This window comes from Ambystoma mexicanum, chromosome 3p (genome assembly GCF_040938575.1).
Source record: "Ambystoma mexicanum isolate Mex_15411 chromosome 3p, UKY_AmexF1_1, whole genome shotgun sequence".
NCBI lineage: Eukaryota > Metazoa > Chordata > Amphibia > Caudata > Ambystomatidae > Ambystoma > Ambystoma mexicanum.
Genome location: NC_090925.1, coordinates 857,703,004 through 857,991,361, shown reverse-complemented (window position 1 = coordinate 857,991,361; position 288,358 = coordinate 857,703,004).

Sequence of the window (288,358 nt, the reverse complement as noted above, 5' to 3'; positions counted from 1 at the left end):
CTCTCCACTCCCTGGCCCCCCCCTCCTCACCTTGCTCACCTCATCCTCATGACGCCTCGCCCCCCCCCTATTCCAATTGTTTGGTAAACTAGGGTGTTTTTCTCCCCTCGCAGGATTCTCAAACTTAGGTGGCCCTGACCTACTACGCATTACTGTTTGCTCTGCATTGTGGTAAACTAGGGTGTTTTTCTCCCCTCGCAGGATTCTCAAACTTAGGTGGCCCTGACCTACTACGCATTACTGTTTGCTCTGCATTGTGGTAAACTAGGGTGTTTTTCTCCCCTCGCAGGATTCTCAAACTTAGGTGGCCCTGACCTACTACGCATTACTGTTTGCTCTGCATTGTGGTAAACTAGGGTGTTTTTCTCCCCTCGCAGGATTCTCAAACTTAGGTGGCCCTGACCTACTACGCATTACTGTTTGCTCTGCATTGTGGTAAACTAGGGTGTTTTTCTCCCCTCGCAGGATTCTCAAACTTAGGTGGCCCTGACCTACTACGCATTACTGTTTGCTCTGCATTGTGGTAAACTAGGGTGTTTTTCTCCCCTCGCAGGATTCTCAAACTTAGGTGGCCCTGACCTACTACGCATTACTGTTTGCTCTGCATTGTGGTAAACTAGGGTGTTTTTCTCCCCTCGCAGGATTCTCAAACTTAGGTGGCCCTGACCTACTACGCATTACTGTTTGCTCTGCATTGTGGTAAACTAGTGCCTTCCACTCACTTCCTGTCTGCACACTCGTGTCGTCCGCCTCCCATCCTATTCCATGGTGCTCTCTATCTCGCCTATCTACTCTAACTGCTTCTCTATTGACTATCCTGCTATCCTCACTAAATCCGGTAGGAAAAAGTTTAAAAAGGACATCCTGGTCTCCAACCCAGGCCTCCCTATCGCTGACACCTACACGAGCGCCTGCTCCAAGGAAACTCTCACTGACATCCTCTTTTTCGTGCCTTCACCTGACCTATGGACCCTTCACATGGTCGCTGTGCTCTCTCCTTTCTCTACCTCTCCCATTAATGGTGGCACCCGCTGGGATGTCCTCTTGGCCCCTTTCCACTCCTCTAAAGCCATCATTAATGTCTATGCTAACGGGACCGTCTTGGTCCAAGGCCCTCAGGCCAACCTTCACCTCTTTGATAGACGCTTCCCATGCCTTATCAACTTCCTCTCCGCTCCCGCTGTCCCCCCTCCTCTGTCCTCGGCTACCTTGCCTCTCCCCTCCCTCCCTGCCCCTTCTCTTGCTCCCTCTTCAACTCCTTCTCTAACACCTCCGCAGGGCGTACCTCTGATCTGTACCCCTCCCCGGAAGTCTTTCAAGGATGGCAACCCTCTCCACATTGCCACTCTAAACTCTCGCTCTGCCATCAAGCACTCCTCTGATATCTGTCGCCTTCTTGAGGAACTGGACCTCGACGTCCTCGGTCTCACTGAGACTTGGTTCACTGCCAGCTCTGCCACCTGCTTTGACACACTCCTACCTGACGGCTACAAGATCCTCTCCGTGCCCAGGCCCAACCGTTCAGGGGGTGGTGTTGCCCTTATCTTCCCTGAGTGGATTCCTGCCACTGTCACTCCTACGCAGACCTACTCCTCTTTTGAATGTCTTGTCTGCCGACTTTCTCTCTCTCCTAGCTATTCCCTTACCGTGGCTACTATCTATCGGCCACCTGGCCAAATTTCCTCCTTCCTCTCTGAGTGGGCTGACCTCTCCTCCTCACTCCTGTCCTCAACCACCCAACTCCTCTTTCTCGGTGACTTCAACATCCACCTCGATGCCTCCTGTCCCCCCTCAGGTCTCTTCCGCGAACTCTGCAACCCTCTCTCACTCTCTATTCTCCCGTCTGGGCCTACTCACTCTGCAGGGCACACTCTTGATGCTCTGATCTCTTCTGACCTTCCCCTCTCCCTCCCTCTCTCCACTCCTCTCTCTTGGAGCGATCACTTTCTCCTATCCTCCCACCTCTCCCTCCCTACCCCACAGGCAAAGCCACCCTCCTCACTGCCACCCACCTTCTCGGTCATCCGACCCATGAAGCGCGTGTCAGCTGAGGCCTTCGCTGCTACCTTCTCAGCCCCTTCTCCCCCCTCGGCTGACTCCCACCCTGACGCAGCCCTCTCCATGCTCTACTCCTCTATATCTGATACTCTCGATATCCTTGCCCCCGTCATGAGAATCCGCCTGAAGCCCAAAGCCAAATGCAACTCCTGGTATGACTCGGATCTTGTCACCCTAAAACGCAAGTGCAGGGTGGCAGAGAGGAAATGGCGTGCTTCATGTTCATCCTCTGACAAACTGGCCTGCCGCCTGCTCCAAAGGCAATACCGGCTCTCCGTTCTCACCAAGAAGAGAGCCCTTATCCAAGCCCGCATCTCTGAGGCATCTAACAACTCGGCCGAACTCTTTAAAATCTGCAAGGAGCTGGCCAACCCTGCTGCAGTCTCTACCTCTCCTGTCCCCTCCCAGGCCCTCTGCACTGCACTGGCCTCGCACTTCATCTCAAAAACTCAGGACATCCTGTCCTCGCTCTCCTCCTCTCTCCTCCCTCCCTCTCTTCCCTGCTCTTCCTCTTGCTCTCTTGCAGCCGCCCCTCCGCCCTCCTTCTCTGCTTTTCCACCTTTTTCTGCTGATGAGGTTTCCAGACAAGTCCGATCTATGAAAACCTCGTCTAAACAGGTTCACCCCTGTTCCTCCAAAACCATCAAGGACCACATCGACTCCCTGGCTCCTGCCCTAGCTGACTTTTGCAACCACTCATTCGCCTCTGGAGTCTTCCCATCCCCCCTCAAGCACTCCCTTGTGCACCCCCTCCTCAAGAAACCCTCTTCTGACCCCTCCTGCCCGGCCAACTATCGCCCAATCTCCATCACTCCCTTCCTGGGCAAGCTCCTGGAGAAATTGGCCATCTCCCAGCTTAACCTCCATGCTGAATACGTTGGTAATCTTCATGACCATCAATCCGGCTTCAGAGCGGCCAGAAGCACGGAAACTGCTCTCCTGAACATCCGTGAGGACCTGCTCCTGAACCTCGATTCCAACACTCCCTGTGTTCTCATTCTGCTCGATCTCTCCTCTGCCTTTGACACTGTCAACCATGCCATCCTGCTCAACCGTCTCCGTGATAACCTGGATATCACTGGTCAGGCTCTGGCATGGCTGACCTCTTTCCTTTCTGGTCGACCCTCCCAGGTCCAAATGGGCTCCTTCCTCTCTGACATCTTTTTCTCCACCTGTGGTGTCCCCCAGGGATCCAACCTCTCTCCCTGGCTCTTCAATCAGTATCTGGCACTCCTTGCCCACCGCATCGCCGCTCTCTGCCCCCACTTTCAGTGCTATGCGGACGATACCCAGCTCATTTTCAGGCTACCCTCGGCCTCCTCCTCTCCTTCCCTCATCTCCGACTGTCTGTCTTCTATCCAGGAATGGTGTGCCGCCAATGACCTCTGCCTTAACGCCAGTAAGACTGAGATTCTACTCATCGGCACACCCACTCCCTCCTTTCCTGCAGCTCTCTGGCCGGCCTCCCTTGGCCCCCTTCCTGCCACTACCTGCAAAGCTAAAAACCTCAGGGTCATCTTCGACTCCACACTCTCCTTCTCTCCTCATATTTCCGACGTCTCTAAGAAGTCACATTACCAGCTGCACCTCCTCAGAGGTATTCTTCCCTTCCTCTCCTTCCCCCAGAAGCTCACTGTCTCCCGAGCCCTGGTTCTCTCAAGGCTGGACTACTGTAATAGCCTCTATCTTAATCTGCCTGCCTCCACTCTCCGCCCTCTGCAACTTATCCAGAACAGAACTGCGAGACTTGTCCTTGGCCTCAAGCCCAGGGACCGTATCTCTCCAGGACTGAAATCTCTTCACTGGCTCCCAGTGGCTGCGAGGATTAAGTTCAAAACCCTCTGCATTGTCCACAAGGCCTTCTGGGGCCTGGGGCCACAATACCTTCAACTCTCTCTTCCTAAATATCTGCCTTCACGAGCCCTTCGCTCATCCGTCTCCAACTCTCTCATGGTCAGCCGCTTCTCGAAGCAATGAGCTGGGGGCAGATCGCTCTCAGCAGCAGGGGCCTCCCTCTGGAACAGCCTTCCTGCCTCCCTGAAACTTGAGGAGAACCATCTCCGGTTCCGGAAGCACCTCAAAACCTTCCTCTTCGCTTCTGCCTTCTCTCTCCCTCTCCCCTGCTAAACCTCCTTAACTCCCCTTCGAAGTCTGCACTTAACCTGCATCTGGGCCACTCTGTGACCTCGGCCCAGGGCCCAGCCACTCTCCACTTGCACTGCCTCCCTGGCTCCCCCTGCACTTCGGGACTGTCACTGCATCCCTACAGCCGCCTTCCCAGCACTTGCTCTGCACTTACCTCGCACTTGCCACCAGCTGGCCCTTTTATTTATTATTTATTATTTTATTACGCTACTTACCCTGTATTGCACTTTCCCCCCCACCTCCTCCCCCTGCACTTCTCCTTTTCCCATTACCTCTGCACTTGCGCGATCTGAATGACACCTGGCCTAGTAGGATCGTTTGTCTGTCTTCCCCTTGTTTGCCCCCCTCCCTGCCTCGTCGCGCCTTGAAACACTCGTGTATAGGCGCGTTACAAATACCATATCATATCATATCATATCAATGGCACCCTTGAGCAATTCTTTGATGCCTCTGCCTCCGCTTTCAAGCCTCATGGTTGACAATGCTTCCCTCTGCGGAATTCGCTTATAATAACTCTATGCATACCACCTCAGGGGTCTCACCGTTTTTTGCTCTGTATGGATGTCATCCACGGTCATTGTCACTAGACCCGGCTCTTCCCATCAACAACCCGGCGGCTCAGGATTGTGTGAGGGAGTTGGTAACGATCCGTAGAATGGTCCGGTCGCATCTATTCCCAGCCCAGGCGAGGGCTAAAAAGAACAGCGATCGTCACAGAACACCTGCACCCGACTATAAAGTGGGCAATAAAGTTTGGCTGTCCACCCGCAATTTCCGAATGCCTGGCAAACGCTTGTTGTTGCCTAAGTTCGTGGGTCCTTTTTCCATCACAGAGATTGTAAATCCGTTTGCTGTACGTCTTTCCTTACCTACCTCTTGGAAGCAGCATCCTGTGTTTCATGTCTGTCTTTTGAAACCTTGCCCGCCGTCTACTCGGCTGCCCGATCACCCTCCTCAGGTTCAGGTGGATGGGGGTGATGAGTATGAAGTGGCAGAGATATTGGACTTTTGTCTCCGCAGGGGGCGCCCCTTCTATCTGGTCGATTGGAAAGGGTACGGCCCCGAGGACAGATCCTGGGAGCCATTATGCAACATACATTCCCCGGTCCTCTTACGCCGCTTCCATGCTCGGAGGGGGTCTGCGCCGCCTTTGGGGGTGGATGCTGTTACACCCCGACATTCGCCTCATCCCACATCCCGGTGTCTGCCCCATGCCCCCCGGTCTCCCGCTTTAGCAAGGACAGTTGGGGAGCTCTATGTAAAGCTAGAAGGAGGAACAAGAGAGTGGTTGCTCTTCATAAGGGGCTACGGCGCTGTCATGCACCTTTTTTCTCACGGTGGCAGCTGCCATGGAAAATAGCTGCAATAAACTACATTTCCCAGAAAACCTAACATGGGTTGTAGTTTTCCGGCATTAGTATGGTAGCCTCGTTTTCAACTATGTTCCGCCTCCTTGTTGCTATTTAACCTACAGCGGTTTTCAGAACACTGCTTCTGTTTATAGTTGCAGCCGACATTTCCCTGAAGTGCTACTTTCTGTGCCTTAATTCCGGAAGTCTCCCGTTTTCTCCGTTTACCGACCTTGCCTGCACACGGACTCCCAATTCTTGATTCTGCCTTGGTTCAGTTTGCTGTCTGCTCGTGTACCAGACCCTTTGCCTGCTCCTGGACTCCTGGATTGTGATTTGGTTTTGTTTGCTGTCCGCTCGTGTACCAGGCCTTTTGCCTGCAACTGGACTCCTGGTTTATGACTTTGCAACAGTTGCTTCCTGTGTGAATATAATCACTCACTTGTCCACGGACTATTGAGCTCATTCCTCGGAGTGTGTGCCTTCTCCTGGGGAATAACACTGGTAAGGCCAATTCCTCATTTTTTGAGTTCTGTTTTTCACCGAACTGTTACCCCATCTTTTGGATTACAATGCATTCATTCCTAAATGCATTTTGGAACGCTTTGCTGTGGTGCACCATCCCTAAACCAGTGCGACCCTCGTTACGTCCGGGTATAGCTACCCTACTAACCTTCCTTTTTTTTTGTTTTATACTTTCGTTGTTGCCCGGGATTCTTTGCACTATTCTCGCCTCCACCAGTGGTAAAGTATTATTCCTTGATTACCATCATTGGGCTGTTTCACATTTAGCTAGTACCTAAAGTCTCTTCTGCTTTGTAGGTTGCTCCAGGTCCTTTTTTCACAGCATAAGGGGAACTCACTCAGGTACTCTATTAAGGGTTATGATTTTGGGGAAGGCCAGGGTTGATTCTTTTAGAATATTCATCGCTTGTCTTTTCTTTACAGCTGGGTCCGTGGCGGTGTGTTCTCCCCGCTCTTTTGATTGATCGGTCCCCTTGCCTGGTAACAGTACAGCAGGTGGTCATATCAGTTTAAAGAGTTCATTACCCTCACAGAGAGGAGGCTCGGGTGGAGGCTCCAACCCGAGCTCTTCAAGCAAATACCCCGCACAAAAGGACCGGTCTGTTTTTTACACACTCCCCATACCGGTGAGTAACAATGGCACGCTGTTATTTTTTTAAAACGGAATTGTATGATCAGCGTGGTAAGTTTGTAAATTGGGCGAGTGTTGGCTGTATTTTAAGGTGGTGACCGCTAACGTTCTCTTTGGAAATTGATGTTTTTAGTGGTGGGGTGTTGCAGGAACCGTTTTAATACATTTATAAAGAAAGCCCAACACGTGTAGATATATCAATTCCCTATATGTGTATCTCAGTGTGCATGCATGTTTAAAAACTCCTCCACAATAACTCCTTCATGACAGACCCCCCCTTCCTCAAATGCGCGTTATGTAATTCTTCATTGCCAGCTTCTGGGCACTCCGTAGCACATTATGCCTGAATCGTGTTTATATTTCATTTTGCAGTTTTAGCATTTGATCTTTCTGCACGTGTGCAAATCTAATATGTATCAACTTCAGACAAAAAGTAACACTATAGTAACACATCCCATTCACATTTAACTACACTGGATACATTGGAAATTGCAACATCCCGCCCAATTCGCTGCACCCCCAGTCACAAATATGGCACGCACAACAGGAACCCCTCTCTATCGATGGGACCTTTCCTGACCACCTCAACCCCCGCCCCCTTTAGTTAATACTTTTTTTTGTAAATTTGATTTTTATTAAGTTTACAAGTGTGAGTCATGAAACAAAAAGCATTGGAAAACTTAAAGTAACAAAACAAACCCATAAGACTCTGTGTTTTCCATGCCTGTTCTTGCAGACGCGTTGTCTTTAAATAGGGTTTGCATGAATACATGACTCCCCCCCCCTTTTCACCTCCCCCCTTCCTCTTCCTGGTCTAGCAGTTCTTAACTTAGTCCTTGCAGCTTTTATCAAATGGAGATCAAAGTTTGTGTGTGTTGTAGGGGTCACTTCTAAAGCAAAAATACATAAGGGTAGAACCAACTTGCTTTTTTAGGTCGTTTCCTGCTCCTCCGTTACTGGGGTAATAGTTCTGTCGCGAAACAGCCCATTGGGGAGGTATTTGCTCTTGTACTCCATCCAAAGGGCCTCAGTCTGTGATGATCTTTCATGCAATGACGCTGTCATGTGCTTCATTATGCATATATTAGTGGCAACATTGATCCATTCGATTTTCGTAGGGACTGTAGCGGATTTCCATTTCATAACTAGCGTTGTCCGTGCTGCCAATAGTAATTGTGGGGCTAGATCTTTTACTCTGATCCATTCATCTTCATCTTTCTCAAGGCCAAACAATATAAAGTAGGGATCAGCTGTTCTGGTAATGCCATCGACCTCTTTAATCCAGCCAAGACTTTGGTCCAGAAGACTTTTATTCAAGGACACCCCCACCACATATGCCAGTAGTCGGCATTCTCTCCACATCTCCGCCAGCATTCAGGGTTGGCTGTTTGGAACATTTTGGATAGTCTAACAGGATCATATTGCCATCTATGAAGCAATTTAATTGCGTGAAGCTTGTATTGGTTTGAGATGGAAATTTGTGTAGCTGCTTGGCATATGGTATCCCATAAGTCCGGAGTAATCTGTTCAGCAAAATATTTTTCCCATCTGTCTTTCAATGCATCTGTAGTCTCCTCCTCTCCTCCTATCAACGCTCTGTACATATCCGATATTAGACCCTTCATTTCTGTTTTTGAGTCTAGTATCTTCTCAAAGGGCGTGAGGTCTCTCATCAGTTTGGGCTTCCCCATTGGTCACGTCAAAATGCCTTTTATTTGTATATATTGGAAGGTAGATAATGGGCCTATTCCGAGGGCTTCAGTTAATTCTGGGAGTGGTATGAAGGAATCCTTCTTTTGTAGTTGCCCAACTCTCTCCAAGCCAGCCTCGTACCATGCTTGGAACCTTCCTACATTTGGAATATGGTTGTTGATTCCGGGGGACCATAGATGGCTTAGGGGAGCCGGCCATGTGGTAATGTTTTGCATGTTCTTACCCTGTGTCCAAATGTCCCAGATGGTGCTTAGTATTGGATGGTCTTTGAGTTTTCTACGAATCCTTTTCTTGGGAGCCCAGAGCCATTCAGATACCGTGGCTGGGGAAAAATAATGGTTGTCCATATTGACCCATTGGGTGTTTGTATGGTTGCGATTTGTATTCCTAAGTACTGTAATTTTGAGCGTTGACTTTGTTTTGTTTACTTTAAACCCTGAGAGTTTACTGTACTCTTCCAACAGAAGGAGAGCTTGAGGGATGGAAGAAGACGGATTTATTATGAAGGAGGATATCATCTGCATAAAGGGCTACTTTGTATTCTGTTACCCCCATTCGGATACCTTCTAGTATGGGGTCGGCTCTCATTGTTATTGCTAGGGGATCTGGGGAGAGTGCGAAGAGAGTTGCAGAGAGGGGGCGGCGAGTCCCACGTTGTAAATTGAACCACCTAGAGTATTCACCGTTTACAAATATTGAGGCTTTGGGGTCCGTGTATACTGCATGTATTGCCTTTCCGAACCTTGTGCCCATCCCCACTTTATGTAACACCGCTTTCAGAAATCCCCATTCCACCCTATCAAAGGCTTTTTCTGCGTCAATGGAGAGCAGGACTGGGTCATTATACATGGTTTGGGATGCGTGGATAAGGTGTAGGGTCTTACGTATTGTGTCGGCCCCCTGTCTCCCAAGTATGAACCCAACTTGATCAGGGTGTATGAGTTGCGGGATTAGTGTTTCCAACCTTGCTGCCAAAACTCTAGTGTAAATTTTCACGTCAAGGTTGAGCAAGGAGATGGGGTGGTACGAAGCACATTTCATGGGGTCTCTCCCTGCCTTGGGGATAACTGTGATCAGCGCTCTGGTGAAGGAGTCTGGGGGTTTCCCTGTGTCCATTATTTCATTGAAGAGTTCTGTTAGGAAGGGAGTCAGTGTTGCGTTGAAATTTTTGTACAATCCGGCTGTATAACCGTCTTCTCCCGGGGATTTGCCTAGGGTTAGTCTCTTTATAGCAGCCTGGACTTCCAGTTCCGTAATGGGGGAGTCCAGCAGCTCGGCATCTAAGCATGATATGCGGGGGACGTTTATTGAGGACAGGTAAGTCTCTGTCTCTGGTTGTTCGGGATTCACTTCCGAAGGGTATAGCGCCTCATAGAAGTTGGCGAAACATTCTAGGATAGTGGGGCGAACGTGTGATGTGGGGGGGTATCCTCAGTGATTTCTAGTACTCTTCGCTCAGCTCTTTGCTCTCGAAGCCTGGCAGCAAGGAGTGCGTCTGCCTTAGCTCCCTTTTTGTGAAATTTTTGTGAAATTTCTGTTTCAAAAATCTTAGTTTGCGCACTACCTGTTTGTGTTCTAGTAGCTTCATTTCGTTTCTTTTCTCTCATGCCTTATTCATTTTCATATGATCTAATTCTGTATCCGTTTCATTTTTGCCCTCTAACTGGCGGATTTCGGTTCGTAGTCTATGTTCAATAAGATTACCCTCCCTTTTCTTTGATGAGCCTTCTCTTATTAGAATCCCCCTCCAAGTGGCCTTTCCCGCCTCCAACACCGTTTGTTTGGATACTTCGCCATTATTATTCATTTTGAAGAATTGGGAGATTTCAGTCTCCATTTCGGCTCTGAAAATTGCGTCTTTCCAGAGGCTCCCATTACAGCACCATTTCCCGCCCTTGGTTGGTAGGTTCATCCACTGGATGTCTGTGAGGACCATATCATGGTCGGACCATGTGATCGGGGTTATCTCTGAGTGCGATACCACCTCGGCGAGCTCTCTGGAGAGATATATGTAGTCAATTCGGGTGTACGTGCTATGGGGGGCTGAATAGAAAGTATAGCCTTGTTCTTCGGGGTGGTAGTCTCTCCATGCGTCTATCATGTTACACATTTCCATCATTTTTGTCAGCTTGGTTTGGTCAGCTCTGTTCTGGTGATTCGCGTTAGGGTTGCCGGGTTTTCGGTCTTTGACAGGTTTCGCCCATTGGTTAAAGTCACCTCCTAGGTTAATGTGGCCGGATGCTTCTAATAGTATCTTAGGGACCGTTCTGGTGAGGAATCTAGATTGTCCCGTATTTGGGATGTACAGAGTTGTAATTGTTACGTTCACTTTCCCTATTTACCAGTTTACCAGCAGAGCTCGACCTTCCACATCGGACCATGTCTTGGTGGGAACGAATTCTATGCCTTTTTTGATAAGAATTCCCACCCCTCCTTTTCTGAGTGGGCCAGAACCCCTTTAGTTAAACTTTAACTAAAATACTAACATATCATATTTCTGTTCTTTAAAATCATCTTCTTGGGGAACAATCCTACAATCATTTCTCATCTTGGTCGCAAAATGGACATACTCCTGCGCTGAACAAACCCAACTGCCCACCCCTGCCCATTTCCCCAATCTGCCCGCTGCTCCACACAATCATCGCAGCTTGGTGGCGGGGATACAACTGCTTCAGTCTGAGTTCCCATGTGAGATGAAATAGTAGCGATTCTAGCCAGGTCAGCAATGCAAAGCGTGTGACTGCAGTTCCCATTTGTGCCAACAGGCTCCGTACCTTGCCCTTAAAATGCAGAGAAAAATGGGTATCTGTGTCTTAACAGGTTTTTCTGGCTCCTTGAGCCACGTCAGCTGCTGCTGGAAACTTTGCCAAACATTCTCACATTCTTGATTCACCTGCGTCACCCCTTCTTCTGAGAATCCCCTCATTCCTCCTGCTCTTCAACTCTTCAACCCTTTCTCCCAATTGTTATTGATGTTAATAGCCAATTTTAGACTGAATTGTACTCTTTGTGTACACTGCACTGAACCTTCTTCTGCTCTTTACGATCTGTAGTTGAACATTCTTCGTCATTAGACACAATGTGCCTGCTACCTCTACTTTACTCAGGATAAACACCCTAGGGACACCAGAAGCATGGTGGATGAGAGAGCAAATGTAGCAAAATCCTACAGATCGCTCTCTCCCAACTTTCCTCATATGGTTGTACCACACATTATCTGTTGAAAAACCATGCGCATCTACTGTTGGATCTATGTCATCATTCTCATTGTTCCAAAAATCAACATCAATATTTCTTCTTGACCTTAGCAATATCTCCTCTGATTCTATGATAAGTGTAAACCTTTTACATGTGTACACTCGTTCAAACAAAAGGAACACAAAGAACATATTAACACTCAACCTAATATACATTAAGATTTCGAATATTGTGTTCCTTTTCTGAACAAAAATATTAAATTCACAGATTTCCATTCACACCCCCATTTTCCACTGGAATGAACTGACAGTCCTTAGGGCATATTTAACTTTGAGCCTGCTCCTGTCATGTTGGAGGGGGTACTGGTATCCCTTCGTGTATCGCTGACGTGGATCCAGCTCTTGCTGCCCTTCACCTTCACAGCAGTCAGAGTTGTGTAAATAACCCAGAGCGGGCCATGGAAATGCTGCTCATTCCAACGGTGTACGAAGGTCTGGACATAAATCTGGTCTCCCGGGAGCAGTTGTTGCTTGTGCTGATTGCCAGTTTCCTTGCCGCTTTCTCCTGTAGACTGTTGGTGAGACGACACAACCTGTGGAGATATCATCATGACAATTTTGGTTAAAGCCCTAAGGTACTCCCTAAACTCCTCACCTAGGACCTATGTGGTCTTGTGTGTGTCTGATGCAGTGCATGCAGGTGAGAGCATTGTGTGTTATCTACGCCACATCACGATCTCGTGAGGACTGGGGTGGTACTGTTTTCCTGGATGATTTTTCAGATAAAACAGTGCTAAAGGTAAGCAGCAATACCAAGAGTTTCTTAAATCATTGCATATTTTGGCCAACCAGAACTTAAGGACCTTGTTTAACCTCTCTACGATTCTTTTGCCCTTTGGATGGTACACAGAACACAACCTGTGCTTGATTCCCAAAAGTGAAGTCATTTCTGCGAACAAGGCATTACAAAAGTGGGTTCCATTGTTGGATTTCAAAACCTCACAAATTCCCCACCGTGGAAATACCTCTCTCACCAGAAATCCTGCTACAGGCTTAGCATCAGGATGTACAAAGGGACCAACCAGAGGCACCAGGAGAATGGACAAACAATCACAATAACAATAATCACAATAAGATGCTGGTAATTGTTGCATCCCATGAGCATGTCCACAAAATCTTTATGGAGCTCCCTAGGCAAGCTCCCATTACTGACCTCATGGTGTTTCTGGGATTGAATTCTTTGCAAACTATGCAGTTTCCTACAAATCTACTTGCCTATTCCTGGAGGTTCGGTATGAGCCATTCCTCCTGGAACTCTGCTGCAATTTGTCTTTGAAAAGTGTGCAAAGGGTAATGTAGTTGCTCTACAGCCTCAAGGAACAGTTCTACAAGTATTACTACTTTCTCCGTCAGCTCCTGTCTCCACAGAAAATTCATGGGCAAAAGAACACATCCTCTTTTTCCAGAGCTCCTGTTCTTCTATAGGTGCTTTTCCTTGCATTTCTATGATCTGAAGCACTGGGACTGCAGTATATGGGGCTGGCAACTGTAACTACTGGGACTCAGTTTCCATTTTCTGGGAATCTGTACATGGTAAATGTGCTGCTTCCTTTGCCGCCTTGTCTATGGACTCATTCCCGAGTGCTGCACCCGTACGCCTCTCATCAGTGTCTTGATTAATTGTTGAGGACCCATCAACAGAAAATACCTCACCTCCCTCCAAGGCATCCTCTTTAACTTTCGTCCTTTCTTCTTCTTCTTCCTCATAATAGGGCACAATCATGAACAATGTCATCAGGTTTCACTGGCTCGGGTACAAATGTCACAGTATTGACTAGGTGACACTCTACGGGATGTATCAAAGCAGTTGATAAAATAACCTTGTATCCTGAAACTCTTTGAGTTGCCAAAGTCGGCTTGGACCTTTTCAAAATTACCAAGGCCACATGCTCCACGTACAATGTCACTGGGCAACCCATGGTAATTGTTTAAGACTTTTGAATTGCAAAAACTGCTACCGCTCAGGCTTGCTCACAAGGGAACTGTTCCTGCATCATTGGGTCTATGAGTCTGCTATAATATGCTAACAGTTTGTGGCCTAGCGATGTCTGCTGGGTCAGGACCACTGTCATAACCTGCCTGTTCGAATAAGAAAACAAATAAAATGTTTTCTTGTAATTCGGGGTCGCCAAGACCAGAGCATTGCTGATTGCAGTCTTGAGTTCCTGAAAGCAAACCACAATTTCTTCAGACCACTCTATCAGACACTTCACCTTCTGCACTTTGTTAAGTCCCTGCAGTAAGGGCCTCACATAACTAGAGTAATGAAAGATACACAATCTACAATATTTAGAGCCCCGAAACTGCTGCATTTGTTTCACCATGACTGGCTGAGGCATATTACGAACTGCAGAGGCTGTCTCCAGCATTACCTAGCCCCCGCAGGTGATACCACCTGCCCCAAATATACTACCTCTGTCTGGCAGTACTGAAATTAGTCTTTGTCCTCTTTGTATCCCTTCTCCATAAGCAGAGTGAGGAGCGTTATTCAATCTCCTTTATACTCCTCTTCTGAAGTGCTACAGACTAGCCAATCATCCACGTACTGGATTACTGTACTGCACACATGTAAATTCCCCAAATCCATTTCAACAACACTGTTAAAAACACTCAGAGATTGACAGTACCCCTGGGCCAACCTCGTGTTCTCAAATCTCTGATCACGATACATGAACACCGTGAGGTACTGAGAATTTTCTTTTAATGAATCACTGTGAAGTGGGTCGACCCAGTAGCGATATTACAGAGAACGGTGGCAGGATTCGGTACCACCAGAAATTCCACCTCAATAATATTATTGGGAGGGCGGAAAATGCTGAACCATCCTCCAGCTCGACCCTTTCGCCTTCTTCACAGAGTAGATGGGCGTGTTACATGGGGACACAGAAGGTTGTATTATGCCTTGCTTTAGCAACACCATAATGGTCTCGTAAATACCTTCTTCAGACATAAGGTACTGCTTAATCCGAGGTACTATCGCATCAGGTTTCAGTTTTATTCGCATTGCTCCAATGCTCTTTAACAGCCCCACATCATGAGGATAGCTGTACACAAATGTTACAGCACCTTTTCCAAATCCTCCTTCCAATGTGGCTATGTATTTCTAACGATGAGCGTGGTCTGTTGTATTTCCCTTTGCTCTGTCGCTATCTGGAAAGGCACCCAGTTTCAAAAAACATCTCTCCTGTGTCTTCAGTGTCTTTGAACAATTGCTCATCGGACATGTCCCTTAGCAATAAGGTTGAATCGATGCACCAAACTTTGCACAACTCTCTGCCTTCCTCATCAGTGCCTGGAAGAACCACCCTGTTCTTCTTGATCACTACTGCTTTTAAGTGAACTGTGACAATGGTGCCTGTGTTACGCTCACCTTTTTCCATGGGGGCGCCACCCAGCAATCGAGGTCCAGGTACCCTCCCGTGCGATGGCCAGTAGTGACCAGTGGAAGAATCCTGCCAGAAATACAGGGAAAACAATGTTCAGGACTGGGCAACTGGGATTAACAGCCTCCCACCACCCAGTATGCCTGCGGCCTCTCTGGGTTTCCTCTCACCTTTTTCTTGATGTTGGCGGGTTCTCCTTCCTTCTGTCTTGGCAGGGGCGCCTGGTGCTCTGCGGGCAATGGCGGTCGAGTTACTTCACTGATGCCGGCCCGACTTGAGTCTTTCAGGTAGGTCTTATTGCTATGGTGTTTCGCTGTCCTAGCATGCCTTCTGGGATTAGCGATGTCTTTTTCTCTTCCTTAGGTACGTGGAAGTCCAATTTGTGGCGAAGATTGGATTCGGGGATCGCTGGTAAGTAGTAGCGTTTTTGGAGCGCCTTGACGCAGCAAGTAGGTGCTTTTTCGCAGCGCTGAGGTGCCTTGCCTTTGCTAACCTGTTATTTTTTATCTTCACAGGTCGCGGTGCTCCGCCGGAGTATGGAATTCCAGAGGTGTTGCTGAATGAAGTACGACTGGCAAGGTAAGCCTTTTGGCAGAGTTCGGTAATTGTGCAAAATGTCTATGCTTTGTCTTTCCCTTTCTGCAGGTCCGTCGATCGGAAGAGCTGAGGACCGCTAATGATGAAACTCCGGTAAGCTGCAACCTTTTCTAACAATGTCTTCTTTCTTTTTCTGCAGATGCTGATTCTCCAAGGTCCGTGGCTGAAGCTGAACACGGTGAGCGTCACGTTGCTGAGTTACAAATTAACGCGAAGCGTGTCAGTCCAGTCGGGTATGGTTTAAATAGCTTCAAAAAAGAAGTCCAAGTAAAAGAGTTCCAAGGTACCACACCCAAAACCATCCTTCTGCAAGCCAGGCCCAAAGAAGCCTGATTCTGTGGATGCTTTCACATTGAATGACAGTTACAAAAAGTAGTTCCCAAGCACAAACTCATCTTCAAGTATGAGCCTGGTGCCAAAGGTGCCAGGACTGGCCCCAAAAAGGCCTAGATTGGGTTTTAGTGAGGACTGGGGTCAAGGCTCCCCCTGGCCCATAGGTAGGCCAGGGGGGCTTCGGGGTGAGGGTCGTGACAGCCTGTGGCACGACATGCCAAAAAAAAAACTTGGTTGGTATCCACCATGTCTGATCTTTAATCTCCAGGACCCAACTCAACAAAACCATGGCCCAATAAAGAAACAAAGTTGAATGTACAGGCACCCCCCTTATCGCACTGTCAATACAGTATGCATGCATATGCGCTGCTTCTCATACCTGTTACGAACCTGGAGTCAAGCATACTATACCTTCCTCTGTGAAAGCAATCTACATTCGAAACTTATTCAAAAGGTCTCTACCCTGGAGATTCACTAGGGTATCTGTGCAATACAACAAAGGAGCAGATACATTTTGTGTACCTACCTTGATACGTAGATCTTCAGTATAAGGAACCGACAGGATAGCCCCAGAGAATCCCTGTGTGCCCATTGTTTTGCCTGACAAGGGGAACTCTCCTTCCTTTACACCAGATTTGGTTTGTGTCCCCCGTATTGACCATGAATGAAAACGTTTGATCACCTACCTGCACATCTATCCAGGGTTCTTCTTCTGGATCAGTGGTAACGGACAGGACTGGACACATCAGAGATCCCTATGGGCTGTCCTACTCTTGGTACATATTAGCACCGGGGAGCGAAAAAGGACTCCCTCCAAATGAGTTCCTTGGGGTAAAGGATTTTTCTCCCATGTCTGTACTGGTGCATGTGCTGGCATGGTCGGTGAGATCCCATAGGTCTGTGATTTCACAGAACCTGGGGCATATGGCAGGGTCGGGATTTGCATGTGCTGATTTCCCATGTTAAAATACTGTGACCTGTCTCAACAATCCCGTGACATGCCTCATTCTTCTGCACGACCAACACTGAATCTCATAGAACCCGCCATACTTATTTGCCATTGGTCCACTAAACCGGGGCCCATTTCTCCGAATGCACCCAATTTTGCAGTGAAAATCCTACCCTACCCCTCGAGAAACCTTATGAGCCTTGAATTGGGGGCATACCAGTCCATCCAACCCTGTGTCATACTCGATTCACCATGTCCCTGTTGTCCCAATTACCCCTGCTGTCCCTCCATAGAGTTATTAATTACTGCCCCTTCCAAAAAAATCTTCGCCAATTTATTCTGAATGAACTTGATCTCTGCTTTCTGTTCCTGTTCTATACTCTCCTTTTCTTTTTCTTGCCTCCTTTTACAAAAATGCACAATATGTGCTTGAATTTCCAGCCAGCTCTTGGTCTCCATCCCTACCACCTTATCTAAATCGTGCTGGACTGCCTGTGGAAGTCGCTCCTTTAGCATGTGGTCGAAAATCACCACATTCTTGTCCCACACTTCTCCCGTCTCTGCCCTCCACATTTCCTGAATTAACTGGATGTGTGTGGCAGGATCATTATCCAATTTCATTGTTCTAACTAAAATAGAATTGATGTCTGGATACATAATCCACAGTGCTCCCCATACCATCGCCCTGCAATTATTAAAAGCTGCTCCGTCAGGGCGTTTGTATCCAACTGAACTCCCGGATACCCCAATCTGCTTGAAAGCTTGTCTGATTGCTCCCCGATTCAGGCCGTGAATAAGCTCTTCATGTCCCCTATGACCAACATGACACCGGCAGTGTGTTTCTATAATGCATAAATCCACTTCCCTGCCCCTCCAGTGAGTGAAGGGGGTGTCTTCATCAAATTATTCCGGTCCATGTGCGACCACAGGACATGACACACCTTTCTGAGACCTGCTGGAGCAATGAAAACCAAGTTTCACACGCTTTCACTTTGGCTTCCCCCATCTCTCCCCTGCTATGTACTACAGCCATATGAGTACCACAGCGTGTCCTAAGACCCCATGGTGTACTTTCTATCTCTAATCCTGCCCTCACTGCTCGACGTCCGATTCCCATTCCTCTTCGTCTCTTACTCCTGTTATTCCTACCCCTGACACTTCTTCAGGTAATACTCAGAAATACCGTAGGGTGCCAGCTCCCGAACTCCCTCTGCAAATCCTGTACCCAAGGCAATATTTCTGTTCTCAATGTCCACATTGACCTCCTTGATAACTGATTTATCCAACCTAACAAGAACTTACCCATGCCGCCACCTTCCTTCCTCTAAATGCCTGTCTATTCACTTTTTCCCGCTCTTCATTTTTCTGCTGCCGTAAAAGCATTATCTCTTCCTCCGCTAGCCTCAGTGCTTCCTCCATTTTTTACCCTACGTCTATACTACCCTTTGCAGACTATCTTCTATCCTATTGGAAAAGGGCATAGTCTACTTTTTCTTGGTCATTCTCAATCCTTCATCTACTCTTCTGACTGCGGGTCTCACTCTTTCTCGTTTGTCCACCCTTAATCTCTCTGCTAATCTGGCAGTCGGGGTAGTTATTTCCTTCCCTCTCTCCTTTCTCAGCCTTTCTGTAGTCTGTGAAGGCATCATGAATGAGACACAGACAAGGCACTGAATGTTTGGGCTACAAACTTGTATTAAAATAAAGGAGTCCTTTTTCCCAACCTATCTTGCCCTAAGCTAAGGTAGGACTTCCCTATCTAAATAAAACTAAGGATAGTCTGTGTCAGGAAGTCCAAAGCAAATGTCTGCCGGTGTCCAAAACCTATATTTCCCCTCGCATCTATTTGTATACAATGTGTACGGATGTCAGCCTCAAAATGATAAGTGTTAAAATACAAGTTCTGAGCTTAGTCCAGCTCTTGGTCAAAAGGTTTCTCTTCCCCAAGGTTCAAATAGTTCAGAGTTCAATCACGGGGTTCCCTTCCCCAACCTTTCAAGTCTTTTAACAATTTGAACATAACACAATTCCTTGGGATCCTTCCCAGCTCTTCTATCTTGGTTATCTTTGCCAGTGTCGTAGAGTTCAACTTTTTACTTTCAAATCACACATGGTTTTCCTTCTAGAATCAATAACAAGCTTCTTTGTGGTACTTAGGTTTTCCATTAAGAGGGCGAATTCGATCCAGGCGCAGTTGTTGGACCACACGGTCTACCCATTACAGGTCACGCAACCGACACATCTCACCTGCTTCTCCTTCATAGGCACGTTGTCACTGTCTCATCTCTATAGTGATGTTTTGACTTATGCTCATAATGCTCTTTACCATTGCTTGTTTTACCACCATTCGCTTGTTGCACTTTCTCACACTCTCATGGCCATTGCCAATGCTTGTTCTCTCACGATATACAGTTCCTTTATGCCTTTTTGCCAATGCTGCACAGTTCACAATGATATCCTTGTGGCTCTTACTAATGCTTGCACAGCTCTTTTAACTCATGTGATTTCACAAAACAACTTCCATTTCATAACAGTATTCAATTGTGTTTGCTTTCATTCATGTCAGTATTCAAAGTTCAAGTGCTGGCTTTCATGTAAATCAGTATTCAACGACTTTTGTATAAGTCTTACCTGCACACCTGCTGTCCCGGTGTCCCCTTCTCTGGGCAGATTCACCGGTGCTTACGGTGCTCCAGCGAGGCTCCCTGCTGTCACAAACTCTCCCCCTCTTGTGCAGCTCCTCGCGTCGCCTCCGCAGTGGCTCTCTGTGGCTCTGTTCCCAGCAACGTTGCTCCTCTCGCAGCTCAGACCTCACTCGACAGCTTCTCCTGCTCACGCCGGTTCTTCTTCAGTACTCTGCTACCGGCATCCAGCTTCCTATAGCCGCATTTCCCGCTGCATACACTCTGGTTCATCAAGCATTCCGTCTGCCACGCTGCCTTCCCGCAGGGGTCTGCTTTCGTACAGCAGCCCCAATACCTGCTTCCACAGCTACCTCCATGTTCTTCAAACTTCCTGAATTTAAACTTCCCGCCAAGCTGATTGGTCACAAAAAGACTAGATGGCTAATGGCTTGTGTGGGAGTTCTGCTTTACTCTTAGTTGCCTCCTCCTCGCTCCAGTAGCTAACTGGTGTTTGTATGTGTCTTTATCAATAAAGACAGGCTGTGTGTTCCTAGTTGGTCTCTTCCTCGTCCCAGTATATAACTGGTGTGATTTAGGGAAGGATTTACAGGAAACGTAGGGAAGGGATTCACAACAGCCTATAAAAGCTTGGGGAACACTGGAGTTCTGGTGAAAGGAAAATGTGGGGATCCCATGTCTAACCGAAGGGTGCTTCCTCCCCACTCCACCAGTCTTCTCCACCCAGATGGTCCCCCCTTGCATATCCACCCAAGGGTCAGGATCCGATAGCGACGGCCTTCCCTGGCCAACTGAGAGGAGGATATATTGGGGAAAGAAGTCAGGATGGCCTCAGATTCCTCACAAACCCTAACCTTTGAAGGAGTTACCCTTCCACTTTCCTCGCTGTCTCGTTTTCTAGGAATCATAGCTGATGCAGGCGTTACCTGTGTCTGCTTTGCAACCACTGGCGTGGCCGCTGTGAAAAATTGGAGTTTTGAACTCTGGGTATGTATACCGTTCTGCAGGCGATAAGATATCACCCATATGGAGGTGGTGCAGAAGGAATTCCTAAACCCTTCTTTTTCTGCCCTCTTCTGAGATTTTAACATCATGGCCCTTCCTGCCTTTTTTGTACATCCTCCATAGCTCTAAGATCACCAATCGCTTCTTTAAGGACGCACCCTCATGCCTTGTAGTTAAAAAAAAGCATCCAGGTTTTCCAATATCTCCTTATCACAGTTCTCCCCGATAAACCAAGAATTGAGCATTTTACCATTAGTTTCCCGCCGCCATTCCCAATGGTACTTTAGAGTCTTTGCCTTATTACCAGGGCGTATCTGACACAAATGATTCAGCGGAGTCTCCATACTCCAACCCAATTTATCCAAAATAATGTAACAAAAAATAACACTGAAGCCGAACCTGCGGCATAGAAAATATTCACAGAAAGAAACCCTCTTTTTCCCCTTCCTGATTTCTTAATCTTCCCCACAATCCCTCACCTCACTTGCTTTCAAAGCAATCACCTTGCTTAGCTATTCACTTCTTGCTCTTACTTAAAAGACAGCATTTTATCAAAAAACACACTCGGACAATATTTCAGAGATATCTCTTTCACTTGAGCATAGAAAGAGCACAATGCTTTTCACTACAACACCACTGCTCTCAATCTCTTCATCACTAGCACAGTCTTCTCTTTTACAATACCATCTTTTCCTGACTACAGGAAGTTTCCCTTCACTACTTGGACTAACCAAGAAAAGTGAGGCTAGGACTCCGCCTTCACAGTCAGTAAAGAATGAAAGATGCCACGGTTATACTTCAGAAAGGTATCTATGGGTGGACCTACCATACAATGGCACATGTGAAGGCATCATGAAGCAAGACACAGACAATAGATTGAATGTTCAAACCAAAAATCTTTTATTAACTAAAAGGATGGTGTAAGGCCTAACTTGTGCTATTCTGAGGTGGGATTTCCCTCCCTAAATAAACTAAGGATAGTCAGAGTCCGTAAATTTAACTTAAAAGTCTGTCTCTGTCCAAAACCTATACTTGCATTCACAACTAAGACTAAATATGTAGTGATGTCAGCACCAAAATAAATATTATTCCAAACAAAACAAAGTTCTGAGCTTCTTCCTGTTCTTAGCTTGCATTTCGGCCCCTTCCACAAGTTCAACACAGTTCCAATAGGCCTTGGAGTTCCCTTCCCCAAGTTCAACAAAATCTGTTCTCTTGATTTTCAATAAGTGTTCCAAATCAACTTTGCAACCTTTCAGACTTTTCAACGGTTCACTCAATACTTGATAGGCACAACAGCTTCTGAAACATACCTTTCCTTTGTTCCTTGATCCAGGCGTAGTTGTCGGACTGCACGATCCACCCACTACAGGTCTCACAACCGATAACCCTTGGCACCTTGTTATATCCACTTGTTTTCAATGGACTTCCTTGCCAACACAGACTCCCCCTTTGAACCTGTGTCAATTGTCCACTTTGTAGTTCTTTTTATCCTTGGCAGCTTCTTGCCTCTTCCACAACGTGCCTTTCACACTATTCACTTCATGGGGTGCTTTCCTGGTCACCGCCTTGTTTTCACACTTCACAACAGTGCTCATCAATTGCTTTTCATTTGTTCCCTAAACCCTTGTGACTGGCTTTCATTCGGTTCATACTTTCACATTGTCCATCATTGCTTTTATATTTGCTTTTACTGTATTCAAAAATGCACCTTACTTTCATTTCACTCGTGCAGTGCTATCATGTACTTTGCATAACTTTTCTTTAGTTTGATGTTCAATAGTGCAGTTTGGTATTCCAGGCAGACTATTACTGACATTCTCTTTGTCGTTCCCTCTCCAGACCTATGGACTCCCCACAAGGTTTCTGTCCTCCTCCCTTTCTCTTCCACACCCATTAATGGTGGAACCAGGTGGGAAGTGCTCTTGGCACACTTCCTGTCATCCAGGTGCATCATCAATGTCTACTTGAATGGCACTATCATGGACCAGGGTCCTCAGCCCAACCACCTCCTTCTTGAGAGGTGACTTCCGTCTCTCATTAACTTCCTTCCTTCAACATCCCCTCCTGCCTCCCCCACCCTACCAGTGACGGTACCTCATCCCTGTACCCCTCCATGCAAAAGGTGGCAACCAGCCTCACTTAGCTACCCTCAATTCTCGCTCCGCTGTCAAGCACATCTCTGACATCTGTCACCTCCTTGAAGACTTTGACCTCAACGTCCTTGCACTCACCAAGACGTGGTTCAATGGCAGCTCTGTCACTGCTTTTGACACACTTCTACCTGAGTGCTGCAAGATCTTCTCCAAGTCCAGGCCGAATATGCCAGGAGGTGGAGTGGCCCTGGTCTTCCCTGAATGGATCCCTGCCTCTATCATACCTATTGAATCCTACTCCTCTGTTGAATGTCTTGTCTGCTAGCTTTGCATTTCTCCTACCCTTTCTATCACTCTTGCTACTATCTACAGGACCACTGGGCTGGTCTCTATCTTCCTTTCCAAATGGGCCGACATCACATCTTCTGTCCTGTCTACCTTTAAGCTTCTCCTCCTCAGAGACTTCAATATCCATCTTGACTCACCTGATGCGGCCTTAGCCTTCTGCAACCTCTGTGACTCTTTCTTCCTCACCATTCTTCCCTCTGGCCCAACATACTCAGCCAGGCACACTCTGGATGCGCTCATCTCTGCTGACATCTCTCTCTCTCTAACCTTCTCAGTACACCTCTTTCCTAGTCTGACCGTTCTCTCCTCTCCTCTCATCTGGAGCTCCTGGGTTCCCCGGCTAAGCCTCTGCCTGCACTACCAGCCTCCTTCTCCGTCATTGGACCATGGGAGCGATTGTCAGTAGCCACCTTTGCTGCCTCTTTTATTGCCCCCATCCCTGCTATGGATTTTCACTCTGACTCAGCCCTTGCTAACCTTCACCTCTCCATCTCCAACGCCCTTGACATCCTTGCCCCTGCCATGAGGATTCGCATGAAGCCTGCCTCCAAGTGCAATATGATTCTGACCTTGTCTCCCTGAAAAGCAAGTGCAGAGTTGCAGAAGAGAAGTAGCTGGCTTCGCGCACATCCTCTGACAAACTGGCCTGTTGCCTTCTCCAAAGGCATTACAGACTTTCCATCCGGTCCAAGAAGTGTGCCCGTCTCCAGGCCTGCATCTCTGGGGCCACCAATAACACGGCTGAACTTTTCAAAATCTGTAAGGAACTTGCCAATCCTACTGCTGTCTCTACCTCTTCTCTTCCCTCCCAGGCCCTCTGCATGACTTTGGCCTCCCACTTCTCAACTAAAACTCAGGACATCCTGTCCTCACTCTCCTCTACTCCCTCCCTCCTCTACCTGCACCTATGCCCCCTTCGGCCCCTCTCTCTCTCTCTCTCCATCCCTCCTACTCTACACCATAGCACCTGGTGATATCGCCAAGACTGTTTGCTCTATGAAAGGCTCCTCTAGAACTAACAAGGACGATATTGCCACCCTTGCTCCCTCTTTGGCTGTGTTCTGCAATCACTCTTTTGCCACTGGCTCCTTCCCACCACCTGTTAAGCTCCCCTGTGCATGCCCTCCTAAAAAAAGCCATCTGCAGACCCTTCCTGCCTGGCGAATTACCACCCATCTCCACTGCACCCCTTTTTGGGTAAACATTTGGAGAGGTTGGCCATCTCTCAACTAATCTGTCACACTGAATCTGTTTGCTGTCTTCACAACCAGCAGTCTGGCTTCAGAACACCAGAAGCATGGAAACTGCTTGCCTGAACACTCGTGAAGACTTGCTCTCAAACCTCGATTTCAACTCTCTCTCTGTTCTCATGCTCCTTGATATGTCCTCTGCATTCGACACAGTCAATCATGCCACCCTCCTTAACCGACTCAGTGATACACTGGGTATCACAGACTGGGCACTGGCTTGGCTGACCTCTTTTTCTTTCAAATCTGCCCTCCCACGTTCAAATTGGCCCTTTTCTCTCCTCTCACCCTCTGCATGCGGCATCCCTCAGGGCTCTATCCTATTGCTGTGGCTTTTTAACATTTACCTTGCTCCCCTTGCCCACCTGATCTCCACCTTCTCTCCTCACTTCCACTGTTATGCGGATGACACTCAGCTCTCCTTTAAGCTTCCCTCCTCTACTTCCTCTCTCATTCCCAATTGTCTGACAGCTATTCAGGCATGGTGTGCTGCTAATGTTCCCAGTCTTAATGTCAGTAAGACCGAGATTCTTCTCATTGGTACACCCCCCCTATTCTCTGGACCCCCTCCTTGGGCCCCTCTCCCTCACCCACCTGTGAGGCAAAAAACCTGGGGGTCATCTTTGACTCCTCTTTCCTTCTCACCTCATATTTCTGACCTTGCCAAGAAGGCTCATTTTAAGTTTCACCTCCTCAGAGGCGTTCTCCCTTTTCCCAGAAACTCAATGGGCCTCATTATGGGTCCGGCGGTAACCCTACTGGTGCTACTGGCAGGTTGCTGCCGGACCTGTAATATTTTACCGGCACCTGACTTCCCTGTGCCACCGGGAGATTACAACTCAGGCAGCCCGGGAAGTCAGGCGCTGGCAAGTCCCCATTCCCATAGAGACCCCATTTCCGTGAAGTGTGTGCCTACCGTGGCTGCTGCGTCTGGCAGGGTCAGACCTATCTGGCACACCGACCACGGCAGGCAAACACAGAGTTTGCCGGTCCGGAAACAAGGGTGCTGGTGAGCTTACTGGCACCCTTGTTTCCGGACCAGCAAACTTACGATGAGGCCCATGTCTCTAGAGCTCTGGTTCTCTCCATGCCGGAATACTGTAAGAGCCAATTCCTTAACCTACTTCTTTCCTCCCATTTCCCTCTTCAACTAATCCAGAATAGGACTGCAAGACTTATCCTTGGCCTCAAGCCCGGGTATCACATCTCTCTCGCCCTAAAAGATCTCCACTGGCTCCCGGAGAAGGCAAGAATCAAATTAAAGACTCTCTGCATCATCCACAAGGCTTTCGGGGGTCTGGGACTATGCTGCATTTAACTTTCTCTCACTAAATACCGCCATGCTAGAGTCCTTTGGTCCTCTAGCTCTAACTCTCTGCAGGTCAGTCACTTTTCTAAGAGAATGGGGGTAGATCTCTTTCTTCAGCAGGAGCCTCCCTCTGGAATGGCCTCCCTGCACCTCTAAGACTTGAGCCGGATTTCCTTAAGTTCTGCAAGCTCCTCCAGACCTTCTTCTCCTCATTCCCTCTCCCTCTTCCTTGCTAATGTCCCCCTGCAGTTACGACTGGCTGCCTGGTCCCTTCTGAGTCAGACAGGGACCAGGTCCACCCTAGACCAGTATGCCTCAGCACCCTGCACTTGTCTTTGGGCACCCTTCTCTGATCACACTACTGAGTTAGGTCCACCGCCCCCCTCCTCGCACTACCTTAACTTCACCCCTTATTGTTGTTTCTTCTTCTGCTCCCTGCTCCCTTGGTCTTGTGGTGCCTGGAAACCCTTTTGTCATGATCTCTGCTTCCAAAAGATCAGGACTTGCCCGACTCCCTTGGAAGCAGACCCATAACCCCGGTTCCGAGTGCCAGCCAGTCCCAATTGGGACCCTTTGGACCCTGTCCTGGCGCCAGTGGCACCAGGCTCATAAAGATGCCCAGTCCCAGCGCTGGAAGCGCCGGGCTCATAATGCTTGGGTGGACTTACCTGCAGCAGAACATGCTGCTTACTTACCTGCCAGTTGAACCCCTGATCCTCTTCTGTTTGGGACTACTTTTCCTGTTGGGTGGGGCAGGAGCCACTCCCTAGGTTCAGAACACTGGAACTCTTCTGGAAAGCAGGAACTCTTTTCTTACCTAGGCGTGGCTGTGGAAGGAGACACCTAAGCACTACAGGAGGCTATTTAAACCACACCCGATGGATGAATCTTGCTTTGCGTTATTCTGCATTCTCTGCAGCAGAACGCTCATCGTGTCTTCTGCTTCTGATCCTGGGCCTAAGGGAACAAAGGCTTACCATCCTGGAATCCAGTCTTCAGCAGCACCTGTAAAGACAAAGAAAGAACAGGTTAGCACTACGGTCTTCAGTGGCAGCGCATCTCTTACCTGGTCCATCGGCTGTCACCAACTCCTCGCGCTGCATTCCGGCATCTGAAAGACAAAGGCTTACCTACTCTTCGCATGCTCCGGAGGTCTTCGCACTGCATTCCGGCATCTGAAAGACAAAAGCTTACCAGCTCTTCGCACGCTCCGGAGGCCTTCGGCGCTGCATCCCGCATCTGAAAGACAAAAGAAGGTGCGTTTAAAGACATTGGGCAACTTTATTACTCACGTGCCATTACTCCTTCCCACGCCGAATCCAGTGGGTATACCAGCACCCTTCAGCTTCTCTAAAGCTCCGAACTTGTACCTGCAAGATAAAAGGGACAGTTAGTGCGCATCGTGAAGCAGGCTACAAGCGCTTACTTACGTGCTTCCAGGCGCTTCTATTCCTCACGCGGGTTCGATCCTCAACTCTCATCAGCCCGCCATCCGCCATCGCCGGAACCCTGCAAAACAAGAGATATCATTACAAAAGACTTTTAAGACATTTGAAGTGCCCAGAACTTACCGTTCGTGCAGTTAACGACGGACAGCAGTCCTCTGAGGTCAAGAGGCCTACACCCTTATCCAGTGAAGAAACTGGTTACGGCACCCTGCCCCGAGGCAGATGGAGAGCTCAGCGTTCACTTACCTAAGACATCTTACTCTTCGAGTCAGACATACAGTGCACAGAGGTCCAGCCCAAAGAGCCAACCGTGTGTTACACATCACCTTTGAAGATACGGCATTCACCCAGTCAAGACCGGCGCCTCTGCGGGAATCAGGTGAGCGTTACAGAACGCAAAGCCTACCGCAAAACTCCCACCAGGCGCTATGGAAACCTCGGATACCGACCAGCTAGCCCAGTTACTTGGGGAACTAAGAGCAGAAGTGCATGCAGCCCGTCAGGAAACGAATGCTCTAAGAAGGGAACTGATTATTTCCAAGGAGCGAACAGACGATCTCGCTAGACAATTGCTACAGTCACAAGCCGGACAAACTCTGTTACCCGCATCAGGGGCAAATCTTCCTTCAACATCCTCTACGAACCCAGTGCAGATCAACCTACCTGGGAATGTACCTCTGGCTCCGCCGGAACGATTTTCTGGTGACCCAAAGAGGTTTGCAGTATTTATTAATCAGTGCCGGTTGCACTTCTTATGCCGGCCAGCAGCCTTTCCAACTGATCAAGCTAAGGTAGCTTTCGTGCTTTCGTACCTTAGTGGCAATGCGGCAGACTGGTCGATCCCTCTAGTTAATCAAGATGATCCGGTTTTCCATGATTTTCAAGCTTTCCAGCTCAGTATGGAAAAACTGTTTTCAAGACATTCACAGGGGCAGGCCTTGGACAATGAGCTCCTTTCATTGCGACAGGGTAATCAAGACCTTTTGGCTTATATTGCGTCTTTCAACAGACTGATAGTGGAAACTCGATGGCCTGAGGACAAAAGGATTACGCTGTTTTATAGAGGTCTACGTGGAGAGCTCAAAGATGTGTTAGCCCAAGTAGTGAATCCCCCGCAAGACTGTTCGGACTATATTGACTTAGTCGTTCAAATTGACCACAGACTGCAGAACAGGAAGGCCGATCGTTCCAAGTTTGATGCTCGAGTATTTTCCAAACCACCAACTCCTACCAAAGGAGTAGACTCCGGGGAACCCATGCAAATAGGGGGCCTGAAAGGACCACTAACACAAAAGGAGCGGGAAAGGAGAAAACAGCTGCAATTATGCCTCTATTGCGGAAACTCGGGGCACTTTCTTCGAGACTGTACGGTGAAACCAGCCAAGAAGGCAGTAGGAGCTGCAGTTACCAGGGTCACAAACTCTGAGCAGGGAAACGACCTTGCCCGACAAGAATAGAGGTCCTCTTGCCGAGCGTTAAAACCAGTTCCGTGACCTCGCATTTCGTGTTACCTATGGTCCTCATTAGCCATGAACATCCGGATAGATTACATGCGATTGAAGCTTACGTCGACAGCGGTGCCATCGGCAATTATGTGGATCATGAAATGGTTTTGAGGATGAATCTGACTCTTTGTCCAAAGGCTGTAAAGGACGTCATTACTACGGTGGACGGTACGGAGATAGCCTCCGGACCAGTAACGCATACCACCCAAGAAGTGACACTAGTAAGTCAAGATGGACACCATGAGAAGATCGTGTTCGATATGATCAAGGCCCCTCAGTTCCAGATTATTCTAGGAATTCCTTGGTTAGAGAAGCACAATCCTCAGATCGATTGGCGAGCAAGAACGGTTCAGTTTCCAGAATGTGTCTCTACTTGTCACCCTCGACCTGGTGTTGCACTGGCAGCAATTTCCTCGGAGGCTCCCCAGTTACCTCCTGAATACCTAGAATTCCAAGATGTTTTCCGGAAGGATCAGGCTAACTCTCTACCTCCTCATAGGTCTTATGACTGCCAGATAGACCTGATACCTGGATCTACTCCTCCTTGTAGTAGAATTTATACCCTCACCGAGCCTGAGAATCTTCACCTCTGACAATACCTGGATCAATACCTAGCGAATGGGTTTATTCGTCCTTCCAAGTCCCCTGCTTCTTCAGCTTTGTTCTTCGTTCCAAAAAAAGAAGGGGACCTTAGAACTTGTATAGATTATCGCGCCCTGAACCAGATCACCGTTAAGAATAGATATCCGTTACCTTTGATCCCTGAACTCCTGGACCAAGTCAGAAAAGCATGCATATATACAAAGCTGGATCTTAGAGGAGCCTACCACTTGGTACGAGTAAAAGAGGGCGATGAATGGAAGACGGCCTTCCGCACCAAGTATGGGCTATTTGAATATCAGGTCATGCCCTTCGGACTTTGCAATGCCCCGGCCGCCTTTCAATATTTTATGAACGATGTCCTCAGGGAGCTCATAGATGTGTGTGTTGTTGTTTACATTGACGACATCCTCGTTTATTCTTCATCAGAAACTGAACATCGGAAACACGTGAAAATGGTCCTCGAGAGATTGCGTCAACACAAACTTTTCGCTAAGTTGGAAAAATGCGTTTTCAACGTGACTGAAGTTGAATTCTTGGGATTCATATTATCACCTAGCGGAGTGCGTATGGATTCAAAGAAGGTCGATGCAACTCTCAAATGGCCATCGCCATCCTCCGTAAAAGGTGTTCAAAGCATGTTAGGCTTCGCTTACTTTTACCGCAGGTTTATCCCCGAATTCTCTCGAATAGTCCAGCCCATCACCGCCTTGTTAAAGAAAAACAAATGTTTTGAATGGTCTACCGAGGCGGAACAAGCTTTCCAGAATTTTAAGACTAGATTTATCTCTGCACCGATCTTAAAACATCCTCGCCCAGAACTCCCCTACATCGTTGAAACTGATGCTTCGAGCCTTGCCATGGGGGCAGTTCTATCACAAAAGGACCCAGTAACCAATCAGTTGCATCCCGTGGCATTTTGGTCCCGCAAATTCTCGCCTCCTGAAATCAATTACTCTATTACTGATAAGGAACTTCTAGCTATCAAGTCCGCCTTTAAGGCTTGGCGGCATTATCTTCTGGGGGCCCGACACACCGTTACTGTGATTACAGATCACCGAAACCTGCAATATTTGAAAACCGCAAAAGCTCAATCCTCTAGGCAACTCCGTTGGGCACTATTCTTTGCCGAGTTTGACTTCATAATTACCTATCGAGCTGGTACAAAAAACGGTAAAGCTGATGCCCTTTCTCGGATGGGAGTGGAAGAACATTTGATCAATCCTAAACCTGTACCTATCATTACAGAACAAAGAATTCTAGGTGTAATCGCCACACAATCCATAGAGGAAGTTAAGGATAAAGCCAGGCTACTGGTAACTCCAGCAGACATACAGAATTGGCATCTGCAGGGAAAGGACTTTACGGTGAAGGACAACCTATTATATTTCCAAGAACGGTTATACCTGCCCAGCACAGATTTACAGAAAAAGGTAATCTCTTGTTATCACGATTCTTTAATGGAAGGACATCCCGGTATGACCAAGACCTCGGAAAAGATCAAGCGCTACTTCTGGTGGCCGTCTTGGAAAAAAGATATCAGAGACTTTATAATGTCCTGTGGAGTATGCGCCCAAAACAAGAGTCAAAAGGAAAAACCAGCCGGCCTCTTACGCCCTATTGACATCCCGCCTCGCCCTTGGCATACGCTTTCTATGGACTTCATCACCGATCTACCTCCATGCTCCGGATACAATACGATCCTAGTAATCGTGGACCTATTCTCCAAGATGGCGCATTTCATTCCACTCAAAGGCTTACCAACAGCAGCAACTCTGGCCCGAGAATTTCTCGAAAACATCGTCCGACTGCACGGTTTTCCATCAGTTCTAATTTCGGATCGAGGTAGTCAATTTATTTCTCATTTTTGGCGAAGTTGCTGTCGGTCGGCTCAAATTGATGTGAGACTTTCGACCAGCCACCACCCTCAAACCGACGGACAAACCGAGAGGACCAATCAAACTCTGGAACAGTATTTGCGCTGCATGCTACAACAAACTGAAAAAACTTGGAAAGATATCCTTTGGATAGCCGAATATGCCTACAATAACTCTGTCCACTCGGGAACTGGGAAGACCCCGTTTTTTCTTTTATACGGTAGTCACCCTCGAACCTCGGAGTTGGATACACTCCAAGATCTTGGAACACCAGCAGTAGACCACCTGCATTCTACAATCACCCAAGCCTTTAAGGAAGCCGTTTCTCACCTTCAAAGGGCTAAAGAACAATACAAGAAAGGAGTAGACCAACATCGGAAGGAAGCCCCCCAATATCAAGTAGGAGATCAAGTCTGGTTATCCACCAAATATCTACCTCTAAAAGGACCACGCACATTCAACCCAAGATACCTTGGTCCCTATTCCATCACTACCATAGTAAATCCAGTAGCGGTCAAGTTGGACTTGCCCCCTCACATGAAGGTACATCCGGTCTTCCACGTCTCTTTATTAAAACCCGTGCAACCTCAAACCCGACTAACTACATCTCCAAAACCTATTCTAGTTGATGGACAACTCGAGTTTGAAGTCAAAAGCATCCTGGATTCCAAGATCTCCAAATCTAAACTATTTTACCTGATTGACTGGAAAGGCTACGGTCCCCAAGAAAGATCCTGGGAACCTGCAGAATATGTCCACGCGCCTCGTCTAATCAAAAGATTTCATCGAACATTTCCTAAGAAGCCCAAACCCCCGGAGAAGCCCGGTTTGGGAGGGGCCTTGAGGGGGGGTGCTGTCATGATCTCTGCTTCCAAAAGATCAGGACTTGCCCGACTCCCTTGGAAGCAGACCCATAACCCCGGTTCCGAGTGCCAGCCAGTCCCAATTGGGACCTTTTGGACCCTGTCCTGGCGCCAGTGGCACCAGGCTCATAAAGATGCCCAGTCCCAGCGCTGGAAGCGCCGGGCTCATAATGCTTGGGTGGAGTTACCTGCAGCAGACCATGCTGCTTACTTACCTGCCAGTTGAACCCCTGATCCTCTTCTGTTTGGGACTACTTTTCCTGTTGGGTGGGGCAGGAGCCACTCCCTAGGTTCAGAACACTGGAACTCTTCTGGAAAGCAGGAACTCTTTTCTTACCTAGGCGTGGCTGTGGAAGGAGACACCTAAGCACTACAAGAGGCTATTTAAACCACACCCGATGGATGAATCTTGCTTTGCGTTATTCTGCATTCTCTGCAGCAGAACGCTCATCGTGTCTTCTGCTTCTGATCTTGGGCCTAAGGGAACAAAGGCTTACCATCCTGGAATCCAGTCTTCAGCAGCACCTGTAAAGACAAAGAAAGAACAGGTTAGCACTACGGTCTTCAGTGGCAGTGCGTTTAAAGACATTGGGCAACTTTATTACTCACGTGCCATTACTCCTTCCCACGCCGAATCCAGTGGGTATTCCAGCACCCTTCCGCTTCTCTAAAGCTCCGAACTTATACCTGCAAGATAAAAGGGATCGTTAGTGCGCATCGTGAAGCAGGCTACAAGCGCTTACTTACGTGCTTCCAGGCGCTTCTATTCCTCACGCGGGTTCGATCCTCAACTCTCATCAGCCCGCCATCCGCCATCGCCGGAACCCTGCAAAACAAGAGATATCATTACAAAAGACTTTTAAGACATTTGAAGTGCCCAGAACTTACCGTTCGTGCAGTTAACGACGGACAGCAGTCCTCTGAGGTCAAGAGGCCTGCACCCTTATCCAGTGAAGAAACTGGTTACGGCACCCTGCCCCAAGGCAGATGGAGAGCTCGGCGTTCACTTACCTAAGACATCTTACACTTCGAGTCAGACATACAGTGCACAGAGGTCCAGCCAAAGAGCCAACCGTGTGTTACACATCACCTTTGAAGATACGGCATTCACCCAGTCAGGACCGGCGCCTCTGCGGGAATCAGGTGAGCGTTACACCTTTCTGCTGTATAGGCGCCATACAAATGCTCAAGAAATAAAATAAATAATGCATGAAATATTTTGTAGTTTGATTCGGCATTCACAAATCTTTTCTTCGGTCTCCCAACCCGCTCATCATGTGTTTTCATCTGACCGGCATCTCCTTGTGCTCAAGACCAGTCCCTGAAGCACACCGTTGTGACTATTTCCTGTCAGTCACTCATCGGTCTCCTGCAGCTCCTTTGAGTGCTTTTGGCTTTCTCTTCTGTAGCTTCTTGCACCTGTTCACTCGCCAGGAACTTCGACCAATAGAAGTGTGCATTACTCCCAGTTGCCTCTTCTTCGTCTCAGTCCCAAAGTCATATGAATGTGGGACAGTGTGTGTGGGTGAAAGAGGGGCAGACTAAAAATAACCTACAAATGTTTGGGGAGGGCAGGGTGTATTTTGACAAGGAAAAGGTGGATACCATGTCTCATCTGAAGACATCCTCTCCCCACTCCCCAAGGACCCTTGACCCAGGTGATCCTCCCTCACATATCCACCCCCAGGATACAGGATACAAAAAAAGCGATGGCCTTTTCCTGGCCACCTTAGAAGAGGATCCAATGGGAGGAGATGGGAGGATGACCTCAGGTTCTTCACACACCTCACCTCTAGGTGAGGGCTCCAGCCAACCAGACAAGAAAACTGAAGGGTATCAAGACAAACCTCACAATGGCCGTGCTGGGTAGGATACCACCTCACACCTCTAAAATAACAAATTTGGTAACTATATACAAAGGGCTTACAATGTAAAACAGTTCACTCACTCATTCAAAGCATTCACTCTTTTGATCCCCGCAATCTCTAACTCCACACATACACTCCAAATCTGCCCTTACCAAAACCCTTAAATCAAAGAAACAACCCTCTTTTATGCCTATTTCCCCTTTACCCCCCAAATGTGCACTCACGTGGACCTGAAGAGCTCCGATGTGGTGCTGCCTCAAGTCGTCCTGCACAGCTGGACTATGGTACCACGCCTCCAGGGAACAGACGGGCCTTTAACCAATATGGCACCCGCAAACCTCTCTTTTTCACCATGCACGGAAGACAGTTCCCAGCAGAGAGGTGCCGCAGCTGAGCTGTGCGGACAGGAGACCTCCAACGTCTCGGAAAGCCTGGGGTCCCTTTGTGGTCACCAAATGTATGGATGGGCCCCTAATCACGTTAATGCAAGCAGGCCCACCACTTAAGGAAAGAGTGCACATGTGTACGTAAAGCAAGTTTACTCTACAATCATCCAAGGAGGAGCTAGATGACCCCGTCAAGCCAAAGTAACCCAAGTCTCGCCAAACCACATAAGTTGACACATTATATACATTTTTGCAACAGTTAAAACACTCCCTTATATTGTATTACAATCCACCCCCCACATGTAATTGGACAAAACCGTACAAAGAAATCCCATCTTTCTCCAATCCTCCCAGTCTCATTAGCCGCTTGTTATCTTGAATACCATCTACAGATCGTATTCATAGCCCACCCCTTCTTGGGATTCGTACGTGGTAGGTCATGACATCAGCACATGGTTACACATTCATATACAAACATAATTCATTGCAGGTCACAACTGGCCTGAAAACTTTTAACCCTAAATGTAATTGCACATGGTTTGCATGGCTACGTCAAGTAACATGAGGAAAGCTGAATGAACAGGTTCTCTTTGAACTGACGATAACTATCTCATCCACCCCAATGTTACTGGTGTCCTGGAACAAGTAATCTAAATGACTACTATTTCAGCATGCACGGCACATTAGAGAATATAATTGAAACCCCTGGGTATCGATCACTTTGGCCTTGAGCGTTACTTCACCCCATGTTTATTACTGGTGTGGGACAGGCATGCTATCAAGAGAGATGACATAGACAACAGAAGTGTAATTCTAAACAGAGCTTTATTAATGATCAGGATGGTGTAATGCCTAACTTGTCCTATACTGTAGTGGGATTTTCCCTGCCTAAAGAAACTTAAGGGAAGTCTTTTTAAGTCCAAAATGAAAGTCTGTCTGTGTCAAAACCTATGTGTGTCTTCACAGCTATAACAAAACATATTATGGGAATTTTCTGACAAAATAAGTGTTCAAAATTAAAGACTGAGCTACTTTCAGCTTGACAACCTCTTCTTGCTCCATGTTTGAAGGTCAACACATTTCCAATAAAGGTTCAATTCAAATAGTGTTTGGCCAAGTTCTGAAATGACCTTCTCTAAGTTCAAATGTACCACCATTTACACAAAACAAAGGTCCGGTACTTCTCCTTCCCAAAGTTCAAACGTAGAACAGTTCACAAAAAACAAAGGTCCTAAGTGGTGCTAAGTGGCAGTTGGCAGCACGTTATCTTGTTCTATTCTGCTGCTCGTTTAGTTTTTGCTTGGTTGGATCTGTGTTGGACAGCGGTGGAAGTGAAAACAGGATAATTTCACTTTAAATTAACTGGGGACGCTGTGCGGAGGAAGTGCTCCATCTCCCCTCCTCTAAACATTCAAAACCAATTGCACAAGCGGAGCTAAGTGGCAGTTGGCAGTTAGTGGGGAGCGGCTGTGCGGCAGTGGCAACAGCCTGAAGAGACTGCTTTCCGTCGTCAACAAACGTTCCTGCTTCATCAAGGAAAAGACTTGGGTGCTTAATGCGTACAAAACATACTGTAAGTACATTGTGAAGCGGAGAAAGCGGAGACACTCTTCTGACTGAGCGTGGTTTGAATGTTCTCACTTGCGTTCTGTCTGGGAAAGCAATGAGCCTCCGTGAGACTGCAGGGCTCGGCCATTTGATCCCGGCGGTAAGGCATCTGCGGAGGAAACTCCAGTGACACCTCGACTCCTAAAAACAACAGCAGGCCCGTTGTAGGGTGCAGAGTTCTGAGTGGCTAAGCCACCTTACGGTTGACTGGGCTTTAGCAACAAATCTTGTTCCTTCTTGTTTGCTGAAGCCGCGTTCCCCCGGGAGACTGCAGGGCCTCGCCCTTTAATCCCGGAGGTGGTGTGTTTTTTCTTTTTTTTTTTAAGTACTAGGGCATATTTGATTATCTTGACTGGGACACTGTTTGACTGATTACTAGAGCTACTAAGTGCTGTGATATCAAATGTAATTGGGGATACACCGTCTAAACAGGGTCAATTGTAAATGTACTGTATATGGTGGATGTGTAGTGCGTAACATTACACACTTGCATCTTAGTGGTTTCCACTCCCTGTGTGGTACACTTCAACGCTCACAGTACCAAGTAGTGAAATCTGGTGAGTGAATACAACTGAAGACAATATAGGCTTGTTAATACGTTTAAAACAAACTTACATATTTAGTTGATCATAAATGTGCTACAACTTAAGGAGCAGTAGTGGTGGATCTATTGCTATTTGGAAGGATGATCTGAGGGCACCTGAGACCTATAACATGCAAGGCTCACGTGTACAAGATGCAAGTATGACTACATGTTGTTATCCCCATATCCATCAAGCCCAGAATGAAGGGCCAGCAGACTCAAACACCAACCACTCTGTGCAATTAGTGTCATCTAGTCCTCATCCCTCGATGGACCCAATGAGCGATTTACTTCAGAACAACTTAGATTACACCCTCTGAACTTCTTCAATCAAAAAAAACAATTTTGAAGGGGGTAATCGCTAAAAGAGCACTGAGTGACAGTGCTATATGTGATGATCTGGGTTGGGGGACCAGGAACATTGGTATAGTGAGCTGGTCAGAGGACATGGTTACAACGGAATACTCCCAGGAGCAGAGGATTGAAAGGGTAGTTCCTGTGGATGTGACCATTCGATCTGAATCCAAGGATTTCATTCCTCCCAGGGGAGAATGCATGAGAGGGAAGTGATTAACCAGCAACAAAGTAACAATCAAAGCTCTATGAAAGAGTCTAAAATTGCTTCAGAATCCACACTTTCGGCATTGAGTTTTGTATTAAACTCTCTGGTTAGTGTGTATGAACTAAGTCAGAGATCCAAGGCCCCCAGGGGGCGCATGGATGCAAAGAGCTTCTACGTAACTCTCCGGTCCCAAGGTCCTAGACAAGTGGTTTGAACCCGCACTTACTCTCCCCACCCCTCCCCCCTGAAATAGATGGGTCAGTGATGCGTTTCAATCACCCCAGCAGCTAAAGTTTCAAAGACAGAGAAAATCGGTGAGGGAATCACTGTGAAAGAGCTCCCGCAATCTGAGGCAAAACCGAAAGTGGAACACGGGCCTTCAGAGGAGCCACGCAGGGACAGAGGAAGGCATTTTCCTGACTGCTAAGACCCATAGAGGACCAGAGGATCTTGGAAATCGGCGGGTAGGGCTCTGGACACCAGAATTACCCTCGGGCAACCCAGATGAAACAACAGCACCCAGGCGATGTGGGAGGCCCCTTGGGCCGGCCTGTAATAGCCGATGTGCAGGGGAGGCGTGAGAGCTATGCAGCCAACTCCAGGTCCGGTGTGCGTTTGGAGGAAGAGGTGAGGCACGGAGGACTCTGGTGAGGAGAGCCGTCCCCCTGGAGGCGGCGTGGGTACCGCATTGTGGCAAGTAATTGGGTTGTGGTGGAACAGCAAGGCCCCTTGGCGTGGGAAGTCACAGGGAGACCTGGGGCCCGACCTGCAGACGAACTGACGGGCTACATCGTTTGATCTCCCAAGGAGTGCACAATTAGGAGGGTTTTCTGTGCATGGACAGGCTCCGGCCCAGCAGGGGAAATTGGTACCTGCTCTCTACCTGCAACCACTGTACCCCACAGGACTTGTGTATCACTGCGCACACTGAGCAAGAGGCGGTTGCACAGAGCACAAAAGGTGAAGGGAGGGCACGGCGCAGATCGCCCTTTGCCTGCCCCTGGTTTGATAGACCCTCGACCACCAGGAGGAAGCCTTTCAAGGCCCTAACGCTCCATAGAGCACCGCGCAATCAAGTGGAACGTGCCGACCAGAGGTAGCAATACGGCACACCAGAGGAGGACAGATTGGCTACCCAGTGGAGGGAGCTTAAAAGCGCACAAAATACATAGTGGAGGGTGATGGAACTCTGCCGTTCCTTGGAGCGTCGCCAGGTGCGCATGGCTGGCCACCTCCCTGGAGCCAACCAGCAGCACTATGGCGGTCACCGTGAGTGGAGCAAAAGCGCAAATATTTTTCTCCAACCCCCTATGGGTCCCACCTCATCAGCCAAGACCCTCCCAATAGTGTCTGGGGCAAAAGGAGCAAAATACCAACTCACAGGCCCCGGACCATAGCCGTGAAGGGACGAACAGAGGATAATCGCTTACCCAGAGAGGGTTGAGCCCCGACCTCCAGGGCGTGTGCCCTCCTCTTGGGTTTAAGGGGAAGGCTGGCAGCTTTCACGGGAGGTACTGAGACTCCAAGGCGTGCATCCCCTGTGCAAGGACTCAAGTGGTGAAAGGATAACTGGGAATGCCAGGGATCTGACATCAAGAAAAGGTCTAGGCAGCAATACCGATCAAGGGGACGTGGAAGAGTCCTAGCCACCCCACCCCCACCTGGGAAACGGAAGATTCAAGTAAAACATTATATCCCGGTGGTGCGAGCCGAAGCTACAGGGGCGTGTATAACGGTGGTACATGGACATGAAGCACAAGTTGGACATATATAAATATATCCCGAATCACCCCAGCCTGGAGTCAGCGTCACAGACCGAAATGGCAACAATGCCTGAGGACTCCGCTGCAACTAAAAGAGATGTGGCTGCCCTGCTTGAAGAAATGAGGAATATGAGGGCCGACATTGGAGGCAGGGTGGACAAAATTACCCAGAGGATAGACAATATGGAGGAGCACCTGGAGGAGGTAGAACACAACCAGACCTCATTGACCTCCTTAGAGTCAAAAATAGACCGACGAATAAGGGAAATCGAGTGCTGAGATGAAGAAGTTTTATTGAAGATGGATAATCTCGAAAACCATGAAAGGTGCAACAACTTGAGGCTCTTTGGTATTCCGGAGAGGGACGGGGAGTCGGGTCAAGATCTGAAGGGGACTCTCCACGAGGTCACAAAATTGGAATTTGAAAATGACTCCATTGACGAGGCAAAGATTGAGAGGATACATGGGGCTGGGGGGTAGCGCCTGGGGGCACAGGTCCTTCTTAGTGCGTTTCCATAACTATAGTGACAAGATGAAAATCCTGGAGAAAGCAAAGCAGAAAGGCCCAATCACCCTTGGCTGAGCCAGAGTGACAATTTTTCAAGACCTGTCCTCACTGACCCTGCAAGGAGACAGATGTGTATGCCCCTGACGAAGTGGCTACAGGACAAGTGAGTGAGGCACAGATAGGGGTTTCCATTCTCACTTGCGTTTGAACTAGAAGGGCAGAAGCACAAACTGAGGACAGAAGAAGAAATCAGGAGGGCGATGTCCGACTTGCTGGGAGAGACTGGGGATGAGAGAAAAAACATTGAGAAAGGTCAGATGACGACAGGCAATGGCGCATCCAGGGGCCGAGAAGGATGTGCATACCCAACTTCAGGAAGTATAGGAGGTTGAACGCATCGCCTCCTGTGGACAATTGAAGTGTGCCCGGCACAAAGGGCTGGCGCCGATGGTTGGGAAGTTTGTGGCAGCTTGAGTTTTGGGAGGATGTGGGGGCTCGGGGAGACGTCAAGGAGGAGAGAGGCTATTAAGGGGGTAGACTGGAGCAATGGTCCTCTTGGGGTCTGAGGTAGACCCGAACCACATGGCCGGAAAGGGTGGGGGGAGGGGGCTCAAAGGTGATGAGATTGATTTTAGGGATGGACACGGACCCGGCTGGTGGTCCGATGTCAGCCCGGTGATGTTAACCGGGAGGTGTCGGATGCCCTGTAAGGGGAGGGAGGGAAGAGGGGTTGGGGGGGCAGGAGTGATGGAGGGGTTTGGAATAGGGTCTTCTTCAAGTTTAATCATTACGGTGGTGTGGGGACAGAGTTATGGTTGTGGCTGCCCGAAGTGGAAAGGAGGGATGTGGGTATTGAAGGGCGAAAATGGCAGTGAATGCAGGAGCCCAGACGGGTGCACATCTTAGGATGGGGACGTTAAATGTCAAAGGGATGTACTCTCCCACGAAAAGGCCGTTAGTGGCCAGAGAATTCCGGAGAATGGGCCTAGATGTGATGTTTTTGCAGGAGACCAAGTATGCTAAAGGGGAGGAACGGAAGGTCCATGGGGGGAGAGTGGGCAGACGTATTGGGGTTCTGGTCCTTTTGAGGAAGGCGGGGTGGGGATCCTCATTGGGAGGGACCTGAAAATGGAGGTGAACAAGGTTTGGGCAGATGTGGAGGTTAGGGCCCTTCTAGTAGTGAGGAATATACAGAATGTGTGTTTCAAGTTTGAGACGGTTTATTGTCCCAAACAGGACAAGCAGCGGTTTCTGTTGAAAATGCTGCTGAAAATAATGCTTCAGGGTTCGGGTCATATAATTCTGGGTGGGGATTTCAATTTATGGGCGGATATCAAGTTGGATAAGCAAGGGGGAGGGGTAGAGACGCATGGTCCACCGGGCAGGGGGCCAGCAGAGGTGTTGGAGTTGCTAGAGGTCTATGGGCTAAGGGACGAATGGCGTCACCGTCACCAGAACGAAAAAGGATACACCTTCTACTCAGCCCCCCACGGTACCTTCACTAGAATTGATTACATGTATGTTTCATGGGGGTTGTGGGCTGTCAACCAGGGGGCAGAAACCTCAGCGGTCGCATGGTTGCACCATGATCTGGTGATGGTGGAACTAAATAGGCGCGGCCTGCAGGCAAAGGGCCCAAGTGGAGATGCAAAGTGTTTCAAGCGGCAATGCCTGAGGAAATAGGGCAATATTTCAGAATTAATACAGGGGAAATCCCCAGGAGGACTGTCTCAGAGGCAGGTAAGGTGACGTGGAGAGGGCTAAGAGACCTGCAAGCCTGAGAGACTTACAAACAAAATGCCTGGGGAAAGAGCTGAGCAAATGTATGACATACAATGAAGATGATTGGTGGCAACAAATGCATGTTAGTGAATGTAAATCGCTAACATTAGCACTCACAAGGTTCCTAGAACAGTTACAAAGGATGATGGAGATGGTGACAGGTGTACATCAACGAGGTGGAATCATGCATGAAGCTTAATATGAATTTAAGATAACAAAAATCGGCTTTTATTCTTAGTTTAGTTGTCATTTAGTTACTTTTAGAATCAGTTTTCTTTTTTTCTTGAGTTATATTTTCAAAAGTTTGTATAAACTGTGGGAAATTAATAAAAAAATAAAATAAAATAAAAAGATTGTCAAAGAGGAGTATCATCTAGTGGAATGAATTCAGTTGTTAGCTCCTTATGGCTTTTCATTTCCGCCAAAGCATTCCTCATACAATTGACTTCCATTTTTAAAGATACGAGGTCCAGATCAAATTTAACCAAATGAGCCTTAATTTCCTTACCCATCGATATATATTGCTTAGGCTCGTCTCTCAAAAGCAGTATATTTTTCACAACAGAGGCATTAATGAGTCTGTTTAGGCTAATCATTTCGGACTTGCAGGCACCCACCTTTGTTAGTTCAAATAACATCCCTGAATGGGAATCGGACCTCTGACTTTTTTTTGGTGAAACCTTTTTTTGTTAAACTTTTTTTATTGCGGTTTTAGAATATCAACAACAAAGGAGAAGAAAGATGAAGGTTAAACATTATAAGATAAAGAAACATCACCTTATCTCTCTCCCTCCAGTGAGACTCCTCCGTGGCATCCTACCTTACCACCCTCCCCTCCACCCCCCGTGAACGGTGTCTTCTTCATCTTTTCACAAAAATACGTTTAACTCTCCGGTGCGGTATGACAGAGTCTTCATACCCATTGTTAACTAAAGTCTTCGGCCGCCTCTTGGGGGCTTGCATACCTTTGAGATTGTCCATTTGGGGTGGGCCATTTCAAGGATGGGGTGCACCCCCTCTCAACAGACCTCTCCCCCTCATTTTGTTACAATGTCAGCTACTTCCTCGGGCTAGACCATTGTCAATCCCCCAGGTATCTGGTCATAAATTCCCCCCATAATGGCTAATGTGGCGCCCCCTTCCCATGGAGTGCAGCTGTTATCCTCTCCATAGTACATATATTTATAGCAACATTGATCCAGTCTTTCTTTGCCGGTGTCCCAGCGCCTTTCCACTTCATGACTAGGCAGGTCCGTGCTGAAAGCAGCAGGGGTGCTGCCACCGCCGTCAGCCTTCTGAATTCCCCCTCTTCTTCTTCCATACCAAAGAGTATCAGCAACAGCGTTTTAATGCGCTGGATCCCATCTACATCTTTGATCCACCCCAGGACCTCGTCCCAGAACACCTAAATACGGGAGCAACCCCACCACATGTGCCAATAATCGTCCTTTTCTCTTTGTTTCCCTTCTACATCTAGTATCTGTTCAAGGGGGAGTGAGGTCCCTCTGTATCCTCTCTTTCCATATTTCACTCGAGAGGACACCCTTTAGTTGAAGATACGAGAAGATCAAAGTCCCTATGACCAGTGCTCCCTCCAAGTCATCGATTGTAATAAAAGGTGCCTGCTTTCCAGAGTTGCCCCACCCTCTCCAGTCCAGCCTCATAGCATGTTTAGAATCTTTCAGGGTTCGGTATAGCCTCATGGACACCAGGCGACCAAAGATGGCTCAGAGGAGACGGTCACGTGGTGACCCCTCGCATGTCCACCCTCTCCCTCCAAATCTCCCATATTGTTCCCAGGATCGGTGTTCTCGAATTCTGCACTGCAACTTACTTCTTGGTGCCCACAGCCACTTCGCTACAGTGGCAGGGGCTAAAATTGGAATTGTCTAAGTCGACCCACTGGAGCTCCCTCTGCATCTCAAAGACCCTCAACTGTACCGCTTCATAATATGTTTTTAAATTCAGGAGTCCCCATCCCCCCTTTCTCTTTGGGGAGTGCCAGATCATTGTGGGCCACTCTTGCCTTCTTACCCTGCCACAAGAACTTGAGCATCGCCCCCTTTGTTCCCTTAAAGAAGGACTCGGGAATGCGGATCCGGTGTATCTGGAATGCATACAAAAACCTCGGCAGGCAAACCATCTTCTGGGCGTGTAAGCGCCCCAGCCATGACAAAGTCAGCTTTCCCCATTTTTCAAGATCACATAGGAATCCCGTAATAAGAGGGTGGTAGTTAGCCTCAAACAGGGCCCCAGTCTCCCTAGTGAGATTTATCCCTAGGTATCGCAATGAATCCCACTGTTCCCCTTCCCTTGCTCACCCACTTTCATAGGAAACAACACCAACTTTGCCCTATTGACCTTAAAGCCAGACAGTTCACCATATTGCTCGATCAGCTCTAACACCTTTGGCACCGATGTTGAGGGGTTCTGTAAGTGCAACAACATTTAATCCACGTAGAGCACCACCTTGTATTCCGACCCTCCTACCCGGAGACCTTCCATGTGAGAATCACCCCTAATTCTTTGCGCCAGAGACTCCAGGGAAAGAGCAAATAAAATCGGCACTAGAGGACAACCCTGTCTCATCCCCTTACTTAAGTCAAAGCAACGGGAGTAATCTCCGGTAACCGACACTGACGCCTTAGTGGAAGTATACACTGCCATCACTTCGCTCCTGAACCTGGACCCCAAGCTCACATTGCCCATAACCTCTTCCAAAAAGCCCCATTCCACCCTATCGAATGCTTTCTCAGCTTTCACCGAAAGAAGAGCCAGGTCCCCCTCCATCCTCCTTGACTCACGGATTAAGTGCAAGGTTTTCCACATAGTATCAGCCCCTTGTCGTCGCATTATAAACCCCACATGGTCCGAATGTATTAAATGGGGCATGTGTGCTTCCAGCCTGGCCACCAATACCCATGTGTAAATCTTGGCGTCAATGTTCAACAAAGAGATGGGGCGGTAAGACCCACATTTTCAGGGATCTCTACCCTCTTTATGAATCACAGTTATTAAAGCACAGAGAATGATTCCGGGGCTTCCCCTGTATCCAAGATCTCATTGAAGAGTTCTACCATGGAGGGGAGGAGTGGGGATATAAATGACCTGTAGAAGCCTGCAGGGGCCTTCCCCAGTGGGAGCCTCTACACCAACCTCTTGATTTCTTCTGCTGTTATGGGGGCTTCCAATAATTCAGCATCCTTCCAGGAATCCCGGCATCTGTGTTTCGGCTAAGGAAGACGATATGGTTCCCCTCCCCATGCCAGCCTCTGATTTATATAAGTTCTCATACAACATTGCAAATTGAATCCCCACCTTCTCTGCATCCTCTCTTTCCTCTATGTCCGCCACTCTACTCTCGGAACGCTGACCATGCAATCTGGCTGCCAGCAATGCATCCGCCTTATCCCCCTTCTCGTAAAACCTTTGCCTGAGGACCTGTAATTTCTTCACTATTTGGCCCTCCTTAAGAATTCTAAGTTCCTCCCTCTTTCTCCTCGCCTCTTGAACATTATCCTCAGTCTAAGCAAGAACTATATGTTTTAAGTTTTCATCATCGACCTTGCAGAATGCTTCAATTTATGTTATCCAGATGAGTCATTCGTCTTTGTCTCATAATTTCTTTGGTTTCGAAAAGATTTTGTCTAAATTTCAAGTACAGCCTTCTCAGAAATTTGCATGGTGCAAGGACCTTGTATTCGGGAATAGTGTTAAGCCTTTTAGCCTCGACAGGTGAATTTTTCATACATTTCTGTTGAGCTCTTTTCTCTAAAGTTTCGATCCAATCGAGTTCCAACAATTTTTTCTTTACTGTATTTGGGTTAGACCATAACGTTTTTTTCATCTGAGCCGAATTGGTTCAAAATGACTTTGCATTGGTGTCTCCACTCTGTTTTTGCAGTATTCGTCTGGCTTTTTCGTTCGATTAAGACTTCAAATGGTGGTAAATCCGTTTCCTCCAAGGTCTTTCTAAAGAGTGATAGTTTGTTCCATATTATTCTGGCGTTTAATGTGGATACGCCCACTACATACAGGATACAAGCGGTTGGACAACTTTGGGGTAACTGAAGAATTTGCTTCCAGAAAGTGCCCTCACACCGGTTCCATGTTTTCGTCTCCAAAGACCAATATAGGGGTCACCTTGCTTTTTTAAAACTTTATTATCGGATTGTATGGGAATTTCCCATATTTTTTTTGCAGTATCATGCCTTGTGATGTTAGCTGTTTACAAGTGCTTACAAGTTTTTCTTCATAGGTTCATCGTTTATGCTAGAGTTTACTAACGTGCCCAAATAGCGAGTATATGGGACTTTATTCAGGCCCTCTACTCCCAATGACCATCTTGACCTATTTTTCTTTGGGTGCCCTCCCAATTTGTTTTCGAGGACGAGAATCTCTGATTTTGCTACATTCCTCTCAAGTCCTTGGTCTTGAATGAAGGTCTTTAATACGGTCAACTTTCTTTGGAGGCCGATAGATGTCAAATCTAAGACAACCATATCATCAGCATAAAGGATCAAGCTTAAGTGCACCCCGTTCAACTTTGGAGAAAACGACACAACACTATCTAGTGCGGTGCCGACTTCTGATATATAAAAGATAAAGAGTGTTGCACCCAAGGGGCACCCTTACTTGACGCCCCTTTCTGTTGTTATGGGCTTAGTTAAGTGGCCCACACTGTCGAGGTGAATCTGTATCTAAGTTTCCGAATATAGCTCTTTTATTGCTTGAATCAGACTAATGGGGCAACCTCTCTCTTTTAGCTTTGTCCATAGTGTTTTCGCGATCGACCCCGTCAAAAGCATTGGCCATATCTATAAATGTCAAATAGACTTTCTGGCCTGTTTTAATGGCATCTATTTTCAGCAAGTTCAATATGAAAAGGTTTAAACTGCATCCGACTCCTTTGATGAAGCCGGACTGTCGCACATCGTAGATCTTATTCGTTCTTATCTAATTTACTAATTGGGCTAGGAGAAGACTTGTGAAAACTTTCCCCACCACATCCAGAAGGGCTATTGGCCGATAGTTAGCTGGATTGGTGCGGATGCCCTTTTTAAAGATAGGGACAATAATGCCTAATTTCCAAGTGGATGGAATACGGCCTTCTTTGAGTATATTTTGGAACAGGTCATCACAAAAGTCTGTCCATTCCTCAGTGTTATTTTTGAGATCGGCGTTCAAGAGGCCGTCAGGTCGCGCTGCTCGCGAGGAGCTGCACTTTTGAATGCACGTCCAAATATCATCACGTTCAATACATAATTCCCACTGAATACTTACTTGCAGGCTCGGGCAGGACGTTTTTTCCTTTTCTTGAATAGATGATTATAATGCCTTACCCAATCATTTTCTTTCACCATATTCGTTAAGGAGGTATTTTCCGGATTCTCCAGTTCGTTAATTAACGGCTAACCACTTTTTGAGATTCTTTGATTCAAGGCATCTTACATTGATTCAGCATCTCTTTGTTGAAGCGTGGCTCTCTGTGCTTTGCTCCAGTTGTTGTAGCTGTTCTTCCCTTTTCTTATTTCAGACTTTTGTGCAGGATTAACTGCATCACGGATTCTTCTTCGGACCTCTTTCAAATCCCTTTCTTTTGGGTAACTTGTGGATCATAATTGTGCCTCTGATAGGCTGATTTGTTCTGAGTCCTTTTTTTGACTCTATAGAGTTCAAACAAAAGATGGTATTCTATAGGATCTTTGAGCACTTGCTTATCTTTCGGTCTGGTATATTCGGTTAAAGTTGTAATGTCACAATTTCTTAAGCGTAGTCTGTTATGGCCAGGCTCCAACGAGCTCACGTAATTGTGGCTTTCTTTGTTTCCAGTCAGTTGTGACCACATTGTGATCACTTTGCTTAGACTTAGTTACTTTGAGAGTCGTAATTTCTCGTGCCATTGCTTCCGATTCAAAAAAGTAATCTAGTATTGAATTTTGTGCGCCTCTTTCCCAGGTCACTTTGGGCGGGATGTCTCCCTTTGTGGCACCATTCAACAGCAGCAAGTTTCTGCTCGCCATTTCTTCAAGCCATCTTTGGCTTTTTCGCTTCTCCTTATGATTTATGCCATTTTTGGCCGGGTCCACTTCTAACAACTTCATGTTGAAGTCCCCACAGAACGATCTGAGCATTTGCATTTCCTATTAAGATATTATCAATAGTATCTAAAAGATCTTCTTTAAATGTTTTATGGGCTGCAGGGGTTCTGTTCCAATAAACATTTATCACATGCAGAATTTTTGACGATTGTCTCGCTGAGTCATTTGTTTCTAAGTTTACATACTGTAGGTAAGGCGAAATATTCTGTGCTTTTTTAATCTGCAGACCGCATTTGCGTTTTACCAGAGTTAATTGTCCAGACATTGGGCAACCTTTGCTTTGGGTAATTGCTGGATTTGTCGCCACATCAAATCCATTACCACCTGGACTTCTTTCCAACCACGTCTCCTGGAGACATAATATGTTCGTCGACACTAGAACCTTCGGGAGGGACTGAAGGAGATGTGAAAATCCTCTTGTGTTCGAGGTGGCGAACACAATCTGGTTTGAGAGATCATGGCATTAACTTTCCGATGTATCATTCAAAGCTTTGGCCACCCACGACCAACAATTTTTCTCACCTTCCAATTTGTCAATTTTTTCGCTCTTAGCAGACTCTGGAATTTTGCACTTTATGTTCTCTACTGTGATTTTGATTTTCTTCCTTCTTAATTCCTCATTTATTACTGTTATTTGGGGCACTCGCTCCTCGGTCGACCCATCTTCTCCCACTTGTTGTTCATTTAGATCTTTCATCGATGTTGTATTAGACTGCAAACTTGACTTTTCACTTTTATTTAAACTATTTGCTCCTATAGGTCCTAGAGATTCGATATCAGCCAAGGCGTTATCGACCTTGTAAACTTGAAAACCAGCGTCTAGCATCTGTCTCTCACACATCATCACACCTTGTGCATCTTTCCATTCCCCAATATGTAGCAAAACAAACTTGCGGTTCATATCATCCATAATTTCAACACAATCGATTCTTGTACTTTTAATGGATCTTAGTACAGTGATGAGTTGAAACAGCTGTAATATTGTAGGTCTATTTAGCGGGGCATCCCCTTTTTTGTGCTCAATTAGTTCAATCAGAATTCTGAATGGCTGTGAAAATCAGGGGTTTCGGGGCTAATGACGGCTGGTTGACACCCTGTGACTCAGCCCCCCTCTTTTTTTATCCAGGGTTTCTCTCTCTCTCTCTCTCCTGGTCGCTCGACCATTCTTTGCGGGTGTCCTCATTAGTAAAGTTTTTAGTAACCGCTTCACTTGACAGCTGCTGTCCAACTGTATTCACTGTATAATTGGTTTTGTTGGTTTGAATACTGTGCAAATGTTTCTCTTCCAATGTCAGGAAGAGTTTTATCATTCCCACCTCCTTCACAATTTCACTTGTTTTGGGTTTGCCGTTTTATTCGGGCGTCTGAGGCCACAATATCACCCAGTTCTTTGGATGGACTCCCTCATTTGGAGCTATCGTGTTAATCGGGAGTGTCCTAGAATGCCTGTTTTCTCTTATATCAGGCTCGCAACTGATGTTTCTTGCATTTGTCAGCACCGGGGTCACATTCCGTATTTCCTCGTCTCCTTCCTCTTCAGATATACTATATGTCGACATATTCAGCAACACCTGAGTGTCATCCTCTTCGTCTTGATTCACGACTGCAGCTTTGCACCAATTCGACTTTCCTCCCTCTTCACTTCTGTTAGTGAACAGTTCTTTCCTTCTAGTTTCGACCATGTCCATTCCATCATTATTATTTGCAATCTCTGAGTTGTTAAGAGTGATATTCAAGGCTTTTATGTTTCTGAAAAAGTTAGCAGAATTTCGTGAGTTTTTATTTTTGTGTGCTGGTATGGTTTTTTGTTTTTTTCTTAAATGTGCCCTGTTTCATTACTTTTCCAGCACCTTTATTCATCTTTTGTGATATTGATGACATTTATTTACAAATATGTCAAACCATTCTACTTCTTTCAGATCCGTTGAGGTTAATGTGGACTTGCTTTTCATCGATCCATCTGACCATTTACTATTGCCAGTCTAGAGGAGCCAGCCACCTAGATACTTTGCTTCTCCTCTTCTTTGTTCGTATTGGATGGGCACTTCCCAACCACTCCAGTAACGTGCACATTTTTACACTCATCGAACCGCACGGGGCCTTCCATCTGATCCGCCGGACCTTTCACACTCGCCACCCTTGAACTCTCCTCCGGTGCAAGGATTTTTCGCAACTCATTCACTTTGCTCAAGTTCTTTTCGGAATCATCAGCATCGGATCTTCCCCACATTCGGGTAGAGTCTCCTTTGTTTGATGAGCCTTTGCACGATCTGACTCCTCCCGTTCTACAGCTTTCATGAACCACCGATTTCGGCTCTTCTTGACCTTGTGGTCCACGATGCACCGTAACATCAGGTCGGCGATCCTCCCAACATGGCCAACAGCACGGGAACGCTGCTCTCTAGTGTATATGCGCTACGCATTGTCTTCCTAGAAATTAGGCACGCCCCCGAGGCTCTGCGCGTCTCAACTCTACTGAACCAAGTTGTTCGGCGTGTGTATCGTTCCCGTCTATCTTCCAGTTACCTTTTCTTGTTCCTAGAAACGTGGACAACACACTGTGCACACCTTGATTTGGACGATCTTATTACATATAGGTTGTATATTTTTAAATATATCTAGAGATATTAAACAAAGTAAAGGTGCAAGGAAGAGGTGCTCAGCCTTGGTACCTAGGCTGGAGATAGAGGACAAAAGAGAGTGTTTTCCTATTAGGAAAGCTTCGTCCCCTGCACACTATCTAAAAGGCCAAAGCCTAATGGTGATTAGAGAATCGTTAAAGATGGAAAGTCTTTTAAAGGCATTTCAGATATATATTCAAAATTTCACTAAATAATTAAAGTTTGACAACTTGAAGGATAAATTCATAAGCAAGACGATTTATTATTCATACAAAATGGTAGGCCCAACGCGTTTCGAGTAGCAAAAAACTCTTCATCAGGGGCATTTTTTCTTTAAGAATAACATTTCTATAAAGAAAAGAAACATTTTAAATTTAAACAATATAATATTTTTAGTCAATAAGCAATTTCGAAAGCAACAATTTAAAAACAACCTCAATTCAAGGACATCTCTGAGATACATGTCAACACACAGATCCTGGACTTAAAGTGTACAGTGCATAATTCAAATTAAATTGACTTAATTGTTTTAGAGTGTCTAACAGCCTTTAGAGTGAAACCGTTATCAAAAATTGACAAAAACTTAAAACTCTTAATTTGAATCAAAACAGGTAAGTTTTTCATCAAAACAGATACATTTTTTCGTACAACCAGGTTATTACTGGTGCTAAATGCCTGTATATGCTATTCACAGAGGGAATAATTCAATACTCTAAGTGTTTTTGAACAAATGTGTATAAACTGAAGTTGTCACATAAGGAACAATTATAGCTAGTTGTTCTTACCTATTTAAAATAGGCCAAAAAAGATGGAGTGTCTTGTATGGCCATAGATGAAAGTGTTCCTGAGATGATTTCGCAAAGTTTGTTCTTGACCTGTCGTGAGATCTGGTCAAAGAAGCAATATTCAGATAAGGAGAAAGACGTTGTCTTAATGACAAGAATATAGGTATCTGGTTGTCATGTTTATGCATAAGTGAAAACACACTTACAAGTCTTTGGTTGAGCAACTGGTCCAATGGTAGAGCTGACCAGTCAATGGTCATTGGGTTTCTTAATCTGGTAAACGGTTAATCGATGAAAACTAATCCAAATCAACTGTTTCCAAGAACAGTAACCTAAAAAACCAAGGTGGTAGAGGTAAGTAAAGGGGAAACAAGGTATTTTTTAGAAAAGCTGTCACGGACCAAGTAAAGGCTATGTGGCCAGAATGGAAATGGTTAGTCTCTTATTATGATTCTACATAAAAGTGTTTGGCAGAAGAAAAGCTTTATTCCCCAAAGTACCTGGCATAGGACAAGTTAAGGCTATGTGGCCAGATTGGAAATAGTAAGTATCTTATTTCGATTCTACATAACTAAGTGATACCAATAAAGTGATAAAATCCAAGTCAACTTACTTCTCTTCCTTTTTTACAGGTCCCAAAATGGAGCAACATCCAGACCGGCGAAGGCTATGGAGGCGTCTGCCATTTTGTGATGGAACTCATCTTTATGTACCTTTCGGACAAGCTGACGTCATTCGCGCATGCGCCAGTGACGTCACTGTTGTTTATATATTGAGTGAGTGACGTTGTTTGCGCGTGCGCGTGCAATGTGTAAATAAAGGTGTCTATGTAATCAACATGGAATATTAGGCGATCAGGTGCCCCAAGGGGCATGTCGTCTTGTTACAGCTAGAAAATAAGTGGGAAACGATTCCAATGAATGTGGAAAAGGTGCATGTCACATTATAGGTAATGACTCCAACTTAGTGACGTCAATCGCACATACGCGTTGTACGTCCACCAAGTTAAATCTCTATATGTGTGTTAAAACACTTAGAGGGGAGAATGAAGAAGATAAGCCAGTGATAGGTTTGGTGCAAACGGCTGTCTGTATTTTGACTAACGTCATGTTTACACGTTTGACTAAAAATACAAATTATATTTTATCGGATGTAACTGTGAGGTCTTATTGACTGCTTTTCAAAGGTCCACAGGACATGCTTGGGTAAATGAGGGTGTTAAACCTAATGATAAGTAGAAAAACCTACATGGGCACATGGTCATAGATGCAAAATAGTCATGGAGTACCTGTCTGATTATTAATGGTTAAAGAAATGGATATCTTAGTGTCGACCATTATCCACATTTAAACATGTGATTGGCCTATTTGACAAATCTAGGACCTTGTGTAAACCATTATACACGTTTTATCATGTTGTGAACCTTTTTGACAAATATAGGCCATTGTGTTAGCACTACCCCAATTGTATGGGTGTACAATCTAAAGCAAAAGCATCACTAAAAGCAGTTTCTTGAAGATGAAAATCACAAGTGAATTGACAGCAGATAATGTAACTAAAACACTCATATGCGAAGAAAATAAAGGTCTTTGTTCTAATATTCGATACCCCAGTAATGCTAGGGTATGTTTGATGGGAGAATCTATTTAAAAACAAAGAAGCAATAGTAACCTATAAGGTTTAAACTGGTAGCAGCAATTGGTTTACTTTCATAGATGTTAAATCTTTAGAGGAATGGTCCAAGGTAATAGTCCTCATTCATGCCGAGTGGTGTCATTGCGTCAAGCCGTTGGATCCAAAAAAGTTCTCTTTGTAAAAGTTGTCTTTGTAAATCGCCACCCCTCGGGAGTGGGTGTATTACTTCCAATATGATCATTTTCATCTGTGAGATGTTGTGGTTATGGTCTCAGAAATGTCTAAATACAGGAGATTTGATATTTTTTGTTCTTATGGAAGACTTGTGCTCTGTCCATCTTTCTTTGGCTTTTCTGTTGGTTTTTCCTATATAATAGACTCCGGAGGGTCAACGGATGGCATAGATGACGTTTTTGCTGTCACATGTAGCATAGTGTCTCAGACTGATTTTTTTACCTGTATTGGGATGTCGTACATATTCTCCTTTAATGATGTTGTTGCAATGTTGGCAGTGGAGACATGGATATGTGCCTGCTTTTTGTTTAGAAAATGTTGTTTGTAGTGTTTTTTTTGGCCTTTCCGCTTTAATGAGTTGGTCCCGTAGATTTCTTCCTCGTTTGAATGCCATCATAGGGGGATCTGGAAACAATTCTTGTAAGGTTTTATCTGACTTAATCAGGTCCCAGTTTTTGTGTATTATTCTTTTGACTTGAAAGCTTTGTCTAGAGTATTTCAATGAGTGAATCAAATTTTTTGGAACTGGTTTACTGTTGCTTGCTAGGAGTTCTTTTCTTTCCTGTGTTTCGGTTCTTGTTATGGCTTTCTGTATTGTTTCTCCTGGGTAACCTCTTTCAATGAATCGATTCCGCATGGCTTCATATTCCATCTGTAATGTGGTAATATCAGATGTAATACGTTTCACCCTTAAAAGTTGGCTGTAGGGGAGGTTCTCCTTTAAATGTTTCGGATGAAAACTGCTATGATGTAAGCAGCTGTTAACATCTGTTGGTTTCCTGTATATTTTTGTCTTAAGACCTGGTTCATGTATTTCCACTGTAACATCCAGAAAATTAACTGAAGGTTTCCCAATTTCAATTGTGAACCCGATTCTTTCATTGGAGGTATTTAAGTATTTCCAAAATTGGAGAAGTTTACTTTCTGTGCCTAGCCATATACCAAAAATGTCGTCAATGTATAGTTGCCAGCATTTAATTTTTTCTTTCAACTGTTGGTTTTGTAGTACAAATTTTGTTTCAAATTGGTACATGAAAATGTTGGCATATGAAGGTGCCACTGATGAACCCATTGAGGTTCCTAAAATTTGTAAATAAAATGTTCCATTATGTCTAAAGTAGTTGTTATGTAGAATGATGTTGATTAATTCTATAGCTAGTACTTTGTGAATGTTGATGTTTTTGTTTTCTAGTAGAAACCATTCTAATGCTTCTATCCCTTCTCTGTGTGGTATTGAGGTATATAGACTGTTCACGTCCATTGTGAAAAGAATTGGGCTCTCCTCTGTGAGATTAACAGAGTTGATGATGTTCAGGAAGTGGGTGGTGTCCTTTAGATAGGTTTGAGTGCTTTGTACAGCTGGTTGTAGTGCCGTGTCCAAATATATGGCTAACGGCTGAAAGATACTTTCTGTCCCCGCAACTATGGGTCTGAAGGGAGGGTTAGTGGCATTTTTGTGGATTTTAGGTAATCCATAGAAAACCGGAGTCACTGGAAATTTTTGTTTCAAAAATTCAGCTGTCTTGTCTGTGATCCAGATATAGATATATATAAAAATATACAACCTGTATGTAATAAGATCGTCCAAATCAAGGTGTGCACAGTGTGTTGTCCACGTTTCTAGTATTGTTTACCCTCACGGGTTGGTACCATAGCCACACACGAGCACCCACAAACACTAGAATGTCATTCTCGACTATCAGCGCTTTAACAGACAAAGCAGCTACAACTTTGGCCTTCTCAGATGAAGAGGCAACAAGAATTCTGGTTTAATATCAGATACTAGTAAAGATACACCAACGGGAGAGAACCCTGAACGGCTAATCCATAAATTAGAACGACTCATCAGACGAGAGATTTCTCAAAAATTACATGCAACAACCCTCGCCCAGTACTATAAGTGTAAACGGATTCCAAGAGGACTTAGAGTTTATCTTAGACCTACCCTTTGCAAAGAGAATAAAGATTTCGTCATCAGATGGGAGCAAATCCTGAACAAATGCTCACTAGACCTAATATTGCTAACCATTGAAGAATTGGCAAAATCCGTTTCCAACCTTAAACAAGAGATTGATGACATCACATCCCAACTGGCTAAATTCAAAACTGCAACGGAATTGAAACAAATTTTGGAAGACACTAATACAAAGCTTGACAGTTATAAAAAAGACATCGAACAACGAAAAATAAGAAAGTTTAGAAGGGATACACTAGACTACGCGAGGGACATTGTCTACTCGTGGCAGGAATTCTACGCGAATAACCGACCACCACAACATAGGCCACCAAGACAACCGCAGCCCACTAACAACACAGAGAGCAGTGAAGTCACCAGCGGAGAGCTGGAAGAGATTCCATCCACTAGCGAAAGCGGGCCTACCGCAGCATCTCAAGTGGTACCACCTACGTTATCTTCCCAAAACCAACCGTCTACACTTTTTTTAGAGGGAGGAAGACAAGAAGAGGAAAGAAGAAAACCAAGACAGAAGAAGAAATAAAACAGAATCTGGTCATTAATATTTCCTCTAAATCACTGACAACAACACAGATTCAGACATTGAATCTAGGGGTCTCATTTATTCCTACAAACAACACCTCTTTCTTTGAAGAAGAAGTTAATCTTTTCAAACTCATCCGCAAAATGGAACTGAAAGTCTTTTTCCACAATATTGAAGATACACTGCAACCACAATCAAAATCTAAATTTTTGGAACTCAAAACCAAAAGCAGTTTTGATCCTCAAGTGAACCACCCTTTGATTAACTTGTTTAAACAAAAGACTACAAGAGATCTCAAACGACTAAAATATGGCCAGCCAAATAAAATGAATATTCGTAAACATCAGACATCAGATGGAAGCCATTAAGCAATTGGCCCAGGACAGTAGTCTAACATTAAAACAAGCAGACAAAGGAGGAGCTCTAGTCCTAATGGACACTACTATGTATAACATAGGATGTCAAAAACTCTTAGACGATACTAGGACATACATACAACTAGATGGAGACCCGGTAAATGAAATCAAAGAAATTATCAAGAAGGTGGTTGACAAAGCATCAGACATGGATTGGATCACAGACAAGACAGCTGAATTTTTGATACAAAAATTTCCAGTGACTCCGGTTTTCTATGGATTACCTAAAATCCACAAAAATGCCACTAACCCTCCCTTCAGACCCATAGTTGCGGGGACAGAAAGTATCTTTCAGCCGTTAGCCATATATTTGGACACGGCACTACAACCAGCTGTACAAAGCACTCAAACCTATCTAAAGGACACCACCCACTTCCTGAACATCATCAACTCTGTTAATCTCACAGAGGAGAGCCCAATTCTTTTCACAATGGACGTGAACAGTCTATATACCTCAATACCACACAGAGAAGGGATAGAAGCATTAGAATGGTTTCTACTAGAAAACAAAAACGTCAACATTCACAAAGTACTAGCTATAGAATTAATCAACATCATTCTACATAACAACTACTTTAGACATAATGGAACATTTTATTTACAAATTTCAGGAACCTCAATGGGTTCATCAGTGGCACCTTCATATGCCAACATTTTCATGTACCAATTTGAAACTAAATTTGTACTACAAAACCAACAGTGGAAAGAAAAAATTAAATGCTGGCAACGATACATTGACGACATTTTTGGTATATGGCTAGGCACAGAAAGTGAACTTCTCCAATTCTGGAAATACTTAAATACCTGCAATGAAAGAATCGGGTTCACAATTGAAATTGGGAAACCTTCAGTTAATTTTCTGGATGTTACAGTGGAAATACATTAACCAGGTCTTAAGACAAAAATATACAGGAAACCAACAGATGTTAACAGCTGCTTACATCATAGCAGTTTTCATCCGAAACATTTAAAGGAGAACCTCCCCTACAGCCAACTTTTAAGGGTGAAACGTATTACATCTGATATTACCACATTACAGATGGAATATGAAACCATGCGGAATCGATTCATTGAAAGAGGTTACCCAGGAGAAACAATACAGAAAGCCATAACAAGAACCGAAACACAGGAAAGAAAAGAACTCCTAGCAAGCAACAGTAAACCAGTTCCCAAAAATTTGATTCACTCATTGAAATACTCTAGACAAAGCTTTCAAGTCAAAAGAATAATACACAAAAACTGGGACCTGATTAAGTCAGATAAAACCTTACAAGAATTGTTTCCAGATCCCCCTATGATGGCATTCAAACGAGGAAGAAATCTACGGGACCAACTCATTAAAGCGGAAAGGCCAAAAAAAACACTACAAACAACATTTTCTAAACAAAAAGCAGGCACATTTCCATGTCTCCACTGCCAACATTGCAACAACATCATTAAAGGAGAATATGTACGACATCCCAATACAGGTAAAAAAATCAGTCTGAGACACTATGCTACATGTCACAGCAAAAACGTCATCTATGCCATCCGTTGCCCCTGCGGAGTCGCTTATATAGGAAAAACCAACAGAAAAGCCAAAGAAAGATGGACAGAGCACAAGTCTTCCATAAGAACAAAAATATCAAATCTCCTGTATTTAGACATTTCCGAGACCATAACCACAACATCTCACAGATGAAAATGATCATATTGGAAGTAATACACCCACTCCCGAGGGGTGGCGATTTACAAAGACAACTTTTACAAAGAGAACTTTTTTGGATCCAACGGCTTGACGCAATGACACCACTAGGCATGAATGAGGACTATTACCTTGGACCATTCCTCTAAAGTTTTAACATCTATGAAAGTAAACCAATTGCTGCTACCAGTTTAAACCTTATAGGTTACTATTGCTTCTTTGTTTTTAAATAGATTCTCCCATCAAACATACCCTAGCATTACTGGGGTATCGAATATTAGAACAAAGACCTTTATTTTCTTTGCATATGAGTGTTTTAGTTACATTATCTGCTGTCAATTCACTTGTGAATTTCATCTTCAGGAAACTGCTTTTAGTGATGCTTTTGCTTTAGATTGTACACCCATACAATTTGGGTAGTGCTAACACAATGGCCTATATTTGTCAAAAAGGTTCACAACATGATAAAAAGTGTATAATGGTTTACAAAAGGTCCTAGATTTGTCAAATAGGCCAATCACATGTTTAAATGTGGATAATGGTCGACACTAAGATATCCATTTCTTTAACCATTAATAATCAGACAGGTACTCCATGACTATTTTGCATCTATGACCATGTGCCCATGTAGGTTTTTCTACTTATCATTAGGTTTAACACCCTCATTTACCCAAGCATGTCCTGTGGACCTTTGAAAAGCAGTCAATAAGACCTCACAGTTACATCCGATAAAATTTAATTTGTATTTTTAGTCAAACGTGTAAACATGACGTGAGTCAAAATACAGACAGCCATTTGCACCAAACCTATCACTGGCTTATCTTCTTCATTCTCCCCTCTAAGTGTTTTAACACACATATAGAGATTTAACTTGGTAAACGTACAACGCGTATGTGCGATTGACGTCACTAAGTTGGAGTCATTACCTATAATGTGACATGCACCTTTTCCACCTTCATTGGAATCGTTTCCCACTTATTTTCTATGTGTAACAAGACGACATGCCCCTTGGAGCACCTGATCGCCTAATATTCCATGTTGATTACATAGACACCTTTATTTACACGTTGCACGCGCACGCGCGAACAACATCACTCACTCAATATATAAACAACAGTGACGTCACTGGCGCATGCGCGAATGACGTCAGCTTGTCCGAAAGGTACATAAAGACGAGTTCCATCACAAAATGGCAGACGCCTCCACAGCCTTCGCCGGTCTGGATGTTGCTCCATTTTGGGACCTGTAAAAAAGGAAGAGAAGTAAGTTGACTTGGACTTTATCACTTTATTGGTATCACTTAGTTATGTAGAATCGAAATAAGATACTTAATATTTCCAATCTGGCCTCATAGCCTTAACTTCTTCTATGCCAGGTACTTTGGGGAATAAAGCTTTTCTTCTGCCAAACACTTTTATGTAGAATCATAATAAGAGACTAACCATTTCCATTCTGGCCACATAGCCTTTACTTGGTCCGTGACAGCTTTTCTAAAAAATACCCTGTTTCCCCTTTACTTACCTCTACCACCTTGGTTTTTTAGGTTACTCTTCTTGGAAACAGTTGATTTGGATTAGTTTTCATCGATTAACCATTTACCAGATTAAGATACCCAGTGACCATTGACTGGTCAGCTCTACCATTGGACCAGCTGCTCAACCAAAGACTTGTAAGTGTGTTTTCCCTTATGCATAAACCTGACAACCAAATACCTATATTCTTGTCATTAAGACAACATCTTGCTCCTTAACTGAATATTGCTTCTTAGACCAGATCTCACGACAGGTCAAGAACAAACTTTGCGAAATCATCTCAGGAACACTTTCATCTATGGCCATACAAGACACTCCAACTTTTTTGGCCTATTTTAAATAGGTAAGAACAACTAGCTATAATTGTTCCTTATGTGACAACTTCAGTTTATCCATTTTTGTTCAAAAACACTTAGAGTGTTGAATTATTCTCTCCGTGAATAGCATATACAGGCATTTAGCACCAGTAATAACCTGGTTGTACGAAAAAATGTATCTGTTTTGATGAAAAACTTATCTGTTTTGATTCAAATTAAGAGTTTTAAGTTTTTGTCAATTTTTGATAACGGTTTCACTCTAAAGGCTGTTAGACACTCTAAAACAGTTAAGTCCATTTGAATTATGCACTGTACACTTTAAGTCCAGGATCTGTGTGTTGACATGTATCTCAGAGATGTCCTTGAATTGAGGTTGTTTTGAAATTGTTGCTTTCGAAATTGCTTATTGACTAAAAATATTATATTGTTTAAATTTAAAATGTTTCTTTTCTTTATAGAAATGTTATTCTTAAAGAAAAAATGCCCCTGATGAAGAGTTGTTTGCTACTCGAAACGCGTTGGGCCTACCATTTTGTATGAATAATAAATCGTCTTGCTTATGAATTTATCCTTCAAGTTGTCAAAATTTAATTATTTAGTGAAATTGTGTATATCTGAAATGCCTTTAAAAGACTTTCCATCTTTAACGATTCTCTAATCACCATTAGGCTTTGGCCTTTTAGATAGTGTGCAGGGGACGAAGCTTTCCTAATAGGAAAACACTCTCTTTTGTCCTCTATCTCCAGCCTAGGTACCAAGGCTGAGCACCTCTCCCCCGTACCTTTACTTTGTTTAATATCTCTAGATATATATAAAAATATACAACCTATATGCAATAAGATCGTCCAAATCAAGGTGTGCACAGTGTGTTGTCCACGTTTCTAGTATTGTTTACCCTCACGGGTTGGTACCATAGCCACACACGAGCACCCACAAACACTAGAATGTCATTCTCGACTATCAGCGCTTTAGCAGACAAAGCAGCTACAACTTTGGCCTTCTCAGATGAAGAGGCTACAAGAATTCTGGGTTTAATATCAGATACTAGTAAAGATACACCAACGGGAGAGAACCCTGAACGGCTAACCCATAAATTAGAACGACTCATCAGACGAGAGATTTCTCAAAAATTACATGCAACAACCCTCGCCCAGTACTATAAGTGTAAACGGATTCCAAGAGGACTTAGAGTTTATCTTAGACCTACCCTTTGCAAAGAGAATAAAGATTTTGTCATCAGATGGGAGCAAATCCTGAACAAATGCTCACTAGACCTAATATTGCTAACCATTGAAGAATTGGCAAAATCCGTTTCCAACCTTAAACAAGAGATTGATGACATCACATCCCAACTGGCTAAATTCAAAACTGCAACGGAATTGAAACAAATTTTGGAAGATACTAATACAAAGCTTGACAGTTATAAAAAAGACATAGAACAACGAAAAATAAGAAAGTTTAGAAGGGATACACTAGACTACGCGAGGGACATTGTCTACTCGTGGCAGGAATTCTACGCGAATAACCGACCACCACAACATAGGCCACCAAGACAACCGCAGCCCACTAACAACACAGAGTGCAGTGAAGTCACCAGCAGAGAGCTGGAAGAGATTCCATCCACTAGCGAAAGCGGGCCTACCGCAGCATCTCAAGTGGTACCACCTACGTTATCTTCCCAAAACCAACCGTCTACACCTTTTTTAGAGGGAGGAAGACAAGAAGAGGAAAGAAGAAAACCAAGACAGAAGAAGAAATAAAACAGACTCTGGTCATTAATATTTTCTCTAAATCACTGACAACTTCACAGATTCAGACATTGAATCTAGGGGTCTCATTTATTCCTACAAACAACACCTCTTTCTTTGAAGAAGAAGTTAATCTTTTCAAACTCATCCGCAAAATGGAACTGAAAGTCTTTTACCACAATATTGAAGATACACTGCAACCACAATCAAAATCTAAGTTTTTGGAACTCAAAAACAAAAGCAGTTTTCATCCTCAAGTGAACCATCCTTTGATTAACTTGTTTAAACAAAAGACTACAAGAGATCTCAAATGACTAAAATATGGCCAGCCAAATAAAATGAATATTCGTAAACATCAGATGAAAGCCATTAAGCAATTGGCCCAGGACAGTAGTCTAACATTAAAACAAGCAGACAAAGGAGGAGCTCTAGTCCTAATGGACACTACTATGTATAACATAGGATGTCAAAAACTCTTAGACAATACTAGGACATACATACAACTAGATGGAGACCCGGTAAATGAAATCAAAGAAATTATCAAGAAGGTGGTTGACAAAGCATCAGACATGGATTGGATCACAGACAAGACAGCTGAATTTTTGATACAAAAATTTCCAGTGTCTCCGGTTTTCTATGGATTACCTAAAATCCACAAAAATGCCACTGATCCTCCCTTCAGACCCATAGTTGCGGGGACTGAAAGTATCTTTCAGCCGTTAGCCATATATTTGGACACGGCACTACAACCAGCTGTACAAAGGACGTGAACAGTCTATATACCTCAATACCACACAGAGAAGGGATAGAAGCATTGGAATGGTTTCTACTAGAAAACAAAAACGTCAACATTCACAAAGTACTAGCTATAGAATTAATCAACATCATTCTATATAACAACTACTTTAGACATAATGGAACATTTTATTTACAAATTTCAGGAACCTCAATGGGTTCATCAGTGGCACCTTCATATGCCAACATTTTCATGTACCAATTTGAAACGAAATTTGCACTACAAAACCAACAGTGGAAAGAAAAAATGTAATGCTGGCAACGATACATTGACAACATTTTTGGTATATGGCTAGGCACAGAAAGTGAACTTCTCCAATTCTGGAAATACTTAAATACCTGCAATGAAAGAATCGGGTTCACAATTGAAATTGGGAAACCTTCAGTTAATTTTCTGGATGTTACAGTGGAAATACATGGACCAGGTCTTAAGACAAAAATATACAGGAAACCAACAGATGTTAACAGCTGCTTACATCATAGCAGTTTTCATCCGAAACATTTAAAGAAGAACCTCCCCTACAGCCAACTTTTAAGGGTGAAACGTATTACGTCTGATATTACCACATTACAGATGGAATATGAAACCATGCGGAATCGATTCATTGAAAGAGGTTACCCAGGAGAAACAATACAGAAAACCATAACAAGAACCGAAAAACAGGAAAGAAAATAACTCGTAGCAAGCAACAGTAAACCAGTTCCCAAAATTTTTATTCACTCATTGAAATACTCTAGACAAAGCTTTCAAGTCAAAAGAATAATACACAAAAACTGGGACCTGATTAAGTCAGATAAAACCTTACAAGAATTGTTTCCAGATCCCTCTATGATGGCATTCAAACGAGGAAGAAATCTACGGGACCAACTCATTAAAGCGGAAAGGACAAAAAAAACACTACAAACAACATTTTCTAAACAAAAAGCAGGCACATTTCCATGTCTCCACTGCCAACATTGCAACAACATCATTAAAGGAGAATATGTACGACATCCCAATACAGGTAAAAAAATTAGTCTGAGACACTATGCTACATGTGACAGCAAAAACGTCATCTATGCCATCCGTTGCCCCTGCGGAGTCTATATAGGAAAAACCAACAGAAAAGCCAAAGAAAGATGGACAGAGCACAAGTCTTCCATAAGAACAAAAAATATCAAATCTCCTGTATTTAGACATTTCCGAGACCATAACCACAACATCTCACAGATGAAAATGATCATATTGGAAGTAATACACCCACTCCCGAGGGGTGGCGATTTACAAGGACAACTTTTACAAAGAGAACTTTTTTGGATCCAACGGCTTGACGCAATGATACCACTAGGCATGAATGAGGACTATTACCTTGGACCATTCCTCTAAAGTTTTAACATCTATGAAAGTAAACCAATTGCTGCTACCACTTTAAACCTTATAGGTTACTATTGCTTCTTTGTTTTTAAATAGATTCTCCCATCAAACATACCCTAGCATTACTCGGATATCGAATATTAGAACAAAGACCTTTATTTTCTTCGCATATGAGTGTTTTAGTTACATTATCTGCTGTCAATTCACTTGTGATTTTCATCTTCAAGAAACTGCTTTTAGTGATGATTTTGCTTTAGATTGTACACCCATACAATTGGGGTAGTGCTAACACAATGGCCTATATTTGTCAAAAAGGTTCACAACATGATAAAAAGTGTATAATGGTTTACACAAGGTCCTAGATTTGTCAAATAGGCCAATCACATGTTTAAATGTGGATAATGGTCGACACTAAGATATCCATTTCTTTAACCATTAATAATCAGGCAGGTACTCCATGACTATTTTGCATCTATGACCATGTGCCCATGTAGGTTTTTCTACTTATCATTAGGTTTAACACCCTCATTTACCCAAGCATGTCCTGTGGACCTTTGAAAAGCAGTCAATAAGACCTCACAGTTACATCCGATAAAATTTAATTTGTATTTTTAGTCAAACGTGTAAACATGACGTTAGTCAAAATACAGACAGCCGTTTGCACCAAACCTATCACTGGCTTATCTTCTTCATTCTCCCCTCTAAGTGTTTTAACACAAATATAGAGATTTAACTTGGTGGACGTACAACGCGTATGTGTGATTGACGTCACTAATTTGGAGTCATTACCTATAATGTGACATGCACCTTTTCCACCTTCATTGGAATCGTTTCCCACTTATTTTCTAGCTGTAACAAGACGACATGCCCCTTGGAGCACCTGATCGCCTAATATTCCATGTTGATTACATAGACACCTTTATTTACACGTTGCACGCGCACGCGCGAACAACGTCACTCACTCAATATATAAACAACAGTGACATCACTGGCGCATGCGCGAATGACGTCAGCTTGTCCGAAAGGTACATAAAGACGAGTTCCATCACAAAATGGCAGACGCCTCCATAGCCTTCACCGGTCTGGATGTTGCTCCATTTTGGGACCTGTAAAAAAGGAAGAGAAGTAAGTTGACTTGGACTTTATCACTTCATTGGTATCACTTAGTTATGTAGAATCGAAATAAGATACTTACTATTTCCAATCTGGCCACATAGCCTTAACTTGTCCTATGCCAGGTACTTTGGGGAATAAAGCTTTTCTTCTGCCAAACACTTTTATGTAGAATCATAATAAGAGACTAACAATTTCCATTCTGGCCACATAGCCTTTACTTGGTCCGTGACAGCTTTTCTAAAAAATACCCCGTTTCCCCTTTACTTACCTCTACCACCTTGGTTTTTTAGGTTACTCTTCTTGGAAACAGTTGATTTGGATTAGTTTTCATCGATTAACCGTATACCAGATTAAGATACCCAGTGACCATTGACTGGTCAGCTCTACCATTGGACCAGTTGCTCAACCAAAGACTTGTAAGTGTGTTTTCACTTATGCATAAACATGACAACCAGATACCTATATTCTTGTCATTAAGACAACGTCTTTCTCCTTATCTGAATATTGCTTCTTTGACCAGATCTCACCACAGGTCAAGAACAAACTTTGCGAAATCATCTCAGGAACACTTTCATCTATGGCCATACAAGACACTCCATCTTTTTTGGCCTATTTTAAATAGGTAAGAACAACTAGCTATAATTATTCCTTATGTGACAACTTCAGTTTATACATATTTGTTCAAAAACACTTAGAGTATTGAATTATTCCCTCCGTGAATAGCATATACAGGCATTTAGCACCAGTAATAACCTGGTTGTATGAAAAAATGTATCTGTTTTGATGAAAAATGTATCTGTTTTGATTCAAATTAAGAGTTTTAAGTTTTTGTCAATTTTTGATAACGGTTTCACTCTAAAGGCTGTTAGACACTCTAAAACAATTAAGTCCATTTGAATTATGCACTGTACACTTTAAGTCCAGGATCTGTGTGTTGACGTGTATCTCAGAGATGTCCTTGAATTGAGGTTGTTTTGAAATTGTTGCTTTCGAAATTGCTTATTGACTAAAAATATTATATTGTTTAAATTTAAAATGTTTCTTTTCTTTATAGAAATGTTTATCTTAAAGAAAAAATGCCCCTGATGAAGAGTTGTTTGCTACTCGAAACGCGTTGGGCCTACCATTTTGTATGAATAATAAATCGTCTTGCTTATGAATTTATCCTTCAAGTTGTCAAAATGTAATTATTTAGTGAAATTTTGAATATATATCTGAAATGCCTTTAAAAGACTTTCCATCTTTAACGATTCTCTAATCACCATTAGGCTTTGGGCTTTTAGATAGTGTGCAGGGGACAAAGCTTTCCTAATAGGAAAACACTCTCTTTTGACCTTTTCTTGTTCCTTCCAGGAATCCCTTCTCTTTCCCACCTTGCTTCGGCAAGGCCATTCCCCCTTCTTCCCGGAATCCTTCTCGTGCTCGGTGCCGTGGGCCCCCCCCCGGCACCCGTTGAGTATTGGACTTCAGTTTCCTTTCCTTCCTGGATTTTTCCGTGACATCTTTCCCGGATACTGAACGCAACCCTGCCTAGGCAGTCGGCACTCCTCACACTGGAACCCGAAGACTTGCATCCTTCCTTGTACAAGTCCCGATCGGTGAGGAAGAAGGAAGGAGTACCCAAGAAGACCTCAATAAAGGACAAACAGGTGAGAAGGAGGGAAGGGTGTGACAGATTGAGACGCCTAGAACCTAATAACATAATTGACATGGAGGCTGCAGTCCAAGACCTCATGAGAGGAATGCAAGAATTGACTACAGAGGTTCAAAATCTAAAGGCCGAAAATGCGGCATTAAAACAACTAGTCTTGTCCCGGGATTCAGCGTTCAAAGAAAGCGCCCTGGTCGGGGGTATTGTGGATAAATACGATGGCTCTTCCAAATCCATGCGTTCCTTCCTTGACTCCTGCCTGGTGCATTTCACATTCAAACCTTACTTTTCCACACCCCGGGCTAAGGTAGAGTTTATAATATCTCACCTTACCGGCATGCTTTAACATGGGCGACTCCCTTGGTTAATTCAGAAGGCCCACTCCTGGAAAATTATTATGGTTTTATAGAAGCCTTTAGGCCATGTTTGATCGACCAGAACTCGTCTACAGCGCCCAGGAGAGACTTCTGGAATTCCAGCAAGGGAGTCAGGATATGCTTACTTACGTGACCCAATTCAAACAACTAGCTAAAGAAGCTGATTGGTCCCAAGAAGCTAGTTTCACCCTATTCAGGAGAAGTTTGAATGACAAGGTCAAGGATGAGTTAGCCAGAGTGGCTCGACCAAGTTCCTTTCAAGCTTTAATGGATTTATCCCTGTAGATCGATTTCAGAATCCAGGAGAGAAAGGCTGAGAAAAGAAAAACAAAGACGACCTCCCCAAAAGCAACCATGGAATACCCTTGCCCTAAGGAGCACCCATCCAGCATTCATCAGAACTGGAGCCTATGCAAGTGGGTGCTTTCCGTGGACCAATTTCTACACAAGAAAGGATCCGTAGTATCCATACCAGACTTTGCATGTATTGTGCATCTGATAAACACCTTGTAAGAGAATGCCCTATAGCACCACATTGGTGCTCAGGAAACGCCAGCTCCTGATCCTAAGCGGAGCACAGCTTTGGGAGAATGATGCCAGCTCCACATCCATTCCTTCCTTAAATGCTCCTGGCCAAAACAACTTAGTGGTTCTCCAAACAATCTTGTCACCCTCCGAGAAAGACTCATTCCCCATCCTGGCTCTGGTGGACTGTGGTGCCATGGGAGTATTCTTAGACCATGATTGGGCTGTCAGACACAATATTTCTCGAGAACCCAAAGAAATAATACAACCTGTCGAAGGAATTGACGGGAGACTGTTATCTTCCGGGCCTATTGCCCACCAGACCAAGGAACTACTGCTTTTTATTAATAACCACCAGGAAAAGCTCTGTTTTGATATTATAAAGGCCGCTCACTACCCCATGGTTTTAGGTATGCCTTGGCTCCAGAAACACAACCCGTACATCAACTGGGCAGCCGGATCCCTCTTCTTAGGTTCTGAATTCTGCCTGTACCATTATTTGTCTCAAGACTCACTGCATAACCCTCCTTTGAACTCCCAGAAATCTGAACAATCTCCCTTATGCGTCTCCAACATTACCCAAGTGCCTGAAATATATCAACCATACTCGGACGTATTTTCAACAGCCATTGTTCAAACTCTTCCACCCCACAGACTGGAGGATTATTCAATCGAAACAGATGCTTCAGCCGTAATCCCATTCGGCAGAATGTTCATACTAACTGAACCTGAAAAAAGAGCCCTACGAGAATATTTGGATACCAACCTGGCTAATGGAACCATTCGTCTTTCAAAATCTCCTGCCGGTGCCTCTCTATTCTTTGTACCAAAGAAAGATACCAAAGAACTTCGACCCTGTTTGGATTACCACGGACTCAACCAGTGCACTATCAAGGATCGTTACCCGCTACCGCTCATTTCCGACATCTTGGAGGCAGTGCAGGCTGCTGTCATCTTCACCAAGCTTGACCTTCGGGGTGCCTACCACCTCATTCGGATAAGGGAAGGTGATGAATGGAAAACAGCCTTCAGAACCCCTTTTGGCCATTTCAAATATCTAGTGATGCCCTTCGGTCTCGCTAACGCCCCTGCGGTCTTTCAGCGGTTCATGGATAGAGTCTTTTCTGATATGCTGTTCTTTTTTGTCATTGTATACCTAGATGATATACTTATCTATTCCAACAACCCCCAAGTCCATCAGGAACATGCCAATGCAGTTTTACAACGATTACGAGAAAACAAACTCGTGGCCAAACCTGAAAATTGTCTGTTCCATGTCCAGACCGTTCACTATCTCGGATTCGTGCTGAGTTCCAAAGGAATAGGAATGGATCCTGCCAAGGTGGACTCCATACTCTCTTGGCCATCGCCTACTACAGTAAAACAGATTCAATCCTTCCTGGGGCTCGCAAATTTCTACAGGAAATTCATCCCTACATTTTCAGACATCGTGCATCCCATAGTCACACTCTTAAAGAAAGACACACCATTCAATTGGTCTGCCACTCAAGAGACAGCCTTCCAGGACCTAAAACAAAGATTCACTGAAGGTGAAGATCAAGGTGATTGGTCACTTTTGATTCCGGTAGCTGAATTTGCTTACAACAACTCTGATCATTCAGCTATCAAGACTAATCCTTTCTTGTGCAGCCACGGATTTCATCATTCGGTTCTGCCATCTGTTCTACCACATCCTACCCCGGTACCCTCAGTTGATTCCTGGATCGAAAGACTGGTACATAAGGACGCCAAAGATCACCTGGAAAAAGCCAGGACAGAAGTTAAGAAACATGCGGATACCAAGCAGAGACCCAGCCCGGCATATGAAGTTGGGGACAAGGTCTGGTTATCCTCGAAACTCCTGCCTCGACATCTACGGCCAAACAAACTAGCTCCCAAATATTATGGTCCTTTCTCCATTAAAGAAATCATCAATCCAGTGGCCTTTCGGCTTCAGCTTCCAGAATCCTGGAAGAAAATACATCTGGTTTTATGCACTTCCTTGTTGAAACCGCATGTGCGGTCCACCAGATCAACTCCTAGACCTAGCCCTTTGCTTGTCAATGACTAGATCGAATTCAAGGTCTCCAGGATATGTGATTCTAGATACAGACGGGGTCAACTCCAATACTTATTGGAATGGAAAAGATACCACCCCCCCCAGTGAACGCACCTGGCAACCAGTCTCTAACATGAATGCTCCCCGCCTAGTGCAAATGTTCCATCAAATCCATCCAGGCAAACCCGGTGGATCAAGATTTAAGAGGGGGCATGCTGTCATGAACCACCGATTTCGGGCCTTCTGGACCTTGTGGTCCATGATGCACCATAATATCAGGTCGGCAATTCTCCCAACATGGCCGACAGCACGGGAACGCTGCTCTCTGGTGTCTACGTGCGGCTTCCTAGAAATTAGGCACACCCCCTCGGCTCTGCGCGTCTCAACGCTACTGAACCGAGTTGGTTGGCTTGTGTATCGTTCCCATCTATCTTCCAGTTACCTTTTCTTGTTCCTTCCAGGAATCCCTTCTCTTTCCCACCTCGCTTCGGCAAGGCCATTCCACCTTCTTCCCGGAATCCGTCTCGTGCTCGGTGCCGTGGGCCCCCCCCGGCACTCGTTGAGTGCTGGACTTCAGTTTCCTTTCCTTCCTGATTTTTCCGTGACATCTTTCCTGGATACTGAATGCAACCCTGCCTAGGCAGTCGGCACTCCTCACACTGGAACCCGAAGACTCACATCCTTCCCTGTACAAGTCCCGATCGGTGAGGAAGAAGGAAGGAGTACCCAAGAAGACCTCAATAAAGGACAAACAGGTAAGAAGGAGGGAAGGGTGTGACAGCAGCTAGATCAAGGGATGGCTGCTGTCAGTTTGTGTTTGCTTTGAGTCCACACAGACTCTTCCATCTCGTTCTTTTTGAAGTAATTGAAGGGCCTGTCTGGTGACTTAAGCTAGGAGTCTTTTATCCTCTGAGTTATTTTTCAAGGAGTCTTTCAGTACAGATAGAGAAATATCATTGCCTCGCCTTGTGAGCATAATTTGTGACATCATAGCGACAAGATCTGCTTCCAGTTTTACTATTTTTGACTTGAGCAGAGCTATTAGTGTCGTCTGATCTCGATAGTTCTCATTCAAATTTTCAAGCAGTTTTATTAGCGGTGCCACGGCTATTGTGCTTGCAGACATCAGTATGGGACGTAATTCATGAATTACTTTCTCAACTAGAAATATAAATTTTCTTTGTGGGATCGCTAACAAATTGCGTGCGCTCTTTTCCACTCTCAAATTTCAAAAAATAATGAAAACTAATGTAAATACGGGGGGGTCGGCAGCAAGTGATAATACTCCCTCAAACTTCCCACAAAGTTTGTACCAGGTAAACAAAGAAATCAGAGTTCGGGAGGATATCTCGCGCTCACACCAACTGAATAGATACAAAAGTTCCTCAAGTTACATAACATTTGTTAGTTTAATTTGATTTTCAAAGTGAAGAACAGCCGACACGTGTTTCGACCTTTGGTCGTTATCAAGGCTGTACAGATTATAACATTCGTTCATTACATCATGAAGAAGAAAGAGAAAATTCAAAAAACCATACCATAGGTGCCAACATTTCAGATCAGGATATGGGAAAATTCACGCCATATGCAAAATATAAAACAAAAATTCAAAGGAAAATAAACAGAAAACAATAGTTTAGTTCTTCTACAAAGAGTTAATAAGTAAATAAGTAAATATATTGATTCTATGTGTTTAACATAGTATCCAATTACCAACTAATTATACAATAATATACAATCCCAATGTATTAATTGCACAGATTACTGGTTATCACCCTGTGACGCCATTCCAACATGACCAGAGGATATACGAATATTCCAAAAACATCATCGAACAATAAAGTTGCAACTCACCCTCTCAATGTCAATAGGTTATATCTTCTATCCCTGTGTTGTGGATCCTTTAGGTTAAAATTAAATAGTATGAGTTACATGAGCGTCTAATCCCATATTGTAACAAAGTAAAAATAAATAACATAATGTTCACCAACCTGAAAATGTATGTTCCTAACATGTCATGGTCTTAACATTCCAAATTTATATCCAAAAATGGCTTCCACCTAGAAAAAATTTTTTAAAAATTTTTTTAAATTTTTTTAAAATTTTTGTTGGTAACTATGCTTCATAAGGTTAACTATAAGCCCCCTAATTAATCATTTCCATATTTAAACAAATTCATGGGTCACTACATCCCTCATGTGTTATCATTTCAAATACATCATTGAACAAAATAGTATTGTGTTGTGTTTAGTTCCCATCTGCACATCATGAGTTACTGAGAGGACCTCCCTTAAACATACCAGAAAGGATAGTTCAACCTATCCATGTTCCAAATCTCCGTAAGCTTACCTATACATGGGCTGGATCCCAGAACCTCAATATATTAAGAGGATCCCACGAGTTGGTCCTTCCATTTAAAAGTATTGTCCCTCGCGGGAAAGCGGGCCGCAACGCGATGACGTCACCCGCCCGCATGCGCGACGACGTCACGCATGCGCAATGACGTCACGCGCATGAACGCGCGATGACGTCACGCGCAGGCCCGCGCGACGGCGCCATATACACGCGCACTCAGCATGATACAAGCGTTGATCACAAATTATCCTAATTAGGAAAGTAGCATTGGATTGCAAACAATTCTTATTTATTAACTAGTATCCGTTACCTAAGGTTGTCCAATATTTTGATATTAATGTAGCTACTTCTAATGGGATTTAGATTACCACAGTTTGGAAAACCCACACTTGATTGCCGAAATAGACTTGCCGTATTGGTTGACAAAAAATATTGCAATGGAACCACACCCAGTTCCACACTTACATCCTCATGATGTGTAAACGTCCACCAAACACATGAATTTAATTGTGTCCCTTAAATTATCTAAATAAACTACACTTTCACTAATGAATGCACGGGATCCTATAATTTCTATTCCCATAACAAAACTCTGGTAAGGCTGGAACGGCATCACAAGTAGTGATAATTACAATGGGTAACATTAGCAATTGAGCTAGTTGCATTCGTTTGTAAAATTGAAAGGGGAAAAGCATTTTTTTATCACTCATATTATTATAGAAAAACATGCATTTCATGGTCCTGATTAAGACCAACCATAGTACTCCTGAAATAACAAATTAATTTGCTCTCTTGTTGCCTGAGTTTGAGCCTAAGGTTCCCACCCCGCTTACCCATCTTCACTTGCATCAAACCAATGAATCTTATATCCTCCTGGCTATCCAACTGATGTTGCAGCTGCCAATGAATGGACATTGGTGTCTTAGGATCACTACTCTTTAGACTAGCCAAATGTTCCCTTATTCGTATTCGCAATTGCCGAATAGTACTGCCAATATAGAGCTTGCCACATACACATATAATGGCATAGACGACAAAACACGTTTTACAATTAATGAACTGCTTGATCTTAATTGTCATTGCATTTTCATCTGTAAAAGAGTCACAATTTGCATGCGCATACTTGCACTGGTTACAATTGCCACATTTAAAAAATCCCTTCTTTCCTTTAAGCCAAGTACCTTCAGTACTGTTTGTCTGAACATCCAAGAAGGAAGGACTCAACTTTTGTTTAATACTATGTGCTCTCTTAAAAATAAATTTGGGTTTCTCAGTCAAAAAGGGTAACAAATCCTTATCCAGTCTCAAAATGTCCCAATGTCTAGACACCATTTTATACAGTAACGATGAGTCTTGCGAAAATTGAGTTATTATTGAAATACAATCATTCTCAAGTTTCTCTTTCACATGGTCACGTAAGAGCTCCAATTGGCTACACTCTTTGTACTTATCTGCCGCTTTCTTTATACATTTCAAGTTATATCCTCTCTTTTGAAATCTTTCCGTGAGCAGATCAGACTCCCTCTGATAGTCCAAATCTGAACTGCAATTCCGCCTAGCCCGATAAAATTCCCCAGCCGGGATATTGTCGATTGTAGATCTCTGATGACAACTTTTTGCATACAGTATTGAATTGACTTCTGTTGGTTTGCGATATGTTTGTGTTTCTATTTGCCCATTATTCACAAAAATGTGCAAATCTAGAAAGTCAATGCTTCGTGAGCTGACTGAACCTGTGAACCTAATACCAAATTTGTTATGGTTAGTGTGTTGCACAAAGGTGTCATATAAAGCAGGAGACCCTTTCCATACAATTAGAACATCATCGATATATCTCTTCCATGCTATTAAATTCGTTTGAAAGATCTCCTGATTGTAAATATGTGTTTCTTCAAATTGAGCCATAAACAAGTTCGCCAAAGATGGCGCAAATTTAGCACCCATGGCCACTCCCTTGGCCTGTGCATAATACTGCCCATTGAAAATGAATACATTATTTTGCAAAGTAAATTTAAGAAAACTCTTAAGCATTTGTATATGCTGCATATAAGAAGCAGAAGAATTTCCAAAGGTGTAGTCAATTGTTTGAACTGCTAGGTCATGATCTATGCTAGTATAAAGCGCTGAAACATCAAGGGTAGCCAAAAGATAATCAGATTCCCACTTGAAGGATTTGAAAAATTTCAAAACATGTGCACTGTCTCTAACATAAGATTTCATTTGAAGAACATAGGGTTTTAGAACTTCATCCAAATATTGGGACATACCCTCCGTGACCCACCCTATCCCACTCATTATAGGTCTGACTGCTGGTAAAGTTTCATAACTCTTGTGTATTTTAGGTAAAAAATACATAGTGGGCATGGTGGGTTCTGTGTTGGTCAAGAAACTCTTTTCATCCTCTGTTAGAAAACCTCTGTCATACCATAACTGAATTAGTTCCAAGTGTTCAGAAACAATTTTCTTCGTTGGATTAGATTTTAGAGGGGTATAACATTGTGGAGTATTCAAATGAGACATTGCCATAGTTATATAATCCTGTGTGTTCATCACCACAATGTTGCCCCCCTTGTCTGCTTCCTTAATGGTTATGCACTTGTCATTCATTAAAGCTTCTAACGCTACCATTTCCTCTTGACTCAGATTAGTTTTGAGTCGCTTTCTTTTATTGGATATGCTGTCCATATGCTTGTATATATCCTTAATAATTGCCTTGTGAAAGGTTTCAATTACATTCTCTGTGCCTAGATTAGGTGTAAATTTTGACTTAAGCTTCAGTTCTTTGAGATTGAGGTGTCTAGTATTAACACCAAGTGATAAACAAATAGATTCAAAATCCACTGTACTTTCTTGAGCTAGTGCGGTCAATGTGGTAATGTTATGTATATCTGAAATAGTGTATGAGCTAAGTGGGCTCAGAGTGGTCTTAGGTTGAAATATTTGTACCTGTGTGGCAAAGAATTTCTTTAATTTTAGTTTCCTTATGAATTTAAAAATATCTATCTGAAAATTCACAAAATCTGTTCTGACGCCTGGTGCAAAAGAAAACCCTTTATTCAACACAGCATGTTCAGCTTCCGAAAGACATTTATCTGATAAATTGATAACCAAATCACAATTCACTAGTTCATCTGACGTTTCCTGCTGCTCGATCGGGTCAGAATTCCTGGCCGACCCTGATCTTCGTCGGAGCTTCCACTCCCGCTTCCGCTTGCCCCCTCTCCTGCCCCTTGTGTGGCACCTGGTATTGGTATAGTGCCTGTTGGTGGTATTGTAAATCTGACTTGTTTTGAGTTTATAAATCGTATGTTTCCCTTTTTGTGTCTGCGAATTTGTTCTAAAAAACTCTGGCCTCCACTACGTGTGGATTCTATATCTTCTTGATTATTAGCTTCTCCCTCTCTAGCTTCTTCCTCTGAATCAGGGTCTGAGCTGGCAGGTGTGGTGTTGGAAGACCTAGGTCTAGTTTGAGATATTATGTTATCATATTTGGCTTGAAAAGTATATACACGTTCCTGTCTGTAATCCTTATCATCTCTGAAATATTTTCTAAATTTCCTCAATTTAATATCATCCTGATATTCTCGCAAGATTTCATTCATTTTCTCATAATTTTTAACTTTGGTAGTTTCTGCATTTGGCATAGCTTTTATTTCTTCCTTGAGTTTGTTAATTGATAATATAACTCTTTTATGCTCTCTTGTGGCATGGGTTATTAATAATTCCAACATAGTTTTAGAACTCTGATTTAGATTCTTCTCCCAATCTTCTGCCAGATCAGCATCCTCATCATTGTCAAAATTAGGAAAAATCAGAACTCTCAAACCTCGAGGAATAATACTGTTGTCTAAGTAATTCATCAAAGATGCATGTTCCCAATATTTATTAATTTCTTTTTTCGACAAACGTTCCAGTCTAATAAATTTCTGTTTGAGAGTTTCTACTGTAGTGTAGCTACTCTTGAAAGGGTTCGACATACTCCCCCTTGGTGCAAAAAGAGCTGCTCGATCTTCATCCCTATTACACATGTAATCTGCCATCATCAGTAGTGGATTTCAGCAGGCACACAGAGCGAATCAAAACAGAAATATAAATTTTCTTTGTGGGATCGCTAACAAATTGCGTGCGCTCTTTTCCACTCTCAAATTTCAAAAAATAATGAAAACTAATGTAAATACGGGGGGGTCGGCAGCAAGTGATAATACTCCCTCAAACTTCCCACAAAGTTTGTACCAGGTAAACAAAGAAATCAGAGTTCGGGAGGATATCTCGCGCTCACACCAACTGAATAGATACAAAAGTTCCTCAAGTTACATAACATTTGTTAGTTTAATTTGATTTTCAAAGTGAAGAACAGCCGACACGTGTTTCGACCTTTGGTCGTTATCAAGGCTGTACAGATTATAACATTCGTTCATTACATCATGAAGAAGAAAGAGAAAATTCAAAAAACCATACCATAGGTGCCAACATTTCAGATCAGGATATGGGAAAATTCACGCCATATGCAAAATATAAAACAAAAATTCAAAGGAAAATAAACAGAAAACAATAGTTTAGTTCTTCTACAAAGAGTTAATAAGTAAATAAGTAAATATATTGATTCTATGTGTTTAACATAGTATCCAATTACCAACTAATTATACAATAATATACAATCCCAATGTATTAATTGCACAGATTACTGGTTATCACCCTGTGACGCCATTCCAACATGACCAGAGGATATACGAATATTCCAAAAACATCATCGAACAATAAAGTTGCAACTCACCCTCTCAATGTCAATAGGTTATATCTTCTATCCCTGTGTTGTGGATCCTTTAGGTTAAAATTAAATAGTATGAGTTACATGAGCGTCTAATCCCATATTGTAACAAAGTAAAAATAAATAACATAATGTTCACCAACCTGAAAATGTATGTTCCTAACATGTCATGGTCTTAACATTCCAAATTTATATCCAAAAATGGCTTCCACCTAGAAAAAATTTTTTAAAAATTTTTTTAAATTTTTTTAACATTTTTGTTGGTAACTATGCTTCATAAGGTTAACTATAAGCCCCCTAATTAATCATTTCCATATTTAAACAAATTCATGGGTCACTACATCCCTCATGTGTTATCATTTCAAATACATCATTGAACAAAATAGTATTGTGTTGTGTTTAGTTCCCATCTGCACATCATGAGTTACTGAGAGGACCTCCCTTAAACATACCAGAAAGGATAGTTCAACCTATCCATGTTCCAAATCTCCGTAAGCTTACCTATACATGGGCTGGATCCCAGAACCTCAATATATTAAGAGGATCCCACGAGTTGGTCCTTCCATTTAAAAGTATTGTCCCTCGCGGGAAAGCGGGCCGCAACGCGATGACGTCACCCGCCCGCATGCGCGACGACGTCACGCATGCGCAATGACGTCACGCGCATGAACGCGCGATGACGTCACGCGCAGGCCCGCGCGACGGCGCCATATACACGCGCACTCAGCATGATACAAGCGTTGATCACAAATTATCCTAATTAGGAAAGTAGCATTGGATTGCAAACAATTCTTATTTATTAACTAGTATCCGTTACCTAAGGTTGTCCAATATTTTGATATTAATGTAGCTACTTCTAATGGGATTTAGATTACCACAGTTTGGAAAACCCACACTTGATTGCCGAAATAGACTTGCCGTATTGGTTGACAAAAAATATTGCAATGGAACCACACCCAGTTCCACACTTACATCCTCATGATGTGTAAACGTCCACCAAACACATGAATTTAATTGTGTCCCTTAAATTATCTAAATAAACTACACTTTCACTAATGAATGCACGGGATCCTATAATTTCTATTCCCATAACAAAACTCTGGTAAGGCTGGAACGGCATCACAAGTAGTGATAATTACAATGGGTAACATTAGCAATTGAGCTAGTTGCATTCGTTTGTAAAATTGAAAGGGGAAAAGCATTTTTTTATCACTCATATTATTATAGAAAAACATGCATTTCATGGTCCTGATTAAGACCAACCATAGTACTCCTGAAATAACAAATTAATTTGCTCTCTTGTTGCCTGAGTTTGAGCCTAAGGTTCCCACCCCGCTTACCCATCTTCACTTGCATCAAACCAATGAATCTTATATCCTCCTGGCTATCCAACTGATGTTGCAGCTGCCAATGAATGGACATTGGTGTCTTAGGATCACTACTCCTTAGACTAGCCAAATGTTCCCTTATTCGTATTCGCAATTGCCGAATAGTACTGCCAATATAGAGCTTGCCACATACACATATAATGGCATAGACGACAAAACACGTTTTACAATTAATGAACTGCTTGATCTTAATTGTCATTGCATTTTCATCTGTAAAAGAGTCACAATTTGCATGCGCATACTTGCACTGGTTACAATTGCCACATTTAAAAAATCCCTTCTTTCCTTTAAGCCAAGTACCTTCAGTACTGTTTGTCTGAACATCCAAGAAGGAAGGACTCAACTTTTGTTTAATACTATGTGCTCTCTTAAAAATAAATTTGGGTTTCTCAGTCAAAAAGGGTAACAAATCCTTATCCAGTCTCAAAATGTCCCAATGTCTAGACACCATTTTATACAGTAACGATGAGTCTTGCGAAAATTGAGTTATTATTGAGATACAATCATTCTCAAGTTTCTCTTTCACATGGTCACGTAAGAGCTCCAATTGGCTACACTCTTTGTACTTATCTGCCGCTTTCTTTATACATTTCAAGTTATATCCTCTCTTTTGAAATCTTTCCGTGAGCAGATCAGACTCCCTCTGATAGTCCAAATCTGAACTGCAATTCCGCCTAGCCCGATAAAATTCCCCAGCCGGGATATTGTCGATTGTAGATCTCTGATGACAACTTTTTGCATACAGTATTGAATTGACTTCTGTTGGTTTGCGATATGTTTGTGTTTCTATTTGCCCATTATTCACAAAAATGTGCAAATCTAGAAAGTCAATGCTTCGTGAGCTGACTGAACCTGTGAACCTAATACCAAATTTGTTATGGTTAGTGTGTTGCACAAAGGTGTCATATAAAGCAGGAGACCCTTTCCATACAATTAGAACATCATCGATATATCTCTTCCATGCTATTAAATTCGTTTGAAAGATCTCCTGATTGTAAATATGTGTTTCTTCAAATTGAGCCATAAACAAGTTCGCCAAAGATGGCGCAAATTTAGCACCCATGGCCACTCCCTTGGCCTGTGCATAATACTGCCCATTGAAAATGAATACATTATTTTGCAAAGTAAATTTAAGAAAACTCTTAAGCATTTGTATATGCTGCATATAAGAAGCAGAAGAATTTCCAAAGGTGTAGTCAATTGTTTGAACTGCTAGGTCATGATCTATGCTAGTATAAAGCGCTGAAACATCAAAGGTAGCCAAAAGATAATCAGATTCCCACTTGAAGGATTTGAAAAATTTCAAAACATGTGCACTGTCTCTAACATAAGATTTCATTTGAAGAACATAGGGTTTTAGAACTTCATCCAAATATTGGGACATACCCTCCGTGACCCACCCTATCCCACTCATTATAGGTCTGACTGCTGGTAAAGTTTCATAACTCTTGTGTATTTTAGGTAAAAAATACATAGTGGGCATGGTGGGTTCTGTGTTGGTCAAGAAACTCTTTTCATCCTCTGTTAGAAAACCTCTGTCATACCATAACTGAATTAGTTCCAAGTGTTCAGAAACAATTTTCTTCGTTGGATTAGATTTTAGAGGGGTATAACATTGTGGAGTATTCAAATGAGACATTGCCATAGTTATATAATCCTGTGTGTTCATCACCACAATGTTGCCCCCCTTGTCTGCTTCCTTAATGGTTATGCACTTGTCATTCATTAAAGCTTCTAACGCTACCATTTCCTCTTGACTCAGATTAGTTTTGAGTCGCTTTCTTTTATTGGATATGCTGTCCATATGCTTGTATATATCCTTAATAATTGCCTTGTGAAAGGTTTCAATTACATTCTCTGTGCCTAGATTAGGTGTAAATTTTGACTTAAGCTTCAGTTCTTTGAGATTGAGGTGTCTAGTATTAACACCAAGTGATAAACAAATAGATTCAAAATCCACTGTACTTTCTTGAGCTAGTGCGGTCAATGTGGTAATGTTATGTATATCTGAAATAGTGTATGAGCTAAGTGGGCTCAGAGTGGTCTTAGGTTGAAATATTTGTACCTGTGTGGCAAAGAATTTCTTTAATTTTAGTTTCCTTATGAATTTAAAAATATCTATCTGAAAATTCACAAAATCTGTTCTGACGCCTGGTGCAAAAGAAAACCCTTTATTCAACACAGCATGTTCAGCTTCCGAAAGACATTTATCTGATAAATTGATAACCAAATCACAATTCACTAGTTCATCTGACGTTTCCTGCTGCTCGATCGGGTCAGAATTCCTGGCCGACCCTGATCTTCGTCGGAGCTTCCACTCCCGCTTCCGCTTGCCCCCTCTCCTGCCCCTTGTGTGGCACCTGGTATTGGTATAGTGCCTGTTGGTGGTATTGTAAATCTGACTTGTTTTGAGTTTATAAATCGTATGTTTCCCTTTTTGTGTCTGCGAATTTGTTCTAAAAAACTCTGGCCTCCACTACGTGTGGATTCTATATCTTCTTGATTATTAGCTTCTCCCTCTCTAGCTTCTTCCTCTGAATCAGGGTCTGAGCTGGCAGGTGTGGTGTTGGAAGACCTAGGTCTAGTTTGAGATATTATGTTATCATATTTGGCTTGAAAAGTATATACACGTTCCTGTCTGTAATCCTTATCATCTCTGAAATATTTTCTAAATTTCCTCAATTTAATATCATCCTGATATTCTCGCAAGATTTCATTCATTTTCTCATAATTTTTAACTTTGGTAGTTTCTGCATTTGGCATAGCTTTTATTTCTTCCTTGAGTTTGTTAATTGATAATATAACTCTTTTATGCTCTCTTGTGGCATGGGTTATTAATAATTCCAACATAGTTTTAGAACTCTGATTTAGATTCTTCTCCCAATCTTCTGCCAGATCAGCATCCTCATCATTGTCAAAATTAGGAAAAATCAGAACTCTCAAACCTCGAGGAATAATACTGTTGTCTAAGTAATTCATCAAAGATGCATGTTCCCAATATTTATTAATTTCTTTTTTCGACAAACGTTCCAGTCTAATAAATTTCTGTTTGAGAGTTTCTACTGTAGTGTAGCTACTCTTGAAAGGGTTCGACATACTCCCCCTTGGTGCAAAAAGAGCTGCTCGATCTTCATCCCTATTACACATGTAATCTGCCATCATCAGTAGTGGATTTCAGCAGGCACACAGAGCGAATCAAAACAGAAATATAAATTTTCTTTGTGGGATCGCTAACAAATTGCGTGCGCTCTTTTCCACTCTCAAATTTCAAAAAATAATGAAAACTAATGTAAATACGGGGGGGTCGGCAGCAAGTGATAATACTCCCTCAAACTTCCCACAAAGTTTGTACCAGGTAAACAAAGAAATCAGAGTTCGGGAGGATATCTCGCGCTCACACCAACTGAATAGATACAAAAGTTCCTCAAGTTACATAACATTTGTTAGTTTAATTTGATTTTCAAAGTGAAGAACAGCCGACACGTGTTTCGACCTTTGGTCGTTATCAAGGCTGTACAGATTATAACATTCGTTCATTACATCATGAAGAAGAAAGAGAAAATTCAAAAAACCATACCATAGGTGCCAACATTTCAGATCAGGATATGGGAAAATTCACGCCATATGCAAAATATAAAACAAAAATTCAAAGGAAAATAAACAGAAAACAATAGTTTAGTTCTTCTACAAAGAGTTAATAAGTAAATAAGTAAATATATTGATTCTATGTGTTTAACATAGTATCCAATTACCAACTAATTATACAATAATATACAATCCCAATGTATTAATTGCACAGATTACTGGTTATCACCCTGTGACGCCATTCCAACATGACCAGAGGATATACGAATATTCCAAAAACATCATCGAACAATAAAGTTGCAACTCACCCTCTCAATGTCAATAGGTTATATCTTCTATCCCTGTGTTGTGGATCCTTTAGGTTAAAATTAAATAGTATGAGTTACATGAGCGTCTAATCCCATATTGTAACAAAGTAAAAATAAATAACATAATGTTCACCAACCTGAAAATGTATGTTCCTAACATGTCATGGTCTTAACATTCCAAATTTATATCCAAAAATGGCTTCCACCTAGAAAAAATTTTTTAAAAATTTTTTTAAATTTTTTTAACATTTTTGTTGGTAACTATGCTTCATAAGGTTAACTATAAGCCCCCTAATTAATCATTTCCATATTTAAACAAATTCATGGGTCACTACATCCCTCATGTGTTATCATTTCAAATACATCATTGAACAAAATAGTATTGTGTTGTGTTTAGTTCCCATCTGCACATCATGAGTTACTGAGAGGACCTCCCTTAAACATACCAGAAAGGATAGTTCAACCTATCCATGTTCCAAATCTCCGTAAGCTTACCTATACATGGGCTGGATCCCAGAACCTCAATATATTAAGAGGATCCCACGAGTTGGTCCTTCCATTTAAAAGTATTGTCCCTCGCGGGAAAGCGGGCCGCAACGCGATGACGTCACCCGCCCGCATGCGCGACGACGTCACGCATGCGCAATGACGTCACGCGCATGAACGCGCGATGACGTCACGCGCAGGCCCGCGCGACGGCGCCATATACACGCGCACTCAGCATGATACAAGCGTTGATCACAAATTATCCTAATTAGGAAAGTAGCATTGGATTGCAAACAATTCTTATTTATTAACTAGTATCCGTTACCTAAGGTTGTCCAATATTTTGATATTAATGTAGCTACTTCTAATGGGATTTAGATTACCACAGTTTGGAAAACCCACACTTGATTGCCGAAATAGACTTGCCGTATTGGTTGACAAAAAATATTGCAATGGAACCACACCCAGTTCCACACTTACATCCTCATGATGTGTAAACGTCCACCAAACACATGAATTTAATTGTGTCCCTTAAATTATCTAAATAAACTACACTTTCACTAATGAATGCACGGGATCCTATAATTTCTATTCCCATAACAAAACTCTGGTAAGGCTGGAACGGCATCACAAGTAGTGATAATTACAATGGGTAACATTAGCAATTGAGCTAGTTGCATTCGTTTGTAAAATTGAAAGGGGAAAAGCATTTTTTTATCACTCATATTATTATAGAAAAACATGCATTTCATGGTCCTGATTAAGACCAACCATAGTACTCCTGAAATAACAAATTAATTTGCTCTCTTGTTGCCTGAGTTTGAGCCTAAGGTTCCCACCCCGCTTACCCATCTTCACTTGCATCAAACCAATGAATCTTATATCCTCCTGGCTATCCAACTGATGTTGCAGCTGCCAATGAATGGACATTGGTGTCTTAGGATCACTACTCCTTAGACTAGCCAAATGTTCCCTTATTCGTATTCGCAATTGCCGAATAGTACTGCCAATATAGAGCTTGCCACATACACATATAATGGCATAGACGACAAAACACGTTTTACAATTAATGAACTGCTTGATCTTAATTGTCATTGCATTTTCATCTGTAAAAGAGTCACAATTTGCATGCGCATACTTGCACTGGTTACAATTGCCACATTTAAAAAATCCCTTCTTTCCTTTAAGCCAAGTACCTTCAGTACTGTTTGTCTGAACATCCAAGAAGGAAGGACTCAACTTTTGTTTAATACTATGTGCTCTCTTAAAAATAAATTTGGGTTTCTCAGTCAAAAAGGGTAACAAATCCTTATCCAGTCTCAAAATGTCCCAATGTCTAGACACCATTTTATACAGTAACGATGAGTCTTGCGAAAATTGAGTTATTATTGAGATACAATCATTCTCAAGTTTCTCTTTCACATGGTCACGTAAGAGCTCCAATTGGCTACACTCTTTGTACTTATCTGCCGCTTTCTTTATACATTTCAAGTTATATCCTCTCTTTTGAAATCTTTCCGTGAGCAGATCAGACTCCCTCTGATAGTCCAAATCTGAACTGCAATTCCGCCTAGCCCGATAAAATTCCCCAGCCGGGATATTGTCGATTGTAGATCTCTGATGACAACTTTTTGCATACAGTATTGAATTGACTTCTGTTGGTTTGCGATATGTTTGTGTTTCTATTTGCCCATTATTCACAAAAATGTGCAAATCTAGAAAGTCAATGCTTCGTGAGCTGACTGAACCTGTGAACCTAATACCAAATTTGTTATGGTTAGTGTGTTGCACAAAGGTGTCATATAAAGCAGGAGACCCTTTCCATACAATTAGAACATCATCGATATATCTCTTCCATGCTATTAAATTCGTTTGAAAGATCTCCTGATTGTAAATATGTGTTTCTTCAAATTGAGCCATAAACAAGTTCGCCAAAGATGGCGCAAATTTAGCACCCATGGCCACTCCCTTGGCCTGTGCATAATACTGCCCATTGAAAATGAATACATTATTTTGCAAAGTAAATTTAAGAAAACTCTTAAGCATTTGTATATGCTGCATATAAGAAGCAGAAGAATTTCCAAAGGTGTAGTCAATTGTTTGAACTGCTAGGTCATGATCTATGCTAGTATAAAGCGCTGAAACATCAAGGGTAGCCAAAAGATAATCAGATTCCCACTTGAAGGATTTGAAAAATTTCAAAACATGTGCACTGTCTCTAACATAAGATTTCATTTGAAGAACATAGGGTTTTAGAACTTCATCCAAATATTGGGACATACCCTCCGTGACCCACCCTATCCCACTCATTATAGGTCTGACTGCTGGTAAAGTTTCATAACTCTTGTGTATTTTAGGTAAAAAATACATAGTGGGCATGGTGGGTTCTGTGTTGGTCAAGAAACTCTTTTCATCCTCTGTTAGAAAACCTCTGTCATACCATAACTGAATTAGTTCCAAGTGTTCAGAAACAATTTTCTTCGTTGGATTAGATTTTAGAGGGGTATAACATTGTGGAGTATTCAAATGAGACATTGCCATAGTTATATAATCCTGCGTGTTCATCACCACAATGTTGCCCCCCTTGTCTGCTTCCTTAATGGTTATGCACTTGTCATTCATTAAAGCTTCTAACGCTACCATTTCCTCTTGACTCAGATTAGTTTTGAGTCGCTTTCTTTTATTGGATATGCTGTCCATATGCTTGTATATATCCTTAATAATTGCCTTGTGAAAGGTTTCAATTACATTCTCTGTGCCTAGATTAGGTGTAAATTTTGACTTAAGCTTCAGTTCTTTGAGATTGAGGTGTCTAGTATTAACACCAAGTGATAAACAAATAGATTCAAAATCCACTGTACTTTCTTGAGCTAGTGCGGTCAATGTGGTAATGTTATGTATATCTGAAATAGTGTATGAGCTAAGTGGGCTCAGAGTGGTCTTAGGTTGAAATATTTGTACCTGTGTGGCAAAGAATTTCTTTAATTTTAGTTTCCTTATGAATTTAAAAATATCTATCTGAAAATTCACAAAATCTGTTCTGACGCCTGGTGCAAAAGAAAACCCTTTATTCAACACAGCATGTTCAGCTTCCGAAAGACATTTATCTGATAAATTGATAACCAAATCACAATTCACTAGTTCATCTGACGTTTCCTGCTGCTCGATCGGGTCAGAATTCCTGGCCGACCCTGATCTTCGTCGGAGCTTCCACTCCCGCTTCCGCTTGCCCCCTCTCCTGCCCCTTGTGTGGCACCTGGTATTGGTATAGTGCCTGTTGGTGGTATTGTAAATCTGACTTGTTTTGAGTTTATAAATCGTATGTTTCCCTTTTTGTGTCTGCGAATTTGTTCTAAAAAACTCTGGCCTCCACTACGTGTGGATTCTATATCTTCTTGATTATTAGCTTCTCCCTCTCTAGCTTCTTCCTCTGAATCAGGGTCTGAGCTGGCAGGTGTGGTGTTGGAAGACCTAGGTCTAGTTTGAGATATTATGTTATCATATTTGGCTTGAAAAGTATATACACGTTCCTGTCTGTAATCCTTATCATCTCTGAAATATTTTCTAAATTTCCTCAATTTAATATCATCCTGATATTCTCGCAAGATTTCATTCATTTTCTCATAATTTTTAACTTTGGTAGTTTCTGCATTTGGCATAGCTTTTATTTCTTCCTTGAGTTTGTTAATTGATAATATAACTCTTTTATGCTCTCTTGTGGCATGGGTTATTAATAATTCCAACATAGTTTTAGAACTCTGATTTAGATTCTTCTCCCAATCTTCTGCCAGATCAGCATCCTCATCATTGTCAAAATTAGGAAAAATCAGAACTCTCAAACCTCGAGGAATAATACTGTTGTCTAAGTAATTCATCAAAGATGCATGTTCCCAATATTTATTAATTTCTTTTTTCGACAAACGTTCCAGTCTAATAAATTTCTGTTTGAGAGTTTCTACTGTAGTGTAGCTACTCTTGAAAGGGTTCGACATACTCCCCCTTGGTGCAAAAAGAGCTGCTCGATCTTCATCCCTATTACACATGTAATCTGCCATCATCAGTAGTGGATTTCAGCAGGCACACAGAGCGAATCAAAACAGAAATATAAATTTTCTTTGTGGGATCGCTAACAAATTGCGTGCGCTCTTTTCCACTCTCAAATTTCAAAAAATAATGAAAACTAATGTAAATACGGGGGGGTCGGCAGCAAGTGATAATACTCCCTCAAACTTCCCACAAAGTTTGTACCAGGTAAACAAAGAAATCAGAGTTCGGGAGGATATCTCGCGCTCACACCAACTGAATAGATACAAAAGTTCCTCAAGTTACATAACATTTGTTAGTTTAATTTGATTTTCAAAGTGAAGAACAGCCGACACGTGTTTCGACCTTTGGTCGTTATCAAGGCTGTACAGATTATAACATTCGTTCATTACATCATGAAGAAGAAAGAGAAAATTCAAAAAACCATACCATAGGTGCCAACATTTCAGATCAGGATATGGGAAAATTCACGCCATATGCAAAATATAAAACAAAAATTCAAAGGAAAATAAACAGAAAACAATAGTTTAGTTCTTCTACAAAGAGTTAATAAGTAAATAAGTAAATATATTGATTCTATGTGTTTAACATAGTATCCAATTACCAACTAATTATACAATAATATACAATCCCAATGTATTAATTGCACAGATTACTGGTTATCACCCTGTGACGCCATTCCAACATGACCAGAGGATATACGAATATTCCAAAAACATCATCGAACAATAAAGTTGCAACTCACCCTCTCAATGTCAATAGGTTATATCTTCTATCCCTGTGTTGTGGATCCTTTAGGTTAAAATTAAATAGTATGAGTTACATGAGCGTCTAATCCCATATTGTAACAAAGTAAAAATAAATAACATAATGTTCACCAACCTGAAAATGTATGTTCCTAACATGTCATGGTCTTAACATTCCAAATTTATATCCAAAAATGGCTTCCACCTAGAAAAAATTTTTTAAAAATTTTTTTAAATTTTTTTAACATTTTTGTTGGTAACTATGCTTCATAAGGTTAACTATAAGCCCCCTAATTAATCATTTCCATATTTAAACAAATTCATGGGTCACTACATCCCTCATGTGTTATCATTTCAAATACATCATTGAACAAAATAGTATTGTGTTGTGTTTAGTTCCCATCTGCACATCATGAGTTACTGAGAGGACCTCCCTTAAACATACCAGAAAGGATAGTTCAACCTATCCATGTTCCAAATCTCCGTAAGCTTACCTATACATGGGCTGGATCCCAGAACCTCAATATATTAAGAGGATCCCACGAGTTGGTCCTTCCATTTAAAAGTATTGTCCCTCGCGGGAAAGCGGGCCGCAACGCGATGACGTCACCCGCCCGCATGCGCGACGACGTCACGCATGCGCAATGACGTCACGCGCATGAACGCGCGATGACGTCACGCGCAGGCCCGCGCGACGGCGCCATATACACGCGCACTCAGCATGATACAAGCGTTGATCACAAATTATCCTAATTAGGAAAGTAGCATTGGATTGCAAACAATTCTTATTTATTAACTAGTATCCGTTACCTAAGGTTGTCCAATATTTTGATATTAATGTAGCTACTTCTAATGGGATTTAGATTACCACAGTTTGGAAAACCCACACTTGATTGCCGAAATAGACTTGCCGTATTGGTTGACAAAAAATATTGCAATGGAACCACACCCAGTTCCACACTTACATCCTCATGATGTGTAAACGTCCACCAAACACATGAATTTAATTGTGTCCCTTAAATTATCTAAATAAACTACACTTTCACTAATGAATGCACGGGATCCTATAATTTCTATTCCCATAACAAAACTCTGGTAAGGCTGGAACGGCATCACAAGTAGTGATAATTACAATGGGTAACATTAGCAATTGAGCTAGTTGCATTCGTTTGTAAAATTGAAAGGGGAAAAGCATTTTTTTATCACTCATATTATTATAGAAAAACATGCATTTCATGGTCCTGATTAAGACCAACCATAGTACTCCTGAAATAACAAATTAATTTGCTCTCTTGTTGCCTGAGTTTGAGCCTAAGGTTCCCACCCCGCTTACCCATCTTCACTTGCATCAAACCAATGAATCTTATATCCTCCTGGCTATCCAACTGATGTTGCAGCTGCCAATGAATGGACATTGGTGTCTTAGGATCACTACTCCTTAGACTAGCCAAATGTTCCCTTATTCGTATTCGCAATTGCCGAATAGTACTGCCAATATAGAGCTTGCCACATACACATATAATGGCATAGACGACAAAACACGTTTTACAATTAATGAACTGCTTGATCTTAATTGTCATTGCATTTTCATCTGTAAAAGAGTCACAATTTGCATGCGCATACTTGCACTGGTTACAATTGCCACATTTAAAAAATCCCTTCTTTCCTTTAAGCCAAGTACCTTCAGTACTGTTTGTCTGAACATCCAAGAAGGAAGGACTCAACTTTTGTTTAATACTATGTGCTCTCTTAAAAATAAATTTGGGTTTCTCAGTCAAAAAGGGTAACAAATCCTTATCCAGTCTCAAAATGTCCCAATGTCTAGACACCATTTTATACAGTAACGATGAGTCTTGCGAAAATTGAGTTATTATTGAGATACAATCATTCTCAAGTTTCTCTTTCACATGGTCACGTAAGAGCTCCAATTGGCTACACTCTTTGTACTTATCTGCCGCTTTCTTTATACATTTCAAGTTATATCCTCTCTTTTGAAATCTTTCCGTGAGCAGATCAGACTCCCTCTGATAGTCCAAATCTGAACTGCAATTCCGCCTAGCCCGATAAAATTCCCCAGCCGGGATATTGTCGATTGTAGATCTCTGATGACAACTTTTTGCATACAGTATTGAATTGACTTCTGTTGGTTTGCGATATGTTTGTGTTTCTATTTGCCCATTATTCACAAAAATGTGCAAATCTAGAAAGTCAATGCTTCGTGAGCTGACTGAACCTGTGAACCTAATACCAAATTTGTTATGGTTAGTGTGTTGCACAAAGGTGTCATATAAAGCAGGAGACCCTTTCCATACAATTAGAACATCATCGATATATCTCTTCCATGCTATTAAATTCGTTTGAAAGATCTCCTGATTGTAAATATGTGTTTCTTCAAATTGAGCCATAAACAAGTTCGCCAAAGATGGCGCAAATTTAGCACCCATGGCCACTCCCTTGGCCTGTGCATAATACTGCCCATTGAAAATGAATACATTATTTTGCAAAGTAAATTTAAGAAAACTCTTAAGCATTTGTATATGCTGCATATAAGAAGCAGAAGAATTTCCAAAGGTTTAGTCAATTGTTTGAACTGCTAGGTCATGATCTATGCTAGTATAAAGCGCTGAAACATCAAGGGTAGCCAAAAGATAATCAGATTCCCACTTGAAGGATTTGAAAAATTTCAAAACATGTGCACTGTCTCTAACATAAGATTTCATTTGAAGAACATAGGGTTTTAGAACTTCATCCAAATATTGGGACATACCCTCCGTGACCCACCCTATCCCACTCATTATAGGTCTGACTGCTGGTAAAGTTTCATAACTCTTGTGTATTTTAGGTAAAAAATACATAGTGGGCATGGTGGGTTCTGTGTTGGTCAAGAAACTCTTTTCATCCTCTGTTAGAAAACCTCTGTCATACCATAACTGAATTAGTTCCAAGTGTTCAGAAACAATTTTCTTCGTTGGATTAGATTTTAGAGGGGTATAACATTGTGGAGTATTCAAATGAGACATTGCCATAGTTATATAATCCTGCGTGTTCATCACCACAATGTTGCCCCCCTTGTCTGCTTCCTTAATGGTTATGCACTTGTCATTCATTAAAGCTTCTAACGCTACCATTTCCTCTTGACTCAGATTAGTTTTGAGTCGCTTTCTTTTATTGGATATGCTGTCCATATGCTTGTATATATCCTTAATAATTGCCTTGTGAAAGGTTTCAATTACATTCTCTGTGCCTAGATTAGGTGTAAATTTTGACTTAAGCTTCAGTTCTTTGAGATTGAGGTGTCTAGTATTAACACCAAGTGATAAACAAATAGATTCAAAATCCACTGTACTTTCTTGAGCTAGTGCGGTCAATGTGGTAATATTATGTATATCTGAAATAGTGTATGAGCTAAGTGGGCTCAGAGTGGTCTTAGGTTGAAATATTTGTACCTGTGTGGCAAAGAATTTCTTTAATTTTAGTTTCCTTATGAATTTAAAAATATCTATCTGAAAATTCACAAAATCTGTTCTGTTAACGGTTTTGAATTTTCTCTTTCTTCTTCATGATGTAATGAACGAATGTTATAATCTGTACAGCCTTGATAACGACCAAAGGTCGAAACACGTGTCGGCTGTTCTTCACTTTGAAAATCAAATTAAACTAACTTTCTCAACTAGCACTAGTGTTGGTTCATGACATCTCTGTCCTTTTGCTAATTGGCGCTTAAATTCCTGTTGGTTCCTGTTTCTCTTAATCAGTGAGCTATCTTTATCGTTCTTTGAAAATGCGGGTGTACTCGCTTCATCTCTTTGGATTCCACTTGAAGATTTCTCCACCTGCACTTTAAAGCGTTTTTGCAAACTGCAGGCATCACTTTCTGAACTTGTAACGTGTCTGGCCCTTTTTTGAGACGTTGTAGTTTCATCATTCCTTGCATCAAACGAGGTAGTGTTCAGCTCTAGGTTGACTACATCTCTCATATCTTTATTCTGGTAATGCGCGTTTGTTACTGAAGACGTTGGTATTCCGTGTGGTGTTATTTTATTTATTCTTGTAGAAGCAGCTAGTTTGGAGTTCAAGGAGGATGGATGTGGGACTTCATGTAGGCCCCTCTGGTTCTCTAAGGGCTCCCATACTTCTTCCGGTCCATCCACCACAGATAGCTGGTTTGCTACTTCCAAGTCCACGTCCAAGTCAGAATCCTGGCACTGGACATCTGCCAGCACCAATCCACTTGTGGGAAGTGGCATTCGGGCAATTTCAATGTCAGCTGCCTTTTTTGGCTGTTTTCGTTTATTCATCGTGGCGACCCTTCACCATGCCATTAGTTTTAGTGGGGGAATTTCACCTGCCATTGCACCACTTTTTGGGGCTTGCGTACAAAGCAGTTCATAATTATTTCCCCTCTTTGTGGCTGCCTTATCTGGTGTGGACTGGTCCAGGGACAGGGACATTCTGTTGACCGTGATTCTGTGTTCGGGCATCTGCGCTAAGGTCTCTGCAATTGTGTTTAGCAATTAGCGCTCTGAGCTTACCCTTGTCACATTCACTTTGCTCTATAGGGGCTGGTACTTTAGGCCAATGTTCAAGTGCACCTACTGTTAGGTCTATACACTCGCTGATCACCCCCTGCGGTAGCGCATTCGTCTGCTCAGGAACACATATGGCGGGGGCAAGGTTCAGTCTAGGAGCAGCAGGCGGCCCATTCGCCAGCACACGGCACACAACCAACAGGCTGTGTGCTACACCCCCAGTGATTTGCTCAGGTTCACCAAACGCATCTACAGGGAACGCTCTCGCCTGTACGCCTTCACCTCTGCACGCTCCTTTCATCTCAATATCACTTACTTGGTGCGTTCGGGCAGGGAGCTCCACTGCTACGATGGCTACGGCATCTGGGTTCAAAGCTATTTTGATCACGGGTCTCTCTTCACTCTGCAGCCCACAGTCCACATCAAGTATGGGGGAGGGAGTTCCTTGCTTTAGCCCACGTTTGGCCTGGGCACGAGTCGCGGGGATTCCTATTCTCCGACTCATTCTAGATCAATAGTTACCTCGCGGTCACAATCGCCACTGGACCAGCGGCCTCACACCTCCCTGGCACCCACGGCAACACAGGTAACACACTCCTGCACACTCCGCTATGCTCCGCAAAGTGCAGGGTGTTTTGTGTTGTTAACTCCTCCTTTCTCAGTGAAGGTGGAAAAAAATACTGTCTCTCGAACACCACTGGTCAAGCCTCCTCCACAGGTAACACACTCCTGCACACTCCCTCCTCTTTGACAATCAACAATGGAGGAGTTCATAAGATTGGTGCAGTTGGGCGATGTTGTTCCGCCCAAATCCCTGCTAAAGGATAGACCCATAATGAAGTGAGGGAGAAGCAAGCAAAGATTATCATAGAAGAAGAGCCTCCGTTCATAATGGAGGCGATGAACCCCTAGAAAAATCAATCCCTCATTTACCTGCTCAAAAAGAGTCACTGTTTAAGACCAATAATGTCAAGAAACAGCAGGAAAAAAAGGAAAAAAACAAAGAAGACCTGCAAAAGAATGCTCCTGATTTGGATGCATCGATCCTGACAACCCAGCCGCAGAAAACCAAGAATAAGAAACAAGCAAGGCAAAAGGCAGCTGGGAAATGAACATTCTTTAAGGCCCTGAATAAAATCACAGAGAATTCCCCTATAGAGATCAATAAACATAATCGGGGTAAAACAAAAGCAAAGAATTCCATGAAAGAAGCAGAAGATGCTATAGAAACTCTGATTTTGGTCCAGGGATTATCGGAAAGCGTTCAAAGGGTCAATAAGGTCAGTGTGGGCTTACAAACAGAAGATCCCACAGAACTTACTAAGAAACCTCTTAGAGCTGCACCCATATGTTTAAGAAATCAAATGAAACGGCCTGATGATCCAAAAGTAGAGAAAGTGAACCAGGGAAGGAGATCAAATAAGGAAGTGGTCAGTATACTGGATCATGATGAACAAAGGCAGGTTGTGGAAACTACTCAAATAACTCTTGATTCTGTGGTAGCGCCACAATCTTTACCTTCAAATCCAAAGGGAGATTTACAGGAAGAGATTGTGATACGTTAGATGGATCGAGTATCTGAAGAAAAATATCTGAACCCATTTGAAATTCTAAGACTATGGCTTAAACAGTCTAATCCTACCAAGGGGCAGGTAAGCCTCAATAGAGGTTCTATTTTGTCCATAACTAAACAAATACCAGACCTCCTATCCACTTTCAATTCAGGACATTGACCGTGTTAGTTTTCCATATAATCAAGCTACATGGTTGGCGGAGGTGGTGATGAAATCTCAAAGGGGTGCCAAAGCCATAATGAATGCAGCAAAGTGAAAGTGGGTTTGCAAGTTTGCCCTAGATTGCCGACGATGGACGGTGAGCATCACAGAGGGGAGATAAAGCTACATATGTAAGTAAGGGGGGAAGGCGCAGTGGTTAAACCCAAAGAATAAGATCTGGGACCTCCTTCCGGGGATCATCACAGAGGTTTTTCAGAAGCTATCTGAGGCTGAAGACTTCCTTTAGCGAAACAATGCTTAGGGGTGATCAGTTGGAATACACAGGGCTCAAGTTCATTTAGAGAGAAGAATATGAAGTCTTACATCTTTGAGGACCATGATGTTGTCCAATTACAGGAGACATGGCTCGTTACCTAGATGGTTTTACCTCATTTCATCAGGGAGCACAAAAACATCCCATGGGTAGACCATCAGGTGGAATGCTGATGATGATAAAGAACTCATGTGCATCCTTGATTGAACAACTGCCAACAAGTAGGCAAGGGATTCCTGGAATAAGGGTGACTTTTCTTTCTGACTTGAACTCCTTTTTCAAGACCCCATGGATCATAGTAAGTTTATACTGAAGCCCTGTGCATTCCAATCTGACTGACTTTCTGGATGATTTATCTGATCTTTTATCATATGTTTCTATAAACTATCCTCAAGATAACATTCTGCTGACGGGTGATTTACACTCGGACTGCTTGAGGATTAGGCCACGTGAAAAGCAGAAGGGCGTTTCTGCTACAAATGGTTGTCGGTGGTCACATTTTTCTCACAATTGGAACCTTTGTATAGCAAATGGGTCTATCGAAAGAGATATCCCGGCTGCCAAAACTTGGAGGAGTGGTGGGAAGTCGTCCACTATTGATTACTTTAATATTGTCAAATCAGCTATTTGCTAATTTTAAAGTAGTGGAGAGAAAGGGTCTAGCGATCATATCCCCCTCTCACTATCCTTCGAACTTCAGAAAATGTCAGGAGTAAGGGGCACTTACAAAAGTTCACTATTAGTAAATCAAAGTGGAAATCGGGTTCTCAGGTTTAGGCATCAGTGTGCTTCCCTAAATAATAAACTAGATATCCAAATGAAGAGATTTGAGAACTATTTGGCCCAATCATTAACTTCTCCAGATCTTTTTGTGGAATCCTTATGGGAAATTGATAAACCTATGAATAAACAGGGATGGGAACCTCCCAAACACCTGCATAGCTATGACCAGGAAACTGCACGTCGTAAAAGAAATTTAAATTGTGAGATATGAAAGTTGCAACGAGAAGGGGTGATTATGAGGCTATGGCTAGGGAAATAAAATCTCTCCGTAATAAACACTCAAATTGGTCTCGACTAGAAAGGGCTGAGCGACTAGATGTAGATGGTAAAGGTATGTTGGGGGCAGTCATCGAGTCCAATTCTAGAAACATTTGGAACATAATTAATGGGCCCACGCAAATAAAATCAAAATTTGAAGAACTTAATCCAATCACCTGTTATTTTGAAAAACTCAGAGGTTGAAACTAAGCATGGACAAAAAACAGATCAAATACCTTATTTGTAGATCTTCTAAATCAGGACCAAATGGTTTGACAAATGAGATCATACGAAAATCAGCTGGTCTATGATCTTCAATTCTATTTGCCCTTTTCAATAACATCTTGAGCACTCGTAAAATCCCCCCATCTTAGAATAATGCATTGATCATCCCAATGTTTAAAAAGGGGGAGAGATCCAGTCCAGTCCTGGCAACTAGAGACCTATAGCGTTGATGGACTTGGAAAGCAAAATATTTACCAAACTAGTCCTAAAAGATTTAGAGACTGGGTGGCTCAAGCCAACATAATACTGAAATACCAAACCGGCTTCCGCAAGGCTCTCTCCACGCCCTTTAACGTCATAATTTTGAAGATTCTTGCCAATAAATACTCCAAAACAGAAAGGTCTGTATGTGGCGTGGATGGATCGCTCTTGCGCATTTGACACCATCAAAAGGGGTAGGTTATGGTACAAATTGAGGAATTGGGGCATACCACAGGGACTATTAGCTATAATTATACACTTACATGAATCAACCTCTATCCAAGGTTGGTTGAATTTGGGTGGAGACTTATCTTCGCAAGTTGTGACAAATTAGGGTGTAGGACAGGGGTGCATAGTAGCCCCTTGTCTGTTTAACATGTTCATGATGGACCTGTGGAACTACCTTATCGATTTAGCATTTATATCTCCACGGATGGGTGACCAAAAGATCTGTGGATTGGGCTATGCGGATGATGTTGTACTGCTGGACTGCACATCGATTGGCCTACAGAGATTTATTGTCGTGTTTGCCAATTATGCTAAAGAAAATGATCTCCTGATAAATCCCCCTAAAACAGCTGCAATGGCTCCAAAACCTGTTAAAGGAGGTGACTCGTAAAAATTCAGGTGGAGCCTTGATGAGATCAAACTGCTGATAGTGAAAGAAACAAAAAATCTGGGTTTCCAAATCAGAGAAAATCCATCAATCATAGTGATTGAGACCTATCTTGGTGGTAAAATCAGACAATTGGCAAGTCAGGTGAAATCAATATTGTATAAGTACTGCAAATTCACTCTGGTCCCGCTGTTAAAATTCTATCCAGGGAAAGCAGCCCTAGTCCTAATGTATGGGATTCCATTGAAACTCTGACAGGTAAAATCAACTGGACTCGACTGGAGGGTGGATTGTGGAAAAAGGTTCTTAACCTGTCACCCTCCTTGCCAATGTCGCGGCTACAGTTAGTGAGTTAGGCATCCAATCCTTAGCCTCTCAAGTCGAATGGAAAAGAATGGCTTTATATAGGCTTATTATAGTCCCAAGTAAAAAATCGCTATATGAAGACATAGAGACTCTTGGATTTAAATACCAATTCCTTCTTAAATGAGTTAAAACAGGATGCCTTGACACAACTTTCAGTCTGTAATTCATCAGAAAGGGAACTAATTGACAACCCCGTAAAAGTTAAGAAAATGCTAGCCGAGTTTGATTGGATTACTACAAGATCCCCATTTGTTGACAAGAAAAGCTTTGATGCTATGTAACCTCTCGACAGACCATTGGGTCATTTACCATTGTATTTGGCAAAGTTTCCAAACAATCATTGGCGGTCCAATTTCTTGAGATTCAGAATTAACTTGATAGTAACCAGAGAGACCCTTAGGATAAGAAATGAGGCCCCGGAAAGCGATTGCTTTTGTGATCGGTGTGATCTTGGGGTAAAACAAAATGCTAGACACTTGCTGGTGGTTTGTCCGGGAACCCTCAATCAGAGAATTAAGTACTTTTTTGCATTTTGTTCATAATTCCCACTGTTTGTCATCTGAGGAATTCTGGTCACGGCTTTGGGAAGAGAATGAGACATTCCTCTCTCTGGAAGTTCTGAGATTTATAAAAGATAATTAATCTCTGCATAAGATCTGAATGCTTACTGATTTACGGTACGTGGAAGTGATCTCGATGTTGAGATATGATCAGTATGTTTTTTTTTTTCAAACTATTTTTATTACAAATTTATATTAAGATACAAATCACAATATTGGAACCAAGGGACTGACTCTCAGTCCCTAACTCCTTCCCTCCCTTCCCTCCCTACCCCCCCGCCGGATGTCGAATATAGTCTCTGATCTTCAGTCAAGGCCTCTATCGATTTAGTCTATTTAAACATGTCCAAAATGCAGATTTTGTGGGGGCACCATTGCATCATATAGTCGCTCTGCAAATGTTCAAGCGCTGAGTCCCAGTCTGTGAAACATTTTTGGGTCTCTCCCTGGATGCTGTACGTAATTCTCTCCATGGCTATATGGGACCAGATTCTTCTAAGCCAATCCAGATTGGTCGGAGGTGATTGCTGTTTCCATTTTTGTGCTATTTCTAGCCAGGCCGCCGTTAAGAAGTCCATAAAGTTCTTTTTTTGAGCGGTCGAGATAGTTTTATTTCCGGGGTTCCACAACCCACACATCCATACCTCTTCTTGAAGCTTTTCGTTCCCATTGAACATGGCGTGCATGTGGGATCTTACATCTGACCAAAATTGTGTACGTTTCGGGCAGTCCCACCAGATGTGCCTCCAGCTCCCTGTGGCATCGCACCCCCTCCAGCATTTGTTCTGGATGGTGTGAAACATATTGTGTAGTCTTTCGGGGGTGTAGTGCCATTGGGTCATGATTTTGATCCATGCTTCTTTTATCTGAATTGCTCTGGACCATTTTGGGATGATGTACCATACATAGTCCCACTGCTCTTTTGTTACTTCCTTCTCCAGCGTTGTTTCCCAACGCTTCATATATAGCCATGTGACATTTTCCGTTGGGGTGTTAAGAAATCGGTACATGGACGATACAATTTTTTTGGATCCGGTGTGTGTCAGAATGATTTTTCAAATGGAGTCAGGTTTCTGGTTATCGCGAGTTTTATCCGCGGAGAGGATAACCAGTGACATAGTTGATCGTATTTGTATTTGTCCTTTTCCGATAATCCCAATAGAGCTCTACAATCTGCAAATAATCTAATTTGTTGTTCGCTAAACATGTCACCAACCTTGGTGCATTCAGCTTCTTCCCATTTCTGGTATGCGCTCCTCTCCATGCCTGGTTGAAACTCTGGGTTGTCTAGAATTGGTATGAAGCGGGCTGGGTCGATTATTAGGATTTCTCTTCTAGTTGATTTGTTCCATATTTCTAGAGGTGTGCTCACCACTTCACTGATGCGGACATTCTGGTGTCTAAGCTCTGGCTTGGTCCACAGGAGCCTGCGAAGGCGGTTCCTTGCCATCGCTCTGTCCTGTGCTTCCCAAATCTTTTGGGAATTATCTGGGATCCATTCTTTGAGAACCCACAGTTGGGCTGCTTTATGGTATTTTTGAAACTGTGGGAGCGCCATGCCCCCCCTTCCCTTTGCGCTGTAAGTATCCGGTTTGATAGTCTCTGTTTTTTTTTCTGCCAGATGTACGCCGTTATTGCTTTCGTGAGGGATTTAAAGAAGGTGGGCGGAATGCAGATGGGAAGCACCTGGAAGGTGTATAACAGTCTGGGTAGGACTGTCATTTTTATTACTGTCGCCCTGCCCCACCATGAGATCGAAAGCGGGTTCCACTTTTCCAGATTGTCTTTAATCTTTTCTAAGAGGCCCGGAAGGTTTTCTGTGTAGAGGTTTTTTATGCTGTTTGTTAACATGATTCCCAGGTATTTGATCCCTTTCTTTGATACTTTTAGTTGTAATTGCGCGGCTTGGTTATGGATTTCCTCGTTGTTGCCAGCCAGGATTAGGGTTTCAGATTTTTGCCTGTTGATTTTGAGCCCCGAAATAGTGCCGTAAGACTCAATCTCTTTCAGTAGGGCCGGAAGGGATTCCTTCGGGTTCGACAGGGCCAGCAGCATGTCGTCGGCATATGCCATCACTTTGTGTCTTATCCCCCCCATGTCAATCCCTTGAATTTCTGGGTTTTCTCTTATCTTCGGCAGGAGCGGTTCCAGAAAAATAGCATATAGTAGTGGGGAGAGTGGGCACCCCTGTTTGGTCCCTCTTCGTATTTCAATCTTGTCCGAGAGCTCTCCATTCACGGCAACTCGGGCCGATGGGGTATTGTAGTTTGCCCAAATCATTTTAATACATTCTTCTCCCATTCCCATTTTCTCTAGGATGCGAAAAAAAAGCAGAGACCATTCCACTTGGTCGAACGCTTTTTCCGCGTCGAGTGCTAACAGTGTGGCCGCTGTTCCTGTATGAGAAGTCTTTTCAATCAAGTGGGCACCCCGTCGGATTTTATCATAAGTCATTCTGTTGGGGATGAATCCCGCTTGGTCTTGGTGAATTAACTTAGGGAGCACTTTCATTTATCTCTTAGCCAGGATTTTGGTATACAGATTCGCATCCAAATTAATTAACGCTATGGGGCGGTATGAGCTTGGGGTTTCCGGATTTTTCCCTTGTTTATGGAATACTAGGATCTTCGCTTCGTTCGTGGAAGGTGTAATATGCGCTTGATTTTTAAAGGTATTGTACTGCTCTGCTAGGAAAGGGGCCAGTTCTCTTGTATATGTTTTATAGAATTGTGAGGTAAACCCGTCCAGTCCCGGTGCTTTATTGTTTGGTAGGTCTCGTATCGCTTCCTTCACCTCTTCCTCTGTGATGGATTTGTCTAGTCTTTGTTTTTCCTCCTGCGACACTGTCGGCAGTGTCACATTCTTCAGATAGATGCTTTGGTCATCTTCTCTCGGGTTCTCTGTGGCGTATAATTTTTGGTAGTAGTGTTTGAAGACCATTCCTATCTCGGCTCTTAGGGTGTGTCTGTGGCCTAGGTCATCCACTATGCTTTTATCGATTGGGATTGTCGCATGCCCCGTAGCTGTCTGGCTAATAGCTTGTCTGCCTTGTTCGAGTGCATGTAGTACCACTGCTTCAGGTGTAGAAGATGTTTTTCTGCTTGTTTGGTCCGTAGGGCCTCAAGCTGGCCCTGTACATGTCTGTATGCTCGTTTTACTTTTGATGAGTTGTTATGTGCCATTTCTTCTCTCAGCTCCGTGCTTTTTGCTTCTACTTCGGCCTCCCACCTGTTGTTTACCTTGTCTCTTTGTGCTTTAAGCGCAATGATGTGTCCGCGGATCACCGCCTTAAAGGCCTCACATAGGGTTGATTTGGTTATTTCTGGCGTAGTGTTCTCTTTGAAGTACTCATCTGCCCATTTTCTTATGGATTCCCTCATGACAGGGTTTTGAAGGATTTCCCCTGGTAGCGTCCATCTCCACAGTCGTGAGTGCTTGCGAATCGTGGGGATCGAAATCCAGAGGGGGGCATGGTCCGATAACGAGATGTCACTCACCTCTTTTTCACGGATCCTACCCAGCAGGCTTCAGGATGTCCAGATGTAGTCTATTCTGGAGCTTGTACCATGCACATGCGAAAAATGTGTAAATCCCGGGGTCGACCCCCGGAGTTTCCTCCACGTATCTTCGAGAGATAGCTTTGACATGGCCTTCTGCAAAGCCTTTGATGGCGTGTTCTGCCACGAGTGCCTCGGGTTGAACGGTCCCTGCTGGGGTCCCATGCGATGTTGAAGTCTCCCGTTAAGATGATTTCTGCCTTCGCAAAGGATTCCAGTTTATCTATGCTATCCCTTATAAATCCGTCTTGGCCCGCATTAGGAGCATATATCGTAGCAATTGCCAGAGAGCACCCCTCTATTGTTACATTCACAATCAGGTATCTACCTTGTTTGTCCATCATTGTTTCTTGGATGCATACCCGCAGGGATCTGGCGAATGCTATTAACACCCCTCTTTTCTTCTCTACGTAGTTTGCTTGAAGGTTTTGCGTATATCCCTTAATTCGGGTCCTCCCTTTGTCTTGTTTTTTGATATGTGTTTCCTGTAGCGTTAGGATGTCAAATTTCTCTTTGTGTAGGTAGTGTTCCACTTTCTTCCTTTTTACAGGGGCGTTTAGCCCTTTGATGTTATATGTGAGGATTTTAAGCCCCATCTTTTATGTATGTCTTCTTGTCTTTTATGTCTCGACTGTATCTGATGGCTAAGATCTTCCTCCCTCCGGCGGGTACCCTCCCACCCTCCCCAACATCCCCCTTCACAAACCCCCCAAATCCCCCCAAAACATCCCTGAGGAGGGCTCTGGGCCCTATGATTGCTTGGACGTACGGCCCTTCGCGCCATGCCCTCTCAGGGCCAACTAGGCGTGAGGAGTCCTAAACCTCACTAAACGTCTCTTAGGGTTCACTTTCGATGCCAGTTCGCCGCTTCTGGCATTTGCGGCGGTCGCCTTGCTGCTGTAAAGTTTGGTGGAGGTCTGGCGGTTGCGCTCTGTGCCATACCGGCAGTTGTGGTCATTATTTATGTTTCGTAGCTTCCGTAGCTTGTCTAGATTTTGACTTTACTGTGGACCATCCTCCCGGAATCCTTTTCCCATGCAGTGGTTCCCTGTCTGTAAGTTGCCTCCCCTCTTTCGCCTGTATGAATAGGATCCACTCTCCCTCCTCGCTCATGATGATCCTATGCTGTTTCCCTTCCCATGTGAATAACAGACCAAATGGGAAAGTCCATTTATAGTGCACTTGTTTTGCCGCCAATTTCTTAGTTATTTGCGACATCTCTCAGCGTTTTTGCAGGGTTGATACTGCCAGGTCTTGATACAATTATATTTCTGTCCCATTCATTCTGATATGATCCATCGTGCGGGCTTTCTGAAGGATTTGCTCCTTTTGGGGGTATGACGCCATTGCCACAATCACGCCTCTGGGGCGGGCCCCAGGCTCTCCACTGCTTTGCGGGCCGACTCTGTGGGTCCTGTCAATCCGGATCACTTCTTCGTCCTCCTCTTCTAGGATGTCTCGAAACACCTCTTGGACAGCCTGTTTAAGGTCATTGTCTTCCACGGACTCTGCCATGTCTTTGATCCGGATATTGCATCTACGGGAGCGATTTTCTAGGTCTTAGCATTGAGCTTCTAACTCTTGAGAGAGTCTCGCTAGTCATTCCGGTGCTTCTGCGATTTGTAGAGATTCTTCATCCAGGTTCTGGACCGTCTTTTCCAGTATGTCGGTACGTTCTTCAAGGTTCCTTATGTCTGTTTTCAGATCCTGGATCGCCTGTTTCATTTCTCCCTTCATGGACTCAAATTGGGTGTGCATCGAGGACATGAATGGTTCTTGGAATTCTTTGAACCATTGTTTCATGTCTTCCTTGGTAGTCATGTCTGTTCTGTCTTCCTCCCCTCTATCTCTGCCCTCTTTCTCGTTTTGCGCAATTAATTTCTGGCTCGTTGGGGTGTTCGCGCCCCAGAGATGGTCTAGGTTTAGGTCTGGTTTCAACTTGTTAGCTTTGGTTTGTGTTTGTTTCCCCCTGGATTTGGACATGTGTGCTTCTTCTCCGTGGCTGAGATTTGAATGTTAGTACGGATCTCTACAGGTCGCACGGTATCTTGCAGGTATATTGTAGCGACTTTATGCTTTTATGCCCCCCCGTTTCCTAAGTCTCCCTGCCCTGTAGTTTAAAACGCCCTCCTGTGGAGACTGTGTTGTGGGGAAGGCTGCCACCTCGAGCTGATGTGGATTGGGATGGCGCAGTCTCTGACTGTTAGGCCCCCTGCTGTACCCCGGCAGGGGCTTTCAGTTCTATGCGGGGGGTGGTTGGCCCCCATCCATGGATAACCGTGGGAGTGCTCCTTACGTCTCTGCCTCACCTTGTCCATGTGAAATTGGAGGGGGGTGTTTGCTCAGCTTGTTATATGGGGATATGCCCGTAACTGAGTGGGCTGAGCTGCGAGTGAAAACTTGCTGGGAGAGTACCTTCAGGTGCCCCGCCGGTAGCTTTATTGTAAGCGGAGGGCCATGAGCCAGATCCCCTCCCGCCGGGTGCCCCAATGGTCCCTTTCCCTGGAGGCGAGGGGGATTAAATGTAGCGGGTGGGGGAGGGGTGGATCCTCTCCCCCGTTGTTCGTATGTGCTCCGGGGGAATGGCCTCTGGGCTGGGCCCCCCACCCGCTCCTCACCTCCGCTGTAGGCCCTCCGTGGACTGGGGCGGACCCCCAAAGAGGTGGGCGGCCCCCACTTCCTCAGTCCTCCGGGGTCTCCGTCTGGACTGGGCACTGGGGCCTTGGGGCTCCCCCTTCTTCTACTTGTCACGCTCCTTGCAGATGCTGATGGGGGTGGCAGAGCGTCGGGCCGGGGGTTCTCCGCCCTGTGCCCCCTCCGCTTCTGTAGGCTCCTCGATTACAAAGGCGCTGTACCGGCTCGCACACCTGTGGGGACACTCGCTCTTTGCTGCGCCGCGAGCACGGCCGGAGCTCTGCGACTCTCCTGGCCTCCTCTGCGGGAGGGGGCTGTCTGGCACCCCTCTGGGCTTTCTCATATGCTCGCGGGATCCCTTCTTGGCCGACTCCGCAGGGGCTGATGCTTCGCTCTGCCGGGGCGCGAGGCCTGCTTAGAAGGGGTTGGGAGCCCCTCCCCCTCGGCAAATGCGGATGGCCCAAGGCTACCGGCTGCTACCGAGGCCCCACTCCTTGCCAGTAACACACTCCTGCCGCCGTGCACTGCAAGCTGGGCGACTTCGCGGCTCGTGCGCCTTCTCTCATCTAGGTTCAGACGCCAGGTCCTTGCTCCCCAGGGGCCGCGGTGATTCTTTATTGTCCAGCTTCTGTAGCGGCGCTGTGCTGGCAGACAGAGCTCTGCTCACAGGCGTCCGCCAAGTACTGCCGCCATCTTGGAACCCCCGATCAGTACGTTTCTAAAAGATAGGGTAAAGTTTTAATGGACTAATTTCTTTTTTTCTTTCTTTTTTTCTTTTATGCTCTGAAGATGTGGTTAGAACGAGAAAAGTAATTTTGATTTTGTTGATGCAATTAATGTTTTTTGAATTAAGTCTGTATTATTTTGTGTATTGTTTTGTATCATGTGGCTGTTTGTGGAAAAGTCAAAATATTGACTTATGTCAAAATAAAAATTAAAAAATAAAAAGAAACGTCCTGAGACTTCCTTCACCAAGACAGCAATTTCTGGTTGTTTGTCTCTCAGGGTCCCCTTCCCCAAGACTTCAACATAACAGTCATGTTGGTTTCACATGTTCAAAGTTCAAAAAGAGAACCCTGGGTCTGTTTGACCGTCCTTCAAGTTTGCTTCACCAATTGTTTCACAGTTTGTTACAGCTTATTCACTGTTAAGGGTTTCCATGTCCATGCACAGTTGTTAGACCACACGGTCCACCCATTACATGTCACGCAACGAGTAACTCTACATATTAGGAGACTTCCTGGTCTAGGCGCAGTTGTCGGACCACACAGTCCACCCATCAAAGGTCACACAACCATAAGCCTAACCAAAGCTGTTTGGCCCCTTGTAGAATCTTCTGACTTGGGCTTTCACTTTCCACATTTGTATTCCTTGTAATACCTTTTGATCTCACTCCTTGCTTTGAAATATACTTGTGACTCTTTCTCATGCTTGCAGTTCTAGTTGCCGGCGTCCCTGCTTCTCGGCCTGGTCCCAACACAGCAGTCTCTTTCCCCTCTCTCACTGTCTGCTTTTGGGCTCCACCTTTTATACTATTTAACATTATTAACAACCTGCAGGTGAAAAGGGTTAGACTCAATTCCCTGACCTTGTATAAGCCTGTTAGTGTGACATGCCTGATCTTCATTACTAGATGCCTCCAGACAACTCTTCTTCATTCCAGTACCAGAGTGGTGTTTGCCATAGGAAGTATGCATTACTCTTAGTTGCCTCATCCTCTTCTCAGTGCGTGGTGGGAGATTATAGGGAAAAACGGGAAAGGACTGACAATATACCATGATGGCTGAGAGGGGTCGGGTAGGTCAGTGTTAGTGAAGGGCCATGTCTCGTCTTCAGGTACCCTCTCTCCAATCCCCAAGGACCCTCCACTCAGGTGATACTCCCTCGCTTGTCCACCCCCAGGGTTGAGATCCAAAAGCGATGGCGCTTCCAAGTCACCTGAACAGAAGATCCCTGGGGAGTAGATGAGTACCTTCAGGTTTCTCACATAGGTCAAAACAAATGGCCAGGCCCCTCTGCAAATTCCTATGTACTTACATCTGCTCTCTGCAGAACTACTAAGCCATAAACATTGTCCTGTTCAATGGCTGACCATCTGCTCGGTTAATCATTGCTTCTCCTTCAACCCTGCAAAACTAGTTATTCCCAAAGGCTCAGAATTCATCCTGTAGCCTCCCAGCTGCAGAGTTCTAATAAATGTATAAAGAAAGCCGAACACATGTAGATTTATAAATTCCCTACATGTGTGTCTCAGTGTGCATGCATGTTTAAGAACTGTTGTTTCTCCTCCACAATGAATGCTTCATGACAGGCCCCCATTCCCTGCATGCGCATTATGAAACTCCTCGTTGCCAGCTTCTGGGCACTCTGTAGCACATTATGTCTGAATTGTGTTTATATTTCATTTTGTGGTTTTAGAATTTTATCTTTCTACGTGCATGCAAATCCAATATGTATCTAATTTAAACAAAACGTAACACTAAAGTAACATATCCCATTCACATTTAACTACACTGGATGCATATGAAATATTGATACTGACCAGAAGAAGAGAAGGGCTATTAGCTGTAACAGGGTGCTGCAGCAAGCCTAGACAAACAGTAAATTTGGGAAAAACGGGAGCCAGCATGCCCCTGAAGAAATTACTGTATACGTTTTTTTTTAACTCTTTAGTTTACATCTTTTTAAATTTACATCAAATAATGAACAAAATCAACTATGTTAAATTAAAATAACCCCCCCATAATCCTGTATCCCCCAGTAACAACTGAATATATTGTCAACTTACATAAGACATTCTAAAGAATAATTTATAAAATATAGCAACAAATATAGTACTCAAATTCCAATAATTCCCTATGTACCTGTCATGGGTATCAGACAGGTAGTTGGGGCAAGCTGGGTGGAGGCTTGGCAGGCCTGGCATAGGCACACAAAGAACCCATAACAAATCCCTCCTTTCATTCCTTCCTAGTGTTTGTAGTAACTTCCTGGTTACCACTTCCTGTTGCCAAACAGGAAGTGCATGATAACTCATGAGCTCTCTAGTGTTTGGGTGTGGCTGGCTCTATAAGCCACACCCAGGATTCTTCCAGTGCTTCGTGTTGCTTACTGTGAGCTGTATCAGCAACACACTTGCCATGCTCTGGATCAGCCAGCATCTGCTTACCTTCTCCGGATCATCCTGCTTCTGCTCACCTGCTCCGGATCACCCTACTTCTGCTCACCTGCTCTGGATCATCCTACTTCTGCTTACCCGCTCTGGATCATTTAGCTTCAATTTACCTGGTTCTTACTCCAAGCTGCAGCGATCTCCAGTCAAGAGGGGACTTCTACACCGGCACCTGTAAGAACAAAGAAGAACAGCGTTAACACGCGCACATCAGTAACGCTGCGCATACTCACCGAATCTTCCCACGACGCTGGAATCCAGGTTAGTTGCACGAGTGCACAAACCCTTGTAAGAAAGAAGAGACATTATTCATTGCGCTCGCTCCAATAACGTGGACATTTATTTCACTGCGCTCTCTCTCTCTACGCGGTGCAAAACCACCAAGTCTCCAGTAGCGCTGAACCGGGACTCGAGGCGCTAATACCACATAATTTCTCCTGCAAGGGAAAGGGAGAGACATTACCAGGCGCGCTCGAATTGAAGGCGCTGCGCAAACCTACCAGCCGCTAGCTTCTACATGCAGCGCTCCTCACCCACAAAAATACCGGCAAACGATGACAATACGGACAATTTTGGACACTCAACATTCTCCGCGCAATGTTCACTTGTGGGAAGGACTTTCTAGCCAGTGAAGAAACTGGCGCCTTGAACTTGCGGCCTTCCCGTGAAGGCATAAAACAGTGTTTGGCATCTGAACTCAGCCTACAGACATTGGCACCAATCACATGAGTGAATCGCACCCCTGCAAATGCAGGATGGAGTGCACACCCTACTAAAGATCAAGGTAAGCCCATAGGGGGACATCATAGCACACAGTAAAGAGAAGGGAAGGGCCCATGGGAATCGGGTGAATTCAGGTCTGAGTGTACACCTTGTATTTGACAGGTTTCCTCCGGGTGAAACAGGGGAAGTGAAGACTCTGGGTCAAGGAAGGCTCGTCCATCGCTCCTGCAGAGACACAGGTGAGTGTGACAGAACCATATACATTGTTAAATGCCGTCCAAAGCTCCAAATAAAGGTCTTCCCTATCCCGTTTATGTAACAAAATGTTCTCACAGACTAAAAAAATGTAAACATCATGCAACCAGTCTTCCACTTAGGAATTTTCCCTTGTCTTCCACAACTTCAGGATTTGATTTGTCACCATCACCAAAACCATGTCAATCCATTGCCCATATCCTTTAGCAATCACACATCTTCCCCTGCCAGATAGTAGAAGAACCTGAAGAGGCATCCTCGAAAGCTTATATTCAATATCGTGTCCATTTTATCCAACACCCCTTACTAAACAATCCTTGATCTATGGCATTCCCATATCATATGCAATAAAGTGCCCCTCTATACACCACAGCCCCAGCACCTATCATTATCCACCAAATCCAAGCTATGCATACGCACTAGAGTCCAATATAAACAACCCAAAATATATGTTTTTTTTAAAGTGTAGAGATGAATTAACCATCTAGTGTGAATCTGGTTGGAATTTTGAATGAGAGAATTAGGTATTTGAGTGAATGAATTGCTATTTTAAGCTTTGTGAATTGCACTGTGTTGAGAACACTAGCCTAGCCCTTTGATAACAAAAGAGTAGTGAAGATCTGAGGCCCGCTTTTCTGTTATTGATAAGAGCGATGTTTGTAGATTTTGTAGGGACAACATCGTTTTGTTCTAATATCTGTCTGCTGCTATATTGAAAATATGCTGCTATTGATGTGTTTTTAATTGTATTAAATGCTATTACATATTGTGTATTGATAAATTGTTGACTTTTTAGCAGTTGGGCATCTTCCTTGTGTGTGATGACACTCTGCCTTTTCTGAAACGACTAGACTCAATAGCTTTTTTTGTATTTGTAAGGATAGTATCCCATAGCGGAGAAGCTATATTGGGTCGGTAAACTACCCTCCTGTCTCATTGTGTTGTGAGGTCCATATAAAATTGCAACATTGCGCCCAGTTCGCCGCACCCCCAGTCACAAATATGGCATGCACTTTATCGTTGGGACCTTTCCAGACCAGCCCAACATTCTTCATCCGAGCACTTACTCCTAAAGTCTATTTTCCATCCCTCCAGCGATTCCCAGCATTGATTTATCATTTTAGTTTACATTCACGCCTCATTCCATCAGAAGATACCACTCACAGTCTTCCTGTTCCTGAGGCCAAATCACTCTTGGTGGGAGAGGTGGGCCTAAGTCATGAGGCCAGGAGGAGTAGCAATAAAGAAGATTATCAATAAGTAATCGGGGTATTATCTCCACATCCCTCTTCGTTGCCCCATTCCTTACCTTTGAAGTGGTCCAAGGACTAATTTGAGAATTAGCTATCAATCCACACAGGAGTCTGAAATACTTCACATACAGCAAACAATTTTAATATGTAACGAGTGTTGAGTTTCTAAACTCCTGCAACACATGCTACATAAACTGCTGATCCCCCTGACCCAGAAGGTGGACGGCAATAATGGTGGAACCAATTGGCAGCTCGGCAAATGTTGTCAAAAGTGGCCCTACTTGCCTCCGCCCATCTGTTCTAGCTAAGTGAGGAGGACCGGACTCCCATCTAGGCGGGTCTAGCATGCTGCCTCCTCTATCAACAAACCTTTGGGAAGGGACGTAATATTAATTTCCAGGGAAAGATCTAAAGTGGATAATACCTTGGGTTGAAAGGTCAGTTTGAACTACAGGATAATAGCTTCGGGCAGTTCTACAAGTAGGGAGAATTACACAACAGGACCCCCATGGTTCCTGTTGTATCCTGTTTCCTGTGTATGTGAAGGGTGAGGTGTTGCATTCGGTGAGTGAGTGATGCTGCAAGCTAGTGACATAGCTGCGTGGACTTGAGTGGCATGTTGAAACAGAGGCCTAGGTGAATGTTCAGGAGAGTCAGTTGGTTCTTGGGAGCTGGATATGATGGTATAAAATGTGTGTGCTATATGTATCCTGTTCGCCTACCTACCCTTATAACAAATATGATCCTTTAGTCTCACAGGTGGAATAATGAATGCGACTTGGATCAAGTAGCCAAGACTTACTTGAGTACAACCATATCTCAACATTTTGGTGACAAGCTTTAAAAGAACTAATTTCTGCAACGGCAGCCTGCTAGATGGAACCATCTATCAAATGAAAGACATCACCAAACATCCAAGAGGCACCATCCAGATTCCCTATGCAGCCCTGCACAACAGCATCAAATAATGGTTGTTGCACCTACTCTGTTAATGCTTTGGAGCTGCCTCCTGAGATAGCAAGGGGACAGTCCACATCATCCATGGTCAGAAAGCCTCAGGAGAAGAGAGTCAAGAGAGAGTCACCCCACTGATGGTTGACCAGCCCTTCATTTGGTGAGGCTGCATTTGCTTATTTGAGCCTTCTTGCCTTGCAAGTCCACTAAGATGGGATATACAGCTAACCCTCCGAGTCACTGCAAAAGGGCATTCTTCTGAGGCAAAGTGATAGTCTAACCCACCAATAAAAATTGACAAACACTTAGGGACTGAGGACAAGGGCCGAGATAACCCCTCTTCAAAGGGACGATTTAAAGCAAGTGAAGCAAGTGTAGGTTGAGGTCAACAGAAGTCGGTGTCCTCTGTTCAGTGAAGGCCATTGTCTACACGCATCCTACAGTGCTCCAAGACCATCCACCTGTACAGATGACCAAAGAACCCATATGTCAGGACTGCATGCATGTTTTAATTCAGCAGAACCTTGAAGAGGGTTGCCAACCATGGGCACTTCAGAAGTCAGAGACACAGAACATTTCATCTCCTCTCCCAGTGTACTGTGGCATTCTCACCTGATCTGCGTGGGTGCCAGGACTAATATTTTGGTGGTAAGTGGTGATGTAAGCAGCATACAGGAAGGAAAAGAGGGGATTTCCAGCTTTGTGATGCCCCTGCTCCCATTCCTTCTCTCATTGTACAGGGCTTTGCAGCTCCTCCTGTATTGTACCACTACAGTGCTTGAGTCACTGCCGCAAGGGCTCACCCTGTCCATCCATAACGGGATAATTTCAGCACTCTGGGCATGCACTTATATTTATTTAATGGTAAAAAAAACATGCTGTCTGCAGCTAAGCCACTTTGCAAAAAGTAACAACACTAGGAAGTCCCTTTAACTCACAAAGAGAAGGGCAACAGTATGAGTAATAACACATGCCGTGTTTGCTTTGCTCTTAATGTACAGTAACTGTCTGTGCATCAAGCGTAAAGCAAAGAGCAGTGTTATTAAGTGGATAGACTAGCCTACATTGTTGCTCTACCCTTGATGGACAGTAACTGTGCAGCATGGGTAAAACAAAGATAAGTACTGTTAGGTGGATAGAGTGGACTACATTCAAAGAAGGCCAGCCTATCCACGTAATGTCACTTCACTTACCATTGTGGGTAAGGCAAAATAAATAATGCCATGCCCAAAGCAGCCGCCACACCCTACATTTAAGGTGGGGCTGCCACACAAACAACACACAAACACTTTCACATGCACATTCACACACAACAAACACCAAAATACATACATAAATGCATACAAACCATACATGAATGCATACATACACATTAAATACAAATAATACACTTACCATGCCTGCATGCATCCACACACGGGGCCACGCTGCCACAGGAGGACCAGATGGCCCTTCCCTCCGATTTCAAACTCAGACCTGCTGTCTGACAGGAGAGAAGGCCTGTCCAGTCAGAGTGTTCACGTTGCAGGTCTTTGCAAAGTGTACACGCTGACAGTAGACGCCTCCTCTCCTCTCAGGCAGTGTGTCTACGCTGCAGGCATAATAATCAGAGCCTGCGGGGCCAGTCTTCTTACGCCCCTCCAGCTCCCATTATTCACTGTGAATTTGAAGGGCTTCACAACAAACAAAAGAAATTGCCTAGCGGGGACTCGCACCTACAAAGAGGCAGCCAGCATAGTCCCCTGTGGAAAGAAAGGACACAGACACAGTGGACTTGACTGCCTGTCATTCAGGTGAGGTGGCAGGCTGCTGTTAAGGTGCGGGAGTAGCGCCTTCTCAGCAATAGTGGAGGGCCATCACTCCCACAGATGTCAACCTTTCACCCTAGGCTTGAAGGTCACTTATACATTGCTCATATTCCCATGGCCTGCACTCCAAAAATGTGCATATTTTGCATATCTCCGCCCACCTCAATAAAAGGACAAAGTGCACTGTGAACCCAAAGGATTTTCCATTAGAGTTAGAAATAAGCACAGTTCCCTATTTTTTCCATTTTTGTAATAGTGTTTAATAACATAAATATGTATATTTGCCCCATTAGAGGTGCCAATTAGATGTGCTTTGAGATTAGTTTGAAAGACAAGCACTTCATCTTATTTGCATCACTCAAGGAAAGTTTGCACTGTATTGTACTTTTTAGTTACGCTTTAATAGGTAATTGGAAGTGATGGGATTGCACTGGAGTGCCTTGTGATCTTGGGCCAAACAGTTCTGGGAATGTTTGTTTACTAGCAACAACTTTCTTGACAAATTGAAACATCAGTAATGAATACATGTAGTGAAGGGGCAACCACAATTATGTGTACTTACAATGAACCCAATTGTGAACACTTTTATATGAGTGCATGATTTACTTTCAGAAGGTAGCATTTTATTCAACCCAGTCCCACCAATAACTTGTGTGTCTAACTCCAATGCACTTAAATTGTTTTTTTTTTTGGCGATGTGACAACATGGCTATTGTGATTAACCTGTACTATATGTCCCTTCTCCCCAGAGGGGAGCCCCCCCCTTTGAGGTTCTGGAGGTGAGCCCACTCAGCAAGACCCTCCTTAGGGGTCTGGGCAAGTGGGACCTCACTGGGAGTGACTCCCCTCTTGGGGACAAGGACTCCCATTCCTGTAAGGAACTTCCGGTCCAGAGTACATTGTCTGCCTACAAGGGAAATTGAAAGACTGTTGTTAATTCTGTTTTTGACTCTACCAAAAGTGACATTTCTCCAATCTCTTTGGCTTCAGGTATGCTGAATTTCAACTTAACTCCACAGACAAAGAGCAGCGACACACACCTTTTGTTTGTGATGATGTACATAAAAGAACAAAGAACTTGGAATGGACCAGAGAGAATCCGACGCAGAGGTGAGTCTCTGACAGGAGGACATCTTGGAGGGACGGAGCTGTGATAGATGGCAGAGCCGTGCTAGACCGCAGAGCCGGCGGTTGCGTGTAGAGCGAGCAAATCACTCTACTGACACCAGAAGGCTGGTGTCCTGACTGGCCAAGAAGCCATGGTCGAGATCGAGATGGAGACAGTAAAGCGACCGTCTCGCCTGGTGTCGCAACCACATGGAATCCTTGGTGGGCCTGGGGCCCGTTAATTGGCGCTGATACCAGACTGCAGCAGAGAGACCGGATCCCCGTTCTCTGCATGAGAAGGGTATTAGCTGCCGAGCAGCGGAGGAGAAGAAAATGCTTCCGAAGAGGTAACGGCACTGAGTGGGACGAACACTGGTAGTAGAGGCTGGGAAAGCCACACGGGTTACGGCAGCCGAGAAAACCTGAGCACGCAGACGGCCTATCAAAATCAAGCTAAAGCAAGCCTACTCTAGGGTTTTCAAGCCCCAATTAAAGGAGACATGCATATTTGAGGCTCGGAGAACCACAAGGATTATGGTAACCTGGAAAACCCGAATGGGCAGATGCCCCACCGAGACTCCACTGCAGTAGGCCTGTCAGAAGGCCAGAGGACTTTGGGGAATCCTGTAAATGTGATACATAGTGAACAGAACTTGGAGGAGAGTGAACCTGGAGGGAACTTCCCTTGTTGTTTTTCTTATTATTTAAATAAACGCTATTTAAAATGGCATTACTTTGTCTGACTCCTTCTGGTTCGCCACACTATACACTTCTGGGCTGCGAAATCTGCCACCTTTAGGAGGTCAAAGCTCTTGTCACTGGCAGAAGCAGACCGCATTAAAGCCATTGAATGGAGATGAAAGGCTTGCTTTGCATGTAAAAGGGTCATCACTTTAGTAAGTCATGGCTGTTTTTCTCAGCCTACCCTGCTCACAGGTTTTCTGACATGTTTGCAGCCTCAGGGGTTTCTTGTTTTTTTGTGGATCAAACTAACGAATAGCGGAGCAGTTGACAGCTCTGGTTATTACCTGGCTTAACCATCCTATATTGAATGTAGGCCAGTCTATCTATATAACACTTGACTTTGCTTTACCCTTGATGCACAGCTACTGTGCATCTAAACTGTGCATCAAGGGTAAAGTGAAAATGATAAATTCTGTCACAGTCTAGCCAGCTAGATATACTTTCTTTCTGCGGTAGGGCATTTTTTCTTAATAGGTGGGAGTCCTTATATGTAATGCTAGCATATATTGGTGCAACATGCATGGGCAAGCACGGGCCCAGCCAGCATGAACCTATTTTATATACTAGCATATGTTGTGGGCAAAGGCATAATGAAAATTCATTGGAAAATGGTCTTCGGCACTGTTGGTAACTTGCACCTCTTGTTTTTTTTCATGTGCTACCCAGTGCTTAATTTGTACCGGTGCTTGACGATGTGCAGCCCTGGGACTTATTCTGTAGGTGGGGATGAGCACCAGCACTTCTTTGGGCAATTTACATCATCATGTTAGTCTCCTGAGGGCCTTTAAAGCAGGGGGAAGATGATAAGCAGCAGCACGATTTCTGAAAGCTGTGTGCTGTTGCTCTAGCATCATATGATGCCATGTAATAGACCTCATCTCTTCTGCCTTTATAGTGGGCATAATGGGGAGCATAATATGGAGCACGGATATTGTACCTATCAAGTTTTCTTTTTTATGTACACATGAACGATGTATTACAACTGTACAAAGGGGAGTCAGTGTGGCAGCAGCAGCAGCATGTAGTCCCAAGCAGAGAGCCCCTCCTCCCCACACATTTGGTGTAAGACAAATACTGGTGAATGCCCTGTATTGTGCTTCAAATAACAAGTGGTAGCGCGTAGTGGGCATAGTCTACCCGGGCCTCTTTTTCTGGGTCGCAGAGGGTTCACAGGTCCTGAGTAAAAACATTGCAGCAACTGTGGCGCTAGCTCGGATCCAGTGCAGGCATAGACGGCAGAAAACCTGCACGCGCACCAAGCTTGAGGGAGAAATCTCGTGTAAGACTGTGTTTTTGCTGCTCGTGTGTCGAGTGCTCGGCCCCTGGAACGTATGCTTTTTGCCAGTCCTGAACGGAGCCTCTGGAAGACTGTGCTTGCGTTTCTAGCCCACCAAACGAACACTCATTCCCAGCAGCCACGGAGGCGCCCAGCCGCCGTATATGGATCTTTTATTGACATTGATGCCCCTTTGAAACTTTTTTTGTTGTTGCTTACCTTCCCGTAATTGTCTACAAGGAGCATTACCATTCAATGTCCTTTGCTCTGTGCCTTGACAGCAGACATGCGGTTCCGGTTTCCCCTTAAACTGCCCTGGTTGGCCTTTTTCCCAGTTTATCATCTTAATATTAGGCAATTTCAGAATAGGTCTGAGGCAATTAAACCTCTGCCTCAAGTTAACATACACCGTTGCAAAGCAACTTATGATAAGCGTTTGCAAAAGGCACAATGAGGAGGTGAGGCCCAACTCAGCTTACCTTGAAGCTGCTGGAGGTCTCCACACATGTTGAGTGTGGCTCTGCTGCTTCTTGGTCCTTCCTGCCTGTGACTTAGTAGACCTGCCCACCCCATAGTATGGCTAAATTCATTAGCTGTGGCCAATGACATTTTATTTTAAATAAAAGAAAAAAGAGCAGCACAGCGGTCTCTCCCATGAAGAGTAAGCACTTAATGGAGCAGCAGAGGAGCCATCTTGAAGGCGGGGGTACAGCAAGCAGTGAAACCCATGAAAAGAATGGCGTGGTACAATGATGCAATCTCTTTGGATAGTGAAGGGCACGAGGGCCGCCCGCAGGCAGTTTAAAAAAAATGTCTTTGTCTTTTTTTAAACATTTTTTAATGTTTTGTTTTAGCATGGGGTATCATGGGAGAAAGCAAGGGTCGCAGCTGAGACAGAAGGGGTCGCAGCTGTGACCCTTACGGAACCCCAAATTACATCTCTGGGTTAATCATGTGAGTGATCTGATACAGGCCAAAATAAGCGGGAGGGAGTTTACGCTTGTCTGGCATACCAAGATGGTTAAGATAGGTAGGTGCTGGAATTCTGAGATCACCACAGCACTTGGAGGTCACCTGGGCCTCTGTCAAGTGCTGAGTTACTGATTAATGGATTTTCATCAGGTTGGGGACACATTCAGTCACTGCCAGGGCATTACTGGGAACGGGTAAGTCCGCCAGTAGGAATCTCGAATGAGAGCCACAAAGAGCAAAGAACGGTGTACACCCAGTTGATTGGTGTATTGTGCCGTTGTATGCGAACTCCGTAGCCCCAATATCTTCCAACCAGTTTGTTTGATGTTGCAGGCATAAACAGCAAAGGTATTGTTCCATATTGGACATAAACCTTCCTGTCTGGCCATCCATCTGAGGGTGATAGGCTGAGGAGAACCTAACGTCAATTCCAGCGGCTTTCATTAAGGCACGCCAAAAAAGTGAGGTGAACTGGGACCCACGATTTGTTACTATGATGGATGGGAGTCCGAATAGGTGAAAAACATGCTTGAAAAATAAAGCTGTCGGGTCGGTCCTGAGGGTAGGCCACGGCAGGGGGTGAACTTGGCCATTTTTGAAAACACATTAATGACCACCATATGGTTGTATGTCCCCTAACCACTGGAAGTTCTACCACAACATTCATGGATATCACCTACCATGGTTTGTGGGGTATGGGCATGGCTTGCAGGAGACCATGCAGTTTCTCCCTGGAATATTTACATTGGGCGCATATAGTGCACTTCAATACATAATACACCATGTCATGACTTATAGTAGACCCCAACACCATCATTTCAATAAATCCAGGGTATTCCTCTACCCAGGATGGCTGGTAACCTGGCATTGTGAGACCACTGTAGAGCCTGTAAGCATGTTTTGTCAGTGGGCATAAACAGCGATCCCTTCATGTAAGGGAGTCCATCTGTAACTCCTGCCAACCTATCACCCAGCTCTACTGGGTGATAGGCAGTCCAGCTGCTTATGTCTTCAATGAGTGACGCATTGAGCTTGCGTATCCATACGATTCATTGAGAGGGCAAGACAAACTTTTGAGGGAACCGGATCCCCTCCCTGTCTAGAGAGAGCATCCGTTTTCCTGTTTTGTGCTACGGGCGTGTAAGTAACCAAGAAATCAAACCGGAAAATACAGATGCTACCGAGCTTGATGGGCACTGGTGCATTTAAGAGTGGTTAATGTTTGGAGGTTATGGTGGTAGGTAAAGACCAACACCAGGTGGCATGCCCCCAATACATGCTGGCACCATTCCATGAAAGCGGCCCGTATAGCCAGTAATTCCATTTTTCTTGATGGTGAAATTGCACTCAGTGGAGTTAGGGTTCTGGAGAAATAAGCCACTGTATGCAATACCTGGGTTGTCGGACATTGTTGGGAAAGAATATTACCTATGGCTATGGAGGAGGCATCGGCTTCCACTATGAAAGGCTCACAAGCGTCGGGATGTTGCAGGATGGCTACTGTGGCAAAGGTCTGTTTTAACCTGTTGAAGGCTTCCTGTGCCTCCTTCGTCCAGAGAAATGGTACTGAACGATAAGTCAAGGTGGTTAAAGGCGAAACTATAAAAGCAAAAGAACCGATAAACCGCCTATAAAAATTGGCAAAGCCTAAAAAGGATTGCAGAGCTTTTCTCTAGGCAGGAACAGGCCAATTAAGAACTGCCATGATCTTGTTGGAGCTCATTTTTAGTGCCGTAGGTGTAAGAATATAACCCAGAAACTCTACTTCTGTGGTATGAAATACACACTTTTCCAGTTTTGCATACAGTACATTGTCTTTTAGTCTTTGCAGGACAGACCGAACATGGTGTTTATGGTTTTTCACTGAGTCAGAGAAGAAAAGGATATCGTCCAGGTAAAACAATACCTATTGGTCTGTTGCATCCTGGAAGATATCACTCATACAGACTTGAAATGTAGCCCTGGCATCACAAAGCCCAAATGGCCTAACCTTTTATTCAAATAACCCATACCGGGTTTTAAAAGCGGTTTTCCACTTGTCTTCTTCTCTCATGCTGACCAAATGATATGCTCCTCATAGTTCCAATTTTTTTAGTTTTGAATTCTCTTTATTGATGTTACAACATGTAAAACATTCCCTCTTCCTCCTCTTCCCCCATCTTCCTTCCCAACTCCCCATTCTCCCTTCCCTCTACCCCCTTGGGGTTACGGTATCTTCCTCCACTTGTAGGGGTCTCTCGTTGGGGTTCACTCAATATAAGTCCAGATGTTTTAGGCGTTGGGGGCCCCATTGAGCCCTATAAATCGTCTTTCAAGAAGGCTAAAGTCTCACCCCATTCGTTGGCACATTTTGGCAGGTTATTGTTCATTACATATGTGGCCCATTCCAGTGCCACCAATTCCCAAACTTTGCAGAGCCACTCTTGTGTTGTGGGGATGGCAGTTCCTTTCCATCTGTGCGCAATCAGAGTCATAGCTGCCAATGTCAGTACCACCCGTGCCTTTTCCTGGCCCTTTCTCCTTCCTCCCCCGCCTCTCTCATTCCGAGCAGAACTCTTTCCGGGGGTCTTCTGGCCCCTGCGCCAAATGCTTGGTCTTGCGCTCGTAGCACCTCCCTCCAGAATGGCTCCATTTTGGGGCATTTACACCATATGTGAGCCGCTGTGCCCTCCTCTCTGCACCCCCTCCAACACTCCCTGGGTATGTCTGGGTATATGCTGTGAAGTTGGGCAGGTGTATCGTGCCACCCCTACAGGATCTTGTACCATGCCTCCTGGAGTTCAGAGGCCCTCGCCACTTTGGGTATCGTTCTCCACTATCTTCCCCACTCGTCCCTACCTATTTCCTGCCCTGTTATCTACTCTCAACGTGCCATGTACGGCCATGTGGCACGGGGGGTTGCGTCATCCAATATCCTGTATAGGTTTGATATTAGGCCTTTTATCCCATCTTGTGTTAGCAAGAACGTTTCAAATGGGGTAACCTGTCGGGTAGCCGCTCCTTTAATATCCGTATTCATTAGCCAGTGTATTAGTTGGAAATAACAGAGTCTCTCCCCCTCCTCAACCCCAAACTCCTGTTTGCACTCTGTAAAGGAGTGAATGTTCTGGTCCTGGAACATATCCTGAATCACCCTGCAACCCCTCTCCTGCCACTGTTCAAAGGCTCCCTGTTCCCTTCCCTGGGTAACATTCCCGTTGTTAAATATGGGTGTGAAGGGGCACGGGAAAGTTGTGATTCCATGTTTCTTCACTAGGTTATCCCTAGTATCCGCCACCAGTTTGGTGATGGTGCTTAGGTATAGATGTATTGGTCTAAGTTGTTGCAGCTGCCGCAACACCTCCCTCAGGTCGTGCTGTGTTACAGCCTGATCCATCAAGACCCACTGATTTTCCGGTTTCCTGGTGAACCATTCTCTTATCACCCGCAATTGTGTTGCCTCATAATATTGTAGGAAGTTGGGGAGAGCCATTCCCCCTTCCTTCTTTGGGGCTATCAAGAGATGTCGGCTAATTATTGGCCTCTTCCTCTGCCAAATGAATTAAATTGTCAGTTTCCTCAACTCCCCAAAGAAACTGGCCGGTATTGCCAGCGGGACTGCCTGGAACAGGTAGAGCAAGCAGGGAAGTGTAACCATTTTCACTCCAGCCATCCTTCCCACTCAAGAGACCCTGAGATTCCTGCACTTTTGGAAGTCCTTCCTAATCGCCCTTAATGTGGGCAGGTAGTTAGCTGCATACCAACCCGGCACTGACTTGTAATAGAGGCTCTAAATAGATTGCATACAGCAATGCGGAGAGTAGGCACCCCTGTTTAGTACCCCTTCTCAGGCAGATAGGGCGTGACATGGATGGTGAGCTGTAGTTGGCTTGGACCATTTTTAAGAAGTCCCATCCCAACCCCATTCTCTCCATCACCCTGAATAGAAAGGAGCATTCCACTCGGTCAAATGCTTTTTCTGCATATAATGATAACAGGACTGAGGGGGGTGGCTGTTTTCTGGGCTTTCTCTAGTATGTCTGCCACGCTCCTGATATTGTCGTCTGCCTGTCTCACCAGGACAAAACCTGATTGGTCCTGATGAATCAATGACAAGAGATACCCCTCCAGTCCGGTTGCCAGTATTTTAGTGTAGATTTTAGCATCCACATTCATCAGTGATATGGGCCTATAAGAGGAGAATTCCGTGGGATCTTTATTGGGTTTGGGTATGAGGGTGATCTTGGGCTCTTCCATAGAAGGTGTTGTGAGTCCTGATGTCTTAAAGGTGTTGAAAAGCTGGGTCATCTGGGGAACTAGCAATGATGAGTATGTTTTATAGAAGACGGCCGTATAGGCGTCTGGCCCGGGGCCTTATTCGTGGGCAATTTCGCAATGGTTCTCCTAACCTCCTCTTCTGTGATCTCCTGGCCTAATATCTCTTGTGTGCCTGGTCCTTTTCTGGGCAGCTGTATTTTTTCCCAGGAAGTCTAGCTGTTGTTCCTCTGGGGTTTTGGGATGTATATAGTGACTCATAATACCTAGCCAGGCATTCCTGTATTTCCTCCGTGCTGGAGTCACCCTTTTCATCCTTTACAGCTATAATTGTCTTCTTCTTCTTACCTCCTGCCTCCCTCAATAGTCGTGCCAGCAACACATCTGCCTTATTGGCTTTCGCGTAGTATTTTTGCCTGACATATAACAGTGCTACCTCTGCTTTCTTTGTTCTGAGGACCCCTAGTTGCCCTTACGCTCGCCTGTAGGCCATGAGTGAGTTTCTCATGGGGGTGTCCCCCGCTCTTTTTCTGGCCTCCTCCACCTCCTTCTCCAGTTGATTCCCTAGAACCTTCATCTGTTTCTCCCTTTGCGCCCTTTCCGCTATGAATTCCCCCCTCAAGGTTGTTTTAAATGCATCCCCCTTAGTGATTTCTCCCGTTTCTGACCATTTATTGAGCTCAAAAAAGGTTTTAATGTTGTTCCCTAGGTCCCCTCTTGTATCACTGGATCTCATAGCAGCTCCTCCGGGATCTTCCATTTCCATATCCCAGTGTACGTCCCTGCAGGGTAATTTTCATTGACACTATCTTATGATCTGCTATCCTCAGCGGGCCTACCTCCACATCCTCCACCATCCCCATTAGATTAGCCGATACCCATATGTAGTTGATTCATGATTGTGTACCATGGACCCCAGATAGGAATGCATATCCCTCTTTCTCCCCCCTCTGTCCCCTCAACATGTCCCTCAGCTCCATGTCCTCAAACCTATCTTGCAGTATGGCCAACGCTTCCGCTCCTCCTCCCGGTCCTCCATGCCCTCATATATCCCAGTCCCTATGCCAAACCATGTTGAGGCCTCCCATCAGAATTATATGGCCTTCGCAAATTCCTCCAGTTCCCCTAAAAATACTCTCACAAATAGCTCCTGTCCTGTGTTGGGGGTGTATACTGGCGCTATGGTGTAAACCAATCCCTTATATTCTCCTCTTATTATTACATATCTCCCACCCTTATCCCTTTTGGTCTCTGAGACCCTGAAATCCAAGCTGGACTTAATGGACACTGCTACTCCTGCAGTTTTTGTCGGGCCAAATGCAAAATAGATCTGGGAGAAGCCCATTAGCTTGAGTCACTCCTGGCCCTTTTTCAGGAGGTGTATTTCCTGTAAGGCCAGGACATCCGCCCCTGCCTCCCTAGTACATTTCTCCAACTTCTTCCCTTTGAGAGGGGTGTTGAGTCCCCTCACAATATGGGTTAGCCATTTGAACTTGCGGTTATATGGGTCTCGCTTATGGTTGCCATTCTTCTGTTTCTCTCCTATGGTCCGTGCCTGATTCTCCTCCCCTCTTTGATGTCCCTATACCCTTGAGTTTTCTGAGTTATACCCTTTTGTTTCTTACCTGTTCTGTCCCACTGATCCCCCCTCTCACTACCCCCAACTTCCCTCCTACTTCTCTCTCCTCCCCTTTGTTTCCTCCGCCCTTCCCATCCCAGACCCCAACTTCGGGATGTGCTCCTCTACTCCGTTCCTGTCCTCCAGAATTCCCCCCCTAACCCTCCCGGGGTTGTCTGCCGATTATGACATCAACATGCTTGTATTCCCTATGCCCCTGAGCCCTTAATCATCCCTGTGTGTCCACCACCCCCATTACTGCTGCTACTTGTGGGCTTTTGTTGCATCCACTATCCCTCAGTCCCCCCTCCTCCTTTAGCCTCCACTCCCCCTTTAGGCCGGAGGCCCCACAGTCTTGCTCTCCTTCTGCTCCTTTCCCCTGCCATAGTCTGAGCCTCGATCTGTTCTCTGGTAAAGGGGCCCTCTCTCCTTGCTGGTCAAGACTCAGTTCCAGGTGCAAAATGTCTGCTCCCTCCTGTGGGGAGACTACTCTCTTTTGTACCCCTTACCACTCGAACAACAAGCCAATGGGGAAGGTCCACTTGTACCTAATCCCTCGTTCGTTCATGCCCTTGACTATATGGCCCATTTAGTGACACTTGATTAGCGTGCTGTTCGCTAGGTCTTGGTATAGGACAATCTGTTGTCCCTTGTATAGCACTGGCTCCCATTGTCTTCCTGCTCGCAAAACTGCTTCCCTTTGGCCATACCTTGCAAATGTCGCCAGGACAACCTGGGGCCTTACATTGGGACCCTTATTTTGTCAGTCCACTCTGTGGATCCGGTCCAGCTCTATTGTCTCTGTTTCTGCTTTTCCCAGTAGATCTGCAAAGATCCTCTGTGTTACCTCCTTTAATTCTCTGTTGTGCACTGATGCCGGCAATTGTTTAATTCTTATGTTTGTTCTCCGAGACCTGTTTTCCATATCTTTCATTTGCAGCTCCAAGTTCTGAGTTAGAACGCTTAAACGTTGCATCGCCTCACTGTTCTCTTTGTCCACCTCCGGCAAGTCCCTTTCAATTAGGTCTGTTCTCTCCCCTAATTGGCCCACTTCCTGCCTCATTTCCACCAGGGCTGAGTTAAGATCGGCGCGCATTAGATGAAATTGGTCTTGAAAAGTCTTGGCCAGAGTCGCCTGTAGGGCCAGCATTTCTCCATGCAAGTCTTGCCTCGACAAAGGTGCTGAAAGGTCTGCTTCTGAGGGGTCCTTGCGCTCCGTGAGCGGTCCATATTGCTCTTATTCTTGTCCCTTGCTTCTAGTGGTGGCCAAAAGGTAGGGAGGGTGCTAGGTATGTCCTCGGTGGCTGACGCTGCTTTCGTAGGTCTGCCTTTTACTTTAGAAGTCATTTGGGTCCCAGGGCCCTGCCCCGATCTTATTGCGCTATGTGGTTTGGGCCGGGAGCCTTGTTCTTTGCTTATGTTGATTCCCCTTCTTGGGAGCCTCATGGCCTCAGTGTCCTTGCTTTTTGCCCTTCCCACTTTCTTACCGTGCTGGTTTATGTCTTTTCCACACAGTTTTAATGCTGGGAGGTTCCGGGGCACGGGGGGCTTTGACACCTGTCCCTGGGCTCGCTGCGGTTATTAGCCTGGCGGTCCCGCCTTGGACTTGAGGTCTGCTTTTTTCCATCAGGCTTTTAGTGTCTTCCCCGATTAGCCCCAGGTAAGGGTAGGTCCGAGATTCCCTCGCTGTCTTCTCCTCCCTCCTGCACTGCGCCTCATTGACTGGGGGCCCAGCCGCAGATTTGCTATATTTTCTGTGCCCCTTTTCACTGCTCTGGGCTATGCAGTGTTCCCCCTGGCCCCCCGGGTCTGGGACTAAGAAATCGCCTGACTCACTGTCAGGTGTCTTGACCCACGTTCAAGTTATTATGCTGCAACATTTGATGCTGTGGGCTTAGAAAATCCAAGATGGCCGAAAAGCCCACATTTGCGCCAGAATCCAGGAAAACCGTGCAGTTTTGCGCACACCAAAATGGTCCTAACCTGCCACCCACCAGTGCGAGAGTGATGGGCCGAAAGCGCCCTGAGTGAAACGTGGTGTCAAAGGAAAAACAGCAGTGCCTGTTAGCTCAAAAACCGCTTTGAAATCACCTTTGTTTCTCTAAATGCAAGCTCAAAATGCCTATTTCAAACATCGCAAGATATTCAAAAATCTTACTGAACACCAGCAGACGTCTGGTAGAATGAAGTCTTGTGTGCATACAAAATCTGGAAAGATGAAGAGCCTAAAATAATGTTCATAACAAAACGAGCTGAGCTGTGGATGTCAGCAGTTTAAGTGAAATTGGACTTAAAGCCACTAAAATCTAAATGTTTAAAATAAATAAGTGACCTACTGTTGAGTGTCACATAGTTTGCAACTATTTAAATGCCATAGTTTTGAACTTAGAATCAGCGTTCTAGCTGCATGTGTAAAAATTGTAAGTTTGATTTGAATGAAGAAAAACTGGGAACAAAAGTGACATTTAGCTGAAGCCTGGCTTAAAGAGATTGAATTCTGCCTGACAACTACCCCCGACAGGAGTTGAAACTTGCCCAGCAACTGCATTCCCAGGCCTGGCCTGCATTCTGCTGCACTCACCAAAAGGAGATCACACCTCTCTGATTGAATTAAAGGTGGGGTACCTGGGGCTACAGGAAACAGAACAATGAGCTTTCCTTGGCTCAGGCAAATGCTAATTAGGAGGGTCGTAAATGGCTTCCTCTTGGAAGAAACTGGGAGGAGCAGTGCATCTGACTCACCAAGCTTCTGGAGGCAGAGACAGACAGAAATTCCCCCGTGTGCTTTGGAACCTAAACCACGCCCATCTGGGCCAGAGCATAATTTTTAAAAGATGGATAATTCATAGTACGAAATCATCAAAATTATATAATTAATATCATTATTCCTGTGAGTTTTCTGTGCACATTTTAAGAGGTGTTAGGACTCTGTGGTATGTTCTGGGGAGTAGTAGTGGAAAATATTACTCCAAACGTCTGTATGTTAAAAATCTGACACTTCATGATTTGATGCCCATATTTCTTGCGCACACTTGTGTAAATTCTGGAAAGGTTTAGAGGTTGTGTTCTTGATGAAAAGGGCAGAATTCTGTCAGAAGTGGACACAACATCTTACAAAGACAGGAATCAGATGGTTTGGTGCTACAGAAAATATGTTAACTGGACATATGATATTAGAAAAATTGTACATAGATAAATCTGCATTTAAGTCAAAAATAGATTTGTGTGCAAAGTGACAAGGTGAGTGTTCTTTCTGTATGCCATAAAATTGATGCCTGATGACACTCCATTTCCTTCCCCCAATCAAGGGAGAGAGGACAACTTTGCCAATGATAAGTTGTGAGGGGCAGGCTTAGTTATGCCCACGCACACATCCATTTTCAAAAGACATAAAAGGAGTCATTGAGACCCAGGTAGGGACATTCACTTTCCACTTCAAACTGATTTCTTGCGAAGCATTTTGCCGGACCAGACAATATCCAGAAGACTCCAGAACCAGAACTTAGAATCCAGTCTTCAGAACTTGCAGCAGAGCGGCCTAGTCCAAAAGCTGAATCCTTCTCAGCAGGCCTCAGAATCCAGCCACCTAACCAAACTATTCAACAGCTGGGCAAGCTGTTTGATTCTGGCTAGAACCCTGTGCCAGAACCCAGAAAGCAGACCTGTATCCAGACCGCTGTGCAGTGCCAAGAACTTTTGCCAGAACCAGAGATCCAGACCAGCAGAGCACAGCTGACCCAGATAGCTGTGACTTCAGAACCAACCGCCCGGAGTCCAGTCCAAACCAGTTGACCAGATCGGTGACGAAGTCGCATTCCTTCCAAATTTATAGTGTGAGTACTCAGCCAGAACTGTGCAAACCAATCTCTTAGCCTAAAATAATCTAATTCAAACCATTTCCATAATCCAGAACTGCACCATAGAAACTTTCTACTCCTTATAGTTTTTCCGTAATCTCGCTCGACACACTTGGAAAAAGTGCCGCGAATTGCAACTAGCTGAATTTCACCACTTGTAAAAAAATAGCTGCTTTTGCTTTGCATTGCTGAAATTCGTTTTCAACCTGATAATCCCTCATGAATCATTGCTACTGTTGACCTGAACTCATTCAAAGTATCTTTCACCTACCCTGAATCTCCTATAGGGAATTAAAATCATTTTTAGCATATTTTCACTTCTTTGCAAATCACATTTAAAGTATTTTTGCCTGTGTTTTAAAATCATCCCTGTTTCTCTAAGCTTGCTATGGGGCAACTGAAATTTCGTATTGCATTGTGATTGTATTCCTGAAAACGGTGTGCTCTTCTTCCATCTCTTTATATTGCATAGGAGGGGGGAGTGAATTGCCACAAGGGGAAAAGTGATTATATTATCTCTTGTTGAAACCATATCAGTTTATTTCTGTACTGCATTCTTTTCCATCATTGTATCTCCTTGAAACCATAAAAGCATTCTCAGCTACCTTATCCTTTCTATACCAACTCCTAACTGATAAAAAAGTGTGCTAGTATCCATTGTTGATCAACCTTATCTTCTTAAGTGTGCTATCAAATATGAATTTATTCATAAAAGTGTGATATATATCTTGTTCAATTTTTCAAATAAATCTTTTAATTTGCAAAACAAACCTACTTCTTGGCTCAGTGAGGTCAGGGGGATTCCAAGAGAGGGGCGTTATATAAGGGTTTATCATCCAGATCTATGAACTTGTCATAGAAATATATAAATAAGGGCTTCCCTTGGGCATCCCAGACTAGGCATTGACTTAGTTTGAGTGCTGAATTGAAGTCGCTTAACAGAGTGGGGGCTCGAGCCGGGACATCTGGATTAGATCTACCACTTGTGCAGCTTAATACAGTGTGCTGACTGACACACATAAATCCTGTTGGATCGCCACGCCGTGTTACATTGTAAAAGCACTCCTCAAAAGAAGGACGCTCTAAGGAGACGGTCTGTTTTGCAAAATAAAATACTAACTTCTGTAAGTCAGGAAGGAAATCAATTTCCAGAATGACGACCTTGATAGATATCAAAATAGCCAGAGAGCACCTCTTACATAAGCTATTTGTGAGAGGCGAATGGACGGAACAGGACCAGAATGTGTGATTGCAGGCGATCGCGCAACAGGTCACTGTAACCGAGTCAGATACATGGAGAGATCAGGGTCCCTTACATGTGGCCCTGAGTGAACTATGTATGGCCCCTAAGGCCAAGGATGAGCACAACAAGATTGCCAGGGTAGCGGCATATTTATATTTATATATGGGAGCCATACTGGAAAAATGTGCTGAAGGCCAAGATCTGGCAAATAGGCAACTGATGGCATTAGAGAAGGCCCAATCTGACCTGGTCTCTTCTGAGCAGAGGCTGCAGAGGAGCCAGGAGTCAGAAAATGATAGTAGGCAGTATATCATTAAAATAAAAGAGGATATGGGTATCCTGCAACAGGAAAAGTCAGACCAGGATACCAGATTTCTGGCCTTGCAGAAGGGGTACCAAGAAGGTTTGGACTCCCTACTGCAGAGCCAGAAAAAGCTGGAGCAACAACTGGACTTCAACAGGGCATGCACAGAGCAGGTAGCCACCCTGCAAAGTCATCTAGATAGAGTGAAGGCAGAGAACAACAAACTGATTCTGAAAGACCTGGATACCCAGACAGAATTTGAAGAAGAGCGCCGGAAAGCTGGGGCCCTTAAAAGGCAGAGGGATGAACTGGTGGCACAGATGCAGGCTCATAGTCAGGAAAGGGACACCTTAGGCCAGGATGTCTGCCAATTAAAAGAAAAAATTGAAAAAAATCACTTGGCCCTTCAGGGACTGGGTGACCTCCAAAAAGAGCATCAGAACTTGTTAGAGCACACCAGGAGGGTGGAAGATGCTCTGGCAAGAAAGGAACAGGTCAGTAGGGATGGGACTCAGGAGGTAAAGCTCCTGCAGCAAAGACTGGCCCAGTATTCCCGGACAAATCAGGAAGCACAGAGAGAGAATGAGGCTCTCTGTCAGCACAATGATAGGCTCCAGCAACAGGTAGCAATGCAGGAGAGACTAATAGAGCCTAGTAAGGCCTTGACTGAGGAACTGAAAGCACAGACTCTTGCATTGCAACAGGGAGCAGGGACTGATATAGATGAGGTTTGCTGGGAAAGGGAAACACCTGAGCATAACCTCAGGAGCCCTAGTACTAGAGGCCTTCACCTCTCCCAGTCCCTGGACTTTGCCATCCCCATGTCCCCTGGCGCACATGCGCCCACGGCCACAGGGATGGCAGACTACTATCCAACCAGAAGTATGGGGCTCATAGGCCAGTACCACCCAGGAATGGATGGGCGGACATATGGGTATGGGCACCCAAGTACAGTGCAATTTTGTGGGGAACCCCAGGAGAGTAGGCCCACTAAGGGTATCCTAAAAACCTCTGCCCAGTTAGGTCAGTGGGGGGGTACTCATCAAATCCTGGCAGCAAGGAGGAATCTGAAGACTCCTCTGAGCGCCCACACAGGACACAGGAGACCAGGTCCCCACATTCTGCCAGCCATTCCCAGGCTCGCAGAATCCGGGAAAACCTGGAAGATCAGACGGGCACCTCTGGGAGCAGTGCTTCCGAGTCAGAGGATGAATGGACCAGGGTTACCCGAACCAAAAAGGCCAATAAGGCAAAAAGGGCCTTGCTTAAGGACCCCTTAAAACAGATTAAGGCAATAAGGAGTGTCATCACCCCTTATCACAAGAACGCCAAGTATTCTGTTTGAGAACACTTGGAGCTTTACAAGCAAATGATGGAGACTTTCCATTTGATAGATAGCAGTAGCTGTATTCAGTATGTAAAATGTACATTTTCCCCAGAATACTCCAGTTTCTTTGCGGGGCTGGAGGACCAAAACCATTCAAGATGGTCCACATATAGGGCGGCCATCTTGAAACATTTTTCTGTTCACCGGAATCCCTAAGAGGCTCGCAAGGCAGCCTACAATTTGCAATGTGGGGAGGATCAGGCCCCACAAGAATTTGTGCAGGAGTTGAAGCGTGCCTTAGCGCAGAGTACCAAAAGGATGCGCACGGACAGTAAAGAGTTTGTAAATACGTTTTTCCATGCCTTGCCCAAATACATCATGACCCAGCTAGTGAGAGATTTTCATGAGAAAAGGTCACTAGACTGGGTCATTGAACAGGCTACCCGGATAAATGAGGTGCAGAAGCCCATAGAAAATAGAAATAACGCCCAGAAAAGCCCCAAATCAACCAGCACCCCTGCTGCTGCTAAGGTAGCAGAGGTAAAGGTTGCCTCATTTTAGATTTGGAGATGGGGGTGCCTGAAAACCTGCCTGCACCGAATAATTCTCAGCCCAGAAGTCCCTCGGGACAGTCACAGACAGGGAGTCAAGGAGGTAGTCCCACAAATGGGGCCCCTCGCTTGCCTGACTATGTAAGTCCCCGCTACAAGGGAAACCGACCCATTCTGGGGTATGTGTGGACTCCTCCAGCCCAAGGGGGGGATCCAACCAGGCACCCAACCCAGGGAACTTCCCTCCTAACTTCCCACAGGAGGGCAGAAATTCACCAAACCCTGGGCAGAACTTTTTTCCCAGGTATCCACCTAACTCCCAGCCCCATAATCACCCATCCTTCTTTCCCCAATTCCCTGAGCCCAGACCACCTAATCCAGGAGAGGGGAGGCCAAGGGTGGAGGGGTACCCAAATCTTCCCAACCCGGGGTACTACCAGAGAAGGGATAGCTACCCTTCCCGGGATCAGCCCAGGGGAGAAAACAGAACCCTGTATCAGCCTGAGCGGGTTTCGCAGTTAGAGCGTCAGGTCCAAAATATGGCACAGGATCTGGGTCACATACTGAGGGCTCAACAGAACCCTCAGATGAGCATGCTACTGCAGAATGCCGCAAACTCTGGGCCTGGTGCTCCAGAACAATGACGGGGGCAGCACCCCGATAACCCACCGGTTCCCAGGGAGGAGGCACAAGGGGGGTGTAAAGCCTTGGAGGAAGCTTCCTTCCCCACTGGTAAACAGCCCCTGGAAACTCAGGAACCGGAAACAAAATCTCCTACCCCTGAAAGTCTGCCACCCAAGGAGCAGAGAGGAGGTAGGAGAAACAAAGGACCCAAACAGACCCATTTTGTGGAGGAGGTACAGGTCTTCCAATTTGAGGGAGAGGGATCCTCAGAGGATCCTGGGAAAAGGATCTTCTCCTTCAGAGATGGGGGAAATCCTCCCAAGGAAAAATGGGTCCCAAGGGATTCCAACCCAGACTGGGTAGATGTGGGGATTGAGCTGTCGCCGCCCATCATTCTATCCCAGAACCAACAATACCGAAAACCCCTGGTTCAAACCCATCCTGGTGACTGCCTCCAAAAAGGGGGGGGGCGGACCAGAACAGGAACCAGGGGAACCCAAAACCGCCTCAATTCCCAATTGCCAACTTTTTCTTTCAGATTCCCAAAACTCCCTGCCGAACTCTGCCCAAATCTCTTCTCTCTCAATGTCCAAAACCAGAAAATTAGCCCACCAGTTGTCCAAAAATGTGCATTATCTGTGCCCCCTTGAGGAGAAGGAGGGAAGATACCATGCCCCGGTTCAAGTACAGGGGCAGGGTACAATTTTGGCACTGGTGTACACTGGATCCCAAGCTACTCTTCTATCCAAAAAGGCCTTTGATGAGCTAAATGCAGGAAGGGGGGAGAATTACCGAATTCCTCTCACCTCTCTTCCTGGACAACTTCAGAACTTTGACGGGAAGGAAATTCCCATCGAGGGGACTGCAGATTTGGACATTAAAATTGGGCGACACAAGGTGAAACACCCGGTCATAGTAGTGACTCCAGAGGGCACCCATTGTTTACTAGGGAATGACCTCCTGAGAAGGTTGTCACCCCTAATAGACTGTGTAAACAAGGTCCTCTGGACCCAGACTAGCGGACCAATACAATTAACAGAGTGTCAACCATGTTAGTTTAAACGGTACATGCCACATGGAAGGAAATCAATTTCCAGAATGACGACCTTGGTAGATATCAAAATAGCCAGAGAGCACCTTTTACATAAGCTATTTGTGAGAGGCGAATGGACGGAACAGGACCAGAATGTGTGATTGCAGGCGATCGCGCAACAGGTCACTGTAACCGAGTCAGATACATGGAGAGATCAGGGTCCCTTACATGTGGCCCTGAGTGAACTATGTATGGCCCCTAAGGCCAAGGATGAGCACAACAAGATTGCCAGGGTAGCGGCATATTTATATTTATATATGGGAGCCATACTGGAAAAATGTGCTGAAGGCCAAGATCTGGCAAATAGGCAACTGATGGCATTAGAGAAGGCCCAATCTGACCTGGTCTCTTCTGAGCAGAGGCTTCAGAGGAGCCAGGAGTCAGAAAATGATAGTAGGCAGTATATCATTAAAATAAAAGAGGATATGGGTATCCTGCAACAGGAAAAGTCAGACCAGGATACCAGATTTCTGGCCTTGCAGAAGGGGTACCAAGAAGGTTTGGACTCCCTACTGCAGAGCCAGAAAAAGCTGGAGCAACAACTGGACTTCAACAGGGCATGCACAGAGCAGGTAGCCACCCTGCAAAGTCATCTGGATAGAGTGAAGGCAGAGAACAACAAACTGATTCTGAAAGACCTGGATACCCAGACAGAATTTGAAGAAGAGCGCCGGAAAGCTGGGGCCCTTAAAAGGCAGAGGGATGAACTGGTGGCACAGATGCAGGCTCATAGTCAGGAAAGGGACACCTTAGGCCAGGATGTCTGCCAATTAAAAGAAAAAATTGAAAAAAATCACTTGGCCCTTCAGGGACTGGGTGACCTCCAAAAAGAGCATCAGAACTTGTTAGAGCACACCAGGAGGGTGGAAGATGCTCTGGCAAGAAAGGAACAGGTCAGTAGGGATGGGACTCAGGAGGTAAAGCTCCTGCAGCAAAGACTGGCCCAGTATTCCCGGACAAATCAGGAAGCACAGAGAGAGAATGAGGCTCTCTGTCAGCACAATGATAGGCTCCAGCAACAGGTAGCAATGCAGGAGAGACTAATAGAGCCTAGTAAGGCCTTGACTGAGGAACTGAAAGCACAGACTCTTGCATTGCAACAGGGAGCAGGGACTGATATAGATGAGTTTTGCTGGGAAAGGGAAACACCTGAGCATAACCTCAGGAGCCCTAGTACTAGAGGCCTTCACCTCTCCCAGTCCCTGGACTTTGCCATCCCCATGTCCCCTGGCGCACATGCGCCCACGGCCACAGGGATGGCAGACTACTATCCAACCAGAAGTATGGGGCTCATAGGCCAGTACCACCCAGGAATGGATGGGCGGACATATGGGTATGGGCACCCAAGTACAGTGCAATTTTGTGGGGAACCCCAGGAGAGTAGGCCCACTAAGGGTATCCTAAAAACCTCTGCCCAGTTAGGTCAGTGGGGGGGTACTCATCAAATCCTGGCAGCAAGGAGGAATCTGAAGACTCCTCTGAGCGCCCACACAGGACACAGGAGACCAGGTCCCCACATTCTGCCAGCCATTCCCAGGCTCGCAGAATCCGGGAAAACCTGGAAGATCAGACGGGCACCTCTGGGAGCAGTGCTTCCGAGTCAGAGGATGAATGGACCAGGGTTACCCGAACCAAAAAGGCCAATAAGGCAAAAAGGGCCTTGCTTAAGGACCCCTTAAAACAGATTAAGGCAATAAGGAGTGTCATCACCCCTTATCACAAGAACGCCAAGTATTCTGTTTGAGAACACTTGGAGCTTTACAAGCAAATGATGGAGACTTTCCATTTGATAGATAGCAGTAGCTGTATTCAGTATGTAAAATGTACATTTTCCCCAGAATACTCCAGTTTCTTTGCGGGGCTGGAGGACCAAAACCATTCAAGATGGTCCACATATAGGGCGGCCATCTTGAAACATTTTTCTGTTCACCGGAATCCCTAAGAGGCTCGCAAGGCAGCCTACAATTTGCAATGTGGGGAGGATCAGGCCCCACAAGAATTTGTGCAGGAGTTGAAGCGTGCCTTAGCGCAGAGTACCAAAAGGATGCGCACGGACAGTAAAGAGTTTGTAAATACGTTTTTCCATGCCTTGCCCAAATACATCATGACCCAGCTAGTGAGAGATTTTCATGAGAAAAGGTCACTAGACTGGGTCATTGAACAGGCTACCCGGATAAATGAGGTGCAGAAGCCCATAGAAAATAGAAATAACGCCCAGAAAAGCCCCAAATCAACCAGCACCCCTGCTGCTGCTAAGGTAGCAGAGGTAAAGGTTGCCTCATTTTAGATTTGGAGATGGGGGTGCCTGAAAACCTGCCTGCACCGAATAATTCTCAGCCCAGAAGTCCCTCGGGACAGTCACAGACAGGGAGTCAAGGAGGTAGTCCCACAAATGGGGCCCCTCGCTTGCCTGACTATGTAAGTCCCCGCTACAAGGGAAACCGACCCATTCTGGGGTATGGTTGGACTCCTCCAGCCCAAGGGGGGGATCCAACCAGGCACCCAACCCAGGGAACTTCCCTCCTAACTTCCCACAGGAGGGCAGAAATTCACCAAACCCTGGGCAGAACTTTTTTCCCAGGTATCCACCTAACTCCCAGCCCCATAATCACCCATCCTTCTTTCCCCAATTCCCTGAGCCCAGACCACCTAATCCGGGAGAGGGGAGGCCAAGGGTGGAGGGGTACCCAAATCTTCCCAACCCGGGGTACTACCAGAGAAGGGATAGCTACCCTTCCCGGGATCAGCCCAGGGGAGAAAACAGAACCCTGTATCAGCCTGAGCGGGTTTCGCAGTTAGAGCGTCAGGTCCAAAATATGGCACAGGATCTGGGTCACATACTGAGGGCTCAACAGAACCCTCAGATGAGCATGCTACTGCAGAATGCCGCAAACTCTGGGCCTGGTGCTCCAGAACAATGACGGGGGCAGCACCCCGATAACCCACCGGTTCCCAGGGAGGAGGCACAAGGGGGGTGTAAAGCCTTGGAGGAAGCTTCCTTCCCCACTGGTAAACAGCCCCTGGAAACTCAGGAACCGGAAACAAAATCTCCTACCCCTGAAAGTCTGCCACCCAAGGAGCAGAGAGGAGGTAGGAGAAACAAAGGACCCAAACAGACCCATTTTGTGGAGGAGGTACAGGTCTTCCAATTTGAGGGAGAGGGATCCTCAGAGGATCCTGGGAAAAGGATCTTCTCCTTCAGAGATGGGGGAAATCCTCCCAAGGAAAAATGGGTCCCAAGGGATTCCAACCCAGACTGGGTAGATGTGGGGATTGAGCTGTCGCCGCCCATCATTCTATCCCAGAACCAACAATACCGAAAACCCCTGGTTCAAACCCATCCTGGTGACTGCCTCCAAAAGGGGGGGGGCGGACCAGAACAGGAACCAGGGGAACCCAAAACCGCCTCAATTTCCAATTGCCAACTTTTTCTTTCAGATTCCCAAAACTCCCTGCCGAACTCTGCCCAAATCTCTTCTCTCTCAATGTCCAAAACCAGAAAATTAGCCCACCAGTTGTCCAAAAATGTGCATTATCTGTGCCCCCTTGAGGAGAAGGAGGGAAGATACCATGCCCCGGTTCAAGTACAGGGGCAGGGTACAATTTTGGCACTGGTGTACACTGGATCCCAAGCTACTCTTCTATCCAAAAAGGCCTTTGATGAGCTAAATGCAGGAAGGGGGGAGAATTACCGAATTCCTCTCACCTCTCTTCCTGGACAACTTCAGAACTTTGACGGGAAGGAAATTCCCATCGAGGGGACTGCAGATTTGGACATTAAAATTGGGCGACACAAGGTGAAACACCCGGTCATAGTAGTGACTCCAGAGGGCACCCATTGTTTACTAGGGAATGACCTCCTGAGAAGGTTGTCACCCCTAATAGACTGTGTAAACAAGGTCCTCTGGACCCAGACTAGCGGACCAATACAATTAAAACAGAGTGTCAACCATGTTAGTTTAAACGGTACATGCCACATGGAAGGAAATCAATTTCCAGAATGACGACCTTGGTAGATATCAAAATAGCCAGAGAGCACCTTTTACATAAGCTATTTGTGAGAGGCGAATGGACGGAACAGGACCAGAATGTGTGATTGCAGGCGATCGCGCAACAGGTCACTGTAACCGAGTCAGATACATGGAGAGATCAGGGTCCCTTACATGTGGCCCTGAGTGAACTATATATGGCCCCTAAGGCCAAGGATGAGCACAACAAGATTGCCAGGGTAGCGGCATATTTATATTTATATATGGGAGCCATACTGGAAAAATGTGCTGAAGGCCAAGATCTGGCAAATAGGCAACTGATGGCATTAGAGAAGGCCCAATCTGACCTGGTCTCTTCTGAGCAGAGGCTGCAGAGGAGCCAGGAGTCAGAAAATGATAGTAGGCAGTATATCATTAAAATAAAAGAGGATATGGGTATCCTGCAACAGGAAAAGTCAGACCAGGATACCAGATTTCTGGCCTTGCAGAAGGGGTACCAAGAAGGTTTGGACTCCCTACTGCAGAGCCAGAAAAAGCTGGAGCAACAACTGGACTTCAACAGGGCATGCACAGATCAGGTAGCCACCCTGCAAAGTCATCTAGATAGAGTGAAGGCAGAGAACAACAAACTGATTCTGAAAGACCTGGATACCCAGACAGAATTTAAAGAAGAGCCCCAGAAAGCTGGGGCCCTTAAAAGGCAGAGGGATGAACTGGCGGCACAGATGCAGGCTCATAGTCAGGAAAGGGACACCTTAGGCCAGGATGTCTGCCAATTAAAAGAAGAAATTGAAAAAATCACTTGGCCCTTCAGGGACTGGGTGACCTCCAAAAAGAGCATCAGAACTTGTTAGAGCACACCAGGAGGGTGGAAGATGCTCTGGCAAGAAAGGAACAGGTCAGTAGGGATGGGACTCAGGAGGTAAAGCTCCTGCAGCAAAGACTGGCCCAGTATTCCCGGACAAATCAGGAAGCACAGAGAGAGAATGAGGCTCTCTGTCAGCACAATAATAGGCTCCAGCAACAGGTAGCAATGCAGGAGAGACTGATAGAGCCTAGTAAGGCCTTGACTGAGGAACTGAAAGCACAGACTCTTGCATTGCAACAGAGAGCAGGGGCTGATATAGATGAGGTTTGCTGGGAAAGGGAAACACCTGAGCATAACCTCAGGAGCCCTAGTACTAGAGGCCTTCACCTCTCCCAGTCCCTGGACTTTGCCATCCCCATGTCCCCTGGCGCACATGCGCCCACGGCCACAGGGATGGCAGACTACTATCCAACCAGAAGTATGGGGCTCATAGGCCAGTACCACCCAGGAATGGATGGGCGGACATATGGGTATGGGCACCCAAGTACAGTGCAATTTTGTGGGGAACCCCAGGAGAGTAGGCCCACTAAGGGTATCCTAAAAACCTCTGCCCAGTTAGGTCAGTGGGGGGGTACTCATCAAGTCCTGGCAGCAAGGAGGAATCTGAAGACTCCTCTGAGTGCCCACACAGGACACAGGAGACCAGGTCCCCACATTCTGCCAGCCATTCCCAGGCTCGCAGAATCCGGGAAAACCTGGAAGATCAGACGGGCACCTCTGGGAGCAGTGCTTCCGAGTCAGAGGATGAATGGACCAGGGTTACCCGAACCAAAAAGGCCAATAAGGCAAAAAGGGCCTTGCTTAAGGACCCCTTAAAACAGATTAAGGCAATAAGGAGTGTCATCACCCCTTATCACAAGAACGCCAAGTATTCTGTTTGAGAACACTTGGAGCTTTACGAGCAAATGATGGAGACTTTCCATTTGATAGACAGCAGTAGCTGTATTCAGTATGTAAAATGGACATTTTCCCCAGAATACTCCAGTTTCTTTGCGGGGCTGAAGGACCAAAACCATTCAAGATGGTCCACATATAGGGCGGCCATCTTGAAACATTTTTCTGTTCACCGGAATCCCTAAGAGGCTCGCAAGGCAGCCTACAATTTGCAATGTGGGGAGGATCAGGCCCCACAAGAATTTGTGCAGGAGTTGAAGCGTGCCTTAGCGCAGAGTACCAAAAGGATGCGCACGGACAGTAAAGAGTTTGTAAATACGTTTTTCCATGCCTTGCCCAAATACATCATGACCCAGCTAGTGAGAGATTTTCATGAGAAAAGGTCACTAGACTCGGTCATTGAACAGGCTACCCGGATAAATGAGGTGCAGAAGCCCATAGAAAATAAAAATAACGCCCAGAAAAGCCCCAAATCAACCAGCACCCCTGCTGCTGCTAAGGTAGCAGAGGTAAAGGTTGCCTCATTTTAGATTTGGAGATGGGGGTGCCTGAAAACCTGCCTGCACCGAATAATTCTCAGCCCAGAAGTCCCTCGCGACAGTCACAGACAGGGAGTCAAGGAGGTAGTCCCACAAATGGGGCCCCTCGCTTGCCTGACTATGTAAGTCCCTGCTACAAGGGAAACCAACCCATTCTGGGGTATGTGTGGACTCCTCCAGCCCAAGGGGGGGATCCAACCAGGCACCCAACCCAGGGAACTTCCCTCCTAACTTCCCACAGGAGGGCAGAAATTCACCAAACCCTGGGCAGAACTTTTTTCCCAGGTATCCACCCAACTCCCAGCCCCATAATCACCCATCCTTCTTTCCCCAATTCCCTGAGCCCAGACCACCTAATCCGGGAGAGGGGAGGCCAAGGGTGGAGGGGTACCCAAATCTTCCCAACCCGGGGTACTACCAGAGAAGGGATAGCTACCCTTCCCGGGATCAGCCCAGGGGAGAAAACAGAACCCTGTATCAGCCTGAGCGGGTTTCGCAGTTAGAGCGTCAGGTCCAAAATATGGCACAGGATCTGGGTCACATACTGAGGGCTCAACAGAACCCTCAGATGAGCATGCTGCTGCAGAATGCCGCAAACTCTGGGCCTGGTGCTCCAGAACAATGACGGGGGCAGCACCCCGATAACCCACCGGTTCCCAGGGAGGAGGCACAAGGGGGGTGTAAAGCCTTGGAGGAAGCTTCCTTCCCCACTGGTAAACAGCCCCTGGAAACTCAGGAACCGGAAACAAAATCTCCTACCCCTGAAAGTCTGCCACCCAAGGAGCAGAGAGGAGGTAGGAGAAACAAAGGATCCAAACAGACCCATTTTGTGGAGGAGGTACAGGTCTTCCAATTTGAGGGAGAGGGATCCTCAGAGGATCCTGGGAAAAGGATCTTCTCCTTCAGAGATGGGGGAAATCCTCCCAAGGAAAAATGGGTCCCAAGGGATTCCAACCCAGACTGGGTAGATGTGGGGATTTAGCTGTCGCCGCCCCTCATTCTATCCCAGAACCAACAATACCGAAAACCCCTGGTTCAAACCCATCCTGGTGACTGCCTCCAAAAAGGGGGGGGCCAGAACCGGAACCAGAGGAACCCAAAACCGCATCCATAGACTGGGTAGATGTGGGGATTGAGCTGTCGCCGCCCATCATTCTATCCCAGAACCAACAATACCGAAAACCCCTGGTTCAAACCCATCCTGGTGACTGCCTCCAAAAAGGGGGGGCGGCCCAGAACCGGAACCAGGGGAACCCAAAACCGCCTCAATTTCCAATTGCCAACTTTTTCTTTCAGATTCCCAAAACTCCCTGCCGAACTCTGCCCAAATCTCTTCTCTCTCAATGTCCAAAACCAGAAAATTAGCCCACCAGTTGTCCAAAAATGTGCATTATCTGTGCCCCCTTGAGGAGAAGGAGGGAAGATACCATGCCCCGGTTCAAGTACAGGGGCAGGGTACAATTTTGGCACTGGTGGACACTGGATCCCAAGCTACTCTTCTATCCAAAAAGGCCTTTGATGAGCTAAATGCAGGAAGGGGGGAGAATTACCGAATTCCTCTCACCTCTCTTCCTGGACAACTTCAGAACTTTGACGGGAAGGAAATTCCCATCGAGGGGACTGCAGATTTGGACATTAAAATTGGGCGACACAAGGTGAAACACCCGGTCATAGTAGTGACTCCAGAGGGCACCCATTGTTTACTAGGGAATGACCTCCTGAGAAGGTTGTCACCCCTAATAGACTGTGTAAACAAGGTCCTCTGGACCCAGACTAGCAGACCAATACAATTAAAACAGAGTCTCAACCATGTTAGTTTAAGCGGTACATGCCACATGGAAGGAAATCAATTTCCAGAATGACGACCTTGGTAGATATCAAAATAGCCAGAGAGCACCTCTTACATAAGCTATTTGTGAGAGGCGAATGGACGGAACAGGACCAGAATGTGTGATTGCAGGCGATCGCGCAACAGGTCACTGTAACCGAGTCAGATACATGGAGAGATCAGGGTCCCTTACATGTGGCCCTGAGTGAACTATATATGGCCCCTAAGGCCAAGGATGAGCACAACAAGATTGCCAGGGTAGCGGCATATTTATATTTATATATGGGAGCCATACAGGAAAAATGTGCTGAAGGCCAAGATCTGGCAAATAGGCAACTGATGGCATTAGAGAAGGCCCAATCTGACCTGGTCTCTTCTGAGCAGAGGCTGCAGAGGAGCCAGGAGTCAGAAAATGATAGTAGGCAGTATATCATTAAAATAAAAGAGGATATGGGTATCCTGCAACAGGAAAAGTCAGACCAGGATACCAGATTTCTGGCCTTGCAGAAGGGGTACCAAGAAGGTTTGGACTCCCTACTGCAGAGCCAGAAAAAGCTGGAGCAACAACTGGACTTCAACAGGGCATGCACAGAGCAGGTAGCCACCCTGCAAAGTCATCTAGATAGAGTGAAGGCAGAGAACAACAAACTGATTCTGAAAGACCTGGATACCCAGACAGAATTTGAAGAAGAGCGCCAGAAAGCTGGGGCCCTTAAAAGGCAGAGGGATGAACTGGCGGCACAGATGCAGGCTCATAGTCAGGAAAGGGACACCTTAGGCCAGGATGTCTGCCAATTAAAAGAAAAAAATGAAAAAAATCACTTGGCCCTTCAGGGACTGGGTGACCTCCAAAAAGAGCATCAGAACTTGTTAGAGCACACCAGGAGGGTGGAAGATGCTCTGGCAAGAAAGGAACAGGTCAGTAGGGATGGGACTCAGGAGGTAAAGCTCCTGCAGCAAAGACTGGCCCAGTATTCCAGGACAAACCAGGAAGCACAGAGAGAGAATGAGGCTCTCTGTCAGCACAATTATTGGCTCCAGCAACAGGTAGCAATGCAGGAGAGACTGATAGAGCCTAGTAAGGCCTTGACTGAGGAACTGAAAGCACAGACTCTTGCATTGCAACAGGGAGCAGGGGCTGATATAGATGAGGTTTGCTGGGAAAGGGAAACACCTGAGCATAACCTCAGGAGCCCTAGTACTAGAGGCCTTCACCTCTCCCAGTCCCTGGACTCTGCCATCCCCATGTCCCCTGGCGCACATGAGCCCACGGCCACAGGGATGGCAGACTACTATCCAACCAGAAGTATGGGGCTCATAGGCCAGTACCACCCAGGAATGGATGGGCGGACATATGGGTATGGGCACCCAAGTACAGTGCAATTTTGTGGGGAACCCCAGGAGAGTAGGCCCACTAAGGGTGTCCTAAAAACCTCTGCACAGTTAGGTCAGTGGGGGGTACTCATCAAATCCTGGCAGCAAGGAGGAATCTGAAGACTCCTCTGAGCGCCCACACAGGACACAGGAGACCAGGTCCCCACATTCTGCCAGCCATTCCCAGGCTCGCAGAATCCGGGAAAACCTGGAAGATCAGACGGGCACCTCTGGGAGCAGTGCTTCTGAGTCAGAGGATGAATGGACCAGGGTTACCCGAACCAAAAAGGCCAATAAGGCAAAAAGGGCCTTGCTTAAGGACCCCTTAAAACAGATTAAGGCAATAAGGAGTGTCATCACCCCTTATCACAAGAACGCCAAGTATTCTGTTTGAGAACACTTGGAGCTTTACGAGCAAATGATGGAGACTTTCCATTTGATAGACAGCAGTAGCTGTATTCAGTATGTAAAATGGACATTTTCCCCAGAATACTCCAGTTTCTTTGCGGGGCTGAAGGACCAAAACCATTCAAGATGGTCCACATATAGGGCGGCCATCTTGAAACATTTTTCTGTTCACCGGAATCCCTAAGAGGCTCGCAAGGCAGCCTACAATTTGCAATGTGGGGAGGATCAGGCCCCACAAGAATTTGTGCAGGAGTTGAAGCGTGCCTTAGCGTAGAGTACCAAAAGGATACGCACGGACAGTAAAGAGTTTGTAAATACGTTTTTCCATGCCTTGCCCAAATACATCATGACCCAGCTAGTGAGAGATTTTCATGAGAAAAGGTCACTAGACTGGGTCATTGAACAGGCTACCCGGATAAATGAGGTGCAGAAGCCCATAGAAAATAAAAATAACGCCCAGAAAAGCCCCAAATCAACCAGCACCCCTGCTGCTGCTAAGGTAGCAGAGGTAAAGGTTGCCTCATTTTAGATTTGGAGATGGGGGTGCCTGAAAACCTGCCTGCACCGAATAATTCTCAGCCCAGAAGTCCCTCGGGACAGTCACAGACAGGGAGTCAAGGAGGTAGTCCCACAAATGGGGCCCCTCGCTTGCCTGACTATGTAAGTCCCCGCTACAAGGGAAACCGACCCATTCTGGGGTATGTGTGGACTCCTCCAGCCCAAGGGGGGGATCCAACCAGGCACCCAACCCAGGGAACTTCCCACAGGAGGGCAGAAATTCACCAAACCCTGGGCAGAACTTTTTTCCAAGGTATCCACCCAACTCCCAGCCCCATAATCACCCATCCTTCTTTCCCCAATTCCCTGAGCCCAGACCACCTAATCCGGGAGAGGGGAGGCCAAGGGTGGAGGGGTACCCAAATCTTCCCAACCCGGGGTACTACCAGAGAAGGGATAGCTACCCTTCCCGGGATCAGCCCAGGGGAGAAAACAGAACCCTGTATCAGCCTGAGCGGGTTTCGCAGTTAGAGCGTCAGGTCCAAAATATGGCACAGGATCTCGGTCACATACTGAGGGCTCAACAGAACCCTCAGATGAGCATGCCACTGCAGAATGCCGCAAACTCTGGGCCTGGTGCTCCAGAACAATGACGGGGGCAGCACCCCGATAACCCACCGATTCCCAGGGAGGAGGCACAAGGGGGGTGTAAAGCCTTGGAGGAAGCTTCCTTCCCCACTGGTAAACAGCCCCTGGAAACTCAGGAAGCGGAAACAAAATCTCCTACCCCTGAAAGTCTGCCACCCAAGGAGCAGAGAGGAGGTAGGAGAAACAAAGGACCCAAACAGACCCATTTTGTGGAGGAGGTACAGGTCTTCCAATTTGAGGGAGAGGGATCCTCAGAGGATCCTGGGAAAAGGATCTTCTCCTTCAGAGATGGGGGAAATCCTCCCAAGGAAAAATGGGTCCCAAGGGATTCCAACCCAGACTGGGTAGATGTGGGGATTGAGCTGTCGCCGCCCATCATTCTATCCCAGAACCAACAATACCGAAAACCCCTGGTTCAAACCCATCCTGGTGACTGCCTCCAAAAAGGGGGGGCCAGAACCGGAACCAGAGGAACTCAAAACCGCATCCATAGACTGGGTAGATGTGGGGATTGAGCTGTCGCCGCCCATCATTCTATCCCAGAACCAACAATACCGAAAACCCCTGGTTCAAACCCATCCTGGTGACTGCCTCCAAAAAGGGGGGGCGGCCCAGAACCGGAACCAGGGGAACCCAAAACCGCCTCAATTTCCAATTGCCAACTTTTTCTTTCAGATTCCCAAAACTCCCTGCCGATCTCTGCCCAAATCTCTTCTCTCTCAATGTCCAAAACCAGAAAATTAGCCCACCAGTTGTCCAAAAATGTGCATTATCTGTGCCCCCTTCAGGAGAAGGAGGGAAGATACCATGCCCCGGTTCAAGTACAGGGGCAGGGTACAATTTTGGCACTGGTGGACACTGGATCCCAAGCTACTCTTCTATCCAAAAAGGCCTTTGATGAGCTAAATGCAGGAAGGGGGGAGAATTACCGAATTCCTCTCACCTCTCTTCCTGGACAACTTCAGAACTTTGACAGGAAGGAAATTCCCATCGAGGGGACTGCAGATTTGGACATTAAAATTGGGCGACACAAGGTGAAACACCCGGTCATAGTAGTGACTCCAGAGGGCACCCATTGTTTACTAGGGAATGACCTCCTGAGAAGGTTGTCACCCCTAATAGACTGTGTAAACAAGGTCCTCTGGACCCAGACTAGCAGACCAATACAATTAAAACAGAGTGTCAACCATGTTAGTTTAAACGGTACATGCCACATGGTTGAACAAAAATCTGACTAAGTAGAATTTCACTTCCAGAACAACCAAATTCCAGACGTGACAGTAATAGCAGTAGGACAACAGACTGGTGATGGGGGGTCCTCTCTATTTCTGAAAATCAACCTTCCTTCCAGTTTAAGGTGGTATTCCACACTGGAAGGAAATACTCTGAAATTCTTTACCAATCCACAATCAGACATTCCCACTCCTATAGTCCAGGAAGATGGGAAATCAGCTCAGAGCCTGGCTGATGTCCAGCAGATTGGAGAGCAGTTGTTCATCCCTGTTCAGTTAAATGAAAGGAAGGGCTTCATCAGCAAAGCCATGTTCCGCCAACTCCCAAAAGATCCAGCCATTCCAACATTCAAACTGATAAACAAATGGGAAATGGATCTGGAAACACCCAATTCCAAACATTTCCTGCCAAGCAGGTGTATGCTCAAAATCTTCATTGGCAACAAGAGCATAGTCCATAATTGTTGGGTCGTGCGAGACGTCACTGCCGACTTTTACTTAGGCAGTGACATTCTCAATCGCTTTGCCATTAGTTTGGACCTAATAAACTTCAAAGCTTGGTCCCGATTAGCGGATAATCCCATGGGCTTTGATGATCCAGAAAAAGCATTTAGGTCAACTCAATTGCTACCTTATTCAGTTGAAATTCAGATTAAAGAGGAAGTCACCATTCCAGAAAGGACCCGACAATTCTCCCTGGAAGTGAAAGTTAAAAGAAGACAAAAATTGAAAAACCCTGATGCTTATATTTATCTAAATGCTTCTCTCCAACAGCAAGGGTTCGGGGTAAACCCAACACCATTAGTCAACATAGAACATGACACCATTCCAATAGAGGTGGATAACAGCGACTTAAGGAGTATTACTCTAGCCGCAGGCACCATTATTGGAATGGCGGTTGATGACCGACATTTCTCCATTGATTTAGGAAATGAACTGTTAGGACCAATCCCCAAGGACTGTTTGGACAGTGATAATGATGACAATACAACACCAGACAGGATCTTTACCCGGCATGGGGGGAACTTCCTGGTGTACACTTCCTGCCCTTATGGTAAGGAAGATGTGACTTGTGACTTCAGGAGGGATGAGGTGATTTTCGAGGTCCATGAGGGCTACCTTTCCCACCTGAAGCCTCCGGTCCAAATCAGCACCCTGACCAGGGACTTCTCCACCCAGCTGGAGGAGGCCGCTGAGATAGCAAAACCAGAAGTCTTTCCAGGCTTCAGGCAGATGGTTGAAGAGAGAGTCAACCTAGCTGATGCCTGTGTGACTCTGGAGCAGAAGCAAAAGTTGAAACAAGTTTTCTTGGATTTCCAAGATCTCTTTGCAGTGGACTCATATGACTGTGGTCGCACCGTCATCCACACAACAACAATTCCCACGTACCCTGGCATGACTCCAGTGTTTGTGAAGCAATATCGCTTGCCTCTCGCATCCATGGAGTCCCTTACTGAAATAATTAAGAACCTTGAGTCCCGGGGAATAATCCGTCCAGTCCACAGCACCTTCAATAATCCGGTGCTGAGAATATTGAAGCCAAACGGCCAGTGGAGACTCTGTGCCGACCTTAGGGAGCTCAACAAACGGGTCCATACTTCCCGATGGCCTCTTCCCTACATTGACCAAGGGTTGGCCCAGATCCAGGGGTCACAGGTATTCACCGCAATAGACCTGACCAATGGATACTGGACCTTGCTTGTCAGTAGGGAGGACCAATACAAACTGGCTTTTACCTTTGGGGGCCAGCAGTACACCTGGACCCAGACTCCCTTCGGATACCTCAACTCCGGCAATGAATTCAACATTTTCCTACATAAGGCCATGCCCGACCTGGGTGCGAGGGGTAACCTGTCTTATGTAGATGATGTCCTCATCAAAAGTTCATCTGTGGAGGAACATATAGCGGAGATCCGTTATATTCTGACACAGGTGAGGGCCGCCGGAGCAGAACTTTCCTTTCAGAAAGCACAGTGGTGTAGAACCTGTGTTAATTTCTTGGGGCATGAGATTACTCCTCAGGGTCTCTGTCCCCAGGAAAAGAAAGTGGAAGCACTTCAGAAACTGAAAGACCCCACAACTCTGTGGGAACTAAGGAGCCTCCTTGGACTGACTAATTACAGCAGAAAGTTCATTGAGGGCTACGCAGAGATCACCAGACCCCTGATTCATCTCTTGAAGGGGGAGGTCAAGTGGGAATGGGGTCCAGAACAATCCGAGGCAGTAAGACAGCTCAAAAGAAGCCTCTCACAAGTGCCTTGCCTAGCTTACCCTGCCAGAGACAAGGAGTTTTTCTTGGAGACAGGGTTCTCTAATACATGTTTGACTGCAGTATTATATAAAAAGCATGACAAGGTCAATAAAGTGATCTCCTATGCGAGCAAAATGTTATCCTCTGTGGAGGAAAAATTCAGCGATTGTGAGAAGGCACTCCTGGCAACGGTGTGGGCATTGAAGAATTACCGCCCCTTTTTCCAGGTGGAACACATCATAGTGGAGACTCCACACCAGCCTCTGGGATATCTCCAAAGTGATAGAATCCGGGCAGGAAATGTGAGTAATACGCAAATTACTTCCTGGATTCTGTCAATGCAAGGCTTTCCTGTGGAGGTCAGATATGGCCAAAACAAGAAGAGTCCCCTCGCGCAAGGTCTGGCTGACTTGCATGATTGTGCCAGAGAAAACTGTCTCGAGGACGAAAGTCTAAAAATCAAGGACAACCTGGAGGCATACCTTAATTCCCCACACAAAGTTTTTGAGGAAGACAAGTGTCGGGAATGCCCACTGTCTATGTGGATGGATGCTCTTACCATGTTGACAACAACGGGGGAAAGAACTGGTGGCCCAAGTAGGGAATGCATGGGTGAATGAGTCCCCAGAACCCTCTGCTGGATACAAAATTGGTCCGCGGAGTAGTCAGGTGGCAGAGTTGATGGCTGTGCAACAGGCCATCTTCACTGCTGTCCAACATCAACTCCACGAACTGGTCATAATCACAGATTCGGATTATGTACGGAACCGGTTTGTGGAGCACCTGGTTAATTGGAAAACCAGAGGCATGTAATGTGCTTATAACAAACCCTTGAAACATGGGAAGTTAATCCAAAGTATTGATGATCTGGTCACCTCGAATGGGATGACCATCTACTGGAAAAAGATCAAGGGTCATTCCAAAGTAGAGGGACCAGACAAAACTGGAAATGACTTAGCTGATCAACTGTCCAAAACCGGGGCCATCCAAGGGAATCTAATAGAGATTGAGTCCCTGTTGGGGGAAATCCAGGTCACTGCTATCACTAGGTCTCAGACAAATGCTCATAAGGATCTTTCAAATGCACAATGGAGTAAGGAGACCCCAGATGCTGATTTGATTACGGCTCAGAAGGGGGATCCAATAATTGGTAAGTTTTACCAACACATTGAGGATCCTGAGAACTTTCCCCTGACGGATACCGATTACCTTGGGAAAGAGGACCTTAGAGTGTTGATGAAATGTCCAAAAATTTTCCAAATCCAAGACGGTTTGTTGGTAAGGAAATCCCAAGCTGGCCATGATCAGTGGGTGGTTCCTACCTCATTCCGAAGCCTGATGTTAAGTCACGTCCATGATGCGGCCACCGCCCGTCATAGGGGGTTTTACCCAAAACTTGAGATCTTAAGAGAGGTTGCATACTGGCCACACATGGGACAGGACCTCGACCAATACTTGAAGGGGTGTCTTGTGTGTGCACAATTTCAGCCAACATCCCTCACACACCGTGCGCCTCTCCAAAAGAGGGGGATGACACTGCCATGGTCAGATTTGCAAGTCGACTTCATAGGCCCCGTGATTCGCTCCTCTAGGGGGAATAAGTACATGTTGACGGTCACATGCTTATTTACTATATGGGTGGAATGTCTCCCGGCCCCAAACTGCAAGGCAGAGACAGCAGCTGCCCTGATGATCAACCACATCTTTTCGCATTTTGGTATACCCCAAAGGATTGAGTCCGACAGAGGTAGCCACTTCACCAGTGAAGTAATGACAAAGATGTGGGAGATACTGGGGATTAAAACGAAGCTACACATTGCTTACCGGCCAGCCTCTTCTGGTGCAGTGGAGAGATACAACCGAACCATTGTGAGCATCTTAAAAAAGTTTGTGGCAGATTCTGGGCCAAGTTGGGATATCTGATTACCTCTTGTCCTAATGGCCATCAGATCTACCCCTTCACTGCAACTAAAATGTCACAGTTTGAGCTGATGACTGGACGCAAGATGGTGCTTCCCCAGCATTTGCTCTACAGGACCCAAGAGCAGACATTAATCAATGCCTCCACAACCCATGAGTATGTGGAGAATTTAAGGAAACACCTCCAACATGCTTTTGCCTATGTTCAGCGGAATCTAGAAAGATCAGCCGAGAGTATGAAAACTCACTATGACCTGAAGACTACCAGGAAAGAATACAATTTGGGAGACCGGGTCTATCTATACAATTTCCAAAGGAACCAGGCCAAACAGCGAAAATTTCTGCTTACATGGCAGGGACCTTTTGAAATTTTAGACAAGATCTCCCCAGTCACCTACAAGATCTGCATCCCCAAAGGTAGTTTGGCGGAAGGGCAAGACAAGTTGGTCCATATAAATCAGCTAAAGTGTTGCCATCCCAGGCACACTCTGCAGCAACTGGAGAAGTCCTCTGCAATCCCAGAGGGGGCTGCTCCAGATTAAGACAAGTCCAACGCTAAAATATCCCACATATAGCCTATAAAATTCTATGATTCTTGAATGCAAATGTCTCCTGATTTATAAAATGTATATGTTCGCCCCACCATTAATAGTGGTGGGGAAAGGTCTACGAATATATGTTTCTGCCGCTTTGCTTTGTCATCCTAGGAGAGATGAAAGCATGGAGACTGACCAAGGAGGACGACCCGGGGACCGAGAGCAAAGATCCAAGGGGCCCGAGGTACCGCCCGAAACCCCCATCAGGACCGGCGAGGAGAACCGATCGATCCACCCTGATGAAGGAAAAATGCTGAACTGTGCCATCTGTGGAATCGGAAGAAGATGATGCGGACATACCAGCGCGTGGATCAAAACATCCTTTGCAACCGGCTCCCCCTCGACTCGAAATCAAAGCGCAGTCGGGCGGGGGGGTTGTCATGTGTCTTGACCCACGTTCAAGTTATTATGCTGCAACATTTGATGCTGTGGGCTTAGAAAATCCAAGATGGCCGAAAAGCCCACATTTGCGCCAGAATCCAGGAAAACCGCGCAGTTTTGCGCACACCAAAATGGTTGCTTAACCTGCCAACCACCAGCGCGAGCGTGATGGGCCGAAAGCGCCATGAGTGTAACGTGGTGCCAAAGGAAAAACAGCAGTGCCTGTTAGCTCAAAAAGTGCTTTGAAATCACCTTTGTTTCTCTGAATGCAAGCTCAAAATGCCTATTTCAAACATTGCAAGATATTCAAAAATATTACTGAACACCTGCAGACGTCTGGTAGAATGAAGTCTTGTGTGCATACAAAATCTGGAAAGATGAAGAGCCTAAAATAATGTTCATAACAAAGCTAGCTGAGCTGTGGATGACAGCAGCTTAAGTGAAATTGGACTTAAAGCCACTAAAATCTAAATGTTTAAAATAAATGAGTGACCTACTGTTGAGTGTCACATAGTTTGCAACTGTTTAAATCTCATAGTTTTGAACTTAGAATCAGCATTCTAGCTGCATGTGTAAAAATTGTAAGTTTGATTTGAATGAAGAAAAACTGGGAACAAAAGTGACATTTAGCTGAAACCTGGCTTAAAGAGATTGAATTCTGCCTGACAACTACCCCCGACAGGAGTTGAAACTTGCCCAGCAACTGCATTCCCAGGCCTGGCCTGCATTCTGCTGCCCCCACCAAAAGGAGATCACACCTCTCTGATGGAATTAAAGGTGGGGTACCTGGGGCTGCAGGAAACAGAACAATGAGCTTTCCTTGGCTCAGTGTTAAGCTCACCTGGTGTCCACGGGGGCGTCGGTCTGAACTGGGCTGTTGTTACCTCTTCCAGAGACACACGGGGCGCCGAAATGATGGACTGGACCGGACCACCCAGCTTAGCTTGTTTTGCCCGTATGAATATTCTTCTGTAATGGAGAAAAGGGAATTAGCCACTTGCGGGGACTGGGCGCCAACCCCAACTTCCCCCACTCCTGCGATCTCTTCCCACAAATTACTTCCGAACTCTTGCTATGCTCTCACCTGGTAGTTTGGAAAGATGAGCTCTCCATCCTGCCTCGTGCGCAGGAGCGCGTAGATGACCAGTTACTTCACTGGTGTGGGATGTTGGAGAGTTGCAGAACGGTATTGACTCTGTAAGGAAATAGTTTGAAAAAGAGTTCAAAAACGTCTGGCCTTCACTCTGTCCAAATTCCCTAGGTTGCCTTAATAGTTCTTGAGAAGAGTTCCAAGTGGCAACCAGTAAGATGCAGGTAAGTGTTTATGGATTCTGTCCAGTTCGATAATGAGGACCTGGTCGAACCTGTGACCCTTTACTTTTGCAGGCGCTGAATCGGTGGAGGTTCCGGTGATTGCGGTCTCAGGCAGTAACCGGGTAAGTCTGTAGCGGAATTCGGTTTCCCCCACTTGCGCTTTTGTGTTGCTTTTGTTTCCCCTTTGGGGCCGGGGTACGGTGGAGAAGCTGTGGAGGCCGCGCCGACCCGAGATGAGGTAAGTACCCCCTGTGGTATCAGGTAAGTCCTGGGGATTGCCTTTATTGTCTGGGAATGCTCCCTTGCTCACCTTATGGAGAGCGGCCGCTGGATGCTGAAAAGCGCGATGGAATGCGCAGGATTGCTTCAGGTGAGTTCCCAAGCGGCACTGCAGGATGCAAAGAGGCGCGTGTCTGATGATTTCTTCCTTCTAGTTCAGAGCCAAGAAGAGTCAGGATTCAGGTAAGGATTGCAGGTAAAAACTCCGGTTCTAACCTTCCCTCGGCTTTCTTTCAGGTTTTCAGGAGCTCCGGCATCCAGGCGGGCGTGGCTGAAGACTGGAAGCTGCTGCAGGCACGGTGAGCGTTACGCTGCAGGTGCAGAATAACGCGAAGCATGGGTTGCTGTCAGGGCGTGGTTTAAATAGCCTTGGAAGTAGTTCCAGGTAAGTATCCTTCCGCGGCCCCGCCCGAGTAAAAAAAAATAGTTCCTAGGGAAAAATAGTCCCTCATAGGCCTCATTTGACTTCTGGTCACTGGCAGCATGGTCTGCCTCAGGTAAGTTAGCAGCATGGTCTGCTTCAGGTAAGTCCTTGACCATGAGCCTGGCGCCCATGGCGCCAGGACTGATTCTGAACTTATGAGCCTGGCGCCATAGGCGCCAGGACTGCACCCAAATAGCCCCTAATTGGGGTTCATGGGCTTGCATTAAATGGCATGATGCCTGCTTCCGGGGTAGCTGGGCCAAGCCTGGTTTCCCGGGGGCAGGCATCGTGACACTCAGGCAAATGCTAATTAGGGGGGTCGTAAATGGCTTCCTCTTGGAAGAAACTGGGAGGAGCAGTGCATCTGACTCACCAAGCTTCTGGAGGCGGAGACAGACAGAAATTCCCCCATGTGCTTTGGAACCTAAACCACACCCATCTGGGCCAGAGCATAATTTTAAAAAGATGGATAATTCATAGTACGAAATCGTCAAAATTATATAATTAATATAATTATTCCTGTGATTTTTCTGTGCACATTTTAAGAGGTGTTAGGACTCTGTGGTATGTTCTGGGGAGTAGTAGCGGAAAATAAGGTATTACTCCAAACGTCTGTATGTTAAAAATCTGACACTTCATGATTTGATGCCCATATTCCTTGCGCACACTTGTGTAAATTCTGGAAAGGTTTAGAGGTTGTGTTCTTGATGAAAAAGGCAGAATTCTGTCAGAAGTGGACATGACATCTTACAAAGACAGGGATTGGATGGTTTGGTGCTACAGAAAATATGTTAACTGGACATATAATATTAGAAAAATTGTACATAGATAAATCTGCATTTAAGTCAAAAATAGATTTGTGTGCAAAGTGACAAGGGGAGTGTTCTTTCTGTATGCCATAAAATTGATGCCTGATGACATTCCATTTCCTTCCCCCAATCAAGGGAGAGAGGACAACTTGGCCAATGATAAGTTGTGAGGGGCAGGCTTAGTTATGCCCACGCACACAACCATTTTCAAAGACATAAAAGGAGTCATTGAGACCCAGGTAGGGACATTCACTTTCCACTTCAAACTGATTTCTTGCGAAGCATTTTGCCGGACCAGACAATATCCAGAAGACTCCAGAACCAGAACTTAGAATCCAGACTTCAGAACTTGCAGCAGAGAGGCCTAGTCTAAAAGCCGAATCCTTCTCAGCAGGCCTCAGAATCCAGCCACCTAACCAAACTATTCAACAGCCGGACAAGCTGTTTGATTCTGGCTAGAACCCTGTGCCAGAACCCAGAAAGCAGAGCTGTATCCAGACCTCTGTGCAGTGCCAAGAACTTTTGCCAGAACCAGAGATCCAGACCAGCAGAGCAGAGCTGACCCAGATAGCTGTGACTTCAGAACCAACCGCCCGGAGTCAAGTCCAAACCTGTTGACCAGATCGGTGACAAAGTCGCATTCCTTCCAAATTTATAGTGTGAGTACTCACCCAGAACTGTGCAAACCAATCTCTTAGTCTAAAATAATCTAATTCAAACCATTTGCATAATCCAGAACTGCACCATGGAAATCGTGTGTTCATTCTGTGATTTTAAACCTGTAAAAGTGTCATTTTGTCATTCTGAAGTTTACTTTAATTTCGAGAAACTACCTCCACAAAAATGTCCGTATCTTTTGATCCGTATGTGCTAGGAACGAGATTTAACTTTCATTTTAAAGCTAAGAATCTAAGACTTTCTACTCCTTATAGTCTTTCCGTAATTGCGCTCGACGCACTCAGAAAAAGTGCTGCGAATTGCAGCTAGCTGAATTTCACCACTTGTAAAAAAAATAGCTGCTTTTGCTTTGCATTGCTGAAATTCGTTTTCAACCTGATAATCCCTCATGAATCATTGCTAGTGTTGACCTGAACTCATTCAAAGTAGCTGTCACCTACCCTGAATCTCCTATAGGGAATTAAAATGTATTTTTGCCTGTGTTTTAAAATCATCCATGTTGCTCTAAGCTTGCTATGGGGCAACTGAAATTTCGTATTGCATTGTGATTGTATTCCTGAAAATGGTGTGCTCTTCTTCCATCTCTTTATATTGCATAGGCGGGGGAGTGAATTGCCACAAGGGTAAACGTCATTATATTATCTCTTGTTGAAACCATATCAGTTTATTTCTGTACTGCATTCTTTTCCATCATTGTATCTCCTTGAAACCATAAAAGCATTCTCAGCTACCTTATCCTTTCTATACCAACTCCTAACTGATAAAAAAAGTATGCTAGTATCCATTGTTGATCAACCTTATCTTCTTAAGTGTGCTATCAAATATTAATTTATTCATAAAAGTGTGATATATATCTTGTTTAATTTTTCAAATAAATCTTTTAATTTGCAAAGCAAACCTACTTCTTGGCTCAGTGAGGCCAGGGGGATGCCAAGAGAGGGGCGTTATACAAGGGTTTATCATCCAGATCTATGAACTTGTCATAAAAATATATAAATAAGGGCTTCCCTTGGGCATCCCAGACTAGGCATTGACTTAGTTGGAGTGCTGAATTGAAGTGTCCTTCTCGGGTGCCTCCGTCCCTGCTTTTGCTCCTCCGGGCCAGGTCCTCCGCTTCTCTACGGTTGTCACTGCCAGTGGGTTGTCTGGCTGGGAAGTCGTGTACTTCCTCCTCCACTTCGCTTCTCTTCTCTTCACTTTGGTCCCACTTTGCGGTCTCTGTGGCTTGTGTTTTGACTAGGGCGAGCCTCATTCCTAGCGCTGCAGACCTCCTCCTACTGTCGGGACGTGTTCTCCACTTCCCGGCCTCGCTGCACTTTGTGGCTGCTACCTCGTCACCTCATTCTATGTTACTTTGCCTGCTGCCTCCCAACTTCTCATGCCTCCTCGTTTCTCTCCTATGGTTAGGCTCTGCTTTTTCCGCCATTCTGCCTTTTTTGCCTGGATCTGGGGGTGGTGGGACCTCCTTGTGTTTGCTTCGGGCTCGGGAGCCACAGTCGACACGTCTATCTAATGTCAGTGGCCATCTTGGAATCTCGTAGATCCAATTTGCTGTAGACCACAGCCTAAGAGCGTTGGCCCAACAATAGAGAAATAAGGGCAAGCAAATATCTTTTTTTCACAGTACCTGTGTTAAGCTGCCTATAGTCAATACAAGGGGGAAGGTCCCTTTCCTTTTTTGGCATGAAAAATAACAGAGGCAATTTGAGAACAAGAATGTTAGATAAACCCATTCTTCTGGGAATCATCTATATATGTCTTCAGGAATAGGTCTTCCTCATGGGTCAAAGAGTAGATACGCCCCATAGGAAGTTTAGCTCCAGGCAACAAGTCAATGGGGGAACAGTACGGCCTATGGGGTGGCAGCCTTTCCGCCTGGAGCTTGTTGAAGACTCCACAGTAGTCTCGGTATTCATCAGGAAGAGAAACTGGACCCCCTTGGATCACTGCTCCTATAGCTGAAACCCTGGATACCAAGGCCTGGCAAGGAGAACAATAGGTAGTGATCAGTTTGCAGTGATACCTACGAAAAACGGAATTGAACTGCACAGTTCCGGTTGTCCAGTCAATACTGGGGTTGTGTTGTTGAAGCCAAGGGGCTCCCAAAATCACCACAAATGATGGTGGTGCTGTGATGAGGTCAAACAACATGGTTTCTTGGTGCCCTGTGGGTTTGAAACACTTGTGTATAAGCGTGTTATAAATGCCATATCATATCATATCATATGCATGGTCAGGTTTTGAGTCTGTTCGATGTGAAGAATCATGGGATCACGTCACTTCTCACCATGGGGGAGCCCTTCCCTGTGAGGCTAGGGAGGTGAGGCCCCTACCGGATTGTCCCCCTGCGGGTGGTAAAAAGTGGGAGGACCTCACAGGGAGGGACTTCCCTCATGGGGATGGTGTCTCCCGTTCTATGGTGGAACTCCTTAACCCTCTTACCTTTGCATCCCCGAAATCCCTAAGACCTGTAAGAAAAGCCTCTGACAGCACCATTGCATGTCATTGTGCCACTCTTCCTTTTCTTCCTATAAAACATAATTCAGTGTCTTATGGAAACACTGTGAAGAAGAAGATTACAGGAGTTATACAAACTAGTCTTTCATGCGACTTCCAAAGTACTGAGACGAGGTGGCCCAGAGGAGTCCTTAAGAGTGCATCATCGATACAGACAAGGAACTTTGACATTGCGCTGGGGAGGACCCAGTTACCGATCATAAAAACAGACAAAGGACTGCCTGAAAGGGAACCTGGGAAACCAGAGCAAAGCTAGCGTGAAGACGCACCTGCCTGGGAAGTTCAAAACCGGCAACTAAGACGCAAGATGGAGAAACCAGTCCTTGGTCAAGAGAACGTGGCTAGAAGGTCGGAGGAAGCCGCTGGTGCTAGAAGGGTATACACACATTTCGTCGACCACTTTTACATCGTGGGACTTTTCATCGCCGACCCTTTCATCGCCAACATTTTTTTTTTTTAATTCTTTTTTAGGGGGGGTGTTTCTGCGGGTTGGGGTATGATTATTTAAGTAAGGGGAGTTTGGGGGGGCGCAGCCCCCCCATAAATAAAAAATAAAATAACAAAAATGTTGGCGATGAAAGGGTCGGCGATGAAAAGTCCCACAATGTAAAAGTGGTCGATGAAATAACGTAGAACCGCTAGAAAGAGGCCAGACCAGTGCTGAAGTGCTAATCCGGTAAACGGCGACACAACCTCATCGAGGTACACCAGTAGTTCCCTTAACAACTCTGATACTGCTGTACCGGAGGCCCTGCAAAACCAAAGCATTGTAGAGAGAAGCAAGTAAAGAGCTGTAGCGACCGACGAACACAAACAAAAGCTCCAATGTCCCAGGAAGAACCAGCAGCGTGGTCCCAGGAAGAAAGAGGTAATGGGAACCACAATAGACCTGGTAGGGGCTTCGGGGAAAAAAATGTAAGCGTCTAGAGGGATCTCCCTCATCTCGGTAATTGTTGTGAAGCTGATTGATCCAAGCATCAGGAGTGATCTCCCTCGACTCAGTAATTTTTGCAAAACTGATGAAAGCATCAGGAGTGACTTCCCTTGCTGCAACAATTGTAACTTGTGGTTATAGTAAACAAAGTGAAGCAGGAACACTTAAATCAACTCTGGAAAAAGCCTGTAGAAAAGTAAACAGCATAATAAGAACTGTTAAGAAATATTGTCATCAAGAGTCAAGTGAACCAGGAGAAGGGAGTCATTCTTCTGGCTTCCCCAAAAAGTTTTTTTTTATTCAGATACTAGGGCAAAGTTTGCCGTAGATATTGTCAAAGAAAATTAACTATTGGACCTAGGGGTGGGGGAGTTGATCCTCCTCCCTGGTATTCTGTATCTTTGTGGAACATGAACTCTTAGTTAAGATTTTTAAACACAATCCCCAATGTGGATACCAATGAACCAGGAGAAGGGAGTCATTCTCCTGGTGTTCTTTTTGTAGAGCTAGAGTTAGGTAGTTTTGGACAGTGGTAGGGCTAGAGTTAGGTAGTTTTGGGCAGAGGATGGGACTTTTTCATTTGGACAACTAACCTGATGATGAGCACCTGAGTTTTCCTAAGTTGGGAAGGGAATACCCTTTAGAATAGGGAGAGTTAGTCCTTTTTCCTTATTGTTAAATAAAAAAAAGCGTTCAAATCATGCCACTCCTTTGTCCGTCTCCTCCTTCCAGCACGCCACATAAACCAATAAACCAGATGTCTAAGCCAACCTTTCCACAGCCATTACGGTTTAGGGCCTAGCTTTGTGGACTATGGGGACCCCTCTCTTTTTGGCAAAGTGAATGTCCTTATAATTGCCTGAGGTGCCTGAGTCCAACATCGCCAATGCTTGGACAGGTTCTTGGCCAACAAGAAGGAAATCGATTTCCAAACAGGTAGATCAGAAGAAGCAGAGCCTTTGTAACCTGGGCTCATCCCATTGACTCTATCTAGGGGCGAGTTGCAGCATTTCCCTGTTTCTTTATGGGTGTTTTGGGCAGGAACAGATGTAGTGACTTGGCTTCCTACAATAAAACACAGATTGGACTTTTGACGATGTTCTCATTCTTCACGAGTCAAAGGCCCCTGTACTGCTCCATCTGCATAGGTTCAGGATCGGTAGACAACTTGGAGACCGATTCACTGGTTCTTAACAAAGACAATCTCAGCTCCCCATGTCTTTCCGTTTTTCTAGATTCGAGTTGTAGAACAAGGTCCAACATTTCTGGGTAGGTATTAGGCACCACCGGTACCCTGGATAAGGTGCTCTTTAAATCGTCAGACAGACCCCAGTTAAATAATGTGGATTTCTTGTTTTCTGGCCAATTGGTTTCAGCTGTTAGCTGATTAAAACGGGCCAGATATGTTAGGAGGTAATTTTTTACTTGAGTGACACTCAGTAATTCCGGGTTAGTAGCTTGTGCTTTATGTCAGATATCAAACACCCTGTTCATTACTGAAACACAGGTATCGAAATCGTACAGAACAGGATTATTATTCTCCACTAAGGGGTTAGCCCATGTAATGGCCATACCCCCAAGATGGGGCAGCACAAAAGATGTTTTTGTAGTGGCATTGGGAAAAGCCGTAGTACAGTTTGCACTGGTTCATAAATGTGATATTACTTCGTATCATCAAGAAAACGCCTGGGTCCAGCCAATGGAAAGGGAGGCAGTAGTATATAAGGTAACAGACCTGGAACCTGTGGAGGATTCAGGAGTGGGGGGTTGAGCAGCAGGTGTTCCTGGGAATTCATCATCCACTGGAAGTGAATGGATGCTGATGTGCAATACATCCATCCTCAGATTCATGGAGGTACGGGCAGCAATGATGTTGGTACGGAGAGCAGACACTGCTTGTACCAGAGCGGCTAAAGGGTCAGCTCCTGCCTCCATCCCAAGGGCAGGCTTCTTAATCTGTCGAGAACTGATGGGCTACTCAGTGATTGGAGATGGAGTCAGCTGTATATCCAAAGGGCTCCCATACAGGAGGATTTTTTTCCTGAACTACCAGCTGTCCAGAAGGTATTACGTGAAAGGATAATTGGTTAGACAAAAAGGCTGGTAACACAGCCAGGGGATGCTGTCTGTGATCTGACATGATGGTAAGAAGGCAGTAGACCTAACTTCCTTAGTGAAGAAGAGGAGAATACAAAAGTACACGATGCAATAGGAAGGAACTAACCCGGGCAGAACAAGGGCACAATCCCTATAGCACAGAATCCAGAAAAGTCAAAGAGTTGCAAGTCTTAAGTAAGTTCCAAAATAGGGTAGACCATCCTTGTAGACAGACAAAAATAGAAACACACAAAACCCAGTCCACAAGTACAAAAATGTCCACTCTAAAAGGGAAAATAACATGAAACTCAATAACACCAAAAAAAGAACAAATAAAAGAAAAGCAATCCAGGGTAATCCAATAGAGGGTTGATTAAAAAGGCAGTCCAGGAAACAGGCAAAGTCTCGGTGCAGAGAGAGGAAATATTCAGACCAAGAACAGAAACCAGTAGGAGAGTGTTCTGAGGTAGGAAACCAGAACAGGGAACGTTCAGACTACTAACACAGCAACGGGCAACTCACAGAACTTGAAGCAACGGTTAAGAAGCACCAGGAAGAGTCACTGCCATGCTTTTATTTCGCCGGCAGTTAAGGCTGTTCCAGAGTGAGCGTGAGTCCTTGACATGTTGACGTCAGACTGCCCCAGCATTCTAACGGCTAGGTACCATGAGAAGTGTAGTCCCCTACAGTCCCTGGTGCAGCAGCCGCCATGGCAATCTCCAGCACGCTGTGAGGGGAGTGCCGATATTGCGAAGGAGGCGCAGGTGCGTCCTGACAGAGGGGAACTCCTAATCCAGACGTTCCACCACGAGCCCCACCTTTATTTCCCAATCCTAATGATAATCCATTTGTTCCAGGAATACCACATTGATCCAAATAATTTCTGACTGCCAGAAGGGGGGGATTCTTGAAACATTTTTCTGCAGTGGATTTATGTTCAGCATTTATCTCTGTCAAGATACATGTAGCCAGTATTTGTTCACATTTTCACATAAAGGAGTCCAGTGCACCCGTGCAAGGTTACCCCAGAGTCCACTGCCCTCTTTTTACAGCAGCTGAAAAAGGATCTAGAGGACATAACATTGCTTGTGAAGTCAGTAATCGTCCAGTATGTGGACGACTTGCTGATAGCAACACCCTCTTATGAAGCCTATAAACAAGACACTCAGGTACTATTAATTGCTCTGGCTGAGAAAGGCACACGGCTTCTACACAGAAGTTGCAACTGTATGTACAGAGAGTTCATTATTTAGGGCATGGCATTATGGAAGGCTATCAATTAATTTACCCTTCTAGAAAGGAAACTGTTTCTAATATTCCTAAACCTCAGACTGTCACACAAATGAGAGCTTTTCTGGAGACGGCCGGTTACTGCTGATAGTGGATCTAGGGCTATGCTAAGATAGTGAAGCCCCTTCAAGTTAACTCTCAAATGAATACAGTAGAGTCTTCGCAATGGACTGCGGAACTGGAGGACGCATTCACGACCATAAAATCATGCTTAGCGGAAGCCCCTGCCTTAGGCTGCTCGATTACAAGAAGGGATTTACTCTATACTGTCATGAAAGAGATGGGTTTGCTTTGGCCATACTTACTCAGCACCACGGTATCCACTATAGGCCTATTAGTTATTACAGTAAATAAATGGATCTTGTAGCCACTGGAATGTTACTGTGTTTAAGATCTGTGGCTTTTGCAAGTGCATTTGCAAGTGAAAATGTTGTGTTGGGATCATCCTCTGAAGTTGTGGTGCCTCATGCAGTTGTCTCCTTGTTGTTGTAAAGGAAGATACAGTATATGTCTCTTTCAAGTACTAGTAAATATGAGATTCTTCTTTTGAATTCAAACAACATTATGCTCACCCGATGTTTTGTTCTGAATCCATTCTACCTGCTCCCCATGATAGTACCCCACAAGAATGTTTAACTATCACTGATTGCTTGCTGATGACCTTACCAATGTACCTTTATCTGACCAAGATTTTGTATATTTTGTTGATGGTTCATGTTATAGGGATCAAAATGTGAAATTGGGTGCTGTGTATGCGATATGTGCCCCCTCGGCAGTGGTGCAGAGTGGAAGATTGCCTCGAGTTAGCTCAGCCCAGGTGGCTGAATTAGTGGCCCTTACCCGAGCCTATTGCCTATCTGCACCGAGGTTGGTTAATGTGTATACCAATTCACAGTACACCTTTGGTGTAGCCCAGGACTTTGACCAACTCTGGAAGCAGCAAAGCTTCTTGACATCGACTGAAACCCCTATAAAAATTGGCAAGTATGTACAGGCTTTGTTAAATGCCATTATGCTGCCTCAGAAAATAGCCATCATCTAATGGGCTGCTCACCAGTCCTTGGATGATCTGATCAGTTGTGTTAATGATTCTGCAGAACGTACTGCCAAGCTTGCAGCAACACTAGATACAGCAAATGTGCATTGTGGCAGGGCTCTTTTTACAGCCCTGTCAGGGGAGGGAGGGGGTCGAGCCCCCAACACTCAGCCAAGGTGCCGGAGTGCGAGCAGACCTGCCCTAATCCGGAGGACCAAGGCAGCAGCATCTGGGGTACCGCCAGTGCTGGAAATGGGCAAACTCTACAGGGGAACTCTCCCCTCACCTCAGTGACAGAGGGGTGGAGCAAAGTGTCGAATGATGTGCGTGTCCTGAATGTAGGATGCTGGCTGCTTTGGCAAAAAACAAAGTGCATTTTGGGAACATAAGAATGACCACCAATTTATTAAACATGTTTGTGCAAATAATTCCAACGTGCATTCCTTCTGAGCATGCAATGCACACTTGGTTTGGTGCTCATTTCCTCTTTCAGAATAGTCACCCTGATAGTAAAATGTGTGCAAAGCATGAGACATATATACAGCTTAGGACAGTTTTGTTATTTAAGTTTGGGCTGTTGAGCAAAGAATGACTTTCAAATGCAGGCTCTTAAGATGTGAGCATCTCAGCTGCACACATATCTACACTGTGCTCAGGGCACTCACAGCAGTCAGGGTAAGAGAGCGCCCTCAATTTGGGCGGGGTTTGGCCCAGTGTCTACACAGAATGATGTTCGGCAAAACAGGTTTCATCTTGTTCCGGCCCAATTCCTCTTCTGGGTACCGCTGCCAAAACCATCCCAGGAGGAATGCTGAGAGAGGAGGCGTCCTGCGGCGCACCAACAGGTTGCCGCAAAGATGCAGACAATGCTGGAGACAGGGAGGTGGGGCCGCTCCAGCCAGCCCTGCTCCCCAACACGCCAGCAGGGAGACGTGAGGAGCATGGCTCCAGCAGAGAGAGTCTGCTGAAGTCCATGCATAAAGGGTCAGAGCCAGCACCAAGGCAGTAGTGGAGCCTATGCGGCAGCCTGGAGAAACACAGAGCCAGCATTGAAAAAGTGACCCCACTAAACCATCAGGGATCTTTTTTAATGGTGCAGAGCCTACCGTAAGGCCATGAACACCCCACTAGCCCACCAGGGAATATTATTGAAGAAAAAGGACTCTATAAAGGCCATGTAAATGGAGACCCACAGATCAACAGAGAAACTTTTCTTTTATATTAAAAGACCCTGGAAGAAAGGGGTAACAATCCCTTATGGACTGCCCCATGTTGCCTGTGAGGTACACGGCAACACCACATGGAGAAGACTGTGGGCTAACAAGTCCTTATAAGCCCTCCCCAAACCCTTCCCCCACTCACACTGTGGAGCCAGGTAAGTTGATTGGTAGGGTAAGTTAGCCAATCCTGAAAGGGGGTGCGGTATTTAAGAAGGAGTTTGGGAGATTAGTGTGGGCTGTAGTTTGGTGAGGACAGGAGGTGGAGGAGGATGTCCGAGAGACCAGAGGAGGTGAGGGCGAAGGAGTGTGGAGGTAATTGGAGAGAGATGGTCCTGTGGAGTGTTTGTGTGTGGGTGTGAGGAGTGGGTGTAGTAGTGGTAGAGTAGGAGTAGGGAGGAGGTAGTAGTAGTTGTAACTGGAGGTAGTGGGAGTAGTGGAGTCATAGTGGGATTGAGAAGTGGAAGTAGTAGAAAACGTAGTAGTGAGAGGCAGTAGTAGAGTTGGCGACATGGTAAGAGCAGTGAGGTTGCAGTAGTAACCTAGAGGTAGTACTGACCAGGAGGTGGATGGTAGGAGGAGGGAGGAGAAGGTAACATTAGAGGGAGTAGCAAAGTGGTTGATGGAATTAGTGGTAGTAGTGAGTGGAGGAGCGAAAGTATGAGAATAAAGTAACATCAAAGGGTGGTGGTAAGAAGTCAGAGTGAGAGTGCTAAGGGATAGTAGGGTGGTAGGGAAAACATCTTGGGACCCAGTGTAGAGAGGGTAGAGAGGAGGGTCAGGGAAGATTGTGTATGTGTGGTGAGTATATGGTACAGTGTGGAAGAAGGCACCATCCGTTTAACATCCCTAGACTACTAAGCGTGGCTAGATCAGGGAAAACTAGAAGACCCCTACGGAGTTAGTTAGCCACCGTCTTAAGGCATCCACCTGCAGCCTATGGAAGAATCATAGACCGTAAGGGTCACATGTCGATTTTAGGAACGCCCATTACGGATGCATGGCCTAGGAAGTAGGGACAGGTCAGTCGATAGAGAGAGGGACAGCCTTAATGCCAAACTTCCCCGAGATCCTGGTTGTGTTTAATCTTCCAGACAATCTCTTGATCAGACTATTTTTAATATTTACAATAAACACTGTTGGAGCTACTTCAGGATTCGGAGTGGTTAGTTGTGGCGGATGGCCAGTCACAGTATATTCTGCCTGTCAAAGCTAGTCCTAACCCTTCTCCTTATAAGACTCTAGGAGAATAGGTTTCTATGCAGGAAAATGCCCCTTTCAGTGAGAAAGGCTATTGGATTTCAAAGAGGTGTCGATTGCATGATGACTCATTGTCGAGAGATGGTCAGGGTCGATTAGTGGCTCCCAAGATATGACTGTCTCATCTTGTTAGATTGTACCATGGCCAGGCACACGTGAGCAAAAATGGAATGGTTATGTCTTTAAATGTTCATGGTTTGACCCTAACTTTTCTAAAATGTCTCAGGAGTATTACCAGTGATGCATAATTTGCTTACCAAATAACGTGGGAGAGACTAAGCCCCTTCCCCCATGTAAAGGGAGCACATCCACCTCCTCCTTACTGTCTTTTTGTGGGACTCTAAATTTATTTTCTTCAATTGCAACGTTGTTCTAATTGGCAGTACCTCCTTGTCATTTTGGATGTGTTCTCTGGATGGGTGGAAGATTACCCATGTAGAAAAGCAGACGCAATTACAGTTGCTAAGATTTAGTAAGGGTTTGGCCGGTGTGCCCATTCGTTTTAACAGTGATCAGGGCACCCACTTCATGAATAGTATTATAAAGTCCCTTCTGCCCACCTTAAAAGTTCAGCATAATTTACACTGTCCTCATCCCTCCTGTCCGTGGGAGTAGTATATCGAAGGAATGGGGCTTTGAAAAATAAGGTAGCAAAGCTGTGCCAGGAGACTGACATGAAATGGCCTAAGGTGTTGCCCTTAGTGTCATTCAATATGAGAAGTACCCCAATGTGGTTGCCTGTGTTTCCTCCTGTAAATGCTGTGTCTAATGAATAACACCTCACAGATAATAAACTGCTAGAGTATGAGAAGTCCTTAAGCTGTTTTGTTGGTTTTGTTCTTGCTTAGATCAAGGCCACCTTGCCAAGAGAACAGTCTGCCCCATGTCATTCATTGCAACCTGGAGATCATGTTCTTATAAAAGTGCATGAGCCAAGTTCTGCTCTGCCCCCTAGGTTCAAGGAGCCTTATCTTGCTCTTCTGACATCAAATTCAGTATTGAAGTTGCAGGGACTCCCAACATGGGTACATGTTTCGAATTGCAAGAGGGCGGTAGCCTCGGCAGATTGAAGTGTTCGATATATGCAGTCTGTATTCTTGCCCTGATATATTACCACTTGACTGGTCTGACCACCTAGTCGTGCCTTTCAACATCCTGCACACCACCCCAGTCAAGCACTCCCAGCAGAAACCCATCAGACAAACCTTCAGGTCCTTCAAGAACTTCCCGGTAGAAGCCCTCACGGAAGACGTCGCCGAACTTCACCTTACATGCACCGAACACCCCCAAACAAACAGCGACTCTCTACTGGAACCACTCATCACCACCCTCTCAGCCTCCATCGACTGACGGGCGCATCTGAAACAATGCATCTGCAAATCGAAACTTTCAGCACCATGGTACACGCAAGAACTTAACTTCAGCAAAAGAGTAATCAGGAAACACAAGAAAGCCTGGAGCTTCTCATGGAACTCTGAGCAAACCGCCGACAACTAATCAACACAGCCAAGGACTCCTACTATCAGAACACCACAGCAGAAGCGGACAACAAAAGCAGAGCTCTCTTCAAAATGGTCAAGCACTTCATCAACCAGCTACCTGCCGCTGCCATACCACATTCCATTGAAAAATCTAATGCCATCAACGCCTTCTTCATCGACAAAATCAGCAAGATTCGCCCGCACATAGACACCAGCTTTGCATCCACAGATCCACCTCACATTCCTCCTTGCAAAATCTCCACACCCTCAACAACATTCAAGACACTCTGAACAGAGGACCTGGTAGAAACCCTGGCCACCCTCAAAGCCACATCGTATACAGGTGACATCCTCCCAGCATCCATCTTCAAGACCCTCCCTGCAGAAGCTCCTTCCCTACCTGGAGATCGTCAACAGCTCCCTAACTTGAGGCACCTTTTGATCGACCCTAAAACAGGACAAATCCTCCCTCTACTAAAACCCACTTTAGAGCCTGACAACATAGGTAACTATCACCCATTACCCATCTTCCCTTCCTAGGTAAGATCATTGAGAAAGCGGTAGCTGCGCAACTGCAGAAACACATTAACACCAACAATCTCCTCCAAACCTACCAACCGGGGTTCAGACCCAGATGCAGCACAGAGACAGCAACCATACAGGTGGTTGATGACTCCCTCCACATCCTTGATGGTGGCCACCCCTGCCTCCTGGTTCTACTTGACCTCTCGGCCGCTTTCGACACAGTAGACCAGCAGGTGCTTGCAGATACCCTACATCGGTGCATGGGGATCAGCAACGCTGGTGAAGTCCCACCTCGCCAACCGGCAGCAGTTTGTTCAGATGAACTCCTGTAGATCGCCAATGCTCCCTGTCACCAATCGAGTGCCGCAAGGTTCCATTCTATACCCAGTGATCTTCAATCTATACATGGAGCCGCTGGGAGCCTTCCTGGCCACACACAAAATCCACAACCACCAAGACGCCAACGACACACAACTATACCTCAAGATCGATTCCATCAACGACATCCATATGCTCAAAACCTGCCTCACTGATCCGTTCTTGGATGTCCAGTGCATACTTAAAGCTCAATCCCTCCAAGACCGAATTCCTAATCCTCATCAGCAATACCGAACACTGAGACATCCCGATCTCGCTATCCACCATGAACTCTGAGGGCTTCACACCTGAGCTCATCTCCTGCGCCAAGCCCATTGGGTTCCACATCGACAAACACCTCTCCTTCAAGACACACATAGTTTAGAAAATTCAGACAGCGTGGTATCAGGTCTTCCTCCTCCAGACAGTCAAGCCCTTCCTCCCTTTGGACAGTTTTAGATCCACTGTTCAAGCACTGGGCCCTATCCCACCTGGATGGGGGCAATGCACTCCCGAAAGGCCTCCCATTGTCCTTCCTTGTGCCCCTGAGAAGTGTCCTACACGCAGCTGCATTCCTCATCAAGGGTCTACGCAGATACGACCACATCAACCCGGCCTTCATCAACCTTCACTGGCGCCCACTGCATGCGCGAATCACCTTCAAGTCTTGCTGCATCATCTGCAAGGCAGTCGCCCTCAAGTCACCCAGCTACTTCGAAGAGAAACTCAGCATCTCCGGCAGACAGTGCACCAGCAGAAGCCAGGACACGTGCAGACTTGAAATTCGCCACTGCAAAAAAGAAAGGACCAGGAAACAGGCAAACAGGCCTTCTCTGCCTATGCCCCAAGACTGTGGAACCTCCTGTCCATCATCATCAGACTCGCCCCAACGCTCCTACAATTAAGAAAAGAACTCAACACCCACCTCTTCAAGGAATCTCTCCTGCTCAACACTTAGGCCATCAAGTTTCCCCTCTCTCCACCTGACTTGCTAGAGGCCGCTCACTCCTCTTCTCCCTGCCACTCGGTACAGCTGTACCCCTCGTCTGTGCCCCTCTGTATCCTACCCCCACTGTATATCTGCTCTGCTGTTACCTCTGAAAAGCACTCTGTTATGCATCTGCACTGTTCTATACCTCTATAAATCGCTCCGTTGCTTCTCAAAGGTAGGTCCGCACTCAATAAATACCATAATGATAATTGGCTTTGGCTATACCTAATACTTCTGTTTTAGAGCCTGTGAGAAAACATAACCTATTTAATATTTTGCCCTCTTCAAATATTCATAGTTGGCCGTGGCATAACAACCGTAAAACTACATTGGTACTGAGCAGGTCTGGATTATGAGGGGCATTGCAATCTGGGGTTGAGTTGTAGTTAGGATTTATCTCACGGCCAGCCGAATGACGCTATGGAGTTGTCCCTTATACCTGTGAAGCTCTTCCAAATGTAATTTGTATTTTGTATTTTATTGGTAGTTATACAGCGCTTTACACCAAAGCAGTGTACAGCATTATAACGGTACAACAAATGTCAGCATGAGAGAAAAAGATGTTCTTTAAGGTGAGTTTGAAACAAAGGGTGGGAGGGGAGAGAGCAAAGATCCAATGCAACTGCATTCCTGCAGAGGGGGCTAGGAGAGTAAAGGATCGGAAGCGGCACTGAGCACACGTGCAATGAGGGACAGTAACAATAAAAATAAAAAAGAGATTGTGAGCGAAGAGAATGGGTAGGAGAGTAGAAATATACAAGCAAGGAGGGATAGAGGGGGGAGATTATAGATGGATTTGAAGACAAGACACAGGAAATTAAACCAGCGCAGAAAGGAAAGAGGAGGAGTGAAAGAGTCACGGGCGGACAAAGAATATAAAAGTGGGTACAGGTGGGAGGCATTATAACCAAAGAGCAAGGAAGAGCAATAGAGCAAGGAGGAGCAATAGAGGAGTTGAGAGAAAATGAGGGACGAAATTGGGAGTTTGGTAGCACGAAAGGAAAGGAAAGGTCTTGCTTTGTACATATTAAAAAGGTGCGCTCTGCAGGAATGAGAGAAATAGGAGATGTGATAGGTAAATGAAAGAGTACAGTTCAAGTAAACACCAAGATTATGAGGGCAGAAGAGATAGGTAGGTAAGAGGGATGAAAGGATATAGAAACTGGGGGCGAGCGGGATAGAAGAGGCAGAACGGAGAGAATATCGGTTTTGGAGGATTTAAAACCAAGTAGTGATCAGCCATCTAGGATTGAATGGCCAATAGACAGGGACAAATGGTAGCGTGAATCGGGATGAGAAGGAAAAGAAGGATTTAAAAAGTTCAGTGTCGTCCGTGTAGAGGTGGTGGAAAAGATCAAAAGGAGAGATGATGGCAGCAAGAGGGCAAGTGTAGAGTTAAAAGAGAAGGGGACCAAGGACAGAGTCTTGGGGAACCCTTTGAGAGAGAGGGAGAGATGAAGAAACATTACCAGCTGTGAGGGGTGTGAGGAACCTGAAGGCGTCCTCACGTCTTTTCCCCTGGCATTCTTTGCTCAGGTAGCCAGGGAAAGGTCAATGCTTTTGGATCCCGACCCTGGGGGTGGATATGCGAGGGAACATCACATGGGTGTAGGGAACTTTGGGAGTGGGAAGAGGACGTCTTTGGGTGAGGCATGGTATCCCTTTCCTGTGTCAAAGTGAATCCAATATTTCCCCTGCCTTTGTAGGCTATTGTCAGCCCTTGACTCTTTATCCTGACCAAAATGTCCCACAAGCTACTTATCTTAAGACTGGGACGAGGAGGAAACAATTAGGAGTTATGCACACTCCTCTGCATTCACACCACTTTGGTACTGAGACGAGGAAGAGGGCTTTTGAGGAGTTCAACTACAATAGCCAGGCATGTCCCACTAATCACCTTCACCAAGGTCGGGCAATTAAGGCAGAGGACTTGTACCTGCAGCCTTTTTTTTCTCAAGATCGATATTTTATTTATTATTAACCAAAGAAATAACAATTAAACAGCAGACATCGGTATTGGCATACGCTTAAAATGTCACAGTTCATTATAATGTTAAGATAATCATAAAATTAACATATATTTCATTCACAATGTTGCTTGGCCGCAGAACCAGGGGTGGCGGAGAAGAGCTCTCTGTAGGGGAGGGTGCCTCGACTTGTGAGTCAGTCTAGCCAACGGGCGGTAGGAGGCTTTTGCGTGAGAGCTGGATAGCTTTCTGCATAGTCCATGAATGGGGCCCAAGTGTTTCGGAAGGGATTGAGGTTGCCCATGCGAAGTGCAGTGATCCTTTCCGGTATGGCGATGTCCCAACACTTGGCTCAGCATAGTGGGATAGAGGGACCCTCAGGGTGCTTCCAAAGACGGGCGAGGGCTATCTTGGCAGCTGTTAACAGGTGTGTACACAAGTGGGCTACATTCCCTGACAGCGGCAAGTCCCCATCCCCCGTATGTCCCAGCAAAATGATTTCGGGGTCCCACGGGATGCTGAGACCTGTGATTGCTTGGACATGCATCAGTACCCCTTTCCAATAGTGCGCTGCTTTGGGACAGTCCCATAGGAGATGGAATAGCGATCCCTCTCGCGGACAGCCTCTCCAGCAGTTCGGTGATGGGCTTACGCCCGCTTTGTACAGTTGGGTTGGTGTGATATAGTACCTGAAGCACACCTTATATCCCCCCTCCCTGTTGGTAACACATTGGGTGCTTTTGTAAAGTCTTGCTCATATTTTGTTCCATGCCTCTGGCTCCAGGGGCCGCCCTAGGTCCCTCTCCCAATTCAACATCTCTCTTTCAACTCTGGGATAGTCTTTTCCAAGAGTTTGTAGAGGGCGGATATCTTGCCCCTCGGGGGGGAAGACATCAGTGTGAGTTCTAGAGGTGTTAGGTCCCTGGAGCCGCGCTCTTTAACGATGCGTTGAGAGATCCAGTGGCGGATCCTCTGGGATGTTAAACCTCGCCTTGCAGTCCACAAATGAGAGCGGTTGACCCTCTTTTAGAAAGTCTGAAAATCTGTAAAGGCCGCCCTCCTTCCACTTAGCGAAGCTGCGGATGCAAAGGCCAGGGGAGAAACTCGGGTTACCCCAGATTGGAGTCAGTGGGCCCAGTGAGCTTTTGATTTTCCACTTCCTGGCCGCGGTTCTCCAGCTATCGACCGTGTTGCATGTTGCTGGTAGCTGGTTCAGAGTGGGGGAGGATCTCCAGGACTGGATATGTGGCAAGTCGGGCAAGGGTGACTTACACCATGCTTCTTCCAGTTGCAGCCAACGTGGGCGATCCACGATACGTGTCCAGGCAAAGACGTGTGCGAGCTGGGCCACTCGCCGGTATCTGGGGATGTCCGGGACGCCCAGTCCTCCTAGCTGATGACTCCGGGTCATAATTTTCCTTGCAATGCAAGGTCTTTTTCCCCCCCAAATGAATTTCATGATTTCCAGCTGCAGGGAGATGAGATCCTCTTCTGGGATCTGGGTTGGGAGTGCGTGGCAGTGATACAACACTCTGGGGAGTAGGTTAATTTTCACCGCCGCCGCTCGACCCAGCCAGGAAATCTCTTGTTTGTTCCACCGTTTCGAATCTGCTCGGAGCGTTTTGAATAGCTGTGGGAAATTGTGTTTGTAGACCAGTGCACTAGTTTTGGGGATTTGGACAACCAGGTATTCCAATGTGGTATTGGCCCCTGGGATCGGAAGGTCGGGGCACAGAGTGTCTCTCTGTCGCTATGGTAAATTGATCGGTAGAGCTGAAGACTTATCATAGTTCACCCTGAACCTGGAAATTGTGCCAAATGACTCTAGTTCTTCAAGCAGGGGTTGCAGTGATATATCCGGATCAGTGATAGTCAAGAGGACATCATCCGCATAGAGTGCCACTTTGTGTTCAGTCCCGCCCACAGTGACCCCCCTGATGTTTGGGTTAAGGCAAATCCTCTCAGCGAACGGTTCCATAGACAGGGCGAACACCAGGGGGGACAGCGGGCACCCCTGACGGGCCCCTCTGGATATGGGGATAGGCGCTGATTTCCTACCGTTGACTCAGAGTTGTGTTGACAGGGACGTGTAGTTTGCCATTGTCCAAGTTATGAAACTGTGGCCCAGGCCCATGCTAGTCAGGGTGCTCCGAATGTAGTCCCAGTTTAATAGATCAAACGCTTTATGTGCGTTGAGGGATATTATCAACAGGGGGGTCTTCATTCTGTTCGCGGATTCGATAATATTTAGTGTGCGCTTAACATTGTGTGTTCCTCTGCCCGGGATAAAGCCTGTTTGATCTTTGTTTATTAACTCGGGGAGAATCCTGCCTAGCCTGACTGCTAGCACCTTGGATTAGATTTTCCCCTCGGTATTCATCAGTGCTATTGGCCTGTATGAGGCCGCCTGTTCGGGGTCTTTCCCCGGTTTTCGGAGTAGGATGGTGGTTGATTCAGCCATGGAGTTTGTTATCTTTTTGGTGGATAAGAAGGAGTTGAACAACAGTGTCAGTTGCGGAATTAAGATGCGTACAAATGATTTATAAAACTTGGATGTCAGCCCATCCGGGCCTGGGGCAGTGTTCTTTAGTGATTTTATGGCCTCTAGGATTTCTTCTGCAGAGATCGGGGCATCTAGGGAGTCGAGGGGGGACGTGACACCTGGGGCGTGAAATGACGCTAAGTAGCGTTGTTGCTGGGCTCTATCCTCTGGAGATGAGCGAGGCCCTTGCATGAACCATTTATGGTGGTTTACCAAAGTTTCTATTATGTCTGGGGTGGTGAATTTGCTTTTCCCATCCGACCCTTTGAGGCTTATGATGTTGTTTCTGCTGTGTGTCTTTCGTAATTTGTATGCTAGTAACCGGTTTGCCTTATTGCTTTTATGATAATAAAATTGTTTTGTATAAACCAAGGCCTTTGCGGTGCGGTGGGCCCAGTGCATCTCTAGTGCCCTTCTGGCTTTTTATTAGCTCTATGTCAACCCTATTAGAGTATTGGGTCTTCAGTTCTTTTTCTAGAGTGGAGACTTTGGATTCCAAAGCTTGTGTGCGGATCTTGGAGACTCTGACCTGCTCAGCAGCTGCGCTGATAAACACCCCTCTTATTACCGGCTTCATAGCCTCCCATAATAGCCCAATTGTGACTTTGGGGTTCTGATTTTCCTTGAAGTAATTGATCAAGGCGTTTTCCGCCTCTTCCCTAATCACCTGGTCCAGTAGAAGGGTATTGTTAAGCTTCCAAAATCTGGGAGGTGGGTCGGGGCCCCCCAAGATCGAGAGGTCCGACCGAGACTGGTGCATGGTCGGATACCATGCGTGTGTGGATTTCAATGTTGCTAAAGCATGGGAATAGGGTGCTGGTGGCTAATAAGAGATTAATTCGGGAGTGCCCTCCATGTGCACTTGAGTAGTATGTGTAGTCGCAGGTCTCTGGGTTGGCTACCCTCCAAATGTCTACTGTGCCTGACTCTCTTAGCAATCTAGCTAGGGCCAGTCCTCGGGTGATATCTGGGTTGGATGGGGGCAATGATTTATCCCTTGCGGGGTTCGGGACTGAGTTAAAGTCCCCCCGATTAGGATGTACCCCGTGGCGAAAGTTAGTAGCGGTGGGAGTTGCTCTAATATGAATTTGTCCTGGTTTGCGTTAGGGGCGTAGATCCCCACGATTGTGATTGGTTGCTCGGCAATGTATCCATGTATGAGGAGATATCTGCCCGCTGGGTCCTTTTTAACTGTGGGGTTCAGACAGAGAGAACTTGCCGCTTAATAGGATCACCACCCCCCTCTTTTTCTCACCACTGGAGGCAAAGAAGCCCTTTTTGAAGCACTTGAAATTGATTTGGTGCTCATCGACTGGCAAAAGGTGGGTTTCCTGGAGAATTACTACATCCCCATTTAGTGCCGCCAACCTATTCTCCATCGATTTGCGCTTCCTTGGAGAGTTAAGACCCTGGATGTTCCAGGTCAAAATGCGGACATCTCTAACGTTGTCCGAGCCTATTGATTAGGGGGGCGCTGTTGGTTCTATGCGGAAAGTGCTGTATAGCTACAGGGGAGCCTTTGGGGGTTCCCATGTGTGAGTGATGGTGTGCTGCGATTACCGATGTCCACGAGTACAACCATAACTGTTAACTGGGGCCCCTGGGTATTTGAACTGTTCCCTGGTCCCTTAACTACCCTCTCCCCCCCAAAACTGTTGGAATGAGACCATAAAGCTCATCCGTGGGTTTGCTAGCCAGCCCCGTCGTCGGAAGTTGCGCCCCGCAGGGGTGGAGCATATCTGCAGGGTCGCGGTATTGCAGGCTCAGGGGCAGTGTAGATGATGTTGACGTGAGGTTGTGTACTTAGCTACGTGTATATTGGTATCTCCGTGGGTGCTAGGCCTCTCCTCCCTCCTGCCAAGGTAAGAAGGGGGTCCGGAGCGATGTCGGTGCTTTCATGTCTCTGGAGTGCTCCAAGGGGATATGGCACTAACCTGTCATATTGGCTTCGGGCGAGATACTGGGATCTGCCAGTCAATTCGGATTATGCTGCTTCCGAGGGCCCCGGGGCCTGCGGTGCCTGCCCGCACGTGACCAGCGGTTGGATGTTGGTGAGCCGGGTTGTGATTGGGAGTGTGTGGCAGGTTCAGAGTCCTCGTCGGTGGATCCTTTTTACCAGAAACCGTCAATTCGGATTATGCTTCTTCCGGGGGGCCCCGGGGCCTGCGGTGCCTGCCGGCACGTGACCAGCAGTTGGATGTTCGCGAGCCGGGTTGTGATTGGGAGCGTGTGGCAGGTTCAGAGTCCTCGTCGGTGGATCCTTTTCCCAGAAACCGTTCCGCCTCCTTAGGGTTGCGAATCTGCCTGCGAGGGTTATGCTTGCAAGGTCTTGATACAGCACAATGTTGGCACCTCTAAAGGTGATTTGCTTCGAGGACCTGGCCTCCCTCATAATCTCCTCCTTGACCCTGAAAAGTGGATTCGGGCGAGAACGTCCAGAGGGGAGGATGATGCTTGTCTTGGCGCCGTGCGGTGGACTCTGTCGATTTCTAGAGGGGCACTGTCCGGTAATGTTATTATGAACCTGAACAGGTCTTTGGTGAAGCCCTCGAGTTCTGCGGTGGTGATTGTGGTTGGGATTCCGCAAATGCGAATGTCGTTGCGACGGGATCGATTTTTGCTATGCTCCTGTTTGATTTCGAGTGCGTCGCACCTGGCTTCCAAGGCCGCTATTCTGTTTAAGCCACACTCCAGCTTGAATGTGTTATCACACAAGCCATTCTCCACTTCCTCAGTCCACCTTTCCACCTCCTCCATTCTTCTGTCCAGAGAGGTGATCTTTTTAGTGACTTCTTCTGTGCCCTTTTGGATCTCTTTGGTAAGGGCCAGTAGAAGATCTTTTAGGTCTGTTTTAGTGGCAAAATGGTCAGGCTGCAATTGCTCCATTGCGTGGGCGCCCCAGGTGTAACGCCTGCAGCGTGGTTAGACTTTCCTGCTTTATTCTGGCATGTGCTGGTCATCATTGTCGTGATGTCCGCTTGCTTTGCTGCTTTGCCACTTTTTGAAATGGCTCCGCTGGATGGGAGGTGTGGGAGAAAATGCTATGGCAACTCTGTCTGTTTACAGCTTCGAAGGGTTCCTGCCGGGCAGAAGGCAGAGCTCCGCAGGTTGCGCCCTGCGTCGAAGGGAGTTGGTGTGCGCCTCTGTGATGTTGTACCATCTGGTCTGGCGTGGGGACTGCTGCGAGCGTCGGGGTTGTGCGTATTGCGTTTTAGGGTGACTCACAGTGTCCTGTTGTGCTCTGCTGCGGTGGCGGGATGTTTCTGGATTGTAGTTCCCTATGGCTGGGCCAGTGCGATGCCAGCCGACTCCACCGAGGAGGATCCCCAGGATGCCGCGCTTGATGCTTGAATTGTGGGGCCGGGGAGATTTCTGGCCTCGCTCCCGGCGGTTCTGAGTTAGTGCTGCAGGGCGATGTGTGGAAAGAGTTCTGAGTGGGGGCTGCTTTAATTGCGAGTGGTGCTTTACTTTACTTGCAGGCTGACCTATTGGCTTGTCCGCGGATGTGCTTGGCTGTGTTAGCGAATGCAAGAGGGCTCTCCAAGGTGGGGCAGGGTGTGTAGCTGTTGTTAGCTGAGGGCCCGGGGCAGGCGGCAGCTGTCCGGCGCTCTCGTGGATGTGGGCTGCCCGACGCGTTGGTGTTCCTTCTGTTGTGGACTAACCTTTATAGGAGCCGCTTGCCGGATCATTAGCTGGTTCCAGGAGTCAGCTGGGAGATGCGCCGGGGTGTACACCAGGCTGATGCAGATCTGCAGGATTGCGCAGCAGCCTGAGTGTCCCAGGATCCGCCGCCGTCCCCTTGGTCGCAGGTGGGGGACATTGTGGATGTTGGGAGCCCTCTTGATGGGTCCTGGGATCAACCTTTATGTTTGATGTCCTCTGGTGCGGTGTGCGCACGGGCCCTGCCACCAAACCTGGCTGGATGATGGTAGGAGGGGCTGGAGTGGAGCCCAGCGCCCCCTGAGTTGCAGGGGGGGAAGTCACGGATGTTGGGAGCACTCTTGATGGGTCCTGGGCTCAGCCTTTATGTTTGGTGTCCTCTGGTGCGGCGTGCGATCGGGCACTGCCGCCGAACTTGGCTGGATGATGGTAGGAGGGGCCAGACCGGAGCCCAGTATCCCCTGAGTTGCAGGAGGGGGACGTTGCGGATGTTGGGAGTCCTCTTGATGGGTCCTGGGATCAGCCTTTATGTTTAATGTCCCCACATGCGGCGTGCACTCAGGCGCTGCTGTCGACCCCAGCTGGATGATAGTAGGAGGGGCCGGAGCGGAGCCCAGCATCCCCCAGGTCGCAGGGGGGGGCGCCACGGAAGTTGGGAGCCCTCTTGATGGAACCTGGGCTCAGCCTTCATGTTTGATGTCCCCTGATGCGGCATGCACCCGGGCGCTGCCGCCCACCCCGGCTGGATGATAGTAGGAGGGGCCGGAGCAGAGCCCAGCATCCCCTAAGTTGCAGGAGGGGGATGTTGCGGATGTTGGGAGCCCTCTTGACGGGTCCTGGGCTCACCCTTTATGTTTGGTGTCTCTTGGTGCGGGGTGCAGGGTGCACCAGGGCGCTGCCGCCGGACCCGGCTAGATGATGGTGGGAGGGGCCGGAGCAGAGCCTCAGCCCCCCGGTATGCAACTCCAAAGCCTCTGGGCCAGGGACGCTGCGACCGGCCCTGATCACGCCGGGAGGCTGCTGCACAGATTCCCCCTTGGTGGCGCCGGACGGTGCTGGAGGGTTCCCGCCTGCTGGCCTCCCGGATCCATGGCCACGGGGATACCCGGCTGCAGCAGCCCACTGGGCTCGCCAGCGGGGGCTCTCAAGGTGGCGCTGCTCGGTGGGGGCGAGTCTGAGCCCTAACGGCGGCCCGCAGCTGGTTGGTGCTGATGGGGTTTTTTCCCTTCCCCTCCGTAGCTGCAATCAATGTGGGCACCCACCATTTTGGCCTTCTTCCCGCTGGTTTATTGGGAGAGTGCGGAGCCCTCCCGGCGGCCACAGGGACACTCCGTGCCGCTTCTGACCCTGCTCACCAGAAGCAGTGGAAGTTCATGCTTCGGCTGTGCTAGACATAGGCTCGGTGGCGGCTTCAGTCCACAGGGATTCGCTCCGACCACGGGGCTGACCAGGAGCGCTCATGGAGCCATGCCGTACGGTCGGCTCCCGGCCACACCCCCCACCTGGAGCCTTTTAACAAGCCCCAGGTGTATAAAGGGAGAGACGGCATAGAAGGAAGGAGCTGGTGTGTGGAGACGGAGTGGGCTGGAGAGGAACCGGCTAGAGGGAAGCTAGTTTAAGCAGGAGTGTGAGGAAGATGCCAGGGCCAAGACTGGCCATGAGAGGGTCGAGACTCCTGTCATCCTTGCTCCCCGGTGCCTACAACAGAGGCTGGGGGGCACTGAAGTATCTGAGGTGCTGCCAGCCACTGGGAGAGCGAGAGGGGCTCTCAACAGCTCCTGCCATGGAAGAGCAGGGTTTTGAACTGCAGAGGACAGCTAGCGCTGCTTGCTGGGGAACTCGTGGGGAAGCAGAGCAAAGAAGAGCGACGCCTGGCAGAGTGAACACTTACCGGTGAGTGCATAAAAGAGATCACTCATCTTGGGGCGCTCCGGGGTTGGGATATTGATGTACCTGAATTCCGAACAAACTGATTCTTATTGCCCATGCTACGGAAGGTCAAATAAGATGACTGTGAATAACGAACATGCTACCAAGTATATTAAGTATTTTTGAAGGTTGCAACACGCCCTATTGGATACCCAACTAAATAAAGGATATGTTGAGTGCTTTGAATACGGCAACAACGTAAAACATGTGCTGAACCATTATGAGCATTTATTAATGAAGTTAAAGCAAGGTGGTGAGAAGGGTTAAATACCACACAGTGAATTGTATGAGATACAAGGTGTGACAAAGCCAAGAATAATGTGAAATAAGTATTGATCCAAGATACAAGAGTCCACAGGACTTCAGGTTGAGAGAGGAGATAACCTGTATTGGCCACAGCCTGAAGAATACAGAAGTACAGCAAAGTGCACAGCGTTATTGGTTTTGCATGACCTATAATCGGTGGGCTGCCTGGTCTGATAACTGGGCCTAGAACGTTAACCCCTACATGAAAAGAGCCAAGGAAAGCAGTGCTATTGGTTGCGTGACCTGTAATGGGTGGACCCGATGGTCCGATAACTGCGCCTAGACCGAGCAGCCCCACTGGGAGTAAACAAGAAGTTGCAGTGATAATATTTTGAGAGCCAGAGGGTTTGAACTGACTTCTGGTTTTTGCAAGCTGGAAAAGTAGACGTCTTGGGGAAGGCTTCCCCAAGACTTTATAAACTGTGTTGAACCAATGGAGAAGGGAGACCCTGAGACCTTGGAGGAGCTGTTGAACTGTGTTGAACTCTTGGGGAAGGGAACCCCAAGGTCATTGTGAAACTGTTTTGAACTTGAGGAAGGGAAAGCTGAGAGAAAGCTAAAGAGCTGGAAGAAGCTCGGAACTTTACTTTTGAACACTATTTCTTTTGTTGCTGACATCCCTACACATTGTCTAGATTTAGTTGTGTGGGCAAATATCGGTTTTGGACACAGACAGACTTTTTACTTGAATTTACTGACACTACTATCCTTAGTTTTCTTTAGGTAGAGAAATCCCACCTTAACATAGGGCAGTTAGGCCTTACTCCATCCTGACATTTAAAGTAAATAAAGCTTTTATTAGAAAGTTGAATCTGTTGTCTGTGTCTTACTTCATGATGCCTTCAAGTGGTCAGGAATGAAAGCTGGATACAAAGATGTCATGTTTTCGGTTAAAGACATTACTCACAGAAAGGTTGGTTGCGGAAACGCCTCTCTATCCCTGTTGTAAAGTGGGCCTTCCCTACCTAGAAAGCAAAAACGAAGGATCTGTGAGTGTCAGGATGTTAGTAACTGAAAAGCTATCCTTGTGCCCAAAACATCCTATCCTGACCCTCTCACTATAAACAAAACAATAAAGGGTGCAAGGAAAATGTCTTTAACTTGATGTTAGCAAAAGTGGTCACAATCAAAAGTATCAAAATGTTTCTAACGAAAATGTTCTCCCAAGGTATAGACCCTTGGATCCAGAGTCCCTTCCCCTGGATTTGTAGGTAGAATGTCAAAATATCTCTTTAGATAACAGCGTGTTTGTGTCTTCACTGGACTCACAAAAATAAAATGTATTTTTAGTTAACAGCTCCTTCTGTTTAAACAATACATTCTGTAGTGTTTCTTGTAACTTGATAGATCACCTGGTGTACTCCCCTGCCAGGAATCTTCACATACAATTTCAACTGTCTGGTGTACTCGCCTGCCTGGACTTCTTTAAATTTCTCAGATCCCCTGGTATACTCCCCTGCCAGGTATCTTTATTAACTTCAACTACCTGGTGTACTGACCTGCCAGGACTTCTTTTATGGTTTTTCAAAGTTCTTTGGCTATACCATACTAGCCTATACCATGAGGGCTTGGTAGCATTTGCTCAGCTCAAACCTCTTCCCCACTTTGGCATCACATTCACCTGTACTTTTTATGGAGGTTTGCCTTTATGTTTTGCCTTGTCTGCATTCAAACATTCTTCTTATTATTGAGGTTTGCATTATGCTTTTTCTTGTCTGCATTAAAGCATTCTTCTTTTTGAATAACTTTTCTCTCACATTGACATCTCATGAATCTACATTTGATTGGGGTTTACTTTGGTACTTTTTCCTTTCTGCATTCAAATATTCTTCTTATTGGATAACTGTTCCCCCACATTGACATCCCATACATCTATATATGAATGGGGTTTACATTTGTATCTTGTCTTGTCTCAATTTAAACAAGCTTTGAGTGTTTTCTACATCTGCAAACTCATATTGTTCAAAAACCTGTTGGTACGCATGTCGGAATGCAGAGGGGATGCCAACTGCTTTGGGCAGACTCACTGATGGTGTTGCACGTCTCTGACTCTACTGCCCCCTTGGCAGTGTGGCTCCTTCACCCGCTTTCTACTTTGGAGTGTGCAGTTGCTCCCTCACCACCTGCGTGGCTCCGCAGTCACAAACCAGCTTTCCCTCCCGGCATGGGTTGGAGAACCATGCTTCTGCAAACAGCCCACTCACCAGGAGCTCCTACGTGGCTCCCAGCGTCTCCACTGCCCTCTTGCTCACAGACAGATTCTCTCCTCTTGTTCCGGCAGCTTTTCAGTGTCCGTGATGATTCTATTGGATTCATCAGATACCCTTCCCCTAATGTCGCTGGTTCTCTCAGCACCTATTCGAAAACAGGAAAGGAAGTCTACACTACCCTGCTCCTTTCCTTTCCTGTGCTCCACGGTAAAACAATAGGGCTGTAAAAGAATAGGGCTGTAAATCTAAGAACCAGCGCATGACTCTAGCATTAGTGTCTTTGCGGAGTCTCATCCATGTAAAGGGCATGGTCTGTGACAAGTTTGAATTTCCTGCCTGCCCAATAGTATTTGTGGTAGCTTATGGCCCACTTAATTGCCGGTTCAAGAGTCGCATAATTCTTCTCTGTAGGAAATAATGTTCTAATTATACAGACAATAGGATCCTCTATACCATCATAATCTTGTGAAAGAACTGCACCTAGGCCAACATGTGAAGCGTCTGTTTGGAGGATGAATTCCCAGTTCAAATCTGCCACCTTCAACCCAGGCTCGCTGTACAAAACACAATTGATTTTCATTACGCCATTTCGTTTTCTGGGGCTCAGCATTTTTGAGTTTTTTGAGTTTATCAGTAAGACTACATGTTATAGATGAGAAATTAGGGATAAAACGGCTGTACTATTCAACTAAACCCAAAAAGGGTCCCTTTCACCGCTCTAACGTTTTCTGTTTCCTATGAAAAACCCAAGATCCTTAACTGCTGATCTAGCTAAATGGCATTTCTTTGGGGTTTTCTGTGAGCCCAGTTTTTCTTAGCGCCCTGATAACTAAATACAGGTGGTACACATTCTCCTTCCAAGACTTACTGTGGATGATGATATCATTGATGTAAGCTCCACAGAAAGAGGCATCGGGCCAGAGGATTTGATCCATTAACCTTTGAAAGGTAGCTGATGACCCATGTAAATCGAAATGTAATACTTTGAATCGGAAAATCCTGCTGGGAGAAGAGAAAAACAAGTTACTTACTCCAGGGAACGTTCTTTCGACTGGATGTTCCTCCCACGTATTCCTCATCTTTTGATATGATATCTTCCAGCTTCAGCTACTTCGGAATTATTTTCAGCAGACGGCACTGTACATCGATGCGTCATCTTCAGTATATAGCATGTGCAGCGCCCGTTAGCTTCAGTTCTGTTTTTACGCCTTCCTCTTGCAGAAATACCAGCATCAGTGAGCACCGGACAGTAGCAGACCATAAAGAGCGTAAAGTGTAATGCCTGGAAATTCTACAGCGGGGTAGTTTGGCAGGGACGATAAGGAATATGTGGGAGGAACATCCAGTCGAAATAAAGTTACCAGGGGTAAGTAAATTGTTCCCATCTTTTTATAGACTCACAAAGCAGTGTTAGGTTTTGGAGGAAGGAGGAAGAATTTTCAGATTTAAGATTTGTCATGGGATGAATATAGGACAGCTTTTCCAAATCCTCTGTCCTGGTTAGAGGAAGAATCCAGATAATAATGTTTAGTAAATGTGAGAATGGTAGGCCAAATGACTAGCGCACACATGTCTTTTACAGGCACCACCCTTTGCAGAGCAAAAGATGTTGCCATGCCCCTTGTGGAATGAGCTCTAAGGTCCTTTGAGGGATCTTTCCCGGCCAATCTGTAGCATTCTGTAATAGCAAGAATTATCCATCTGGACAAATGTTGTTTTGTAACTGGAAGACCCAGCTTGTCTCAGTGTACCCAATGGAAAGCTGGTCATGTTGACGTATTTTCAGCATTCGTGAAACATAAAAGCTGAAAGCCCTTCTGGGTTCAAGCCAATGCAGCCTTTCGTCTTCCTTGCCAGGATGAGGAGGTGGATAGAATGTAGGATGCACGACTTTCTGGGTTAAATGAAAATCTGATACAACTTTTGGCAAAAAAGAAGGTTTAACCCTAATGACAACCTTGTCCTTGTAAAAAATAGTAAATGGAGGCTTACTGGATAAGGCCTGCAACTCACTCACCCTGAGGGTTGATGTTAATGCAACTGACTAAAGTTAGTAGTCTTAGTGGACATGAATGAAGTGGCTCAAAGAGAACACACATCAGAAATTTCAACACAAGATTAAGATCCCAAATCGGTACTTGAAAAGGTTTAGGAGGGAACACGTTAGTGAGCCCTTTAAGTGATTTAATGATTAACGACATCTTGAAATAAGATACCACCTCCAATGTGCGCTTAAAGATTGAGAGCGGTGCCAAATAACTGTTTATTGTTCCAATCTGGAGCCCCAGATTTGCTAAATGTAACAAAAAAGATAACATCATAGGTGTACTGCACTGAAAGAGTGTTAAACTGCAGAATGTATTACAATGGCAGCGGTATAAGGGTTTTGTTGATGGCCTTCTCGCCGAAAGTATCTCCATTACGTCATCCAGGAAGTCCCAATCCTTCTATCTCAACCTCTCAGAAACCATGCGTGAAGGTTGAGTGACTTAACCTCTAGATGGAGAACACGACCCTCCTCTCGCGATAGACGGGCCTCTCTTTGTGGAAGATACATTGGAGGGTATATGGACATGTCTAGAAGGTCCGGGTACCACGTCCTACTGGCTCAATCCGGGGCAATTAGGATCATGGATTTTCCAAATGTTCTCAACCTCTTGATCATGTGAGGAATGACAGGGACTGGAGGAAACGCACATACGAGTGGAAACTCCCAGTCCACTACGAACGTGTCTCCTAGAGCTCCTTTTGGGGGAAATTCCCTGGAGCAGAACAGTTTGCACTTCCGGTTGACACTGGTCGCAAACAGATCCACTTGAGGGGTTCCCCAAAGGGTGAAGATCTCTTGAAGGACTTCCTGAGCTAGTTCTAACTTGTGGGAGACTGTGCTCTGTCTGCTCAGAGCATCCGCCGCTGTGTTCTCCTCTCCAGCTAGGTGAACTGCCGACAGGGAGATTCCTTCTTGAATTGCCCAGGACCAGAGCTGCATTGCCTCTCTGCACAGTGGAAGTGACCCTACACCTCCTCTCTTGTTGAGGTAGTACATGGACACTGTGTTGTCCGTCATTATCAGGACATTGTTTCCCCGTACGGAGGGCAGAAAGGCCTTTAGCGTGAGTCTGATTGCCCTCAGCTCCAAAAGGTTGATGTGTATTTTGGACTCCGATGGATACTAACGACTGATGACTGTCAGATCATTGGCATGGGCTCCATACCCAGTGAGTGAGGCGTCCGTAACTACTGTTATCTCCGGCCATGGTTGCCAAAAAAGTTCTCCCTTCAGAATATTGTCCTTGCGGGCCCACCACAGGACATCCTGTGCGACCCTGTTTGGGACCTGAAGGAGGTCTGTCATCCTGCCCAAGAATTAAGAACACCTGAGAATGAGAGCCCACTGCAGGGATCTCATTCTCAGGTGAGCCTGTGGCACCAGGAAAATGCAGGATGCCTTGAGGCCGAGCAACCTCAAAAAGTATAAGGCCGGAAGACTCTGGGCACTCTGTAATTTGGTGACCATCTGCAGAATGTGCTGCGCCGTCAACTCGGGCGGCAAGGCTTTTCCCAAGGATGCATCCAGGACTACTCCGATGAACTGGAGTCGTTGAGATGGTATCATGTGGGACTTCTTGTAATTGAGAGAGAAGCCAGTCCATGGAGAGAGTGGCAGGTGATGCTGTGATGCTGAGATGTTCCAGGGCCTGTTCGGGAGAACGTGCCTTGATCAGCCAATCGTCCTTGTAGGGGTAGACATGAATCCCCCATCACCTGAAACTCTCTGCCACCACTGCCATCAACTTGGTGAAAACCCCGAGGGCGGAGGTCAGCCCGAATGGCAGAACTCAAACTAATAATGAGAACCGCCATCAGCCAACCTCAGGTACTTTCGGTGCTTGTGATGGATTGTCACATGAAAGTGAGCATCCTGAAGGTCCAATGACACCTTGCAATCCTGGCGCTGGATGGCCTGAAGGATCTGAGAAAGTGTGACCATCATGAACTTGTCCTTCCTGAGGAACTTGTTCAAGCATCTCAAGTCCAAGGTAGGTGTCAATCTTCCGTCCTTCTTGGGGATCAGGAAATAGGGAGGTACTGGTTCTAAGGCACCTTTTTCTAGCTGGCTCAAAATTTCCTGCACAAGGAACGAATCCAGAACTTTGAACGAGTGGCTCCACGCTGGATGGTCCTGAGGCCTTTTTAGAAAGGGGAGTTAGTAACCCCTGTTTCGAACGCCCACGCATCTGAAGTAATACCCCGCCATTCTTGCAGATGCAGTGAGAGTCTGCCTGCCACCACGGTCTTGTGGGTTAAGGCCTCAGAGAGGTTTTGAGGTGGCTGAAGCAGTGGCTGATGGTAAAGAAGCAGCTTCTTGGGTGTACTTTGCACCTCTTCCTCGTCCACCACAGGGAATCTTCTTTGGCCCCTTTGACTAGTCAGTCCTCTCGCTCTTCCAACTGAGGAGTAGAAGCGAAAGGACTTACCCCTCCAAGATGGTCAGGCTTGCTGCCAAAAAGCTTGTCATGAACCGCAGAGTGCGCCCCTTTTGGGCTTCCTGGTCCTTGTCACAACAGGGCTTGCACTCCCTAATACTCCCAACATGGCCGTCCAGCGTGAAAACCCATTCTCGCTCCACGCGCTGGACGTAGCCTATTCTATTAATAGACCACGCCCTCCGCGGCTCCGCGCGTCTCAATGCTATTGCAAAGTAGCGACCAGACGTGTGCTCCGTAGCTCACGGTAATTGTTACCTTGTTTCTGTCCTTCTAACCCGTCCCTCGCCCTTCCCTTCATTCTTACCTCCTGTACTCGTGTGCTATTGTGCTTCTCTGGTTTCCCAGATTCCTGGATCCCGTGCCCCGGAACTTGAACGCACGCTGGAGTCGGAAGAGACTCGGGCAGCCCTATTCAAGACCAGGTCCGTCCGCAAGAAGGCATCGGCCAAGGACACCAGTAAAGAACGGATCCAGGTGAGAAGGGGGGAACTCCTTGACAGTTTGAGACGCCACCCGACCGAACTCGGTATTGACATGGAGGCTGCCGTGCAGGACCTGATGCGTCATATGCAAGAACTATCAACCGAGGTACAGAATCTAAAGGCGGAAAACGCTGCTCTCAAACAATTGGTCCTATCCCGGGATTCTGCCACAAAAGAAAGTGTATTACTGGGCGGCATTGTGGACAAATACGATGGGTCAGCAAAAACCCTTTGTGCATTCCTGGATTCGTGTTTGGTCCACTTTACCTTTAAGCCCTATTACTTTTCGACTCCCAGGGCCAAGGTGGGCTTCATAATTTCTCACCTCTCCGGGAATGCCTTAACCTGGGCTACTCCCCTCGTTAACTCCGGTGATGCCCTCTTGGACGACTATGACGGGTTTATACAGGCCCTTAAAAACATGTTTGATCGCCCTGAGCAGGTCTACAGTGCCCAGGAACGCCTGCTAGATTTTCAGCAAGGTCCCCAGGATATGCTCACCTATGTGACCCGATTCAAACAATTGGCCAAGGAAGCTGATTGGTCCTCTGAGGCGAGTTTCACCCTGTTCAGACGAGGATTAAAGGAAGAGATTAAGGCTGAGTTGGCCAGAGTGGCTCGACCAAACTCATTCGAGGCACTAATGGACCTTGCCATGCAAATAGACTTCCGTATCCAGGAAAGGAAGGCAGAGAAGAAAAGATCCAGAGGAAATCCTCCCAAGGTGTCCTTTGAGAGCACCGTCAGAACGGACACAATCCCAGGTTCAGTCACGGAACCAGAACCCATGCAGATTGGAGCTTTCCGTGGACCCATATCCCCGCAAGAGATTTTTTTTTTATTTATATATTTATTTTTCGGGTTTTCGTTTAGTAAAAAAAGGGGTTTTTAGCATGTTTGAGTGACAGCTAGGCTGTTGAATGGGGGTTTTTCTGCATAAAAGCAGGGCTTTTGGGACTGGAACTTCAAAAGTTGCCACAGGACCTAAGAAATCCGAAGGGGGAAGAAGCTGAGCCATCTGCAACGACGACACCACCGGTGGAGCCCTGCTGCAACAAACTCACCACTTTCCCAACGACAAGAGAAGATCTTCTGCTGGACGAGTCTTCTTCCTCTGAGCTGGTGGGAGCCAACCAGTTCGCCCTTTTCGCCTTCCAAAGACGTCTCTTGGTCGACTCGCCTGTGCCAAGCATCCCGGCGACCGGATAGCCAAGCTTCGCCATTTTGAGCGCTAATAAAAGGAACGCACCTTTTACCGACGAACTCCGCGGGTGGTTTCATCCCTGTGCAGTGCATTGACTCCAAGTTTCCTCCTCGACGAGGTCCTCTCTTCCCCTGGTCGAAACAACGAACAGCAACCACTGCCAGGAACAACTGCCACCGCTGGAGCTTCCTCTCTCTTTAAGGTACTGTGTTCCACCTGGCCTCCCTTTCTTCGGATTGCTAAAGGTGACCCTTAAATCCTTGGCTTTCCAACTGGGTTGGCTCCAGACCTTCTAACTGTACTTCTTGAACCACCCCAACCTCTTTTGAACAGTCTGCAAAGACTTTTAGTGCATTTTAAACCGTGTGATACTGGGCACATTTCGCTTTGCTCCATTTAAAGTGGCCCTGGCCTATGAACTTTGGCTCTACAGTGTATACTGCCTTCACTGACTTGCTTTGGACTTATAAAAGTGTGGGGAACTGTTTTATTTTTATGCACTGCCTTTTTCTCTCCCTTTAACCTAAGTATTGGAGTGGCATCTAGGTTACGCACTCACATCTGTTTTAACAAATAGTGGTGTTTTAACTCTAACTTGTCTAATAGTTATTAAGGGAGGTGTTTATACTTTATCTAACTGTGTTTGAACTTGCTTTTAATTTAGAGTGTTAGTGTATTACCTAAAATGTGTTTTAAAATAAATAATTATATACCTTTGATGCAAAGCTCTGGTCAGTGTTTGCTTGTTCCACTGTGTTTTTGGCCCTATTGTGTATACTCTATATACTGCCTTACTCTTCTTGAGAGAAGTCTGACTGCTCAGCCACAGCTACCAGGTAAATCTGTGTGGTGCGGACTGCTACCAATTGGGTTTACTGCTTACTCCTGTTGTCTTAATCTTTTTGCAGTGTTCCCCAAGGGAACTGCACAGGATTCTGCATAACAAGGTCCATAACCCTCCCAATCGATTATGTAGTACAGTTTTAATCGTACTATTTTAGAATCCAGGATGTCTTTAACCTCGTAATCAGGTTCTCCTTCGATGTTTTTTTAACCTAGTCTCAGGCTTCACAGGCTTCAAGAGGGAAACCTGAAACACTGGATGAATTTGCATATTGGCGGGTAGATCTAGTTTTACTGCGGCCGAGTTGATGATGGCCTTGATGGGATAAGGTCCAAGATATCTGGGACGAAAGACCCAAGGTCCTTTTAATGGTATATATCTGGCAGCCAACCATACTTTATCCCCAATTTGGTAATGTGGAGATTCCCTTTTATGCCTGTCAGCAAACTTCTTTTGTTGTTCCTTGGCTTTAGTTACATTCTTGGTTGCTTCTTTAAGAGTTTGAGTAATACTCTTATGTAGGGAGGTGATTGCCGGCATTTCTAGCTCGTCAAGCGGGTCAAAGGAGGGCGTCCGGGGATGCCGACCATTCATGATATAGAATGGGGTTTGTCCACTACTGGTGTGGATAGAGTTATTGTATGCAAATTCAGTTAACCAAAGAACGTCCTTCCAGGATCCTTCTGTCTGCTGCAGCATGCATGTCAGGTATTGCTCTAACGTCTGATTAGTCCTCTCAGTTTGACCATTGGTTTGGCGATGGTGACTGGTGGACAGGCGAAGATCGATCTGCGCTATCTTGCAACAACTCCTCCAGAGGGCTGAGACAAATTGCGTTCCTCGATCCGAAATCAATACCGAAGGGAAACCATGTAGTTTGATTACTTGTTCTAGGAATACAGTAGCCAGAGTTCCTGCAGTAGGAAGTCCTTTTAGTGGAATAAAGTGTGCCATCTTGGAGAATAAATCTACCACCACTAAAATTGTGTTTAAGCCATTGCAGGGAGGTAAATCTGTAATGAAGTCCATGGATAACGTATGCCAAGAGACAGGTGGTATAGCCAGTGGACGCAATAATCCTGCGGGACTTGACTTTTGGGATTTCTGTTGTGCACAAACTCTGCAGGTTGTAATAAATTGGGCCACGTCCTTTCTCCAGGTTGACCACCAATAATTCTTCCTGATTTTGGCTTGTGTCTTAGTAATTCCGGGATGTCCCTCCACTAATGACTTGTGGTAATTTGCTATAATCTTATTTTGAGTTTCTTTAATGTATAGCCCCCCTGGAAATAGGGTAAATTATCCGTGATGGAGTACTGGTCTCCCTTGTTTAACCATTCTTGTTGGGCGTTTTGGTCCATTTGAGACTGGGGGTCGACCTTCAAATCTTCCCAGCAGGCGGTTACTGATCTGATTTCGAATTCGCTCTTCCGGTATGATGGGTACTGGTTCTGATGGTATAAACGCGTCTTTGTCTTCTCCAATTCGCAACAGAGTGTCTGCTTTTCCGTTACGCACTCCTGGTCAGTATGTGATCACAAAATGGTACTCCGCGAATAAATGAGCCCAGCGAAGCTGACGAGAAGATTGAGCATTGGCAGTTTTTAAATATTGTAGAATTCGGTGATCCGTGATAACGGTGACATATGTCTAGCAACCAGAAGGTAGTGTCTCCAGGTTTTAAGGGCTCCTTTGATCGCCAATAATTCTTTGTCGGTTATGGCATAGTTCATTTCTGGTGCTGCAAAGTTACAGGACCAAAATGCTATGGGATGTAACTGTCCCGTGCCCAGGTCCCTTTGTGATAACACCGCCCCCATAGCCACACTGGAGGCATTGGTCTCAACTACATAGGGCAGATCGGGTCGAGGATGCCGAAGAATGGGTACTGAAGTGAAAGCCAACTTCAGGTCCTGGAAGGCCTTTTCGACATCTGGAGTCCAAGAAAACTTTTTATTTTTTCTTAGTAAAGAAGTAATAGGATGAACGATTTTGAGAAAATCACGGGATGAATCGCCGGTAGAAATTGGAAAACCTGAGTGCACTCTGCACTCCCTTGGTCGATGTCAAGGATGGCCACTGAAGAATAGCTTCCACCTTACGAGTGTCCATGTGCACCCCTCGTGGGGTAAGCATGAAGCCCAAGAACTCGACTTCCATGACATGGAAAAAACATTTTTCCAATTTGGCAAACAGCCGATGCTTACAGAGTTTTTCCAGAACGGCCCATACATGGCCCACGTGAGCTTCCTTGGATGCTGAATAGATGAGGATGTCCTCGATGTAGACAAGTACACAGACGTCCAGCAGTTCATGGAGTACATCGTTCATAAAGAACTGGAATGCTGCTGGTGCGTTGCATAACCCAAAGGGTATGACCTGGTACTCCAAAAGTCTGTATTTGGTTAGGAATGCTGTCTTCCATTCATCGCCTTTTTTCACTCTTACCAAATGTTAAGCTCCTCGTAGGTCCAATTTTGCATAGATTTGAGCATTCTTTACTTGGTCAAGTAGTTCGGGAATGAGTGGCAGAGGGGATCTATTCTTCACGGTAATCTGGTTTAACGCCCTATAATTTATATAAGTTCTGAGGTCCCCTTCCTTCTTTGGCACGAAGAAGAGAGCTGAGGAGGCTGGGGACTTGGATGGGCGGATGAACCCATTAGCTAGGTACTGATCTAGATATGTTCTTAGGTGCTGATTTTCTTGCTCAGTCAGAGTGTAGATTCTGCTGCAGGGAATTTGTGCCCCTGGGACCAGATCGATTTGGCAGTCGTAAGTTCTGTGTGGAGGCAGGGTGTTTGCTTGTTCCTCTTGGAACACGTCCATAAAATCTTGATATTCGGAGAGTAATGAACCAGAAATTCCTAGGATGGGTTTCTATTATGCTCACCTGGTATCCACGGGGATGCCACCCAGCCCTGGTTGGATGATTTGCACTCTCGAACCCTCTCCCGGTCCCTTGGTAAGGCCTCTGGTTAAAGATGGGTCTGCAATATAGGAGAGCTGGATTCAATACCAGATTGTCTTTATGTTTTGCCACCTCCCTTGGCCTCAACTCCTTCCTCCCCCTTGGGCCTTCTCCTCACCTTAATATTGTAAAAGGTGGATTCTCTGTCCTGCTCCTCGTGGCAGGGGCGGGTAGATGTGGGGAGCAAGCAGCGACCAAGTTACTTCACTGGTGCAAGCCCCCCTGTGGGAATCCAGGCCTGCTGAGACTCTGTAGGTTTGCTGCTTTAGAGTCTTTATATGCAGTTCTTATGTTCCTCTTAGTTCGAATAATAATGTCTTGCTTCTTTCCTTTTAGGTATGGAAAGGTATTTTGGTTTTGTCATGAAGTTTGAAGATGAGCATGGGCCGGTAGGCGAAAGCGCGGTGTGCACGATGCTGTTTGGTGAGTAATGCGCGATGCGCTGCGCTGTTTCGCCTTCTATATTGCTAACCTGTGTCTTTTCTCTCCTTGCAGGTTGCGATGTTCCTCGCCGAGTGCTGTAATGTTCCAGTAATTATACTGATCAGGAGATGACTACCCAGGTAAGAATTGTGTGGCTTTCTTCATTCGGGAGGAAACGTGAGTAAATACTTACTAATGCTGTCTTTCTTTCTCCTCTTTCCAGGTTATGGTATTCCAGGATGCATGCGGTGCCGGATGATGGAGTTCGTACCTTCAGGTGAGTGTAACTGAAGTCGGCGATGGATTGAAGACAGGATACTGTTCCAGGTAAGTTTTGTAGTGTTCTTTCTCTCTCTGCAGGTCCTTGGGTTCAGGTAAACTGGATTAAAGAACTGGACACGGTGAGCGTTACGCTGCCCACAGCAGAATAAAGCAAAGCATGTTCTGCTGTTTGGGTGCGATTTAAATAGTCTCAGGTAAAGTAGTCCAGGGAAAATAATCCCAGGCCTGCCACACCCAAAGTAGTCCAGGTAAAGTAGTCCCAGGCCTGCCATACCCAAAAGACTAGACCACATAGTTCAGTTCCTTGTAACTGAGCTATGTGTGTGCCTCCATGTTGGCTGAACCCCTCAAGTTAAATAGTCCCAAGTAAATAGTCCCATTCTAATGTTGGTCTTCATGATGGTTATGAGCCTGGCACCAAAGGCGCCAGGACTGACTCCAAGAGAGTCTTGGATGAGGTTTTAAGGCCTTTGACCTGGCCCTAACGTGAAGGCTGACTTGCCACTGAGGGTCAGGTGCAAAGGTCATGACAGTTTCCACCTTGAGTTGTAGATTCCACACGTCCTTATGGTAGCAGCTCTTTGCACATTCTTGAGGGAAGGTCAGCTTTCTTGTGCGCCAGTTAATCCTTGGGTTATGGGTTTCAAGCCACAGCATTCCTAGGATCATTTGGAACTGGGGGGCCCCTATAAGATCAAATGAAATGCTTTCCCGATGACCATCCTGACATGTAAGCATTACCTTATCGGTGTGTTGAGTTACTGGCCCCGAAGACAGCTGAGAGCCATTCACGCCAGCAATGTTTTCCGAGTGTGATTTTTGCTGAAGTGGAAGTCCTATCTGTGCGGCCAAATCCTGATTGATGTAATTTCCCACCGCCCCACTATCAATCTAGGCTTGTAGAGCATGTACCTTTGACAGTTGTTGGTGATAGGTTATTAATACCGGGATGACCAGGTGTGAGGTCTGTACAACTTTCTTAATTCCGCTCGACAAGTGGACCCCTACACTTGCCGGGCGTCTGAGTTTTCCGACTTCTGATCCTTTTCTTTGTTGCCATTGTCCGTGGCACCTACCATCTTCTTGGGGGGTTTAATAGGGAAATCTCGCAAGAAATGTCCAGCCTTTCCGCAATATAAACAAAGTTGTCGTTCTCTCCTTTTATCCCTCTCTGCCTTGGAAATGGGAGCTCGTAATCCTCCAATTTGCATAGGTTCGATGGTTTCATGAGCCCTGGTTTGATTATCCCGAGGTGCATGTAAACTGATCTCCCTTCCGCCCTCGTGCGGTCCATTTTTCGGTCTTGTAACCGGTTGTCCAATTGCACAGTTAGGTTGATCTATTCGCCCACAACATTCGGGCGGAATGACCACTTGATCTAGTATGTCTTTTAATTCACCACAAAGCCCCCGGTAAAAAAGTGTGGTCCGTTTCTCCTCAGGCCAATTAGTCTGTGCAAGGAGGCGGTTGATGGTGGCAATGTAAGTCAATAAGTCATGGTTTCCTTCTCTGAGAGATAGTAGTGTGTTGTCTAATGCTTGTCCTTGGGTGTGCCTGGCAAACAATTTTTCCAATTCCTGTTGGAATTCCCCAAAGTTCCGAAGTATTGGTTCATCCTGGGTTACTAATGGTATGGACCAGTCAGCTGCACAGCCTCCCAAATAGGAAAGTACAAAGGCCACCCTTGCGCTGTCATTAGGGAAGGCTCCTGGTCGGCACAATAAGTGGAGAACGCCCAGGCAGAGATTCTTATAGGCTTCGGGTTCTGTTATGCTCACCTGGTCTCTGCGGGGGCGTTAGGGCATGGTTGGAGCCCTCCCTCGACTTGGCTCCCCTGGATAGACTCTCTCCCCCAGCTGCTGCCCCTGAGAGAAGATGAGAGGCAATGAGAATGGTGTGCTGGTGTCGTGAATTCCCTCGACCCTCTTGTGCCAAAATGAAGTGCGCAAGCATTTTCCCATGCAATCTTAGCTTTGGTTTTGTAACATTGAGCTGTCCGTCCGGCTTCTTGTAGCAGGGGCGCATAGAGTGCACCTAGTTGCTTCACTAGTCCGTGGAAGTGGTGATCCAGCCTGGTTGCAACCAATCCACTTAGAAGGTAAGTCTTTTGGTTATGATTAATGTTTGTTATATTATAATGTATTTTTCCTTGAATATTAATAGTAATTCTTGCAATGTCTTATCTCTCCCCAATAGTTGTGAAGATGGTAGATCTGAGTTGTGGAGCGAGTCCGGGGATTCCCTGAGGAAGATGGAGTTCCCGAATTAGCTGGTAAGTTGGCCTTTATAATGGAACTCTACACTCAGGTATGGCGCGGCCAAGCATTCGTTATTAATATGGCTTCTAACCTGCTGTGTTCTTTTTCCCTTGCAGGAGAAGACTAGCAGCGTAGAGCAGAGTCTGGATGCTCGGGAGCAGCTCCGCGGCTGCAGGATGAAGGTACCGCGAAGATGAAGAAAAGAAGTGGAGCGCCCGCGTTGCTGGACGCCCGGATCAGGTGAGGAAAGGCTCTGATAGCGATGGGATGCATGTAAGATGCGCGCACAGCGATGGAGCGGCTGGAATCAGGTAAAGAGCGCCTTCAGCGATGGAGTAGCTGGATTCAGGTAAGAGGCGCCTTCAGCGATGGAGTAGCTGGAATCAGGTAAGATGCACCTTCAGCGATGGAGTAGCTGGAATCAAGTAAGGTGTGCCTTCAGCGATGAAGTAGCGGGATCCAGGTAAGATGGTCTTCAACGATGGAGCTGCTGGAATCAAGTGGATGCACAACGAGAAGAAGAACAGGCAAGGACAGCGGTAAGCGTTACGCTGCTGAAAGCAGATTAACGCGAAGCAGAGGCATGTGGGTTGGTTGGCCTTAAGTAGGCTGGCCTTGGCCCCTCCCTTTGGCCCCGCCTTGTGGCTCCACCTTGCCCCTCCCAGGGACTCTTGCACGTGCCTTTCAATGATGTTCTATGGCCACGCCCGGCCCTGATGCACGTGCCCTAGGCACAGAGTGTGCAAAGCACATTTTTCCATGAGCCTGGAGCCAGAGGCGCCAGGACTGGGTCCATTTGGACCTTGGGGGTGAGGAAGGCCTGGTGCCTTGTCCAATGGCCATGACAGCAACGTGCATTGTGTGTTGGAGGTACCCGGGGCTCTCCTGCGTCTATAGCCAAGGTGGGGAGGAGCGATTGCAGCCGTGGTACTGCCCTTGGCTCCTACAACAAAGCAGCACTAGTAAAGTCAGCAAAGCCGGTGAGTCGGGGAGACTGATAGCAGACCGGTCTGTGTTAGGACCAAGGTTGTAAGCAGCAACATTGTATGGAGAAATCTGAAGAGAACAGTGTGTGAAGCGCATGTGATGAGGGACGCAAATATAATTGGACATCCAAGGAGGAACTGAACTTTTGAAGCCAAGATAATACAGAGTGGTCCGGCACCACGTGGGAGCTCATTTGAAGGTCTCTGCTAGGTATCCAACTGAGAGGTGGCAAATGTAAATTGTGGAATCGAAGTGGTCCTGCAACAGATCAAGCTAAACCCTGTGCACATTCGAAAGTCTTCGATAGTTGATACAAACTGAAATTGGTCCGAGCCCGGCTGAGGGAGTCTAATTGTGTAAGAGGAAGGATCTGAGCCCGGCTGAGGGGGATCAGGGATGAACCATGAGTCACCTGAGAAAGGATATTCTCTGAACATTGGAGAAGAGGATCTGAGCCTGGAAGAGTGAGATCCAAAGTAATTATTGTGGTATAAAAAGGGATCTGAGCCCAGCTGAGGGGGATCCAGGGGAAAAAGTGAACCATCTGACTTAGGTACTTGTAAGAGGAAAGGAAGCTTTCATTTGTTTTGGTACATCAGGCCCTCTGAACAAGAGATTTTGATAACTTAAGAGACACAGAAGGCCCTGATGGTGGTAATGGAACTGTGTCCTTGTGCTGAAGAAGTCTGAGAGTGTGCTATGCTCGAGTGAACCACCTTCTCCCATGCTGAAAACGTGGGGAAGGGAGGCCAGCGGCCTGAAACATCCTGACATATCATTTTGTGAACACTTCTTTCTTTTTCATGAACATTACCCCACACTATGGGCCTCATTACACGGTAGGCGGTAAGGATTTACCGGTACCAGTATTTTACCGGTACCGGTAAATCCTTACCGCCTTACTACGAGGTCCCTTTGCGGGTTGGAGAATTTAACGCCTGCTTTTTGCAGGTGTTAAAAACCAACCCGCAAAGGGACTAGGGAGCTAATTACGGTAACCCAATTTGCGGTGCCGTAATTAGCACCTTCCCCATTCCCATTATGCCCTAAGGGGCAAAAATGGGAATGGGGAAGGGCAATGGTGGAAGGGGGAATTACCGCCCCGCCAACTTTGGAATGGGGCGGTTATTCCCCTTTCCACCAAGGCGGTGCCGGTATTTTACCGGCATGAACCATGGTGCTAATAGCGCCATGGTTCTCCGCCTACTGTGTAATGAGGCCCTATGTGTATTTCGAGGTAAGGATTGGCAATAGTTTCTTTTAGTAAAGGTCCTTTTATTTTGACGAGACTGCATTATTATTATTTAATGGTCGTAGCTTGCTCCCATCTGTAGATTTAGGATTAGATAGGCGTTTATGTCAAAACTGGGTTTCGCAGGAGTAGGTAATTTCACATCCAATGCCTCCTCCTCCTCACCTAAGTCGTCAGAAGAGGATTTGTGTCTTCGCCCCTTTCTTCTCGTAGTTTCCTTTTTTGAGTAGAGGTATGGTCGTCCTCGGTTAGAAGCCACTCTGCAACCCTGATGGAACAGGGATGCAAAGGACCCCTCTCCGAAGGCACCAAAGAGAGGAAAAAAAGCAATGCCAAAAAAAACTCTCTTAAGTTGGTGTAGAATCAGTCTTTGAGGCAAGCTGATTGGTGGTAGGGAAAGGGATCCAATGTCAGATGGAATGGAAGAAGATCAGGAACGCTTGTCCAGCCAAATGAGGAAGTTAGAGGAATTCTCCGGTAAAGTGTTCCAAGTAACAGAGCTTCCTTCAATATAGGTGAACAGCCCAGAAGTTGGAGATAAACAGAGTCCAGCAAGCGGTAAGCCGAACGAAAGGAGGAGGGGGTTACCGCTAACAACAGACAGTAAGAAGTAATACTGGAACAGAAAAAGAAAGGTAAGTAGAGCAAGGGGAGAATAATATAAGGACTGGAGGAATGGTAGCAGAGGGCGGTTTCACTTGCAGGTCGGACGCCACGAGAAAAGAAAAGGAAGAAATCACAGGAGCAGAAGAGAGAGGAGTGAAGGAGACCAGAAGAAAAGGAGCAACAGCCGGAGCTGTCGGAAGAGTAGCGGAGAGGAGCAGCGGAGGACAGAGGAGAGGGAGAGAGCAGATAGAACAGAAGGCAGGCAAGAGGAGGAAAATACTGGCAAAAAGGAGGCAGAAAGCAAGCGAAATACACAGAGAGTCACAGCGTGAGTACCGGGAGCAAAGCGATGGGTTGCAACGCGCTGAAGCACAACAAAGGGCGTGGTTACATACGGAACCACAACAGAGGAGAGAAAACGCTAGAGCGTCAAAACAGGAAGTAACAGAACGTATATGGAACACTCTAATGGTGACATAGTCGCCAATTGCTCCATAGACTCCAAGGAAACATGCGTGAGGGGCGCATGAGAGTTTATCACACCCTTGTTAAAGTTCAGGAGAGAAACACAACATCTATGTCCATGCATGATGGCAGCCAGTAAGGACCCTTTAATTTCGTCAAATACTGGATCAGACTTGACAGCGACCACTGAAATAGAAAATAGATCGACGGCAGGCATATATCCCAATGTCACCATTGTAATGACAACCACAAACACTGTTGAACAGAGTGCGAATAAAGAATGCCTCACAAACACACCCACAACCAAAATAGAAAAGGTTGAAATAGGCAAAAACCATATGACTCAAAAAACATTGTGTAATAACACCCAAGAAAGTTCACGAAACCAGCCGACTGGAGTAATCAAAAGCGGCACAGATGATGGTCCACTGAATCTTGCCCAACATAAAAGTAAAGATACTGCCGAGACAACTAAAGATGAAAAAACAAACACATTCTCTTCTTTTGGAATTTTCACAGGTCCAGCAAAAGTTGGAAACCTGAACTCAAAAGAAAAAATAGTAACAACATCTAACTCAAAAAGAAGAATGCCAGCGCAACGGCACAAGAAGGAGCCTAAGAAGCCAAAGCGAGTCTGCGAAGACATTTATTAGAAACCTGACAACTCCAACCAAGACGGCTCTATTTGAACATGCAAAGATGCATACAAGAACTGCCGAAAGACAAGAAGTGACAATGATAAAAGACAAGACATTGAGTGGCTTGTCTACAACGCACAGAATAAATGCAAACAAACGCCGGAGAGTGGAGTCTGAAAACCAAGAATCCTCACCATCTGCTACGTTATCTGACCTATGCGACCTATCAAAATATTCAGATGACCGAACACATGAGTCAAGGGCATCAACGCCTCAAAATGAAGTAAGAAAAATTGATGATTTAGAAGAAAAATCCTACATAACAGACAAACGCTCAAAATTGTCCCCACCGGCAGAAAAAAATGGGTATACGAAACCATTACAAACCAAAGACATTAAAGCGACATTACGCTGCAAATTAAATCCGAAATTTACTTTGTTGCAGAAGCAACTAACTTAAGCACAAAACCGTCTCCGAGGCGGCAGCACGGTAACGAAAGTGCAAAAATAAAACTGTGACTACAAAACATTCACTCAGATGACCATGATGTAAATCTAAATCGTGGCAACATAATGAAACTCTTTAAATGCATACCAGCGCTACGAACAGTCATTTCTGAAGATATAAAGATTATGGACTATGGAACTGAAAGAACTTCTGACCAAGTGCTGTTAAACATTAACTCTCAAGCTGTCAGGAGAACGCTCCTTGACGCAAAAAATGTATGGATTCGACCTATCTCTCAAACCACATAACGAGCCAGCAGTCAACAACACTTTCAAAGACACACCTGTATCATTGACACGAAACGAACAAAGAAGAGAAATGTTGAGGAAACAACTATCCGGGAAAAGACCACCCAAATTCAATGTGTCATCACAGCAACAAGAGACAAGGTGGAGAGCACCTAGCAAGACCCAGAACAATGCACACTAGCTATTGAAAGAACCACGAGACAAACCCCAGAATTTGATCTCATGGAACACAAGAGGTTTTGTACATTTGTTGAATGACTTCCCGGTAAATCTAAAGGGCAATTTTGCCCTATGCTTACAAGAAACGTGGCTTTGAGACTCACCTACAAGAGATGGCTATATGATCTTGCTAAATCCTACCGGAAAAAAACAGAAAGGATGACCCTACTCTGGCCTTTTGATGATGATAAAGCATTGACTAAATTGTACTGTGAAAGAACTACCCAATCCTAACCTATTTGTACAAGGGGCTTTAATTGAATACCTAAGGAAAAGAAAACGGCAAAATCTTGGCTGCTGCTGATAAACACCTATTGGAACTCCGCCTCCAAATATGTCAAGTCCATGACTTCAATGGTAGACAAATATCTGACCATTGGCCAAAACCTCCAAATTATCATATGTGGAGACCTAAATAACACATGGTTTGAGACAAATAAGCCTTTGAATAACAAAAGGCCTATAACGTTCGAAAATCTGACGTCTGAAGCCAAATTATGGCACTCTGCAATGTGTAAACGGAACTGTGTCATTCTCAATGGGCACATTCAAGGCGATATTCCCTCAAATCCAACTTGGCACCAAAAGGGGAACTATAAAACGCTTCACTACATTTGGACGTCACATTATTTACTTGAAAAGGTGACAAAGTTAAACGTCATGACATCTACCAGTAGCGACCACTACCCGCTGAAACTGATATGGAGAGAGACATGTCTGCAATCGACGTTAAAATATCCCGCCGTCCTAAGTACAAATGCAAGCGGAAATCGTCTCTGAATAAGTGGTACTCAAATCGGTAACCTGACTGACATATTCGGAGCAACTATAGCACAACAAGATATAAACTACGTCCTGTTGCTAAACAAATTTATAGTGAAAACCAACGTGAAAAGAATTGCTGGCTATCAACACCAACACAAATTCAGCAGATTGCTAATGATAGAAAAAAAATCTTTCTTGCAAGATATAAGAATGATTCGGAAATCGAATACCATCATGCGTGGATAACAATTACGACATCGACGCCAACGCTATAGAAACTGGGTCAAACCATTCGCCACTTTAAGAGATCAAGAAAGTGCAGAATTAATATTAGAGTTGTTTCAAAAACATAACACACGAGAAATCTGGGCGATCCTGAACTCTGGCAATACGAAAAGTAACCAAACACTAAGTAATGAAGTAGCTCCCAACATTTGGGAAGCCTACTTCTTTAAATTATTCAACGACTCCGATAGCGATCAGGCCACAGATCACAAAGAATTCACCAAATCATGGAACGTAGTGGAATCCTGCTCTGAAATCATATAAGCAATTAAGCAGTTAAAAAACTCAAGAGCAGCCGGCCCAGATAGCATCACTAATGTGATGCTTAAACAAAAGACAGAAAGGTGGGCTCGGTTCATTGAGATTCTATTTAAAAAAATAGCAACCAGACAAGAAATTCCACCATCCTGGCAAACAGCAGTGGATGTTCCAATCCATAAAAAGGGGTTGTGGGCTGATCCGGTAAACTATCGCCCAATTGCCCTTTTAGACATGATTGGTAAACTTTTCGCCTCATTCCTACAAAAAAAACTATTGACATGGGCCTTACATGTTGGGATAGGTGACTGTCGACAAACAGGGTTCACAAAAGGGGTAGGGACCGAAGTCAATTTACTACTACTAAATCTGTTAAAACTGGAGTCTTTAAAAGGAGGCAAACCCTATTCCTGGCATTTGTGGACATGCGACAAGCAGTCGACAAAATAAATTGAAATCTACTCTGGCAAAACTAATAAAGTGGCAAAGTCCAACTAACATATTGAACCCTATAAGATCACTACAAGAAGGAACAACCATCCGAATTAGGATGAACCACGACAGCGACCAGACAAATACAATACCCACCTCAAAAGGAGTAAAACAGGGCTGCCCGTTGGCAGCCCTGCTGTTCAAGCTGTTAATTTACGATCTGCCAGCGGAACTGGAAGATGTTAGATGTTTCCTCCCGAAAGTAAATGACCAAGCAATAAACTGCATTATATATGCCGACGACATAGTATTGGCCGACCAAACACAAATAGGTCTACAGCGGCTGATGACAAAACTAAATATATATTTGATAAAGAACACGCTTGAAATAAACACAACGAAGACCAAAATAATGCAGATGGGGCCACTAAAAGGGCCAAAAAACACAAACTTCAAATGGCATGTCATAGAAGAAGTAATCGAAACAACGACCTCTATACATTATCTTGGAGTTATTTTTAGTACATCAATCCGAGAATGGCCATGGTATCAAGATCTGAGAAGCAGAATGACATCATATGCATTACAAGGGCTGAAACTGCATAATAAATACAGAACATTCTCATTCCAACCTATATTAGCATTTTACTTAAACAAAGTATTGCCAGCAATAACATTTGGGGCTGAATGTGCATGGAACTTCGATTTCAAATTCTGGGAAGCACTCAAAGGTATGTTCTGGCGTAAAGTCCTCAGACTGCCACGCTATTTTTCAATGACGACATTGCGCCATGAACTGGTGATCAACTCTTTATAGAACACAACAGTCTGGAAAGCATGTGCAACTTTACACAAAATGTGAGAACAGCCTGGAGAGCCTGCATTCAAAATATTTAAACCTTCCTGTCAAATATGCTAAAGGACTGGGCCCATAAAATAGATAAAATTTTGGTCGCCGCTGATATAGATAAAGAGTCTCTTCAGAGACATCCACAACTGGCTAAGACACACCTTCAACAATGGTGCTGGATCACAAACCTTTAAAAAAGAGAGGCACTACGAAGCGCAATTCCGCTTGGAAGCACAATGAATAGGTTAAATGTACAACCAAAATATCTATTAAAATGCCCATTGCAACATCATTGAGATCAATTCTTGCGGTTGCGGCTAAATGCATTATGGACTAATTAGATGAGATGGCTAATGAAGGAGCCTGAACTTAAAGACATTGTAAAAAAGACACAGAATCGCTGCAACATTTGATCGTAAAATGTGAAGCAATTTCTAACCAAAGGACGTGTCACCTGGGATAAATATTGCAGTAAAAAAAATAAAAAAAATAAACACCCTTAAACTGTGGTCACTTGTGTCTGTCTTACTATTGATACCATGCCTTCCTTACATAACTGAGTTCATTCCCACCCCTGACAACATATACGAAGGGTTCGAAATGAAAGCCGGACACAAAGTTGTCATGTTTTTTTTTAAAGACATTTATTAAAGAAAAGGGCATTGGGAAAACGCCTCTCTATCCCTGTTTTAAAGAGGATCTTCCCTACCTAGAAAACAAAAACAAAGGATCTCCCTGTGTCAGGATGTCAGTAACTGAAAAGCTGTCTTTGTGTCCAGAACACCCTATCCTGACCCTCACACTATAAAAAAAACAACAAAGGGTGCAAGGAAAACGTCTTTACCTTGATGTTAGCAAAAGTGTTCATAATCAAAAGTATCAAAATGATTCAAATGAAAATGTTCTCCAAGTTATAGACCCTTGGATCCAGAGGATGGTTCCCTTCCCCTGGATCTGTAGATAGGATGGCAAAATGTCTCTTTAGATAACAGTTCCTTTGTGTCTTCACTGGACTCACGCAAAAAATGTCTTTTTAGTTAACAGTTCCTTGATGTCTGTAACAATCCTTCTGTAGTGTTTCTTGTAACTTGATAGATCACCTGGTGTACTCTCGTCATACAATTTCAGCTGCCTGGTGTACTCACCTGCCAGGACTTCTTTAACGTTTTTCAGATCACCTGATATACTCTCCTGCCAGGTCTCTTTTGTCATGAACCGCAGAGTGTGCCCCTTTTGGGCTTCCTGGTCCTTGTCACAACAGGGCTTGCACACCCTAATACTCCCAACATGGCCGTCCAGCGTGAAAACCTTTCTCGCTCCACGCGTTGGACGTAGCCTATTCTATTAATAGACCATGCCCTCCGCGGCTCCGCGCGTCTCAATGCTACTTCGAAGTAGCGACCAGACGTGTGCTCGGTAGCTCGCGGTATTGATTCCTTGTTTCCAACCATCTATCCTTTCCTCGCCGTTTCCCTTCTTCTTACTTCCTGGGCTTGTGTGCTATTGTGTTTCTCCCTATTTCCCAGATTCCTGGATCCCGTGCCCCGGAACTTGAACGCATTCTGGAGTCGGAAGAGACTCGGGGAAGCCTTATTCAAGACCAGGTCCGTCCGCAAGAAGGCATCGACCAAGAACACCAGTAAAAACAGACCCAGGTGAGAAGCGGGGAACTCCTTGACAGTTTGAGACCCCACCCGACCGAACTCAATATTGACATGGAGGCTGCAGTGTTGGACCTGATGCGTCGTATGCAAGAACTATCAACCGAGGTACAGAATCTAAAGGCGGACATGTTTGACCGCCCTGAGCAGGTCTACAGTGCCCAGGAACGCCTGTTAGACTTTCAGCAAGGTTCCCAGGATATGCTCACGTATGTGACCCGATTCAAACAATTGGCCAAGGAAGCTGATTGGTCCTCTGAGGCGAGTTTCACCCTGTTCAGGAGAGGATTGAATGACGAGATTAAGGATGAGTTGGCCAGAGTGGCTCGACCAAACTCATTCCAGGCACTAATGGACCTTGCCATGCAAATAGACTTCCGTATCCAGGAAAGAAAGGCAGAAAAGAATAAATCCAGGGGAAATCCTCCCAAGGTGTCCTTTGAGAGTACCGTCAGAACGGACACAAACCCAGGCTCAGTCACGGAACCAGAACCAATGCAGATTGGAGCCTTCCGTGGACCCATATCCCCGCAAGAGAGAATGAGAAGGATTCATACAGGGTTGTGCATGTATTGCGCCTCAGATAAACATTTGGTTAGGGAATGTCCCCTAGCCCCCCCTCGGCGTTCGGGAAACGCCAGCTCCCGATCCTAGATGGAGCAGGGCTTCGGGAGAGAGATGTTTGCTCCACATCAATTCCATCCTTGAACTCTCCGGGACAAAACAAATTGGTGATATTACAGGCCTTCCTATCACCCTCCAAGAATAAGGCCTATTCCATGTTGGCCTTGGTAGACTGTGGAGCTATGGGAATATTCATTGATCAAGATTGGGTCGTTAGTCTCCGGATTCCGTACAAGACACGAAGCACCATGCAGCCTGTGGAGGCCATCGACGGAAGACCCCTCACTTCAGGGCCCATAAGCCTGCAGACCAACGAGATCCAGCTTTCAATAAACCACCATCAGGAACTCATTAGGTTCGACATCATTAAGTCAGCTCATTACCCCATGGTATTGGGTATGCCCTGGTTACAGAAACACAATCCGTATATCAACTGGACAGCAGGATCTCTATTCCTAGGCTCAGAGTTTTGCATGTCTCACTGCCTATTCCTAGAACCTTCGTTAACACCCCCAAAGGAACCGTCTAGAGATCAACAGACACCACTCATGGTATCCAATATCATACAAGTCCCTGAGGCATATCAAGGATACGCTGATGTGTTTTCGACTGCCATTGTCCAGGCCTTACCCCCACACAGGCCTGAAGACTGCGCAATAGACACTGAACCCTCAGCAGTGATTCCCTTCGGCAGGATGTTCATTCTTTCCGAACCCAAGAAAAAGGCCCTCAGAGAATACCTGGATACCAACCTTGAAAATGGCACCATAAAACCTTCAAAATCTCCAGCCGGTGCTTCGCTATTCTTTGTTCCCAAGAAGGATACCAAGGAACTCAGGCCCTGCCTCGATTATCGTGGCCTAAATCAATGCACCCTCAAAGACTGGTACCCACTACCCTTGATTTCGGATATCCTGGAGGCCGTGAGAGGCGCGGTAATATTCACCAAGTTGGATCTCCGGGGTGCCTAGCAATTGATCCGTGTCCGGGAAGGGGACGAATGAAAAACCGCCTTCAGAACACCCTTCGGCCATTATGAACATCTAGTCATGCCATTTGGACTAGCTAATGCCCCGGCAGTCTTCCAACGTTTTATGGATAGGGTGTTCTCTGACATGTTGTTTCTCTTCGTCATTGTATATCTGGATGACATATTGATCTTTTCCAAGGACCCTCTAAAGCATGAAGAGCATGTAAAGGCAGTACTACAGAGACTCTGAGAACACAAACTCTTAGCCAAGCCCGAAAAATGCTTGTTTCACGTTACCTCTGTTCACTACCTAGGATTTATTCTTAGTCCAGAGGGAATTGGTATCGACCCTTCAAAGGCAAAGGCCATTCTGGCCTGGCCTCCTCCCACATCTGTGAAACAAGTTCAATCCTTCCTGGGGCTTGCCAATTTCTACCGGCAGTTCATATCCACTTTTTCTGAGATAGTCCAACCGATCGTTGCTCTCCTGAAGAAGGACACTCCCTTCATCTGGTCCACACCGCAAGATGCAGCGTTCCAGCATTTGAAGACAGAGTTTACACAGGTTCCTATCTTGGCCAAACCCGACACAAGCCGGCCCTTTCTAGTAGAAACGGATGCCTCTAATTACACCATAGGAGCGGTCTTGAAGCAAGAATTAGGAGATAAGCTGGAACACCCCATTGCTTATCTTTCACGAACCCTGACTCCTAGTGAAAAAAAACTATTCCGTCCTAGGAAAAGAACTGTTAGCCATCCGCCAAGCCTTTACTGAGTGGCGACATCTACTTCTGGGAGCTAAACATCCAGTCCAGGTCCATACGGACCATCGGAACCTCCAGATTCTACAGTCATTGGAGTGTAGGAATAGTTGTCAGGCGCGCTGGGCCTACTTCTTTGCCCAGTACAAGTTCCACATCACTCATGTTCCTGGATCACAAAACCTAATTGCTGACGTCTTATCTCGACGTCCTGACTACGAACCCACTGAAGACAAGGCATATCCTAAGATGTTTTCCCCCACGATCTTTGTAGCTCAAGCAGTCAACCTCCTGGATGAAATCCGAGCTCAAACCCAATCCTCTGATCTGTGGAAGGATATGTCAAAGAAAAATCAATGGAATCTAAGAGCCAAGGAAGGATATTTGTTCAAGGACAATGCACTGGTCATTCCTACACAGAAATTACAACAGAGAATAATAAATCTCTGTCATGATTCCCTCCACTCCGGACATCGTGGCATCACCAATACCCTCCGCCTTATACAAAGACAGTTCTGGTGGCCTAAAATGAACTTTGACGTACGACAGTACATCCAAGCTTGTGTTTTCTGTAGCCAAAATAAACATGATAACAAGAGACCGGCGGGTCTCCTACTGCAATCTACACTACCAACAAGGCCATAGGAGATTATCACTACAGACTTCATTGTGGAACTATCACCTTCCTGAGGATACACTGCCATCATGGTTACCACTGACTTGTTCACTCATATGGCTCATTTTACTCCCCTGCGTAAACTACCATCCTCCTCTGAACTAGCAGGAATCTTCCTAGAACACATATTCTGTTTGCATGGACTCCCATCCAAGATCGTATCTGATCGAGGACCTCAATACGTCTCACAATTCTGGAAACATCTCCGTCGGATTCTAGGAATTCAACGTGCCCTCTCTTCAGGATTTCACCCTCAAACCAACGGAGCTACAGAACGTGTCAATCAGACCCTGGAACAGTATCTTCGATGTTTCGCCACCAAGGTCCAGGATGACTGGTCACTCCTGATACCCGTGGCTGAATTCGCCTACAACAATTCCGACCATTCAGCACTTAAGACCAGCCCCTTTTATTGTAGTCAAGGGTTCCATCCATCGGTTTTACCTTCTGTTCTTCCTCACTCTACACCGGTACCTACTGTTGACTCCTCGATCGAAACCCTTGTCAACGTACACCAGGAGGCCAAGAAATACTTAGAGAAGGCCAGAACACAGACCAAGAGGTATGCAGATTCCAAAAGAAGACCAGGCCCCTCTTATGTAATCGGTGATCAAGTCTGGTTGTCCTCAAAATTATTACCCCGACATCTACGGCCAAACAAATTGGCCCCCGGTACTATGGTCCATTTCCCATCAAAGAAATTATAAATCCCGTCTCATACCGGATCAAACTACGAGACTCCTGGAAGAAAATACATCCAGTTGTTCACACATCCTTATTGAAACCCTACATTCCATCCTCCCGGAAATCCTGCAGAACTCCTCCTCTGCTGATCGACAACCAACTGGAATCTGAGGTATCCCGGATTTGTTATTCTAGGTATAGACGGGGCCAGCTTCAATACCTGGTTGAATGGAAAGGTTACCCTCCTAGTGAAAGAACCTGGGAGCCTATGTCAAATATCAAGGCCCCTCGGTTGCTCAGAAGATTTCACCTCATACACCCGGGCAAACCTGGAGGAAGTGGTCTTCGGAGGAGGCATGCTGTCATGAACCACAGAGTGCGCCCCTTTTGGGCTTCCTGGTCCTTGTCACAACGGGGCTTGCACTCCCTAATACTCCCAACATGGCCGTCCAGCGTGAAGCCCATTCTCGCTCCACGTGCTGCACGTAGCCTATTCTATTAATAGACCATGCCCTCTGTGGCTCCGCGTGTCTCAATGCTATTGCGAAGTAGCGACCAGACGTGTGCTCGGGAGCTCGCGGTGTTCATTCCTTGTTTCCAACCTTCTATCCCGTTCCTCGCCCTTTCCCTTCTTCTTACTTCCTGGGCTCGTGTGCTATTGTGTTTCTCCCCGTTTCCCGGATTCCTGGATCCCGTGCCCCGGAACTTGAACGCATTCTGGAGTCGGAAGAGACTCGGGCAGACTTATTCAAGACCAGGTCCGTCCGCAAGAAGGCATCGACCAAGGACACCAGTAAAGAACGGACCCAGGTGAGAAGGGGGGAACTCCTTGACATCTTTATTAACTTCAACTGCCTGGTGTACTTTCCTGCCAGGACTTCTGTTATGGTGTTTCAAAGTTCTATGGCTAAACCATAATAGCATATACCATGAGGGCTTGCTAGCATTTTCTCAGCTCAAACTTCTTCCCCACATTGGCATCACATTTATCCTTTGCTTTGTCTGCATTCAAACATTCTTATTATTATTGGGGTTTGTCTTTATGCTCTGTCTTGTCTGTATTCAAACATTCTTCTTGTTGAATAACTTCTCCCCCACATTAACATCTCATGCATCTAATAAATAAAAATAAATAAAAAGAACTATGTTTTGTAATGAAAGCTGTCTGCTAAAATATCTAAGTCTACCCAGGTGATCCTTCTATCAACTAATAAGGTAGGTCCACTTTATCCCACCTTGCTGTACCGAAGGGACTAGTTAGAGAGGGGTAGTCAATCTGTTTGCTTCTTTATTATATTGTTTACTCTCCCTTTTATATAGATTTGACCCCCCTTAACAAAAATAAGGGAGTACCCCATTCTATATTCCAGAATGACAATAGGCCATTAAAAACTCTGGTATTAAAGGATCTTCCTTATAGGATGGGAGCGGGGGTCCAATAAAGTACAAACATCTCCCCGGTGGCTATCTCCTCCCTCATAGAACCGCCCCCAGGGTCAGGATCAGGTAGCTGCTGCCTTCCCTTGGCCACATAGGAGGAGGTCAATGCTGGGGACTCTGGGATGACACCATTGGATTCATCACACAGCCTCGGAAACAGAATAAGTGTGATTAGCCAGATGGGATTTAAACCAGGTAAGTACAGAACCAGAGAAACCCAGAGAGGAAAGAGAAGAAGAGAGTGATCAAAAGTATCTAAGGCTGCTGAAAGATCAAGGTGAATTAGAAGAGAAGAGTGTTAAGTGTAGCGTGCAGAGAGAGGAGAGTCACAGAGACTAGAGCAGTCTCAGTGCGGTTGTGAGGGGGAAAGCCAGATTGAAAGTAGGGAAGCAAAGAGTTTGAGGAAATAAAAGGTGAGATTGAGAATATACAGCACATTCAAGGATCTTAGAAAGATAGGGAAGAAGGGATTTTCGAGGGAATTTAGAGGGAAGAGAAGGTTTCAAAGATAATCTTTTAAGGTTAGGAAGGAAGGTACAATGTTTAAGTAGGGACGGGAAAAAAGTGGAGCGAGAGGTATTAAACAGAGCAGTAAGAAAGGGAAGAAGAGGATAGATTTTAATCAGAGTAGATGGAACAGAATCAAGAGGGGCATAAGTAGGGTGTAACCACAGTGTCGAAATTAGAGAGATGTATGAATGGATAAGCAATGCGCACTACCTCCACCCCTTAAATGTAGAGTCACAGATCTCATCAGTCGGAGAAATGTGACGGTCAATTCAATGGCGGCCTGCAAGCCGCAATCTGGACCACAGGGTCCACGGAAGGCGGCGGCGCGTGACAGTATGCCCGCCCCAATACTGCACCCCCCCCGGTTTGCCAGGGTGCGCCCTATGGAGCCTCCTGAGCAAAACCGGGGCTTTGAGATGTGAAATGGGTTCCCAGGAATTCTCAGCTCTAGAATACCCTTTCCAATGCACCAGATATTCCAGGCGACCCCGCCTATAGCGAGAATCACAGATTTGGGACACCTCGTAGTCTACATCAACCTGTGGCGGAGCCCGTAATGGAAGGGATCTAACAGACGAGCCCTGACCAGCTTCACGAAGGAGGGAGGAGTGAAAAACAGGGTGCACTCGATGTAGGCAAGGGGGCAATTTCAAACGGAAGGCAACAGGGTTGATCTTGGCCATAATTGGATAAGGACCAATGAAGCGGGGGGAAAGTTTAGACGGTCGGGTCCACCGGGGTAGAAACTTGGTAGCAAGCCATACCCTGGTGCCCACCTTCCACTCTGGCACCCCCAATCGGTGACGATCAGCTTGAGTCTTGTAAGCTATTAGGCTTTCCAGCAGACTGCGTCTGGCTGTCCTGTGGGCCTCCCGTATCATGGACAACGTGTCCTCCACTGCAGGGAGATTGCAAGTAAGAGAGACACTGGGAAATATGGAGCGGGGATGAGTCCCATAAGTACAAAAAAATGGAGTGAGACCAGAGGCAGAGTGCCGAGAATTGTTATATGCAAATTCCGCCGTCGGAAGGCGCGACACCCAATTGTCTTGTTCCTGATTCACGTAGCAACGTAAGTACTGTTCGAGAGTACCGTTCAATCGCTCCGTCTGCCCATTGGTCTGTGGGTGGAAACCCGAGGAGAGTGCCCTTTCGATGCCCAACTGCTGACACAACGATGACCAGAACTTAGAGATGTATTGGCTGCCTCTGTCAGAAGTGATCTTATAATGGAGGCCGTGGAGACGAAATATATCCCTAAGAAACACACTAGCCATCTCAGCCGCAGTGGGCAATCCGGGAAGGGGAGAGAAATGTGCCAGTTTGGACATGGAATCGATGGTCACCATGATGCAGGTACAGGCTTGAGAAACCGGCTTGAGAAACAAGTCCATTATGAAATCAGTCGAGATATGGCTCCACGGACGCAGGGGTACTGAACCCTGTTCGAGTAAACCCAAAGGTTTGGTGGTACGATATTTACTGCTATTACAGATGTTGCAGGATTGTATACATTTCTTGACCTCAGCTTGAATCCCTGGCCAATAGAAATATCTCTTAATCAGTTCCACCGTGTTGGATTGTCCTCTATGGCCGGCCGTCTTGTTATCATGGCACCACTTCACAACCTGATGTCGGAGGGCGGAAGAGGGTATGAAGAGTCGATGATCGTGAAACAAGAGTCCGTCTTTTTCTGTGAATCTTTCCTTTACTTCACTGTGTTCAGACAGAACGGTAGCTTCTTTAACTTGCTGGAGGAAACTGGCCGCCTGGATGAACACCCGATTCCTGGGAAAGAGTCTTTCTGGTGGTTGAAGTCTGGAACCTTCTGACACCTCCTTCCGGGATAATGCGCCTGCTAGTAGATTCTGGGAACCAGGGATATAGGTAATCCGAAAATCATACTGGGCAAAGAAATGTGCCCATCGGGCATGGTGAGAATTGACACAATCCATGTTCTGGAGCACCTGCAGATTTTTGTGGTGGGTGCGGATGGTGAATGGACAACTACCTCCTTGTAGTAGATGCCTCCATTCTTCACATGCCAGTTTCATGGCCAGAAGCTCTCGCTCGATCACAGAGTAGTTCTGTTGACTCGGGGTGAGGGTCCATGACAAATAAGCAATGGGGTGTTCTTCCCCGTCTTGTTCCTGCAGTAATACGGCACCTATCGCAGCTGCCGAATCATTTCTCAAGTATGAATGGTTTACTTTGGTCTGGATGGCGCAAAATGGGAGCTTTGCAAAACAGTTCCTTTAGATGAATGAAATTCTCTTCTGCCTTGGAATCCCAACAAAATGGCAGGGAAGTCTTCTTTAATAGACGAGTAATGGGTAGCACTACCTCAGAGAAAGAGGGAATGAAACGTCTGTAAAAATTTGCCACTCCAAGGCATTTCTGTACTTCCTTGACTGATCTGGGAGAATGCCAACTCAGGATCGGCTCCACCTTAGTCTTATCCATGAGGATACCCTGGGGAGACAGAACGTATCCTAGATAAGGTACTGAGCTGAACCCAAACTCACATTTCTCTCTCTTTACCAAGAGTTTGTGTTCCTTAAGCCGATTCAGAACTTCAGTAAGATGAATCTGATGTTGCTCAGGGTCCTTAGAAAATATCAAGATATCATCCAAATAGACAATAACAGACACAAACATGAGATCCGAGAATATCCGGTTCATGAACCTCTGAAAAACTGCAGGTGATTGACCAGCCCAAACGGCATCACATGGTACTCAAATAATCCAAATGGAGTACGGAAAGCCGTTTTCCACTCGTCAGCAGCATGGATCCGTAAGAGATGGTAAGCACTGCGAAGGTCCAATTTGGTGAAGATCTTAGCTCCTTGGACTGCCTCCAAAATGTCTGTGATGAGGTGCATGGGATAGCGATCCCTGATGGTAACTTTATTTAATCCTCGATAGTCAATACATGGTCGAAGATCTAGGGAATCTTTTTTCGGAATAAAGAACAATGGGGCTCCCGCTGGGGATTTTGACGGCGGATAAGTCAGTTTTGCAAATTATCATCCAGGTAGGATCTGAGAGCCTTCTTTTCAGATTGAGATAATGAGAACATTCGACCAAAGGGGACTAAAGCATTGGGGAGAAGATCAATTGAACAGTCCTCTGGCCTGTGTAGAGGTAATTCAAGGACGTTCCTTTCTGCAATCACGTCTCATAGGATGAGAGGTCCAATGGAAGGGAGTGTACACCAATCGTGCTTACTGGCGGGGCAGTGTGTGCCGTGGCCTCCATAAAAAGTAGGTCTTTTAAACATGCCTTTTGACAAAACCCCGTATCAAAACTGATACTGTTAGTAGACCAGTTGATTTGGCCGTCACGGGGGTTGGGGGTTATGTTTGCGTAACCATGTGATCCCTAAAATGAGAGGAAAATGTGCAGCACGAATAATGTCAAACTGAAGTGATTCAGAATGCTGTTGAATGGACATCTGTAAGTATTTGGTGGTCTGCGTGATGGGTCCAGAGCTAAGTGGACTACCGTCCACTCCTTCCACCTTCTGGTCTTCTTTCCGGTTGATTCTGCGTAGGCTAACCTTGTCTGCCCAAATGGTATCTACAACATTGCCGGGTGCCCCGCAGTCCAATAGGGCCAAGGCATCAATCTTCTGTTGATCAATCATTAGTAGTACTTTGAGCACCATGAGTCGTGAATCCTCCAACTGATTAGCGGGACCCACGGATAAGGACACATAGGGACTGGCAAAATTCCCTCGGATTCCCGTCCCTCCTAGGACCGAGGGTTCTCGTTTCCCGACTTTCGGGATGGAATCTCTGTGCAGTTCTTTATCTGATATTGGTCAGAACCACAATATGCACATAACCCCAAATCTCTCCGTCTCTTCCTTTCTTCCAAGGACAATGAAGGACGAGTAGTACCGATCTGCATCGGTTCATCTGGGCGTGGAGGAGCTGTGGTGGAGGAAGGAGGAAAACTTGTAGAGAAAGTTGGGTTACGATTCTTCCGTCTTTCCAGTCTTCGCTCATGAAGCCTATGCTCAATCTGGACGGCTGCTGTCAACAATTCGGGGAAAGAGGCTGGTCGAGGAGATCTGGCTAATTCGTCCTTAATGTCTTCTCGTAGACCCCTTCGGAATATGACAAACTGAGCTTGCTCTTGCCTTCCAGCTTCAATGACCAGTCGATTGAAGATGGAAATATAAGTGAGTACGTCTGTCTGGCCTTGGCGCACATGGAGCAGATCCTCACCTGCTGAAAAGGTTAGTTCGGGCCTCTCAAAGTTCTGTTTCAGCCTTGCAATAAAGGCCTCATAATCTTGCAGTACCGCATCGGCCCCCACCACTAACGGGGTGGCCCAGGCTAAGGCATTTCCGGCCATAATTGAAATCATGAAGCCCACCCGGGCATGACCGGTGGGAAAAGTGTTGGGCCGAAATGCGAAATGGATGCTGCAAGCCACCAAAAATTCTTTTAATTTCTTGGGTGTGCCGTCGGACTTCCCTGAAGGTAAAGCCATGGGTGGCAAATCTACCGATCTGGGTTCCCGGGCAGTTATTAGTTGTTTCAGCACATTGTTTTCAGTCCTCAATGTCTGTACCTCTACAGAAAGGTAGCGTACCTCTGCTGAGAGGCTTTGTACCGCGGTCACCACCTCTTGCAATTGTTCAGTGGTAGCCATCATGGGATCTGGGCATTGCAAACTGTCAGCCCCCTGGGGCTGAACCACCCACAACTCCGACTTTCCCTCTTCCTCCTCCTCCTCACCTGACAAATAGTCCAGAACTGAAGAAATCTGCGGTCGGCGGGCTCGATAATCCTGCTTCTTCTTCTTCTCTTTTTTTTCTGAGTAAGAGTCTCTCTCCCGGAAGGAAGCCACAGTGCTATGCTGTTAACTAGCACCGCCTGTGGCCCCTCTCCCGAAAGGGACGAGAAGGGTAAAAAGCCCGCAGGGCACAAAAAACCCCAACTGTAGGTAAGCAGTAGCTGATGTCCGTTCTGGAGGATGTAGAGCGGAATGCGGACTCCAAGGATGCCGTGGACAGGGCCAGGAGCCAGCGGAGTGTTGACACCAGGTAAGGGAACCAACCAAAAGCTCCAGTGAGCAAACGGGGAAAGAGGTATGGAAACCAAGCGCGGAAGTATGGGAACAGAGGGAGGGAAAGAGGCGGGGTAGAGACCCCAGAGAGAGAGAAAGTATTTCGTAGCGGTGCCTAGAGGAGGCAGTACCCAGAGAGAAAGCACAGGAAAAGAGATAAACTAGCGTTGTAGCAACCGAGAGAGAGCAGCCGCAGGGAGGCTGACCGAAGTGGGTTGCAACGCACAGTGAACAGGGAGGGCGTAGCTAATAAGCCTCCCTGTCCGCTGTTGCCGCAACGCTAGACCGCTGCCGTCAACGTTGGAGAAACGTGACGGTCAATTCAATGGCGGCCTGCAAGTCGCAATCTGGACCACAGGGTCCACGGAAGGCGGCGGCGCGTGACAGAGGCATGTGTTAATCGGTCCAGAAGTGGAGAGATGAGTGGTATCGGGTATCTGTCCTTGATTATGATGGCGTTCAAACGCCTGTAGTCCACACAAGGGCGGAGAGCCCCCTCTTTCTTTGGAACAAAGAAAATAGGGCATGCAACAGGCGTGGAAGAAGGCCGGATGTGGCCCAGGTGTAGTGCCTCCTGTACATAATCTTTCAAAGCCTGATCTTCTGATGGCGAGAGAGAGTAGATTCAGCCCTTGGGAATCGGAGCTTCGGGGACCAGATCTATGGAGCAATCCTATGGCCTGTGTGGGGGCAGTCCCTCTGCAGTGCCCTTATCAAAGACTGCCTGGAAATCGTGATAGACAGAGGGTATGTTGGCAAGAACAGCACCCACCACGTGTGAGGCAGATGGTTGACTTTCATCACTCACAGTTAAGGTCAGACGTGCTACTGCACCCAATGCCCTAGCCGCTGTAACAATCGAATCCTCTCTCTCGATAAGACAAAAATGCTGGCATACTTCTGATTCGAAATGGACATGGCCGGTACCCCAATTGATTAGCGGGTTATGCCTCTTCAACCAAGGAATACCAAGAATGATACCAAACTGAGGAGTGGTTATGAGGTCAAACGCAAGTGTTTCCCTATGTATTTCCTGGATGACCACTTCCAGGGGAGCAGTCTGTTGCCGAATAGGACCAGAGGCAAGGGAAGTACCATCCACTGCATGCACGGGCTCTGGACATTCCTTGGTGACTAACGGGAGGTTCAAAGCATAGGCCATTTGTATGTCGTTGAAACAACCAGTGGCCCCAGAATCAATGACAATCTGAACCGGGTGTATGGTACCAGGAGTGGGCTTTAACAAAGCATGGACTATGACTGGTCTAATGGACCCAAATGCAGGAGGAGAATAAGAGGGGGACTGGGAAGAGCTCGTCCTGGCCCCCTTGTTCAGGGACGAGCAGTCGGAAAACCCTGACTCTTATGTTTTGGACGACGTGGCCAGTCCTTGACGAAGTGCCCATTGAGACCACTATAAAAGCAGGCGTTTCTGTTCTCTGCCTTTCCCGTTCCGTCACAGTTATAGGGCTGCTTATCCCGAGTACTTGCATGGGTTTACTGGATGTGTCAGATGGTACCGGAACCCGTGTACCAAGGAATCGGGCTTCTGCCTTACGCTCGGTGCGTCGAGCGTCTACCTGAAATGTTAGATCGACCAAATCGGGGTACAAAGTCGGAAGTGACGGCACCACTGCCAAAGCGTCTTTCATGGAACTACTTAAACCCCTATATAATACCATAGTCTTTTTGTTTTCGGGACAGGATGTTTCTGCCGCTAATTGGTTGAACTGTGTTATGTACTCTATGAGGGTGTTTCTTCCCTGTGAGAGATCAAGTAACTCTAAATCCCTGGATTGAGCCTTGTGTCTGGTGTCAAATACCTTGGACATTTCGTTTACCAGGAGGTCGAAGTCATAAAGGGCTGGATGATTGTTTTCAAGTAGTGGATTAGCCCACGTGGTAGCGATGCCAGACAAATGGGAAAGCATAAATGCGGCCTTAGTGGTTGCATCAGGGAAAGCCAAGGGTCTACAAAGAAAGTGGAGCTTACATTGGTTCAAACATGTACAAAACTTTCTGGAGTCTCCTTGGAACCTCTCAGAGGGTGCCAATGGAAAAGGGGTGGGAGCTGTCACTGGTGTGATGACAGAAGGGGAAGCAGAAGGGCCAGGGGTCGGAGGCGTGGTATCCCCAAATTCAGGGTCAGAGGGTAAAGGATGGTGAGCACTCTGGAGGGAGTCAAGGCGGTTGTGTATCGCTGTGGTGGCTGTGGCCATATTGGCTCTCAAGGTGGTGACAGCTTGCACCAGAGCGGCCACAGGGTCCCCAGCTGATGACTCCATAATCCGGACGACCTATTGGCTTCACAGTCTGTTATGACTTGATGGCCGTGAAGATTATGGGGCCTCTGTCCACAAGTACGACTCAGGAAGATACAAATAACTCCCTAAGCGATCCTTGAGGCCACAGGTTTTTTGAGTGCCGGAAATGCCAGGAACCAGGAACACCGGAGACCCCCCGACCACTGCAAGGCAAGCAATGGCTAAGTACAATGGCAAGCGAAACAATGAAAACAGGGCGTAAATGAATACCAAGGGGTTTACCAAGATGAATGGTCTGGGTTCTGATTAGCACAGATGGAATGGAGGTGTTCCGTGCAGCTGCAGAGTGTGACAAGGTGTCACACTGAAAGGCAATTGAGATGGTATAGCACTGCAAAAACCTGCGTGGGCGGGTAGAGTTGGAGATCCGTATGCAGTCCGTGAAGAGTTCCAAGGTCGAGACCAGCCGAGTGCGTCGAAGCCAAGGGCAATCCAAAGGAATCCAAAAAACAGTTGAAAGAGTCCTAAAACAGCGGAGCAATACGATGACCAAGAGCTTGACAAGAGGAATCCAGGAAAACAGTCCTTAGTCCAGTACCGTGCCAGAAATACAAGAAGATGCCGAACAGTGCTCAAATGGATCAGCTGTGAAGCACTGAATGAGCGTTCCCTCTCAGGTTTTGAATGGGCAGAGGAGTGTCATGTGCCCCCGTCACATGACGCGCGATCGGGCACGTTGCCTTGTCACGTGATCCAAAGTATCAATATGCTGCCTGATCTTCCTGGAGGCGTGACGATGCAGCTGGAGGAGTCGGCGGCTCCTTCGGCCGGCTGCGAGACGCCAGGGTAGCTGCCACTGATGAGGTGAAAGTAACAGGTTAGTATGCTCATAGCCAACATGATGCCTTCGTGTGCCCTTCCTGTATATTATAACCCGCCGCTGCTGCCGCACTGTCTGAGGTAGTGGAGATGTGGGGGTAGAAGGGGAATGTGGACCAGAACCAGAGAGGGAAGGAACGGTAGACCTATGGGCGCTCATGCGCGGGGTGTGACCAGCGGATGGCGTAACAGTGCTGCTGTTACGCTCGCCTGGTCTCCGCGGAGACGTTGGGGCATGGTCGCAGCCCTCCCAGGGATGCAACTCCTCTTGTCTGTTCCTCCCTCTGCGACTGTGTGGGGAACTGGAGTGATGAGCAGTGCGGTTCCTGCGTGAATATAAGGGGGGGTCGTATGAGTATGCAGCTTGTGGTCCCTGACCCCTTCTCCAGACCTCTTCCCCCTGGATGTGGCTTCCCTGGGGTTGCACTACTCTTGAGGCTCACCTGCTGAATGATGATGATGAGCTCTCCGTCCTGCTGCTTCTGGCAGGGGCGCTTGTTGAAGGGAACCAAGTTCCTTCACTTGTCCCTTGTCGTGGAAGTCCAGGCCAGCTGTGACTAGTGTTTCCCTTGTTTCCACTTGCCCGCTTGTCTTCCGACTGTTGTAATTGTATTTGTAAAGTTTGTTCTCTGTCCTTTGTCCATTGTATTTTTTTTTTTAACTTTATTTTTTGATTTTCCACACCATCAATTACAGAACTACCACACCCGCAGGTGGGTGTAACAACAATGCGCCTTCAAACTACCCCCGCCACCCCACCCTCCTGCCTAGCTCCATCAGTCCTCTGAACTCCTCGGTGTGCTGGCTCCTTTTCCAACTGTGTCAGTGCGGGTGGCCGACCATACGCTTGGGTAAGTTAAGCGTCTTTCACTGGGCTGCTTCACCTTGTTGGGGTCGATGATGTGGACTCATCTGAGTTATTGATTAAATAAGCGACAAGTGGACCCCATATGTCTGGGGAGCGTGCGTGTTGGGGGAGTGTCTTGATGAATTCTGTTTCAACGTCCTGGCAATAGAGAATGTCTTTTCGCCAGATTGCCTCCATCGGGACTGGCCCCCGTCCCCACGACATGGCGAGTCTCCTACGAGCTAGTGTCATTAGGACTCCCGCCAGTTTCCTTATTGCTGGTGATAGGTATTTGGTCATCCCAAGTAGTGCCACCAGCGGGATGGGCTGTAGTTCTTCACCCACCATTGCTGACACAGTCCGCAGGACCTGTGTCCAGAAAGGGGTCAGCGCCTGGCAGTCCCAGGCAAGGTGAAAAAAAGTCAGCTGCTGAGGTTCCGCATCTTTCGCACGGTGCCGTTGACTCTGGCTGTTGTAGGCACTTTTTGGCCGGGGTGTAGTACGTTTGATGCAGAAAGTGAACATGAATTTGCTTAAAGCGTGAATTCAAAGCTATTTTTTGCATCTGCCTCAGGATATATGTCCAATCATCATCCGGAATTGAGGTATGGAGAGACCTTTCTCATCTTGTTTTTGTGTGCGTATTAACAGGTGCAGTGTCTTCTAACAGTGATTTGTAGATTTTGGAGACTAGCCTGCCCTCGCCTTGTGCTTGAATTACATTGTGTAATAGTTGCCATGTTGGTGGTTGTTGTGGAAATGTGGGAAAGAGTGCCTGCAGGGTGTAGCGAAGTCTGAAGTATAGGAAAATGTCAAGGGAGGTGTTGCTCCCTCTCTCCTTGGCTTGTTGGGGTGTTATAAAGGTTCCCTCACTGAATACATCTCCCAGCGTGTTTATTTGTAGTTTCTCGACCCATTGAAGGAAGACCCTTTCTGAAGTTAGGGGAATCCCTGGTATGAATTTGAATGGGAGGAGAGGGGAGAATCATTTCTGGACATTGTATACTTGGGCCATTTTTTTCCAGATCCCGTAGGTCGCCAACACTACGTTCATCGTATTGTGGGGTACTGGGAGTTGACTAATAATGACGGTTCTCAGTAGGTTGGTGCCGCTAATGCTTGTTCAATTTGGATGTGAGTCCTCACCCAGTGTGTGGAGTACCAGTAGCTGAGGAACTGTGCTTGGGCTGCCCAATAGTATCATTCCAAATCGGGGAGTGCCAGGCCTCTGCTGGAGACTGGTTGTGTTAAAATCGAATGGGCCACTCTCGTTGGTTTGCCTGCCCACAGTAGTTCTAGGAATAGACTTTTAACTCTCCTCAAGAAGGATTGTGGTATTAGAATGGGTATGTTTGCGAATAGGTACAGGAGTTTTGGCAGAATCACCATTTTAACCAGTGAGGCCCTCCCCCATAGGGTCACTGGAAGTGTCTTCCATCGGTTGACTTTCTCATGGAGTATTTTGGCAACTGTTTCGTAGTTGTCTCGGAATACTACTTGATAGTTTAGTAACATCCATATCCCCAGATATCGTACAGGGGAGAGCCCCCAAGCAAATTGATAGTCGCCTGCAAATGCTCTGGTGGCTGGGGTCAGCGGGAAAATAATTGATTTAGTGTGATTAATTTTCAGGCCAGAGACTGCACCGAATTTGAGCACCTCACTCATGATCGGGTTTAGGTTTTCAATTGGGTCATGGATGAATAGTGCTACATCATCCGCGTAGAGGGATATTATTAGTTTGTGTGGCCCTGTGGAAAGCCCTCTATGGATTTGTCTGGACCGCAGATTCGAAGCCAGCGGTTCCATTATTAATGCACATATTAGCGCCGAGAGCGGGCACCCCTGTCTGGTTCCCCGTTGTAGATTGATACGAGCGGACCTTGTTGACCCCAAGATGATGGAGGACTGGGGGTTGGTATACAAGAGGGAAACTAGTTTGATAAACCGGGCTCCCAGGCCTAGTTGTGTGAGCACCGCAAAGAGGAAGGTCCATTCGACCGAGTTGAATGCCTTCTCGGCGTCCAATAGGACAGCTACTGCCTGATGAGTAGGGTCGATTGCCTCCATGATCCCGAATATTCTTCTGATGCCGAAGGTCGTGCTGCACCCAGGCATAAATCCTGCCTGATCTGCAAGCACCAAGCCCGGGATCAGGGGGAGCAGCCTATTGGTCAGTGTTTTGGCTAGAATCTTGTTGTCAAGATTGAGTAATGAAATCAGTCTGTATGATGTGCACTCTTCGGGGGGCTTACCCTTTTTATGAAGGAGAATTCCGTTGGCTTCACGGAGAGTCTGTGGGAGGGTCCCGGTTTTCAATGCCTCCTCATATACTTCAGTAAGGAGAAGAGCTATTATGTCTGCAAAGGTTTTGTAAAATTCCCCCGTTATGCCGTTGGGTCCAGGGGCTTTAGAGTGTGGAAGGGTTTTAATGGCTTCCATGATCTCCTCTGTCGAGATGGGTTCATTCAGGGGTTCGCGTAGTTCCCTCTCCACCCAGTAAAGCTTGATGTCATTTAGGTACCCCCATAGGGATTCAGAATTGGGGTTGTGTCTGGAGGTATATAGTTCCTGATAGAAAGCTCTGAATTCTTCCACTATTTCTTCCTTGGTGTGTACTAATGTGCCATTTTTATTGCATACTCTTTCAACCATTCTTGGTTTCCTGTCCGGAGCTATTAGTCTAGCAAGGAGGGCCTCTGGTTTTTGGCCTTCCCCATAATGGCGGATTTGCTGTCTTCGACCAAGGAATTTTAGTTCACGTTCCGCCGTGGCTCTGAATGACAGCAGTTCCTTTTTGAGTGCAGCTTGGTCATGTGAATCGTTTGAGGTGAAGCACTGAAGTTCGAGGCGTTTTAGTCGCTCTTCGCTAGTGGCTAGTTCCCGTCTTATTACTTTAAGGATGCCGTTCTCCTTAGCTAAGCATACCCCCCCACACAAAGCACTTCAGTGTTTCCCAGAGCATGCCTGTCGAGGTGACTGAGCCTCGATTGGTTTCTAAGAACTTTGATATCTCGTCCCGCAGCTACGATGCGAACACCTGATCCAGTAAGGCTCCTGATTTGAACCGCCATTGGAGCCCGTTCCGTCTGGTGTCGGGGGGGTTGCAGTCGAGAGTAACAGCGGCGTGGTCCGAGAAGGTTTTAGGGAGAATTTGGCAGGTTCCCCATTGAAATGTACCTCTGGAAGAGGCCAGTAGATAGTCAATCCGGGAGCTCGTATTGTGGACCGCCGAGTGAAAGGTGTAGTCGCGTTCCTCACAGTTATTATGTCTCCACACGTCTATGAGATCATACGCTCTACAGATTTCTCGTACCTGCAAGATGGCTTTGGACAGTGGGGTAGAGGTGTTCCGTGACCGGTCTTTTTGAGGATCTAAGGTTGTGTTCAGGTCACCTCCCAAGATGATTGTTGCAGCGCCTGTCTCTGCGAGGTGCGTGAAAACCCAATCGAAGTTATTCGCACCATCCATGTTGGGGGCATCGGAGTTAACGAATATAATCTCTTTGCCCGCCAGGACTCCCCTCACCAGGAGTGATCTGCCCTCAGCATCCCTTTCAGTCTTTATCAGGCGGAAAAAGACTGTTCGATTAATTAGAATCACCACCCCTCTGGCGTATGACGAGTACAAGGAGAAGTACCTGTGGCAGCCCCAGTTTCGGGCCCAGTGGTGCTCATTTCCTGGGAGGAGATGCGTTTCTTGAATCAAAGCCACATCCACCTCATGTCTTTTTAGATATTGTAGGATTTTCCTTGTTTTTGATGGGAGGTTGCCACCTCTAATGTTCCACGTGGCTACCTTGAATTGTGCCGCTGGGTTTCCGGTGTGTAGCTATTCTGTATGTTACTTCCCTGAGGGACTGCAAGGTCTTGCGGAGAATGAACCGAGGGGCCTGGTGGTGTTCTTCTTATTGTCAAGTAGAAGAGGCTTGCTATAACGTGACTCCATGGAGGGCTGGCAAGGGGTGAGTGGCGGGTGGCGCATTTCCCCAACTTTTCTCCCATAACTTTCCTTTCACGGACAACCCCCAACTCGTCCATTTGGATACCCATTATGAGTGGGAACCTGCATGTTCGTCCCTCATTTCCCTTCCCGTTAACAGTTAATTAAAGTGAACTTTCTGGCTGTGCAAGGGGCACCAGGCGCCTTCCAAGCTGCACGGCCCTGAAGTACTTCGCTCCAATATTTGTTTTGGCTGACTAGCCATTTTGAGGTATTTGATTTTGCCGTTGGCCTTGGTTGGTTATGTCGTGTTTCTTTGGTTTCCTTCTCTCTGTGCGCGAGCATGGCCGGAGTTTAACGCACTACATTCTGCCTGATCTAGGAACGCACTGGTTTCTTCGGGGGACTGAAAGAAGTGAACTCTCCCACCAAGTTGTATTCTAAGCCGAGCCGGAAAGAGCTTTGAGTAGGAGTTTTGGTTATCTCTGAGCCTTTGTCTGATGCTTACGAAGGATCTCCTCTGTGCCTGGACCGCCGGTGAGAAGTCCGGATAAAAGTGAATTCTATCGCCGTCGTGGTTTAATTCTCGTTTTTCCCTGGCGAGTCGAAGAATTGTATCACGGTCTTTGTAATTGAGCACTCTTACGATCATTGGACAGGTGGAGCACCTGGAATGGGCTTGGTTGATGGGATTCTGTGGGCTCTCTCGATGACAAAGAGGTGAGAGAGAGCTTCGCGTCTGAAAAGAGTGGTGCGCAACGTTTCCACATAATCTTCCAATTTCGTTTGTAGCTGGTGTTCCCTCACCCCAACAATCCTGATATTATTTCTTCTCGAGCGGCCTTCCAAGTCTTCACTCTGGGCGTTAGCCACCTTCATTTGGGCTTCAAGTTGTGTCACCCTGGTCTCAAGGGCTGTTGCACCGTCATCGAGGTTGGACACAGGGTGTTCCACCTCGTTTAGGCGTTCCGTGTGGATGTCTAGCCGATGTTGCAAGAGGTCTACTTTATATGATAAGCCATCCATTTTGTTGTTAAGACTCCCTATGCCCACCTTCAAGTCTAAGAGGAGCTCCCTAATGTCTGTTGAGCAAGTTCCCTCGTCCTCTTGGTGTGCGTTATCCGCCGAGGGCTCCGGTTCCTCCAGCAGTCTAGGCGTCTTGGGAGCTGATCTGGCTTCAAAGTTTAATTTCCTCTGCGATTTTTCAGTTTTCCCCATTTTGTTTGCGCTGGGGAGGGTATTTGCCCACAAAGTTTGACGTCTATGCGCAGTCTTCGGGACCTCTTCTGTTGTTTGGTGGAGCAAGCGTTGTATGGGTCTTGCGGCAGCTGCTCTGAGTTATAGACCTACACTCTGTCAGGGTGGGTTCTGCTGAGGTGGCTCATAATATCTTGATTCGTCACTGTCCTTCCCCGGTTGTGTGTTGGCAGGCTTCGGGAGGGTGAGGGTGTAAATACAGCTGGCTTATTGTTTTTAACGGCTGGTCTGTTTGCCACGCAGTGTTCAAGTGTCTCTCAGACTGGGATTTCCCTCTCTCCCTCCTCTCGTCTATGTGGTGGGTTAGTGACTCGGCTTGCGGTTTCCTCACCAGTATGGATTGATCTTCTGGCAGTAGAGTCCGGGGCCATCAGTTCTGAGACCCCCCACGCAGAAGTGCAGCGGCTCTGGTTGGCTCATGCCTGTTGTGAATGCTGCTTATGTTGCCGGTCTGCCAAATGCCGGCCTGAGCATGCGCTGTACCTGCCTAGTCCTCTGCGCTCTCTGTCGGCGTAGTCTCTGCTGGTGTGCTGCGAGGGATATCCCACCTCCAGACCACTGACCCCCGTGTTGCGCCAGGGCCTCTTTTCTGGGTTTGGGGGGACCCCTCCCACCTCCACTGTCATAGCTTGGAGTGTCGGCGCAGTCTCCGCTGGTGCGCTGCGAGGGGTATCCTACCTCCAGACTCTGGAACTCCGTGTTGTATCAGGGCCTCTTTGCTGGGTTCGGGGAGGGGGGACCCCTCTCATCCCCACTGATGTGGCTGGTCCTGCGATGCCTCCTCCCGACCAGGTTCGGGGAGGCCTGGGATGTAGAGGCCGCCTGCAGCCTGGACAGCCTTCTCTCTCTGCCGCTTTTCCCGGGTACACTCCAGGCGCTGCTGCACTCGGTATACGCCCGCCTCAGCCACCGCCAAGGTTACCGGACGTCCTTGTGCGCCGCAGTTGCACGTTTTTTGTGGCGGCTCAGCTATGCTGCACGGGGGGGTCCCGATCGAGAGCGGGCCCTCCGCTCTCTGCTGTGTGCTCGTCTGCGCAAGGCTGGGTTTGGGAGGATCTCTGCCCATCAGCGCCCAGGGAGGGCTTAGCCAGCACCGCACCACTTTGTCTCCATTGAAAACAGCGAGCAGGGCTTCCTTTTTCTTTGCTCGGTCGCTGCACGGCCTCGGGGGGATTCTCAGGCCTTCGGCTGCCAGCCGGTCTCCGTTGACTGTGCTGGCTCGCAGAGGCCCAGGGTGGAAAACAAGGGGTCTGATTTTGCTTCGGATTACTCTGTCTTGCCAGCCTCAGCCATCCCAACAGAGATTTTCACAGCACAGAGGCGGTGGGTTTATATAGTCTTGTTCCCGGCCACACCCAGTAGCTCTGGCCTGCCTGCTGCCACGCCCTGCCACACCCGATGAGTCAGCACCTGAAGACCAGGTCTAGGGAGCCACGCCCGAGACGTCAGCCCATGTGGATGTTCTATGGAATAAAGGCTTTCAGCAACTGGAAGGTTCTTGTAAAATAAAAGCACTCAGCACTGAAGTAAAGTAAAAGCACTCCTACACTGAGATAAAGTGTTCCTGCTCACATTTTAGGCACCAGGACTGTGTCCAGTGTTACGCTCACCTGGTATCCACGGGGACGCCACCCAGCCCTGGTTTGATGATTTGCACTCTCAAACCCTCTCCCTGTCCCTTGGTAAGTCCTCTTGTTAAAGATGGGTATGCAATATAGAAGAGCTGGATTCAATACCAGATTGTCTTTATGTTTTCCCACCTCCTTTAGCCTCAACTCCTTCCTCCTCCTTGGGCCTTCTTCTTACCTTAATATTGTATAAGGTGGATTCTCCGTCCTGCTCCTCGTGGCAGGGGCGCGTAGATGTGGGGGATGAGCAGTGACCAAGTTACTTCACTGGTGCAAGCCCCCCTGTGGGAATCCAGGCCTGCTGCGACTCTGTAGGTTTGCTGCTTTACAGTCTTTATGTGCAGTTCTTATGTTCCTTTTAGTTCGAATAAAAATGTCTTGCTTCTTTCCTTTTAGGTATGGAAAGGTATTTTGGTGTTGTCATGCAGTTTGAAGATGAGCATGGGCCGGTAGGCGAAAGCGCGGTGTGCGCGATGCTGTCCGGTGAGTAGTGGGCAATGCGCAGTGCTGTTTCGCCTTATATATTCGTAACCTGTGTCTTTTCTCTCCTTGCAGGTTGCGATGTTCCACGCCGAGCGCCATAATGTTCCAGCATTGATACTGACCAGGAGATAACTACCCGGGTAAGAATTGTGTGGCTTTCTTCATTCGGGAGGAAACGTGAGTAAACGCTTACTAATGCTGTCTTTCTTTCTCCTCTTGTCAGGTTATGGTATTCCAGGATGCATGCGCTGCCGGATGATGGAGTTCGTACCTTCAGGTGAGTGGAACTGAAGTCAGCGATGGATTGAAGACAGGATACTGTTCCAGGTAAGTTTCGTAGTGTTCTTTCTCTCTCTGCAGGGCATTGGTTTCAGGTAAGCTGGCATCAAAGAACTGGACACTGTGAGCGTTACGCTGCCCACAGCAGAATAACGCAAAGCATGTTCTGCTGTTTGGGTGTGGTTTAAATAGTCTCAGGTAAAGTAGTCCAGGTAAAATAATCCCAGGCCTGCCACACCCAAAGTAGTCCAGGTAAAGAAGTCCCAGGCCTGCCACACCCAAAAGACTAGACTGCATAGCTCAGTTCCTTGTAACTGAGCTATGTGTGTGCCTCCATGTTGGCTGAACCCCCCCAAGTTAAATAGTCCCAAGTAAATAGTCCCATTCTAATATTGGTCTTCATGATGGTTATGAGCCGGGCGCCAAAGGCGCCAGTACTGACTCCAAGAGAGTCTTGCATGAGGTTTTAAGGCCTTTGACCTGGCCCTAACTGGAATGCTGACTTGCAGTGAGGGCCAGGGGCAAGGGTCATGACATCCAGCCAGGGCCCCTGTGTTTATGAGTCCTAAAGGGACATAAATTGGTCAAATGACCCATTGACCCTGTCACTAGATGGTGTGGTTTTTGTGTTCTGGGGCCCGTGGCCATGACAGCTGCTCAATCAGGATTTTGGGCACAGAGCTGTTGTGGTGGTTACAGAACATGGAGGCATGCAACGCGCGGGTCATCTTCAGGGTAAGCCCGGACTTGGTCATAGAGTCGGACGCCAGCAGAGCAGGCTGGGGAGCCCGATGCGGTAGCCTAGAAACCGGAGGGAAGTGGGCACTCAGAGAGTTAGAGCTACATATAAACTGTTTAGAACTATTAGCTGGATTGTTCGCGATCAGAGCTTTTGTGAAGGCCAAGGTGAACTGCTGCATCATCTTGAGGATAGACAATATATCGACAGTAAGATACATAAATCATCTATGTGGGACAAGGTCCAGACTACTCGCGGAACTAGCGAAGGATTTTTGGCATTACTGCCTTTAGGCCGGAAATTTCTGTCATGGCCGAGTATCTCCCGGGGTCCCTCAACGTGGAAGTGGACTGGAACTCCTGTTACCTGACAGACTGCAGCGACTGGAAGCTCGACGAGAACATCTTTCGCAAACTGGACCGGTTGTGGGAACCACTCCATATGGATCTGTTTGCGTCCAGGCTCAATGCTCAGATGCCCAGATTCTTCAGCTGGAGGTTGGACCCCAATGCACTTTGGACAAATAGATTCCTGCAGGAATGGAGCGGGAGAGTGCATTTTGCATTCCCTCTATTCGTGATGTTGAGCAGAATGCTAGCGAAAGTGCACAGGGCGAAAGCAACAATTGTGATCGTAGCGCCCATTTGGAAATCACAAATCTGGTTTCCAGCTCTGATGGAACTTTCCTCTGATTTCCCACAGATTCGCCCGTCAGACGTGCAGCTGCTCACGGACCCAGCTGGGCAGTGTCACCCTCTCAGAGCAAGGGAGGCGCTGCGTTGATGGCCATTTAGGCCTCCATGGTGTCGGGGGTAGATGGGAGTTTCGGTCCAGGCTGCGCAGCTCATCTCAGACTCCGGGGCCCCATCCTCTCGCAGGAGCTACGATGTGGCGAGGCACAAGTGGCACAAGTGGGAGAACTTGTGCACAAGGAGAGGTATTCCTATGGTTTCTGCCCCTGTAGTATAAGTCCTCAATTTTCTGGCAGCTCTTCTAAATGAGGGCAAAGCCTTCAGGACAGTAGGTGTGTACAGGCCAGCCATATCAGCCGGACACGTAGCAGTGGACGGCTCTCTGGTGGGAGAACTCCCAGTGGTAGTCAGACTTATGAAAGGGGTGAGGTTCTGTTCACCTCCAGCGCCGAAATACACTCAGCTTTGGGATGTGACCATGGTGCTGAGGTTTCTAGGCGCCTGGCCCGACGAACATGTACTTATCTATAGCGCAGCTATCAGGGAAGCTAGCGATGCTCTTTTGCCTAGTATCGTGTAGAAGAGTCTCTGACGTTAGGGCTTTGGATGTAGATAGGAAGGTTTACGTCCCTGAGGGCATGGCCTTTACCTTAGCTAGAAGGACTAAGATTAATTACACTTCGATTTCATACCTGTGTATGCCCAGGCACCTGAAATTGTGCATCTCGTCCTGTATCAGAGAGTATGAGACCAGGACAGCAGATCATTGCTCTGCAGGGACTTCTCAGTTACTTATCGCGCGTAGGCGGCCGTTTAATGCAGTGGTGTCTGCCACCATAGCTCGATGGGTCAGAGAGATCATGCAGCAAGCAGGGATCAGCTTAGACCAATTCGGGCTCACTCAGTGAGGAGAGCCATGGCGTCCAGAGCGTTTGCCACAGGCTTACCACCCGCAGACATTCTGAGCGCTGTGGACTGGTCAAGTGTCATATTTAAGTCATTTATTTCAAACATATTCCATCACTGAAAGAAGTGGTATTGCAGAGCTTTGAACAAGCATAATGATTGCCTCCTGTCTTGACATAGAATGAAGGCATGCATTACTTTCCCGCCCAGCGCATGCACTGTATTATTGCCATTGTTTAACCCAGATTTTCTCAGTGGTATGATATAGGGCAGTGCATTCTCCCCTCAATGGTGTCTCTTTTTTGATTTTCAGGGGACGACCATAAAAACAGTTGAGAGGTGTAACGTGCGGAGGAAGATCAGGAGTTTTCTCTAGTGACTGTGATGCTGGTGCTGAAGAAGGCATCATATTCATCCTGGAGGAACGTGCCTGGGTTTTTTGTTGGTTCAGTGTGCCGTGTATTATGGGACAGTTATGGAGCTGCAATTCAGAGCACCCAAAGAAGAGGTGGAACTGGGAACAGGAAGTAGTTAAGAGGCTACAGACAGGAAGATATTTGGACTACAAAAATGGACTACAAGAAAGGGAAACATAGTTTAAAAAAAGGAATATGAAAGTTGTTTGCTTTTTCTGTTTGAAGTGTTGAAACTGTGGAAGAATAAAGAAGTTGAAGCATACTGCTCGCCTCTGTGTCTTTAATAGAATCAAGACTCCCTGCGCTATTAGCAGGGGTAATCTTCATTGGAAAGGTAAGTGATAGTCAGAAAAGCCTACAGGTAATAGAGGCAGTGTATAAACAGCAGATTTGCTCTTTTGAAATTAACAGCTCTTGTACAGCCACTTTGTGAACCCCAGGGGACTTTATTTGTGTAGCTCACAGGAAGTGTCTGATTACCCTTATGTTACCACCACTGACTGTGTGTATCCTATATTCCTTTTAATGTTGACAGAAATCGTCTCCTGTTGCTGTAGATGCTGCCATAGAAATGGATCAGTGGTGATTAATACAGTGCCCGCCATCTCAGCTCCCCTTCGCTCGACCACTGACATGTACTCCTCGTTTGCTCTCCCGGAAGTGCACAGAGAGTAAAAGCCCTTGAGTGAGAATTGGGCAACTTGACAAAAGCTGAAGGAGTACATGAAAATGAATGCCATTACTCGTGATTTTGAAAAAATTAGATGCATAAGCATCTGTTTTAATCGATAGAAGGTTCCATGTACAAATGAAAAATGGGAGAATCGTGAGTAAAAGTATTTATATATATATACATGTCCCTGTTGTGGCGTTGCCCCGTGAGGGGATACGCACGCGGCGGCGTGACGTGGCACGTCGCCGCGTGCGCCTTAAATAAACGGGGCGTTCCCGGCCGCCGCAGAGCGACCGGGGAGCCCGAAGCGTGCAGACGTGTTGGTGTCCCATCTGTGCATGCTGGGGCTCGCGGGCACGCAGCGGGGGCCCCCAGAGACCCCCAACAGTGGCGACGAGTGTCGGATGCCCGGGCCCGGCGGTGAGCGCAATCCCGGAATAATTTTTCATTTCGAGTGGAACATCCGTGGATGTTTCGCATCACGCCGAGGCCGCGGACCACACGCGGCTGGCGGCCATCTTGCCCACGAGGTGGAGAGTCTTCTAACGGCTCCGGTTTGGAGCAGGAAGACCATCCAAACCTAATTTTTGGATCAACTGACTGCAGGCAGTACAACCTGCAGGCCCATGCCAAAATTTTGTCATTTTGGTGAATTTTCAGGCGGTGACGTCGTGTTGTAGCTGGGAGATGGACTGAGGTGGCTGGGCCTTCTCAGCCCATTCCTTTTCATAGCTCAATTTTTGGAGACTTTGGTCCACGGATCCTCTTCAGGACCCTCTTCAACCCCTTCATCATCATCACGTGGGGGATGACGCTCCAGCTTCTGCGGCCCACGTGGACACCAGGCGCCTTGAGGTACTCTCCTTCAACCCTTTCATCATCACGTGGGTGGTGGCAGTGTGGGGAGTGGTGCAAGTTGCGGCCCTTAGAATTGGAACAGGGGTGCCTGTGCGCTTGCGCCTATGAGTGATCCTGGTGCCCTGGAGGGTGCGGCTGCCACGGCTTCGGAGGAGTCGCAGGATGAAGATCTAACAGACCTGTTCCAGCAGAACCCCCCACAGCACATCCCACGCTCGACGACGTCTGGACTGCCTGTACAACCGGTGGGTGCAGCCCCCCCTCCAATCCAACCACCACCCCGGGCCATGGCCCAAGCCAGGGCGCAAGCGGCCTTACAGCCAATTCCCGAGTTTGATGCTACGGGCCCCCCATCCAGCCTGGGGCCACGATGGAGGAGATGGATCGCAAGGCTAGACATGTACTTTCGGGCCGCCCAAGTCACGGACGATGACAGCATGGTGGCCACGATGCTATACTCCGCAGGGGTGACTGTGCAGGAGATCTTTGAATCTTTGACTCCAGCGGGTAACACATATGATCAGGCCAAAGCAGCCCTCCTGGCGCATTTCATCCCCCTTGCCAACGTGGACTTTGAAAGGTTCGTCATGCTGTCGGCCAAACAGAAGGAAGAGGAGACGCTTGACACTTTCTATGGCCGCCTGCGCCGCCTGTCACAAGGGTGTGCGTGGGGGGATGCGGAGGACATGATAAGGACCATGCTGATCCAGGCGTGCTCGTCAGGCAAGCTGAGGCGACAAGTCCTAAGAGAGCCCGGACTCACTCTGGCCAGGATCCTGGAGCTCGGGAGGTGCCATGAGGTGGCGGAGGCTCGAGCCAACAAAATGGAGGCCGGTTCCCGCCCGGCGAAACCGGAGGAGGTGTGCGCCATCTGGCGGGGCGGCAGAGGGGTGCGAAAACCCGGTATACCTCCCAGAGACAGAGCGGGGAAGCCGGTGGAATCGTGCCAGAAATGCGGATATGATCTCCCCCACTCATCGGAGTGCATGGCCATAGGAAAAGTTTGTGGACGCTGTGGGTTGCCTGACCACTTCTCGAGGGTGTGCAGGGCGACTCTGCCTGTACTTATCCCGAGAGGGCAGCCCCGTCTGTGGGCCCCGCGGCAGTACCGTCCGCCGAGGGTAGCTCAGGTGGAACAGGTGGAACCAGAGGAGGCCCTGGCGGAAGAAGTGGAGGAGGAGGAGGATAAGGAGAACATCTTCTTCGTCTCCAGCATGGAGGTCCTCAAGGGAAGGAGCAGAAGACAGCCGAGGTGTGTCGTGGAGGTAAACTGCTCGCCAGTCCCTGTGCTAGTCGACACGGGAGCCTCTGTCAATGTCATGGCGAGGGGACATTATGCTGCGCTCGACCCAGCCCCGAGACTGGCGACACCAAGGGCCCGTATCTTCGCATTTGGTGGGCGGGAGCCCTTGCCACTCGATGGGGTGTTCGTTGCCAAGGTGGAACACGACGGGTCGAAGATCAGGGCCCGCTTCTATGTGACTCCGGTGAGCAGCAACACCCTGCTCAGCTGTGCGGCAGCGGAGGCCCTTGGTATAGTCAGCTTCGCCTATTCAGTATACTTGGAGGACATCAACGACCTGCTCGACAAGTATGCTGACATCTTCAAAGGGATCGGGAGGATGAACGGCGACCCCGTGAGGCTCCACATCGACGAGTCGGTACAGCCCATAGCCCTGAAGCACAGGCGGATCCCATTCCATCTTAGGGACCAGGTGGACAAGGAACTCGATAACCTGGTGAACCTGGACGTAATTGAAAAGGTGGAGGGCCCCACACCCTGGGTATCCCCCATTGTCGTGGCGAGGAAACCTAAACAACCGGACTCTGTCCGAATCTGTGTGGACATGCGGTTGCCCAACAAGGCCATCAGGAGAGAACGACACCTGACCCCGACGATTGATGACATCATTGCGGAAGTGCAAGGGGCCCGTTTCTTCTCGAAGTTGGACTTACGGGCTGGGTATCACCAGGTTGTTCTCCACCCAGAGTCCCGTTATATAACGACCTTCACCACCCACAGGGGACTCTACAGGTACAAGCGTCTGAGCTTTGGAGTGTCGTCTGCAGCTGAGGTGTTTCAGAACTTAATCCGAGGCGCTCTCGCAGACCTGGAGGGCGTCCTGAACATTAGCGACGACATTCTGGTCTTTGCGAGGACTGAATCAGACCACCTGAAACGCCTAGCCAGGACTCTCGAGAGGCTGCAATCGCTGGGGCTCACCCTCCATAAGGACAAGTGTGAGTTCCTCCGCCCGACCATTGAGTTTTTTGGTTTCATCTTCAAGGAGGGCGGGGTGTCTCCTGACCCCAAGAAGGTTCAAGACATCAAGGCAGCACGACCCCCTGAGTCCGCATCAGAGGTGCGGAGCTTCCTCGGAATGGTGACGTACTGCGGGCGATTCATCAAGAATCTCGCCTCGAGGTCGGAACCTCTGAGGGCTCTGACGAAAAAGGACACCGTCTGGCAGTGGGGCCCGTTAGAACAGGCGGCTTTCGAGGACATTAAAGATGCACTAACAGCAGAGGACACCGTGGCTTTCTTTGACCCTGCCTTGGAGTCGGAGATTGTTGTGGACGCCAGCCCGTTTGGCCTTGGGGCGGTCCTCACCCAGGTGAGCAGAGACGGAGGAATGAAGCCCGTGGCCTATGCGAGCAAGGCCCTCTCCGAGACCGAGCAGAGGTACTCTCAGATTGAGCGAGAGGCCCTGGCGGTTCTGTGGGGCTGCCGGCATTTTCGGCTATATGTGCTGGGGAGACCTGTGACAGTGGTAACAGACCATAAACCACTGATCCCAATCATGGCCGGATCCTCCTCCAAACCACCAGCCAGGATCGAGCGATGGATGCTGGCCCTCCTAGAATATGGCGTCAACCTTATCTACAGGCCAGGGGCCAACAATGCGGCGGACTACCTGTCCAGGCATCCGGTGGGCAGGGATGGGCCCGCCCAAGAGTCGTGTGCTGAGGAGGCCGATGATCACGTGAGCATGGTGGTCGAGAGTGCTACCCCCAATGCGATGCCGCTGCCCGAGCTGGAGATCGCAGCAGCCAATGACGAATGCTTCCGCATCCTGCGAAGCTCGATGCAATCGGGGTCCTGGAAGACCGTGCTGGAGTTGGTGGCCGGGCGCACTCAGGAGGCCAAGGTGACCCTCGAGCAACTCTGGAAGGTGAGGGATGAACTGTCCTTCACGGAGTCGGGTCTGTTGCTGCGGGGTGATCGCCTGGTGGTGCCGGGCTCCAAGGTCCACGAAGTCATCAACCTGGCACATCAGGGACACCAAGGGGCCGCCAAAACGAAGGCGAGGTTGAGGCTGAAGGTGTGGTTCCCCGAGCTGGAGAGGAAGGTGGACAACTTCGTAGCGGCCTGTGTATGGTGCCAGGCGGCTTCCCCAGTACAACGGGAGCCCGAGATCGAGGTAATGCCACGGGGGACCCGCCCATGGGAAGTTGTGCATGCGGACTTCGGATCCACGGCCGTGGGTACTCATTTCCTAGCCATCGTCGATGAGTACTCGCGATACCCGGAGGTGGAATTCGTTGAGTCGGTGGCATTCGAGCACGTGGTGGGCGCTGTGGAGAAGATCTTTGCCACCCATGGGTTCCCCGTGACCCTGTGCTCGGACAATGGATCCCCATTCCAGAGCGCGAGGTTCTCGGAATTCCTCGAGAGCTGCGGAGTGGCCCACCGGAAGGTGTCCCCGTTGTGGCCCCGCGCGAACGGGGACGCAGAGAGGCTGATGAGGACATTAAACAAGACGTTCCGGATAGCTCAGGGACAAGGTCTTTGAAAATTTCAGGCTTTAATGTTGTAACTTTAGTTGTGCAGGAAACGCAAAAGCGGGGTCTTTCAGTGTTGACACCCTATACCTGGCTGTGTGTTAATTATATGACGTCACCATGGATATCTAATTAGGTCCGGGAGGGCAAATTAGTACAGTGGGAGGGATTTCTAGTATTACAACATGACACTTCCATCTTTGGATGGCTTCACCTTCACTTTATACTCCAAGCCTGAGCATTTATTATTTTTCTTTAAATCCTAGCACTTTGGTTAAGGGTTGCCACCTGGCGTTTGGCAATCAGCAATGCTTGCATGAGATCGCTAGTGGTGCGTGTGCAATAAGGGGTGCTAAGCTCAGCACTTCTGAAGCGTTTAGGGGTGGGCAGATGTGTGCAAGGGGTGGTGGACTGAGGAGGTCTGGACCGGAAGCCTATGTGAGGGCTAATCTGAACTGGAACTACTACGTCACATAATGCCCGAAGAATACTGGGAGCAGATGAGGGCCTTCATTGAGAAGACAAGGAACTTATTGTTTTAGGGAGGCCCTATTTGATGCACTGGAAGGCCGGACGGGACATTGAGGTCAAGTGTCTGGAGGGGTGTAAGGGAAGCTGCGTTGGAGGATGGCGTGGGTTGGATGTGTGCAAGGGGTTAGAATCAGATGTTGTCCATTCTCTTGCAAGGCAATAGAATAATAAAACCTTGCCTGTTCATCTTCTGAACCCCAATCTTATTTCTATCATATTACTAGTACCAGTCATAAAAGTGACCAGAAGGACCATCTGTCTACCAGGTTGCACCATCATTTCACAGTTCCACCTGACCACTTCTGCGGCCCCAGCTAGTGCTGCCAACAGCCCATCTGAGTCAGCACTGGATCCAAAGGCCCTTGACATTGGAGAGTCCCCGATATCGGAAAGGAACAAGGACCATTTGAGGGAACAGCTGCCCTGCGTGCCAAGGCTTTCTCCAGGAGCCCCTTGGAATTCAGCAAGGCCCCTGGATTGGAACACCGAATGAGTGTGAGCAACAAGAAGCCCTTCAGGGAGTGATCGCAACACCTGGCCCCAGGAAACGTGGAGGATTATCCTGGAGGATGTACTCTTCTCCCATCGTCATCTCCAAGAAGAAGAGCAGGGATGTCCGGGTGTGCATCGACTATTGTTAACTTAACGCTTTCACTATTCTGGACCAATACACCACTGCCGAGTGGACAAGGCATTGGACTGCATGATGGGAAGTAAATTGTTTTCAGTTCTAGACTTGTAGAGTGGCTATTACCAAATCCCGATGCATCCAGCAGATTGTGAGAAGACAGTTTTCATCTGCCAGGCCAAATTCAACGAGTTTGTCAGTATGCCATAGGGGATTTCCGGTGCAACAACAACGTTCCAGGACCTTATGTAGAAGACGCTCAGCGACATGAACATTTTGGAAGTACTGCTTTTCATGGATGACATCATTGTGTTCAGCCAGTCCCTGCAGGAACACAACAGGAGGCTCATGAGGGTGCTGGATCACCTACGGGAGCAGAAGGCCAGTGTGAACGAGTGCCAGTTTTACCGGACAAGCATCAAGTACATTGGACACATTGTCTCAGCGGATGGCATCGCTGTGGATCTGGCAAAGGTGGACTCCCTCCTTACCTGGCCAATACTTCATACCCTGAACAAGTAACAGAGTGTCCTGGGATTCTGCCAATACTACTAGAGGTTCGTCATGGGATATGATAACATCACCCATCCAATTGTGTACCTTACCAAAGGATGCCTGCCTACCCAGAAGAGCCAGAGGACTACCGCCAACTCTGCAGACCATTTATACATCCACAGGGGCCATTTCGTGAGAGTTGGACTGACCAAAACCAGCAGGCCATTGAGGAGCTGAAGCGGACCTTCACCACAGCACTAGTCCTGGCCTACAGGGATTTTCATTTGCCTTACACCGTGCACTTGGATGCAAGTCTGTAGAGATTGGGAGCGGTCCTTTACCAGGAGACCAACTGTGAGAGGAGATGTAATATGCTGCTTCAGACTGTCACTTTAGCCAGTTGAGGCCTTTATGCTGCAAAAGGAACTACCCTGTCCAATCACAAATTGGAATTCCTGCCATTGAAGTTGCCCGTTACAGAGAGGTTTGAGGATTACCACTATGGTGCCACTTTCATGGTGAGGACGTACAATCCCCTGACGTATGTATTTAGTCGGTGAAGCTTGATGCTACTGGACACCAATGTCTCACAACATCTTCCACATACAATTTTAAATTACAATAATGGCCTGGGTGCACTTACATCGAAGACAATGCCCTCTGTTGTGGGCCCTTTATGCTCCACCTGACGATACAGCTGGCTCCTCCTCATGGATGGAGTTGTGTTCATAGCTATCTGCAAGTGTGCAAGTCAGCAGGAGCCAGTCAGAATGAGGGCCTGGACTGCTTGGGACCCTCAGCAGAGGCACTGCCAGCTGTTTACTGCAACATCACAAGTTTAGACGCATCTGAGCTATCGTGTTTGACCCGAGATGAGATCTGTTTATCCCAACGAGTGGATCCTGGCATCACTCCTTTCCTGAAAGCCAAGCCCATGGGAGCTGATATGGCCAGAGATGTCTCCCGAGACCCAGAACAGGCTGTCATGCTGAGGTAATTGAAAGCAGTCGTGCAGAAGAGTGGAATCCTGTATAAGGAAAGCAAAGTCGCAGCCATTCCGCTGAGCTGTATTGTATGCACTCCACAACCAGTATGGACATCTTAGCTGCGAGAGAACCTTTGAGTTGGTCCGCACAAGGTGTTTTTGGCCTGGACTATCAGCAAAGGTAGAGTACAATTGCCAGCACTGCTCCAGGTGTGTGCATGGCTCATCCTGCACCATGTCTTTATCACCTGCAGAGCTCCAGGCCCATGGCCCTCGTCTGCATAGACTTCTTGAAGTTGTCAAGGTCTGCAGAACATCTTAATGGTGACAGACCATGTTACTCAGTGTACACAGGCATTCCCTGCCAAGGATAAGCATGCTGCTACAGTTGCACGCGTGTTGTGAGTGAAATACTTTGTGTAGTACGGTTGGCCGGCAAGGATTCTTTCCAACCAGGGAACAGATTTTGGGTCAACAGTCATTGAACAGATTCTGGAGCTGGTTGGCATCAAGAAGACCCATGCAACTCTGCATCACCCTCAGGGGGATGCCCAAGTGAAGAGGTTCAATCCTACCCTCTTTGCAATGCTGGGCATCCTGAGGTTGGAGAAGACCAGGTGGAGTCAGCATCTGGCTACCCTGACTGTGCTTGCAACTGTACCAATAATGATGCCGTCGGGTTTACACTGTATTATCCGATGATCAGAAAGGATACCTGGCTGCTTGTAGACCAGTGTTTTGGAGTGAATGCAGATGAAACAAGCAGTGAGAACTACATCACCAGTTATGTGAAGCAGCTCACGCGTCAACTAGAGCAAGCCCATCAGCTCACCCAGGCCCCTGCAGAGAAGACTACAGAAAGAAACAAACGCTTCCACAGTGCCATGGTCTAGTTTCATGCTCAACAGCCTAGTAATCGTGCTCTGATCTGAAGCCTGGGAAAGAGAGGACGGAGCAAGCTATGCATTAAGCAAGAGTTACAACCATTCATCATTGAGCATCAGTTAGGCAAGCTCGCTGTTTAGCGTCTGCGAGAGTAAGGACAGCCAAGGAACTTCACAGCCGTGTACTGGAACCACCTGCTCCCAGTCAGGGACGAGCTTGAGTGGAACTGGCACTGACAGAAGAGACATAAGCAAAGGGACTGATGATTAGACCGCAGAGACTCCACGCTGACAGACCTAAAGAAGAGGACGCTATTAAGGCTCAATCCCCAGAATCTCCTTCAGCTTTCGAGACCAAGAGACCAGTTGAAGGCCAACCGGAAGCCAGTGTTGATGCCGATGAGTTTGGTATCTACCACGACCCTTTGTTAAATCAGACTCTAGTGTTGGTTCCTACACCTACGGGTCCACATCCCATTCCAATAGAACCTAATCTCCAACCTGGAAGTGTTCCTTCTGAGATGAATGCTGATCCTGCTCCCATCCCTTCTCCTATGCAGGACGTGGCAGAGAAACCTTTACCCTTTCCTCCACTGGAAGACAGGGGCACTGACCTGGCACAGTGTAGACAGCAGGGTCAGGGAGAAACCATAGATGAGGCCCTGGCTGTTCTCTATCGTTCCACCAGTGTGTGCAGGTGTGGCCCTTGATTTCTGTCCCTGGTTCAGGCAAGGGGTGCACACTTCCCTTCCCCAGACGGTGACAGTTCCCACAGGAGCCACTACCCGCACCCACCAGGCCAACTGCATAGGGAGAGGGTCTGCACCTGTTAAATAAAACAGGATATGGGATACACCCTGAGTTCTTACCTTATGAACTGGAAACAGACACCAAGGTGAATTATATAAGGATCCCAAATGGGAACCCTCTTTAATTATAAAAATGCATAGTCTATTATTAAATATTCCCATTACCTTTCTAAAATCCACTAGTGTGAGCTCCCACTAATATGGAAAATTTGTTCCATCAGCCCACCCTTAATGCAGGGGTCACATGCATACCCACAGGGTGGGACTGAAGCAACAGACCCCCAGCCTTATTTTTGGTTCCTCCCACTGAAACATGAGGCCAGAGGTCCCACCCCCTAGGCAACCTCAGGCAGGCCGCCACGTTCATTGCTCCCTCACGTCAGTGTCCTTTCCATCTAATCTTTTACATGCCCTTAAAATCCTACCCCTAATTAACAGTTTCTATATAACAGCTCCCCATAGTAACTCCCTCCCCTTCTTAGCATTTAATCTACTTAACATTTACTATATACTTAAATATATATACATTCTGACATACAATATATAACACATATAATACACGTACAACATATGTCACAATGGGGGTGATGGCAGCAGTCCGTCCTCTCCTAACAGTACCTTCATGGATCTATCCTTCTGGTGACTACTGGAGGCTGGGGGCCTGTTGTCACATGGGGCCTGCCTCAGTTGTAATTGAGGCTTGACCCCACAATTCCATTCTTTTGGATAGTCCTGTCCCCACGTGGGGCCTTCAAGACTACCAGGCACAGCCAGTGCTATTTACATGTCTCTGGGCAGCCTCTTGCTCGTGTGGGTGACCACCTATCACCACCACGACCCACAGCCTTTTAAATCTTCAGAGTGGCCCTGATAGGCTGGGGGCAACCACACACACTGCCACACCCGTGGCCACTTTAAAGTGCTCTGGGCATCCCCGTTGCTGTGGGGACTGCCCATGTCACCACCATGCCCCAGTGCACCATGTTTGCTACAGATGGTGTCCCTGTTGCCCAGCATTCCAGAACAACCTGCTGTTCATCTTCAGCCCGGGCAGCAGCATGCACGCAGCCCGGGCCCTTCTGGGCCAGTCCCGTCTGGCCCCCGGGCAGGAAACACCTGTTATGGCCCTGTGGATGACTGGAATGATCCTGACACACAGCTAGGCCCTGTGGCTTACTCGCTGGGTCACCCCCACACGCAGCTGTTGTTTCTCCCCGCTCTGTTTCTGGCTCCTTTTCTTCTTTTTACTTCTCTGCAACTGTCTTTTTTATTCAAATCTCCTTTAGAGTCCTTTGTCCCCTACCAGCCTATTCTTGGGCATAGGAGTTGTGTCCCTTTGTTCTCTTTTATTTTCTCCTTACAAACATTCCTTCCAGCCACAAGGTGGGCTGGATGGATTAATCCATAACACATACACATACATAAAATACAACACACAATGAATAAAATAGAGTATTTTATGTCTTCAGCTTTCTTTCTGGGTTTTTCCCTTAGGGAACAGCATGCAACCCTTTCTAGACTACCGCATTTGGGCCATGTGCTAAACAGGTTGGTTATGAAATTGACAAATGGTTGACCAGGTGTCCATTGTGAGGTCCCCATTGCCTGTTCCTCACAGTTTTCCTTTTCACCTTCATTAGAGCAAGTTCCTGGGAGTTCAGGAGTACAGTGGGAGGTGCTTGAGATTCAGGGTACTGGGTGGCCATCGGTAGCCTGGCGATCAAAATCATTGTTAGAGGTATTTATTGATCAGGCCAAGACTATCCTTAAGGCTGAGGATAGTTAAAAGTGGGGCATCATGCTGATTTAAAAGATGTATGGGTCCTGGCGGGTGTGGGCGAGCAGCCAGGCATGATGGCACGCTCGATGTGATCTCCAGGCGGGCTCTGGCCGTCCAACCTCCTTATTCCGGTTACAGCAGAGTGTGGAACGGGGAAATGGAGTGTAATGAATTGTGGGATTAAGTCACTTCACCCCAGGGGGGAGCCTTTCCCTGTGAGGCTTGGGAGATGAGCCGGCTATGTGATACCTTCCCCATGGGTAGAGGCAAGCGGGACCTCACCAGTAGAAATGTCCCCCCTTGAGGACAAGGACATCCATTCTAAAGAGGAACTCCCTAAGCCACTTACCAATAATCCCTTGGTAACAACATCTACCAGAAGAAAACTGGTAGAACCAGTAGATATTTGTTGTTACCAAACAGAACCTGTGACTATTCCTGAGTACTTCTCGGGTACTTAGACGAAGAAACCCACCAGAGTAATACAACTGAAAGATACTGGGTTGTGCAGCTTCCAAGCCGGGACAGAAGCTGGCGTGAGACCCACACTCAATGGCTACCCGAAGCAAAGGAGAGTGAAGACCGGGGAGAGCTGGCGAGTAACCAAACGAGGAGTGGTGGAGTGGCCCCAGTAAGGGTCAAGTGTTAAAATCACTGGAGAAGAGCGAGAATCCTTACAGTAACCCTCATACTTGTGCCAGTAAGAACTAAGTGTTTGAGAAAAGTGGAGATTGTTACTGGAACACTCATAATCGTCCCAGTAAGAAAGACAGGTTTGAGAAAAGTGGAAATCACTACTGCAACACTTATATTTGTCCCAGTAAGAGTAAAGGCTTGCAGACAGTTGGAAAGAGCGAGAGTTATAACTCAAACAGTCTTAATGTTCCCAAAAAAGGAACGGATTGGACATTGAATAGAAATAAAGTCACAATGTTGATGAACAGTAGAAGAATAGCAACATCCCAAGGAGAGAAAGGAACAAATGAATTCACCAAAGAGAGGACTAAGGAGGAGAGAGAAAGAGAGAGAGATAGAGAGAGAGAGAGCGAGATAGAGAGAGAGAGAAAGAGAGAGAGAAACATAATGAAAATGACACTTGTGAGAAGTTGAACAGCCCAATAACTGAACTATGCAATTTGATAAAAGTAGTTACAAAGAACTATCTGAGAATACAATACAGAACTTGAGAGAAGCAATCCACAGGAAAAGGGAGTCATTCTCTTGTAGCTTAGTTGTTTTGATAGTGGCAGGGAAAGCTTAGGTTAGTTTGTACAGAGGACAGATCTTCCTTTTGGTCTCACTGACAATTGACGTGCACCCTAGTTAGTTTTGGTTAGGTACGGAAACCCCATAATGTAGGGAAAGCTAGGAGTTTTCAATTTCCTTTTTTAATAAAAGAATATACAATCATGGAAGATCATTGCACCTGGCTAGTCTACATGGAGAGAATGTTCAAGTATATTTAACTAGAACTAGTCCTCTCAATTTTCTCTGAAATACCTACCCTGGCTACTTTGTCATCTGCAGATTTGGGGCTTAACTTTGTAAACTGTAGGATGCCTCAACTTTTATCAGTTGGTCCTGATCCCACCTCTGACACCATATGTGGTGGGTCAGAAGAAAGACAAGGAGTATGATTTGGAGCGGGTGGCATTCCCTGGTAGAAAACAGACAAATAGGTTTATTTTAACCTTTTCATCTAGACTGGTGATGGAACTGGTTTTAGCTAAACGGTTGAAGATGGAGAATGTAGGCTTTGCACTTGAACAATGATCTGTAGAGGATTTGGATTTGAAAGATAACTGGGGTATGTGCCCGTTGAGAGTTTCAGTGAATTATGGTGGAAACAGGAAGCAAAGGGTGAGTGGCTTCCAGGAAAAGAATACTCAAAGGAAAGTATATTGGGTGGGGGTAACCTTGGCTTTATGGCAGAAGAGGGATTCCTGATGCCACACTTGAGCCTACGCTGTCTCTTAGAATGGATGAACTGAAATTGGCCTCATGGAGTTCAAGAGGGAGTAGTCACTTATTCAGTAATCCTGAGGATCCCACCGTAATGAAGGAATCTAATTGTACGTTCCTGCAAGAAACTTGGCTCCTGGATAAACCTGTTTAGGATGGTTATCAGATCTATTATCAAGCAGCAAGACCTAGTCGTGGGTGGAAGCCTTCGCCTTATCATTGCCCTGCGCTCAGGGCCTAAAGCCACTGCTGAAGCGATTTCCAAGCTCCCTTACGACAAATTAGCGGTAATGCTATCTGGGTTTGGAGGCAAGCTTAGGTTGCTTTTGATTAATGTCTATTAGCACAAGGAGGTGGGTAACTTGGAATCTTTTCTGAGTGTTGTTGTCCAAATTATTTCAGATTGGCAGAAAAGGAGAATAAAAGATGTATTGTTTTAGTGGGAGTTTGAATTCTAATTGCATTGTGGTGGATGAGTGTGGGGACATTTGGAATTGTGCTGTGAACTTGGGGTGCTTGATTATAAATCAATTACTGGAAGGAAGTGGCTCACAGAACTTTCCTCGGTGGGCCTTCAGCTGTTGAATGGACATGTGAGGAGGGAGCTCCCAGCTCAATCCACATGGCAGCGTGGTAACTATAGATCCACCTTAGATTATGTATTTGTGGACCATCCTCTGCTCCAGAGTTGTAATTGTTTTTCAATTATCCATAACTCTTGGAGTGATCATTCGATCTTAAGAGCATCCTTTAGGGTTCCTTTATTTAATCTGTTCAGTGGCGGGCCTAGCAATCTAAAGACCAATTGTGGGGGAAACCATATTAGGTGGACCAATACTAATATCACCCGTTTGAATAACATGCTTACAAACGTTATGAACAGCTCAACCTAGTCGAAATTGGGAGTATTTAATGTGGAATGCTTTCATGCCTCTTTGGTGGCTATAATGGATAGGCTCAGAACTTTTGGTCCTGGTCATGGGAGGGTCTTTCGTAAAAACCTATCTACATACTTTCAATGAACAGCAGGCCTCCAAAAACGTGAGATGAGACAAACTCCGAGAAGGATTAAAAACTCTGGCAGTTCTAGAGTCACGAGCGCTACAGGAACTTCTGCAAATTTCATAAATTTTAACTAATGTATGCTGATGCAGAGTCCATGCTAAATATTATTATTAGGAGAGATGTCTCCTCTTTTTGGGCTTTGGTAAATAGGCAGACTGAGTTATATGGGCTAATATCCTCTCTTTCCTATTCAAGAGCATAACTCTGTCTGGCAGGTTCCCTCTATCATGGCACTCAACTTGGCTTGTCCCTATTCATAAAACAGGGGTGAGGTGCGAACTTGAGAACTATCGCGCTATATCCTTGCTGGATACTGATAGTAAGGTTTTTGCCACTTTGGTATTAGGTCATCTGCAGCAATGGGCAAACTCGGTTGGGCGACTTAATGCATTTCAGACAGGTTTTCGTTTTGGGCATTCAACAAATATTAATGGCTGTGTACTGAGGTCAATCCAGGATTGTGCCTGGGCAGATTAGGTCAAACATACATACATGTCCTCAATAGACCTCTCGCTACCCTTCGACTGTGTTAATGGGATTAGATTATGGCATAAATTACACTGCTCGGGGATACCGGGGAGCCTATTGAAACTGATCAGAATGTTTCATGAAAATTCAGACATTCGAGTAAGTTTGAATCGGTCTGGGGATATGTCGAGAATTATTCCTACTAATATAGGGCTAAGGAGGGGTGCGTTTTGGCCCCCTGTCTTTTTAACTTGTACTTATCAGATATACAAGAGTTCTTACTCCCTGCTGGATTTGTTTCGCCCAGAATTGGAAAGGAAAAGGTCATATGGATGTCCTAAGCAGATGACTTCCTTCTCTTCGACAATACTCGGGTAGGTTTGCAGATCTATGCCGAAAGCAACTATCTTGTAATTAATCCTAAAAAGACCAAAATCAAGAGATTATCGAGGGGAGAGAAGATATCTGTTGAGAGTTGGGTTCTGGCTAGGGTCAGAATTAAAAGATCCTTAAGTTGTATTTACCTGGGTTTTTACATCAATGCACATTTATCGAGAACAGGCTTGAACACCTACTTGATCCAAAAAGCAAACTGCCTTATGAACAGTTAGTGATGTTTGATGGAAAGTTCAGATGATTTTTCGATTATGCCTGCTATCTACTTTTATGAGGGGAGGATTGTCCCAAAGCTCATTTAGGGTTTAGAACTGTGGAATGAAGGGATGTTTAAAACTCTTGACCTTGTGGAAGCTGCTATCTGGAGACGTGTCCTGACTCTACCTAAATCAGTTTCGCTTGCAGCAATTAGGTATGAGCCGGGCTCACTCTCCTTAAGAGCAAGAGTTAGCTGAAGAATGTTGGCCCTGTATAGAACCATTACGTATCCCTTGGAAGGACCACTCTACCGTAATGTGAAGATTGGATTGGAAACAGATTATTTTCTTTTGGAAGATGCGAAATTAAGGTATTTAACTCTTCTAAGGAATTGCTGTGAAAGTTTCCTGAGTGAACTGAACATGGATCAGGAAGACCTTTTTTTACCCAGATTGGTTATGGTAGCTCTCTATGTCCAATATTGGGTAGGCACGATAGATTCTTTCCATGCCTATCCATCTATGACTCATTTAGCTCAGGAACATAAGAAAAGAGGACATGTGCTCCCATATTTAAACCTGTTTCCAAACCGATACTTTAGAATCCTCATGCTGAAATTTAGACTTAGGGTCTCATCACGAGTTGGGTGGTATTCCGATGGTAATACTGCGGGCATACTGCCAGGGCTATTAGCATTACCACCAAACCCCCCCGGCGCTATTAGCATCGGATCACGGGTTTTGCAGAACGATAATTCCCCATTGGGCCCATTTGGGATATTTTCGGCGCTACTACCGTTGGCAGTATTACCGCATGGTAATAGCACTGAAAATCAGCATATTCATGGCAGATTTACCCCCAGCTCAGAGCTGGGGATAAAAGCCTGCCAAACTCGTGATTCGGTGGACCCTTAAATGTGGCGGTAATAGCGTTACCGCTGCATTTAAGGGTTACCGCCAAACTCGTGATGAGGCAGAAAATGTTTTACCGACTGAGAAATACTCTTGAGAAGGGAGCAGATTAACCAGTCGGATGCATGTTGCAGATTTTGCAAAATTGAGAGTGAACAAGAGAGCTTAAAACATCTAGTTCTCTACTGTACTGCTTTGAATGCTCAGAGAATGGCATATTTGGGTAAATTACTTCTGAGCATTGACTGGTTAAATGACGATAACCTTTGTACTAAGTGCCTAAACTCCGAAAATATGAATGATGAATTGTCAGTGGTGTGGTTTTTAAACTCACTGCAGCTGAATCTTGTGCAATCTTAGCCCTCTTTTATTTTTTTCAATGGTAATTTTTTTTTTACTTTTTACGATGAACTTATTGATGAAATAATTAAGCAATTGTCATGCCGCCGAGTTCCTGGCGTCTATGGAGCCGCTGGCGACGCGGAACTTAGTCCTGTCCGCCAGCGGCTTTCGGCCACACCCCCTGTTTCCTGGTTTCACTTTCCTTCTGTTCGCATTGGTTGGGCGCTCCGTGGCCCGGTGTTTTAACCAGCCACTTCCGGGTCACGGATGCGTCGCAACGCTTCCGGTTTCGTCTGTTAGCCCTGAGTTGCTTGCTACCTGTTGCTCTCTTCCTGGGTTGCTCGCCTTTCCCGCCGGTCGGGTCCTCGCGCCCAGTCCGGCTCGCCGAGCTGTTCTTCCTTCGTCCTTCCGCTGGTTCTGTCTGACTTTCTCTCGCTCCCTTGGCTTTGTTTCACTCGCCCGCCTCCTCTGCCCTCCTTCCAACTTGCTTACCCTCCCTCCTTCCCATCTTCACTTACCGCCTTTCTTCCTCTTGTCTGTTCCGCTTGCTCCGTCTTTCTGTTTACTCTGGATGATACCTTTTGCCTTTGCTAATACTGGCTTATGGGTTAATGTCATTGTTGCCGGTTTTACAGCAGAGGGGACAGTTATATTCCGCAAGAATGCCCTTGAGCCTGTCTGTTTAGACCGCTTTTTGTTCTTTTTGGTTTGGTCTTTACTGCTAACAATCTCTTTACCTTTTTTCAAGAATATTTCAAAAGCGTCCACTGTTAGTGACTCTACCACCTCAACTGGCAGAGGGTGGAGAGGGGGAAGAGTCGATATTGCTAGAGCTGTACCATTGCTGCAGTTGGTATGTAGCGATGTTGGTTGCTTACAATCGCTTATGGCCATATTTCCTGGTATGATGAAGTTAGGTTCGAGCAGTGATGCTTTCTTATGTGGGGCTAGAGCTTGTTGGTTAGCTGGTAGTACTTTTAGCCATGCAACCATATCTGCAGTGAGTTGTTGATTCTCAGATCTTTCTTGCCGAGCTATTTCAAATAATCTTCCTTGCCAGATACGTGTTAATTCGGCTTCCTGATAGAGCCGCTTCTCAATGTTCACAATAACATTTTCTATAAATAGTTGTTTAGAGTGAATCATTGCTAGGAGGGTTGCTTGATCCTTTATGAAGTCGTTGTTAGCTTCATGTAATTTCATAAATGGGATCATCGAATGAGATATGATTGATATTAACATATTTTGGAGGTCCACAATCGTGGTGGGGATCCTCTGGTGTTGACATTCATCCTCCCCATCAGTCATTTTGGATTTTCTTTGCTTTTATTCTGGTTTACTTGGAGCATTCTGTTTCTTGTTCCAGTTCGAACTGCTATTGTTTGTAAGAATGCTAGATGTCTTAGGATCATATTGGGATTGGATTGTAATAGCATCTGTCTCTGGATCACACGTAGGGAGAATCTTTGCAGATCCTGGTTGTTCTCTTTGTCTCTTCATTACAACCACTGCCGGAGTTGACGCACAAAGTGGTTCACCTTTCTTTCCTAGGTATCATGGCACCGAAAACGTAATTTCTTTTATCAATGTCGGATATTAGGGATTCAATTTCGGTAATATCCATGGATAACCTAGCTGTTCTCATAGATTTTAAAGTAGGTCTTTGCTCCACAGTGTTTCTGCTACCTTTTGAGTTCACGTGCAGTTGCAGCCATTTCAATCTAGCACGTTTAGCTTTTTCTTTCCGAGACAAATTCGGGCTGTCACTGAAGTCCATCACTCCCTGTTGCTCTTTATTACTTTATTACTGTATGACTCTGTGCTGCTAGAAATGCTAGATTATCAGATATTGCTAATTTAGTTTGTAATATTCGCTGTTGACTCACTGGTAAAGATGTCTGGGCATGGATGGGGTGCTGTGTAGACTCTAGGTCTATTTGGCCGTGAGGTTTGGCATCCATCAGTATGGATTGTGTATGGCTAGTTTGTCCACTTGCTTGTGCGCATACAGCCTCTGTATCTTTAGCCATATAAGGTATAGGCTGGTGCCTGTCAAACTCACGCTGGTGATCTGTACCCATTTCATTTCCACACTCTTCTTCGTACAATTGCACTGGAAATTGGATATTCTACTTGTAATTTCCAATCTGAGATCTTCATAGATGTCGTTTTTCTAACAATTGATACATTAAGAGACAAATATCCAGATTTAGAGTTGATCATCTGCGGAGATATGAATATCCATCTACTAGAAAATAAAGGCCAAAGAAAAGCCTTATGCAAACTTTTGCAACGTGCACAGAGATGGTTGAAAGAAACAGCTTGCCGTAATCTGATACTTTGTAACAAGTCCACTGAGAATGGTCCCACATTGCTCCTGACATGGAATCGTGGGAATTCAGCAGTATCCATTGACTACATTGTTACATCATTGCACTTGCACCAATCAATTTCAAAAATAGAGATCATTCCATCCCAGAAAAGTGATCACAACATGGTGACACTGGAAGTAACATAGGTCTTTCAACAAAGGAAGACGGATATTGTATTACAACTTGAAGTCAATGCAAAACTGCTGAAACTAAGAATAAGCAAGTCCCAGGCCAGCTCTTTGCCACACTTGTTCAAAAAAGCAGTCCTGGATGACACAACACAATTGAATTACGATTGGATCCTGGTCCCTTTTCAGAAGCCATGTTCTCTTGCAACTGTGCCACAGCACAAACATCAATACAACCAGGAATTGGCTGATAAAATATTTGGCTTAGGAAAACCATATGGACTATAAAAATGAATGATAATCCTGAAAATTTAGTAAAGATCAAGAAAGCAAAACAAGCCTATAACAACTGGAAGAAATCGCACGTAATGATGATGGCACAAAACGATGCTGAAATGATACTAGCAACATTCAAAAATCGGAACCTAAGAGATCTATTGTCGCTGTTGAATAATAATGCTCATTATCAACAGCAGATGGTATCAAATGTTACAGAATAAAAATTGATTGATCATTTCTCCACCCTTTATAAAGACCAACCAGCAGATGTGTATCAGCAGAACTCCATACAAACATGGAACCTCGATTGGAAAGCTGAAGATATCATCAAAACAATTGAGCACCTGAAAGGTTCACGAGCTCCCGGTCTGTAACGCTCACCTGACTCCCACGGAGGCGCTGGACTGGTTCCCGCTGCTGTGACCTCTTCTAAGGTGATGCACAGGGTTCGGAAGACGGACTGGACCGGGCCCCCAAATCTGGCTTGTCTGGCTCGCAGAAGTATCCTTCTGTAGGCGAAAATAGGGGATTAACTGTCTGCGGGGTAAAGCAATCAGCCTCCCACTTTCCCCTCTCACCCTCCTCGAAACCCTTCTGTGATTCCTCGTAGCGTCTCACCTTAGGGTCTGGAAGGACGAGCTCTCCATCCTGCTTCTGCTGCAGGGGCGCGTTGGTATCCAGTTACTTCACTGGATTTTCGGATTGGTGAGAACCAAACTTGCTTGGCTTCCAGGTAAGTTTTTTTGATAAGAGGTTCCCCTTGTGTCCATGCATTAATGTACTGATGCTAGTGTCTTTTTCCCCATAGGGGCCCGGGTACGGAATGCCGGGGAACAGGCACCGACCCGAGATGAGAGGTGAAATCCTTGTAGAAATCAGGTTAGTCTTTAATGAGCGTTTTTTGGTAATGTCTTTTCATTCGCTCATTAACGCTGATGTCTCTTTTTGCCCTTAGGGGCCGGGGTCCGGAAATGCCAGGATGCGGAACTGACCCGAAATGAAGAGGGAATGAATCAACAGGTAAGTCTTAACATGGAGATTTAGCTTTCCTTATTCCCTTCTCTCTCTCACCTTTTGTTCTGGTCTTTTTCTCCCTAGGCGCTGGGGCGTGACTGCGAATCCGGATGATCGCTGCTGAACATGGAGGCGCCCTGTAAAGGTGAGTGGAATGCGGCGCTGCAGCGATCGACGCGATGAGCTTTTAAATAAAAGTCTTCCTTTTCAGGATTGTCGGCGAGATGTCTCCGGGATGCGGATGCAGGTAAGGACTTTTCCTTCTTCTGTTCTCTTCTTCATTTCCTTTGCAGGTGATCCAGGATGCTGGCAGGCGTGGCAGAAGTCAGGATGCAGGAGCAGACACGGTGAGCGTCCAGCTGCTAGATGCAGAACAACGCGAAGCACGTGTGGCTGTTCGGGTGGGGTTTAAATAGCCTTGGAAGAAGTTCCAGGTATGTATCCTTCCTCCAATCAGGTATGTATCCTTCCCCGACCACGCCCGGGTGGTAAATTAGTCCCACAGGTAAAGTAGTTCCTTTCAGGCCTCAAGGAGGCCGGGATCCTGCAGCATGGTCTGCATCAGGTAAGTGCACACAAACACTTCCATAATGAGCCTGGCGCCTATGGCGCCAGGACTGATGTCTTTTATGAGCCTGGCGCCATAGGCGCCAGGACACTGTCCAAAGGGCCTCTATATGGGGTTGCTGGGTCCTTCCTTGGGGACTGGATGTCCGCTTTCGGGGACGCAGGGCTTGAACCGGCTCCCCGGGAGCAGGCATCATGACAGCACTCCCCCCCAAGGCCCCTCCCAAGGTTGTTCCCTCCGGGGGTTTTGGTTTGTCTGGGAAGAGTCGGTGGAATTTCCTGAATAATCGAGGTGCATGCACATGGTTGCTGGGTTCCCACGACCTCTCCTGAGGTCCGTACCTCTTCCAATCAATTAGGTAGAACAGTTTTGACCTAAACATTTTTGAGTCTAAAATGTTCTTCACTTCGAATTCGGGCTCCCCATCTATTAGAATAGGTTCTGGAGGTTTCAGTAGTCGGGTTCCGGGTACCACTGGTTTCAGAAGTGATACATGAAAAACAGGGTGAATTCGCATACTAGCTGGTAAATCAAGTTTAACAGCCACTGGGTTAATTATTGCCGTAATAGAATAAGGTCCCAGATATTTTGGGTTAAAAGTTCGAGGCCCTTTGAGTGGTAAATGTCTGGTAGCTAACCACACTTGATCCCCAATCTGATACGGAGGTGCTTCACTCCGATGTAGATCAGCATTCTCCTTGTATTTTCTCTTGGCTTGTTGTAACTGTGTAGTTGCCTCTTTGAAGGCTTGGGTAATTGTAGAATGCAGATGTTCTACTGCAGGCATTCCGAGGTTCTGAGGTGAGTCAAGGTTTGAGGTTCGAGGGTGATGCCCAAACAAAGTATAAAAAGGACTGTGGCCAGTTCCAGAGTGTACCGAATTATTATATGCGTATTCGGCTATCCAAAGAATGTCTTTCCAGTTGCTTTCAGATTGCTGTAACATACACCGTAAGTATTGCTCAAGGGTCTGATTTGTCCTCTCGGTCTGACCATCGGTCTGAGGGTGGTGACTGGTCGATAATCTTACGTCGATCTGCGCCATTTGACAACATTTGCGCCAGAAGTGGGAAATGAATTGGCTTCCCCGGTCAGAGATTAGTATAGATGGGAATCCATGTAGCCGAACAATATTTTCGAAGAATTCTTTGGCTAGGACAGAAGCTGAAGGTAAACCTTTCAAAGGAATAAAGTGGGCCATTTTGGAAAACAAATCCACAATTACCAGAATAGTACTGTACCCCGAACAAGGAGGCAGGTCCGTAATAAAATCCATTGACAGGGTGTGCCAGGGTGCTGGCGGTATGTCTAGAGGTTGAAGGAGACCGGCTGGTCTTTTCTTTTGACTTTTATTTTGGGCGCAAACACCACAGGACATCACAAAAGATTTAACATCTTTTCGCCAAGAGGGCCACCAAAATTGTCGTTTCACCTTTTCCTCTGTCTTGGCAATACCGGGGTGTCCCTCTATTAATGCATCATGATAACCGGAAATAACTAGTTCGTGTAATTCCTTATGTGGCAGGAATAAGCGTCCTTGGAAATAAGGTAAACCATTATCTATGCTAAAGTCTGATCCCTTTTGTATCCAATCCTGTAAGGTTGTAGGGTCCAGGAGTTGTTTGACTCTGGCTTGAATGTCTTCAAGCGTCTGTAACAAAGTCATGCCTAGAATCCTCTGTTCGGGAATTATTGGTACTGGTTCTGAGTTTGTATCAGATTCTCTCATTCCAATTCGGGATAAGGCGTCTGCTTTGCCATTCTTGCAGCCAGGTCGATAGGTAATCACGAAATCAAATTCAGCGAAAAACAAAGGCCATCGGAGCTGCCGTGATGACTGAGCCTTGGCGGTTTTCAAATACTGTAAATTCCGGTGATCAGTGATCACTGTGATGGTATGTCGAGCGCCAAGCAGATAATGCCGCCAGGCTTTAAAAGCGGACTTAATGGCTAACAGTTCTTTGTCCGTGATTGCATAATTAACCTCGGGTGCCGAGAATTTTCTGGACCAAAATGCTACGGGATGCAGTTGGTTGGTTTCGGGATCTCTTTGGGACAGGACAGCTCCCATGGCTAAGCTGGATGCGTCAGTCTCGACGACATAAGGGAGATCTGGACGCGGGTGTTTCAATGTAGGTGCGGAGGTAAACTTAGCTTTTAAATCCTGAAAGGCCTGCTCGGCTTCTTCAGACCATTCAAAACGTTTATTTTTCCTGAAGAGTGCAGTAATGGGTTGTACCACGCGTGAAAATTCCGGGATAAACCTGCGATAGAAATTGGCAAAGCCGAGCATGCTTGGAACCCCTTTTACAGAGCTAGGTGATGGCCATTTGAGGATGGCATCCACTTTTCTTGAGTCCATTCGGACTCCTTTGGGTGTCAGGTGAAACCTAGCAACTCGACTTCTGTGGTATGGAAAACACATTTCTCCAATTTAGCAAATAGTTTGTGTTGGCGCAGTTTTTCAAGTACTGCCCTGACGTGTTTTCTGTGATCAGATTCCGAAGAGGAGTACACCAGAATGTCATCGATATATACAACAACACAAATATCGATGAGTTCCCGAAGGACATAATTCATGAAGTATTGGAAGGCAGCCGGCGCGTTACACAATCCGAAAGGCATCACCTGGTACTCGAATAATCCGTATTTAGTACGGAAGGCAGTTTTCCATTCGTCACCTTCTTTAACCCGTACCAGATGATAAGCCCCCCGGAGGTCTAACTTGGTGTATATGCAAGCGTCCTTCACCTGGTCAAGGAGTTCAGGGATCAGAGGCAGAGGATAATGGTTTTTAACCGTTATCTGGTTCAATGTGCGGTAATCGATACAAGTTCTAAGGTCGCCTTCTTTTTTGGGCACGAAGAACAAAGCCGAGGATGCCGGGGACTTTGACGGGCGAATAAAACCATTAGCTAGGTATTGATCCAAATATTGTCTCAAATGCAGATTCTCAAGTTCGGTAAGAGCATAAATCCTGCTACAAGGGGTTTGTGCACCGGGCACCAGATCGATTTGGCAATCGTACGATCTGTGAGGAGGTAACGTGTTGGCCTATTCCTTTTGGAAGACGTCCTGAAAGTCTTGGTATTCCGGAGGTAGTTGCATGGAGGCAGAGGTTACAGATGCTAGATTAATCTTTAGGTTTTCTGGGTAGCAGGTTTGTGTACAATCCGGGAAGGTTATTCTCTTAGCTCGCCAATCAATTCGAGGATTATGTGTCTCTAACCAAGGGATTCCAAGAATAACCTGAAACTGTGGAGCCTTGATTACATCAAACACAACACCCTCCCGATGGCCGTCGGGACCAATAAGAGTCACCTCAGTAGTGGAATGTGTTACCGGTCGGGAGGCAATTTCAGTCCCATCGACTGTGGTGATGACATCTTTGCTGGTTTTAGGACGGAGAGGGAGGTTAATCCTAGAGACCAATTCACGATCCACATAGTTTCCAATAGCCCCACTATCGATGTATGCCTTTATTGCATGCAACCACTTAGGCTGTTCTGGATCTACGAGAACCATTGGCACAATGAAATGCGAGGTCTGAGAGTTAGTTTTCAAGCTCGGCAAGCGGACCCCTACACTTGTCGGGCGCAGTCGTTTCCCGAAACAGAGTCTTCATGGTTTTTATCAGCGGCTCCTACCGCCTTTCGTGGCGGTTTTGCCGGGCAATCTCGTAGAAAGTGTCCAGAATTCCCACAATAAAGACATAATTTTAACTGCTGCCTCCTTTCACGTTCCTTTTGAGTTAAGGGTCCTTTAACCCCTCCAATTTACATAGGCTCAGAGACATCAACTCCCTTGGGATTAGCATGGGTCTTGACCAACACCCGGGTCTCAAACCTGGACCGATATGCTTTTCTGTTTTGAAGTCTGTGATCCAATTGGACCACTAAGTCTATATACTCTGTGCATTCTTGGGGCGGATTTACAACTTAGGCCAAGACATCTTTAAGTTCTCCGCCTAGGCCTCGATAAAACAACGTGACTCTTTTATCCTCTGGCCATCCCGTTTCCACAATTAGTCTATTAAAGGTTGCAATATAGGATAGGAGGGCCTGATTGCCCTGCCGCAGGGATAGAAGTTCGTCATCCAGAGCCTGCCCCAAAGAGTGTCGAGCAAATAACCTTTCCATGCTTGCTTGAAACCTTTGAAAATCACAGAGAATCGGGTTATCTTGAGTAACCAGTGGAACTGACCAATCGGCAGCGCAGCCGCTGAGATATGACAATACAAAGACTACCTTGGTCTGATCATTAGGGAAGGCCCCAGGTCTGCATAGGAAGTGCAAACGACACTGATTCATGAATACGGCGAATCGTTTGGGGTCCCCAGCAAAGCGTTCGGGTGGGGCCAGCGGCATGTTTCCAGGTAGATTAATCTGCACAGGGTTACTGGAAACCACAGGAGCGGGGTTCCCTCCGGAACCGGGTAGAGGAGTTTGCACAGCTTGACCTTGCAAAAGCTGTCTGGCCAGGTCATCAGTTCTTTCCTTTGATATTATTAATTCCCTCCTGAGGGCATTAGTCTCTTGATGAGCGGCATGTACTTCGGCCCGTAATTCCCCCAGTAATTGGGCCAACCGATCAGTCTCCGAACTTTCCATAGCGCCTGGGTGGGAATTTGTAGGAAGGCTTCGCGTTCTGTAACGCTCACCTGACTCCCACGGAGGCGCTGGACTGGTTCGCGCTGCTGTGACCTCTTCTAAGGTGATGCGCAGGGTTCGGAAGACGGACTGGACCGTGCCCCTAAATCTGGCTTGTCTGGCTCGCAGAAGTATCCTTCTGTAGGCGAAAATAGGGGATTAACTGTCTGCGGGGTAAAGCAATCAGCCTCCCACTTTCCCCTCTCACCCTCCTCGAAACCCTTCTGTGATTCCTCGTAGCGTCTCACCTTAGGGTCTGGAAGGACAAGCTCTCCATCCTGCTTCTGATGCAGGGGCGCGTTGGTATCCAGTTACTTCACTGGATTTTCGGATTGGTGAGAACCAAACTTGCTTGGCTTCCAGGTAAGTTTTTTTGATAAGAGGTTCCCCTTGTGTCCATGCATTAATGTACTAATGCTAGTGTCTTTTTCCCCATAGGGGCCGGGGTACGGAATGCCGGGGAACAGGCACCGACCCGAGATGAGAGGTGAAATCCTTGTAGAAATCAGGTAAGTCTTTAATGAGCGTTTTTTGGTAATGTCTTTTCATTCGCTCATTAACGCTGATGTCTCTTTTTCCCCTTAGGGGCCGGGGTCCGGAAATGCTAGGATGCGGAACTGACCCGAAATGAAGAGGGAATGAATCAACAGGTAAGTCTTAACATGGAGATTTAGCTTTCCTTATTCCCTTCTCTCTCTCACCTTTTGTTCTGGTCTTTTCCTCCCTAGGTGCTGGGGCGTGACTGCGAATCCGGATGATCGCTGCTGAACATGGAGGCGCCCTGTAAAGGTGAGTGGAATGCGGCGCTGCAGCGATCGACGCGATGAGCTTTTAAATAAAAGTCTTCCTTTTCAGGATTGTCGGCGAGATGTCTCCGGGATGCGGATTTTAGCAGGTAAGGACTTTTCCTTCTTCTGTTCTCTTCTTCTCTTCCTTTGCAGGTGATCCAGGATGCTGGCAGGCGTGGCAGAAGTCAGGATGCAGGAGCAGACACGGTGAGCGTCCAGCTGCTAGATGCAGAACAACGCGAAGCACGTGTGGCTGTTCGGGTGGGGTTTAAATAGCCTTGGAAGAAGTTCCAGTTATGTATCCTTCCTCCAATCAAGTATGTATCCTTCCCCGACCTCGCCCGGATGGTAAATTAGTCCCACAGGTAAAGTAGTTCCTTTCAGTCCTCAAGGAGGCCGGGATCCTGCAGCATGGTGCATCAGGTAAGTGCACCCAAGCACTTCCATAATGAGCCTGGCGCCTATGGCACCAGGACTGATGTCTTTTATGAGCCTGGCGCCATAGGCGCCAGGACACTGTCCAAAGGGCCCCTATATGGGGTTGCTGGGTCCTTCCTTGGGGACTGGATGTTCGCTTTCGGGGACGCAGGGCTTGAACCGGCTCCCCGGGAGCGGGCATCATGACACGGTCCTGATGGCCTGTCTAATGCAGCATTAAAACAAGATCCTTTTGCCTATGCAAACATGATGGTGCAGATAGTGAGCCTCATTAACAAATTACATCAGATTCCATCATCATGGAATAAAGCAACCGTGATCCCAATATTCAAACAAGACAGACGTGATGACCCAGCTAATTATTTGCCAATAGTCCTTCTGGACCCTTTAGGTAAGTTATTTGCGTCATTCCTCCTGAAGAATCTAAAGTCTTGGGCTAAAACAACGAATCGATTACCAATACGACAGACTGGTTTCACCGCAAATGTGAGTACTAGCATCAATCTGCTGTCATTAAACCTGATAAACCATGAAGCTGTGGTAACAAAGACAGTGGTTCATGCAATCTTCGTTGATCTCACAATGGCATTTCTATTAATAGACAGAAATTATGGGCTAAATTCTCAGCATGGAAGTGTCCAGCGGAAATAATTGAACCCATTAAACTTCTGTACTCAAATACATCAGTAGTAGTCAGACTGCCAACAGATGGAGTAACATCTGCAGCAATTAAAACCTGGATTGGCTTGAAACAGGGCTGCCCATTGGCAGCCTCATTATATAGCCTCTATACAGGAGATCTCGAGAAAGACATAAATGATCCCACCCTTAACCCTCCTAAAATTAATTCGACCCCAACACCAATCTCTATCTATGCAGACGACATTATATTGATGGACAAAACAAGTTCCGAAATGAAAGCCAGTCTGCAAAGAATGGAGGATTACATGTCCCACAATGGGCTAACAGTGAATTAAAAAAAAACAAAATATATGTCTTTGACAAAGCAGCAGGCCAGAAAGAGAAAGATATGCAAATTTCAGATCGACAATAAAACAGTTGAAGAAGTTTCCACCATTAAATACTAAGGAGTCCTAATTAATCAATCTAAAAATGAGAAAGAATGGGTGGCTGATATAAAAGGGAAAATACAGTCTGTGGCCCAGGAAGGCTGTCTAATGGCAAGAAAATATGGCAAATTCTTGGTGAAAAAGTTATCACCTTCTACGGACAAAAGGTGATCCCCATTATAACCTATGGCAGCGAAGCTATGCTGAAAGCGGATAGCATAAACTGGTTAAAATTAGAAGCCATATTTTGGAGAAAAATATTGCGATTGCCAAACAATTTCCTGATGCCATGGATAAGGCACGAAATCGCTACCCAATCCCTGGTCTTCATAGTGCGCTGAAAACAATTCGATCTGTTGCGAAAACTGCTGACTGGCGAAGAAACACCATCTATCCAGTTATTACGGAGTACAACGCATTGTTTGAATAATACGCTACTGAAACGATGGACAGAACAACTAAAGGCAAACTTAACAAAGGAAAAAATATCTCTGGATATGTTATGTCGTCCACAGCAGGCCAAAATTAAGTTACAAAGGAACGATTGGTTGAAAATATGTGAAGAAAAATTAAAGTACAGTATGAGCATTGAGTCTGGCGCTGATTTAAGATCCATCAATGAACCTCCAGCCTACCCATTTCTTTTTCCAGACCCAAAAGTCCGGGACTGCTTTCTAAAGATCAGATTGAATCTAATTCCGACCCGAGAAAGACTATCTAAAACCAAGCAGCTCGTAACTGCATAAAGCTATTGCCGGTTTTGTTTGGTACCAGAGGAGCCATAAATATTGTACCATCTAATCATGTCATGTACGGCACTGGCTCAGAAGCGAGCCCTATTTGGATCCCTGTTCGGAATTGAAAAGTTCCTCCTAGAACCTGCCAAAAGATAGGGCAAACTGATGAGTGGGCAGGATAAAAAATCAATTTTTACCCTCACGCAATTCATCAAAAATATCTTGGGCCTGGATAGAAGATAGCATAAAGAAGAGAACAGGCTTTTGATTCCATGTATTTGTAATACGAAGCTAGAAATTGATTTTATTTTTTATTTTTTTTGTTTGTATTTTTTATTTTAATTTTTTGTTGTAGTTGTGTAACGAAAAGAGGCACATGATTATATTGAATTTTTATAAAGAATATATAGTATCTGAAATGTAAAGGGAAACAAATGAAAAGTTTATTGTATAAACAATATCATTTTAATAAAAAAATAAAAAATATATATATACATGAGGTTCTAGTTTTTGCGATGGTACCTGGGGATGTGGGAGGATCCGGGAAGCCCAAGGGTGGTAACAATCAATGTTAGAGGTCTCAATTCACCAATCAAGCACAAGGCTTTACTCTGAAGACTTCAGACATTGAGGGCATCAATCTTTTTCCTTCAGGTAACGCATCGTCTCCAGGGGCATAAGAAAAGGCTGTTTAGAAGCCATTTTGCAGTTCAATATTTTGCAACAAGTGGGACAAAGAAGATAGTCATGGCCATTCTGGTAGCAAGAGGAATCCTGTTTCAAAAATTGGCAATTATGAGAGACCGAGAGGGGAGAATCCTGATGGTTAAGGGCTCCCTATGGAACCATTCTTACACACTGATCTTTCTTTGTGCACCGAACGATAATCAGGATATATTTTTCACTGACTTGATCCCTAAATTAGGGCAGTTTTGCAAGGGGGAGATTATCATGGGGGGGCTTTAATTGTGTTTGTTATCCGCTCATTGAGAAGCCCATCAAGGGCGGACAATCAGAATTTAGTAGTGATAACTAGGATCCTACAACAGTTTTCTTTAATTGAAGCATCAAGTTTCTTGCATCAGGTAGAGAGGGACTACACTCACTATTCTGGGGTACATCAAGGTTTCTCCCGAATTGATATGTTTCTGGTCTCCTCTGCACTAACTGCCAAGACTGTTTCAGTAGATTTTGAACTGTAGGTCTTGTCTGATCATGCCTCTGTGGTTCTAGAATTGGACCTCTCGTTGCCCCGTCCCGTAGAAAGAAAGCCATTGCGTCTGAACGATTTGATATTGTGAGACAATGCGATCACGCTTCACATTAGGGAAACAGTGGAGAGGTTCTTTGAGGAGAATGATTATGGGGACGTGAAGGGAGAGACCCTATGGGACACAGCAAAAGCGGTTCTCAGCAGCAAACTTATAGACAAAGCATCAGCATTCACGAGATTCAGGGAAGCGTAGAGGAAAATGTTAGAGGCAGAAATGGCGTTAAGAGAAACCAAACACAAGCATAAGCAATCGCTGAAGAGCATGAGAGTTCTTAAACTGACCAGATCTCATTTGGAGGGGCACCTAACGGAACGAGCGGCTAGTGCTCTACTCCATACTAAACAATGTTATTACTCTAATGGAAATAAGGCTAACAAGATTCTTGCTTCAAAGCTCAAGGTTGAGAACAGTTCTGCTGGATTTTATCAATGCGGACAATCAGGGTTTATTGTGGGTCGGAATACTCATGATAACATTAGAACGGTGGTGAATGGGATAGAAATGGGTTCCCGGATGGTTCATGAATTCTCGGTACTAACGTTAGACTTGCATAATGCGTTTGACATTATAAACTGGGAGTAATTGGTTCACACGCTATCAGTCTTTGGACTGGGCCTGGGATTCCTGCACTTGATAATGGCTAATTTTCAGAGCCTATGTACTAACTAGACCGAAGATCATTGGCCTAAGGTCGGACCCCATCCCTCTACATAGGGGCACTCAGCAGGGATGTCCTCTGTCACCCTTGATCTTTGCCTTGGTCATAGAGTGTCACAACCCTCGCCCAAAACCCCCTCTGGCAAACTCATTGGCCAGGTGGAGTCAGGACTCGGGCCTCTAGAGCCTGGCATCCTCTTCAAAAGCCCTCATGGGGCCAGTCCTGGCGCCTATGGCGCCAGGCTCATACACCATGAAAAACAATGTGCTTGGGAACTGCTCTATTGTATTGTCAGCCAACATGGAGGCATCCACATAGCTTTGTTCCTAAGAACCAAGCTATGCGGTCTAGTGTTTTGGGTGTGGTAGCCTAGGGACCACTTTACCTGGACTATTTTGTTGGGGCTATTTAAACCACACCTGAGCAAGACAACACGCTTTGCGCTACTTTGCAGCTTGCAAAGTAACACTCACCGTGTCCAGCTATTCCCTCGAACCTCGGAGAAGCAGAACCTGCAAGGAGACAAAAGGAACATCATTAGCAGCAGCATCTTACCTGCAGTCTTCATCTTTAAACACTTGCAGCTACTAAGAACAGCTTCCTCGAATCTGCACGCCTCCCGGACAGAACGACCTGGAAGAGGAAGATAGAGGCAACATTAAAGAAAGCAGTAGAGACATTTACAAATTAAGGAACTGCTCAAAAGGCTTACCTGGCTGGTCGCCTCTCGGCTAGCACCACTCTGGACATTCCACTCGCGCTGAAGAACACCACGACCTACAAGGAAGGAAAACACAGGTTAGCAAAGGCAAGACTTCGCAGCGCTGCGCATAGAGCTTACTTACCGCATCATAGCGCTCTTAATGCGCCATCATTTACCAGCAGGGCTCAACCAAGCCAGTTCGCCGCGCTGGAGCACTGCATACCTAAGTGAGAAAAAAGAGACATTTTAAACAAGGAAAGGCATGCAGGATAGCAACAAAACTAAAGAACAGCAATAAGATCTACCTGAACAATATCAAATGGGCCGGCATCAGTGAAGTAACTGGACCACACTCGCCCATGAAAGACAACGTGCCGCTGCAAAGAAGGCAGGACGGAGACCACGCCTAATTCTACCACAAGGTGAGGAGAGGGCGCCAGAGGGACTGAAATCATACGAGGGGTGGAGGGAGGATACTTACCCCAGTCGGTCAGTCTTGAAAACAGTCCTCCTGTATTTTCAGGCAGAACCTTCCCCGCAGACCACATTAGGGCAAAGCTGAGAAGCATACCAGCGAGTAACCTGGCTGGGTGGCGTCCCTGTGGATACCAGGTGAGCGTAACAGAACGCGAAGCCCACCATAACAAATCCACCTGGGTGCCATGGAGACATCAGAAATGGACCAATTGGCCCAATTACTATGAGAGCTTTGTGCTGAGGTTCATTCTGCCCGACAAGAGACTAATTCCCTCCGGAGAGACCTAATAGTGACCAAAGAACACACTGAAGAGATTAGCAGGCAATACTTGCAATCACAGGCAGGACAGACGCCTCTACCTGGAAGCAATCCAACGACGCAAAACCCTGCCATACCACCCACTCCGGTACAGATCACGTTACCTGGAACAGTGCCCCTGGCACCACCAGAAAGGTTCTCAGGCGACCCACAGAGGTATGCGGCATTCATCAATCAGTGCCGCCTTCATTTTCTTTGTAGGCCTGGAGCATTTCCAAAAGACCAAGCTCGGGTAGCTTTTGTCTTATCATACCTGAGTGGTAGTGCAGCAGATTGGTCGGTGCCGTTGGTAACCCATGACGATCCTCTATTACATGACTTTGGGGGGGTTCCAGATAGAAATGGAAAAACGTTTTGCTCACCATACCCAGGAACAAGCAGTAGACAATGAACTCTTGTCCCTCCGACAGGGGAATCAGGACTTTTTAACGTACATTGCTACCTTCAACAGACTGGTTGCCGAAGCTAGGTGGCCAGAAAACAAAAGAACCACGTTATTCCATCGAGGCTTACAAGGTGAATTAAAGGACGTCTTAGCCTAGGTGGTTGATCCACCCAGAGACTGTGCAGAATTCATAAATCTGGTCGTGCAGCTAGACCACCGGTTGCAGGACCGAAAGGCAGACCGGTCTAAGACGGACCCTCAGACCGTGTATGTGTCATGATGCCTACCCCCGGGCATCCAGATCAAGCCCATCAGCCCCAGGAACAGGCATCCAAATATTTATTAAAACCCCAGCAGCCCTGGGGGCTGTCTGGGTTCAGTCCTGGCGCCTTAGGCACCAGGCTCAAAATAGAAATCAGTCTTGGCGCCATAAGCGCCAGGCTCATAGACTTTACTTACCTCATGCAGACCATGCTGCAAATGAATCCAAGCCAACGTGAGGCCTGGATGGGACAATTTTACTACGGGGACTATTTTTTACTCGGGTGTGATTCTGGGGAACTTCTTACCTGGAACTACTTTGGAGGCTATTTAAACCACGCCCGAACAGCAGCACACGCTTCGCGTTATTCTGCACTCAGCAGCTTAAAGCTCACCGTGCCTGCAAGCCAGCATCCAGCCTTCTGCCACGCCCGCCTCGAATCCGGAGCTCCTAGAAAAAGGGGAAAGAAGAAGGAAAGCTTAGATCACGGACATTATTTTGATTTCTTACCTGATTCCGGATCCAGCACGTCTCCAAACCTGGAAAGGACATTATTTTAATTCCTTACCTGATTCTGGATCCAGCACGTCTCCGAACCTGGAAAGGACATTATTTCTGCACGCGTCATGTCACCATCGGCAGTGCCGCACCATACTCACCAGTCCTCACAGCATCTTTCGATTCGGCGCTGCCTCCATCATTTTTTCGCCGAACTGCAGCACGTGGGGATCAAAAGACATAACAAGGTGAGCCGAGAGAGCCAACAAATATAATCTCTTTTACCACCTTAGATTTACCTGATTACCACCGGAGGCATTAACCTTTAACACGCCACATCTTCTTATGCCGCACCTGTAAAGAGAGAGAAAACAACAAGTTAAACACATGCAACTTTTACCGGACAGTGTTGGGTAATACAGACTCTTACCTGAACGCCATCAGTTGCCTCAAGGCAATATTCTCTCGGATCCCTGCAATTCAAAAAGGGAAAATGGAACAAGAGTGAACATTGGACATATTGAACTCTGAACTTTATACTTACAGGTCCTCGCCAAGAACCTCGGAGTCAATATTCATCCTGAACTCTTCCAACACCTTCAAAGCAGTGAAGTAACTGGTATCTACGCGCCCTTACATTCCACGCAGGATGGAGAGCTCTTTATTTAAAAACATAAGGTGAGATTACTGTAAGGGGATATCAGAGGTGACTAGTGGGTAGAACAGTGGGATGCCATCGCTTAATCCACGGGTGGCTAAATCCCTTTCTCCACTTGCAGGAGAATACTTCTACGGGTCAAGCAGACGAGATTAGGCGGGCCAGTCCAGTCTGTCATCTCTGCACTACGCATCACGTTGGTGGAGACCGCAGCTGTCCGGGTCCGATCGACGCCCCTGTGGGAGCCAGGTGAGCGTAACAGAACGCAAAGCCTTTCTACAAATCCTCACCCGGGCGTTATGGAAACCTCAGAAACCGACCAACTAGCCCAATTGTTAGGGGAACTTAGGGCAGAAATGCACTCCGAGCACCAAGAAAATAATGCCCTCAGGAGAGAACTGATTGTGTCAAAGGAGTGCACTGATGATCTTGCTAGACAATTGCTGCAAAACCAAACTGGGCAAACGCCCCTACCTGGACTCGGGGGGAATCCAACTCCTGTTTCATCGAGCAATCCTGTGCAAGTGATTCTACCAGGGACTATTCCTTTAGCTCCACCCGAACGCTTTGCTGGGGACCCGAAAAGGTTTGCCGTGTTTATGAACCAATGCCACTTGCACTGTTTATGCAGACCTGGAGCTTTCCCAAACGACCAAGCCAAAGTAGCTTTTGTACTATTATACCTTAGTGGCAGTGCAGCGGATTGGTCAATTCTACTAGTCAATCAGGATGACCCCCTTCTTTGGGATTTTCAGGGTTTTCAAATGAGCATGGAAAGACTATTCGCCAGACATTCACAGGGACAGGGCCTAGATAACAAACTTTTATCCCTACGACAGGGTAACCAAGACCTGCTAACCTATATCGCCACCTTCAGTAGGTTGGTGGTGGAAACCGGATGACCTGAGGCAAAACAAATTACATTATTTCATCGTGGACTTCGGGGAGAACTCAAACATGTTTTGGCCCAAGTTGTGAACCCACCTCAGGATTGCGCATAATATAAAGACTTAGTGGTCCAGTTAGACCACCGACTTCAAAATCGAAAGGCTGATCGAGCTAAGTTGGAGAATCCAACATTTCCCCCAAAGGAACAGATGCATCTGAACCTATGCAGATCGGGGGGGGGGGGTTAAAGGACCCTTAACCCAAGAGGAAAGAGAAAAGAGACGGCAGATGCGATTGTGCCTGTACTGTGGGTCCTCAGGACATTTTCTACGGGATTGCCCTATAAAACCACCCAAGAAAGTGGTCGGAGTTGCTGACAGAAGCCAAACAGAGCCTGATTCGGGAAACGACCACGCCTGACAAGCGTAGAGGTCTGCCTGCCGAGCTTAAAGAAGGACACTCAGACCTCGCACCTAATCATACCAATGGTCCTTATTGATCCAAGGCAGCCATCACGTATGCACGCAGTAAGGGCATACATTGATAGCGGGGCCATAGGAAACTATATGGACCACGAATTGGCTTCAAGGATGAAACTACCTCTTTGCAAAAAGACCACTTCGGATGTCATTACCACAGTCGATGGAACTGAAATTGCCTCTGGGCCTGTAACTCATTCCACTACAGAGATGACACTGTCGGGTCAAGATGGGCATCAAGAGACTATTGTGTTTGATCTAATCAAAGCCCTGCAGTTCCATATCATACTGGGAATGCCATGGTTGGAAACACATAATCCTTGTATTGAATGGCGAGAGAAGAGAATAACCTTCCCGGATTGTGCACACACCTGTTATCCGGAAAAAACCTTGAACGGAGGCCTGGCCACAGTCACTAATCCAATCGTGCAGTTACCTCCGGAATATCAAGAATTTCAGGATGTTTTTCAAAAAGAACAGGCAAACACATTACCACCTCACAGATCATACGATTGACAAATTGACCTCTTACCCAGTGCACAACCTCCATGCAGTAGGATCTACGCCCTTACAGAACCCAAAAATCTTCACCTACGACAATACTTGGACCAATACCTTGCCAATGGCTTCATTCGGCCATCCAAGTCTCCTGCATCCTCAGCTTTATTCTTTGTGCCTAAAAAGGAAGGTGACCTTAGAACGTGCATAGATTACCACGCATTAAATCAGAATACGGTAAAAAACCGATACCCATTGCCTCTGATCCCTGAACTACTAGACCAAGTAAAGGTTGCTTGCATCTACACTAAGTTAGACCTCCGAGGAGCATACCATCTTGTACGTGTAAAGAAAGGCGATGAATGGAAGACTGCCTTTCGCACCAAGTATGGATTATTCGAATATCAGGTGATGCCCTACGGGTTGTGCAATGCACCAGCAGACTTCCAGTATTTTATGAACGATGTCCTTCGAGAACTCATTGACGTCTTTGTTGTCGTATACATAGACAATATTCTAGCGTACTCCTCCTCAGAATCAGACCATGTTAAGCATGTTCGTGCAGTCCTTGAGAAACTACGCCAGCACAAGTTATATGCAAAATTGGAAAAATGTGTTTTTCATGCTACAGAAGTTGAATTCCTTGGATTTATCCTGACTCCAAAAGGAGTCCGAATGGACTCTCGAAAGGTGGACGCAATTCTCAAGTGGCCATCACTCAGTTCAGTTAAAGGGGTACAAAGCATGCTTGGATTTGCTAATTTCTACCGCAGATTTATTCCTGACTTTTCACATGTTGTACACCCCATGACAGCACTTTTGCGCAAAAACAAAAGGTTCTTGTGGACCGAAGAGGCTGAAAAATCCTTCCAAGAGCTGAAATTGAAATTCACGTCAGCACCTGTCTTAAAGCATCCACGCCCCGAGCTTCCATACATAGTTGAAACCGATGCATCCAGTTTAGCCATGGGGGCTGTCCTGTCCCAGAAGGATCCTGAAAACGGTCACCTTTATCCAGTAGCATTTTGGTCCAGAAAGTTCTCGGCACCCGAATTAAACTATGCGGTTACCGATAAAGAGTTGTTAGCCATCAAATCCGCCTTCAAGGCTTGGTGGCATTATCTTCTCGGGGCCAGGCATACCATTACTGTAATCACCAATCACAGGAACTTGCAGTATTTAAAAGCAGCCAAGGCCCAATCATCGCGACAACTTCGATGGGCATTATTCTTTGCCAAATTCGATTTCGTGATCACTTATTGACCAGGTTGTAAAAATGGCAAGGCAGATGCTTTATCCCGAATAGGGATGGGTGAAGCATATTAGAACCCGGAACCAGTGCCTATAATTCCAGAACAAATAATTCTTGGCATAACTACTCTACAGACTCTAGAAGATATTCATTTAAAAATCCAACAACTTTTCGATCCAGCAGCCCTACAGGACTGAGTAAAGAAAGGGCAAGATTATTCAGTCATCAATGACCTACCTTACTATCAAGGACGTCTATTTCTACCACACAAGGAACTACAAGAACTAGTCATCTCCAATTACCATGACGCCCTTATGGAAGGACACCCAGGTATCGCAAAAACTGAAGCTAAAATTAAAAGACAATTCTGGTGGCCCACCTGGCGAAAAGACATAGGGCTTCATTACGACCCAGGCGTTAAGGGTTAACGCCGTCGTTAACCCTTAACGCCTATTCTGATTTTAACGGCTGCTTTTAGCAGCCGTTAAAATCCATGGCGCTAACCTGCCATGATGCTAATTACGCCACCGTAATTTACGGTGGCGTAATTAGCGCCTTCCCCACTCCCATTATGCCCTATGGGGAAAAAATGGGAATGGGGAACGGAAAATAGGAAATGGGGATTTACCGCCCCACTCACCTTGGAATGGGGCGGTAAATCCGCCATCCACCATGGTGTAAACGTAGTTTACACCATGGTGGTAAAGTTGGCGCAATTAGCGCCTGGGTTGTAATGACCCCCATAAAGTCATTTGTGATGTCGTGTGGTTGTCGTAAATCTCCCCCGTCTCACCTGTGATCGGGATCTCCCTTGTTCGGCCGCAGGATTCTTCCTGTGGATGGTTCAGGTCTTGAATAGGCTAGCCCGAGCCTCGTCAGGTTGCAGGACGCGTTCAGAATTCCGGGAAGTTCGTGGTTCCAGGGTATCCAGGATTAACGTACAACGAGTAAGTAGGGGGGGGGGAATCCGGAACAGGATAAAGGCAAGGAAGGAAGCAAGAGGATCAAGGAAATCAATATAGAGAGTAAGCACACGTCGGGTCACTACCGAAGATAGCATTGAGACGCGCGGACCCGCAGGGGCGTGACCAATTTATAGTACATGCCACGACATGAAAGCTAGTGCGTAGCACAGAGCTTGGTACGGCCATGTTGGGAGGAAGAAGGAGTACAAGCCCTTCGTGACAATGACCATGAGGTCCAGAAGGGGCAATTTCGCCGGGTGATGACAGCATGCCCCCTCTGAAGACTGGTTCCTCCAGGCTTGCCTGGGTGAATAAGATGGAATCTTCTGAGCAAACGAGGGGTCTTTAAATTTGAAACTGGTTCCCATGTTCTCTCGCTAGGTGGGTAGCCTTTCCACTCGACCAGATATTGTAGTCGACCCCTCCTATACCTGGAATCACATATCCTGGACACCTCATATTCCAACTGGTCGTCCACAACCACAGGTGTGGGTTTGAAGGGTTTTCGAGTAGAACTAACGTAGGGTTTCGACAGGGAAGTATGGAAGACTGGATGTATCTTTTTCCAGGAATCCGGAAGCTTAAGTCGGAAGGAGACAGGATTGATGACCTCCTTTATAGAAAATGGACCATAATAGCGAGGAGCTAATTTGTTTGGTCGTAGATGTCGAGGTAACATTTTCGAGGCTAACCAGACTTGATCGCCAACTGCATAGGAAGGTGATGGTATTCTCTTAGAGTCCGCATATCTTTTGGTTCGAGTCTGGGCCTGTTCTAACTGATCCTTTGCCTCTCTTTGTAAGTCGATCAGCGTCTGAATCCAAGAGTCAAGGGTAGGTACCGGAGTAGATTCGGGAAGAACTGATGGTAAAACAGACAGGTGATAACCTTGACTGCAATAGAAAGGGCTGATCTTGAGAGCTGAATGATCTGAGTTATTGTAGGAGAATTCGGCTAAGGGTATAAGGAGAGACCAATCGTCTTGAACCTTGGTGGCAAAACAACGAAGATATTGTTCCAGGGTTTGATTTACTCGTTCCGTTGCCCCATTGGTTTGTGGATGATAGCCTGAAGAAAGGGCACGTTGGATTCCTAGAACACGACAGAGATGTTTCCAGAATTGTGATATATACTGGGGTCCCCGATCCGAAATAATCTTGGAAGGAAGGCCATGAAGACGAAAAATATGTTCCAGGAAAATTCCAGCAAGTTCCGAGGAAGATGGTAGTTTATACAATGGTGTAAAATGAGCTAGATGAGTGAACAAGTCAATGGTTACCATGATGGTTGTATATCCTCGGGAAGGTGGTAATTCAACAATAAAGTCAGTGGCAATAACTTCCCAGGGTCGGGTTGGCAACGTAGGTTGTAGAAGCAGACCCGCTGGCCTCTGATTATCGTACTTGTTCTGACTGCAAATAGCACATGTCTTGATGTATTGAACTACACTGGACTTCATCCCTGGCCACCAGAACTGTCTTTGTATAAGACGGAAGGTGTTGGTTACTCCTCGATGGCCAGAGTGAAGAGTATCATGGCATAGATTTATTACCTTCTGTTGAAGTTCTTTTTTCGGAATGACCACTGAATTGTTCTTGAATAAATATCCTTCCTTGATTGTCAGACGCCAGGGATTTTTCTTCGATATGTCCTTCCAGAGTTCAGATAATTGAGTCTCTGCTCTGATTTCTTCCAGGAGATTGATCGCTTGAGCTACAAAGATTGTGGGTGGAAACATTTTTGGATAGATCTTATCCTCCAAGGGAACATAGTCGGGACGCCGAGAAAGGGCATCAGCAATCAAGTTTTGCGATCCAGGAACATATAAAATATGAAATTGATATTGAGCAAAGAAGTAGGCCCATCGAGCTTGTCTACTGTTCCTGCACTCCATGGATTGTAGGACCTGAAGATTTCGGTGATCAGTACGGACTTGAACTGGATATTTAGCACCCAGGAGTAAAAGTCTCCATTCAGTGAAGGCATGACGAATAGCCAATAACTCCTTCTCCAGAACTGAGTAGTGAGTCTTGCTGGTGGTCAGGGTCCATGAGAGATAAGCAATGGGATGTTCCAACTTATCATCGGATTCTTGTTTTAAAACTGCTCCTATGGCGTAATTGGAGGCACCAGTTTCCGCTAGAAAAGGCCGATTTATGTCAGGTTGGGCCAGGATGGGGGCCTGGGTGAATTCTTCTTTCAAGCGTTGGAATGCCTTGTCTTGTGGTATAGACCAGTTAAATGGAACGTCTTTCTTCAGGAGATTAACAATGGGTTGAACAATCTCGGAAAAGGTGGGAATACATTTCCGGTAGAAGTTGGCAAGCCCCAGGAAGGATTGTATTTGCTTAACAGATGTTGGGGCGGGCCAAGCCAGTATGGCCTTCACCTTTGAAGGGTCCATACTAATTCCTTCTGGACTGAGGACAAATCCCAGATAGTGAACTGATGTGACATGAAACAAACATTTTTCTGGTTTGGCTAAGAGTTGATTTTCACGAAGATGTTGAAGTACTGCTTTTACATGTTCTTCATGTTTCAAGGAGTCCTTGGAGAAGATCAATACGTCATCCAAGTAGACGATAACATTGAGAAATAACATGTCCGAGAACACCCTATCCATAAAACGCTGGAAGACTGCGGGAGCATTGGTGAGACCAAAGGGCATGACAAGGTATTCAAAGTGACCAAAGGGTGTTCTAAAGGCTGTTTTCCATTCGTCTCCTTCCCGGATACGGATCAAATGGTAAGCACCTCGGAGATCCAGTTTCGTGAATATCACTGCACCTCTCACAGCTTCAAGGATAACCGAGATCAGGGGTAGAGGGTATCTGTCTTTCAGGGTGTATTGATTTAGGCCCCGATAGTCCAGGCAAGGTCTGAGCTCTTTAGTATCCTTTTTCGGAACAAAGAACAAAGAAAGCACCAGCTCGTGATTATGAAGGTCTTATGGTGCCGTTCTCAAGATTAGTGTCTAGGTATTCCCTGAGGGCTCTCTTTTCAGGTTCTGACAGGATAAACATCCTGCCAAAAGGAATCACTGCTGAGGGTTCAGTATCTATGGAACAGTCTTCGGGTCTATGTGGAGGTAAGGCTTGAACAATGGCAGTAGAGAATACATCAGCATACCCTTGATAGATCTCTGGAACTTGTACAATATTGGAAACCATGAGTGGTGTCTCTGGACACCTTGGTAGACTTATAGGAGCTGTGACTGAGGTATCCAGGTTTAAACAATGGTTCATACAGAACTCCGAGCCCAGGAATAAGGATCCGGCAGTCCAGTTAATATATGGATTGTGCTTTTGTAACCAGGGCATGCCCAGAACCAAGGGGTAATGGGCTGATTTTATAATGTCAAACACAATCCTTTCTTGATGATGATTTATGGAAAGATGGATCTCCCTTGTTTGCAGACTTATGGGTCCTGAGGAAAGAGGTCTTCCGTCAATTGCTTCCACTGGCTGTGAAAAACTTCTTGCTTCATATGGAATGTTATGACTTCTTACCCAATCTTGATCAATGAAGACTCCCATTGCTCCGCAATCCACCAAGGCCAGTATGGGTTAGACGTTGTCCTTGGATGGCGATAAAAAGGCCTGTAATATCACCAATTTGTTTTGTCCAGGAGAGTTCAAGGATGGAATTGATGTGGAGCAAACATCGCTCTCCCGAAACCTTGCTCCATTTAGGATCTGGAGCTGGCGTTTCCCGAGCGTCGGGGAGGAGCCAGAGGACACTCTTTAACTAGATGTTTATCTGAGGCACAATACATACATAAGCCTGTGTGTATCCTTCTTAACCTTTCCTGCTGGGAAATTGGTCCACGAAAGGCTCCGAGTTGCATGGGTTCAGAATCAGTGCTCGGATTCTTGGCAGATTCGGTCCTTGTAGTATTCTCTGGGGAGTTTCTTTGAATTGAGACTTTATTCTTTTTCTTTTCGGCCTTTCTTTCTTGAATTCTGAAGTCTATTTGCATAGACAAGTCCAGGAGGGCCTGGAATCAACTAGGACGTGCCACTCTGGCAAATTCGTCCTTAATCTCTTCATTTAGACCTCTGCGAAATAAGGTAAAACTGGCTTCCAGGGGCCAGTCCGCCTCTTTGGCTAGCTGTTTGAATCTGGTAACATAGGTCAACATGTCTTGGGATCCTTGTTGGAAGTCGAGTAACTTCTCTTGAGCATCGTGGACCAGCTCTGGACGTTTGAACATGGTCTTGAGTTCCGCGATGAAGCCTTCATAATCATCCAGGAGAGCATCCCCTGAATTGAGTAAAGGAGTGGCCCATGTAAGGGCATTACCAGAAAGATGCGATATAATGAAGCCCACCTTAGCCCTGGGAGTTGAGAAATAGTAGGGCTTGAAGGTAAAATGTACCAAACAAGAATCCAGGAATCCACGTAAGATCTTTGTTGAACCGTCGTATTTATCAACCACTCCTCCCAATAGTACGCTGTCCTTGTTCGCGGAGACACGTGACAAGACAAGCTGTCTTAGCGCCGCATTCTCGGCTTTTAAATTCTGCATCTCTGTGGAAAATTCTTGCATTCCGCGCATCAGGTCCTGAATAGCATTCTCCATGGTAGAATCCGTATTGATCGTTTGGCGTCTCAAACTGTCATAAATCTCCCCCCGTCTCACCTGTGATCGGGATCTCCCTTGTTCGGCCGCAGGACTCTTCCTGTGGATGGTTCGGGTCTTGAATAGGCTCGCCCGAGCCTCGTCAGGTTGCAGTACGCGTTCAGAGTTCCGGGAAGTTCGTGGTTCCAGGGTATCCAGGATTAACGTAGAACGAGTAAGTAGGGGGGGAAATCCGGGAACAGGATAAAGGCAAGGAAGGAAGCAAGAGGATCAAGGAAATCAATATAGAGAGTAAGCACACGTCGGGACACTACCAAAGATAGCGTTGAGACGCGCGGACCCGAAGGGGCGTGACCAATTTATAGTACGTGCCACGATGTGAAAGCTAGTGCGTAGCACGGAGCTTGGCACGGCCATGTTGGGAGGAAGTAGGAGTACAAGCCCTTCGTGACAATGACCATGAGGTCCAGAAGGGGCAATTTCGCCGGGTCATGACAGTGGTATCTGCGCCCAAAACAAAAGTCAGAAGAAAAAACCAGATGGCCTTTTACAACCTTTGGATATTCCACCTACACCATGGCACACCTTGTCTTTAGACTTTATTACCGATCTACTTCCATCTAATGGATTTAACACCATCCTAGTTATTGTGGATCTTTTTTCCAAGATGGCCCACTTTATTCCTTTAAAAGGATTACCTTCCGCTTCAATTTTGGCCAAGGAATTTCTCGAAAACATTGTTCGAATACATGGATTTCCTTCCGTATTGGTCTCTGACCGAGGTAGTCAATTCATTTCACAATTTTGGAAGAAATGTTGTCAATTGGCGCAAATCGACGTAAGGTTATCAACCAGTCACCATCCCCAAACCGATGGTCAGACGGAGAGGACCAACCAGACTCTTGAACAATACCTACGTTGTATGCTACACCAAACCAAAAGCAATTGGAAGGATATTTTATGGATTTCAGAATATGCATACAATAACTCTGTACATTCAGGAACCGGACAAAGCCCCTTTTATACCATATATGGACATCATCCTCGAACCTCAGAACTCGATTCGCCTCAACACTTAGAAATGCCTGCAGTGACTCATCTGCACTCTACTATTACGCAAGCCTTTAAGGAGGCAACAGAACAAGGTCTAAGCTCCCTTGTCGTGCCTTGACTCATCCCCTTTCCAGGATTACTGCTATCACGGTGAGACACTCCACTGACAATCTTAAATGTTAACATCCACAGTATGATACTACGAGCACCCTTCCATTCATACCAGTGACTCGTATCAAAACAATTAAGCATAGCGTTTTACTCGCACTGCACTACCTTCTTCCTGTATCCCATATGTGCCGCCCTATGCATGGATGTGTTGTACTTACTACCTGACTATGTTCACTACTGCTCCAGACGCCATAGCGTACCGTTTAGCATTATTTACTACATTTAAACACTGCACTGCCATGTCTCTTCAATGTTACTGCTGATTCATTAATTCTCTATATACACAGTAGTACATAGCCGGTTTGCAAGGTTTTGAGTTAGCACTGTTACTGCAGCCATTTCCAGCACACAGATGCACAGGCGCATTTAGACCGTCTGATGTGTTAGCTAGCTCTGCCATTGCCATTTCCAGCACACAGGTGCACAGGCGCATTTAGACCGCCTGATGTGTTAGCTAGCTCTGCCATTGCCATTTCCAGCACACAGGTGCACAGGCGCATTTAGACTATTTGTTGTGTTTAGTTAGCTCTGCTATTGCCATCTCCAGCACACAGGTGCACTGTCGCATTGAGACCGTCTGAAATGTCGTTAAGAAGCCCGGCCTGTACTATTACTTCTCAGCACATAACTGATTTAGTACCCCTAGCTCAGTGGTAATGTGTTAAGTAAACACCCTCGTCGCTACCTAGATCTGCACTTCTAGATCCTTAACCACGTAGTAGCAGCCTTCTGCTCTATTACCTGCCCAGACTCATTCCATAGATGTGACATTCCAGTTACACTATGGCTAGCCGGCACCCAGCCAGCCCTCCTCACTTAACTAAACCATGCCAGGTTGGTTACTACTCATGATGTTTCCATTTTGTATTGTACCGTATGATACACCCTGCACAGGCTCCCACCTTATTATCCATGATAATGGCCTCTCCAGAATAGCATGCCCCTACCACCACCCCATCCCCTGCCCCACACCCTTCCTGCCACTGACCAGTCCGTTCCCCCAACATCACCAGTTGATCAATGGCCCTACAGACCACATAGGGATTCAAAAGCCACAAAGAACCAGATCACCCCACTCAACTACTACCAATAAACCACCTAAAATGACTATTGCAGTCCTCAGCTCACTTAGATGCTCCAGACTTAGATCACGGACCATCACCACGCTATGCTCTCCGATCAAGAACCGCTCTAAAGTCAAGCAAACAAAACAAATCCCTCTACTAGGACCTTTAAGAACCCAAAGACTCAGATCCCGATTCTTAAACCATCCTAGTATAAGTGCCTCCTCCACCTCTGCCATCATAGGAAGCTCACCTCCACTAGTGACCCATTCTAAATGCCCCAAAAGGATCACCACACCACCACAAGAGCCATCCCCTCCTATACACCTCAAAGCAGCACTCATTAATGCACGGTCCATACCTGCTCACGCCACAGAAATACATGACTATATTTCGGAACAACAACTTGACCTACTTATAGTGACGGAAACCTGGCTCCACCAAGCTTCCGGACTCTCACTCTCTATTGCCATTCCTCCAGATTACACCATCCTTAGGACAGATAGAATAAAATCAGTAGGTGGGGGAGTAGCTATTATTGCTAAAACCCATCTCAAAATAAGAACTTGCCCTATTGAGAACCCAGATGGTTACGAAATCCTGCTAGCCAAACTAGCTACAAACCATAAGACTACCATAAACATAATAACTATCTATAGAGCACCTAACGCCAAATCTCAGCCAGAATTAGATATACCACTACTACTAACGCCACTTATTAAACCGAATACTAAATGTCTAGTCCTAGGGGACTTGAATTTAGGATTCAATGACACTCAAGACCACAAAGCAGAAGCACTACACAGTGCATTCAAAGACATGGCATTCACACAACTAGTGAATGCCCCTACCCATACAAAAGGAAGAACATTAGATTGGATACTATCACTCAATACCATAGTATCCATAGACTCCATTAACCCGATACCATGGTCAGACCATCACAGTATACACTTCTCTATTTTGTGTAATGAACCAGACCTACCTAAAACTATCATTGAGGAATCTTATGTAACAAGAAACATCCGGAAACTTACAGCAGAAAACCTCAACCCCCTATTAGCAACCTCTCTCAACAAAAAAAAGATCAATACTGAAAACCCCTCTGTCCTAGCTGAATTCTATCATAATTATCTCACTAGTACAATTGATAACCTAGCACCCTGTGTCAACAAAACCAAACGCAAGGATAAAAAATCCTCTTTTTGGTTCAACGAGGAACTAGTCTCTCTTAGACGGATTAAAAGATCGCTCGAACACCGGCTAAGTAAAACCCAAAACTTAGAAGCTATGGAAGCATTCAACTCTGCAAACAAAATCTATAAATCAGCCATCATTACCCATAAAGCAAATGCCTTCAACACCAGAATAAGTAATACATCCTCTGACAGCAAAGAACTGTTCACCATACGCAAGGAGCTGGAGAATCTGATCCCCATAATCAACCCAGTCCAACCAAGTAAAAAATGGTGCACCACCATCCAAGATGCCCTGGCATCTAAAATCAAACTATTACAAAACAAAATCATCTCCAAAAGAAAACTCCTTACTGATAAGCCTTCCACGCCTAACCAAATCTCCACGAACATAGTAGACACCACCCCTCTCTTTAACTTCTCACCATTCTCACATGATGTAGTACTTAATACTATATCCAAACTTAAAGCTTCAAACTGCAAAGGAGACAACTTTCCAGCGCACCTAATCAAATTATGTGCCCCTACTCTCACACCCATAATTACCAATTTCGTAAATGCCTCCTTCCATACCAATCAGGTCCCAGCTAGCATTAAAGCGGCGTGGGTTACCCCTCTACTAAAAAAGACCACTTTAGATCCATTAGTGCCTACAAACTACCAGCCCATAACGACTGTCCCTTTCCTAGTCAAAATTATCGACAAATTATCCTACAACCAAATACAATCCCACCTCGAAAAAAATAACCTACTAGGAGCCAGACAATCTGGCTTCAGGCCCAACCACAGTACTGAGACAGCCCTCTTGGATTTGAAAATCCAATTGGACTCTATCAGAGACTCAGGCAAACTAGCCACCCTACTGCTACTAGACCTATCAGCAGCATTTGACCTGGTAGACCATGATAAACTATGCAACACCCTAAAAAACTACTTTAATTTCTCCATTAACGCGACTCAGTGGATCAAATCCTTTTTAACGGACCGCACATCCAGAGTTGCCATCGGAAACTATGCAGCGGACCCCATAGTAGTACCTATAGGAGTCCCCCAGGGATCCTGCCTCTCTCCCACCCTCTACAATGCATATACCAAACTCCTTTTCTCGGCTCTTGACGATATGGGTGTCATCTACACCAACTTTGTTGATGACACCCAGATCCTCATCCCCATTACAGGTGACTACACTCAAGACACCGACACCATCAATAAAGTTTACTCTATAATTCAAAATTGGATGGCCTTAAACAGTCTCTGCCTTAACGATGAGAAAACGGAGGTCCTCATCGTGGGCTCCCAAAAAAGAATAAGCACCCTCCACTCTAACTACTCTCATATCAACATTGATGGTACACAGATCCCAGTACTCAAACAAGTTAAAACTCTTGGTGTATATATAGATGCCAACCTCACTATGCACAAACAAATAGCAACCCTCTCCTCGTCCACAGCCTACACAGCAAAACTTATTTCACTCAGCCGCCAATTTCTTACCCCTACAAATTGCATCACGTTAGCCAGAGCGCTGATTCTAACGAAATTGGATTACTGTAATATCCTATTCCTAGGAACCTCCAAAACCAATTTAAATAAAATCCAACTATTACAAAACAAAGCCCTTAGAGCGGCTCTAGGTATAAAGAAATCTGAACATATATCTAGCATCAGAAGAGAAAACCACTGGCTGCCTATTCAAGCAAGAATCATTTTCAAAACACTCAGCACCGTTTATAAATGCATCACCAACAAAGTGCCTAGTTACCTCAACAACACTATCAAGAAAAAAATCTCCTGTAGGACACTGAGATCTAATAAACTGGCCCTCTTGGAAGTTCCTCAGTACAAATACAGTAGAGCAGGAGGATGCAGCTTCAAAGTCTTAGCCCCATTGCACTGGAACGCACTACCTATTAGTATAACAAATGAGGACTCCCTACTAAAATTCAAAAAAGCACTGAAAACTTGGTTATTTAACAAATATTAACCTCAACTAGTCCTACTCCACCTAAGTACTAGAATGCCTCTGGTTTACCGCCTCTCTTTGAACCTAAACAGTAAATGTATCCCTACGGCTCGCATTTACCTCTAGATCTGCAACTAGTGTTTTAAACAAATTGTGACCTGCTACCGTGACCATTTGTAACTGAGTATAAGAAATATGATCACATAATTTATTTGTAATTCAGTATAAAATATGTACTATGTGATGGTAACTGTAACCCTGTATAAAAATGCTACAATTTATTGAAATTTTCGCCGTGATACCCGCGGGTCTGGGCGAGTAACAAATGTAATAAATAAAAATAAAAATAAACATTTGAAACAAGCAAAAGAGAAATACAAGAAAAATGCTGATCAACATAGAAGTGAAACTCCACAATACCAGATTGGAGATCAAGTTTTGCTGGCTACAAAACACATACCTCTAAAGGGAACTCGGACTTTCAATCCTAGATATTTGGGACCTTACACCATTAAGGCCATTATCAACCCGGTGGCCGTCAAATTGGAATTACCCTCTAATATGCGGATTCATCCTGTCTTTCACGTTTCACTTCTAAAACCAGTTCAACCCTGGACAAGATTAACCAAACCACCTGACCCCATCCTAATAGATGGAGAACCTGAATTCGAGGTAAAGAATATCCTGGACTCTAAGATGGTTAGATCAAGACTTTTTTATTTAATCGACTAGAACGGTTACGGACCACAAGAAAGGTCATGGGAGCCTAGTGACCACGTTCATGCACCTCAGTTGGTGAAGAAATTCCATCGGAACTTCCCAGACAAACCAGGACCAAGGGTAAGAACAACTTAAGAAGGGGCCTTGCGGGGGAGTGCTGTCATGATGCCTACCCCCGGGCATCCAGATCAAGCCCATCGGCCCCGGGAGCAGGCATCCAAATATTTATTAAAACCCCAGCAGCCCCTGCTGGGGGCTGTCTGGGTTCAGTCCTTGCGCCTTAGGCACCAGGCTCATAATAGAAATCAGTACTGGCGCCATAGGCGCCAGGCTCATAGACTTTACTTACCTCATGCAGACCATGCTGCAAATGAATCCAAGCCAACGTGAGGCCTGGATGGGACTATTTTACTACAGGGACTATTTTTTACTCGGGTGTGGTTCTGGGGAACTTCTTACCTGGAACTACTTTGGAGGCTATTTAAACCACGCCCGAACAGCAGCACACGCTTTGCGTTATTCTGCACTCAGCAGCGTAACGCTCACTGTGCCTGCAAGTCAGTATCCAGCCTTCTGCCACGCCCGCCTCGAATCCAGAGCTCCTAGAAAAAGGGGAAAGAAGGAGGAAAGGTTAGATCACTGACATTATTTTGATTTCTTACCTGATTCCGGATCCCGCACGTCTCCGAACCTGGAAAGGACATTATTTTAATTCCTTACCTGATTCCGGATCCAGCACGTCTCCGAGCCTGGAAAGGACATTATTTCTGGACACGTCGCATCGCCAGCGGCAGCGCCGCGCCATACTCACCAGTCCTCCCAGCATCTTTCGATTCGGCGCTGCCTCCATCATTTTCTTTGCCGAACTCCAGCACCTGGGGAACAAAACACATAGCAAGGTGCGCCGAGAGAGCCAACAAATATAATCTCTTTTACCACCATAGACTTACCTGATTACCACCGGAGGCATTAACCTTTAACACGCCACATCTTCTTATGCCGCACCTGTAAAGAGAGAGAAAACAACAAGTTAAACACATGCAACTTTTACCGGACAGTGTTGGGTAATACAGACTCTTACCTGAATGCCATCAGTTGCCTCAAGGCAATATTCTCTCGGATCCCTGCAATTCAAAAAGGGAAAATGGAACAAGAGTGAACATCGGACATATTGAACTCTGACCTTTATACTTACGGGTCCTCGCCAAGAACCTCGGAGTCAATATGCATCCTGAACTCTTCCAACACCTTCAAACCAGTGAAGTAACTGGTATCTACGCGCCCCTGCATTCCACGCAGGATGGAGAGCTCATCATTTAAAAACATAAGGGGATATCAGAGGTGACTAGTGGAGAGAACAGTGGAGTGCCATCACTAAATCCACGGGTGGCTAAATCCCTTTCTCCACTTGCAGGAGAATACTTCTACGGGTCAAGCAGACGAGCTTTGGCGGGCCAGTCCAGTCTGTCATCTCTGCACTACGTATCACGTTGGAGGAGACAGCAGCTGTCCGGGTCCGATCGACGCCCCTGTGGGAGCCAGGTGAGCGTAACAGTATGTCCGACCAAGGGAAAACACACCCTGTGTACCTGAAAATGCTGTAGAACCCATGCAGATTGGAGGGATACGGCCTCCATTAACAAAACAAGAGCGGGACAAAAGAAGACAACAACAGCTTTGTTTGTATTGTGGGAAACCAGGACATTTCCTGAAGGACTGTCCAGTAAAACCCCCAAGAAGAACAGTCGGGGCCACAGAGAAGGATGAAGCTAAGGAATCGGAAAACTACCAAGCTCGACAAACATAGAGGTCAGTTTGTCGAGTGAGAAGAGTTGCTGACCTCGCACTTTGCAATACCAGTGATCTTAATTAACCACCAACAGTCGTCAAGAATGCATGCCGTTGAAGCATACATCGATAGCAGAGCAGTTGGAAATTATATTGATGAAGAACTGGCAGTAGAGATGGGGCTTCCTTTGTGTTCTAAGCCAACTATGGACAAGGTAACCACCGTGGATGGGACAGAAATCCCTTCCGGACCAGTAACCCAGTGCACAGCCAGGGTAACCTTGCTGTGCCAGGACGGATATCGGAAGTCTATTTCATTCGATCTCATCAAGGCACCTCAGTTCAGGCTAATACTAGGGATGCCATGGTTGGTTGCTCACAACCTTTGATAGACTGGCGGGCATGAAAATGAACCTTCCCCGGTGACTGCTCCCCTGCCTGCTATTACCAAGAGGAGAAACCTGACGTCTGTATCCCCATGACTACCGGAGTGACAGTATCAACCCTGGGAGCAACTAATACCTTGCCAAGTGAATACCATGATTTCCAGGATGTTTTCCGAAAGGACCAAGCCAATACATTGCTGCTGCACAGGCCCTATGACTGGCAGATCGACCTTGTTCCTGGTGCACAAATCCCTTGCGGCAGGATCTACGCTCTCACAGAACCAGAAAACCTTCATTTGAAATCCTATTTAGACCAGTACTTTGCAAACAGATTTATCCGTCCTTCGAAGTCCCCCGCAGCCAGTCCTTTGTTCTTCGTACCGAAAAAGGAAGGAGACTTGAGAACCTGTATTGACTACCGCACATTGAACCAGATCACTGTTACCCCTTGTCATTTATCCCTGAGATGCTAGGCCAAGTTAAAGATGCCCAGATTTATACCAAATTGGACCTTCGAGGAGCGTTCCACCTGGTCCAAGTTAGAAAAGGAGATGAATGGAAAACCGCCTTCTGTACTAAGTACGGCTTGTTTGAATATCAAGTCATGCCCTTCGGGTTATGCAACGCTCCTGCGGCATTCCAGTATTTCATGAATGACGTCTTAAGGGAGTTAATTGATGTGTGCGCCTTAGTGTACATAGACGACATCTTAGTACACTCAGCCTCGGAACAAGATCATGTCAGGCACGTTCGTTCAGTCCTCACCAAGCTACGTCAACATCACTTGTTTGCAAAGCTTGAAAAATGCTTTTTTCACGTCACCGAAGTAGAATTTCTTGGTTTTATCCTTACTCCAGGAGGCATCAGAATGGACGTGAACAAGGTAGATGCCATTCTGAAATGGCCTTCACCAACGTCTCTGAAAGGGGTACAAAGCATGCTGGGCTTTGTGAACTTCTACCGCCGGTTCATCCCAGACTTCTCTCAGGTTGTGCACCCAATCACAGTACTATTACGAAAAAACAATAAAAAGTTTGCTTGACCCAAGAAGCAGAAGAAGCCTTTCAGGAACTTAAACAAAGGTTTACCTCCACTCCAATCCTGCAACATCCTCGTCCAGACGTTGAAACATCCTCTCTTATGTCGTTGAAACTGATGTGTCCACTCTCGCAATGGGGGCTGTCCTTTTACAGAGAGACCCGGAAACCGGCCAGCTACATCCTGTGGCCTTCTGGTCGAAAAAGTTCTCACCTCCAGAGATTAATTATGCCATCATGGACAAGGAACTCCTGGCTATCAAATCCGCCTTTAAAGCCTGGAGGCACTACCTTCTGGGGGCCAGACACACCATTACAGTCATCACAGACCACCGAAACCTATAATATCTCAAAACAGCCAAGGCCCAGTCCTCGCGCCAATTACGGTGGGCCCTTTTCTTCGCCGAATATGATTATGTAATCACATTTCGACCAGGAGTCAGAAACGGAAAGGCGGATGCCTCAGCTCGCATGGGCATAGATGAAATAGTATATACAACTTCAGACCCAGTACCTATTATACCTGAAGACAAACTCTTGGGGATCACGACAGCCTTAACACAAGCAGAACTACGAAAAGAAATCCAACGGACAATGAATCCTGATGCCTATGGCAAACTCAAGGAGAACAATATACCATCAAGGACCATCTACCCTTTTTTAGGGATCACCTATATGTACCCAAGAAGGAATTACAACAGCATATTATTTCAAACTATCATGATTCACTGATAGAAGGGCATCCTGGGATCGCCAAAACCCTAGCTAAGGTGAAAGAGAACTTTTGGTGGCCTACCTGGTGTAAGGACATCATTCAGTATATTCAGTCCTGCGGTGTCTGTGCACAAAATAAATCACAGAAACAAAAACCATCTGGTCTCTTACAACCATTGGACATTCCTCCAGTTCCATGGCACACTCTTTCCCTTGACTTCATCAGTGATCTACCTCCAAGCCAAGGGTTCAACGCCATCCTTTTAGTTGTGGACTTATCCTCGAAGATGGCCCATTTTATTCCTCTCAAAGGCCTCCCAGACGCAGCCACTTTAGCAAAAGTGTTCCTGAATGGCGTGGTTAAGCTACATGGCTTCCCTTCGGTTCTGGTCTCTGATCGAGGCAGCCAGTTTGTTTCAAACTTCTGGAAAAAATGTTGTGCAATGGCGCAGATCGACGTTCGGCTATCTATCAGTCACCATCCCCAAACGGACGGCCAAACCGAGAGAACCAATCAGACACTCGAACAATATTTACGGTTATGCTGCACCCCGAACAAAGGAATTGCAAAGACCTATTATGGGTAGCCGAATATGCATATAACAATTCTTTGCATTCAAGCACGGGACAAACGCCCTTCTATACCCTTTATGGCAGACATCTTCGTACCTCTGAACTAGACCTTCCAGCAAGCTTGGAAATTCCAGCGGTAAAGACTCTACACACAACCATTATTCAGGCTTTGAAAAGGGCAAAGGAACACCTTATTCATGCCAAAGAAAAACAAAAGAGATTTGCCGACCAACACCGGAAAAAGGCCCCTGATTATCAAGTAGGAGACAAAGTTTGGTTAGCCGCTAAATTCGTACCCGTCAAGGGAACCCGGACCTTTCATCCCAGATTCTTAGGGTCCTATACCATTAAGCCAATTATCAACCTAGCTGCCGTGAAACTGGATTTACCACCTAATCTACACATCCACCCGGTATTCGATGTGTCCCTCCTGAAACCAATGCAACCCAGGCACACGGATTGGGACACCACCTAAACCCATACTTGTTGATGGAGAACCAGAATTTGAAGTCAAAGATATCTTGGATTCTAAATACTCTAGGACCAAGCTATATTATCTTGTCGATTGCAAAGGATTTGGACCACAAGATAGATCCTGCGAGCCCAGTGAGAATATCCACGCACCACGTCTAATCAGGAAATTCCATTGGAACTTCCCAACCAAACATGGGCCAGACAGAAAGAACACCATGGGAGGGGCCTTACAGGGGAGTGCAAGGCCCTCGCCCACAACCCTCTCTGGCAAACCCATTGGCCAGGTGGAGTCAGGACTCGGGCCTCTAGAGCCTGGCATCCTATTCAAAAGCCCTCATGGGGCCTGTCCTGGCACCTTTGGTGCCAGGCTCATACACCATGAAAAACAATGTGCTTGGGAACTACTCTATTGTATTGTCAGCCAACATGGAGGCATCCACATAGCTTGGTTCCTAAGAACCAAGCTATTCGGTCTAGTGTTTTGGGTGTGGTAGCCTAGGGACTACTTTACCTGGACTATTTTGTTGGGGGTATTTAAACCACACCCAAGCAAGACAACACGCTTCGTGATACTTTGCAGCTTGCAACGTGACGCTCACCGTGTCCAGCTATTCCCTCGAACCTCGGAGAAGCAGAACCTGCAAGGAGACAAAAGGAACATCATTAGCAGCAGCATCTTACCTGCAGTCTTCATCTTTAAACACTCGCAGCTACTGAGAACAGCTTTCTCAAATCTGCACGCCTCCGGGACAGAACAACCTGAAAGAGGAAGATAGAGGCAACATTAAAGAAAGCAGTAGAGACATTTACAAATTACGAATTGCTCAAAAGGCTTACCTGGCTTGTCGCCTCTCGGCTGGCACCACTCCGGACATTCCACTCGCGCTGAAGAACACCGCGACCTACAAGGAAGGAAAACACAGTTTAGCAAATGCAAGACTTCGCAGCGCTGCGCATAGAGCTTACTTACCGCATCAAAGCGCTCTTAATGCGCCATCATTTACCAGCTGGGCTCAAACAAGCCAGTTCGCCGCGCTGAAGCTCCACATACCTAAGGGAGAAAAAAAGAGACATTTTAAACAAAGAAAGGCATGCAGGATAGCAACAAAACTAAAGAACAGCAATAAGGCCTACCTGAACAATATCAAATGGGCCGCCGTCAGTGAAGTAACTGGACCGCACTCGCCGATGAAAGACAACGCGCCCCTGCAAAGAAGGCAGGACGGAGAGCACACCTAATTCTACCACAAGGTGAGGAGATGGCACCAGAGGGACTGAAATCATATGCGGGGTGGACGGAGGATACTTACCCCACTCGGTCAGTCTTGAACACAGTCCTCCTGTATTTTCAGGCAGAACCTTCCCCGCAGACCACATTAGGGCAAAGTTGAGAAACATACCAGCGAGTAACCCGGCTGGGCGGCGTCCCTGTGGATACCAGGTGAGCGTAACATAGAGCCACTGGCTCAATGTACCTGCCTAGGTTACAGAGATTACGATCGGGGATAAAGTGAAACTTGCATTATATGCCGATGATATGATGGTGTTTCTGGAAGGACTGGAGCCTCAATCCCGGCCCTGATAATGACGGTTACAAGCGTTGAGGGCCTCTCAGACTTCAAGATTAATATGGCAAAATCCATGGTGTTAAATATTTTGGTTTCCCAAGAACGCTTTGACAGGCTACATGACATGTGCCTGTTTAAATGGGCGGAATCGGCAGTGGAATATCTGGGGGTGCGAATTAGACGTACATACGGAGAGCTGTAGCAAGAAAATATCCCAGCATTATGGACTAAAGCTGTGGGATTGCTGGAGGGTTGGAACCTCCCAGAGGCATCGTGGTTAGGGAGAATAGCAGTGGTTAAAATGGCACTGGTCCAAAACTCCTGTTCGTGTTCCAAGCCTGGCAATGCCGATAGCACCCAAAGTGGTGAGGCAAATGCAAGGGTCAATATTATAATATATCTGGGCCAAAAAGCTTCCGTGAGTCCCGCAGAAGGTCTCAAAGACAGCAACCGGACAGGGGGATCTGGACGTTCCAGGCATGCAAATCACTACCTCCTAGCGGCGCAAATTGGCCACATATTAGATTGGCTGGGTTCGCAGGAATGTACGAATTGGAAGAAGTTGGAACAAAACGAATGTTGTATTCCTCTGCCGCACCTGTCATTTGTGTCCTGTGGTGGGAGAATGAGGGGCAGTAAATCTCCTGTCCACATCCCGCTGCACACTGTGTTACTGGGATAAAGGGTGTAGATGGCTCAAAATTCAGCCAGGTTGAGGTCCCAGATCACCGATTTCTATGAATCCAGACTTCACCTCAGGCTTTAACAAAGCTAATTTTGCTAGATGGGAAGCAAGAGTACCCTTAACCTTAGAGACTCTATACGACGCAGATGGTCCCCTCACATTCATCCAATGCAAAGAAGTGTTCCAGTTAGCGGAGACAGAGTACTTTAGATATATACAACCGAGGCACTGGATTTCTAATGGGATGGTGAGAATTGCAGCATCCAGAAAGCCTGAGGGCATCAGAGGGGTCTGATAGTAAAATCATTTTGCAATGGTATAAACTCCTGGACCCGGGTGATACCACCATGATTTATCCCTATATGGGAAATGAGAGCCAGACTTGGGGCTCTCTATCCCAATAGAGACATTGGAACGGATATGGGGGCATATGCAGAAGAACTCCAGGTGTACGACGATATGGGAGCTTTCATTTAAGGTGTGCTATAGATGCTATATGACACCAAATAGGTTGCATAAGATATTTCCGGAGACCCCAGGCCACTGCTGGATAGGGTGCAGGGAATTGGGCAACATGGGCCACATTTGGTGGCAGTGCCCAGTAATTCAGACCTACTGGAAGGAAATCCTAGCAAGAATCAGGCATATCCCTGGCATACAACTCCCATGGGACCCCCTCGTGATAGTTTTGGGCAATGTGTACGAGGGTGGTGCTTTCCCACTGTTTGGACATAGAGCGGCTTTGACTACCCAGCTGCTGAATGCGGGCCATTTGACGATAGCACAATTTTGGAAGACTCCCCAGAGTCACCTTGTGGTGTGCTGGTGGATAAAGATATGGGAAACATTGGCCATTGAGAAGATTTCAGCAATCTTGCATGCCAAATATCTGGAAACGTGGCCATCTTTCATTGCATTTGTTAAAGATGAGGAGCATGTATATTAGAAGCCTCAGCTTCTTTTTAATTTTTCCCTTCTTTGAGAGGGGTGGACAATGGTGTCCTTAACATGGTGGGGATAGTTTTGGGTAAATTGAAGAGGCGGAGCCGCCGACTGGGTCAGCACACTGACGCTGGTATATCTTGTGCTGGACATCTCACCTCTGACAAATTTACCTGAAGTTTACTTTGTAGGGGTTATTATTTGGATATTTTGTTATTGGGAATGTGTTTACATTCTCGTACTGTTGTGATGCTATATTAGCCTAATTTTCTGGTCTTATTGTCTTTTATATGCGAAAATGAAAATAAAGCATGATTTTTTTTTAAAAAAAGGGGGGGCTCATGCAGCCCCGTACAGGGGAGAAGAACGAGAAAAAAAGTGCAACATCCACCGGAACGTGATGCTGTTCAGGGAAAACAAAAAGAGAATGCTGGTCAAGGAACGAGCAGATCACCGTTAAAAAGTTGGTAGCCTGACCCTCATATTGGAGGGCCGAGCAAAACCTAAAAAAGACAATTAAATACCTAGTTGATCCTGGATATATAGTTTTAAAGTGCACTTTATAAACACTCTTTATACTTTTAAAGACTATTTTTGTATATTTTAAATGACTTTGTTTTGTGCATTTTGAGAGAACTCGATTTTTGAAAGGACTTTGTTAAGGAACTCTATTTTTTTTATTTTATGAAACTGCTTCGGAATAGTTATAGCATTGTCTATATATTATCTTGTGGTTCCCCCTTTTTGTAAAAAATGTTAAACTTGCTGGTGTCCTGGGTGAAAGGAAGTATCTGTATGACAAAAACTAAAGGAACCATACACTAGCATTTCTGCGTGTGTGTGGTTGGTTTAAAGGTATAATGACCTAGTATTTTGTAACGCTTTATTGAGAGGCCACCCTCAACACGGGGAGTTCTTTCCCACCCCAATCAAGGTTTAATAACAGTTCTTTATTCAGCCCTATCTCCAATTCATCTCATAGCGCTTGGATCCCACCCCTGAGCTACCAATGATCCAAGAACGAGGCCGGTTTACAGAATATATTTGTATTTATTTGAAAGATAAATAATGGAGATCACACTAAAATGCCAAACGCCACCTTCATGGCCCACAATTAAACGTCTTGTTACACAAATAAATCACACACGTTGGTTGGGAAAAACACAAATCACAATTGTTTACTTTCTACATATTTCACTTCAAGAAATAATCAAACTGGTCAATGTATTTTTTAAAATTTTATTGTGAATTGGTTTACAAAAAAACCTTACACAAATAAAAAACAACATGCATACAAAAATAGATTTCATACATTTACAAAAGCATATTAAGAACCCTCTATTTTTTCTATGATAGACTCAATTTCATAAAAAAAGAACTAATGCGACAATTAAGGACCCATTGGGCCTCATTACGAGTCCGGCGGTAACCTGCCAGTTTTTTTGGCTCGGTTACCGCCGGACTCGTCTTACCATTCCACCTCCGTGATTCTCGGAATTACTGGGGCATTACGACTCCGGTGACCCGGGAATTCCGGAGGCGGAATGGTGTAAATCCCCATTCCCATTGTGTCCCATAGGACTCAATGGGAATGGGGACCATGGAAACACCAGCACCATCTCGTGATGGTGCCGGTCTTTCCACATCTGCCTGCAGGCGGGCGGTGTTAAACCCGCCAGGACAGAACTGGCGGGAACGCCACCTCCCGCCTTCAGGACTCGAGATCGGGCGATCCGGAATTAACAGTGGCAGCGGGTTTACTGCCACTGTTATTTACGGACCGCCCAACCCGTAATGAGGCCCAGTGTACCTCATTACGACCCTGGCAGTAGCCGTGCCGGTAAAAAAGGCACGGCTGCCACTGGAGTCGTTTTCTTTTTCCGGCGTCTGGCAATGGGGAATTACCGGGGCATTACAGCCCCAGCGGTCCCGGTAATTCCCCATAGCTAGGCGCTGGAAAAAACGACTCCCCATTCCCATTCAAGTTCCATAGTACTCAATGGGAATTGGGAGGACGGAAGCACCGGCACCGTTGATAATGGTGCCGGTGCTTCCGTCAAAGTCTGCAAGCAGGTGCTCTTCCACCCGCCAGGTCCGACCTGGTGGGAGGGACGGCACCCGCCTGCAGAACTCGGAGTGTGTCGGTCCGGTAACAATGGTGCCGGTAGCTTACCGGCACCGTTGTTACTGGACCGGCATACAGATAATGAGGGCAATTGTCTCCACACATTAATCTTGACTACAACAGTTCCTTTGAGTGGTCAGATGAAAAACTGTCCAGTTCTTTGACAAAAGAGGTAGATTCTATTACATTCAGGGCTCGGGAGTCCAGGATTAATTGTTTAAGGCTTTCAGTCCTGTTTATCGATTTACAGAAATGGCAAGCCAACACTGCATCCTTTGGTTGAGTGGTGGACCAATTTGTCAACCTCTCTTTTGTGTGAATCTCATGTACATTTTGCAAATCTTTGCACAAGTAAAGCATTTTAGATAGGTTGGCATTTGACTTCTCCTATGGAGAAACCTGGCATATTCGCAATCTGAGGAATAGTTGGATAAAGCTTCAACAGTCAGTGACCAGTCATCCTTGAAGAATCTTTGTCTCAGATTTTGAAGACTCTTTGCGTTGGTCAATGCCCTGAATCACCACCTCCTCCTCCTCCTCACCTAAATCTGGTCCTTCTGAGGAGCTCTTAGTGGATATTGTTCTTCTTTCTCTCCAGGCGATGTCTTGATTTTTTTTGCAGGGTTTAGGACGGACTCTTCTGAAGGCCACCTTGCCAGTTAGCTATAACGCTTGGTAGTGGGACCCCCAGGGAGTCCGCTCCCAATCCCAGGGAAAAAGCATAGCTAAAAAAACCCTGGTAAGATGTTTTCTCCAGCACAGCAGATGCCAAAGTAGGTGAGGACTACAATTCCGAGAAGAATCTTCCGGTGTTCCAAAACATGCAAGTTCCAAAGGATCCGAGTAGGACGAGCGTTCCAAGCAATTCCGAGAGAGAAGGTAGCAGCTAAGAAGGCTCATAGTGGTGAGCGACCCGAAAACTAGACCGCTGAAGGCTGATCCCATACTAGCTCTTCCTCCATTGCATCCACATTCTCCATGGCGCGCGCGCCATGACAGTATGACCTCTTCTCCACGGATGTATACGAATTGTTTGAACTACAATTGTTCGAATTACAATTGACCTTTGCACAATTGACCGAACTGTGAAGGAAACCCCCCGCAACCCCCCATTATATATATAAATATATATACATATATATACATACATATATATTACCAAACAAACCAATATATATATGTATGTGCGGTCAATTGTGCAAAGGTCAATTCGGACCCTCGACTTTCGGTCAATTCGGTAATTCGAACAATTGTGTTCAAACAATTTGGGTAATACCCTTCTCCACTGACCCCCTCTGGGTTTCCCTGGATGATTTCTATGGAAAAGGCGCAGAAGTCTGGGTGCACTGAGGTTTCTTGCCGGTTCCCAGGATCTCTCTGTCCAGGGGTATCCTTTCCATAGTATGAGATATTGAAGTACTCTGTGTCTGTATTGAGAGTCCAGGATGCGGGAAACTTCATATTCATGGGTATCTTCTAGGCTTGGTACCTTCTTCTTGATCCGCCTCTTATAGGAATCAGCCTTCTATTCCTTGAGAAGGGAGACATGGAATACCGGATGAATCTTCTGTAAGGAGTGGGGCAACTTTAATCGAAAAGCCACTGGATTGATTTGTTGTTCAATGGAAAACGGGCCAATATACCTTGGGGTGAACTTTCCTGGTTATATCCGCCTAGGTAAGTATTTCGTGGGTAACCAAACTTTAACACCAGGCTGCCATGCTGGATTCGCTCGTCTATTTCTGTCGGCCCATCTTTTATATGACTGACGGCTGGCTGACAAGGTTTCCTGAGCCTTCAAATGGGTTTGTTTAAGAATGTCCAGTAACTGATCCACTGTGGGAATGTTGGTGGTTGGTATTGCCGACAATGGGATATGTCGGGGTTCGTAACTGTAAGTACACTTGAAGGGACTCATTCCGATAGCTGAATGCAAAGTATTATTATAGGAGAACTCGGCTATTGGTAGAAGTTGACACCAAATATCCTGAGTTTGGTTACAGTAGCATCTGAGATATTGTTCCAACGTGGCATTCAGGCGTTCCGTCTGCCCGCTACTCTCGGGATGGAATCCTGAGGATAAAGCCTTCTGGATCTGCAATCGTTTGCACAACATGGTCCAGAACTTGGAGGTAAATTGAGTCCCTCTATCAGAAACTATTGTTTGAGGTAATCCATGTAGTCTTACAATGTCTTTCAGGAAAACTTCTGCAGTCACAGTGGCAGACGGAGTACCTTGGAGAGGGGAAAAATGAGCTAGCTTACTGAAGGAGTCAACTACTACCATGATTGCCGTGAACCCCTCGGATGGAGGTAATTCCACAATAAAATCCATGGATATATGTTGCCAGGGTCTCGCGGGTATCTTTTATTGTTGGCGAAGGCCCAATGGTTTTACTGTACTATATTTGCTTTGCGCACATGTAGGACAGGAGTATACGTATGCACAAGCATCTTTGACCATTGTCGGCCACCAAAAGTGTCTCTTCAGTAGATTCAATGTGGCAGAGCGACCCTTGTGTCCCGCAGTGGGTAGATTGTGACACCAGGCTATAGCTTGGGACTGAAGAACTGGGGTTGGTAAATATAGCAGGTCTTCCCTAAACAAGTATTCCCCTTTTTGACTAAGGATGGTATTTGAGTACTCGAGGATTTACTCTGTTCTTCCAATACCTGCTGCAGAAAGATGTTGATAGTCCCAATGAATCTTTTCCCATGCAACAAGTACTCGTGATTGGAGTACTGTTCAGTTTCTTCCCCATAACTTCGGGAGAGGGCATCTGCCAGGTGGTTCTTCTTCCCTGGTAAATATGTAAGCTCAAAATCATATTGTGAAAAGAAATAGGCCCATCTGGAATGGCGAGAATTACGGCACCTGAAACGGGAGTTTAGCTCCTTGTAAAAGGTGTCGCCACTCTTCACATGCCTACCTGATGGCCAGCAACTCCTTTTCCACCACCGAATAATTCTTTTCACTAGAGGTGAGGGTCCTTGAGTAATAGGCTATGGGATGTTACAAATGGTCTTCCTTTCTTTGTAGAAGAGCTGCTCCGATTGCTCCTTAAGAGGCGTCTGTTTCTACAATGAAGGGTAAAGCTTGATCCGGTTGCCTGAGGATGGGTGTGGAAATAAAGGCTTCCTTGAGGTGGTTGAAAGCTAGATCGGCTTCATGGTTCCAGCTAAATCTTGTTCCTTTTTTCAACAAGGCAGTGATGGGGAGGATGATGTTGGAAAAACTGGGTATGAATTTACGATAAAAATTAGCTAGGCCCAAGAACCTCTGTATATCTTTTACCGAGTTAGGAGTTGGCCAGTTGTGAATGGCTACAGTCTTGTTAGGGTCGATTTCTACTTGGCCTTCTGAAAGGATAAAGCCCAAGTATGGCACGGTAGCGGCCTCAAACAAGCATTTTTCTGGTTTTGCCAACAAATGGTGGTTTCGGAGTCTATTGAGTACCTCCCTTACATGCTGTGGATGTTGTTCTAAAGTCGATGAGTATATCAGGATGTCATCCAAATAAACCACTACAGAGCTGAACAAAAGATCACTAAATATCTTGTCCATAAATCTCTGGAACTGAGCTGGAGCGTTAACTAACCCAAGGGGCATCACCTTATACTCATAATGACCTAAGGGGGTCCAAAAAGCGGTCTTCCATTCGTCTCCTTTCTGTATTCTCAGGAGATGGTATGCTCCTCTGAGATCCAGCTTTGTAAACCACTTGGCTCCTTGCACTGCTTCCATGATGTCTTTTATTAAGGGCATTGGATATCTGTCTCGAATTGTTAGACTATTTATACCGCAGAAATCAATACAGGGTCTGAGTTCTTTTGTACCCTTTTTAGGTATAAAAGATGCTCCAGCAGAAGAGGTGGATTCTTGTATCAGCCCGTCTGAAGATTGGTTGCTAAGTATTCTCTTAATGCTTCCTTCTCAGGGAGGGACAATGGAAACATTCACCCGAAAGGAACCACTGCTTCTGGTATTAGGTCAATCTTGCACTCCTTGGTACGATGCAGAGGTAGGGGTCTGGGTTGAGTGTCAGCGAATACATGGACAAACTCTTGATAAGGTACAGGTATGGTGTTAATACTTCTTACGGGTATAGAATTCCCTTGATGTCACGGTAGTTCCTCGTTGGAGAGGCAGGATTGAAAGCAATGTTCAGAACGGAATTCCACAATATTGGTTTTCCAGTCTATACCAGGATTATGCCTTCTTAGCCAAGGAATGCCTAGAATCACAGGGAAATGGGCTGCTCTTATTAAATCGAATATCATACTTTCCTGATGTGACTTAATCTTGACTCTGACCTCCTGAGTTTCCTGTCTAATCAGACCAGAAGATAAAGGGGTGCCGCCCACACCTTCTACAGGAACTGGAAGTGGTTTCTCCCTTCTCGGAACGGCATGTTCTTTAGCCCATTGATCGTCCATAAAGTTCCCGGCTGCTCCACTATCTAGCATGGCAAGACACTCAACTGAGTGATCCTTCTTCCATTCTAGAACCACTGAAAAGACCATCAATTGGTGAGAGGTATCTGGAAACTTGGGTGTATTAGTGATACAGGGACTAGACATTGGAAACCCTTCCATGTCCCTGCTCAGGGTCTTTTGTTTCCCGACCTCCTGGGAGGCGCTTCGGACAAGTCTTGCAGAAGATGTTTCTCAGAGCCACAGTACATACATAGGCTTAAGTCCTTTCGTTGTTTTCTTTCAATGGCAGTCAGGGGACCCCTGGCAGTACCTATTTGCATAGATTCTTCTGTCGGCTGCACTGGCCTTTCCGACGGGATTGGTGTGTAGGAGGGTGAGGCAGGTGGAATCCCGGACCTGTACTTCCTTCTTTCTGACCGTCGCTCAGAAATGCGGCATTCATTCTGAAGAGCTAAAGTACCAGCTCCTGAAAAGAAGCTGGTCTGGCCACCCTAGAGAGTTCATCTTTTATTTCATCATGTAATCTCCTTCTGAAGAGTGTTTGTTTGGCCGAGTCCGGCCATCCGGTCTCCATCGCAATCCTTTGAAAGTTAGACACGTACGTCTGTACGTGTAAAGGACCCTGTTTGGTATCCAAGAGGTTCTCGTATGATGTGTATAGCACTTCTGGTGTTTCAAACCTTGTGCGGAACTGTTGAACAAAAGTTCCGTAATCGGTCAAAACAGGATCAGAGTCTGTTACTAACGGGGTTGCCCAGGCCAAGGCATTTCCCCCTAGATTGGAGATGAGAAATCCGACCTTTGCCTTGTCAGATCCGAACATTTTTGGGCGAAAAGTAAAGTAAACCTGACAAGCTTCGAGGAATTCTTTCATCCTTTTAGGATTGCCTTCATATTTCCCACAGGGCAAAGGCATAGGTGGAAGATCGTCACTAACATCCTCCCTTTGAGTGATTTGTTGTCGTAAGGCAGCATTATCAGCCTTCAGTGCATTGTTCTCTGCTTTTATTGACTGTAGTTCGGCCGTGATTCCTTGGATGGCATTGACCAGTTCCTGCTATTGCTCTAAGCTGGCCCACCCTTGGCATTGCAAACTCTCAGATTTTGAAGACTCTTTGCGTTGGTCAATGCCCTGAATCACCACCTCCTCCTCCTCCTCACCTGAATCTGGTCCTTCTGAGGAGCTCTCAGTGGATATCTTTCTTCCTTCTCTCCAGGCAATGTCTTGCTTTTTTTTGCAGAGTTTAGGACAGACTCT